The 288,358-nt window shown below is 44.6% G+C and overlaps 2 protein-coding genes and 1 pseudogene across 6 annotated transcripts; 2 read left to right on the top strand and 1 right to left on the bottom strand.

The window, feature by feature from the left end:
* Positions 1–67,971: 67,971 nt before the first annotated feature.
* Positions 67,972–102,479, top strand: NSG1 (neuronal vesicle trafficking associated 1). 2 transcript variants are annotated; one of them, XM_033213727.1, is made up of 5 exons: positions 67,972–68,884; positions 69,290–69,444; positions 73,070–73,186; positions 90,976–91,086; positions 100,671–102,479. In XM_033213727.1, exons 2-5 carry the CDS (start codon positions 69,316–69,318, stop codon positions 100,869–100,871), a joined length of 558 nt encoding a protein of 185 aa, XP_033069618.1. In that variant the 5' UTR covers positions 67,972–68,884; positions 69,290–69,315; the 3' UTR covers positions 100,872–102,479. The 2 variants fall into 2 exon arrangements, with proteins under 2 accessions (XP_033069618.1, XP_033069619.1); XM_033213728.1 differs by lacking the exon at positions 67,972–68,884 and adding an exon at positions 68,976–69,122.
* A 412-nt stretch (positions 102,480–102,891) lies between these two features.
* STX18 (syntaxin 18) lies at positions 102,892–227,489 on the bottom strand. 4 transcript variants are annotated; one of them, XM_033213723.1, is made up of 11 exons: positions 226,905–227,489; positions 154,700–154,767; positions 142,536–142,651; positions 140,638–140,715; positions 140,406–140,472; positions 121,765–121,880; positions 118,160–118,248; positions 108,719–108,777; positions 107,060–107,129; positions 104,343–104,423; positions 102,892–103,560 (listed from the first exon to the last, which is right to left on the bottom strand). In XM_033213723.1, exons 1-11 carry the CDS (start codon positions 227,124–227,126, stop codon positions 103,465–103,467), a joined length of 1,062 nt encoding a protein of 353 aa, XP_033069614.1. In that variant the 5' UTR covers positions 227,127–227,489; the 3' UTR covers positions 102,892–103,464. The 4 variants fall into 4 exon arrangements, with proteins under 4 accessions (XP_033069614.1, XP_033069617.1, XP_033069615.1 ...); XM_033213726.1 differs by lacking the exon at positions 108,719–108,777 and adding an exon at positions 136,817–136,869 and having other exon boundaries at positions 226,959–227,264; XM_033213724.1 differs by having other exon boundaries at positions 226,959–227,264.
* On the top strand, positions 191,508–192,253 carry LOC117085126 (annotated as a pseudogene).
* Positions 227,490–288,358: the final 60,869 nt, after the last annotated feature.

Here is a 288,358-nt window from a genome sequence, read left to right as displayed (position 1 = left end):
TTGCTCCAAGAAGACTATGGAAATGCCAAGGGAAAATAGAGGTGCAGGATGAGATGAAGCCAGGGGGTATGGTTCCTACATAGAAATGCATAACATGCTGTTATGAGCTGAATGCCTGTGTCCCCCAGAATTCATATGGTGAGGCTCTAGCTCCCAGTATGGCTGTATTTGGAGACTGGCCCTCTAAGGAAGTAATTAAGGTTAAATGAGGGCATAAGGGTGAGACCCTGAACCAATAGGATTCGTGCCTTTATAGGAAGAGATACCAGAGACCTCACTCACTCACCTTCCATGAGCACATACCAAGGAAAGCCCATGTGAGGACACAGCGAGAAGGTGGCCATGTCCCACAAAAATTCGTATGTTGAAGTCACAAACCCCAGGACCTCAGAATGTGACCCTGTTTGGAAATAGAGTCATCTATATATCATGAGTCAAGTTAAGATGAGGTCACACTGGAATAGGATGGACACCTAATCCAATGTAGCTGGCATCCTTATTATTTTATTTATTTATTTGTTGAGGCAGGATCTTGCTCTGTCATCCAGGTTGGAGTGTAGTGGTGTGATCATAGCTCACTGCAAACTCGGCTCAAGTGATCCTCCCGACTTGGCCTCTTAAGTGGCTACAACTACAGGCACATGCCACCACATCCTGCTAATTTTTTATTTTAGAAGAGACAGGGTCTCACTATGTTTCCCAGGCTGGTCTCAAACTCCCAGGCTCAAGTGATCCTCCTGCCTTGGCCTCCCTAAGGTCTGGGATTACAGGTATGAGCCACTACTCCCAGCCTGGTGTCCTTATTAAAAGGGGAAATTTGGGCACAGACGCACACAGAGAGAACACCATGTGAGGATTAGAACAGTGCTGCCACAGGCTGAGAAACTACCAGGAGCTAGAAGAGAGGTCCCTCCCAGCACCTTCAGAGGGAACCTGTCACTATCACAATCTCATACTTCTGGCCTCTAGAACTGTAAGAATATCAATTTCTGTTGTTTAAGTCCTCTAGTTTGTGGTTTGTCATCATGGCAACCCCAGAAACTAATATACATACAGTCCTAACAATACCTGTGAGTTCCACCTTCGGTTATGAGATTCCTGGTGGGCAAGGCAAAGAAGGAAATCTGTTACTGGAATCTCAGCATTTCATGCAGGCTAAGCTGGCAACCTCATCAAAATGGATAGATCCAGGGTGATGAATGCAGTGCCTGGCACCCAGGTGGTACTGAAAAATAAATGTTACCTGGCATTTTTCTCATTTTAAAATTTTTATTATTTTTTAACCACTGACTTTTTTTCCCCATGAAATCAGGCACATTAGAAAACAGTAGACTAGAAGCTGGACGCAGTGGCTCATGCCTGTAATTCCAGCACTTTGGGAGGCCGAGGAGAGTGGATCACCTGAAATCAGGAGTTCGAGATCAGCCTGGCCAATATAATGAAACCCCGTCTCTACTAAAAATACAAAAATTAGCCAGGCATGGTGGCGGACGCCTGTAGTCCCAGCTATTTGAGGGGCTGAGGTGGGAGCATCGCTTGAATCTAGGAGGCAGAGTTTGCCCTGGGCCGAGATAGTGCCACTGCACTGCAACCTTGGCAAGACTCCCTCTGGGTGGGGGGGCGGAAATGCAGTAGACTGGAAACTGTCTAAAGTTTCCCTTCAGCCCTGTGGTTTTAAGGTTTTACAATTCTCTTTCAGCAGCTAGTGTTGGTTTTCGTTCCAGAGAAGTAGCTGATATGGCAATGCAGAGGCTATGAGCTCCGGCCAGACCACAGGACTGGGGCCAGCCCTGTTTCCCAGACGTGTGCTACAGGGACTGTCCTTCGTGTTGGCAGATGTGGCTGGTGAGGGCAGCCACAAAGCAAGAAAAAGACACTTAGTGCTTCGTATTTATCTGCCCATTTGGCTGACAGAAGAGCCATCAGGCGATTTGTGTTCTGCCCTTCCTGCTGTGCAAGCTTGGGGAAAGCACGTGACCTCTCTGGGCCTTGCTGTTTTTTTTTTTTCCTTTGTGAAAACATTTCTGGCTTAGTGCAATGGCTTACACCTGTCATCCCAGCACTTTGGGAGGCTGAGGAGGGAGGATCACTTAAGCTCAGTAGTTCAAGACTAGCGTGGGCAACATGGCGAAACCCCGTCTCTACAAAAATACAAAAATTCGCCAGGCGTGGTGTTGTGCACCAGTAGTCCCAACTATTTGGAAGGCTGAGGTGGGAGGGTGGCATGAGCCCAGGAGGTTGAGGCTGCAGTGAGCCAAGATTGCACCACTGCACTGCAGCCTAGACGACAGGTGACAGAGGAGACCCCTTCTGAAAAAATAATAATAAATAAATAATAATGAAGACATTTCCTGCTCACCCACAACCCATGCCCTGGCCTGCCTTGCTTGCTGATTGCAGCATTTTCTTGCTGAGCTCAGGTTGACTCTAGGGTCCTCTTCAACACTGTGCTGCCACAGATGTTTTCAGCCTGACCAGCTGCACCAACGAGGAAGGTCTCCAGCATCCCCAGACTCAATCATCTCAAGAGCCCCTTCGGGAGGGGAGTGTTCTGGAATGCCTTTGTGCTGGGTCTTTGAGTTGGTCGCTGTGCCTCTGTGCCTCTCACTAGGTTGTGGTGCATGCATGGTGGAAGCCTGAGCCTCTGACACCCAGCACTCGCTCACTCATGCATCTGTTGCAAGTTTACGCCTACTGGGCCCCGGGGCTCTCAGGGCAGAGGCCCCAAGAAGGTGGCACCTTCCCACCCTCACAGCAAAGCCCTGCACAGCCTTCACTTTCTCATCCTGCCTGCCTGCATATCCACTGTAGCTTTGCACCTAGTGCTCAGAATATGTATTGATTGGTCAAATAAAAAGCAAATATGACTTCACTCCTATTACAATGGCTACTATTAAAAAAATAAAAAGTAAAAATAGAAAATAACAAGTGTCGGTGAAAACGTGAAGAAATTGGGGCCACTGTGAGACAGAAAGCCCCTAAGGGAAAAATTCTAAACATACATGCATGTGACCACCCCCCGGGCTTACACAAACAACTTATCTAGAAAACCCCTAGCCGTTTGAGGTTGCAACATACATGCATGTGACCACCCCCCGGGCTTACACAAACAACTTATCTGGAAAACCCCCAGCCGTTTGAGGTTGCGGAAAAAGGCGGGAACCAGCCAGAAACTGCCGAATGTTCAACTTTAAATGTTAACCAATAATAAGCTTGTAGCTACTGTTTCTCTGTGACTTGTTTGTACCTCGCTATAAAAGAAACCCTAAAACAGCAGCCAAGGCCTCTCTCTTTACCTGCCATTGTATAAAGCGGAGAAGTCCGGGTTCAAACTCGTTATAAAGTGACCCCGGCTATTTGGCTTTGACTCTGGACTCCGGTGGTCACTTACTGGGGTCTCGCGACTTCGGGCACAACAACTGTGCACTGTTGATGGGAATGAAAAGTGCTGCAGCCATTGCAGAAAATGTCTCGGAGTTTCTTCAAAATGTTTGACAAATTCTATATGAAGGGGTGGCCTGCCCCTCTACACCTGTGGGTGTTTCTCGTTAGGTGGAACGAGAGACTTGAGAAAAGAAATGAGACACAGAGACAAAGTATAGAGAAAGAAAAAGTGGGCCCAGGGGACCGGCGCTCAGCATACAGAGGACCCACGCCGGCACCGGTCTCTGAGTTCCCTCAGTATTTATTGATCATTATCTTTACCATCTTAAAGAAAAGGAAGTGGCAGGATAATAGGATCATTATAGGGAGAAAGTCAGCAGTAAGGCATATGAATAAAGTTCTCTGTGACATGAATAAGTTTAAGGAAAAGTGCTGTGCCTTGATATGCATATGTAAACATCTCCATAAACCTTTTTAGTGCATAAAGAGCAGCATTGCTCTAGAACCAGCAAGCTGCCTTCAGGTACTTGTTTAACAAAGCACACCCTGCACAGCCCAAAATCCTTTAAACCTTGAGTCAAGGACAAAGTTGGGGGTAGGGTCACAGATTAACAGCATCTCAAATAAAGAACAAAATGGAGTCTCTTATGTCTACTTCTTTCTATATAGACACAGTAACAGGCTGATCTCTCTTTCTTTTCCCCACCCTATAGAGTCCAGCCCTACAGGGTCTGTGGGTTTTTCTCCTCGTGTGCACAGACGAGAGAGTGTAGAAATAAAGACACAAGACAAACAGATAGAAGAAAAGGCATCTGGGCCTGGGGGACCACTACCACCAAGACGCGGAGACCAGTAGTGGCCCCGAATGCCTGACTGCACTGTTATTTCTTGGATACAAGACAAGGGGGCAGGGTAAGGAGTGTGAGCCATCTCCAACGATAGGTAAGGTCACGCGAGTCATGTGTCCACTGGGCGGGGGCCCTTCCCTGTTTGGCAGCCGAGGCGGGGAGAGAGAGAGGACAGCTTGCGCCATTGTTTCTTCTATGCATTTCAAAGACTTTTAGTACTTTCACGAATTCTGCTACTGTTATCTAGAAGGCAGAGCCAGGGTGAAAGCGGACCAGGAGCGTGACCTGAAGCACAGCATCACAGGGAGACGGTTAGGCCTCCGGATGGCTGCGGGCGGATCTGACTGATGTCAAGCCTTCCACAAGAAGTGGTGGAGCAGAGTCTTCTCTAACTCCCCCAGGGAAAGGGAGACTCCCTTTCCTGGTTTGCTAAGTAATGGGTGCCTTCCCCAGGCACGGATGCTACCGCTAGACCAAGGTCTGCTAGGTAACGGGCACCTTCCCAGGCGCTGGCATTACCACTAGACCAGGGAGCCCTCTAGTGGTCCTGTCCAGGCGTCAAAGAGGGCTCACACTCTTTTCTGGTCACTTCTCACTGTGCCCCTTCAGCTCCTATCTCTGTAAGGCCTGGTTTTTCCTAGGTTATAATTGTAGAACAAAGATTATTATAATATTGGAATAAAGAGTAATACTACAAACTAATGATTAATGATATTCATATGTAATCATATCGATAATCTATTTCTAGTATAACTATTCTTATTCTATATATTTTCTTTATTATACTGGAACAGCTTGTGTCCCTCGGTCTCTTGCCTTGGCACCTGGGTGGCTTGTCACCCACAAAATTCAAATTAAAAAACCATGTCAGGCCAGGTGCAGTGGCTCACGCCTGTAATCCCAGCACTTTGGGAGGCTGAGGCGGGCAGATCACCTGAGGTCGGGAGTTCAAGACCAGCCTGGGCAACATGGTGAAACCCTGTCTCTACTAAAAATACAAAGATTAGTTGGGCATGGTGGCGTTTGCCTGTAGTCCCAGCTACTTGGGAGGCTGAGACAGGAGAATCACTTGAACGCAGGAGGTGGAGGTTGCAGTGAGCTGAGATAACACCATTGCACCATTGCACCATTGCCCACTGCCTGGGCAACAGAGTAAGAATTGGTCTCAAAAAAAAAAGAAGAAGAAAAGAAAAAGAAAAACTATATTAAATATTGAAATAAAGGCCGGGTGCGGTGGCTACCTCCTGTAATCCCAGCACTTTGGGAGGCCGAGGTGGGAGGATCACTTAAGGTCAGGAGTTCGAGACCAGCCTAGCCGACATGATGAAACACCATCTCTACCAAAAATACAAAAATCAGCCTGGTGGGGGGTGCCTGTAATCTCAGCTACTTGGGAGGTTTAGGCAGGAAATCACTGCATCTCAAAAATAAACAAATAAATAAATACTGAAATTAAAAATTAGAAACAGAACCAGCAATCCAAAAGAATTAACAGCAGGGTCTTTTTTTTTGTTTGTTTTTTGAGATGGAGACTTGCTCTGTTGCCCAGGCTGGAGTACAGTGTCTCGGTCTCAACTCACTATAACCTCCACCTCCTGGGTTCAAGCAATTCTCCTGCCCCAGCCTCCCGAGTAGCTGGGATTACAGGTGCGCACCACTACGCCCAGCTAATTTTTATTACAGGTGTTTTACCATGTTGGCCAGGCTGGTCTCGAACTCCTGACCTCGTGATCCGCCCACCTTGGCCTCCCAAGGTGCTGGGATCACAGGCGTGCGTCACCGCGCCCGGCCAGACAGCAGGGTCTTGAAGAGAAGCTGCACTCCCGGTTCACAGCAGCCTCATTCACAATAGCCAAGAGGTGGAAGCAACATGAGCGTCCATTTTCAGAGGAATGAATCAGTGAACTCTGCTGCATACGCACAGGGGAATTGTATCCAGCTGGAAAAAAGAGGGAAATTTCAACACACTCTACAACACGGAGGAACCTTGAAGACATTAGGCGAAGTGAAATAAGTCAGTAGGAAGGGTCAAATACTGTGATTCCACTAGAGAGAAAGTAGAATGGTGCGTGCCAGGGGCTGGGGGCAGGGGGCAGGGGGCAGGAAGTGAGTGTTTCCTGGGGACAGAGGAGAAAGCTCTGGAGATGGATGGTGTTGATGGCCGCGCAACAAAGCGTATGTGCTTTATTCAACTGTACTTGAAAATGGTTCACATGGCTCATTCGATGTTATGTTTTTTACAATTTTAAGAAAAAGAAAAACAAGCACATATATTAAAAACAACAACAACAACAACAAAACAGGCCAGGCGTGGTGTCTCATGCCTGTAATCCCAGCACTTTGGGAGGCCGAGGTGGGCGGATCACGAGGTCAGGAGTTCGAGACCAACCTGACCAACATGGTGAAATCCTGTTTCTACTAAAAATACAAAAGTTAGACAGGCGTGGTGGTGTGCTCCTGTAATCCCAGCTACTCAGGAGGCTGAGGCAGGAGAATTGTTTGAACCCAGGAGGCACAGGTTGCAGTGAGCTGAGATCACGCCATTGCACTCCAGCCTGGGCAACAAGAGCAAAACTCCATCTCAAAATAATAATAATAATAAATAAATCTGGACTTGGGTAAGCAGAGACTTTATTAGAAAGAATTGTTGCAAGAGGACGGAAGGGATGATTGAACAGAGAGAAGGCTATGCAGTACCACCTGTAAGCATCTTGAAGCCCAGGCACAAACGGCTTTTCTTCTCCAGGGAGGAGCAGACAAGGCTTAGGCAAAACCAGGTGCGGGGAGTGGGATGGACAGTATCCGGGGAGTGATTAATCAGCAGATGAGAGAATGTCTTTCCTGTGGCCAGCCAAGGGTTTTGGGAGGTGCCACTAGGAGGCAGCATCCACTAGCCCAGGCAGAGGGTAGATCAAAGTTTGGGGACCTGGGGAGAGGAGAGAAGCTGAATTAAACTTGAGTCAATCAGATGAATTAACAAGTCCAGATTGATCCGTGGGGACACACAGTTTAGCTAATCTTTGATGAGGCAAGGAATGAAAATTTGGAAGTTCTGTGCCCGGCTTGTCTCAAACAAACAAGTCGTGGGTGGGCATCTGTGGGTCTTGCCTAAGTCCACTGGGAAACATTGGTTCTTTGCAGTAAGCTGTTTCCTGGAACATGAAGTAGGTGAAGGGATTTCCTAATCCTTGTTGTTTTCCGGGAGCACAACCTCAAGTCAAATTCAGCACTGTCCATTCGAATAGGATGGAACTGAGAGGCATTATGGAGTATCTTAACTTTTTTTTCTGGCACACAGGGGGCCACCAATAAACATCCGTTGAATAATGAATGAATGAATGAATGAATGAGTTGGCAGAAGGGAGCAACCACTAGGAGCTGGGGTGATCCGAGAAGCCTTCATGGAGGAAGGTGGTGTTTGAGGTGGGCCTTGAGGGAAGGGTATATTCAATGAACAACACGTTAAGGATCCCAATAAAACAGTTCTGAGGGTGGGAAGGAAGGAGAATGCTTGTGTATTGGGTGCACATTACACAAGAGGCCTTGCGTGGGTCCTTCAGGAAAACAGAAACCACTCTAGGTTTTTTCAAGCAGAAAGGGGTTAAGACAAGGAGAAATTCGTTGCTGACAGAGCTGTTGGAAGGTGGGGAGGAGCGAATGTCAGGCCCTGCTTTAATGTCTGTTCTTCCAGGAGCTGTTTCTCTCCTTTTCCCTCCTCTCTGTTTTTGTCACCCTTGGTCAAGAGCAAGTGAGCCTCTGGGACTCAACCTCCTCAAAAGCAAAGCCAGAGTCCTAGCCTCTGCCGGCACAGGGCCAAGACACCCCGCAGGTGCCTTCTGTATCTGAGATGATTGAAGCTCTCCAATCACTGTCTTGACGCATTCCCTGCCAACACCCCAGGGATGCAATTATGCAACCGCGCTTTTCAAACAGACCTCCCAGCTGTGCAAGCAAAATCAAGGAGAGCAGGGCTCTGATCCAGCTCATCCTCAGGGCCCCACTCCTCTCATCAGCCTGGCAACGTACAGGACTCAGGAGGAGGAGGTGACCTAGAGCCGGCCAGAGACACTAGGCCCTTCCTGGAGCCAGAGATGAGTGGGCAGGGCAATGCCTCAGATTTCAGAACAATGCTCTGCTCTGAACAGGTCAAGGTGATGGGTGGGACATCAGAAGCAGCTCAGGATGCCCACAGGTTGTTCCCAGGCGATCCCCAAGGCCCAGGGTCAAGCAGCAGCAATGCGGCTGAACAGGAAGTAGAAGCTGGGTCACTCAGACCCCTCTACACCTGTGCTGAGCCCTGGACCCTGTTCCCAACACCCCTCCCTCCGGCCAGACTGAATCTCTGCAGATCCCACCATCCATGGACCCCCCCCCATACCCCTACCACCATGCCTCTGCTCATGTCCCTCCTCCAGGGCATCCCTGCGTTCTTCCCATCCCCTCTACCTTTCTCGGCAATTACTGTACAATAAGCCCTCCTCACCTTCACCCAGGGGACTGGGTCACAACTAGGTAGAACAGCATCGTGGTCAACCTAAAAAAAGACACCAGAGAAAAGATCTCTAAATATGTCGAGCTTACTCGACATATTTAGTAAGAAATAAGGAGTAAGAAATAAGGATGTAAGTAAGAAATAAGGATGATAATCCGGAATGCATGCAAGCCGTCAGTGCATTCGGTGAGGGAAGGGTAAAGGGGCGCTTTTATTGGGAAAAAGAGATTTACATAAGCCGCTTAGAAACAGAGTTCACTGGTTCCCGAGGCTCAAAGCCAGAGTTGTTGTCAGTGCTTTGGTGGAGATGCCAGTGCTGGGCGAATGTTCTTCCAAGAGCGCCTTATCTGCGTTCCTGCAGTCCTGCAGAATGTCGAGTGGTAAGCCTCATCAAAGCAGGAGCTGCATGAAGGACGAGCAAGGGTTTCTGGTGGGGTTTTAGAAAGTCCTTGGAAACAGTTCTTATCTCAGACATGGAAGTGCGAGCCTCCTTCACGCCTTCCCAGCCCTATTTTATCTAAGTCTGACAAAAGTGATTTTATCCTGGTATCTGCAACTTTCACAGCGTTTACGGGTGTGACTGACAGTTGCCCAGGTTCACATAGCCGCCTTCGCCATTGCCATGTGATGGGAGGCACATTCCTCCAAGCCTCAGTTTTCTCCTCCACGCATTGGGAGAGTCACACTCCTAGCTCGTAGGGTTAGTCTGGGGTGAGCGTGGGACGATCATGCCCACGTTCCCCGGGGCCTGGCTCAAGAATGTGCGCCGGACTTGCCAGCATTGCCACTCCTCCCTGTGCCCCTCCCTCCAGCAGGGACCTGACCTCCTCGGTTTCCTTGCTTGTCTCACCCACTGGACTGTGAGATCCCTCACTGCAGGGGCTGCATGTTGGCCACTGTTATCCTCAGTGCCCTTTAGTGCCAAGCCTGGCATTGGTTCCCTGTTCGTGCTTACAGATACAAATGCACCAGGACAAAAGGCAGAACAGCCATTCTGAGGGACACAGCCTCAGCCTCGCAAATGGCCTGCATTCATGATGAGTGTGAACAGGATGGTGGGGGGGGGGAGCTGGAAAGGTGCCCAGCAGAGACCCCCAGCCCCTGGCCAAGGTTCTGGTTTCAAAATACCTGAGAGAGGTTCCAGAAACTGATGCATTGTCCATGAGGTCCAGCTGTTGACAAACACATTCACTCCTTCTTTGTGTAAAAGCCTGGTTAGGCTGGGCGCAGTGGCTCATGCCTATAATCCCAGCACTTTGGGAGGCTGAGGAGGGAGGATCACCTGAGGTCAGGAGTTCGAGACCAGCTTGGCCAACATGGTGAAACCCTATCTCTACTAAAAATACAAAAATTAGCTAGGTGTGGTGGCACATGTCTGTAATCCCAGTTACTCAGGAGGCTGAGGCAGGAGAATGGCTTGAACTAGGCAGGCAGAGGTTGCAGTGAGCCAAGATTGTGCCACTGCACACTCCAGCCTGGGTGACAGAGTAAAACTCAGTCTCAAAAAAAAAAAAAAAAGCCTGGCTACGGTCAGGCTGGTGAGAATCCATGGCCGTGTGGCTGCTGCTAACTAGGCCTGATTTTCCAGGCACAGCTGGCACATCATGCGTGCCCAGGGAGAATCCTCTTGTAAAGGAAGGAATTGATGCTCTATAGGGTGGGCGGGGGCGGGGCATTGGTGTCATCATCGGGGGGCAGGGCGATGGTTGGTGTCATCATCAGCTTTTTCTTTTTCTTTTTCTTTTTTTGTTTTTGAGACAGAGTCTCGCTCTGTCGCCCAGGCTGGAGTGCAGTGGCACAATCTCGGCTCACTGCAACCTCCGCCTCCTGGGTTTGAGCAATTCTCCTGCTTCAGCCTCTCAAATAGCTGGGAACTACAGATGCCCACCACCACGCCCAGCTAATTTTTGTATTTTTAATAGAAATGGGGTTTCACCATGTTGGCCAGACTGGTCTCAAACTCCTGACCTCAGGTGATCTGCCTGCCTCAGCCTCCCAAAGGGCTGGAATTGTAGGCATGGGCCACCAGGCCTGGCCTCAGCTTTTTCTTAAACTGAGGCCTACTCGAGTCCCCGAGGAGGGAGGATGAGAGCGAAGTCAGTTTATTGAACAAATGGCCACAGTGAAGGGTCATGGAAGCAAGTTCTTCTTTCTCATCTCTGTCCCTTTCAATCAGGATGGATTCCTACACATCCCTTAGCCTTTCCAGCCATGCTCCGGCGAGACAGTGTGAAATGTGCCGTTATCTGGGGATTCAAAGTCAGGTCCAGGTGGTTCTCAAGCCTGAGAGCGCTCATCTGATTTGAAACTTCTCCCCTGCCCCAGGTCTTGGGCATGGAGGAGTGGGCTGAACTTTTCCTCTCTCCTGCTCACCCCGTGCAGGCCTCTCTCCTGCACTAGGCTCTTCCTGGCTCCCCCAGTGTGTTTGTGATTTAGAAGAGTGCTATGGTTTGAATATTTGTCCCCTCCAAAACTCATGTTGAAACTTAATCCTGTCCAGGTGCGGTGGTTCACACCTGTAACCTGTAATCCCAACACTTTAGGAAGCTGAGGCAGGAGGATTGCTTGAGGCCAGCCTGGGCAATATAGCAAGACCCCATCTCTAAAAAATAAAAATAAAAAATAAAGAAAGGAAACATAATACCTAATGTGGCAGTAGTGAGAGGCGGGACTTTAAGAAGTGGAGTCATGAGGCTTCTACCTTTATGAATGAATTACTGCATTCATGAGTTAATGGATGAATGGGTTGTTAAGAGAGTGAGGCTGGTAGTTTTACAAGAGGAAGAGAGACCTGAGCTAGCATGCTCAGCCCCCTCGCCATGGGATACCCTGTGCCACCTTGAGGCTCTGCAGAGAGTCCCCACCAGCAAGAAGGCCCTCACCAGATGCAGTCCCTTGACTGTGGTATTCTCGGCCTCCAGAACTGTAAGAAATTAATTCTTTTTTAAATAAATTTCCCAGTTTCTGGCATTCTGTTATAAGGATCAGAAAATGGATGAAGACAGGGGATGCTGTAAAGAACGCAGAACAGTCTTCCATAGCTGGTGGCGCTGAAGTTCACTCCTAGCTGTGCAATGGCCCTGGCCAGACAGACACTTGGCCCTCCATCATTCAGTGGGTTCCTTGCAGCCTGCTACATCCCCACTGCCCAAATCACCGGAGGCTCCCTTTTGCAGCTCCTTCGGCAGGCAATCACTGCGGACAACACCTTTCAGGCCCTGGCTTCCAGCAGCCACCATGAAGGATGCCTTCTGTGAGGTCCTGTGTGGTTCTGTGTGGTCATCTGGACAAGCCCCTGGAGCTTTCCAGGACCTGATCCCTCGAACCTGTGAAGGGAACCTTGTATGGCAAGAGGGACTTTGTAGATGTGAAGGAGTGAGTCTTGAAACGGGGAGTTTATCCTGGATTATCTGGGTGGGTCCTAAATACAATCACAAGGGTCCTTATAAACGGGAGGCAGAGGCAGATTTGACACAAAGAAGAGGGCAGTGTGATGTCAGAAGCAGAGAGAGAGATGAAGATGCCAGAGCTATAGACCCAGCTGTGTCACCCAGGACACTGATCTCATGCAGTTTGTGTTCTACTAGAGCAGACAAGGAGGCAAACAATGAACAAGGTCATTTCAGAGAACAGTCTATGCTACAAAGGTAATAAACAGGGTGGCAGGAGGGTCCCTCTTGTATATGAGGGTTATTTACCTCGGGGAGGGCTGGTATGGGGCATATGAGCTTGAACGTAATGGTAGATGTCATGGTGTGTAGTTCAGAGCCTGGTGTGTGTTAGGTACTCACACGCCTATTAGCTAAATTTGAGCAGGAAATCCAGGCTGAGAGATAAAGCACAGGCTTTTGCTGTGGAGATACTCTTGCCCCAAGGGGCTAGGACACTCTTACAGGAATCCTGAGAGGTTTCCATCCTTTTCTAGGGTTCTATTGCCATTTGATCATTTATTCATTCATTCATTCTTTACTCACTCGCTAATTCATTCATTCAGCACATCTCTTGGGAACTCTTCCTCCGTGTGGTGGACATTTTGCCACCTGATCTCTTTATCCCTCTCCCAGGCCAATGTCCTCCCAATTGGCCGGATGACAGTGATCAACAAAATGCCTGCCATGTGTGAGGCCAGCTGTACTGTACAATCCTGACAGAACAGGGAATTTTTGCGCCTTTTTTTTTTTTTGAGACAGAGTCTCACTCTGTCACCCCGGCTGGAGTGCAGTGGCATGATCTGGGCTCACTGCAACCTTTGCCTTCTGGGTTCCAGCAATTCTTGTGCCTCGGCCTCCCAAGTAGCTGGGATTACATGTGAGCATCACCACGCCCAGCTAATTTGTCGTACTTTTTGTAGAGATGGGGTTTCACCATGTTGGCCAGGCTGGTCTCGAACTCCTGGCCTCAAGTGATGCACCCGCCTTAGCCTCCTAATGTGCTGAGATTACAGGCATGAGCCACCGCGCCAGGCCTACTTTTACTCTTGATTGGTTCACCGTCGTTTCTTGAATTTCCTCTCCAGGACTTTTGCCCTCATCAGTGGCTCCTAGCTTCCTAACTGTACTGTACCTTTTTTTTTTTTTTTTTTTTTTGAGACAAGAGTCTCGCTCTGTCATCCAGGCTGGATTGCAGTGACATGATCACAGCTCACTGCAGCCTCTACCTCCTGGGTTCAAGTGATTCTGCTGTCTCAGCCTCCTTAGTAACTGGGATTACAGGCATGTGCCACCACGCCCAGCTAAATTTTTTTGTATTTTTAGTAGAGATGAGGTTTCACCACGTTGGCCACCACGTTCGAATTTCTGACCTCAGGCAATTCGCCTGCCTCAGCCTCCCAAAGGGGTTGGGATTACAGGTGTAAGCCACCACGCCCAGCCCTTTTTTTTTTTTTTAGACAGGGTCTCACTCTGTTGCCCAGGCTAGAGTGCAGTGGTGCAATCACAGCTCACTGCAGCCTTGATCTCCAGGGATCAAGCGTCCTCATCTGGCCTCTTTAACCCTTCCCTAGGCCACCTGCCCACCCAATTGGCCAGGCTACCATGATCAACAAAACTCCTGGCCAGGCTATCCAGCCTCCCCATGCTGGTCCATTGCTAAGTGTTTCCCAGGTCTCCAGGTGAAAAGAATCACCTCGGGAGCTTGTTGAACATGCAGCTTCCCAGGCTCTGTCGCTAGTGAATCCACATGACCTCGTCCTAGGTGCAGGTCTGAGACTTTGTGATCAAAGCACGTTTCCTGGGTGAATCTGAGAGTGGTGAGAGGTTGGAAGCACCAAATCACAGCTGAACTTCCCACAAGCTTCCTGTGCATACAGCTCACCTGGGGGTCTCATCACGGGCACACTCTGAGTCAGCTGCTCTAAGATGGGCCAAGATTCCACGTTTCTATCCAGGATCCAGGCAGTGCTCATGCTGTGGTTCACGGAGCCTGCTTTGAAGGGCAAAGTGTTACAGGTCTACAGTCCTTCAACATATAGTAGTTTCAATGTGCTTAACCACTTTCTTTTTTTTTGGTTTTGTTTTTGGTTTTTTTGAGATGGAGTCTTGCTCTGTTGCCCAGGCTGGAGTGCAGTGGCACGATCTTGGCTCACTGCAACCTCAGCCTCCGGGGTTCAAGTGATTCTCCTGCCTCAGCCTCCTGAGTAGCTGGGGTTATGGGAGCATGCCACCACACCCAGCTAATTTTTGTATTTTTAGTAGAGACGGAGTTTCACCATGTTGGTCAGGCTGGTCTCTAACTCCTGATCTCATGATCCACCCGCCTTGGCCTCCCAAAGCAGGCGTGAGCCACCCTCCCCCACCCCCACTGGGGCTTGCTTAACCACTTTCAAACAAGATCGGGCACGTTCAGAGGGGTATGGCCATAGACTGGTTAACCACTTTCAGATGAGGTCTTCCTATGAGCTGGGGAACAGGTGAAGGACTTTGCATTCAATGTCTCATTTGATCTCTTAATAGCCCCCTTTTACAAATGGGGGGACTGAGGGAAACCGAGGCTTTGAGAGGTTTGTGACTTGCCAAGTCATATTGCTGAGGTGGCAAGGTTGGCCTTGAACCCAGACTGTCTGAGGCTGGGGCCCAGGCTTAAAACGGCAATGGAGAAGAAAAGGAATAACAATATATGGGCAACTACTATGTGAGCGTCTGGTGTTGCAGGCATTCTTCATCTCCTTCCATTTTGTTTTTCCTTCTTTTTGATTATACTTTAAGTTCTGGGATACATGTGCAGAACGTGCAGGTTTGTTACATAGGTATACATGTGCCATGGTGGTTTGCTGCACTCATCAACTCGTCATCTACATTAGGTATTTCTCCTAATGCTCTCCTTCCCCTAGACCCCCACCCCCAACAGGCCCGCTGTGTGATGTTCTCCTCCCATGTCCATGTGTTCTCACTGTTCAGCTCCCACTTATGAGTGAGAGAGACATGCGGGGCTTTTTTGTTCCTGTGTTATTTTGCTGCATCATCTCTTTCAATTCTTATAGCAGCCTCATGGGACACTTATTAGTATCCTCAACTTACAGAAAGGGAAACCGAGGCACAGAGAGGCTACATAGCTGATCCAAAGCCAGTCAGCTCTGGGTGGCAGAGCTGGGGTTGAGTCGTCTCCCTGATGCCCACACGTACCCAGCTCTGCTGCATCTCAGTCACCTGGCCAACACCATCCTGCCTGCCCCGCACAGCCATAAGCCCTGCATCAGTGTCCTGGGGCTTTTTGTTCTAAATGACCCCAAGCTGGGTGGCCTTCAGCAACAGACATGTATTCTCTCCCAGCGGTGGAGGCCAGAAGTCCAAAGTCAAGGTGTTGGCAGGGCCACCCTCCCTCTGATGACTTTAAGGGAGGACCTTTCCTCTTCTCTTCCCGCTTCCGGTGGTCCTGGCCCCCTTGGCTTGTAGCTGTATCACACCAGTCTCTGCCTCTGTTGTCACGTGGCCTTCCTCCCCTCTGTCTGTCTCTGCATCTCTTCTTTTTTCTTTTGAAAAATTTAATCTGTTTATTTATTTGAGACCAGGTTATTAGACTGGCTAATTTTTGAATTTGGGTAGAGATGGGTTTTGCCATTTTGCTCAAACTGGCCTCGAACTCCTGGGCTCAAGCTATTCACCCGCCTCGGCCTCCAAAAGTGCTGGATTACAGGCATAAGCCGTCGCACCCGGCCTCTGCATCTCCTTTCTTGTCTTTTCTTTTTTCTTTTCTGCTCTGTTCTTTGAGACAGAGATTCACTCTGTTGCACAGGCTGGAGTGCAGTGGTGCAATCTCGGCTCACCGCAACCTCTGCCTCCTGGGTTCAAGTGATTCAAGTGCCTCAGCCTCCCAAGTAGCTGGGATTACAGGCATGCACCACCACGCCTGGCTAATTTTTGTATTTTTAGTAGAGATGGGGTTTCACCATGTTGGCCAGGTTGGTCTCAACCTCCCAACCTCAGGTGATCCTCCTGCCTCAGCCTCCCAAAGTGCTGGGATTACAGGCATGAGTCACCACGTCAGTCCTTTTGTTGTACTTTTAAGTGGTCAAACGCGGGGCAGGGATCGGGGGAGGTTGGGAGGTGGGGAGAAATAAAAGACAACATATTGGGTGCAGTGTACACTGCTTGAGTGATGGGTGCACTGAAATCTCAGAATTCACTACTAAAGAACTCATTGATGTAACCAAAAACCACCTGTACTCCCAAAAACTATTGACATAAAATAAAATAAAAGAGGTCAGAAGCAAAGAGAATTAACACGCAACCCACAGGAGGAAATGTTACTAGTTAACAAGCCTGCAAATCTTTTCACCCCCTGGTGATCAAATACTAAGTGATGTAAGATTCCGTTTCTTGGCCTTCAAATTAGTGAAAGTGTTTGTAAATGGTAATTGTGAATGCTGGAAACTGTGTGTTGAAGAGTCACTTTCCTACGCTGCTGTGGCTTCTTTTTGGGAAGCAATTGGATAGTGCTTCCCAGGGGTGGCCAGAAGAGCCACTCCATTTGATTCCATGATTCCACTTCTAAAACTCTCCCCCAAGGAAATCATCAGCAATATGGTCACAATTTCTATACAAAGATGCTGTTACAACATCTGGGGGAGAAAAAAAAAAAAAAAACAGTGGCAGAAACAAATTAAAACTAGCTTAAATGTCTAACCATAGGCATTGATAAAATAAAAGGATGTGTGCTAACTTAGAAGAATGGTTATGCTAAGTGAGAAGGGATGCGAAATTGTATATCCAGTAGGACCACAAATGTGTACAAATGGTGCACAATAAAAGGACTTGAGATACTCATGACAAGAGTCATAAAGAGAAAAATTTCCAAGTATGACAAGGGACTCTCTCTGGGACAGATATGGGGCCATGTCGTATACTATTGTTGGAGCACAGGAAACAATACCCTAAAATATGACACTTTCCATGTGGACCTGAAGCAGCAGCCTCAAGGTCTCTCTGATCCCTCTCCTCCTGCCTGTCAACCTTCTGTCTCTCTCAAAGCACAGGAGGCGGCTATTCTCTGAAGCTCCCCTATCTACCTAGAAAACAGACCCCCAGTGAGCAACACAGTTGCCTTTTTTGACTTAAAAGGAAGAAGTTGAGGCAACATTAAGTACAAAGTTTATTTGGGCCAAGCTTGAGGACTGCAGCCCAGGAGCATAGATTCAAATTTCTCTGAATATACACTCCAATTAGCAGCAGTTAAAAACAAAATTTTTAAAGGAAACGAAGAGGCAGTTCTTGAGTTTATCAAGGACTTATATTAAAATAAGTTTTGATTGGGTATAGACTGTTCTTTTTACCACAAATTTGAGGAACATGAAGATAATGAGTGAGGCAGTCAGGAACAAAATAACTTTTTCTTTTTTGAGACGAGTCTAGTTCTGGGATCCAGGCTGCAGTGCAACGGCGTAATCTCAGTTTGCGGCAATCTCCACCTCCTGGGTTCAAGCGATTCTTCTGCCTCAGCCTCCGGAGTAGCTGGGATTACAGGCATGCACCACCACACCTGGCTAATTTTTGTATTTTTGGTAGAGATGGGGTTTCACCATGTTGGTCACGCTGCTTTCGAACTCCTGACCTCGTGATCTGCTGGTCTTGCCCTCCCAAAGTGCTGGTGTGTCCACAATTGGTTCCTTCTGGTGAGTTCTTGGTCTCACCAACTTCAAGAATGAAGCCATGGACCCTCGCGGTGAGTGTTACAGTTCTCAAAGATGGCGTGTCCAGAGTTTGTTCCTTCAGATGAGTCCCGAGTTTCTTTCTTCCGGAGGGCTGGTAGTTTCACTGACTTCAGGAGTGAAGCCGCAGACCTTAGCAGTGAGTGTTACAGCTCTTAAAGGTGGCACATCCAGAGTTGTTTGCTCCTCCTGATGGGTTCCTGGTCTTGCTGATTTCAGGAGTGAAGCCTCACACCTTCACAGGGAGTATTACAACTCATAAACACAACTCATAAACATACACGGGACTCAAAGACTGAGCAGCAGCAAGATTTATTGTTAAGCGCAAAAGACCACAGCTTCCGCTGCCAGCAAAGGGAACCCAGGGGGTTGCACCTTCTGGGTCGGGTGGCCAGCTTTTATTACTTTATTTGGCCCCACCCACATCCTGCTGATTGGTCCATTTTACAGAGCGCTGATTGGTCCATTTTACAGAGTGCTGATTGGTCTATTTTACAGAGTGCCGATTGGTCCATTTTTACAGAGTGCTGATTGGTGCATTTACAACCCTTTAGCTAGACACAGAGCACTGATTGGTGCATTTTTACAGAGTGCTGATTGGTGCGTTTACAAACCTTTAGCTAGACACAGAGTGCTGAGTGGTGTGTTTACAATCCTTTAGCTAGACAGAAAAGTTCTCCAAGTCCCCATCCAACCCAGAAGAAGTTCAGCTGGCTTCACCTCTCACTGGTTAGAGCCGTGTGCCACTACGCCCAACCAGTAGCAACAAAATAACTTTAAACCCTTGTCCCCAGGTGTAGGCACTGGGTGCAGGGGGGCAGGGAATGACTGGAGTTCCATACCCATGTCTCTCTGGGTCTGCAGATCTCACAGCGCTCAGCCTGCTCTGAGCTATTTTTCTTTTCGCATTTCCCCCCTGTTGACCAAAACTATTCCCATGGCAGCACTAATGATCAGTCTCTGCTTAGGTGACAGTGATAGATATCCTTCATCCCTCAGTGCTGGGAAGGTTCATTCCTGGGTAGTCCTCAGTCAAGCCACTAATTTATATAAATGCTGTCTTTGCTTGTTGAATCATCTCCGCTCTTCAGAATATCATTTTCTGGTTTTCTTGGAAGAAGCAAAACAATGAGAGATACATAGTAACGAAGCTTTTCCACTGGGGATTCAGTGCAAATTGTAGGAAAATAATAAAAGAACTCTAAAACAATGGTCGGGGCCGGAATCTAATAATAGGTGTTCTGTAGTTTTCTTCACGAGCATAACTTTTTTCTCCAGTTCCCATTTTTACCAAAGTTTAGTATTATACTTGGCCTGATTATTTGCATAAAGTGGAGCAAGAATAGTGATTGGCCATATAGACCCTTTTAAGTTGACTTTGCTGGAACGTTCAGAGGAATTTCAGATTAGACTTTTAAAAGTCTCAAGGCTAGGAAATCAAACCAACGATTCACCGCTAAACTGCACCTGTAATACTTGTACAAATTGGGTGTATTTCTCTCTTCCCAAGGTCCCCAAAATATCTTTTGGTTCCTGGGCATATCAGAAAGAGACATTCTTTATTTACTGCAAGATTAGAAACTTTGAAAGGGAACCGTGTAGACAAGATAGTAGAAGATAGTAGGCCAGTTTTGCCAAGAGGCTTTTTATCAGCTCTAAAAGTCCATTTCAATTCCTCAGAGCAGTGTTATCGTATCTGAAAATATGCCATTCCAGTCAGAATCTTGATTTTTTTAAAAAAAGTGTCTCCAATTGTGTACTGTGACAGAAAACAGATTCTTATTGAACTAATGCAAATAACTTGATTGCCATAAAATAAGAATACTCATGAAGAGTTTCCAAGTTTTGGGGAAATCAGGTAGAGATAAAGGCAAATGTTTCCATTTTGTTTACAAAGGTATATTTTATCCAGTTGCTATAAGCTACAAATAACTCAAAAGAGAAAAGCTGTCTTGACTGTGGAAATCAAAATATAAAAAGAATCAGCAATGTTTCAGACAAAAAAAATCATAAAAGTCATTTCAGTCCTCTATCAGTTCAGTCCCATGTAATTAATTCTTGTGCTTGATGTTGGGTTAGCAATCTTCATGAATGCATTAGAGTTCTGAAACTTTTTACTTGGTCCAATGATACGATCTTTGAAGTTATCAAAAACCTATATTCAAGAGTACTGGGCCAGGGTCCTTTTCCATGAATTTCCTTTAAGTAAAAGCAAATTTGAACTGTAACCAGTCGTAAATCACTTTTTGAGAAGAATCAAAATAGAGCAATAATTGTCTACGAATGGGGAAAGACTTCGGGTAGCCATAAAGATGTAATTAACAAGGAAATTTGATTATTTCTGTGGCATACAACAATTTAACATAATAACTATAATTATGTGTGACAACATAGAAAGATGTATCAGCATGTTAGGAATCACATAACTTGAGAACACACATTAATACCATATCTATACAAATATAACTCAAACAAATTTATTTTATTTTATTTTATTTTTTTTTATTTTATTTTTTTTTTTTTTGAGACGGAGTCTCGCTCTGCCGCCCAGGCTGGAGTGCAGTGGCCGGATCTCAGCTCACTGCAAGCTCCGCCTCCCGGGTTCACGCCATTCTCCTGCCTCAGCCTCCCGAGTAGCTGGGACTACAGGCGCCCGCCACGTCGCCCGGCTAGTTTTTTTGTATTTTTAGTAGAGACGGGGTTTCACCATGTTAGCCAGGATGGTCTTGATCTTCTGACCTCGTGATCCGCCCGTCTCGGCCTCCCAAAGTGCTGGGATTACAGGCTTGAGCCACCGCGCCCGGCAACTCAAACAAATTTAAACAGCATTTCTTATTTGACAAAGCTTCCTGTATGACTTTAACATACTAAGGTTGCTTAATATGTTTCTCTAGGGCTTCCAGGAGTTCCTTTTTGAAAGGGAAGATTTAGCACACTTAATTAAAATAGTATCACAGGTCACTGTAAAATAATAGTCATTTATTTTGCCAAAGTGATAATTTAAAGATTTCAAAAAGCCCACCCTTTACTCTTTGATAGAGAAGAGAGTCAGTTTTCCAATCAAAAGACCTAATAAAAGACAGCATGAAGAATGAGACAAACGGAATCTTTTTTCTCTTTTTTTTGTTTTGCAGTTTACTCAAAATGTAAACATGAGTCTTTTATTATCTTATTAATATTATATGAAACTCTTGTTCAAAAGATAAAACCAAATTCTACCTTTGTGTAAGCACATTATTAATGCTAAAGGTAATTTAATAAAACCTAATTATCAACAAATCCATCCAATCTCCATCAGCTTTGACCACATAAGATTTCCATAAAACTTTTATAAACTCATATAATTTTATATGAAAGAAGAGATGGATGATTCAAAAAAACCCTGTTATTCCAACACTAGGGCCCAGACTCTGGCCCTGCATCAATGTGCTTTTCATATTAATGCACAGTTTGCTCGGTTTTTGGAAAAACTGAATAATCCCCTTCTAATTTTAGCCAACTTGAATACACACAAAATTCCTTTCATGAGATTAATCTTCCACAAATCTTTTTTTTTTTTTTTTAATTGAAATAGAGTCTCACTCTGTCGCTCAGGCTGGAGTGCAGTGGCTGGATCTCAGCTCACTGTAACCTCTGCCTCCCAGATTCAAGTGATTCTCCTGCCTCAGCCTCCCCAGTAGCTGGGATTACAGGTGTGCGCCACTATGCCCAGCTAATTTTTTGTATTTTTAGTAGAGATGGGGGTTTCACCATATTGGCCAGGCTGGTCTTGAACTCTTGACCACAAGTGACCCACCCGCCTCAGCCTCCCAAAGTGCTGGAATTACAGGCATGAGCCACCGCGCCCGGCCTCCTCATTTATTTCTACCTTTTTGTGCTTCTATCTTGGATCACCATGCCTGGCCGTATCTCCCACAAACCTTCTACAGCTCATGTAACCTTCAGTTTTGGACTATACTTCCTTTTTCCTATTGGCATTCTCCCTTAGGACAAAAAGTTGTTTCTCCCGTATCATTTTGACCACACAAAATTCTCTCTCATGTAGAAGAAAACAAATTACTCTCTCTTTTCAATTTTCTTTTGTTTTCTGTATATAAAATTGTTTCTTTTGTAACTAGTAGTTTTAATTACATATATTAACTACCATTTTAACTTTTTTTTTTTTTTTTTTGAGTTGGAGTCTCCCACTGTGGCCCAGGCTGGAGTGCAGTAGTGCAATCTCAGCTCACTGCAACCTCTGCCTCCCAGGTTCAAGCAATTCTCATGCCTCAGCCTCCTGAGTAGCTGGGATTACAGGCGCCCGCCACCAAGCCTGGCTAATTTTTTATATTTTTAGCTAATTTTTATATTTTTATATTTTTAGTAGATGGGGTTTCACTATGTTGACCAGGCTGGTCTCAAACTCCTGACCTCAAGTGATCCACCCGCCTCGGCCTCCCAAAGTGCTGGGATTACAGGCGTGAGCCACTGTGCCTGGCCACTTTTTTTATTTATTAAATTTAATTTTTCTTTTTTCATTTCCAGTGGGGTAAATTTTAACTCTTAGTAACCCCAGTTTCCAGTGAAAAACTCAGGAAGTAAGTAATTTTGAATTGTTTTATACTAGTATTTGTAGATGAAGCCATTTCATAATTTCTGAAAGATGGTTTTCTGATTGTCATTTATTAACACATCTAAATATGTTTAGTTCTTTATACTGTATAAGTGACTTAAACATTTTATGAGTATCTACTATTTAATTTAGCATTAACATGACTAAGTTACTGAGAATTATGTTTCAAGCTATGAAAAGCTGGATTATAAACTTTTATCCCATTTACATTCATTTATTTATTCTTAACAATTATGCTTGAATAGTTCACGGAACAAAGCTACCATCATCAAGGTATTTATTTGTTAAGCATTTCTGCAGCCTGGGAAACCCTACAGTTAAATACATGAGTATTTTGCTGATTAGAAGCCGCGGATGCTTTCATTAAACCAACACACTAGTTTTATTTACAAGATTTACCCAAGGCATGTGAACTCAAATGCATTCAAGTTTCTATTTTTCTGATAAAATATTTAAGTGCCTACTTTTTCTTAGGCCAACTAATTAGAGCTCTTTTGGCCGGTGTGGGGGCTCCTGCCTGTAATCCCAGCACTTTGGGAGGCTGAGGTGGGTGGATCACCTGAAGTCAGGAGTTCGAGACTATCCTGGCCAACATGGTGAAACCCAATCTCTACTAAAAATACAAAAATTAGCCAGGCATAATGGCCTGTGCCTGTAATTCCAGCTGCTCGGGAGGCTGAGGCGGGAGAATTGCTTGAACCCGGGAGGCGGAGATTGCAGTGAGCCGAGATCGTGCCATTGCACTCCAGCCTGGATGACAGTGGGAGACTCCATCTCAAAAAAAAAAAAAAAAAAGAAAGAAAATAAAAAATTTAAATCCACCTATAACCTGGAAACCTCCCCCACCACCTGACTTTGAGTTGTCCTGCCTTTCTGAACCAAACCAATGTTTATTGTCTATGTATTTTTTTGATATCTCATGTCTCCCTAAAATGTCTAAAACCAAGCTATGCCTCAATGGCCTTGGGCATATGTTCTCAGCGTCTCCTGAGCGCTGTGTCACAGGCCATGGTCACTCATATTTGGCTCAAAATAAATCTCTTCAAATATTTTACAGAGTTTGACTATTTTTGTGGATAATAATTCGGTACCCAATGTAGGGACTGATTTCATCAACAACCATGATCATGCCACTGCACCCCAGCCTGGGCAACACAGTGAGACTCTTCCTCAAACAAACAAACAAAGAAGGCTCTTCTCGATGTCTTCATGTGGCATCAAAAAATGGCAAAAGGGAGGAGGAGCAGAAGCGAAAGGAAATAGAATAAGTCTTAGAGGAGCTGATTTGGGGAGTTTTAAGCTTCCTAAAAGACCAATAAAGTTTTACATTTTTCTCAGCAAAAATCACGCCAATGAAATGGAAAGCCAACAGAGGAATCAAACACATTTAAAAAGGGATTTCAGTCAACCAAAGAATTTTCCAGAAACAGGATCCAAAAGGAAAAAGCAGGAAGGCCTTTCTTTTCCAAAAAAAATCACCTAAGTATCAGCTTTTAATTAAGCTGACTTCTGACTATGGCACTCAAAAAATAAACAAACAACAATAACAAAAATAGCCTTCAAATCTCTTCTGATCAGATTTCAGCCGGGACAAACATAAAGTAGGTTTCCTATTCAGTTTTTCTGGTTCTAAATTAGCCAGCTTTTTTGTTTTTTGTTTTTGACAGGGTCTTGTTCTGTCACCAAGACTGGAGTACAGAGGGATAATCCCAGCTCACTGCAGCCTCTACTTCCCAGGTTCAGGTAATTCTCCTGCCTCAGCCTCCTGAGTAGCTGGGATTACAGGTGCGGGCCACCACTCCCAACTAATTTTTGTATTCTTAGTAGAGATGGATTTCACCATGTTGGCCGGGCTGGTCTCGAACTCCTGATCTGAGGTGATCTGCCCGCCTTGGCCTCCCAAAGTGCTGGGATTACAGGCATGAGCCACTCTGCCTGGCCCTAAAGCCAGCTTTTATTTTCTCCAATTGTGCATGCAGATGAATTATTTTAGATATTTCAAAGGATTCCTGTTTTGGTTATTGCTGCTTATGACTGTCTGGGTTAGGTGGGTTCATTTTCCTAGATATTTATAAGAAGATGCCAGCTGAGCATGGTGGCTCACACCTATAATCCCAGCACCTTGGGAGGGTGAGGTGGGCGGATCATTTGAGGTCAGGAGTTCAAGACCAGCCTTGCCAATATAGTGAAACTCCATCTCTACTAAACATATACAAATTAGCCAGGCATGGTGGCATATGCTACTGGAGAGTCTGAGGCAGGAGAATTGCTAGAACCTGGGACATAGAGGTTGCACCAAGATGGCACCACTGCGCTCCAGCCTGGGTGACAGAGACTCCATCTCAAAAAAAAAAAAAAGATGTCCCATAAGTGTTATACATAAATCCAATTGGTGTTTCCAAAAAGAGCACACAGATTTTGAAGCTTGATTTCTCATATTTTAGGAACTTTTCAAAAGTGACCAAGGCTAGGAGTGTGTTTAGGGTCAAAGTGTGATGTAGTTTGGACTGTTTCTTACCACCAGGTGGCAGTAGAGTGCTCAAGGTATGGGGGAACCAGACATACCCACCTAGAAAAGCAAAAAATGGGCACACTTTTCAGTAGGAACAAACTGGAATTGGTCACAAATGAAAGGCTGAGTTCAATTTTCGATTGATAGAGAACAGCTGCAGGTTGGGTATGCCTGCTCCTGACTAATCCCAGCAGTTTGGGAGGCTGAGATGGGAGGATTGCTTGAACCCAGGAGTTTGAGACCAGCCCAGGCAACAAAGTGAGATCCTGTCTCTACAAAAGAAAAAAGAAGAAGAAAGAAAACAGCTGCAATCTTTTTTTTTTTTTTTTTTAATTTGAGACACAGTTTTGCTCTTTGTTGCCCAGGCTGGAGTGCAGTGGTGTGAGCTCGGCTCACCGCAACCTCCGCCTCCTGGGTTCAAGTGATTCTCTTGTCTCAGCCTCCTGAATAGCTGGGATTATAGGTGCCTGCTACCACACTGGCTAATTTTTGTATTTTTAGTAGAGACGGGGTTTCACCATGTTGGCCAGGCTGGTCTCGAACTCCTGACTTCAGGTGATCTACCTGCCTCGACCTCCCAAAGTGTTGGGATTATAGGCGTGAGCCATAGCACCTAGCCAACAGCTGCGATCTCAAAAGCATGCTAGACAAAATGAAGCCACTGGTGCCTAACTGCCAATCCTTTGACCTGAATGAACCTCAGTCGTGAGACAGAGACATAGAAATCTTTAGATGAACCTCTGGTCCTAAGACAGAAGCAGAAGAAAGACAGTTGTCTGCAGAGCTCTCTACCTACATCTCCTATCCAAAGACAGAGTCCAAAGCTCTCACTGTTAAAGGAAAGACAGGTGTCATGCACGTCCGTGTGGAGAGAGTCTACCAAACAGGCTTTGTGTGAGCAACAAGGCTGTTTATTTCACCTGGGTGCAGGTGGGCTGAGTCCAAGAAAGGAGTCAGCAAAGGGTGGTGGGACTATCATTAGTTCTTATAGGTTTGGGATAGGCGGTGGAGTTAGGAGCAACTTTTTGCAGGCAGGAGGTGGATCTTACAAAGTATATTCTCAAGGGTGAGAAGAATATTACAAAGTACCTTCTTAAGGACGTGGGAGGATATTACAAAGTACCTTCTCAAGGGTCGAGGAGGGTGTATCATACAAAGCACATTCACAAGGGCGGGGGAGTATCACAAAGTATAGTATCGCAAGGGTGGGGAGGGTGTACTGTCATAAAGTCAATTGATCAGTTACAGTTGGGCAGGAATGGTGGAGTGTCATCAGTTAAGGCAGGAACTGGCTATTTTCACTTCTTTTGTGGATCTTCAGTTGTTTCAGGCCATCTGGATGTATACGTGCAGGTCACAGGGGATATGATGGCTTAGCCTGGGCTCAGAGACCTGACAACAAGGTTAAAGAAAAGCCCAAATAAAGTCTAGACCTTCCACCAAAGAGTGGGAGGTCCAAATTCAGGAGAACTCACTTGAAATACCCAATGAGACTTCTGAAAACAGAGTTCATGCTAGTACCAGGCGTTGAGGCAAAGTTCATATAAGTGGAGAGTTCATTTGGGCCAAGCTGAAGGATTGCAACTGGGAGCGTAGATTCAAGTTGCCCTCAATGCACATTCCTCAGTTATCCACAGGTACAAGTGGATTTTTAAAGGAAAAGAAGAGGGAGTTCCTGAGTTTTTCCGCAAAAATTTACATGAAAATAACACAAGTCATGGATTGGCGATACATTGTTCTTTGCATCACAAATTTTAGGAACATGAAGAAAACGGAAAAGGCAGCTCATCAGGAACAAAATGACTTTAAACAATTTCTGTCAGGCATGGATGCAGGGGTGGGGAGGGGAGTGGCAGTGCATGGGAGTCGACTGAAGTCCCACACTGATGTGTCTTTCTGGGCCTGCAGACCTCACAGAGCTCAGATTGATCTGAGCTATTTTTCTTCTCTCACCTTTGACCCCATCTCTAAAGTTTCATTAACCAGAGAAGATTAAAACTCATATCACAGAGGAAGAGACAAAATTAAACACTGCACCTGGAGCTCTGATGAATTTTGTCCCAAACCGTTGTCTGTTCTCGTCCCATTCAATTTCCAAGGGGAATCATTCACAAAATAATGTTTGCCTCCTGGGCGCATTCATTCCCTGTAAAAACCATTGACTATCCCTCCAAATTGCACACTTTCTTCATCTCCCCTTCCTCTATGAAGGACGGTATATATAAGCCTCTGGACTTCATTGGGTTATTGGGTAACTATTCTCCTGCAATTCCCCTGTGCTTATGCAGGTTAAATAAATGTGTAGATCTTTTTATCCTATTGATCTGCCTTTTGTCAGTTCATTTTCAGGAACCTTCAGTGGGCCAAGGGGCAACTTTCTCTTGGCCCCTGAAATATGAAATATGTGTGTTTGGTTTTTGTTCCTGGTTTTTCTCACAGAGCACCTAAACCCTTGCAATTTCTGTGTATGTGTGGGTGTGTGTGTGATGGAGTTTCATTCTTGTTGCCCAGGCTGTAGTGCAACGGTGTGATCTTGGCTCACTACAGCCCCTGCCTCCTGAGTTCAAGTGATTCTCCTGCCTCGGCCTTCCAAGTAGTTGGGATTACAGGTGCATGCCACCATGCCTGGCTAATTTGTAGCAGAGACAGGGTTTCACCATGTTGGCCAGGCTGGTCTCGAACTCCTGGCCTCAGGTGATCCACCTGCCTTAGCCTCCCAAAGTATTGGGATTACAGGCATAAGCCACAGCACCCAGCATTTTTTTTTTTTTGAGATAGACTGTTGCCCAGGCTGGAATGGAGTGGCACAGTTGGCTCACTCTAACCTCCGCCTCCTGGGTACAAGCAATCTTCTGCCTCAGCCTCCTGAGTAGCTGGCATTTCAAGTGCCTGCTACCACACCTGGCTAATTTTTGTATTTTTAGTTGAGAAGGGGGCTTCACCATGTTGGCCAGGCTGGTCTTGAACTCCCAACCTCAGGTGATTTGCCTGCCTCAGAGTCATTTCCCGAGTGATAGGAGTGTCTTTTGTTATTCATAGGAGTGTATTTTGTGATTCATTTCCTGAGATCACTCATTCCTGAGTGATCACATTTCCTGAGTGATAGGAGTGTCTTTTGTTATTCGTAATGAGCCCCTTTCAACTTCACCCTTCAGTTTGTGCTAAAGGGGCAACTTAGGGTGGGACCCCTAGATAACCTCAGGATGGGGATGGTCACCAAAAAGACCAAGTGATTAGAGAGTGCCATCTTTCAGCTCTACCCACTGAGCTCTGGGAAGGGAGAGGTGGAGATTTGCTCTAGGAAACTCTTCAACCACAAATTGGATGAGCTTCCAGGGTGCTGAAATTGTGGAGGTGCTGGGAGGGTGGCAGGTCCCAAGAGGGCAATAGGAGTTCCTTGTCTGCTCCAAACCTCCCCAGGCATCCAACTCTTCATCTGCCTGTTCATCTGTATCCTTTCTAATAAACCAGGAAACATAAGAAAAGGGGTCCCTGAGTTCTAAACATTCTTAGTGTAAACTAAAAATGAAATTTTAAGACCCCCACCAAATGAATGGACCATCTCTTGGCCAAGAGAATCCCCCCAAAATCTTAAAAACTTAGTTTTCAGGCATGATGGGAAGGAAGGTTGGAAACATCTCATTATATCCCCTACCTTTTGCAGTTTAGACACAACTCACCAGCACCAATCATAGTTTACTCACCAGTGAGTAAACTATAGCTCACAAACTTGATGGAACAGACATTGTGGCAATAAGATACCCAATTATAAACATCCTGCCAGGCAAGGGTTAAGTCACACACCCCTACACTTAAAGAATAAACTATATTCTTATTCAATGAAACATATCTATAGGATCTAGAAAATAACCTCAAAGGGCAAATCTAAGAGTTATTGGCCTTAAAGAGGAGGTAGAGAAAGAGACAGGGCTGGAAAGTTTATTCAAAGGGTTAATAACAAACAACTTCCCAAATCTAGTCTAAAATATCAATATCCAAGTACAGGAAGGTTATACAACATCAAACAGATTTAACCCAAGAAGACTACCTCAAGGCATTTAATAATCAGACTCCCAAAGGTTGAGGATAAAGAAAGGATCCTAAAAGCAGTGAGAGAAAATAAATACATAGCATACAATGAAGCTCTAATACATCTGGCAGCAGACTTTTCAGTGGAAACCTTAGACACCAGGAGAGAGTAGCATGACATATTTAAGGTGCTGAAAGAAAAACTTTCAGACTAGAATAATATATTTAGTAAAAATATCCTTCAAATGTAAAAAAGAAATAAAGACTTTGCCAGACAAACAAAAGCTGAGGCATTTTATCAACACCAGATCTGTCCTACAAGAAATGCTAAAGGAGTACTTAAATCAGAAAGAAAAGGATGTTAATGAGCAATAAGAAATCATCTGAAGGTACAAAACTCACTGGTAATAGTAAATACACAGGAAAACAAAGTATTATAACACTGTAACTGTGGTGTGTAAATTACTCTACTTAGCTAGAAAGACTAAAGAGACCCAATCAAAAATTATAACTACAACAACTTTTCAAGACATAGACAGTACAATAATATATAAACAGAAACAATGAAAAGTTAAAGATTGTGGGGATGAAGTTCAGACATCATTTTTGTTAGTTTTCTTTTTGCTTGTTAGTTTGTTGATGCAAGCAGTGTTAAGTTGTTACCAGCTTAAAATAATGGGTTATAAGATAGTATTTGCAAGTCTTCCAGTAACCTAAAATAAAAATACATACAACAAATACATTAAAAAATGAAAAGCATGAAATCATACCACCAGAGAAAATTACCTTCACTAAAAGGAAGACAGGAAGGGAAGAAAGAAGGAAGATAAGACTACAAAACAATGGGGAAACATATAACAAAATGACAGGAGGAAGTCCTTACTTATCAATAACAACACTGAAAGAAAATGAAATGAATTCTCCAGCAAAAAGATATAGAGTGGCTGAATGGGTGAAAAAACAAGACCCAATGATCTGTTGCCTATAAGAAACACATATCACTAGTCATGACACACATAGACTGAAGATAAAGAGATAGAAAAAAGAGAGATATTCCATCCCATTTGGAAACCAAAAAATGAGCAGGAGTAACTATACTTACATCTGACAGAACACTTTTCAAGATAAAAACTATAGGAAGATAAAAGGTCACTATATAGTGGTAAAGGTGTCAATTCAGCAAGAGGAGATAACAATTATAGATATATATTCACCCAACACTGGAGCACCCAGTTATATAAAACAAATATTATTAGAGCTAAAGAGAGAAACAGACCATAGTACAACAATAGCTGGAGACTTCAACACCTCACTTTCAGCACTGGACAGATCTTCCAGATAGAAAATCAAGAAGGAAACATTGGATGTAATCTGCACTTTAGACCAAATGGATCTAATAGATATTCATAGAACATTTCATACAATGGCTGCAGAATACACATTCTTTTTCTCAGCACACATTCTCGAAGATAAACCGCATGCTAGGTTACAAAACAACTTTTAAAACATTTTAAAAATTTAAAAATTGAAATAATATCATCTTTTCTGACCACGATCGAACAAAACTAGAAATCAGTAACAAAATAAATTTTAGAAACTATACAATCACATGAAAATTAAACCATATACTCCTCAACAACCAGTGGGTCAATGAAGAGATTAAGAAGGAAATTGAAAATCTTTTGGAAACAAATGATAATGGAAACGCAACATATCAAAATCTATGAGATACAGCAAAAGTAGCACTATAAGGAAAGTTTATAGCAATAAATGCCTGCATAAAAAAGTAGAGAAACTTCAAATATGTGACCTGACAATGAATCTTTAAGAACTAGTAAAGCAAGAGCAAACCAAACTCAAAATTAGTAGAAGAAATAATAAAGATCAGAGCAGAAATAAATGAAATTGAAATGAGAAACCCATACAGAAAATCAATGAAATAAAAAGTTGGTTTTTTGAAAAGTTAAACAAAATTGACAAGCCTTTAATCAGACTGAGAAAAAAAGAGAGAAGACCCAAATAAATAAAATCAGAGATGAAAAAGAAGACGTTATAACTGACACTGCAGAAATTCAAGGGATCGTTAGTGACTACTATGAGTAACTATATGCCAATAAGTTGGAAAATATAGAAGAAATGGATAGATTCACAAGCACATACAACCTATCAAGATTGAATCAGAAAGGAATCCAAAACCTGAACAGACCAATATTAAGTAATGAGATCAAAGCCATAATGAAAAGTCTCCCAACAAAGAAAAGCCCAGGACCCAATGGCTTCACTGCTGAATTCTACCAAACATTTAAAGAAGAATTAATGCCAATTCTACTCAAACTATTCTGAGAAATAGAGGAGTAGGGAATACTTCCAAAGTCATTCTATGAGGTCAGTATTACCCTGATACCAAAACCAGACACAGAAGAATGAGGAGGAGGAGGAGGAGGAGGAGAGGAGGAGGAGGAGGAGGAGGAGGAGGAGGAGAGGAGGAGGAGGAGAAGAAGAAGAAGAAGAAGAAGAAGAAGAAGAAGAAGAAGAAGAGAAGAAGAAGAAAAAGAAGAAGAAGAGAGGAGGAGGAGGAGGAAGAAGAAGAAATCTACAGGCCAAGATTCATGTTAAATATTGATGTAAAAATCATCAACAAAATGCTAACAAACAGGCCGGGCTCAGTGGCTCACGCCTGTAATCCCAACATTTTGGGAGGCCGAGGTGGGTGAATCACCTGAGGTCAGGAGTTCAAGACCAACCTGGCCAACATGGTGAAACCCCATCTCTACTAAAAATACAAAAAAATTAGCCAGGCGTGATGGTGGGTGCCTGTAGTCCCAGCTACTAGGAAGGCTGCTGCAGGAGAATAAGTTGAACCCAGGAGGCGGAGGTTGCAGTGAGCCAAGATCGCACCATTGCACTCCAGCCTGGGCAACAAGAGCGAAACTCTGTCTCAAAAAACAAAACAAAACAAACCTAGCAAACAAAATTCAACAGTACGTTAAAAAGATCATTCACCATAACCAAGAGGGATTTATCCCAGTGATAGAGGGAGGATGGTTCAACACACACAACTCAACCTGTAAGACATATCATATCAACAGACTGAAGGAAAAAAAAATATGATCATTACAATGGATGCTGAAATCATTTGATAAAATTCAGCATCGCTTCATGATAAAAACACTCATAAAACTAGTTATAGAAAGAACATATGTCAACATAATAAAAGTTATATATGACAGACCCACACTTAGTATACTGAATGGGAAAAACTGAAAGCCTTTCCTCTAAGATCTGGAACATAACAAGAATGGCCACTTTCCCTGCTGTTACTCAACATGGTTCTGCAAGTCCTGTCTAGAGCAATCCTACAACAGAAAGAAATAGGGGCATTTGCATTGGAAAGGAAGAAGTCAAATTATTCTTGTTTGCAGATGATATGATCTTATATTTGGAAAAACCTAAAGATGTCACCAAAAAACAATTGGAACAGATAAATTCAGAACAGTTGCAGGGTACAAAATCAACATGCACAAATCAGTAGCATTTCTATATACCAATAACAAAAAATATTTGAAAGAAATCAAGAAAGCAATCCCATTTACAATTGCCACAAAAAAAAAAATATACCTAGGAATTAACCAAATAATTGAAAGATCTCTACAGTGAAAATTATAAAACATTGATATGACAAATTGAAGACAGTACAAAAAATGAAAGGATATTTCATGTTCATGGATTGGAAGAATCAGTGTTGTTAAAATATCCATACTACCCAAAGCAATCTATAGATGATTCAATGCAATCAGTGTCAAAATAACAATGACATTCTTCACAGAAATAGGAAAAACAATACTAAAACTTATACGGAGACACAAAAGAACCAGAGTAACCAAAGCTAGCCTAAGCAAAAATAACAAAACTAGAGAAATCACATTACCTGACTTCAAACTATACTATAGAGATATAGTAACCAAAATGGCATGATACTGGGACAAAAACAGACACATAAACCGGAGGTATAGAACAGAAAGCCCAGAAATAAATCCATACATCTACAGTGAACTGATTTTGACAAAGTTGCTAAGAACATACATTGGAGAAAACACAGCCTCTTCAAAACATGGTGCTGGGAAAACTGGATATCCCTGAGCAGAAGAATGAAACTAGACCCCTGTCTCTCACTATATACAAACATCAAATCAAAATGGATTGAAGACTTCAATCTAAAACCTCAAACTATAAAACTGCTAAAAGAAAACACTGGGGAAAGCCTCCATGACATTGGAGTGGGTAAACATTTCTAGAATAAAACCCCATAAGCACAGGCATCCAAAGCAAAAATGGACAAATGAGATTGCTCAAGTTAGAAACTCCTGCACAGCAAAGGAATAATCAATAAAATGAAGAGACAACCCACAGAATGGAAGGAAATATTTGCAAACTACCTGACAATGGATTAATAACCAGAATATATAGGGAGCTCAGACAACTCTATAGGAAAAATATCTAACAATCCCACTAAAAAAATTGGCAAAAGATCTGAAAAGTCATTTCTCAAAAGAAGACATACAAATGGTAAATGGGTCCATGAAAACGTGCTCAACATCACTGATCATCAAAGAAATGTAGATCAAAACTACAATGAGATATTATCTCACCCCAGTTAAAATGGCTTTTATCCAAAAGAGATGGAATAACTCATGCTGGCAACGATGTGGAGACAAGGGAACCCTCGTACATTGTTGGTGAGAATGTAAATTAGTATAACCACTATGGAGAACAGTTTGGAGGTTCCTCAAAAAGCTAAAAATAGAGCTACCATATGATCTAGCAGTCCCATTGCTGGGTATATACACAAAAGAAAGGCAATCAGTGTATCAAAGAGATATCTGCACTCCCACGTTTGCTGTAGCACTGTTCACAATAGCCAAGATTAGGAAGCAAGCTAAGTGTCCATTAACAGGTGAAGGGATGGGGCCAGGCGCAGTGGTTCACGCCTGTAATCCCAGCACTTTGGGAGGCTGAGGTGGGAGGTTCTCCTGAGGTCAGGAGTTCGAGACCAGCCTGGGCAACAGGGGAAACCCTGTCTCTACTAAAAGTACAAAACAATTAGCTGGGCACGGTGGCAGATGCCTGTAATCCAAGCTCTTCAGGAGGCTGAGGCAGGAGAATTGCTTGAACCTGGGAGATGGAGGTTGCAGTGAGTCGAGATCGTGCCATTGCACTTCAGCCTAGGCAAGAAGAGTGAAACTCAGTCTCAAAAAACAAAAACAAAAACAAAAAACAGATGGAAGGATAAAGAAAATGTGGTACATACACACAATGAAGTACTATACAGCCATAAAAAGAATGATTCTGCCTTTTGCAACAACACAGATGGAACTGGAGGTCTTTTTTTTTTTTTTTTTTTTTTTTTTTTTTTTTTTTGAGACGGAGTCTCGCTCTGTCGCCCAGGCTGGAGTGCAGTGGCCGGATCTCAGCTCACTGCAAGCTCCGCCTCCCGGGTTCCCGCCATTCTCCCGCCTCAGCCTCCGAGTAGCTGGGACCACAGGCGCCCGCCACCGCGCCCGGCTAGTTTTTTGTATTTTTAGTAGAGACGGGGTTTCACCGTGTTAGCCAGGAGGGTCTCGATCTCCTGACCTTGTGATCCACCCGCCTCGGCCTCCCAAAGTGCTGGGATTACAGGCTTGAGCCACCGCGCCCGGCCATGGAACTGGAGGTCTTTAGGTGAAATAAGGCAGGCACAGCAAGGCAAACTTCGTGTGTTCTCGCTCATTTGTAGGAGCTAAAAATAAGAACAGTTGAACTCACGGAGATAGAGAGTAGACAGATGGTTACCAGGGGCTGGGATGGGTACCTGGGGTAGGGTGGGGGAAGTGGGATGGTTAATGGGGACAAAAAAGTTAGAAAGAATAAGACCTAGTATTAGCATTTGCTAGCAAATACCGGATGAGTAAAACGTGATTTAATTGTATATTTAAAAATAACTAAAATAGTATAATTGGATTGTTTGCAACACAAAGGCTAAATGCTTGAGGTGAGGGATGCTCCATCACCCTGCTACGATTATTATGCCTTGCATACCTATATCAAAATTTCACATGGTCACCATCAGTATATCCACCTACTCTATATCCACAAAATTTTTTAAAAAAAATTGCCACCTTGCATGAGATCAATAACTGCTACTGACCTGTTAATAAGGGCAACTGAAGAAACAGAGATGCGATCTCTCCTCTCTTTGTTTCACACTCAGTGAAAGTGCGTCTACATTCACACCGCTCTCAACACTATCCAGTCAGTAAACTGGCTTCTTATGAAGTTCTTCCCTGGGCTCTCCATATTACAATCTCCCGATGTAATCATCTAAACTCCTCCTTCTGCCTTCAGATCAAATGCTGCATGACTGCACCATCTTAACTGATCAGCTTCTCTCGCCTACAATGTACCTGCAAGAAACTCCCCTTATTCATGCTGATGTTAGCTGGTTTACAGATGGATCTTACTTAAAGGATGAATCTGGAATGTATCATGCAGGTTACGCTCCAGCATCTTTGACTAAAGAAACAGAAAGTGCTTATCTTCCAAGAGCCACCTCAGCTCAGCAAGCACAGTTAACAGAATCAATTAGAGCCTGTCAACTGACAAAAGAAACAACTGCTAATATTTATACGGATAACAGATATGCTTTTGGAGTAGCTCATGACTTTGGAATGCTATGAAAACAAAGATAATTTTTAGCCTATTCTGGTCAGTCCATAAAAAAAAAAAACGCTTTGCTTTACAATTATTGGAAGCCATAGGATTACCAAAATAATTATCTATTATCCAGATTTTAGGCCATTTGAAGTCAGACATTGCAGAAAGCAAGGTAACTCTATTAGCAGAGAGTATACCAAAAAAGACTGCCCTGAAAGTACCTGAATGTGAAAATCAAATCATTTTAGCTTTTAAAGAAACATTTGATTCTGATATAAAATTAGCTCAATCCAAAGCTCCAAAAGCAGAACAAGAAAATTGGGAAACAAAAGGGAGACCGTTTTCTCCTGAGCCTGGGCTTTGGGGTGGACCAAATGGTCTTGTTGTTGTTTTGTTTTGTTTTGTTTTGAGACAGAGTCTTGCTCTGTCACCAGGCTGGAGTGCAGTGGCGCGATCTCAGTTTACTGCAACCTCCGCTTCCCTGGTTCAAGCAATTCTCCTGCCTCAGCCTCCCAAGTAGCTGGGACTACAGGCATCTGCCACCACATCTAGCTGATTTTTGTATTTTTAGTAGAGACAGGGTTTCAGCATGTTGGCCAGGATGGTCTCGATCTCTTGACCTTGTGATCCGCCCACCTCGGCCTCCCAAAGTGCTGGGACTACAGGCATGAGCCACTGTGCCCCGCCTTACAGTCGTTTTTCTTAACTTATGTGCATGACTTAACTCACAGGAGTCCTGATGAGATGATTGCTTGGGAAAAACAATATTATTGGGAACCTTCTCCAGCTGTTACTCACAAGGTGCGAAATCACTGCCACACCTGCACATAAACCTAACCCAGGGAAACCCTTACATAGTTTTCAAGGTTATTCTTCTTTACCAGAAACCCCTTTTGAGCTACGACAACTAGATTTGATTCAGCTGCCTCCATTCCAAGGCCACAAACCCGTCCTAGTGATGGTGTGTGTTTCCCCATGGGGTAGAAGCATTTCCACACAGAAGAACAATAGCCTTAGTAGTAGGTACAATCCTTTCAGGGAAAATTATTCTGAGGCAAAAAAAAAAAAAAAAAAAAGAAGAAGAAGAAGAAAAGAAAAAATTATTCTGACTTGGGAAGTCCCTCTAGAACTTCTCCAGGCAGTATGCAAAATCTGACCCATTCCTCAACATTCCCATTGTGCCTCTCTCCCCTAGTCGTCTGGGTTAGTGGAATGCGCAAATGGAATAATCAAAATTCAATTGGCAAAATTAACTGAAGTTTTAAAATTTGGTGGGGGCAGGCGTGTTTGCTCCCACTTGTAATCCCAGCACTTTGGAAGGCGGAGGAGGGAAGATAATGAGCCAGTAGTTCGAGTCCAGCCTGGGCAAGATAGAGAGAACTTGTCTCTACAAAAAATAAAAAAAATTATCTAGGTATGGTGGCACACGTCTGTAGTCTCAGCTGCTCAGGAAGCTAAGGTGAGAGGATCGCTTGACTCTGGGAGGTCAGGGCTGCAGATTCAAAGAATCTGCAGAGTCAAAGCCATGATTGTACCACTGCACTCCAGCCTGGGTGACACAGCAAGACCCTATCTCAAATTTAAAAAAATAATAAATACATATAATTTAAAAGTAAATAAATAATCAATATTTTGAGGGGGCCAAAAGCTTTTCCATTGGTTTTCTTTTTTTTTTTTTGAGACGGAGTCTCACTCTAGCCCGGGCTGGAGTGCAGTGGCCGGATCTCAGCTCACTGCAAGCTCCGCCTCCCGGGTTTATGCCATTCTCCTGCCTCAGCCTCCGGAGTAGCTGGGACTACAGGCGCCCGCCACCTCGCCCGGCTAGTATTTTGTATTTTTTAGTAGAGACGGGGTTTCACCGTGTTAGCCAGGATGTTCTCGATCTGCTGACCTCGTGATCCGCCCGTCTCGGCCTCCCAAAGTGCTGGGATTACAGGCTTGAGCCACCGCGCCCGGCCTTCCATTGGTTTTCTTAAGATCAGACTCTCTTGGTAAACACCGACAGTCCTTATTTGAAATTGTAACAGGCAGACCTATGAAATTGTCTCTGGGAAATGGTGAATCCAAGATATTAAAAGGGGATATGTTGTGTTATTGCAGCAGCCTTACAAGGCAGGTAACTAAAAACTAATTTAGCAAAAGACTCTTTGTAAGTGAGCTTAGAGAAGATAAAGAACTCAAGGACCATGGACTTCGACCAGGAGATTTTGTCTGTTGGAAATGGCATATTTATTTATTTATTTATTTATTTAGAGATGGAATTTTGCTCTTTTTGCCCAGGCTTTTGAGTGCAATGGCACGATCTCGGCTAACCACAACCTCCGCCTCAAGAGTTCAAGCGATTCTCCTGCCTCAGCCTCCTGAGTAGCTGGGATTACAGGTGCCTGCCACCACACCCAGCTAATTTTTGCATTTTTAGCGGAGACAGGGTCTTGCCATATTGGCCAGGCTGATTTTGAACTCCTGACCTCGGGTGATCCACCTGCCTCGGCCTCCCAAATATTATTTATTTATTTATTTATTATTTATTTACTTTTAAATTTTATTTATTTATTTATTTATTTTTAATTTGAGATAGGGTCTTGCTCTGTCACCCAGTCTGGAGTGCAGTGGTACAATCATGGCTTTGACTCTGCAGATTCTTTGAATCTGCAGCCTCGGCCTCCCAAAGTGCTGGGATTCCAGGCATGAGCCACCACACCTGGCCTAGGAAATGACAATTTGTAAAGGACTCTCTCCAGCCAAGGTGGAAGGGATCTTATCACATGCTCCTAACCAGACTTTGTGCCACTAAGCTAAAAGGAATCCATTTATGGACATATTGCCCATTAAAAGAAAGCTGCTTCACCAAATTGAACTTCATCTCAAACTGGTGATCTAAGATTGCAATTCTCCAGAACCAGTAAGAATGAGAGGATGACATCTGAAGCAGTCAACTTTCCCAAGACACCACATCAGGTCTGCAACTAAAGGAATGCATAAGATTTATACTCATATTAGGCCGATCTTGCATTGCTATAGAGGAATACCTGAGACTGGGTAATTTATAAAGAAGGAAGGTTTAATTTGCCTATGGTTCTGCAGCCTGTACAAGCATGGTTCCAGCATCTGCTTGGCTTCTGGAGAGGCCTCAGGGAGCTGTCAGTCATGGCGGAAGGTGAAAGGCACGTCACATAGTGAAAGCAGGACTGAGAGACAGTGAGGGAGGTGCCACACCCTTTAAACAACCAGAACTCGTGTGAATTCAGAGTGACAGCTCACCTGTCACCAAGGGGTGGACCGAACCATGAGGAATCTGCCCCCATGAGATCCAAACATCTCCTACCTGGTCCTACCTCCAATATTGGGGATTACATTTCAACATGAGATTTGGGTGGGGACAAATATCCAAACTATGTCACTCACTAATAGATGGGAATGGTCTTCCTTTGCAAGTTGTCGATAAAGTTCTTATGTGTTGTCACTACTTTCACCAGCTGTTGCCTGTGAAGCAAATCCCTTTTTGCAATGTGCTTAGGAGTATGCTGATAGATTCAAGAGAACACTTGTTGGGTATGCGGCCTCACACCTCTTTCTGGTGGTTCTGACCTACCATGGTGGGCATCTCCTCTCCAAGGATAAGATTGGATACAATATCTGAAATATATCTTTTTTTTTTTGAGATGGAGTCTCACTCTGTCAGCCAGGCTGGAGTGCAGTGGCATGATCTCAACTCACTGCAACCTCTGTTTCCTGGGTTCTCAGCCTCCGGGGTAGCTGGGATTGCAGGCATGCACCACCACGCCTGGCTAATTTTTGTATTTTAGTAGAGTCAGGGTTTCACTATGTTGGCCAGGCTGGTCTTGAACTCCTGACCTCAGGTGATCCACCCACCTCGGCCTCCCAAAGTACTGGCATTACAGATGTGAGACACCACACCCGGCCAATATCCATGTTTTTCAAAAACAGTCATCGGTGCTGAACACTAATGTAACTAAGGATGAGGTTCATACTAATACTCTACAAAGCAAAGGGCATGGGAAGAGCTTTTTGGTAAAAGAAACTGATTTGTGAGTTTTTTGTTTGTTTGTTTTGAGATGGAATCTAACTTTGTCGCCCAGGCTGGAGTGCAGTGGTGCAATCTCGGCTCACTGCAGCCTCCGCCTCCCAGGTTCAAGTGATTCTCCTGCCAAGTAGCTGGGATTACAGGGGCCTGCCACCGCACCTGGCTAATTTTTGTATTTTTAGTAGAGATGGAGTTTCATCGTGTTGGCCAGGCTGGTTTGGAACTTCTGACCTCATGATCTGCCCACCTTGGCCTCCCAAAGTCCTGGGATTACAAGTGTGAGCCACCGCGCCCAGCCCATTTGTCAGTTTCAACACTGGTGCTGCCTCAACTGAGAAATGAGACAACTCAATTTTGGGATCGTATAACACAAATTTGGGTTGGTTTTATCTGGTGTACCCCCTATTTTGGTCAGCTTAGCTTGCCCATTTATGTTGGGAACAAAATAATCACACCAAAGATTCCTGCTCCAGTAGCACTAGAGATATGGGATGGATATCCAGATAAGAGTGTATCCACACCATTATATTACAAGGCACTGATTGGCATCCCACTGAAAGGGGATAGTGACCAGCTATTTATTGGTTATCTCCAAATGGAACATCTTTGCTGTGCAGCACCAACTATGGCCATGGTTACCCACAGGATGGTTAAGACAGTATTTTGGGGGTTATGCCTGGGCACAAGGTTGAATAGTTTATACTCTTTGAAAGCCCACAAATCCTCCTCACTTATAATCATTGAGTTCATTGGGTTCATTCTGTATTCCATTGGTGTGATCATTTAGCTTCCATCTTTCTGCCACAACCGGGTATTAAGGATGTCATTTGGCATGCAGAGGCCCTAATCATTTATACACAAAATGCCCTAGAGCATAGCCACATGGGCATCTCGTTATTAAACAACAAAGTTACTCTTATGAGAAAGGCTGTATCACGGAACTGTGTGTTGTGCCGAACCCCTATTAACCTCAATAGGGAAGGCACAAGATTCAAGAGGCTAAGAGACCCAAAGCCAGCAAACAAGACACAGGGTTTTATCAGGGGCTTACACACAGGGGAGAGAATCTCTCTAGACAAGAGAACCCCCTTATGTATAGAAACTAGGCTGGGCATGGCGGCTCATGCCTATAATCCCAGCACTTTGGGAGGCCAAGGTGGGTGTATCATCTGAGGTCAAGAGTTCGAGAGCAGCCTGACCAACATGGAGAAACCCTGTCTCTACTAAAAATACAAAATTAGCCAGGCGTGGTGGTGGGCACCTATAATCCCAGCTACTCAGGAGGCTGAGGCAGGAGAAGAATCGCTTGAACCCAGGAGGCAGAGGTTGCAGTGAGCTGAGATTACGCCATTGCACGCTAGCCTGGGCAACAAGAGCAAAACTCTGTCGGAAAAAAAAAAGAAATAAGAAACGGTCTAGTAGTGGCAGGCTGAGCAGGGAAACCACAAATGCTTGCAAACAGCATGCAGTTCATATAGCATTTTCACTTAACACTGTCTCCCCTTAACAACCTACACCTGGCAGCCTCCATTTAACCCAAAACTTAGAACCTTAGAGCCCTATATGGCCCATGTTCAATGGGATGGGATGAGGACTCAGATGTTTACCATAGATAAAGAACGAATCTCCAGGTTGTCCACTCCCAGGTTCTCCACTTGATCTTAGCCAAAAGGCCAAGAAGCCATACACTCCCAGGTTCTCTAGCTGGGAATACACATTCAGGTGCATCTTCCACACAGGGTCAGTCTCAGGATATGCTTAAATGTTTGCTACCTCATCAGGTTGATACCTGACACCATATGGCTTTAGACATACTCACTGCAGCCCAAGGGGGAACCTATGCTATCATAAAAACTGGTTACTGTATCTATATCCCAGATAAATCAGATAACATCACTAAATTAATGGCTGATATGAAAACCCAAATAATTATCCTTTCAGATCCAATGCCCTCCCTAAACGATTGGCTAAGCAGCTGGTTGGGATGTTGGGAAACTTGGTGGCAAAAGCTATTACTTGTTCTAGAAATTATCATCATTGTTGGGTTTTGTCTTCTTCTTCTTTTTTTTTTTGAGATGGAGTCTCACTCTGTCACCCAGGCTGGAGTGTAATGGCACGATCTTGGTTCACTGCAACCTCCGCCTCCCAGGTTCAAGCAATTCTCCTGCCTCAGCCTCCCAAGTAGCTGGGATTACAGGTGCCCCCCACCAAGCCCAGCTAATTTTTGTATTTTTAGTAGAGACGGGATTTCAGTATGTTGGTCAGGCTGGTCTTGAACTCCTGACCTCAAGTGATCCACCCGTCTCGGCCTCCCAAAGTGTTGGGATTACAGGCGTGAGCCACCGTGCCTGGCAGGTTTCGTCTTCTTTTTGTCTTCACTGCTGCTGCAGAATGTATTTGCAATGGAGTCAACTCATAACTGAAGAAACAAAATTAATGGTCACTTGAAGAACTGTATTAACTGAAGATGCAGCTGTGTAGCCTGACTCAGGTCACAAAGTCACTTCCCCCATATTGCTTTAAATTAGGCTGCTACCTCATCAGGTTGATAGCCTGACATTCCCCCTGCCATGGACATGACACTCTAGGAAGGAGTCTTCTAGCAATAAGGAACTAAGGTCCTGAACATAAAAGGAGCCAAAACCATTTGAGTTCATCTATGAAGCTTTCTTGAAAAGATCTTGATGAAAAGGGGGAAATGCGAAGTTAAATAATTCAAGCTTAAAACTGTTGAAACCTCCAATTAACCTGAGCCTTGACAGCAATGTGGCTATGCAATCTCGGTCATATGGGTTGCAGCTGCAACTTCAGCCTTTATTTCTTCTTGTTAATAATTAAGAAGACCCAAGCTGCACCAGAGATAAGGTCCCTTCAGATCATTGCCCCTCCTCATGGAGTAATGCAGTAATCTTCCTTGGTATGAAGCAATCTGTAATCAATCTGTAACCAGGCGCTGTGATGTGCGCACCTGGCCTTGTAGAGTAACTGATGTAATCTTGCTGGAACTTCTCTACGGATATCATTGAAACCTTAACTCCTCCATGTTGGAAACTCTGAGCCCATTCATTTGGAGTTGGTGCTTTCCCTGGTAGCCATCCTTAAGCTTTGCCCTTGAATAAACTCTATATTCAATCACGCTCTCCGAATCTCATTCTTCAAGGTTAACACTTCCTTCCAAAGGCTCTAGGTGACGACTTTGCCTCTTTTCAACCTCTGTTGGCTCTGGGTGTTTCTTGACTTGTAGCTGCCTCACTCCAATGTCTGCCTCCACTTCATGTGGGCTCCTCCTCTGTCTTTCTTCTATGTGTCTCTTACAAGGTCACTGTCATTAGATTTGGGGTTCAGGATCATCTGGGATGATCTCATCTCGAGATCCTCAATTTGGTTATATCTGCAAAGATCTTTATTCCAAATAAGGCAATATTTACAGGTTCCAAGGGTTAGGACATGGCCATCTCTTTTTGGAGGTCACCTTTCAACGCATTCCATATACTTGTAGTCAGTGTATTTATAATTCATTTCAATTCATTTCATTTCTATTCAGTGTTTCATTTTAATCCAATTCACTTCAATCAATATTGATTTTACACCAGCCGTGTAACAGGCCTGACAAGTTCCAGAGATAACTGACCTGGGTCCTCCCTTGGAAATGGTTCCCCCTGTAATGAGGCAATAGGAGAGACAGAGACAGACAGAGAAGAGGGGCAGCTAACTCTCCCTGTAGGCCTGGGGTGGAATTTCTAGAAAAGGTGACACAGGAGCACAGTGGTTGGATGAGGAGGAAGCTGCTCTTTAGGAAGCCAAGGGACTAGCCTGCTAACAGCACAGCACTGTGGATGGCTAGTCCTGTGGGGGCCAGTGAGCCTGTGGTGGAGGATGCTGGGAGAGAAGGGGAGACGTAGCCCCCTTCACAGCTCAGGGGGAGCAGGACCCCAAGGCCTGCTGGTGGACCAAGTATTCCCAGGGTCTCAGAACATCCCTGGCCAAGCCTTCTCCACCCACAGCACCCCTTGCCCACACAGGTCCATGGCTGTTAGATGCAGGGTCTGGGGCCTCCTTGGGACTATGAGGCTGGACTCTGTCTTTGCAGTCGAGAAAAATGGCCACCTCGCCTGTAGCATCATATTCACCAGATTAAGGGGGGGCATTAAATGCCTGCTTGCCAATGACCTCCTTTATCCCGAGAGCTATTCTCCACTCCTGCCTCCTCCCTGAGCCTTTGTGGTTCAGGAAAAGTCAATCTAAGGAGATAGGGCCAAACACATAAATCTCTCTCTCTGCTGTTGTGGCAAGATCTTCTTCTGCTTAGAACACATTCCCTGAGTGTAAATTGGGTCCTTCTCTGGAGAGTTCAGCCCCTTGGCCCCCACCCTCACCCCCACACAGAGCTCTTGCGGTTCCAATGCACAGGGCCACCCCTGGGAGCTGCTGGAAGGCAGGAGCATAACTCCCACACTCCCTATGCCTTTTCGCTCTGCCTGCTGTCCCCCGCACAACCTCAGCCCTGGCTGCTCAGGGCTCTCCCCAGGCAGAGGCCTCTTTGTCCAGTTGGAGCTGCAGAGACATTTTATAATGGAGACGAATGTGCTCTGCAGGGCGCTATTTGGCCTTGGGCGTGTTACCCCTTCCTGCCTCCCCGTGTGCACATCTGTAAAATGGAGACAATGACTCCTTTCACTTCACTGCGTTTTTAAAATCGAGGTAAAATACATATATAACATAAAATTTATCATTTTATGTTACCATTTTTAAATTTTATTTTATTTTGAGACAGAGTTTCGCTCTTGTTGCCCAGGCTGGAGTGCAATGGCACAATCTCGGCTCACTGCAGCCTCCGCCTCCCAGGTTCAACCGATTCTCCTGCCTCAGCCTCCCCAGTAGCTGAGATTACAGGCATGTGCCAACACACCGGGCTAATTTTGTATTTTTGCAGAGACGGGGTTTCTTCATGTTGGTCAGGCTGGTCTCGAACTTCCGACCTAAGGTAATTCACCCACCTCAGCCTCCAAAAGTGCTGGGATTACAGGCATGAGCCACCGCACCCGGCCTGTGTTACCATTTTATAATACCGTTTATTGGTATTAATTTCATTCCCAGGGTCATATAACCATCATCACAATCTATTTCCAAAACTTTTGCATCACCCCAAACAGACACTCTGTACCGATGAGGCAATAACTCCCTATGGTCTCCCCCAGCCCCTGTAGCCTCTAATCTACTTTTTGTCCCTTTGAATTTGACTGCCAGGTACCTCACATGAGTGGAGTCACACACTGCTTGTCCTTTTGCGACTGCTGTTTTCATTTAGCCTAAAGGCTTCCAAATTCATCCCTGTTGGCGCATGTGTCAGAATGTCCTTCCTTTTTAAGGCTGGACAGTACTTTACTGCATGGCTAGATCACCACATTTTATTTATCTATTCGTGCATGGATGGACACCTGGATTGCTTCCACCTCGTGGGTACCGTGAATAATGCTGCTATGCATGTGAGTGTGCTAATGTCTGTTCGAGTCTCTGCTTTTAGCTCTTTCGGGTACATACCTAGGAGTGGAGTGGCCGGATCATAGGGTAACTCTAAGCTTAATTTTTGTGCAGAACTGCCAGATTGCTGCCTACCATGGCTCCACCATTTCACATTCAGTCATTTTAGCATCTAGAGGCTCTCGTCACCCAGGGCGAAGTCAAGCTTCTAACACAGGGTTCAAGGCTCCCACATGAATTCAACCTTCTTTAGAGACTGTCACAAAATGAGAGGCCATTTAGCAATGGGGAAGAAGAGCAAGGATTCTGGAGCCAGGCCACCTGGGTCACCCTGCTGCCACACGCTGGCTACACGATCTTGGGCAAATGACTTCTATGTACCTGAGTTTCTTCTTAGTACAATGGAGATGATAACGGTTCCTTCTCCCAGGGTGTCAGAGGATTAAATGAACTAATCTTTGTAAAGCACAGAACGTGCCTGACTTGAAGGTAGTCCTACCTAAGTGTTGTTAAATAAATAAACTCTCAGGTCGCTGCCTCCTGAAATAACCCCACACCCCATGCTCTTTCTTCCCTGCTTTGGAATCATGCACCATCTCCCCAGCTGCCTGTCCCCCCTGCAAGGGGGAAGGACCTAATTTATTCATAACCAAGGACGCTTTGTTTCACAGCTCACAGAAGCGGGCTGAGCCCTTCGCATATGACTAGAGTCCAAATGCCAATTTTATGGTTTAAAGACCCTAATTTATTGTCTGTGAGGCAATAACGCTGCAGGCTACTGCAGGGCACCTGCTTGTGAAACACAGGACTGGCAGCAGGGAAAAGCCCCCAGCCTCAGCCCAGCTTACCCACGGTGCAGCATCCACAACATCATCCTCCTGGAGTGGGGCTGCTCTGCAGCTTCGACCTTTAACCTCTCCAGTGGGCTGCACCCCAGCCCACAACCCCCCAGCAGCCTGAGCCTTTGAGCTCTGTACAATTGTCACTTTCACGACAGTCTTTCCAGATCTCAGTCCCCTCCCCTCTCAATCCCCTACCCAGTGTAGAGTTAAAGGGACAGGGGTTCAAAACTCACTTTCGCTGCTTGTGGCTGTATGACCTTGACCAACTCACTTAGCCTTGAAGCCATCCTCACAGGGTTAATAAGAATTCTGCACAGAAATCTAGTTATAATTAAGCTTTCATCAGGCTACACTCCGGCTCACTTCCCTGTTGTTAGAAGTCCCGTAGCACTAGACACTGACCATTTGCATGTAGCACTAGACACTACCCATCGTTCGTAGGGGTAGGATTTCTGACGTTAGGGTCATGAGACTGTTTAAGAACCCGTCTGCATCCCCACTGTTCCTACAGAGATTCTATAGGGTACAGTTTAGCTGTGTCGCCACCCAAATCTCATCTTGAATTGTAGCTCCCATAATTCCCACACGTTGTGGGAGGGACCCTGTGGGAGATAATTGAATAATGGGGGCGGTTCCCCCATTCTGTTCTTGTGGCTGTGAATAAGTCTTATGAGATCTGATGATTTTAATAAGGGGAAACCCCTTTCACTTGGCTCTTATTCTCTCTTGCCTGCTGCCATGTAAGACATGCCTCTCACCTTTTGCCATGATTGTGAGGCCTCCCCAGCCATGTGGAACCGTGAGTTCATTAAACCTCTTTTTTATTTTTATTTTTTGAGACAGACTGTCGCTCTCGTTGCCAGGCTAGAGTGCAATGGCACAATCTCAGCTCACTGCAACCTTCGCCTCCCGGGTTCAAGTGATTCTCCTGCTTCAGCCTCCCGAGTAGCTGGGATTACAGGTGTGCTCCACCACGCACAGCTTATTTTTTGTATCTTTAGTAGAGATGGGGTTTCACTATGTTGGCCAGGCTGGTCTCGAACTCCTGACCTCAGTGATCCACCCGCCTTGGCCTCCCAAAGTATTGGGATTACAGGCTCCAGCCACTGTGCCCGTCCCTATTTTTATTTTGAGATGGAGTTTTGCTCTTGTTGCTTAGGCTGGAATGCAATGGTGCAATCTCTGCTCACTGTAATCTCTGCCTCCCAGGTTCAATCTGTTATCCTGCCTCAGCCTCCTGAGTAGCTGGGATTACAGGTGCCGGCCACCACGCCCTGCTAATTTTTTGTATTTTTAGTAGAGAAGGGGTTTCACCCTGTTGGCCAGGCTGGTCTCGAACTCCTGACCTCAGTGATCCACCTGCCTCGGCCTCCCAAAGTATTGGGATTACAGGCTCCAGCCACTGCGCCCGGCCCTATTTTTATTTATTTTTTATTTTTTATTTTATTTTATTTATTTTTTGAGACGGAGTCTCGCTCTGTCGCCTGGGCTGGAGTGCAGTGGCCGGATCTCAGCTCACTGCAAGCTCCGCCTCCTGGGTTTACGCCATTCTCCTGCCTCAGCCTCCGGAGTAGCTGGGACTACAGGCGCCCGCCACCTCGCCCGCTAGTTTTTTTTTTTTTTTTTTTTTTTGAGATGAGTCTCGCTCTGTCACCCAGGCTGGAGTGCAGTGGCCGGATCTCAGCTCACTGCAAGCTCCGCCTCCCGGTTCACGCCATTCTCCTGCCTCAGCCTCCCGAGTAGCTGGGACTACAGCGCCCGCCACCTCACCCGGCTAGTTTTTTTATATTTTTAGTAGAGACGGGGTTTCACCGTGTTAGCCAGGATGGTCTCGATCTCCTGACCTTGTGATCTGCCCGTCTCGGCCTCCCAAAGTGCTGGGATTACAGGCTTGAGCTACCGCGCCCGGCCAGTTTTTTGTATTTTTTAGTAGAGACGGGGTTTCACCCTGTTGGCCAGGATGGTCTCGAACTCCTAACCTCAGGTGATCCACCTGCCTCAGCCTCCCAAAGTGCTGGGATTATGGGCAGGAGCCACTGTGCCCAGCCTAAACTTCTTTTTCTTTATAAATTACCCAGTCTTGGGTATGTCTTCATTAGCAGCATGAGAATAGACTAATACACTACACTATCTCGGCTTTCTGATCATGAGGCTTTTGTTTAAGGATCACTTAAGATGGTTTTCACACCTTGAATTCCAGCAAACACTTTGAAGCCCCCTCCAGAGGAATAGGGAGGAATTGCGGGTGGCGGGACCTGGGGACGGGCAGGAGAATGCAGCCGGTTCCTCTCCCTGGTCCAGGTTCCACGGCTTTATCCTGCACTCTTCCAGCAATCAACCACCTCCACCCATCAGTGCACTCCAAAACCCCGAAAAACCTCAGCCCCAAACTCCCTGGGGAGATGAATTTGAGGTTTCCTTCCATCTCCTCGTTTGGTGGTCTTACAATGGAACCTCTTCCTCTGCTGCAACCGTGACCTGGCATGCTGGCTTGCCACACGCACCGGGCAAAGAGCCTATTACAGTTCCAGCCTCTCTGAACCACTGCCTTCTTCCTTAAAGTGGGAATAATAATACTTTTTGCGAAAGAGCACTGAGGGGGATTCAGTGAAGTCAGGAGGAAACAACGTCTTGGTTCCTGTCCTTGAAATGGTTTCCCCATTCAGCTCTCTCACTCTAGACAGCCGCTATGTGAAAGGAAAAGAAATCTTGGGGCCCCCAGATCACTAAGCTAAAGGGAAAAGTCAAGCTGGGAACTGCTTAGGGCAAACCCGCCTCCCATCCTATTCCAAGTCACCCCTCTGCTCACTGAGATAAATGCATATCTGACTGCCTCCTTTGGAGGGGCTAATCAGATACTCAAAGCAATGCAACCAGGCCAGGTGTGGTGGCTCACGCCTGTAATCCCAGCACTTTAGGAGCCTGAGGTGGGTGGATAACCGGAGGCTGGGAGTTTGAGACCAGCCTGGCCAATATGGATAAACCCCGTCTCTACCAGAAATACAAAATTAACCTGGCATGGTGGCGCATGCCTGTAATCCCAGCTACTCGGTAGGCTGAGACAGGAGAATCGCTTGAACCTGGGAGGCGGTGGTTGTGGTGAGCTGAGATCACGCCATTGCACTCCAGCCTGGCTAATAAGAGCAAAACTCCATCTCAAAGAAAAAATAAAAAGAATGCAACCATTTGTCTCTTATCTACCTAGGACCTGGAAGCCCCCTCCACGCTTCGAGTTGTCCTGTTTTTGCTTCGAGTTGTCCCACCTTTCCGGACCAAGTCAATGTTCATCTTACATGTGTTGATTGATGGCTCATGTCTCCCTAAAATGTATAAAACCAAACTGTGCTCTGACCACCTTGGGTACATGTCGTCAGACCTCCGGAGGCTGTCATGGGCGTGTGTCCTCAACCTTGGCAAAATAAACTTTCTTTTTTTTTTTTTTTTTTTTTTTTTGAGGCGGAGTCTCACTCTGTCGCCCACGTTGGAGCGCAGTGGCGCAATCTCTGCTCACTGCAAGCTCCACCGCCCCCCAGGTTCGCGCCATTCACCTGCCTCAGCCTCCCGAGTAGCTGGGATTACAGGCGCCTGCTACCATGCCTGACTAATTTTTCTTTTTCTTTTTCTTTTTTTTTTTTTTTTGTATTTTTAGTAGAGACGGGGTTTCACCGTGTTAGCTAGGATGTTCTCGATCTCCTGACCGTGTGATCCGCCCGCCTCGGCCTCCCAAAGTGCTGGGATTACAAGCAAGAGACACCATGCCCGGCCGGCAAAATAAACTTTCTAAATTAACTGAGACCTGTCTCAGATTTTCAGGGTTCACAGCTAATTCTGTGTGGGCTGTGCACAGCTGCTCACAGGTAAGCTGCCCATGGCAGGATTTGGCCAGTGTCAGCTTTGTGTCCTGCACAGAACCCAGCACATGGAACTGCCCCATTTGACATCAGCCACCAGGATATTCATACCCTAGTCAACACAGGCCCTTCCTACACATGGTTTTCAGAATTTTTTGACAAGAAGCAGTGAATGCTTATTTTTAGACTTGTTTTGTGCCGAGAAATTAAAGACATAAGAAAACCACCCTGAGTGTGTGTTGAACATGTGGGGAAACACTCGGGAGGGTAAGAAAGAGGCTTCCAGATGATTTGGGATCTGGAGCTTGGACATGACCAAAGCCAAGTCCACATGTGGGGGCTGGGCAGGTGTTACACAGACAAAATGCGTGTCAGGTGGGGAAGTGGTACAAAAGCAAGCCCTAACCACACACCAGCATTGTGACTGGAGACACCCTGGGCTCAGCTGATGACGCCACTTATGAGCTGTAGTGGGTTGAATGGTGGCCCCTAAAGAGATGTGCCCGTGCTCAAATCCCCAGAACCTGTGAGTGCCACTGTATTAGTCTGTTCTCATGCTGCTGCGAAGGACTGCCTGAGACCAGGTAATTTATAAAAGAAAGAGGTTTCATGGACTCACAGTTCCGCATGATGCGGGAGGCCTCAGGAAACTTACAATCATGGCAGAAGGGGAAACAAACACATCCTTCTTCACATGGTGGCAGGAAGAAGAGTAAGAGCCTAGCAAAGGGGGAAGCCCTTTAAAAAACCATCAGATCTTAGGCCAGATGCTGTGGCTCGTACCTGTAATCTCAGCACTTTGGGAGGCCAAGGCGGGCAGATCACCTGAGATCGAGAGTTTGAGACCAGCCTGGTCAATATGGCGAAACGCCGTCTCTACTGAAAACATAAAAATTAGCCAGGTATGTTGGCACATACCTGTAATCCCAGCTACTTGGTAGGCTGAGGCAGTAGAATTGCTTGAACCTGGGAGGCGGAGGTTGCAGTGAGCCGAGATTGCGCTACTGCACTCCAGCCTGGGCAGCAGAGTGAGACTCTGTCTATCGTGAGAACAGCACGGGGGAAACTGCCCCCATGATTCAATTATCCCCACCTGGTCCCACCCTTGATACATGGGGATTATGACAATTCAAGATGAGATTTGGGTGGGGACACAGAGCTTAACCATGTCAACTACCTTATTTGGCAATAGGGTTTTGCAGATACAATTCAGTGAAGGATCTCCAGCGGAGATCAACTTGGATCATCCAGGTGGATCCCAAATACAGTGACAGGGTCCCTGCAAGAGAAAGGCGGAGGGAGATTTGAGACCAAAGAGAAGGCCTGGAACAGGCAAGGAGGAATTCTCTCCTAGAGCCACTGGGGGCAGCGGCCCTGCTGCCACCCTGATTTCAGACTTCTGGCCTTCAGAACTGTGGGAGAATAAATCTGTGTTGTTTTAACCCACCCAAGCCGTGGTATGTGTCATGGCAGCCACAGAAAATGAATGTGAGCTTTGTGACTGAATTCCCAAATCATCTCGGTCTCAGTTTCATCACTGGCAAACAGCCCTTAACTTACACAATTATTTTGAGGATTAACTGAAGGATTTAGGTTGAACTGTATTAAATTGCCACTTTTTGTAAGTCAAAAATGACTGGATGTTGGCAGTTGCATCACAGCCAACCCAGTGATCTGTGAGAAGTGCCCAGCATGGCAGGGAGCTCGTGGTGAATGCACAGGGAGCACCATGTATGCACAGCGGGTGCTGTCGGGGCTGATTTCTCCAGGGGAGAGTAGCATCTGCACTGGCCCAGAGGGATGGGGAGGAGCTCATGTGGAAGGAAAGGGCTGCTGGGCGCTGGGGGGCACCCACGAGACTGCAGTGTGGTCAGAGCACAGACTGGGGCAGGGAGGGGAAAGGCAGCTCCAGAAGGAGCTGGAAGGGGACAGAGGGTGCAGGAGGGTTGATATATGCACCTACTGAACACACAGCCGTCTGTGCCTGCTCAGCCGCCAGAGGGGGTCTCTCCACCCTGCTACCATGGTGATTTTGCTGAGACATGCCTGAATGCATTACACCTGGTGTCACCTGTGTTTCTAGCCTCTGTGAACTTGACACTGTTGACATCCATCCTCCATGCATGGGCCAGAAAGGCCTTGTTCTGAACAACCTGATGATGGCTTAAGTCACCCTGTCTGACCTCCTGCCTGCTTCATCACCTCCCCTACTCCTCAGAGGAGTCCTCTTCTGGGTAGAGGCACTTTTCAAATATAAATCAACCAACCCATAGTCCATGCTACAGCCACCTGCTTTTTTAGGTTCTACTGCTCCAGCCACATCTACCTGTCCTCATCAGCCCAGGGCACGTGCCAGACTGGTAGGGACAGCCTTGTGCCCTGGAGCAGCTTCAGTTATTCAAACTGGCCAATCCTGAGCCTGCCTACCTTTCTTGCTGGTTCTGTCCCACAGCAACACAGTCAAAGTCCCCACTCACAGCTCTCCCCTCTGCCTCCTCCTCCTGACTGCGCCCATCTTCCTGTATGGCCCCGGGCGTGGCCTGCTGCCTCCTCTTGGAAACTGTGAGTGACAAACTATCTTTTTAATGGAGGCATCTTCTGATCTGTGGGCCTTCAGGGACTTCAGATGTCCTATGAATACACTGTATTTTTAAACATCCCTGCTCAAAACTCTTCACTGGGTTATGTATGCTTGAGAGGAAGTTAAAAATTCCCTAGGTTTATTTGTCTATTTTCATGCTGCTGATAAAGACATACCTGGGGCTGGGCAATTTACAGAAGGAAGAGGTTTATTGAACTTACAGTTTCACATGGCTGTGGAGGCCTCACATGTTTTGGACAGAGTCTTGATCTGTCACCCAGACTGGAGTGCAGTGGCACCATCTCAGCTCACTGTAATGTCCTCTTCCCAGGTTCAAGCGATTCTCATGCCCCAGCCTCCCGAGTAGCTAGGATTACAGGTGTGCACCATGACCAGATAATTTTTCGTATTTAGTAGAGATGGGGTTTCACCATGTTGGCAAGGATGGTCTCCAACTATGGACCTCAACTGATCCACCTGCCTCGGCCTCCCAAAATGCTGGGATTACAGATGTGAGCCACCGTGACCAGCCCAGGTGTCATTTTTACATGGAAGGCAGGAGGAAGGATGAAGAATAATGTCAGACTTGTATGTCCCTCTTCCACAGGAGAACAAAAGGTTTCCCACACACCCGCAAAGACTGCATAGAGTCCCACTGGCCAGGAGGGGATCTCCTGAAACCCCTCTCTGCAAGGGAGTCTGGAAAGCCAAGGATTTAGCTGTCTAGCCTCTCTATTAGATAATAGATGAAAATCCTTATACCGTTTGAACACTAATTCCATTTCTAGGAATTCCTATACCAACAGTTTCTATCAAAGATGTGCACAGAGAATATGCCCAAAGCTGTTCACTACAGCTTTACTTACTGTGAAGAATCCTAAACATCCCAAATGTTCAACATGTATTTATTGGGTTGGGTCCCACGTTGGGTCCCAGTCATTCAGTGTCTGGCCCCAGGACCTCGGTTACTTAATATGGAAAATAGAAGAAAATATGTTTTACCTGTTAGGACGATGGTGAGGACCAGGGATAAGAAATAGAGCTTGTGTGTAGCCTGGAGCAGTGGCTCATGCCTGTAACCCCAGCACTTCGGGAGGCCAAGGCAGGTGGATCATGAGGTCAGGAGTTTGAGACCAGCCTGGTCAACATGGTGAAACCCTGTCTCTACTAAAGATACAAAAAATTAGCTGGGCAAGGTGGCACGCACCTGTAATCCCAGCTAATCAGGAGGCTGAGGCAGGAGAGTCGCTTGAACCTGGGAGGCGGAGGTTGTGGTGAGTCGAGATCGCACCATTGCACTCCAGCCTGGGTGACAGAGCAAGACTCCGTCTCAAAAAAAAGAAAAAAGAAAAAGAAATAGAGCTTGTGTGGTGCATGGTTGCTGCTCAGTCAACGGTCTCCAACCCTTCCAGCTCCTGCGCGTCTTCACCAGCCAAAAATACGGGGCAGACGTCAACATGTTCGATGCACCTTATTCTCCAAGATCTCGGGAGAGTGGAACTCCGCCCTCCGACTCTCTAGACTCTGGAGTGAGAGCTATCTGTGTGACAACGTGGGGACAACACTGGCTTTGGGGCAAGCCACCTAGGCTCAAATTGGTGGTTAGGTGACTTCATGTTCTCTAATCCTGCAGAGGGGCCACTCAGTCGTCTCATATGTATAATGGGGCAACAGTCCTGACCTCACAGGCAATTGTGAGGTTTCAAAAAAAAAAAAAAAGAAAAGAAAAAAAAAAGTGCCCCCAGACAGGGTCTGGAACCTAGTAAGCCCAAAGAACCACCGGCCTTTTCACTCCTGACAGCGGATATTGGAGGAAGCGCCCATCTCCTCTGACACAGAGGCACCCACAGTAGCAGGGGGAACGCTATAACACAAAGGATTTCCGTTCCAGCTGCAAGTTTCCTTGGCCTGAGATATCCAGGGCTCCTGGCTAAAAGGTGACCTAATTATTAATGAAAACTCCAGAGATGAAAGCTAAGACATAATCCACCCCTGAATGGACTCGGAAGGAGCGGATAATGGGACAATAAAATTAATCTTGTAGAAAAACACAATTAGCTGTATCATTTATAAATCTCATCTCCTTCCACACGGGGCGACGCAGGAGCAACACGGGCAGAGTGTTCTCGGCACAGCCTCCCATTTTGCATGCACAGACGCCCCTTTTCCTGGGACAACACTTTCCTTTCACATTCAGGGGTCATTGTTGGAGGTTTAAAAACAATCTTCAGAAACCAAGATGACCCAGAGAACAAAGTGAATGGCGCTGTCCTGTATCCCCCCATTTCTTGCCCGTTTCCATTCTCTTCAATGCAATTAAAGAACCATTTAATGAGAACATGGTGGGGAACAGGCCCCACACTAGGCCAAGGCCTGGGGGGATGAACGAGCTCCCTCTCTACCCTCTAAGGGCTCACAGACCAGAAGCGGGAAAGGAGAGGGCACAGAAAGCTGGAGACAGACAGAACCAAACCCAGCTCCTCCCTCCCAGCTGTGTGATCTTGAGCAAGTGCTTCACCTCCCTGGGCCTCAGTTTACTCACAGGTAACATGCAGTGAATGAGGGTGCCTCCCTCACTCCCACAGCTGGGAGGAGATTAAAGGAGAGAAAATCTGCAGACCGCCCACTGGCACAGGACAGGCCCACAGCAGGCTCAGTGGCTGCAAGTCCGAAGTCATCCTCTTCCCTGCCATCCCTCGTCTTCCTCCTCATTTTACTCTGACCATCTCCTTTTAAAAATTGAGATACATCTGAGTTCAGGAGTTTGAGACGACCCTGGCCAATATGGTGAAATCCCGTCTCTACTAAAAATACAGAAATTAGCTGGGCATGGTGGCGTGTGCTTGTAGTCTCAGCTACTTGGGAGGCTGAGGCAGGAGAATGGCTTGAACTCGGGAAGTGGAGGTAGCAGTGAGTTGAGATCATGCCACTGCACTGCAACTTGGCCACAGAGGGAGACTCTGTTTAAAAAAACAAAACAAAACAAAAACAAAACCACAGAGTCCTTTAAGGACTTATTTAAAAATTTCAAAAAAGAAAAAAATTGAGATATAACAATTCACATACCATAAAAACTCACCATTTCAAGGCGTGAAATTTGCTGGGGCTTTTAAAAAGTATATTTTAGGGTCATGCACCTGTCACCACTGTTTAACTGCAGGATAGTTTCATCATCCCCCCAAAACATCCCATACCCAACAGCAGTCACCTCCCACTCCCTCCACTCATCTGTTTTTTGTCTCTATGGATTTGCCTCTTCTGCATGCTTCGCATAAACAGAATCACACAGCATGAGGTCTTTTTTGTCTGGCTTCTTTCACTTAGTCGAATGGTTTCAAGGTTTAATCATGTTGTAGCATGTGTCAGTGCTCCATTCCTTTTTTATGGCTGAGTAATATTCCACCGTACAGCTAGACCACATTTTGTTTATCCCTTAATCAGTGGATGGACATTTGGGTTCTTTCCACTTGTTGGCTATTATGATTAATGCTGTCATAAACACTCATGTGCACATTTTTGTGTGAACTTGTGTTTCAGTCTTCTTGAGTGTATACCTAGGAGTGGTGCTGTTGGGTCATAGGGTGACTCTATGTCTAACTTTTCGAAGAACTTTGATACTGTTTTCCATAGTGGTTGCACCATTTTACATTCCCATCAACAACGTATGAGAGTTCCAATTTCCTTGCATCCTTGTCAACATTTATTATTGACTGGTGTTGTTGTGGCCATCCTCTGACCATCTCTTGTGTCTCTCCCTCCTGTCCATCTCCATGGCCTTACCCTCATTCCACCCTCACCTCCTCCAGCTTGGACTGTGGGTGCCACCAAGATTTTCTCATTCCAGAACTGAGCTCCTGAGGATCTCAGGGTTCCCAGGTCCTCCCGTGGACTTCTCGTGCTTGCCTCAAGTAACTGCAAAGGCTTCTGAGCTGCTCAGTCACTCAGCAATCGGTAGCATTGCATGGTTCCTGGAATATGCTCATTCCCTTTTGTGTGCCTCAGTTTCTCTACCAGTAAACTGAGGTATTGAACTGGATGAGGGGCTCACACTCAAGCACCCACAGGGCCAGGCAGGCTGGGCAGCCAAGGTGAGTGAGGCACAAGCCTCACATCTAAGGCAGGAGAGGGAATGGTGGGTGCAGGAGGTGGGCAGCCATTCTCCCAATGGAGATGATTTTTGCCACATGGTAATGTCTTTGTTGTGAGGTCTCTTAATTTTTCAGAAGGAGGTAGTAAAGTTGCATGTTTTGTGAAATCTGGTTTTTAAGTGTTTCCAATAAAGGCAATTTCCTTCCCTCCCTTCCTCTCTTCCTCTCTTCCTCCCTCCCTCCATCCCTCCCTCCCTCTCTTTCTCTCTTTCTTTCTTTCTTCCCTCCCTCTCTCCCTTCCTCCCTTTCCTCCCTTCCTTTTTTTTTTTTTGAGGCAAGGTCTCACTTTGTTGCCCAGGCTGGAGTACAGTGGTATGATCAAAGCTCACTGTCACCTCAACCTCCTGGGCTCAAGTGGTACTCCCACCTCAGCCTTCCAAGTAGCTAGGACGACAAATGTGCTCCACCACTAAATTCACCAGGTTGGTTGTTGTTATTATTATTATTTATAGAGACGGGGTCTCATTATGTTGCCCAGGCTGGTCTTAAATTCCTGGGCTCAAGCAATCCTCCCACCTCGACCTCTCAAAGTGTTGAGATTATAGGCGTGAGTCATCGCACCCAGCTGGCAATTTTCAAAGTATACAAATGAGTATAGCTCACCCTGCAGAATTCCAGTTTACAAACTCAGAACCGATGATTCTGAAACTTAAGTGTGCAACAGAATCTCCCTAGAGGGCTCGTTAAAAACCAGTGTTCCTGATTCAGCAAGTCTGGGGTGGGGCCTGAGCATCTGCATCTCTAACACGCTCCTAGGAAAAGCTCATCTGCTGGTCCAGCCACTGCACTTTGAGAACCAGAGCCCTGGACTAACATTTTCTGGGCTCCACCCCAACCCTCCAGTGCAGGTTCATGATTCCAAAACCCAACATAGAGGCACTCTGCTCAGGGAGAAGAAGCACCACGTGCTGGCTAGGCTCCAGACAAGTGCAGCAAGCCAACCCTGCCCTGTCCTGCAAAGGCCACCAGGGAGGGACAGCAGCATTGAGCGGGGACCATGCACCTTCCCTCTGCTGAGCTCTAATCGATTCGGGGAATTCACACTCGTGAAATGCTTGGAAAACTCTAAACAATGCATATGATGTCCAAATATGTAATATATTCAAACATAAAGGGAAAACACATTAAAAAGTAGAAAAACTATCTGGGCTGAGAACCTCTGTACTCATTTCCTGGGGCTGTCTTAACAAATTACCATAAACTGGGCAGCTTAAAACAACAGAAATCTATTGTTTCAGAGTTCTGGAGGCTGGAAGTTCAAACTCAAGGTGTCAGCAGGGCTCTGTGCCCTCTGAAGTCTCCATGGGAGGCTCCGTTCCTTGCCTCTTTCCTAGTTTCTGGAGGCTCCTGGGGATCCTCAGCATCCCTCAGATGTGGCCGCATCCCTCCAGTCTCTGCCTCTCTTGTCCCACAGCCTTTTCCTGTGTGTCTCCCTGTGTCCTTTCATTTTTTCTTTTTTTCTTTTTTGAGAAAGAATCTTGTTCTGTCATCCAGGCTGGAGTGCAGTGGTGCTTTCTCGGCTCACTGCAACCTCTGCCTCCCGGGTTCAAGTGATTCTCCTACCTCAGTCTCCCCAGTGGCTAAGACTACAGGCATGCACCACCACGCCTGGCTAATTTTTGTATTTTTAGTAGAGATGGGGTTTTGCCATGGTGGCCAGGCTGGTCTCGAACCCTTAGTCTCAAGTGATCTGCCCGCCTTGGCCTCCCAAAGTGTTGGGATTACAGGCGTGAGCCACCACGCCCAGCCATGTCCCTTCTTCTTATAGGGATACCAGTTATTGGATTGTGGTCCACCCTACATCCAGGATGCTCTCATCTCAAGATCTTTACCTTTTCTATCTGATTGGACCTATTTCCATAAGGTCACATTTTGTGGTCCGAGATGGACATGAATTTTGGGGGGACACCTTTCAACCCAATACAGCCTCTTTGGGATGTCATTCTGATAAGTTCGGCGATTTGGACTCTCTGCTCATAGCAGATTAGAAATAGTGCACTGGAAAGAGTGAGGAGTGCATAGTGAGGATCGCCTCTGCAACCCCTGTGTGAACGGTGGCCACAGAGGCAGCGACAAGGGCAGGGGCAAGTCTAGCCAAGCCCACAGCCTGTGGACAGCCAGTGTCGGGTGCGGGTCCCAGCCCATTGCACCCGACCCCGTTTGGTCTATGGTGTTCATGAAACTGACCTGATTCTTCAACAAGAGGTTAAATTCTTTCCAACATCCTCTGTTCTGGAAGGCAGGACAACGTGCCCTGCATTTTAGAATGACTCTGGTCCAAAATGAGAAAAATTAGACCTAGAGGGATAAAAATTCAATCTCTGGAAAATCTGCTCATGAGGACTCCAACCTTATTCCTGAGCTGGGCCTGAGAAACAAGGGGAGAAAAGGTGACACATTATGAACATTAAAAAACATTTTTTAAAAATCATGTCGGCCGGGCGCGGTGGCTCAAGCCTGTAATCCCAGCACTTTGGGAGGCCGAGACGGGCGGATCACGAGGTCAGGAGATCGAGACCATCTTGGCTAACACGGTGAAACCCTGTCTCTACTAAAAATACAAAAAAAAACTAGCCGGGCGAGGTGGCGGGCGCCTGTAGTCCCAGCTACTTGGGAGGCTGAGGCAGGGGAATGGCGTAAACCCGGGAGGCGGAGCTTGCAGTGAGCTGACATCCGGCCACTGCGCTCCAGTCCGGGCGACAGAGCAAGACCCCGCCTCAAAAAAAAAAAAAAAAAAAAAAAAAATCATGTCATGGCCAGAAGTTGCAGGACAGCTCAGGGCCTGGGGATCAGGCTGACTTACGGGTTACGTGCTAATTTCACTGTGCTGTGGCCACCAAACCCCAGCCCTAGCTGCACGGATGGAGGCATTCCAGACGGAAAAGCCCCATTAGGTCATCGCTGCGCTGCCTGCAATGCAGTTCAGCCTTTCGCTGTGTAATCTCCAGCACACTCCGGGGAACCTGTGAATTTGAGACACTCTCCCAGGGACCCTGGCTCCACAAAGCATGAAATGAATTGCATTCATCCATCTGTGGGCTTTTAAAAAATTCAATAATTAATTCAAGCGTATGGTGGTATTACTGTTATTAGAATTCGGCCTTTCTGTGGTTCTTTACTTTGGCAAAGTGCTTTTATAATCATTTACTGGCTAAATAATTTAATACGAGTTATTGCTACAAGCTAGAAATCTGGTACTTAGCTGGTGCTGAGGGACACTGGACTGCTTATGAAAAAAGCGGGGGAAGGGCAGAATGGAATTGTGTGGCCTTCATTATTTATCCCCCCGGTCACGTGTCATCACTTGCTTGACCTCCGTGTGTCCTCGATAATTTTCTGACTTATCAGGTTCTGATTCATCCTGGGCCATTCTTGCCATCGTGACAGTGAACACAGTGGGTAGGGGGGAGACTTTTCAGGGGGAGGAGAATTAAGTTATTCTAGTCCAAGCCCCTCATTTCATGGGAAGGGGAAACGGAAGTAGATGCACGCTTTGCCCAAGGCCACATGACTAGTATGAGGACCAGCATCACCTCAGGACTGGAGGAGAGGATTTGGCTTTAGGGCATCCTCCCTCCCTGCTTTATTAGAGTCAAGAAGGGAAAGAGAGGCCTAGCTAGGTCTCCTGTCAACCAGCATGGGCCAAGAGAAGGGCTGGGCCTGGGCACAGTAGGGAACTGCATCACAGCTCCGGAGTCCACTCCTCTGACCGAGTTCTTTTTTTTTTTTCTTTCCTTGAGACGGAGTCTTGCTCTGTCACCCAGAGTGGAGTACAGCGGTGCGATCTCGGCTCACTGCAACCTCCACCTCCTGGTTTCAAGTGATTCTCCTGCCTCAGCCTCCCAACTAGCTGGGATTACAGGGGCACACCACCACGCCTGGTTAATTTTTGTATTTTTAGGAGAGACGGGTTTTTGCCATGTTGGCCAGACTGGTATCGAACTCCTGACCTCAGGTGATCCTCCCATCTTGGCCTCCCAAAGTGCCGGAATTATAGGCATGAGCCACTACACCTGGACTCTGACTGAGTTCTTGAAGTGTCTGATTTTCTCCCTCCTGCCAACATACCTTCCCAGCATCTTCTTTTTTCTTAATGTTTTTATCTGTATTATTATTTTTAATTTAATTTTAAGTTCTGGGATACATGTGCAGGATGTGCAGGTTTGTTACATAGGTAAACGTGTGCCATGGTGGTGTGCTGCACCTATCAACCTAGGTATTAAGCCCCACATGCATTAGCTGTTTATCTTGATGCTCTCCCTTCCCTCGCCCCCACAACAGGCTCCACTGTCTGTTGTTTCCCTCCCTGTGTCCATGTGTTCCCCTTATTTAGCTCCCACTTATAAGTGAGAACACCCAGCATCTTGTTAATAATCATCTGTCACCCAAGCCTCTGTGGCCTCATCTGAGAGATGGACTATGAATAGAGACAGCCCTAGAATGTGGCTTGAGGGCACTGGAAGAAATACCTAGAAAGCACTTTGGTGCTCCCTCCGTATTCACTGACGACAGATACTATTATTAGTATGGTCATTTACACCAATGATCATTGTTACTTTACCTGAAAAACGGGTGTAACAGTACCTGTCCTTTCTACTTCAGAATTTTTGTGAAGCTGAAAAAAACTAAGATAATGAAAGGGAAAGTATTTCATGGTCATCTTCATCATCTAATTCTTTGCCTGGAGGATGGTTAAAGAGGGGTTTCCTCCTTGAGGCTCTGGGGGGCTTCAGGGAGCAAGAAGTGTTCTCCTCAGCATTTGTATCAGTCAAGATGTCAAGAGGTTGCAGGGGCCACGCCAGATGGGGTCATTTGAGTAGATGTATTTCAAAGAATTGTCTGCAAAGGTGGCCAGGGTGTAGGGCTCAGAAGAAGTGTTCAGTAGCCCGAGCTTGCAGAGAGAGCTGTTGCCATCCCTGGGCCAGCAGGAGGAGGGGAGGGAGTATGACAGGTTCTGGAAGGGTTGAGGCTGCCTTGGAGGAGGGGTGGCTGTTTTTTGCAGAACAGGGCCCGCCTGAGGGAGCCGGGGAGCAAATGCCTGTTGGCCAGAGGGCAAGGGAGTCCACTGCAGCGGCCACAGTCCATACAGCCCAGCTCCTGTCCTAGAGACAGGATCTGATGGGCCAAGGGCAGAGGCCCGTACAGCACCATTGGTGGATCAGAACCGCGAGGGTGCCTGGGGGTCGGGGGCTTTGCTGTGGCAGCAAGAGTCTGGCCTGGTCTGTGAGCTCCCCTGCCATGGCTCACTGCGGGTAACTGAACAGGCAGAAGCCCAGGGACAGGCTCCACCTCTCCTCTGAGTGGCCGGCAACAACGCACCCTACTCCCTGCTGGCCCAGGTACAAAATGAAGATGTGAACTAGAAGATTATTGAACCTCGGAAAAACCCTTGACCCTAACATAATTGTTCACTCAGTCCACATTTCATCCCCTTCCCTCTGCAAGACTTTACAGAGCTCTATCTTCTGAATTTGACCCTCTCCCAAAAATAGGCATATTGGATGCACTCTTTAGAAGTTCACATGTGCGGCTGGGCATGGTGGCTCATGCCTGTAATCCCAGAACTTTGGGAGGCTGAGGCGGGAGGATAACTTGAGGTCAGGAGTTCGAGACCAGCCTGGCCAACATGGCAAAATCCTGTTTCTAGTAAAAATACAAAAAAAATTAATCGGGCACAGTGGCAGGCACCTGTAATCCCAACTACTCAGGAGGCTGAGGCAGGAGAATCATTTGAACCTGGGAGGTGGAGGTTGCAGTGAGCCGAGATTGTGTCACTGCACTCCAGCCTGGGTGACAGAGCAAGACTCTGTTTCAAAAAGAGAAAGAGAGAAAGAAAGAAAGAAAGAGAGAGAGAAAGAAAGAAAGAAAGAAAGAAAGAAAGAAAGAAAGAGAGAGAGAAAGAAAGAGAGAGAGAGAAAGAAAAGAAAGAAATGAAAAGAAAGAAAAAAAGAAAAAAAAGTCCTCACATGCCTCCCTCCCCTGACTCTGCTGAGTTTGGGGGCTGGGCTGCTTCTCCTCCCTCCCCACTTCCTCTCCATGATGAAAATCCTAGACAGGGAGAACATTTCTTGACCTACATATTTTTCTACTCTAATGTCCTTAATTTTGGAGTTGGACAGGTTGGGTTATTTGAAAATAGCCTGAGTTGTGAGAGGAAAACGAGCAGGCCAGAGAAATTTGGAGCTGCCAGTATCTTGGAGGTGAGTATTCCACAGAAGAACACTCGGCTCCTGCTGCCTTTATACCCATCGATCAGCCCGCATTGCAAGGCCCTCATCTCAAATCCAAAAATAGGACTCCAATGGGGAGCATTTGTAAATCATCTTTTCTTAGATACCAAATCCTGGAGCTGAAAGAAGAAAACATGTGTGACCATTCCTGTCAATTTACAGATGAGGAAACGCAGGCCACAGAGGGCTTTTCACCAAAGCCTTTGGCTGTCTTTTGCTTGCTCACACTCCCCCAAGGTCAAGTGCCTCACAGCCAAAGCAAAATGGATCTTAGAAATAATTTGGGAAAATCAGGAATTGCTGAGTGGTTCATTAAGACTATAAGACAAAACAGCAACAACAAGCAAACAAAATCCCCAAACCCCCAAACTAAACACGCAGACACAATTCTGTTTAAATACATCATCAGTCATCAAATGTTTCTGAGCCCCATAATCGTATTTACCCAGTAAAAGCAAAGAAGTAAAGTGAGTCCATTCATTCCTTAGCAATTTATTGAGCGTCTCATGTGGCCAAGCGCTGGGAAACACAAAGGTAAAGAAAACCCTGGAGAGCACTAGAAACCGCATTTATGATTTCATTTATATATTATGTATTTTAAATAATAGCATTTGGGGTTTTCCAGAAATGAGCATTTTGCAGTAAGGTCAATTCTAAGAAGAGAGTATCACCGTGATGTCATGGGAAAACCTACCTTTAGTTTTAATTAGACCATGAATTTTCTTTCTTTCTTTTTTTTTTGTACTTGAGACAGTCTTGCTCTGTTGCTGAGGCTGGAGAGCAGGGTGTGATCACAGCTCACTGCAGCCTCAAATTCTTGGGCTCAAGGTATCCTCCCACCTCAGCCTCCTGAGTAGCTGGGATCACAGGTGTGTGCTACCACACCCGGCTAATTTTCTCTTTCCCTCCCTCCCTCCCTTCCTCCTTCCCTTCCTTCCTTCTTTTCTTTCTTTCTTTTTCCTTTTCTTCTTCTTCTTCTTCTTTTTTTTTTTGGCAAGGTCCACTTTGCTGTCCAGGTGGTCCTCAAACTCCTGGGCTCAAGTGATCTTTCCACTTCAGCCTCCCAAAGTCATGCAATTAAAGGGATGAGCCACTGGGCCTGGCCTGAGCTTCTTACTATGCACTTGAACTCGACTTTACATCCGTGATGTTCACATGTCTTACTGTACTGTGAATGTAAAATAAGTGGATGCCTATTCAATTAAGCAAGCTTTTCCTGATTACCAGGCCATGCTCTAGACGGGGGGGATATAGAAATGAAAGATTAAGCGATTCTGCCTGATTTGCTCACGATCTATCTAGAAATGTAAATACCCAGACTCCAGGATAGAGAAGCATAAAGAAGGGCCAGGCTTCAACGTGGAGACAACATTGGATCTGAGCTTTGGAGGATGAGGAGCAGTTTGCAAAATGGATGAGGAGTGGGGAAGGCAATCTAGGCAAGAGAAATAGCATTTGCAAAAGCCTGGAGGCAGGCGCTTGGGGGAATGGAGAATTTGCCTAGAGGACAGCGTTTAAGGAGAAACAGGATGACTTCACCTAGGTGGGCTGATTCTTCACACTGCAAATGGATTGTCCCATTTGCAGAAAGATGCAGAGCCTAATGTCTCTCCCACGTCTGTGTCAGTGTGCCGACTGATCCCAGTGTGCTGGCTGATCCCGTGGATTGAGAAGTGGACCTGAGAAACTTAAAACCATCAGAAATGAGGGTGTGTGTGGGGAGTTACTATTGTAGGACTCAGGTTTCTTTACGGGGTGATGAAAATGTTCTGAAATTAGTGGTGATGATTGTACAACCTCGTGAATACACTAAAACCAGTTAAGCGTATACTTTAAACTGGTGATATCTGTGGCATATGAATTACATCTCAATCTAGAAACAAGACACTTGGATGAAGCATCTCTGGATCGACATGGCCAGGCTGCAGAAAAACAGAGTAGAACTTCCGCTGATCACCTGCCACTGAACTTCCATAGGCTGATGGCACTGGGTGGCCACCCCCGCAGCAGGACCTCATCCATTCTGGCCATCTGGCTGGTTGTGGGAGGCCTGACTAGAGCCTGCTACCCATCCCAGCTCTGCAGGGAAGCCTGTGGCTCGGGGCTCATCATTTGACTTCTCTGAGCTGCAAAGAGGCTCACCAGGTCTCTAGGGGAAGAGTCACCTTAGTCACTCTGAATACTTGTCACATCACCAGGAAAAGTGTCTATCACCTCACCCTGGCTCCAGCAGTGGCTGCTAAGAATAGAGACTACAGGAGTATAGAATTAGAGGTCAAAGCAATAGTAATACCTAAAACAGGCACTTAAAAAAATAAGAATAGCTCATTTGGTTCTCACAACACTGCTATGATGGAGGTATCATTATCTCCATTTTATCGATGGGGAAACTGAAGCATAGAAAGGTTAAGCAGCTTGCCTGAAGTCACACTGTTAGGAAGAGAGAGACAGGATTCAAAATTGGGCCACGGCTTAGCCACTGTGTCACACTGCCTCTTGCTGTGACAGTCTGGACTTCAACCAGTGGGACGAGGGAAGTTGCTAAAAGGCTTGGACCTGGAAGTACCAGGGTCGTCAGAGAGCAGCGCCTGGCTGCCCTGAGGAGAGGGAACGGGGTAGGAGTTACAATCGTACAGGCAGTGATGGTCTGTGCCTGAGATCAGTAACTCTGGAAGTATTCCTAAAAGAGTCATTTAGGCTGGGCGCGGTGGCTCATGCCTGTAATCCCAGCACTTTGGGAGGCTGAGGTGGGTGGATCACGAGGTCAGAAGATCGGGACCATCCTGGCCAATATGGTGAAACCCCCTCTCTACTAAAAATACAAAAATTAACTGGGTGTGGTGGCACATGCCTGTAATCCCAGCTACTCAGGAAGCTGAGGTAGAAGAATCGCTTGAACCAGGGAGTCAGGGGTTGCAGTGAGCTGAGATCGCACCACCGTACTCCAGCCTGGCTACAGAGCAAAACTCCACCTCAAAAAAAAAAAAAAAAAAAAAAAAGAATCCTTTAGAAAAACTTAGTCTGTGTCAACAATCTTCTGTGGCACTTGGATTTTAAATTGTTGGTGCTGGGATAAAACCGGTCGCGGGGGAGATCACATTGCATTGATTTTCCTTTTTGTATGTTGTGAAAATACCCGACATTTGTTTGACCTGCAACCACCATCACAGCCTCAGTCATCCCCCTTTTGGTGGCTGTGGCTTCTTCAACCTAATTTCTGCCATCCTTTGTGAATGACTTAGGTTCTCCAAATCACCACACCCTTGCAAGCCTAATGCCTGTCGTGAGCTGAATGAGGACCCTTAAAATATATGTCCACACGCTAATCCCCGGAACCTGTGATTTACCTTACATAGTAAAAGAGTGAACATTGTCTTACATGGCAAAGACAGGATTAAGTTGAGGATTTTAAGAGGTAGACCTTATCCTGGATTATTCAAGCAGGCCCTAAATCCTATGATAAGCATCCTTATAAGAGACACAGAGAAGAGGAGGAGGCAACGTGACTGGAGTGACACGAAGGCAGAGTTTGGAGTGACGCAGCCACAAGTCAAAGAATGCCTGGAGCCACTGGAAGCTGGAAGGGGAAAGAACAGGTTCTCCTCTGTGGCTTGTAGAGGGAGTGAGGCCCTGCTGGGACCTAGACTTTAGACGGCTGGCCTCCAGGACCAGGAGAGAACACGTTTCTGTTGTTTTAAGCCAAATTTGTTCCAACAGCAGCAGGAAGCTCATATACTGTCTTAACATATTCTGTTCCCCTACCTGGAATGCCTTCCCCTCTGCAGGCACCTCTCTCAGGCCCACCTGTAGGATGCTTTACCCACAGTCTCTGGATGTCCTCCCTCCTGGCAAGAGGCAGAGGCCACTCCCTCCCACAGGGCCACTGCTCCCAGCAAACACTTGCCCTTGTCCATAGCTCCCTGCGGGTGGCTGTGTGTCTCACGCATTTTGCATTGTCCATGCCCTTCACAGGGCCCAGACATAATCAGCAGAGGAAGAAAACCACAGGATGAAACAGTCCCAACAACCAGTACCAGTCAAGATCCAAGACAGCAGAAAAGCCAGCTAGCAGAAACATGATTGTCCATTGTCCACCTCTGGGACAACCTAGGTCCTTCTTGCCTCTTTGTCCTCCTCAGTTGACAGAGTCGTTGAGGAAGGAGGAGGGCCTCCACTTTGTTCCTCCCGGTGTGGAATTCTGACCGTGTGTGTGTGTGTTGGGTTCTGTTAAATGCTTGAGCCTGAGACGGGGAAAAAGCCATTCCCTTGCTTAAGCCCAAAGGGTTTCTCCTGACCAGTGAGTCATCCTCATGGCAGACGCCTGGGCAGATGTCTAAAGCGAAGCGAGAGAAATCTCTTCTTCACCTGCCGCAGGGAGGCATCAAAGTGCCAGAAAGGTGGCTTCCGTGGGTCCCTGAGGCCGACGGCAGGGGCCAGAGTCTGACACCTGCTTTCCCTGGGTTGGGGGCGGGGTGCCTCTGCCAAGAGCCCGGGTTCAGACCAGGCTGGCCTGTGGTCAAAGGCACACTTAGACCCTGACTGGAGAGTTGGGGCGAGGACACCTGTCAAAGTCGGCTAGCCCTCCTGGGGGTTTGGAAATCAGGGCACCCGCGGCAAGTTCCCAGGCTGTGCCTGGGGCTCAAGGCGGTGACTGCTCCTGTGCTCTTGGCTTAATCCCGGGATTCTCAGACTGCTGATGGAAAACGCCCCGGACCCTCCGTAGTGCCACGGGGAAGTCCCCGGAAACGGTGTGAAAAAGTATCAACTTTGGGGGATGCCTCCTCCGCGTCCAGCGCCTGACAGGGCCCAGCTCCTGGCCCAGTTGCCCAGGAGGCACCGATCCCCGCAGCCAGCCTCCTCCCCTGCGGGTTCCACTCCCATTTCGGCCTCGCCCCCACACCCCATAGTCTTTCATCCGTGAGTCCTGCAGGCAGGTCGGGTTGGAGGTCTGCAAACAAGACCCTCTCTGGGAAACTGCGACACCGGCTGCGCTCGGGGTTTGGGGGCGCAGGTCAGGCTAGAACCACCCCCCTTCTCTCTGAGTCCTGGAATCGTCCCAGCGGCCCCTCCTCTGTGCCCAGGATGCTCGGGCGGCGGCTGCGGGGGGATCTCCGCCTTCTCTTCCGACCAGAGCGGAGGAACCTTTCCGCCTCCCTCCGCGCGGCGCACTGAGCGCTCTTTGCCCAGAAAGACTTGCCTCCTGCTGCCTGGGGCAGCCTCGCCCTGGGCGCCCGCACCCCAGCCCTGGGAGAGCGCTACTCCCGCCTCCCGCACCACCGAAAACCTCCTCCCCCTCCTTTTGGGTCCGCGCCCCCTTTATACGCGGACGCGCCCTCTTTTGGTCGCCCCCTCCCCAACCCAGGGCTCAGGAGCGCCCTGCTCTGGTCTCTGCCACCACCCAGCGCCTCCTGGACTCATCCCCCCAAACCCTTGGACCTCCTCAGGACCCCCAGGTGAGCGCGGCGCGCTGCGGGCGGGAACCCTCTCTGCACCTCCCTTCACCCCTGGGGGTCTCTGTGTTCCTAGGGTCCCCGCCTCCTCTTTCTCCTTTCTGAGCGCCTCGCGCCCAGGCCGCCGCCCGGGGTGGCGCAGCCCGCAGCCCTCCCGCTCCGGACGCCCTCCACCGCTCCGAGGCCCCCTCGGGGCGCGTCCTCTCCCCGTCCCCTGTTCCTTCCCCCGGCTCAGGGCGGGCGCGAGGTCCCAAGGGAGGCTCCCGCCCAGCCCCGCACTCCTTTGTGCGGCCGGTCGGGCGCTGCGTCAAGGCGGAGGCGCGGCCACACGCGCGCACCCACCCGCGCGCACCCAGTCCCCGGGAGCGGCAGGAAGGGAGGCGGCGGCGCGAGGAGGAGGGAGCGGCCGCGGAGCCCAATCGCTCGCTCCCCTTCCCGGGTCCGCGCGCGGCGCCGCCTCCGCCATTGCTGCGAGCAGGAGCAGGCGACGCGGAGCTCGGTGCGCGGAGCTCGGAGCGCTGAGCTGACCTGCCGGAGCTGGGCGTGGGTGAGTGCGGCCGGCCGCGCCTGGGCTCGCCGAGGCCGAACCTTGCCCGTCCGGGAGGAGGGGCCTGGGGAATGCCCATCTCCCCGAGTGCGCGGGACGGGGCTGTGGACGGCGGGTCGCCCGGGTGCGGCTGCCCCAGGAACGGGGACCGGGTCTGGAGGGGCTGGGCAGGGGCGGCGCCCCCTCCCCTGGCCGCTGTGCGCCCTTGCGCCTGGCGCTTGGGTCCTGCGAGATGAAGGTCTAGAAATACACAGCACCCTCCGACCCCCGCATCGGGCCGTGACCACCACGTCCCCACGACCCCTCCCCGAGACCAAGCGGGACGGCGGTGGGTGTGGGTGCCCGCTTCCCCCCGCCCCGCCCTGGGTCTTGCTTGCGGTGACTCCCCCGGCCCTCCCTCCGCAGGCTGCAGCCTCGGAGCTCCCGGAACGATGGTGAAGTTGGGGAACAATTTCGCGGAGAAGGGCACCAAGCAGCCGCTGCTGGAGGATGGCTTCGACACCATTCCCCTGATGACACCCCTCGATGTCAATCAGCTGCAGTTCCCGCCCCCGGATAAGGTAAGCCCCCCCCGCCCCTCCACGTTGCCGGGTGCGCACCCCCAAATCTCGCACGGCGGCCGCAACAAAAGAAACGCGCCGCGTGCGCTGGGTACGCGAAGTGGGGGTGGGCTCGGGAGGCCGAAGGGAGCGCGGCGAGGACAGTGTACCCGCGCGGGATTCTGGATCGGGAGGTGCTTGACGGCGGGGGGGCACTGCCTTAGATGATATCCTAGTCCTGACAGTGGAACGCGGTGGGGCAAGATTCCTTCGCGTTTTTCCTGGGAGCCCCGCAGCTGCCCTGCTCCTCTCTTGCCCCGTGGCCCCAGGGGCTCTGGATCGGGGGTGAGCCTTGGGGCGGACGAGGCTGCCCCATACCTTCCCGGGTGTGGCAGTTTTAGCCCGACTTGCCCCACCGAGGCGGGGGAGCGTTCTCCTTGGTCAGATGGCCCCTCCCCAGGGCTGAATTGTTCTCGCCCTTTCTGCCTGTCCCTGCCAGGCTGGCGCTAGGTGCAGGAGGGTGTGCGCACCCACACAGGGTCTCCTTCCTCTTTGTTCCTTTTGTGAAATCTGCAAATAAGTGCCTGGGCTCGCTCAGTATTGGTATCACCGGGAACAACCATTCATCAACCTTTCCCCAAAGTGTTTTCTGCTGAATTTAAAGAGTCTCCTCTTTTTGAATATAGCATCCAATTAAGTAGTTTCTGTTTGCTAAGAATAATATTTCCAGGAGTTAACACTTGAAAATGTAAATAGATCTTTGCATGTCTAGGCAATTGTACTGTAAAACTCATATCTAAGACCATAGACACAGCATCTGTTCTCAGCATCTTGCTGCCGCTTACAAACCACGGCAGCCACGAATAATTCCCGGAAGTGCTTTTCTGTTTTTTTTCTCATTTAGTCCCTGGTAAAGGGGCTTTGAGTCAGGGCCCTGCCTTCGTTGCAGCAAGTTGGTGATTGCTGACGGAGCGGGTGTTGTGGGGTGGGGGTGTCCCGGTGGGGGCCCTAACCCCTGTAAAGGTGTCCTCCCAGCTTTATTGTGTGTGTTATTGGGGGAGGCAGGCAGGAGCCGGGAAGAGGCTGGCAGCAGGGGTTTCAGTTCCAGAAAGGGGGATCAACTGGCCACACCTGTTACCCCCAGGCCCCGGTGGTGCCACTCTGGGCCACCGATGGTCCAGGCTAGGCTTTGCAGGAGGGGCAGGGTTGCCTGAGGCCTCAGCTTTCACTCCACCCCTCCCTGTCTAGGCATCAGACTTGTCCAGTTAGCAGGGCCTGGCCCCGAGGCCCCCACCCCCGTCCTGCCTCGGCCCCCAGCTGCTCGGCTGAGGAGCAGTGGCGCCTGTGCCAGGAACTCCGTGTCCTGAGGCAGCACCTCTATCAGGTGATTCCCCTCACTTGGCCTGAGCCTCCTCTCTCATCCTCAGTCTGTTCCATTCCAGAACCATTTGGCATGGTTGGTTTATATAGGGAGGAGGGTTTCAGGCAGGTATGAAATCCTTACCAACTAATCAGGTCGACCAAGCGTAGCCTAGGCAGCTCGGAAAAGTGATGAGTCTCCTCTCTCTGCAAGTGTCCAAAGAGGGGCAACCAGTCTCAGGTCCAGCCAGGACTTCAGCCAGGACTGAGTGTGAGTGCAGGGTTATGGCTTTGGGATCATTTTCCAGATGGCTTCTAAGGTCACAATGAGGAAGCTGAGCCTCAGAGCATTTATGGGACATGCCCAAGGTCACTGGGCTGAAGGTTACAGTCCTCCAGGATGCAAAAGTTTCTGGCAGTGCCTCTTACTCCACCCTGCTTGGAGCCAGATGTCTCTCATGTAAGACCTCTCTTAACCTGAACAACAGCAACATGTTGCTAACAGTCAGAGTTCAGGGAGGCGATGTCACCTGTTCCAGGTGACATGGCTTCTGAGGGGTGGTGACACAGTTGGACTGTAAACAAGAATCTGTTCTGAGAACGTGTATGGAGTGCTGAGGTGCTGGAGGTGCAGCGGTGACAGCAGTCACAGTGCTGGCAGCAGAGTGGTCTCCCCTGACATTTGCTGGACACTTATTCTGCACCAGGAACTATTCTGCCAGTTTTACAGGTTTAAATTCTTTTGATGCGTTGACATGTCATGAGGTCACTACCAATGTTACCCCCATTTTGCAGGTGTGGAAATGCAGGCACGGAGAGTTTGAGAATTGCCCGAGGTAACCTAGCCTGTTAGTGGCAGGTGCAGATAGAACCCAGGTCGACAGAATATTAATGGGGCCGCCACATAGGGTGGAGGTTTCTGTGGGTTTCCTCGTCCTCAGCAGTAGCCTTGTTCCCATTCATTGGCCAGTCTAGGCCTGCGTGCTCAAGGTCACATGGCTAGTTGGGTCCAGTTGGGGTTTGAGAATGGCAGGGTGGCACCCAACCACTGCCTCAAGAAATGGGTGCCTCACAGGGGTGGGTGCCCAGGCCAGCCCATGCCAGGCACCCCCTCCCTCTCCATCACAGGAGCACTGGGTGGAAAAGGAGTTGGGGTCGGGGGGCCAAGAGTGTGGTTACAAGGTTTATGGCTCTTGGGATCATTTTTCAGTGACATGGGAATGGGCTCTGCTGTTCTTTCTCCCCAAGGCTGGCTTTGGGGGTCACAGCGCAGGCTGAGAGGCCCTCTGGCTGCCCGCTGGGGGCTGACCATCCCCAGTTGCTGGGGTCTCTTTGTTCTGCCCTGGGCCCCACCATCGTGGAGAGCAGGTGACGGACCGCCCACTGAAGGGAGCCTGGAGGTGGCTGACTGTCTCTAGTGCAACAGCCTCTCCTGGAACCTAGCTTGGGGAGTGAAGTTTGGAGATTAGAGACCTATAACGCCTTGACACTGCTCTTGAACACCTCCCAGTCCAGTGGGACAGAGAAGTCAACAGTCCCTGGCAACGGGTGTGGGGAGTGATGAAGACGGCGCCGCTGAGGCCAGGGTTGTGAGCGTCCCGGGTGGGGAGGCTTCCTGGGTCCATCTGAAGCTGCTCGGGTGTAGGGAGATGCAAGGGCTGGTTTCCAGGTTGGACAAACATCCTTCTGCCTCACAGTAGGGGGTGGAGGGGAATGAGAGCAGGGAGACCCTTTGGGGGCTGTGGCAGGGGCAGAGGGAGGGGAGGATGTAGGGGTGGAGACAAAGAGGTTGATCCTGGATCTGTTTCCTGACAGGCTGGCGACCAGCTTCTCCAGCCAGTCCTGGAGGGCTGTGGACAGTGACCTCAGACCTCCTCTTCTTGTGCCCATGGTGGCACAGCAAGGCCAGTGAAAAAGCAGGTGCAGTCTCCCAGCTTCCTGGGCCAAGCCAGGCTTCGGCTCTGGTGGGTGAAAGGAGCACTGGGTTAGGAGTCAGGTGCCAGGCTGCATCCCCGCCCTGCCGCCTGTGAGCTGCGTGACCTTGGCCAATGAGCTTACCTTCTGTGGCCCTCAGTTATAATGTTTCCCTCCTGGGACTGCTCTCAGGATTATTAATGGGACGTTTCTCTGAAAGTCCTGGCACAGAGGAGATTTCCAAAAAGTAGTGGCTGTTCCCGTTCTTCTTCCTGGCCAATGGTGACTTTGAATGTGGGAGCTCCCAGACCCACCCTCTTTGGGCAGATAGTCTGAATGCATCTGACTTTTGTTTCTCTGTTTCCTGGATAAGGTGGTCGTGAAAACTAAGACCGAGTATGAACCTGACCGCAAGAAAGGGAAAGCACGTCCTCCCCAAATTGCTGAGTTCACCGTCAGCATCACGGAGGGTGTCACCGAGAGGTTTAAGGTGAGTGGTCCTGTGGTGGGGGAGATGCTGCTTTTGCCCCCAGAAGGGGTCTGCTGAGCTGCAGAGATGCCCTGCAGAGAGGGCCAGGGTATGATGCCGTTTGTCTGGGCTGATCCCAGCTGTGCACAACCAGTAGCTTCTGGCTACCTGCCAAGATGTTGTCCTTGTGCTTTTTGAACATTTCTTTCTTCTTTTCCTCTTCCAAAATGATCACAGGGAAAACCCACCCACGAACTGTCTTTTAGACAAAGGTTATAAACATATGAAAAATCACTTACCAAACATTACAATATTTACTTAACAGTTCCAGGAAGGAAGCAGACAATCACAAGAAGATAACGCGCAGCACTGATCACAGGCCAGATGGGGGTCCCGGCTCTTTACTTAGTGAGCTCATCTGAGCAACCCTCCTGGCACACCAGTGCTATCGGTATAACCCATTTTACTGATGGAGAGGTTGAGGCACAGAGTGGTCACAGCTCTACACAGCAGAGCCAGGATCCGATCTGCAGGGGATCTGGCTTGGGGCCTGTGTGTATCCTCCATCCTTCCCCCTATCCTGATGGGATGAAGGGGTGTTGCTCAGAGCGGGAGGGTTCCAGCCTGTCTGGGTGGGAGGAGCGTTCTTGCCAGCCTGGCTGCCTTCAGAGGCCGCGTTGGTTGAAGAACAAGCTGGGATGTTTATTAGGAAACTCATTCTTTGGGAAACATGAGAGAGAGGGTAAAGCAGTAGCCTCATCCAGATTCAAGGCGGTGAACTGAGAGACATCGGTGGGCCCCAGGCCTTGCAGAGCGGCCCTGTCTGGCTCTCTGATCACCCTCCACTTGGCAGCGTGAGCAGTTTGCTTGTGCTGGGGGCACAGGAACTCCCACCCCCAACCCCTGCAGTTTCCAGAGCACTTGTGGGTATGGCATTATATTTGATCTCTGTGGCAACCTTGTGGATCACAGAAGGCGGGACTGGGGGCCATGCCTGGTTAACAGATGAAGCTGGAACCACAGAGTGACTGGGGAAGCCAGGGTGGAATCTGACTTTCAGTCCCTCCTCCTTCCTGTTGCCACACACTGCCTGTCAGGGCATGCCTGGTCCAGCGGGTCCCGTGAGTGTTGCTGTGGGGCGATTACTTGTGTCAGCTCAGCGAATCCTCCCAGCAGCCCTCTCCCTGCTAATAGTAGGTACTATTTGTATGACTGGTGTTACAGATGGGGAAGTCGAGGCACAGAGCAGTCTGTGTCTGTCCCTGCTGGTATGTAAGGATGCCGTGTGTGCTGAGAGGCTCTTTTGGTGGCTCCTGGCTCAGCCGTTCATATGTGTTTGAGGTTCATGGCCAGGGCTAAGACATATTGACCCGAGGTCAAACCTGTCTTCTGCACTGGCCAGTGGGATTAGCATGTGCCTTATCTGCTGCCACTCACCTGTCCTGCCCCATCTGCACCCTGGGTTTGGCTGCTACCCCTGGTTGAGGCAGGAGTGGCCTTGATTTCAAGGTCATAGTGCCCTCTGTCCTGATGGCTAAATGCTGTCTGATGTCTGAGTGTGTCTGGGTTTCTCAGGCCCGCCTTGCCCTTTGCTGTCCCAGCCCCGGCATTTTAGATGCCCACAGAGCAGGGTGCAGTGCGACGCTTGAACAGCTATTGCTTCATCTGTTGAGTGTCTATGGTGTGCCAGGCTCTGTCCCCGACCTGTGGTGTTCTTCATTTGTACTTTTCCCACATGACCACCTGAAACAGGTCCCCAGGTCTCTTGCCTAAGGAATGGGTGTCGCAAATTTGCCACCAGGGCCCTTGGCAGCCTTGGCTGGGACTCTGTGGTTGCCCGGCCCCTGTTGCCCAGAACCTGAAGGCTCAGAAGACCATGGGCGATTGTGCTTGTCCCAGTAGACTGGCTGCTGGCCGCAGAGGCCCTGCCTCGTCTCCCTGCCTCCACCTCCTGTGGCTGTCTGAGAAGGCAATGTATGCAGTAGGTGCTCAGTACATGACTGTACTGGACTAAGTCTGCTGGGTGTGTTCCTCTGCTTAGTTTTCCTGGCCTTCTTTATGATTTACAACCACCCTGAAGGGGGTGGCACTGGCCCCTTCACACATAAGGCTGTTGAGCCCCAGGTGGCCCCAGGGTGGCTGGTTGCTCCCTCTGGAACTCCGTGGCTTCAAAGCCAAGCCTTCCCACCATCCCTCCCCACTCCCATGGGATGCCTGCTGCTTCCCAGACCCCATCCCTTCCATCTCCTCCCAGGACAGGTGCAGATCACACCTCTGCCAGGAAGCCTCCTGGGTCCCTCTCAGTTGCAACAAACCTCAGCATCCTGTTTCCAGTGCCCTTTGTAGCTAGGCTGCGACAGCATGTAACAGTGACGGAGTGCTGCATGAGCTGGACTCTGCTTCACACTCCTATGCTCATATTACCTCATTTAATCTTCATAAACACCTCAGGAGGTAGGCACCCTCATAGCTCCATTTTACATAGAGGGGAAACTGAGGCAGCCTGCTCTCGGCTGTGGCACCAGAGCTCCTTGGCTTCTTGGAGAAGTGGGTTTGCGTGGGAGCCCTCACCCCAGGCGCCATCGCTGTTGAGCCATTCCGCTTCTACAAATCCTTTTCCTTTGTTGATTCAAAACCCTTGCTCTGCTGCCTAGAGCCACACAGAATGTGCGGCGCCCTCCGTCCCCAGCCCCAAGGCCTTCAGAGACCTGGCAGTCAGGTATCCCGGAAGCCTCCCCAGTGTACAGCTTCTTTTTCTCATGTTTCTTCCTGAGTCCTGGTTTCCAGGCTCCCTTCCCCTAGGTGTCCTCTTTTGAGGGTCTGGGTTGGGCTGTCTTCTCTTTGGGTGCGAAACCTGTGACCAGATGTCCTGGCAAGGTCCGCTGGTGTGGCCCTTCCAAGCACAGGCCCCTCAGCCTGAACTGGTGACCTGAGGAGGGGAACAAGGCCATAGAGACCCCCTGAGCCAAGAATGTCAGCCAAAAATGAAGGCTTTGGGACTCTTTGTGCAGACAGAACTTACTCATCAGCTGCTCCGTGCCAGCCACGGTAAGAGCTCCTTGATATCATCTCCCTGGCGCTTCTTGCATGCACAGTAACAGCTTGATAAGTAAATGGATGACTAATCGTGCTGCTGGCCTCCCATGAATGGGGGACTTGGCAAGATTTCCTGGGTCTGCCTGTGGGTCTTTGCTTGTTGAGTAAGTTCAGTGGCAGCTTGTCGGATTGAGCCCTCTCTCGGGGCCATGCTTGCATGTAAGCCTCTAACAGGTGATGCCTGCCACTTATCACCAAGTCAGGCAGGTGACCTGCTCAAGGCCACACAGTCAGTCAGTGGCAGAGGCACAGTAGGAGCTGGGCAGGAGGCTCTAGAAGCCTGTTGCTATGGCATACTTTGGCCCACTAGCTTGTTCAGGAAGCCTGCAGGCTGGACTTTTGCAGCTGAACAACTTGCATTCTAAGGGCGTCCCTTCTCTGTGCCTGCTCCGAGCCCCTCCTCAACTGGGAAGGAGATTTACCTAACTCCCTGCCCACTTGCTGTGGGGTGGATGTGAGAGGCAACCTCCAAAGTGCTGTTTCCCGAGGTGTATCTGGATCTACCTGTCAGCATCAGCTGAAGTTTGATTTTAACACAGGGACCCTGAAGCCCAGGGTGATGCGGTTTAACAAATGCTTTCCAGGTGATCCTAATGTATCCCCAGTTTTTGAACCTTCTCGGTGGTGGTCCATTCTGGCACAGAAGCCGGGGAAGGGTGAGGAGGGCTGGTGCCTTTTGGGAATGCTAAGGGTGCCTACCTTTCTGGAATGTTCTCCCAGCTTTTTATTGTCCAGGTAGATTTCTGGCATCCCTGAACATGTGCACACAACGAGTCGTGCTGCTGTTGTGTGAAGCTGCAGCTGGTTGAGGGCTGGGGGGTCTCTCTTTCTGAAACGGGAGCACATGGGGAGCAGGCTATGCTGGAGACATGGGCATGATGGAGGGTCCAGAATAGAGATCCGCCTTCCCTGGCTTGTGTGCCCCCCTGCCAGGGCCCAGTCGAAGCTGTGGTTGGGTCAGAGCATCTTCCTCGTCCCCCTAGTGACTGGACAGCTTCTGTGCAGCTCCCTGGCCCAGCCATCATCTTAGCTCTTTCATCTCTGTGCGTGAATCGCAGGAATGGAATCCCACCTTTCTGACACTGAAGCGATAGGTAAATCGTTTGTTCTCTCCTGTCTCTAATTTGTGTAGCTCAGGAGACCTCATCTTTATAGGCCTTTGGATGGCATCCTTGAAACGGAGTATCTTTTTGGATGCAGCTTTCTGATTGTCACTTGGGGAATAATCTCTTGGCTGTGAGGTTGCTAGGCTGGTTGCTAGGTAACTGCTGACTGGGAGAAGGTTCTGAGAGACTCTGCCACACAGGATGGCAGGAGGACTCCCCCAGCGGTGGCCAGCAGCTTGGGCTTCCAAAGAGGTTCTTGTCAACAAGGAAAGCAGTCGCTTAATTAATTGGAGGCATATTTACGCTGAGAATAAACACTGGCTGAGATGTTTCTCAAATTAACCAAACCTAAACATTTTTGAAATTGTGCTTCCCCACTGATGCCTGCAGAACGGCGGGTCGGGGCTGCTGGAGCCGCTGCTTGCAGTTCTCCTGCCGATCTGGAGACAGTCATTAGGGACCGTCATTAGGCAGGTGACAGGAAGGCTCCCTCAGGGCCCACACCAGCTCTTTGTGCTTCTTGGTTCCGGTGATGACTGGCTGCTGACACTGGAGAGGTCTCCACACCCTGTTTGCCTGTGATGTGAGTTCAGGTTTGGGTGGTCCAGCCTTGCCCCTCACCGGCTACCATGTCACCCTGGGGCTGTGAGAGATTCCAAGGTTGCCTTTGCACAGGAACACCTTTCACTGCCAGGGCAGAGCTGGGGAACGTCTTGGCAGGAGAGACTTGGTTCGTCTGCATGGTCCTCGTGGTTGGCAGTCCAGACTCTGGCGGGGGTGTCCCTCTGCGTCCTGTCGCAGAGGACTCTGGGGGTGGTTTGTGTCTTTTCTTCACATCCCTAATGACCCTGAGCTTCCTGCGTGCCCATCTGTTTCCACACTCTCCAGTAAGCCCCCTGGTGTGTTTCAAGATGTGTTTCTTAAATATTTATGAACAGTGATGCCGTTTCCTTGGCATTCAGCAGTGGGAGTCGGGTTTCTTCCCGTGGGAGTGGTATTGGAGACCCTGAAAGTGTGTGTGGACGCCCCCTCACCTTTAGCTATGCGAGCATCTTGTGGGGTCCTGGGGCTGTGGTTGCGGAGCCCACCTTCCCCAGGCCAGCTGTAGTGTGGGGGCTTTGGCTGGATCGGATACCACGTGGGTTGAGTCATCTGTATGTGTGTGTGTGTGTGTGTTCACTTTTGTGTGGGTTACCTAAAATATTTAGTGCTGTAAACGCTTGAAGATGTCGGGATTCATCTTCTTTTTCCAAGTTTTTTCCTTTTTTTTTTTAACTGCATTACTCAGCAGAAATGCTCATTTCCTTCTCCCTCCCCGTGAGGGTAGGAGGATGGGGAGAGTGACAGCAGCCTCCCAGCGCCATCGACCTGGCGCCATCGACCCAGTGCATGCCTGGGCTTGGGGTGCCATGAGCACTGTCTCGTTCACTGTTAGTAACAGTCTCTGATGGTTGACCGTGCTGTCCTGATTTTGTAGGTGACGAATTAAGGCCAGAAATGTTAAGGAACAGGCCCAAGGTCACCCAGCTAATGAGGGTGACACACCAAAGCCCACTGTGTGTCGTCCTCCACGCCAGTGGGGCCTGTAGGGCGACTCCCCTGCAGACCCTGAGCTGGGCAGTGGCCCCAGACCTGAGAGGGCGGACAGGAGCACAGCCAGTGCTGACGCCGCTCAGGCTTCACTGTCCAGACGGTGAGCGTTCCGAGAGCGAGGCCACGGGCCACTGCCTTTCACTTCTGTGACCATGTAACGCCCAGCCCAGGTGGGGCCCTTCTGTGAGTGACAGCACACACAGTGAGTGGTCAGGATGCTGGGTGACGGCCATCCCCCAGGATCCCTGAGCCTCGAGGACACATGTTCCCTCTTTATCAACTTGTTATAAACGCACCCTGAGGCCCAGATCCTGTTTGTATTTCTCTGTGACCAGCTGTTCTTTCCAGAAAACACGCCTCAGGTCTCCCTTGCCTTGCGCTAGGGCTCACGGTCTCTTGTCAGCACCCCCACAATAGTTTGCGACACCTTCAGCCTCCTCCCTCTCTCCTCTGGCCCATTCTTTATTTTTTTATTTTTATTTTATTTTTATGTTTTGAGACGGAGTCCTGCCCTGTCACCCAGACTGGAGTGCAGTGGCACGATCTCGGTCCTGCCTGGCCCATTATTTAAGGAATGATCTTTAAATAATTGTGGTAAAATATATAAAATATAAAACTTCTGGCCGGGCGCGGTGGCTCAAGCCTGTAATCCCAGCACTTTGGGAGGCCGAGACGGGCAGATCACGAGGTCAGGAGATCGAGACCATCCTGGCTAACACGGTGAAACCCCGTCTCTACTAAAAATACAAAAAACTAGCCGGGCGAGGTGGCGGCGCCTGTAGTCCCAGCTACTCGGGAGGCTGAGGCAGGAGAATGGCGTGAACCCGGGAGGCGGAGCTTGCAGTGAGCTGAGGTCTGGCCACTGCACTCCAGCCTGGGTGACAGAGCGAGACTCTGTCTCAAAAAAAAAATAAAAATAAAAATAAAAAATATAAAACTTCACTTTAAGGTAAGTGCCATATTAAATTCAGTGCCATTTAACATATTCACCATGTTGTCCAACTGTCATCACTAGCTAGTTCCAGCACATTTTTATCACCCCACAAGGAGACCCGATTCCCATTAAGCAGTTACTCCCATGCCCCTTCCCCCAGCTCCTGGTAGCCACAAATCTGTTTTGTGTCCCTGTGATTTACCTATTCTAGACATGTCATAGAAATAGAATCTTGTAAGTTGTGATGTGAACATCTATCTGGTCTCTTTCACTTAGCTTGCTGTTTCAAAGCTCAGCTACATTGTAGCATTTGCAAGTGCTTCATTCCTTTTCATGGCTGAGTAATATTCCATTGTACCAGTAGACCGTATTTTGTTTAACCATTCATGGTTGATAGACATTTGGGTTGTTGCCATATTTGGGCTGTTGTGAGTAATGCTGCTATGAACATTCATTTACAAGTTTTTGTTTGAATACCTGTTGAATTTTTGGGGATATATGCCCAGGAGTGGAATTGTGGGGCCATGTGGTAATTTGATATTTAACATATTGTGGAGTTACCAAACTTCTCCACAGAGCTGTACCATTTTACATTCCCATTAGCAATGCACAGTGGTTTCAGTTTCTCCACATCCTCACCAGCACTTGTTTTATTTTATTTTATTATAACCATCCTAGTGGATATGAAGTAGTATCTCATTGTGGTTTTGATTTGTATTTCCCTAGTGGCTAATGATGTTCTACATCTTTTCATGTACTTGTTGGCCATTTGTATCTCTTCTTCAGAGAGATGTGTACTCAAATCCTTTTCCATTTTTTAATCAGGTTGTTTGTGTTTTTATTGTTGTTGTTGTTGTTGTTGAGACAGGGTCTCTGTCACCCAGGCTGGAGTGTAGTGGTGGGATCTCAGCTCACTGCATCCTCGACCTCCTGGGCTCAAGTAATCCTCCCACCTCAGCCCCTGGAGTAGCTGGAACTAAAGGCATTCACCACCACACCTGGCCAATTTTTGTATTTTTTGTACAGATGGGGTTTTACCATGTTGCCCAGGCTGCTGTCAAACTCCTGGACTCAAGGAATCCTCTTGCCTTGGCCTCCCAAAGTGCTAAGATTACAGATTGTGAGCCACCACACCCAGCCATGTTTTTGTTGTTGAGTTGTAAGAGTTCCTTATATATTTTGGATACTAAGCCCTTATAAGATATGTGATTTGTTAATATTTTCTACCATTCTGTAGGTTCTTTTTTCACTTTCTTGCTCATTTCTCTGATGCACAAAATTTTAAATTTTTGGTGAAGTATCATTTATTTTTTCTTCTATTGCTTGTATTTTTGGTGTCATGTCTATCTAAGATAGCAGTCCCCAACCTTTTTGCACCAGGGACTGGTTTTGTGGAAGACAATTTTTCTACTGACCAGGGAGCAGGGGATGGTTTGGGGGTGAAGTGAGATCATCAGGCTTTAGATTCTAATAAGGATCATTAGGCATTAGATTCTCATAAGGAGAACACAACCTAGGTCCCTTGCATGCACAGTTCACAGTAGGGTTCATGCTCCTATGAGAATCTAATGCTGCCACTGATCTGATAGGAGGCAGAGCTCAGGCAATAATGCTTGCTCACCTGCCACTCACCTCCTGCTGTGCAGCCCAGTTCCTAACAGACCATGGACTGGTACTGGTCTGCAGCCCGGGGGTTCGGGACCCCTGATCTAAGACACCATTGCCAAATCACCTGAAGATTTTTACCCTTGTGTTTTCTTCTAAGAGTTTTATGGCTTAGCTTTTATATTTAGATATTTGACCCATTTGAGTTAATTTTTGTATATGGTGTGAGGTAAGGGTCAATACAATTCTTTTGCATGTGGTCCTAACACCGTTGTTGAAGAGACTGTTCTTTCCTTATTGAATGAATAGTCTTGGCCCCCTTATTGACAATCAGTTGACCATGGACTCATAGTTTTGTTTCTGGACTCTCCATTGTATTACATGGATTTGTGTATCTCGTCTTATGCCAATACCACTCTGTTTTGATTACTGTAGCTTTGTAGTAAGTTTTCAAATTGAGAACTACTCCAGTTTGTTCTTTGTTTTCAAGACTGGTTTTGAAAACAGTTTTGACTCTTTAGGGTCCCTTGTAATTTCCATTTTCTACAAACAAACAAACAAAAAAGCCTTTGGATTGTTGACAGATGGTTTTGAATCTGTAGATTAGTTTGGAAAGTGTTCCCATCCTAACAATATTAAGTTTTCCAATCTATGAACACAGGGTGTCTTTCCCTTTAATTTCTTTCAAAAATTTCTTACAGTTTTCAGTGTACAAATTCCTTCACTTTTTAATGTAGGCAGTAAACTACAGAGGTGTTAGTAGTACTTGTGAATTTGTCGCCAATACAAATCACAGGTGTTTTTATATCACAATGCAGTTGTGGGACAATGTGATCTTGGGACAGTGTTTATTGCTCATAGTTCCTTTGAAGCCATAGTATCAGATCTTGTTCAGTGTGTTGATAAATGCATATATATTATATGAAAAATTTATACTTTTGTAATATTTCTATACCAGTATTTCAGTATAATCAGTTTTCTTTGCAAGTGTATGTATTGTGTTTTTTGCATTTAAAACATCATTCTAAGGATTTGTGGTGTCACACAGCTGCCAAAGAGGTCAACGACACAAACCTGGTGGAGCCCTGCACCCACTGCTCCAGTGCACTGTCCCTTAACGCCCACAGCAGTGGGGGCTGGGCCACCTCGGGGCAACTGTGGGATGCACAGCAATGAGTACAAATCCCTGCCCAGCAGCTATAATCCCATTGCTCCTGCTTTAGAGCTTTTACTGCCAGCTGCACAGAAGTGATGTAAATTTCGGGATAATGTAGACACTGCTGTAATACACACATGCATGCACGTCAGTGATAGGCATCTGTCCTTCAGATGACTGCTTGTGCTGTGAGGAATGCTAGTTTGTCACAAAGTAGCAGTTGCTTCCTGGGGTCCTGAAATACCCGGGACCTGTCTGCTTCCAGTGTCTTGATGTGGCAGACAGGCACCTTTGTTGCTGGGCTCGTGTTCCCTCTCCTGCAGGATGTGTGATGCTGCAGCCACACTGGTCGTAGACACTGGGTTTTTTGATGCTTCAGGCCTGTGGCACAAACCCTTTCTCCCTGCTGGACTCTGATTTCCCTCCTCCCTGGTAAGCTCCTCCTCCTTTGGGACATGGACCCCTCCTCCCAGAAGCCTTCCCTAGCAAAGTTAGCCGGGCTGGCTTTTTAGCAGTTCTCAGCCTGTATTGGGTAGAGTTAACACCGGGGTGATGCTGTGGGACCCTACAGCCCTGCAGGGCTGCTCAGCCACATCAAAGCACCTGAGAATGTGCCCTGGCTGCCGGGGGATTCTGTAAGAAGGAAGAAGGCAGGGCCTTTTGGGACTGAGGTGCTTTGGCCATCATGGGCCCCCTCCTTCATTAAAAAAAGAGAAAATTTTGACTGCTTTGGTCTAAAGATCAATACAGTCCAGGCAGAGTTCCTCAGTATAGATTCACCAGCGTCAGTATGATGATGATGATTTTTTGAGACAGGGCCTCGCTTTGTCACCCAGGCTGGTGTGTAGTGGCACCATCTCGGCTCACTTCAGCCTCAAGCTCCCAGGCTGAAGTGATCCTCCCAAATCAGCCTCCTGAGCAGCTGGGACCACGGTGCATACCCCCATGCCCGGCTAATTTTTTGTTTTTTCTGTGTGTTTTTTTGTAGAGATGAGTTATCCCTATGTTGCCCAGGCTGGTCTCGAACTCCTGGGCTCAAGTGATCCTCTCGCTTCGGCCTCCCAAAGTGCTGGGATTACAGCATGAGCCACAGCACCCAGCCTGCTATTCTTATTGTTTTCCTTTGATTTTTTTTTTTCTTCGAGATGGTGTTTTGCTCTGTGGCTCAGGCTGGAGTGTAGTCCATGATTTCAGCTCACTGTATCCTCCGCCTCCCAGGTTCCAATGATTCTCCTGCCTCAGCCCCCTGAGTAGCTGGGATTACAGACACCCATGACCATGCCTGATTAATTTTTGTATTTTTAGTAGAGTTGGGGTTTCACCATGTTGGCCAGGCTGGTCTCGAACTCCTGACCTCAGGTGATCTGCCCACTTCAGCCTCCCAAAGGGCTGGAATTACAGGCGTGAGCCATGGCACCCGGCCTTTCTCCTTTGATTTTGAAACAAAATTAAACTTGAACATGTTTGTGGGTTCCTGCAGGCACTGTGGACCCAGGTCCGGGCCCCGTGCTTCCTGTGCCTGACGGAGACATGCGCCCTGGAAGAAAGTCCCGGCTTCTAAGGAAATGCGCTTCTCCCAACCTAGAGACTGCCTGGCCCACCTGGAGAAGCCAGGCATGGGAGTCAGACACTGCGTATCAACCCACAGGGCGTGGACAGAAGAGCCGCCCTGGATCTGCTTCCTTCCCAGGCGAGATCACTTGCTTAATAAAACCAAGACAGCCAGCACCTCCTGCAAACTAAATCCATGTTCTGTTCGATGTGTAGACGTTATTCTGGGTCGGCTCCAGGTGTCCAAGAGTTGCTCAGTATGTGCTCATTAGGAGATGGAGTATCTGCCGGTTGTATTCATTCATTCATTCATTCATTCATTCATTCACTCATTCACTCACTCACTCACTCACTCACTCACTCACTCACGCACGCGCTGAACGTGCAGGAGGCATCTTCTCTGTGCCAGATGTGTGAATCATAGCCCTGCCCTCAGGGGTTCCATCTATGGGGAGATGAACTTGAAAGGAGAAGTGAGTGTAACAAATTACCACCCATGCCATGGCTGAAGACGATGCACGGGCATTCTCCCCAGGCCTGAAAGTCGGAAGTCCTAAGTCAGTTTCATTGGGCTAAAATCAAGGGGTGTGCAGGGCCCTGCTCTGTCCGGAGGCTCTCAGGGAGGCACTGTTTCCCTGCTTCTTCTGTCTACTGGAACTGCGTGGGGCTCATGGTCCCATCCTCTGCCTTCATATCCTGTAGCACAATGTCTTCAAGCTTCTCTCTGCTCTTTTGTCTGTCTTTAAGTCGCCGCCTCCTCGGCAGGGGCACCTTCCTCTGCTCCCCTGCTAGGAGGACACCTGTGATTACCTTTAGAACTTACCTAATGATCTGGGATAATCTCCTCTTCTCAAGGTCCTTGATTTGATTGGATCAGCAAAGTCCCTTACCATGTACGGTTTCAGGAGTAGGACCTGGGTGTCTTTAGGGCCATTATTCAGCCAACGACAGCCAGTTTGCCTGGGCCCAGTCATGTACATCTGAACCTCAATTTCCGCATTTATAAAACACGGTCAGTAATACTGCCTTGCAGGTGTCGTATAAGGAGTACGCAGACTTGAAACGATGACCAGACTACCGAAGGCGGCGGATGTCTCCAGAGCTCGTCCTAATGGTAGTGTTTTGTTGTGAGAGTATAAAGTCTGGTGGGGTGTGTAGCTAGAGAGCCCCCAGGAATTCTGCCCAGATGTGGAATCCTTTGTTTATCCCCTGGCTTCCCGCTTAGGCTGCATGCGGGAGGCATCTGGAGTTTTAAACTTGCTATGCCACTGTCACTACTTGGGGTGGAGTCCAGACGCTGGGGACATTAGAGCCTCCCATGATTCTCATCGGCAGCCACAGTTGAGTCCATTTGTACCCAGGCTGGAGCCACTGCGAATGGCCAGCAACTCTCTTTTTGCATAGCCAACACCGGCCTCTTAGGATCACCTGGGTCCTGTTGGCCGACTTGAAGGTGCTGCCTTTTCAGTGACAAAGCCTTTGTTATGTGTAAAGAAAGGCATTGAATTGGACGGTCTCCAGCTTCTGTCCAGCATGGAGATTGCAACATTGTGTGGGAGTGGGGCTCCCATTGGGTAACAATGGCTCACCCAGCTCACCACGCCCACTGTTTGCTAGCCATGGGGTCTCCTGCACACCCCACCATAGACTTAGGTGCTGGGCCGGCATCCCCCTTTCACAGGAAACCAGGCGTTGGGGTGGATGCCCTTTCCAGGGTCACTGTGTGCGGCCAAGCAGGCCAGGAACCCAGGGCTATCTCACTGTTAGTCCCTGGCAGTGAATGGCTAGTTTGTCCATTTTTAAGTATTTTCCAATTGGTTGAAAGATGGAGTTGCTGGTGGTCGTGGATCTCCAAGATGCTTATGATCATGGCATGTTGTTGTAGAGAAAGCTTAAAAGATACTGCACAGTCCTGGAGGAAATGCGATGTCTGGCTCAGTAATGTCATCCATTGTTCCAGAATCCTTCTAAGTATCTCATGGGGAGGGGGCAGGGACTTAGGAAAGTCTCCAAACTGTGACACACTTTTATTTCACTTTAATTAGGAAAAAATAGGTGCTGGGCTCCTTGGTGCCTGCATGCATGACTGGTGTCCCGATAGAGGCTGGGATGTTCCAGAGCCTTCCTGGGGCAGGCGGCCTGGCCAGGGCTTTGAAGAGCACGGAGGAGAGAGGGCAGGGCAGCCTGGCATGGCGCGGAAGGAATGGGGTAATGGCAGAGAGAACAAGTGCAGGGGAGGGGAGCCGGTCCTGAGCCCTCTGAAGTCACTCTGCTATTAGGGGCCCCGTAACAAAGTACCACAAACTGGGGGGACTCAGAGCAACAGAAATTTACTCCCCACTACTGGAGGCCAGAAGTGTGAAATCAAGGCATTGGCAGGGCTGTGCTCCCTTGGAAACCTGCAGTGGAGACTCTGTCCTTGCCCCTCCTAGTTCCTGGAGGCTGCCACCGTCCTTGGCTTTGCTGTGTAGACACAGTGCTCTCTCATCTTCCGTCCTCAGGCGGCCCGCTCCCCGCGTGCGTGTCTGTCTGCACCCACATTTCCCCTCTTTAGAAGGACACACCAGTTTGGTTGGATTAGGGCCCACCCTGATGGCCTCATTTGCAAAGACCCTATTTTCAAATCAGGTCCCTTCACAGATCCTGGGGGCTGGACTTCAGCATCTCTTTTTGAGGGGCCCAGCGTGCTGTCAACTCCTGGTCTCTTGTCCTTCTCCTGAGATGCACCAGGGTGTGAGGCGTGGTGCCCCCACTTGGCCGATGAGAGGTGGGGCCCAGAGAGGCCAGGTGACCTGTTCAAGATCACACAGCCAGCAGCTTACAGGATTCAACTCCGAGCCAGCTTCTGGCAAGGCCCGTGGCCCTCTCTCTCCTTAGGCCATGGACCCCACGCCGTGCCCTGCAGTGGCAGAGGAGAGCCCAGCCCCGGAGTCTGCACAGGGCAGGGGGAAGAGAGAGCTCAGCCTGTAGGGGAGCGCTTTGCCACACCCCGGGCCACTCGCTGACTCTCCTTGGATGTGTTTCTTTGCCTTCTCCCCTCGACTATTCCAGGGACTCTCACGTTCTCATTGCGCGGTTCTGTTGGCTCCTCAGCCGTCAGGCCCAGGATCCTGTGGGAAAGGCTTGGCTAGGTTTCGCAGGACACGCCCGAGGAGGCTGTTCCCCCACAGCCCTGCAGTAGAGAATGGGGGTTCTTTCTAAACCTAGACAGATGGGGAGCCAAACTGATGTGGCTTTCCAACTGGAGAAACAGGTTTAATGATGCTCATCTCTTCAAGGACTTGAAACTGGAAACCCTCTTTGTTTCGTTTCGTTTTGTTTTCTGAGACGGAGTCTCGCTCTGTCACCCAGGCTAGAGTGCAATAGCACGATCTCGGCTCACTGCACCCTCCACCTCCCGGGTTCAAGTGATCAGCCTCCCAAGTAGCTGGGATGACAGGTGCCCACCACCATGCCCGGCTAATTTTTTATATTTTTAGTAGAGACGGGGTTTCACCATGTTGGCCAGGCTGGTCTCGAACTCCTGACCTCGTGATCTGCCTGCCTCTGCCTCCCAAAGTGCTGGGATTACAGGCATGAGCCACCGCGCCTGGCCCCTGAAACCCTCTTCTAACAGGACATCTTCACCTGTGGTGGCTTGGGTCTCTTCTCAGAATAGTATTTTCAGATGCACAGAATAAAATATAAAGGGTTACGAAGGAGGCCAGTTAGATGGAACCAAGTCCTCTGGACTACCCTGAGTGAGGCAGCCCTGCAGTGTAGACTTGGAGAAAGGCAGGGTGGCCCCGGGTGAGCATGCGGCAGGGCACCTGGTTAGAGGGTTGAGAGCCCGCTCTGCTGCCTGCCAGGTGCCACCCCGGGGCCAGCGAGGAAATGAGAGTGAGGATAACAGCAGTGATAGCAGACGGCTTCGCCGTACTCCCGCCGCCCAGGCGCTGTCCTCAGCATCCCGGGACCGTCCCTGGGAGGCACTCCTTTCACTGCCATTCACAGGCTGGAGCCAGGTGCTGGACTCCCGGCCAGTGAGCTGGAGCCGCAGGGTCTGTGCTCCGGCCCCTGTCCAGAGCCTGTCCCGACCCCAGGCATCATCAGGGCTTGCGGCTGTCATCCCCAGGCGGCCCTCCCCGGCTGGGGTCCTGCCACTGCCTCTGGCTGCCAAATGCGTCGGACGGCTGCGCCTTCTTTCTCTGGCCAGCTTTGCCTGCTTCACCACAGCTCCGCGCTCTGCTGCCCTGGCCTTGCGCTGGCCTGTGCACCGCAGCTGTGATCCGGACAAAACGGTGCCTTTCCCTGTGGGCGCTGCGGCCCTGGGGGCAGCCTGGCTCCATCCTGTCTGCGTCCTTTGTCAGGCATAGGCTCCATATGCACTGTAGGCTGTCCCAGTGGACTGAAGTTTCTCTGGCCCTTAGAGAGGGTGATGGCCCTGAGAAGGCAACCCACGGTCGGTCGGGGTTGGGGGGGTGGAGGCGGGAGTCATGACTGAGGAACTGGTAGGACTTGGGGACCAGGAGGATGGGCCTCCCCAGAGGGGATGTGAATCTGCCTGCCAGGGGCCTGAGGGGTCCCTCCCTGGGTGAGGGGACACAGAGGGGACAGGTCTCATTGGAGCTGTAGTGGGTGTGAGCTGGGAGGACGGGAGGGCGGGCGGTGGGGTGTAGCAGGTAGCCAGGTGGAGCTCGAGAGCAGCCTGGGCTGGGGTCTCAGGGTCTTGGTGCAGCCCTTGTCCTGCTCCGGGCACTGTGCTGAGCGCGCCTGGGACCGATGAATCTGGCAGCACAATGGACAGGAATCTGACAGCAGAGAGGCCACGTCCCTCAGCTCTGAGCCACCCCATTCAGCTGGTCCTGCGGCCAGGGCTCCCTGCAGTCAAGATGCAGGCTCGGGGACAATTGTGAGGCCTGGAGGTGAAGACCCCTGGGAAGTGGAGGCAGGGGATGAGCTGCAGTGACTAGTGTGGCTCTCCAGGCATCTGCAGCCTCGCAGAGACGGAGAGGTGGTGGAGGTGTCGTCCCATGTCATAGGCAAGGAGTCTGGCTCAGAGAGGTTCAGGGGCTTCCGAGGTGGTGAGGCTGGTGAGGCTGGTAAGCTACAAGGGCGCAGCTGCAGGCAGAATCTGCACCGTGGGCCCTGGCGCTGGGGCCTGGGCCGGCTGCAGGGGGTGCATAGGGGCTCCCAAAGAGAAGGAGGGTTGCCCAGCGACCGCAGCATTCACGGCAGGGCTGGCCGCCCGTCTTCTAGGTGACCATGCTGCACGGCTGATAGGGCACTTTCTCACGCACATCTCCTGCTTCCCCAGGACCTGGGGAATGCCCTTGGTCTCCTTTCACAGACAGGAACCGGGGGCCCCATGGTGTCAGGGGACTCCAAGCCTAGAGTTCCTGAGGCGGGCAGGGCTCAGGAGGGCACTCTGCTGGAGGGTCTACCCAGCGGAGCTTTGGGACTGCAGCCTTAGGAAGCAGCAGAGCTCCCCGTTCTTCAACCTTGTTGGCTGTAGGGTCTCTATGTGGCCAGGGGAGAGTCCCAGCCCCTTGCAGCCCCCGGGCTGCTGGGAGCAAGCAGCTCTGTGCATGTTCAGACTAAGATTATGGAGGCCCTGCCATGTGCTGGTGCCTGGCATCCTCCCACCCGGCCAGGGAGCCTCATCGCTCTCTCTGCCTCTCTGGGCAGGAGGAGGGGCCATCTGCACACTGTTTTAGCTTTTTATTGATTTATTTTGAGGTGGAGTCTCGCTCTGTCACCTAGGCTAGAGTCCAGTGGTGCGATCTCAGCTCACTGCAGCCTCTGCCTCCCGGGTTCAAGGGATTCTCCTGCCTCAGCTTCCAGAGTAGCTGGGATTACAGGTGGCCACCAACACGCCTGGCTAATTTTTGTTTTTGCCAGGCTGGTGTCAAGTTCCTGACCTTAGGTGATCCACCCACCTCACCATCCCAAAGTGCTGGGATTACAGGCGTGAGTCACCACACCCGGCCCGTTTTGGCTTTGAGACATACTCTCATCTCTGCCAGGCTCCCTGGCAGCCGGGTGAGTGCCTTCAAGGTCCAGGTCCAGTGTCATCTAGTGACCCATGCCCCATGCCCTCCAGCTGGGGCAGGCTGTCCCCCTCCAAGCCAGCTGCCATGAGTTCATCTGTAAACACCAGCTGAACACCTACTGTGTGCTGGGTTTGTCTAGTGCTCAGCACACCATGAAGAAAACCGAATCCCTGTCCTTGAGGACACTAACTAACCACACGGGAAACCGCCAAGGGCAAAGGCTGATGGGGCTGCAGAGGTTCTGTCTTTCCTGGCCCCACACAAAAGCAGGCTGGTGTCCGTGTGAAACTGCATCCCAGCACTGAGCCCAGGGCTCAGGGCTCAGGACACGTTTGCTGAGCGGATGCTTGGCTGGTAGCTGATGCACCATGGCCGTGATGGGGCAGTGGGCAGCCAACCCCACTTCTCAGACATGTGTGTTAGTGGCCCGAGAGCTGCCTGGGCAGCAGTGGGGCTTCATCATATCTGTACCCTGAGCTCTCTGCAGGACCTTGGGTACTAAAAATAACTAATGTAAAATGAAGGTCACTTATTAATATGGTGAAAAATTAAAATGTTACAAAAAATTGCCCAGTGAAAAGTGATGCTCCTAACCTCTTGTCCTCAGCTGCCCTCCCCAGGTTCTTCCAGAGGCAGTCTCTGCACATGCTGTGTATTGGGGGCCTGCGTGTGCGGGGGTGTGTGTGTCTGTCCTGCTGCCTTCCGACCACCCCTGACAGTCCCGCCTCTGCCCACAGGTCTCTGTGCTGGTCCTCTTCGCCCTGGCCTTTCTCACCTGTGTCGTCTTCCTGGTCGTCTACAAGGTGTACAAGTATGATCGCGCCTGCCCCGATGGGTTCGTCCTCAAGGTAAAGCTCCGTTTTCCCCCAGAGGCCTTGGGATGCCTTTGCACCCCTTGTTCTCTCCCTTGTACTCAAGGCTGCTCCTGCCGTCTCCCCCAGCTGGCCCAGGGACAGGCCTTAGAGCAGCCAAGGGCCAGTGTCAGGAGTGTCCCTGCGGAAGGCTCAGCTGGAGAGCGGGGCAGGGAGGCAGGGGATGCATGAGACCCACAGGAAGGAAACTCCTGGACTCGGCCCCTGGGAGCTGACCTCAGCAGTCCAGGGAAGGGCCCTCCTCAAAAGTGGGCCCAGCCAGGGGCTGCCATGGGAAATGCCCAGGGTGATACCTACCGGGTCCCAGCGGATTGCTCTGGGGGAGGGAGGGAGAGGGGACCATGTCCGCCACATGAAAGAGAGAGGACGTACTGGGGGAAGCCAAGTCCCAGAGAGAGGAAGGCCTTGCCCAGGGCCATGCAGGGACTGGGGAGCAGGGCTGGGGGGCACACCTACCCTCTTGACCCGTGTCCCTCTTCTGCCTGTCCCACTGCGGGAGCCACACTGGTGCTGGGCTCTCTACGGGCATGGAAATGCTCGCTTTGCATGTATAATGGTCATTCCAAAAAGCCCACAAGTGGCATGCAAGGCAACAGGATTAAAGAAAAGAAAGGGAGAGGAGATAAGGGTGGAAAGAGAAGACGGAGCCAGGAGGAGGCCTGGCCATGCATCACTTAGTGACAGGAATACGTCCTGAGAAACACATTATGAGGCGATTCCATCATTGTGCCAACCTCACAGAGTGTACTGTACACACCCACACAGCCCAGCCTGCTACGTACCTGGGCTGTAGGGTATGGCCGACTTCTCCTAGACTACAAACCTGGACAGCATGTTGCTGTACTGAACAAAGGAAGCAGTTGTCACCCGATGGTATTTGTGTGTCTAAACATAGAAGAGGTCCAGTAAAAACACAGTGTAAAAGATAATGCATGGGCCACCTGAATAGCGCAGTTCTGTCATGAATGCAGCGTGCAGGACTGGAAGCTGGTTTGGGTGGGTGAGTAAGGGAGTGGGTGGTGAGCGAATGTGAAGGCCCAGGGGTGACTGTGCACTCCTGTAGACGGAGTGAGCGCTGGACACTTGAGCTACACTCGATTCATAACATATTCTTTCTTCAGTAATAAATTAACCTGAGCTCACTGTAACCTTTTTACTTCATAAACCTTTTCTTTTTTTATGTGATGGAGTCTCGCTCTGTCGCCCAGGCTGGAGTGCAATGGCGTGGTCTCGGCTCACTGCAACATCTGCCTCCTGGGTTCAAGTGATTCTCCTGCCTCAGTCTCCTGAGTAGCTGGGATTACAGGCGCCCGCCACCACCCGGCTAATTTTTGTATTTTTAGTAGAGACGGGGTTTCACCATGTTGGCCAGGCTGGTCTCGAACTGTTGACCTGAGGTGATCCGCCTACCTCGGCCTCCCAAAGTGCTGGGATTATAGGCGTGAGCCACGATGCCCGGCCTGTAAGCTTTTAAGTTTTTGACTCTTTTGTAATGACACTTAGCTTAAAGCTCAAACACATTGCACAACTGTATATTATTTTTCTTCATGTGCTTTTTCTATTAAAAAATTTTCGATTTTTTTTTTTATTTTCAACACATTTTTGTTAAAAACTAAGGACACAGACACACACATTAGCTAGGCCTGCACAAGGTCAGGATCAACAGTATCACCGCCTTCCGCCTCCACACCTTGTCCCACTGGAAGGTCTCCAGGATCAGTGACAGGCACAGGGCTGTCATCTCCTAGGATAACAATGCCAGGCCAGGTGTGGTGGCTCACGCCTGTAATCTCAGCACTTTGGGAGGCCGAGGTGGGAGGATCACCTGAGGTCAGGAGTTCAAGACCAGCCTGGCCAACATGGTGAAACCCCCTCTACTAAAAATACAAAAATTAGCCAGGCGTGGTGGCGGGTGCCTGTAATCCCAGCTACTTTGGAGGCTGAGGCAGGAGAATTGCTTGAACCCAGGAGGCTGAGGTTGCAGTGAGCTGAGATCACGCCACTGCACTCCAGCCTGGGCAACAGAGGGAGACTCCGTCTAAAAACAAAACAAAACATTGCCTTCTTCCAGAATCCCTCTTGGAGGAGCTCCCTGAGGCTCTTTTAGAGTTAACTTTTTTTTTTTTTTAAATAACTAGGCATACACTCTAAAATACTGATTAAAAAGTATAGTATGGTAATGTAAATGAGTAACATAGGCATTTATTATCACTGTCAAGTATTATGTTCTGTATGTAATTGTATGTGCAAGACGTTTATACAGCTGACAGTGCAGGGGGTGTGTTTACACCAGCACCTCCGCGAACGTGAGGCATGTGTTGTGTTCTGTCCAGACAGTGGCTGCGAGGTCACCAGATGACAGGAGTTTTCAGCTCCGCACTTGTCTTATGGGGCCACCGTGGCACGTGGTCCATCGTTGACCCAAATGCTGTTAGGCTGCACGTGGCTGTAAAACGCGCTTGCTGTGGGCTCCTATTATCCATACACTCCGTAGCTGGCTCTAAACTTCCCAGAGTCAGTGTGAGATGCTCATTTCCCGGGCTTGGCATTGCTGAGATTAAAATAAAGCAGGAGAAGCCAACTGTTTCTGGCACTGAGCACGTGCACAGGGAAGCCTGGCTTGTCAGCTGTCACTGGGTAACTTAGGTTTGGGTTTCGTTTAGGTTTTGTTTTTTGCCGATATGAGGACACAGAGTCCTTATGCAATTAGCAGGAAAGGCTGGAATTCACATTGTCCAGCCTAAGTCCCTTTTTCTCCTTCCACGTCATGCTGTCCTTCAGGCTCCCGACATTCAGCTCTTCCTTGCTTGGACAGGCATGTACGTGGCACCCACTCCGTGCCAGCAGCTCTTGCTATTGTTCTAGGCGCTGGAACACAGGCGAGAGCCAGTCAGGTGCAGCTGCCTGCCTTTGTGAGGCTCTTACATTCTCAAAAGAATGGTGAAGAAGTCAATCATACACTGAATGCAAAGGCTATAGACAGACAGGAAAGAGGGCCCAGGGGTTGGGCATGGGCATGTGGGTGGTAGTTTCTAGAAGGACGGTCCACATTGGAGGAGTGGGTTTCCAGGAGGTAAGCCAGGGAGCATGCGGGTCTTGGGGGAGTGTGCCCAACCGAGGAAAGCCCTCACCCTTTCACTCATGTTTTATTCAGCAAACCACTGTCCATGCCCTAGGCTGGGGCTGAAGAGTTTGAGTCTGTTTTGGAGGCTAAGAGGACACCAGGGCTTCACCACAAACAGAAGCAGAGGGTGTGGGCTTCAGGGAAGGAGGGCAGTGCTGGCCCTGACCCAGCGGGAAGGGGTGTGTGATGTTAGAGGAGCACAGAGGGAACAGTGGGTGGTGGGGGCGTGCTGGTGGGGGTGTGCTGGTGAGGGGCCAGCTGCAGGCACAGGGAGGCAGTGGAGGACGAACCAGGTTACGGCCAGACTGGGTGCACCCTGAGTGCCAGACACAGGCCCCTGGAGGAGGGGAAGTGATAGGGTGATCTCTTGGGTGATCTGGGGAGGCTGGAGGTTGGAAGGGAGAGACGGGGCAGTGAGATGACAAAGGAGGCTGCTGCGGTGGCTGAGGGAAGAGAAGACCAGGGCACTGGGGATGGAGGGGAGACTACAGACTGGAGGACTGATTTAATCTGGGAGGCAGAGGGGTAAAAGGAGAGGGCCTTGTGCAGAGCTAGTTACTCAGGGAGGCCGATGTCATGGAGAGGGAGCATGGGCTGGCCCAGGAGCTGGCCCTGAGCAGGAGAGAGGACAGCAGAGGACAGCTTCCTGGGGGCCAGAAGTCCCCACCAAAACCGGCTACTTACAAATAACTGAGGCCAGCGGCTCACTGGCTGCCCTGGACTTCCTTCCTGGCTCATCCTCTCTGGGCCTGGAGCAGGTTCCCCACGGGAAGGAGGGGGCGGCTAAAACTGTCTTTCCCATCCTGCAAGCCCAAGTCCCGCTGGATACCTGGCCTGGGTGGGAGAGGACCCAGGAGATGAAGCCCCGGTCCTGTGCCCGGCTGCAGATGAGACTGGCGGCCACACTGGCAGGGGCCCCGCACCTGTTGTTGAAAAGGCCCTCCAGGTGATTCCCATTCACGGCCAGCCTTGGGAATGGAGGGTCCCCTGAGAAGTTGTTCTGGAGTGATGTCCTGTGGGACTCCGGCATTTTCCACTAGCATCAAAGGAGGGGGTGTCCTTTCCGGAGAAGGCACCTGGGAGGGCCAGGGAGCTGCTGGTCTGTATCCAGCTGCCCTTGGCCGAAGCTGGAGAAAGGAGATGTGTGAGCTCATGAAGTCCCCCCACTCTCTTTCTTCCGTATTTGTGCGTGTGCTTGTCAACGCTGGGCAGCTTGTGTGGGGCTTTTATACCAGTTGCTCATGGAATGCACCCAGAAGCCCTGTGAGGTGGATGGTTACATCCCCATTTTACCAGTGGCCGAGGGTGTATACACAGGCTCTTCGTGGAGCCCGGGGTCACGCCCTTCAGTTCACTCGGTACAGTCGGCACGTGTGGTATTTACTAAGTGCCTCCTACTGTGTGCACGCTGGACTCAACACTGTGAGGGCAGGGACTCAGAGCCCCCAGACAGTGGGGAGGGCACAGGCTGTTTCTGGGCAGCCACCCCCAGTGGCCCCAAGCTGAGGCATATCATGAGGAGGGTCAAAAAGGCAGATGTGGCCTGAGAGGACACTAGGTTTCTACCTCTGCTTTTTTTTTTTTTAAACCGTGAAATTACTACACGTGTATTATAAAAAAGTTTTAAACATAATGGGGGAATTGCCTCAAATCCCACATTTTTATACTGACTCTTCCCTTTATATTGGCCATTTCTTTTGTTTTTTTTGTTTGTTTGTTTTTTTTTTCATGTAGAGACAGGTGACACGTTCTTGCTATGTTGCCCATGCTGGTCTTGAACTCTTGGGTTCGCTCAAGTGATCCAGCCTCAGCCTCCCAAGGTGCTGGGATTGTAGGCATGAGTCATCGCACCCGGCCCTTAGTGGCTGTTCGTTTTCAGTGCTGACCGAGTGCCGGGTGCTGGTAAGAGCATACTTACTTAGCTACCTCAGTCCTCCCATGCCTCACAAGACAGGTCTGTCATCAGCTTCGCTTCACAGGTGAGGGAATGAGGCCCAGAGAAGGTAGGGAGCCTCCCCAACTCCTCCACATGCAGGCCCAGCTGGGCCACGCGCCCCTCGATGCACGCCCCACAGGTGAGGGCAGCTCTGTATGAGATGGGAAGGTAGGTGGCGGGAGTGTCGCAGGGAGCCTTCCCTGGCCCATCTGTGCTCACAACAAGGCCTCTGTGTTCCGCTTCCACTGGGAAGCCCTTCACCCCCTGGGGTGCTTGCCACCACGGGCACCGAGGTGCCTCCCCAGCCTTGCCTTCAGGTAGCCACGTTGTGTGGGAGGCATGTGGGGACTCCATCTGTCCTTCTCCCTGGGCGGGGCACCTGGAGGGCAGGGCCGTTTCTGAGCCATCTCGTATGCCAGCCCTGAGCGGGGCTGCCACTCCACAGGTGTTGGCCACATCAGGTCTTGCAGTGCTCTGCTGAGTGCCAAGGTGGGAGGGAAGAGGGGAACCCGTGGTCCGTTTCCCTGAGGGATGATGAGCGGCAGATGGAGAGGACACTGTGAAGGGGTGTGGCGGTGGGCTGGAGGGGAGTTTGGCCGGTCTGATGGGCTGTTTGTTCTGTAGCGTGTCAGGTGCTTCCCAACGTCCTGGTGGGGGCTGAGATCAAGACGCTGGTGATAAAAAGGCTGTACTTAGGTGGTGTCTTTTGGCTTTATCTTTTCTGTCCACTCTGTGACCTGAGGCACATCCCGGCTTCTTAACGTGAACCACCGTGCATTGACTTGCATCCTCAGCAACACGGTGGTGTGACTCATTAGCCCCATTTTATAGGTGAGGGACCTGAGATTCTCAGAGAAAGCACTTCCGCGTGAACTCAGCTGGTGCGGTGGGCCTGGCCCCAAAGCTTCCTTTCTCCTCTAGTGCTGCCCTCCTGCCAGCGGCAGCCCCTGAACACTGGACGAGGGGCAGTGTTGGTGAGAAGCACATTCCATTTGTCATTTCTCTTCTGAAAATAGCTCTTTGCTCACAAGGGCCTTACAGGTATAAAGTATTCTCATCTTTAGACTTCAGGGTTCAATGAGCTGGTAACAAAGAGAATGGATTCCCCACGGGGCAGGGTGGCATCCGGAGCTGATCCTTGTACACCTGTCCTGAGCCAGTGGAGGTGAGTCACTTACCTCTGAGGACAGGCAGCAGCCACAGCTGCCAAAACAGGGAAAACACCCCCGGCGCTGCCTGAACCACAGGGCCTGGCCTGTAGGGAATGGGGGTGTGGATTTGCTGCCAGAATCCACTTCCTGATAAACCTCTGTAAGATCCAAGTGCTGTCTAGCGCACCCTCAACCCACGGCCCCTCCCCACCCCCTCGCCATCTTCCCAGCCCCTAGTCATGACCACGTAGTGGCTCTGTGTGCCAGCGCTAGGGTACAGAACATCACATGTGATCTGTCAGCCACGACCTAAGGCAGGTACCACCCTCCCTCTCCAGAGGACAACACAGGCCTGCCACTTCCTGATGCTATAGCAGCATGAGCTCGGGTTTTCTGAGTGAAGACCACGGGCAGGGCAAGGGGACCAGCAGGGCCGATTTCAGCAGTGCTGGGGCCTGGGCTGTATCGTGCTCCTTTTGGTGGTCCTGGTGCCTAGCAGAACCGCCATGAGATAAACCTGATGGGTGGCCCACCTGCTAACCTCACCCTGACATTCCTTTTCCTAAACACAGCAGGCATCCAGCATAAGAATTTCCAAATGGAGACAGGAGCTCACTCCCTTAGAGAAAGAACAAGACACGCCAGGTCACTCAGGCCTCCAAATCTGCTCATGTGAGAACATCTGAGATCCCCCTTTTTTCCTCTCTCAGGAAATGTGTTTCGCCCCGTGTCTGCTCCTGACACTACATAGCAGCCAGGCAGTGTCACATGAGCCCGCACGTCAGAGGGGCCTCCGGATTCAGAGCGTTGGGCCCAAAGTGGCCCCACGTTGGGTAGAAGATGTTGTGTAGACTGTGGCCTTAGCCTTGGTTCCATTTGCAGCCCTGACTTACAGGGCAGGTGTAGGCTTCCCTGAACTCAGGTCCCCCTCTATAAAATGAGCTCTGTAATTGCTGTCTTTGAGGGCACCAAAGGGTGAAACCTCCGTGAAAGCGCCAGTGAGTGAGATGGTCAAGGCAAGCTGGGATCCATCTCTCAGGCCAGTGTGCCCCACGGCAGGGACTGGATGCATGTTGGCCAGATTTAAGACTGCCAGTGGAAAAGACGGTTCTGACCAGCGCCCCCTGGGTACAGCTTATTGTAAGGCCTTCCTTTTCTCACTCTTCTGTCTTTGGGTTGGGTGGGAAGTCTTGGATCAGTACCTTGGGTGACACGGGTATGGGGTCGTGGAGTTGAGGTTGTAGTCACCTGTCTGGGTCTCACTTCCCCCATCTATAGAGTGGGACTAGTGGAACTCACCTCACAGAGAGAGAATGCCTGAAAAGCATCCTGCACACGGCCAGTACGAGAATGTCAGGAGGGAAATGCGAACCTGGGCAGTTCCCTTTTCCTGCTTGCCAGGGGTGGGGGAGATGGGCCTAGACACAGCAGGACAGCCTCAGGAGCTGGCCCCTCAGTTGGGGAGCCCGGTTAACCTGCCTTTAGCTTCAGAGGTGGAGAAAGACCTGCGCTCGGGCGAGGAGGTTCCCCAAGGAGATTCCCTGGTGTGTCGTGGGCAAGCCAGGCACAGATGTCTCCTGCCCGTCCTCACTCACTGGTGCTGCAGCCACCGCTGGGAATCCTAGCGTTGGCCTGAGGTACCTGGAGATGTTGAGTCATCAAAGAGATTCCAGATGTTCACCACCCTGTATTTACTTGGGGCGGGGAAAGGAACCCAGCACTTTCGGTGGCAGAGGTGGAAACTTCAGGGTTTTCTTGTTAAGTACCAGGAGTTGGTGAGTGCTGTGGACTTCGCCACGTACCAGCAAAGTGGCCTTGACCACTTTGGACGCTGGACTCAGTAGGGCTGAACCTTAGGCTTATTGGGGAGATGTTTAAAAATACCAATTACTACAGCACAAGTTTGCCAAGTCACACTTTTGTGGGGAGGGCCTGAGAATCTGGAGTTTTTAAATTCTTCCCAGGTGACGGTGATGGTGGCTAAGGCTGGAGACCCCTGACTCAACTGCAGTCTCACTTTTCCTATTTGATAAAGTGACCCTTCTTGGCTATTAGCGTAATGCTTTGGTTGCTTAGACGCACAAAAAGTCGCAGCTTTGACAAGGTGGAAGGTTTATTACGCTCTCACACTAAACTCCAAGCTTGAAGGCAGTTTGGGACCCACGAAGTCATCCCGGAGCTCAGATTGCCTGTCTCTTGCTGCCCTGCCAGCCCCCAGGGCTTTGTCCTCTGCATGGTCAGAGCTGGCCCAGAAGGGGGCAGAATGGCGGAGGGCAGGTAGCTTCCCTTTGAGGGCCCAGTGCAGAACCGGGTTGGTTACATCCACTTGAATCCCATTGGTCAGAAATCAGTCAATGGCTTCATCTGGCTACAAGGCAGGTTGGGAAATGTAGTCTTTTGGTGGGTGCCACATGCCCTGATCAACTCCCTGGGGAAAATGGGTAGACAATTAGCAACCTCTGCAAGCCTTCCTTGGGGGGATGGTGTGGGATCCCCAAGCTATATGAGCACACTGACTGCCATGCCCACTTACTGCCCCACCAACACCAGCTCTAACTGTGGGGCAGGAGGTTAGGTCTGCTCCTGTACTGCCACGCCACCAGCCTTGGCTGCAGGACCTTAACGTTTTTTGGCCCTAGACTCCCAACAAGCTGATGACAGTGATGAACGGTCTCCCCCCAGAATGCCCACACAACAGAATTCCACATACAACCCTAGGAGTCCTTGGCCTCTGCAGGGTTTGTAGCCTGTAGGGGATAGCTGCTGGCACCCCCACCCTTCCTGAGCTCCTCAGCAGCCTCCACCTGCTCCTTGGGTCACCAGGCCCCCCTCCCAGCTCCTTCCAGTACCGCTCTTCTGACTCCTGCCCCAAGGCCTCTCTCCGCTCTGGTTTCCTTTGCCTTGCGTGCTGCCCCGCCCTCGTCTTACCTAGCTACGTTCTGCTGAGGACCTAGCTCAAGGGAAGTCCTCACCTCCCTTCCGTCCTCGTTTGAATTGGTTGTTTCTGGACATTTCGGAAGTGTCATTGTTTTCCAATTGATTAAAAATGACAACTAGTGCAAGATCTTCAGTGAAGTAAGGCCTGTTGTCCCCATTACACTTGGAGCCCTTGGAGCCCAAGTGTCCATCTGCCATGACACTCACCAGCCAGTCTATGAAGAATAATCAAGGCCAGGCTTCCCCTGTGCTGTGCACTCCGAGGGCGAGATCTATGCCCGTTTTTGCTCATCACTGTATCTGTTCCTCCAAGCTCAGGGGAGGTGCTCAGTAACTGCTGGCCGCCAACTGGAGACACACTGGCAGCCCCTCTTGCACCGATGCGTGCTCTCAATGGCCTCTTGTCTTTCAGAACACCCAGTGCATCCCAGAAGGCTTGGAGAGCTACTACGCAGAGCAAGACTCCAGTGCCCGGGAGAAATTTTACACAGTCATAAACCACTACAACCTGGCCAAGCAGAGCATCACGCGCTCTGTATCGCCCTGGATGTCAGTTCTGTCCGAAGAGAAGCTGTCTGAGCAGGAGACTGAAGCGGCTGAGAAGTCAGCTTAGCGGGATGGGCAAGTTCCTTACAATGTGTCACTTGCAAGTAACAAAGGGACATTTCATTAAATATAATTACTGATACTTTAGAGGTTACTCATTTATGGTGCAATTGCTTCTGTTTGCTAATGCTGCTTTGCAAATAAAACTTGCTGCTGACCACCCATGGGCATAAAATCAAGTGCATTTCAGCATTGCCTAAAGAGCTCTGACACCACTTTTCATGTTAAGATCTTCATTTAGCTCCTTTACTGGGATTTATTGGATGCTGTCAAAAAATAAATTTACACTGGATATGCCAAGGGTTTGGAACTCAGATAAATGCATTTTGTGGAATTGATTTCTTGAAACCACCCTACTGTCTGCAAACCTTCCTCCATAGCCATATCTAGAGTGATCTCTCGCTGTGCTAAGAGCAAGCCTACTTCGCATTTCTTCCACTGCCATCAGCAGGTAACTGTGCTGACTGCTGCCAAGATGCACTGTAGTGAGTGGCATAGAGAATGAGGAGACCCACCTGCCCCTCCCTGTGCTGATTCCTGAGTCGGGGTGGGACAGCCCTGCAATGTGGCAGGCTTGGTGTGGATTTACTACTCTCTCCCCTCTGACTCTGGCATCTTGATAGGGAGGGAGGGGCACCACCCACCTGGGTGGCGACAGCTGGGGTTCGCTCCAGTGTGTGTAGACTGGCAGAGCATGTGAGGGAGGGGGCTGGGAAGAGATGGCCCTGGGCCCGGGAGGTGCAGCACTCTCTCCCTGCAGGTGGTCTGTCTGCTCTGTGATGAGCTGATAGGAAAGAATCCCCACCGGCCTGCTCATTCACTTCTATTATGAATAAATTGGCACCAATAGCCCCGTTAGTTTTTAAAGAAATGAGCTGGGTGGGAAGAGTGGAAATGTAATTTCTATTAAACTAGGACTACTTTAATTTTTATTCTATGAAACTGATACCCCTTGATGTGGGAAACAGGTAGGAAAGGCTGTGGGGTGGGGGGCTGGTGTGGCACCGTGCAAACAAAATGACAAATTTCAACTCACGATCTTTGTAAGAAAATTGTTCCAGTTTGAATCTTGATATTAAAGTTTATGTTTACAAAATTGCCAGTTAGATGAACTAAGTGTGTAAAACAATTAAATGGAAAAAAGACATTCACAGACGTTTCTTCTATGTTTTTGAATGTGTTGTTTCTGGTGTACATGTCAAAAGTTTCAGTTTTTTAGTAGATCAGAAATAAGTGACAAATAGTGTGAGATGTGTTGTGAACAGGCATGGTGACCGTGGTCAGCTCCACTATTGTTTCCTGAAATAGCTTCTAAGACAGAAAATATATTTTATCATCAAGGGTGTCTGGAGAGACAGACCGTGGCCTTGGCACAGCGGTGTGCATCACAGAGGCATGTGTTGAGAAGGGCGTTGTTAAGCTGTGGAAAATGACTCAAGAGCAATAACTCAGTGCCAAAGCTTCCCTGCACATGTGAATAGAGACAAGTGAAGCCCACGTGCACACAGTGCAGAGGCCGAGCCTGTATTTCCCAGTAGACGTGGACTTTATTGACTGTGAATTCATTTACATGTAACTTCTGACATTTCACTCTGTGCAAATAAAGAACACGAGGATACCGGTGCTGCCCAGTGGACTGTCTGTACACACACGCATTTCACCAGGCGCAGTACCAACTGTCTCATGCCCATGTGGGCGCTGGGATGCTTTCTGTACAGATGTGGTCCAGATGTCTCATGCCTTCAGTTGCCAATAGGTGTTTCTGTTTACACTTCCCGGAAGGTCAGATGCACAGGCACGAAAGAAGCAGGCCCGTTCTTCCTGTGGCCCACTTCCTCCTTTGAACAAAGGCTCCTTGGACCCAGTGGCAGGAAAGTGGCCCTCCCACACGCCCTGCCTGCTCTGGGGGCAGCAGCACGCCAGGCAGCGCCTCACTGAGGGCCCCAGTCTCCCCTGCATTTCTTCCCTGATAGGAGATGGCTGGGCTGCCACTGAATTTCTCAACTTAGACTCACTGACGACACACGAAGGGGCTGTAATTGTATTTATTAGATTAACAAGGCAGATGTTAATTTTCTTTTCTATAATCCAGTAAGTCTGTGTATTGGTTGACTCAGACAGACAAGAAGCCACAAGGAAACAAAGAAGTAATCATTTGTTGAGAGATGTTATTAACTATGTTCTTCCCTGAAGCTACCGGATGGGAAAGGTCAGTGACTTCCTTTGAACCCTGAGACAATTAGGGGCTCTCGAGGCCTGCTATGCCCCTGCTACTGGAGCAGCCCCACTGCCAAGGCAGCCTCAAGTTCAGGAGCAGCTCATCACCAGCTCCCGCATTCAGTCTGTCTTGCCTGATGATAGCTACACAGGCTGCTTCCCATTGGTGTGCACTGTTTTCTTTTTCAGCTGCTAAATGGGCTGAACACCATCGGCCTGGGGTATCCCTTTTTGGGGAATATGTCTGTCTGTCCGAACCCCTTTCCCTTCAAATGGCACTGTGATAAAATCCGGTCATACCATGCTCCAGCACCAGAGGTACATGGAGCACGCAGTCTGTGAGCGCCCATGCGGACTCTCGTGCCGGGCCCCCGTGGCCCAGGCTAGCTGTCGTACCAGTCGAGGAAGAGCAAGGAGAAGGAGCACATCACGAGGAAGAAGAGGATCCACACACGGAAGCCAGCGTTGTTTTTAATGGCCTGGGCAGGGACGGGAGCACAGGGGTTTTTATCACACAGGAGTGTGGTTTGAGCAGCTCTGCAATGCCCCACTCTTCCCACGTGCTCTCCTGATCCTGGCTGATATAACTATGGGTGTCGCTCCATCTGTGCTTACCTTGAATAGATGGCTTACTTACTAAGCAAAACCAAAAAGTGGGTTTGAGATCCACCAGAAGACAAATGGGTTCTAGTTCCCTCTGTGTGGCCATCATTTGTGTCCTGCACAGTTCTCCCTCAACATACTCTCAGAATCACTCCCTTCTGTCCCAGGGTTAAAGGCCCCGAGCACAGTGTGACCGCAAGTTTTGTATTTCCCAGTAACACGATGTCCGTGGTGACCCAACCCTGAGGACTGAGCTCGAGAAACAGTCCCCTCAACAGGATGGCTGTGGTGTCCTCCATAAGGGCCAGGCTCTGACCCCTCAGTGGGGGCCAACAAGCTCGTCCACCTGTGTGCATCTCTGTATATGGGGAGCTGGCCTGACCCTGCCAGGAGTACCCCCACCCACCCTGGGTTGTTCCTTTGGAGGCTGGGGAGCTACTGCCTCTCAGCAGCCAAGGTGGGCGACGGGTGGTGGGTCTCATGAACACACGCAGCTCCGTTGGAATGGACCATGGCCTCACGGTCACACAAGTTTGTGATCTGCCCTGTGAGCTCTGCCCAGCAAGGCTCCTGGGCAGCTATGCCTGTAAGACTGACACCCACTGCTCGGACTCAGTGCTGCACCACGTCGGACCTGGGGAACCCAAACAGTGCCTACCTCTCTGATGTCTTCGTTGCCTTCCTTGATATTTTCAGTTGCCCCCACAACTAACTGGTGAATGCTATCAATCTCAGCTTCCTGTGGAAGAAAAGATAAATACAAGTTGAGTATCCTTTAGCCAAAAACCTGAAATCCAAAATGCTCCCCCGAGCATTTCCCTTGAGTGTCATGTCGGCACTCAGAGTTTCCAACTCAGAGAGTTTCCAACTCAGAGAATTTCCAACAAGCGTTTCCTTTGAGTGTCGCGTGTCAGCACTCAGAAAGTTTCAGATTTTGGAGCACTTATGATTTCACGTTTTGGATTTTAAGTTTAGGGATGCTTGACCTATACAGCAACTTCCTCCTCCCTGAAGCGTATATCATGACAAGAACAGCAGCCGTCACCAAGGGCAAACGGCTTTACTTGCACAGCCACAAATCCTCACAGCACCCCAAGAAGTAGGTATTACCCCTATTTTCTGAAAGGGAAACTCACGGCTCAGAGAAGTTTACTAACTTGACCAAAGTCATGTCACATAGCAACCAAGTGGCAGGACTGAGATGAGACTTTTTTTTTTTTGAGACAGGGCTTAAACGATCCTCCCACTTCAGCCTCCCAAGTAGCTGGGCGTATAGGCATGCGCCACCACACCTAGCTAAGTTTTAAAACTTTCTTGTAGAGATGGGGGTCTCCCTATGTTGCCCAGGCTGGTCTTGAACTCTTGAGCTCATGCCATGCTCCCGCCTTGGTCTCCCAAAGTGCTGGGATTACAGACGTGAGCCACTGCACGGGGCTGAGACCCCATCTTGTTGCAGTGCTCCTTTCACTGCACCTACCATCCCTCCTGCGCCACTTGCTGATGACAGGGACAAAAACCTGAGAGCTGCTGTTTGTGGAGCAGCCACCATATGCCAGAGGCTTCCCTTCTAGTCTCTCATTTCTTTCTGAAGTCCACAGAAGTAAGCTTTAACATGTATGTGTTTCGAAATACATATGCTAGCTTCAAAAACAGTGCTTTGTGTTTTACCATTGTATCTTTAAAAAAACAGGCTAAATTTTAAAATCAAAATAGGATGCAGGATGCTTACAGAAAACGTTTACTCCAAACAAAGCCTTGGAAAGCTTGAGGAGCGTGGGATCCTGGTCTAACACAGGGGGCGTCTGGCCCTGCAGGAGCAGCAATGGTGCTAGACATCCTTATGAGCAGGAGTGCCTGCTTCTCTCCTCCTTTTGGTGGTGGTGAAGCTGCATCCTAACACGGTCGAAGCAGAATGAATGCTAGTGTGGGTTTTTAGAGAAACCTGACACATTTTAGGGAGGAAGGCAGCCTGTGGCCTCGATTCCCAGCAATGAATATTACCAAGATGGCTTTGCCCTCTCATCACCCCTTTTTAGAGAATCTTGAAGTGTGAGCTAAGTGACCACTGCCAAGGTTCCAATGAGAGAATCAATATGAACTACAATGCAACACTGATGAAAAAAAACAAGAAACACACATTGTTCCTCAGGCCTTAGAAACTCCTGGTGGGCCAGGCCTGGTGGCTCACGCCTGTAATCCCAGTGCTTTGGGAGGCCGAGGCGGGTGGAGCACCTGAAGTCAGGAGTTCGGGATCAGCCTGGCCAAGATGGTGAAACCCCGTCTCTACTAAAAATACCAAAATGAGCCAGGCGTGGTGGCGTGCCTGTAATTCCAGCTACTCGGGAGGCTGACTGAGGCAGGAGAATCGCTTGAACCGGGAGGAGGAGGTTGCAGTGAGCCAAGATCACAACACTGCACTCCAGCCTGGGTGACACAGCGAGACTCCGTCTCCAAAAAAAATAAATAAATAAAAAAAGAAAGAAACCCCCGGCGAGCCAAGGCAAGGCTCTGCCTGTGCTCTGCACACCCCTCACCCTGCAGCCGCTGGGAGGTTTGAAGCAGGGTAGTGTCATTAAAAAGAGCAACTCCTACAAACCGGAACCTCCAAACTGCTGTCAGACGCCGTGTACCTCATTCACAGTGATTTCACTTGGGCTGTGTGGTTTGTGGAAAGTCATTTTGAGAGAAGTATTTTAAGTCAAGTAGTTTAGTTTAACATACTGGAGAAAAATTTGTCTTTCAAACGTTCCCATAGTCTTTGGGTGCTAAAAAGAAAAGGGCAAATTTATTAGGTCCCTAAAAGTTTTGCCAGTTATTGGCTGGAAGAATTTCAGAAAGTGTACTTGAAAAGAACAATCCTATTACCCACGCAGACACCATCCCTGAGGTGGCATGGACCTCGCGCTGTGAGGCCTGGGTCTGAGCTCTTGTAACTCTACTGATGGAAAAGCAACTGCCCGTCAGCATCGTGCTGTAGTTCTCTCTCAAATGGAGAACAACCCTGCAGGGATCACTCCAATCTATAGATGGGAAACTGTAGCCTGGCTGGGCTACCTAGCTCACCCAGCACATCCAGAACCCTGACTGCCAGGCCTGGACTCTCCTCCCACGTGCCACTGCATGCGCCACCACATGGCGCGGTCAGTGGGGCCAGTGGATCCCCTGTGGGGAGCTCCTCCTCCATCACACATGTGCAGGGGCAGCTCTGGGTAGTGACAGCTTTTCCCTGAGGAGCTCTGCGCACACACACCTGCTAGCAACACATGGCTCTGCTCCTGGCTGCACAGAGTAGCAGCCTGCAGGAAAAATGTCTTGCGCTCTCAAGTACATTCCCCTTTAAGTTAAAACATACAGCTACTTTGTTTTTGTTTTTACCTGTTGCAAAACCTTTTCCGTGAATATCTCTTGGAGTCTGGAAATCTCAACCACTCTCCCTTCGATTTGCCTTCATAAAAAGAAGAATAGATTACATATTAACTATTAGTACTTGGTAATCTAACAGGACTGTTACACATTTCTAAAGAAATCCTGTCTTCTACATGAAGGTGGGAGAGACGGGGGCATACCATGTTGGCTGGGGAAAGAGATTGGAGAGGAAGGCAAACTCTCCTTACTGGGTCACCTTCCCTGTCTCCCGGTGTAGCCTAGCACGCTGGGCTTTTTGGAAGTCCACTCTACCATGCCAACTGAGCCTCAGTCCCAAGAGGTGGGTGTGGGCAGTGCCCTTTGCATTCTGTGTCACTGGTCAAGGACCGGGGAGGGTCTGGTTATGCCCCAGTTACAGAAAGCAGTCTCCAGTAAGTTCTCTGCCTAGCCTTGTCACCATGGTAACACATGGTGGGGATTCAGAAGGTCAGAATATGCTGATGATCCTGCTTTGTTGCTGCTCAGCGGGTTGAAGAAAAAAGTGTATTTACCCTCAAACCAACTCCCTGTTAAAAGAAAAAAGCTCCTCTGATTCATTTAGAAAATGCCGTATCTTGGTTTGGCAATGCAGTGTTCTGTCGGATCTGAAACACTCGGGCTAGCCATCTTCCTGGTGTCAGGGGCAGCCTGGGCTACCCTGGGGGACAGGTGGGGGCCCATCTATTTACAAACGGAAGCTGGCCCAGGCTGAAGTTAACTGCTGTTCCAGCACAAAGCAGCAACAGGAAGTGGCAGGAGGCGAAAAGTGGTGGGAGCTGAGTTCCTGGCCAGGTGGAAGCAGAGACGAATCCCAACAGTGTCACAGTGGCAGGAGGGCAGGGGAGGAGATGTGGGAAGAAAAGCCAGTGAGTATCTGGGCATGGGGGAGTAGCGGGGGCGGACAGTGAAAGCTAGGCTGTTGGAGGAGGACTAGGAGGTCCATCTGAGGGCAGAAGGCGAAGAGCCCCTTGGAGGCTGACACCTACACTGAGAAAATCCTCAGGCTGTGTGAGTGCAGCATCAGGATTGATTTCATTTGGGGGACATGTCCACAATACAACAGGCTCTGCAAAGTCCTGGGCCTTACTTTCAGCATGCTGCAGGCCTTCCCACAGAAACTAGAGTTCAATGGGTGCACGTGTGGTGACCAAGGCCTTGCCTTCTGCATTCCTGACCCCCTGGTGGGTACGGGAGCAGGCAGACCCCAGTGGAGCCATTAGCAAAAGAGGGCTTCCCTTGGTCAGCTGTCCTTCACGAGGGCCCCATTTCATTTCAGAGTCACTGCATGGAAATAGCCCAAATGGTGGTGGAAATTACACGCAGGTAATCTGCAGTCACTCTTGCATCTCTTGGGGTAGAAAGCACCTGGGTCCCCGCAGCAGTGGCAGCAGGCGGGCGGTAACCCACAGGCCCACAGGCTGAGGGAGTTGTGGATTCAGGCCACATGCCTACCCCAGCCCTGTCAAAATGGCTGAGGGGGGCTGCACCAGCCCAGGGGCCCCATGTGGATGCCTGGGCACCAAGGTAAATAACGCTCCTAGTTCCCGGAAAGTTGTAAAGCAGGCTATCAGCTCACAGAGGAGCAGTTGTAAAGCAGGCTATCAGCTCACAGAGGAGCTACAAACATACCTCACTTCATCAAACAAGCTGTTCATTTCACCAATGAGTCGCTGATTTTCCTGTTCAAACTGCGAGGAAACAAACACACTCAGGATGACATCATACTGAACTTAAGCAAGAGTCTAACAAGAAAGCAGACCTGTGCTCCAGGAACCACTGCTGAAGCCCCCATTTCCAGCTGCAGCAACATGGCAGCCGGTGCTGGATGACCGAGAGCATTAGTATGAACAATGTCCCTGCTTTCAGGAGAAAATTGTAAAAAACAGCTGTGCTGCCTGGTAATCGACTTTTCCATCTCAACCACTGCACTCCAGGGGTGCAAGCTGACTGCTATGGCTGTAGCTGCATCTACTTACGCGCTCTCCCCTGGGCTCCCACGGCCGGCTTCCTGCCTCTGGTACCATTATTAAAAAAATTCTTTTGTTGTTGTTTTCTCTCATGAAGTATACTGAAGGACTATACATATTTTTTAATATGGAGAAAGATCTGGTGTGGGGAGGGTCTGGAGAGGAAGGGGGGGTCGGCAGCTTGGCTGAGCTGCCCCTGGGCCCCTCTGACCTCAGAGCCATGCCCCGGCCACTCCACTGCTCAACAGGGACAGAGGCCCAGAGCCAGACCAGCATGTTTCCCAGTGCTCAGGTTGGGTGAGGCCAGGTGCCCTGAGTGACCTTGGCACAGATAGTTGCGCTCTCAGCCATTCTTGCCAGCTTGATATGGGCCAAAGAAAAGGATGGAAGCTCCTGAAACTCAGCACAGAGAATGGACAGGAACAAGGAATAGCTCCTTGCCCTCACCGCAGGCCCCCACAGCCCTGTCCTTGTGGGTCCATTCAACTCGCGGAATGTGCAGGGAGTCAGGGGCATACTGCATTTCTCCGTAATGCGTCCCGCAGGCCCCACTTCTCCAAGAGACCTACCCGGGCCCCTAAGCTCAAACTTATTTCTCATATTCCTATCCCTGGCCTACCATTTTCTGAAAAGATCTTCAGATAGGAGTCCCTTTCTGCCTTGTAATAAACTGTGCACAGCCCAAACTTCCTGTGTCACTCTGAGCTTCCTGAGGGTGTGAACTGTGTAGAATGTAACTTTGCAAAGGCATTCCAGTTATTCTTTCTTTCATATCAATTAAAGCTGCCATCAAATCCACAAATGTTTTCCGAGGCATTCTGTAACGGGTGGGAGGAATAAATACAAGCAAGCCTCCAGAGGCTCTGAATCGACTGAAGATCTGGCTTATCACTTGCTTAGTAAACCAAAAATACAAGGGAAACAATGGTTATGGGAGGCAGCTGACCACCATGGGCTACGCTGGCACTTCCTGCGCTGGGATGCACAGACTCATACAACAGCCCGACCTTGTTCCCGTTGTCCTAGGGCGGAAATGAGTTGCAGGGCCTCCCCAGCAGTCTCCTTCCCACCCAGAACCCCTCCCCTCCAAGTACCCCAGCTGTGCTCTATGCAAGTGGTCTTCACATATGCACTCCTTCCTAAGTCCACCAGTTTTGCCCCCACACATGCACTTGCTGTATTCAGCCCTTCCCCTACTGTCCACATTCTACCCTCATCATTTCTCACTTGCCTCCAGCCTGTTATCCAATCCTTGGTCAAAGTGATCTCAAGTGCTGGTCATGCCAGAATGCCTCATGCTGGCCTTGCCCGTTGCCCCTACAGATCAGGTTTAAGGCACACTGTTATCCATGACCTGGCCACGTGACATCTCCCACCTCAGCTCTGCTAAGGCTAGCTTCCTGCCTGGCTGCAGAACTCCACGAGGTCCCTCAAAACCCCAGGCACCTTCCTAGCGATCTGATACCTCAGGGCAGACTGAATCACCTTCTTTTACTTCCTCACTCATGTTACCAAGTTCCCCTGTACTTGGCTCTTCAAGGACATTTCTCACACTTGTTCAGGGACCTGTCTTCTCTCTGTGGAGGGCAGCTGTCCTCCTTTGGACCCTGAGCCCAGCCCAGGGCCTCACACATGACAGGACACCAGTTCTCGGCCCCGGCTACTCATCAAAACACAAGGAGGCATCTGCTGCACTCCAGATCTGCCAGGCCAGAAAACAGGGGGAGTGGGGCAAAGCTCTGGGAAGGGCGGAAAGCTCCCTGCAGGACCACCTCATCCACAGCAGGCTGCCTTGCTGGCTGCTGACACAGAATTGCTTATGGCCCCTTTAATTAGGCAAGACAATGGCTATTTAAGAGAATAAAACTTTCACTTTTGAGTTTGAAAGTATCAGCTCTGTTAACTTCAACAGTTACTTAAAAGGACAGTATTTGAGGAAAACATGTAATTACTAAAACATGTAGGCACCAATTCACTTTGGCTAATTCAGGTACTACTCAGTTTTTCTTGGGCGGGGGGCGGGGGGGGCATTTTCTTGAATTTTTCTAATGACAAAATACAGTCAAATCCACAGTCCCCTTTATGCTTTGCAACTGTTCCTAAACAAAATTAGTGGTTTGGGGTGATTTATTCCTGGCCTGTTCCTTGGGAACAAAGCTCTTCTTGTTTCCTCCCCAACATGAGGGCGTGTGGCATAAGGCACTTATGTGCGGCACCTCCTCTTAGGCCTCTTCGTAACTGTTACTTCTGATAGCTCCATGTCCGCCCTCCACTGCAGTCAGGAGTGGGATCAGATGCTGGTCCTAATTTCCTTCCACCCCACCTGAAAAATACCTAGTCCCTAGAGGAAGAGAACCAGGTGCCTCAAGGATCAAAGGTGCTAAGGGCTGAGGAGAGAGGTTTGCCAATGGCCAGTTTTAATGGAGAGCCGCCTCTGTGTTTAAAACGCAAAAGGCCTATTTCCCAGACAACTACAAGGTCACTATTACTTAAGGAGGCTGGCAGGGCCCAGGACAATTAGGTCATAGCAAGGCTGCTGACAACACTGACTTGTACCAGGTTTCAGGATGGCTTCCAACACTGTCTAAATGGCAAACCTGTGTGCCTCCCTTCATCTGTTGCCGGGTGGCAGGCGTAGTGGTGCATGTACCAGGTGGATATGGCAGCCAGTTCTGGGGACCTTGTAGGAACCCTGGGGCAATGCTGGGCCAGTCACTGGCTTCTGGTGGGCCTGTCAGTTTCTTTGGGGACAGATGTGGTGATTCTTATCCTTTTCTGCCTGACCCTAAGGCTGCAAAGCCACAGCTGGACTTCTAGCCTCTCACCTTCTAAGCAGTAAGCTGTTTTGGAGGTAACAATCTCTGGGTGTCTCTGTCTTTGTCACTAAAATGGGGATAGTAACAGTACTTTAGTGGGGTTGTCGGAAGGAATACATGAGTGAATACATGTGAGTTGTCTACCAAAGTGCATGGCACATAGTTAAGTTCTCGGTGAATGCTGTCTATCATGATTTAATCTCTTGGGTGTCAGTTTCTGGATATGCAAAGTGAGTGGTCAGCTGCTGTGGGGACCACTTCTACCCTCTATTCGCAAACCCTAGAGGCCCGCTGTGGCTTTCAGCTATCTCACTCTCCCAGGCACTGGGAAATGCACCCACAGCATCTTCTTCCAGAGCTCGCTGAGCCTCAGCAGCTAGTATCTGTCTCTTTGTGGTCACACTTTGCAAGGTGCGGTGCTGAATGAAAGACCTGGTCTCCAAGGTCAGCACAAGGGGTATCTAGATGCTTTGTGAAGACAAACCTGAACACAATCAAGGAAATTCTCATTTCCTAAGGAATTGCAAAGGAAGGTGAGAGGCCGAGATGGTGGGTACGGTGGGCAGGTTGGGCCCTCCATGCATGGTGTTGCCAGCTGCTGCTCTGGGCTCCCTACATTGGTCCATCTGCTCTATGCTGTTCAGGTCTCTTATCAGGTCTCTTACCAAGACACAATGCTTTCCCTCAGCTAGACGAGCACTCTCCCCCACCCTCCAACCATGGCAGCACAGCATCATGTTGAACAGCCTAGGACTTGGGAGCTATGTGACCTAGGGCTGGTGACTTAAGCTCTCTGTAAAATGGGGCCAGCAATACTCTCTTCCATATGGGTTGCATAAATGAACATATGCTGAAGGGCTCAGAGCAGTACGTGGCACATGGTATACATCACATGCGTGTGAGGCAATATCATTTATTCGACTGTTTTATCTCATTTAGAAGTCAGTCAGACTTTTCAATCAAGCCCTGGTAAAAGGTTTCTAATCTGGTTTAATGGATACAAATCCACATTGTGAATATATTGTTACAGAAATGCTTTTCTAAGCTAATCCTCTTTAATTTTCAAAAGAAAATCACTCCTACAAAGGCCTTTGAGTATAAAATGAGGCCAAGAGAAGTATGTGTGTCACAAAGAGCCAAGAAAAGCTAACTGAGGAGCACAGGGGGAGCATCCCAGAAAGCCCTCTGGCCCTCATAACTCAGGAGTCCCCTGCCCAGGCCCTTTCTGGACTCTTCCAGATGTGCTTTCTCTGTACCAAACCCCTTCACACTCCTGGCTGTGTGACCCTCACCTCGATCCCCTATGATCCCCATAATGCGACAGTAGACGGACCCTGCCACATTCTTCTGGTGGAAGCCAGCATTTGCTGTGCCTGTAAACCTGGAGCCTCCCCAGGGTCTGTCCAGCTCTCACTATGTGGCATTCAGATTCCACTACTCCTTGTTCTAGATGCATGAGCTGAAACCGGCAAGCCCTGCCAGCCTGCCACTGGGGGTTTCTACGGGCCTACCTCAGGGGACAGGGCCTTGGAAGATGCCTTTCATGTGGGTTTAAGAAACACAAGCCACATTCATGTTTTAGAAAATCATCCCAAGGAGTACATCAATAAATGCAGGTGGTTTTACCTGAGGCAAGTAAAGTGAATGTGTTTTTAGAAAGGGAGGTATTTTCTTGATGTAACTTTGGAAAACAATTTGGTTCCACTCAGCCTGACCACAAACATCTGCGAACTCAAAGGCATTAATATATCTGTATCATGAGTTATACAGGGAAATTTATCATGCAAATCATATAATACCCTGCAACCATTTTGGAATATGTAATAACTGTTTCTTTGGGTGAAACAATGAATTATATTGCTATATTGGGCTTAATTTATTATTTTACCCTGAGCAAAAATTCCGAAACAGTGATTTGCTGCAACATTTTCCAATTTAAAACCAACAGTGTTATATTTCTTTCTCTTTATTTTCAGAGTTAGGCCTTTTAAACAAGATTGGAGTGAGTCAGACTAGAAGATATGGTACTTACCTATTATTCCCAATTAAGAAAGAAGTTAACTGGACATTAATTAGCCTGTCATAAAAGTACTGAACATTACAGCCTTCTGCTCGATCCTCTTGCAGTAACACAATAAAAATTAAGAAGTCTGCTGATTCTGATTGCTTTAGTCATTGATACTACACTACCATGCTGGAATCACCAGCGTTACTGGGAGTGTCTTTAGACAATGACTCAGGACAGTGGAATGAAACAGAAGCATGCTGCATCAACCTCATTGTGGGAAGAGGAGCCGTACTCTGATACATCAGTTGCTAAATCACGTGCTGCACACGTGCAGGGCATGCCACCATGCACAGACATGGCAGTATCTCTCTGGTGGGAGGGAGCCACCATTTTGGTCTGCCCTGCCCTCTGCTGGGTGCTCTTACAGGCGCTACTGCATCCAGCGCTTGAGACAATTCTGTGGGGTATTGATTCTGAAGAGATCACTGATGGCAATGATTTCTAGCCTCAGCTTACAAAGATAGTAAGTGGTATAAATTCATGGTCAACTCTGTCTAGTCCCAAAGCCCATGTTCTTTCATCATCCCTCCGCGGGATGGGAGCGTCAGGTGATTATGGATATCCTCACTGCCAGCCTTCCTCTTGTCCACCTTTCACACCTACAGGCTGCTAAGTCACGTAGCTGCAACGGTTAACATACTTAGCTCACCACTGCCTCCCAGAGAAAGGCAAAAATCCTTGGACAGACAACCCACACCACTGTTATTCTAGCTATTTCCTTTATGAAGAGTGGTGGAGTGCATAAAAAAAAAATAAAAAAGAGAAAGAAAAAGAAAAAAAAAAGCCCAACACAGAAGGTAAACTCTTCTTAAACACAAATGTATTCTTTCTTAATGAAGAGACAGAGCTGTACACATTTTTTCTCTAGCAAAGAAATGGGGCAATGGTATAATATTTGGGGAAATGACTCATTTCCACTAATAAAAGGATTTCATATAAACTGATGAAAACCTAAGAGATTTTTAAGAAACTTCTGCCATTACTTGGCTGTAAGATGGGAATATGATCCAATCCCTCTTTATGTTCCTTTGTGGGCTTCTCTGCTCCAGCCTCCCTCTAGTGGAGTGTACCCCAGGGTGGTGTCCACAACCCCTTCTCCTTTCTCACTGTTCATCTTGTTTCTAGAGAGCCTCGCCCAAGCCCATGCTTCAGACATCAGCTGTAAGATGTCTCCCACATGCGTTTCTCTAGCCCGAGCCCTGGAGCCCATAGATACCTCTCATGAATGTCCCACAGGTGCCTCAAACTCACACCTGTCTACATGAAATTCATCATTTCCTGCTCAGCCCCAGCCTGCCCACCTTCTGTGCACCCTCCCATGGCAGAAAGTTCAAGGTTCCTTCCTCATCTCACACTTCAGTGCAGGCCATTTCCCACGCCACAGCTCTCAACACTACCTTCACTGCCACTACTGGCTCAAGGCCCTCATCATCTCTCAACCTGACTGACTGCAATGACTGCTTGGAATTCCTGCGGCTGTCTTCCTCTCACCACCCTCTATACAATGTGCACCTCGAGGGCCTCGCTCCCCTATTTGCTGGATTTGGTGAGCACTTAATTCAAGTCATAAGGTGAATTCTGGAACAGGAAAGAAGCTGGAGAGGAAGGCAAGAACCTTGCAGGGCAATTTAAGGTGTTTGAGTAATTTCCTTAGTTCAGAATTACTTTTGTCTATAAAGGATAAAGACAGCTCTGCTTAGTATTCCAAAGAAAATATCACAGGCTCTGAAGGAGAACCCCCAAAGCAAATCTCAGGGAAGTCAGGACTAACAGTACCATCACTGGAATCAGTTTCAAGCTTCCAAGGCCATGATTTTAAAGGGGAAACCACTCATCTGGGTGGATAAATCTGTGTGAAACTGAATTGTACATGAAAGGCATATGAAAATGGTCTGAGCTCCAGCTGCCATCCTGCATGCTCTGACCCTGCCATGACAGCATACACGCCACAGTCCTTCCCTGCTGATGGCACACGGGCAGCTGTGCCCAATCTCTTCCACCCTGTGCAGGGAGAGGCTGTTCTGCCTCTTTGTATAACCTGCTACTCTGAAGGAAGGGGAAACAGAATTTTTCAAGCATTGTGTTGCACGCACCTCATGGGCCAGCTCACTCAGACTTTAGCCCCACCTGTGAGGTGGCCATTATTTGCCCATTTCACAGATGAGGGAACAGAGGTCCCGAGCAGTGAGAGGGCCCCGGGCTGCAATGATGAGAGGCCAGGTGTGGACTCCAGTCAGACGATGCACTGTTCCCACTAGGCTGTGCTGCCTTTTGGATTTTAGCTTTTTTTTTGTCTTCACTTGTTCATGTCATTTTTAGGAAAGAGATTTGGTTTCAGTCTTTTATTTCAGGCATGGAGAAGAATTTTTAGGAAAGAGATTTGGTTTCAGTCTTTTATTTCAGGCATGGAGAAGAAACAGGGGGTCCAGAGAGCAAGAGGATGCTAAGCCAGTCCTCTGCCCTTGGCAGCCAATGCTCATGAGAGCAGACATGTGGACCTGGACATCCCTGGAGGTCCCCAGCCTGCACAACTATGCTTACAATGACACTTCGGTGGGCCAGCATGGCTGTTGTGACTCCTGCCTGGCTGGCCTATGTCAGTGTGCCACGCTGTTCCTATGCAGCAACACTCACCTAGACCACCAGAACCAACTGGAGAAAAAGTGCAGGGTTGGAGCCAGAGCTTGGTTCTGCTGTTTTACTGGTTCTGTGACATTGGGTAGGGCTTTAGTTTTTGTGCATCATTTTCTTCAACTGCGTAATAGTGATAATTCCTACTTGAGTGGATTATCATAAAGATTCAACAGGACAACATATGCAAAAGGCTTGGGATAGAGAAGCCATTCATAAGTATCCATAATACTAGTAATAACTGAACACTAGAACATTCTAATAGTTATTACTGATGATTCTGTCTTAATGTTGAAAACAACCTATAGCTTTTATGTTATACTCATCAAAGTCACTCATGTATTCAACAAATAATTCCCAAACACTGTTCTGGGCTCTAGGAATATGGTGAGGAAAACAAGACAAGATTCTGCTCTCACAGAGCTTGTGCTCTAGTGGGGATATGGGGGGAAATCAAGTGGGGTCATGGGACACAGTATCTGGGAGCTGCTGCAGGTGGGATCACCGGGCCTCTCTGAGGGAAAAAAACACCTGAGACCTGTAAGACATGCCAGGAGTAGACAGAGAGAACTTGAAATTTCAGGTGGCATAAGTAGCAACACAAATGCCTCAGTCTGAGAGGCTCAAGGCTGGGGAAAAGACTGGATCCCATGCTTCCTCAACAGAGCTGTTTTCACGCTCCACTTCTTACCTTCTTGAGGGCTAGAAATCCAGCTCTTCCCTGATTAACTAGGGGATTCTGGGCAAGACCCTTTGCTGCCTTTTGCCAGTGTTAAAATGAGATGCTAATGTTCCACCACCTCTTGGTGCAATTATTAAGAGTATCATGGATAAAATGAGAATCAAAAAGTTCTGTCCACTGCAAACTGCTGCACACTTAAAATGCTGTCACTTGCCAGGCAGAGTCACTGGAGGCATGCTGTGTAGTAGACACATTCCCCACGTCTTAGGCATAGGACAGTGTCACATCCTAGCAGCTCTAGATGACATCTGTTCCCACACACAGGTAGCATATTCCATTTGGCTTCTGTCACACCAGTGTCCAGATGAGCTGCACACAGACACTGCTGGACATGAGCTGGCAGGGCTTGGCAGACCTATCAGCTTCCTTTTGAAACCCACCTAGAGATGATAAGCTAAGCAGCTGGAAACTCGAGGGCAGGTAACTAAAAGGAGGTGCTATCAGTAGTTAAGGTGTTACTCTTTTCACTTTTCAGTCATTATCTTACTTTTTTTCACATTACCATAGCACTAGCAATTCAAACAATTAAAAAGCATCATAGTGGCATTTATAAAAGACCTATTTAGTCTAGACGACTATTTTACTGTTGTTGAAAAGACATCTATTATTAGTAAAATTCTTCCAAGGCAAAATTTATTCTCTAATTATGCTACTGCAAATTTAAAGCATATGAAAGGCACACTAAGAATTAGGAACTCAAATGGGAAAGTGTATATAAGATACACATTTATAATTTTTAAAACTCAGTATAAAAATCAGGGCAAGGGCATTGAGGATGAGTTTCTCAATGAAACAGTCTTATGAAAACCAGTTAAAAATAAATGATTAGGCAGAGAATAGCATTACCATTTGTATTTCTTCTGGGGATAACTCATCTTCACCTTTGCCATCTCCCCAGGTTCCCAATTCAGGTTGTGTTTCAGCCAAAATCTTTTCTGTTAAAAAACAATTGAAAATAGAAGACCAAATATTCATTTTAGAATAGGCTGGCTTAGGATGTAATCATAACACAAACATGAGATAGAACAGAATCTTACAGTTTTGTCCATATATTTCATGATCTCTGGGCTAATATTCAGGAACTGCAGACATGATTCTTTCACAACATTTAGGCTGTAAATTGTCTTTGTGCAGGCACATGCATGTGTGTATGTGGTGGGGAGGGGACCTACGCATGGTTTCAATATTGCACCAATGTCAGCAATGGCTGCAAACTAAATGGACATTCTTCAGAATGAGTCTTAAAGTATGTTTTACTTCAAGACACATAGTACACACCTCTCTACTTGTAAAGACTGTAAGACATATTTTTAATGTAAAAAATACATATGCATATACATGTATATACACACACACACACACATATATATATATATACAGGAAGTGATATACCGTTCCCCAATCCTATTCCTCTCCCAGAAGTTACTGCTTTGATGTAGCGTCATAGATTTTATCTAAACATATTCACATACAAAGATAGGAGTCCCTGCCTACCTATGAAATTCAAGTAATACACAGTTTTGTGTGTATGGTTGCTTGCTTTTCACACAGATATCAATGGTAACATACTGTTCTAAAACTTGCTTTGTATGCTTTATTGATACATCTTGGCGATCGTCCAAGTAGATCTACCTTGTTCTTTTAAGTTGCTGCATGATATTCCATTGTGAGGATACACTAGTCTTTAGCCATAACTACACTGACAGACCTCAGTGGTTTCAGACTGTTCACTGGTGTAATGGTACTGTATCCCAGTCTGTGCTTTGTGCACATGCTGGAGTGACTCTCTAGGACAGACACCTGGGCATGGAACTGCTGAATGGGAGCGTAGGGACATTTTAATCTGGAGAACTTTTTCATTATGATCAACAAAACATGATGCATCCTCCATGAAGCATGTCAATGCCACAGGCCCCTCGAAAGGACTGCTGCTGCCCAGGATGACAGTAAGAGGCCTGTGCAGTTCATCAATGGGGTGGGGTTGGGAGCAGAGGGGAGAGGGATGGCAGGGATGGACCCTTGGGGGAGACCTTAATGAAATCACTATGTGTCTGTGTGTCTCAGTGGTGTCTCTGGGCTTATCAGTGAGCTTCCAAGTACTCAAAGGCAAATACTGCTTCTTTTTCCTTTTTTCCTCAATCTCAGTAAATTTCCTGTAGTCGACCTCAGCCCCATGAGATGGCAACAAGTCCAGATCTTTGAACAGGGGAAGAGAACTTAATGATAGCAACAGTGTAGAGAAAGCTGACTAGGCAGGCCATGCCTGAAAGTTATGGTTATTTATTAGAAATATATCTTTACAAAAAAAGTCTCCATGTCATCCACAACCTAGTGCATGCAGGCTTTTAGAAAAATGGCTGTTTTTACCAGAAGTGTCATTATAGAAAAACATGTTTGTAAAAGGTTGGCTAAAAGTATCTTTAGAAATGATCTGGTATTTTCCTGAAATGACATTCTTTGGGTAGGAACATTTGTACTTTCATCTACCCCCCACCCCACCTTACGAGCTGTCTCCTACTTGTCCTCATTATGGTATCCATTTCAAGCTTTTACTGTTGTTGATTTCTTTTTTAAGGATAAAAACACCAAAATTAGAAACAGAAACCCTGTTCATATCTGAACCAAGCATAAATTAACTCTGAGCTAGAATGGGAAAGTTCTCTTAGCAGAACTCACACTCTACAGCATGCTCATTTGTGGTCATCAGAAGCCTTCTTGACAGGCTGCCCTAAGGATCAGCTTGAAGCCCAGCATCCACCAAGCCAGTCCTCTGCGCAGGCCACCCGTGCACCCTGGTGCCACAGAGGCAAGTCCAGACTCCCTAGTCTGGCATTCAAGGCCCCACCCACCCTTCCAAGCTTACTCCCACCTCTCCTCCCACTGATGGGCTTCACTGATCCCCAGGGGTCTTCTTTACTGACTACATTCCACCCAAGCTCTAGGCTTTCTGGCCTCTGAGCATTTGCTCATGCTGCTGCCTCTGTCTATAACTTTCTAAGCTTTCATTTTTTTTTTTTTTCAGGTCCAGACTCACTTCTTTTTTTTTTTTTTGAGATGGAATTCCGCTCTTGTTGCCCAGGCTGGAGTGCAATGGCACGATCTTGGCTCACCGCAACTTCCGCCTCTTGGGTTCAAGTGATTCTCCTGCCTCAGCCTCCCGAGTAGCTGGGATTACAGGCATGTGCCATCACACCCAGCTAATTTTGTATTTTCAGTAGACATGGGGTTTCTCCATGTTGGTCAGGCTGGTCTTGAATTCCGACCTCAGGTAATCCACCCACCTTGGCCTCCCAAAGTGCTGGGATTACACGCGTGAACCACCACGCCTGGCCCAGACTCACTTCTTAGTGCCGCCTCCCTGGCCCTCTGCCCTCTCTTGAGGTACTACTTACTTTCTCCCAGGGGCTAGAGTATTATCTTTCCCATCAACTGTGAGCTCCTTGAGGGCAGGAATCACATCCCTGAAACTTTCTGAGCTCCATGTGACACCCAAAGGAAATACTCATTGGAGCTTTCCAGATTTTGGTTTTCAGATTAGAGATGCTCAACCGGTAAGTATAATGTAAATATGCAAAAATTTGAAAAAACTCCAAATCCAAAACACTTCTGGTCCCAAGCATCTAAGAGATACTCAACCTGTAATTTTTGTGACATGTCCAGGACTGTGCCTAGCCTCTGGAAGACGAGTTAATAAGAACTGCCATGAGACTATGGAGAAGGATGCCACAGGGGACTCCCAGGTCTCTCCTGGCTCCAGCAGGCCATCACCCTGTGATTCACGCAAAGAATCCTGTTCCACTCTGTCTCTCGGATATAGCAAACTATGCAGGCATCCGTATGTGGGGGTGCCAGCCAGACACACAGATCGCAGACATCCATGACCACATTGTATATGTGCCCCCACATTTTCGGACTTCATGGAGACCCTGTATTTCTTCTGCATCTCCTGCGCATCAGGAACTGTTCTAAGCCATGGGCCGTCTAGTATCTGTGGTGACAGGCAGCACATCAATACAGATTTGCATTTTGTCCTGTTGGTTTGACTGGCTGTGAAAGGCTGCTGAGGTTGCACACTCTACCTGGGCGCAGGCCTGTAAGCTCACAGCTGACATGCAGGGCACGGCTGCCAGGGAGGCAATGCTGCCTCTCCTGAGGCTGGCACACAGGGCTCCTGAGGCAGACAGATCCCGGCCTCACCCCTCTACAGCAGGCCCTTTCTCCTGCACCCCGCCAGCTCCCAGGTGACTGGGTAAAAGCACCTCCTGCCTCCGTGGCAGTCACCAAGATCAACTGTGACAGACACAAAGGCTGCCACCTCCTGCTTCCTTTGCTTTATGCAAATACAAACACTAAAACATGTCTGAGACTGTGCTACTTCGTTCCTGTGGTATACTCTTGCCAACATGTCACAAGGAAGAAATGCAAGGCAAGATATTCATCTCAATTCGTACCTGGATGTTCTTCAGTGGCAGGGTTTTCTTCAGAGTCTTTTGAAGGGCTCTGTGAAACTTTCTCAGAAGATGTGGATTCCCTTGTCTTTGTATTTGGTTCTGGTTCCAGCTTAGATCTAAAAATACATAATTAGCAGTCAGGTATTTTATTTCCATAACAGGATTCCTTTTTGACAACAGGAGTCACATGTGACCCTGCAATTTTGTCCTGTGTCCCTGTACTGGGGAGCAGTCACTGCCTCTGGGCCCAGTGGCTATCTGGATACACCTCCACTGGGGCACTTAACACTGCCATTGTTGCCTGCAGGGTAGAGATTGTGCACGCCCTCTGCATTTGCAGCCATGGCACAGTGACCAGCATGCAGGGGCAGGCTACAGTTGGTATGTGCTGAATATGCTCCATAGACTGACACCGCACTCAACAAACCCAGGAAGCTGGATTGATGCTCACCCAGTAGTAGACGCTAATGCAAAAAGATTGCTGAATATGTTATTAATTATAATATATAATACATATTATACATATATTCATATGTATATATACCCCCACACATATATACCCCAACATATGTATACCCACATATATACACACACCACACACATATATATACCACCACACACATACCCACACATGTATACACACAATATATATACCACATATATATACCCCCACATACATTTCCTCTATATACTTACATGCATGTATATCCCCCCACATACACATACATACCACATACACATATTCATATATAATCACCCACATACACACACATATATACACACACCATGTATACACACCCACATACATATACTATATATACCCCCCACTCACATACATACCCCTACACATACACACTATATGTACACATATGCATATATACCCCCCACATATACCCTTCCACACATACACCTACACACACATATGCATATGCACACATATACACTGATATATACTCCCACATGTACACACACATATACCCCCACATACACATACACATACAAACACATGCATATATACCCCCACCCATATATATACACACACACACACCCAACATATATACTTATACACACACATATATACCTATACCCACACGTGTACATGTTCTAAGTCACATCTTAATATAAGTGAACTCTGAAAGCACAAGTCCTTAAATACCCACTCGAAGGCACAGACTTGCTTCAGGACTGAATCCTCGGCACTTGGCATTCCCCTGCTTCTTCCCCACAGGCTCTTCCCAGGGCATCATCTTCCTTCCCACCTACAGGGCTTGGCTCAGTTTCACCTACTCAGAGAGGCCACCTCTGACTCTTCTATCAGGGAAAGGCGGCCTCCCACTCCTCTGCATCTGTTTTCTCCATAGCAGTTATCACAGTCTATAATCCCCCTGTTTATCTATCTGTTGGTTGTCAGCCTTGCTCCTAGATCCCAGATTCTGGATTAGTGCCTGGTATTCAGTTTCATAAATATATGTTGAATGAATGAATGCATTATAAATACAAGTAAATGATTAATAAGAGAAAAAATTCTGGTTATGAAACAACGGGCTTTGTAATAGCTAGAATCTACATAAACACTATAAAATTATAGTCAGTGTAAAAAGATCTAGGATAAATTCCATATTGTTAGGCAGAGAGACTATAATTAAAGGAACAATGTAAATGCATATTAGGGTGATATTACTAATGCCAACTAACATTTGTTAATGGCTTATATAGCGGACATTTTTTCTAAGCAATATATATGGATAAATTTATTTAATTTCGAATATCCCCATTAGGTAGGTACTAGTATTAACAACCTTTTAACAAAGGAGGAAACTGAGGCGTAGAGAAGTTAGGAAACTTGCCCAGGTTACAGTAAGCAAATGGCTGGGCTGGGACATGACCTCAGGGAACCTAGCTCTGAAGCCCATGCTTACAACAACTGCTCCATGTGGGGTATATTCTACCCATCCCGGGCTGTGGGAAAGGACTTCTGTGGTCAAATCAGTCTGAGAAAGTTGAGTCAAAGCTAGACAGGTGTTTCACTATGTAAGTTTTCAGAGCCTTTAATATGCTCAAATACATTCTGAATTTCCAAAAAGGACGGTTTTTGCAAATAACCTGATTGCAGAGACTCTCTTCATAGAGTTTTTTGAGAGTAGTTTTCAAAAAAGATGATTTAGGAAATGCTCCTCTACAAAATTTAACAGAAAAAATTTTCAAAAGTAACTGTTATCAATCTTTTCAATTGTTCAGGTTACTACAGCTGAGTCATAAAACTTAGTGCCTTGAAACAGTGAGGTTTATTACTGATGAGTGTTTCTAGGGTCAGGAATTTGGGAACACCTTGGCTGGGTGGTTCTGGCTCTGCATGTCTCAGGAGGGTGCAGTTAGAAGGCAACTAGGGCTGCAGTCATCTGAAGGGTTGACCAGGGCTGGAGGGTTCACTTCCAAGGAGGTCACACACATGGCTAGCAAGTTGGTGCTTGATGGGAGCCTCATTTCTTCTTCATGGAGCTGCATGAGTGTGTTACTGGTGCATGGCAGCTGGCTGCCTGCAGGGCTGGCAGTCTCAAAGACTCTGGTGGAAGCTTCAATGCCTTTCATGACCTTGCCTTAGAAGTCAGAAATCATGATCCTAGCCATATTCTACTACCCGACGCATTTGCGATGGTCCACTAGGGGTTCAAGGGGAAGAAACTGAGACCCCAATTTGCTTTCTCAATGGAGCAGTAATAACATCACTTTTTAAGAAGAGCATGTGGTATGGGATATATTTGGGGGCAGTTTTATTTGGAAAATACAATCTGCTATTCTAAGTATCAAAATATGCACAAAGATAAAGTTATAAGGATATTCACCACAGCACTGCTTATAACAACAATAACAAAATGACTTATATGTTCATCATAATGTACCTCATTTACAGTTGGAAGATACAATGAAAGAGAAGATTCTACTTGCAATAGCCAAAACAAAACAAAAGATAGAAAACTAACAATATCAACAAAAACTTTAGAATAAACTTAAGCCCAAAGCCCATATGTAAAAAACCAAAAAAGATTTCTGAAAGACACAAAGGAAAGAAAGGACACATCATTCTTGATAGAAAAAGAAATATAAAGATGTTAGTTCTCCCTAAGTTAATTTATAAGTGTAATGTGATCTCAATTAAAAAAAAAATCACCAGGTCCCACCCTAAAGCTGGACAAATCAACTATGAAATTCATCTGGAAATAAGCAAGAATGGTCAGAAAAAGTGTAAACAAATATTGAACTCTAGTTAACGATATGTATACAAAAGTATTTAAGGGGAAGGGCACTGTTAGAAGTTTACTCTGAAATCTATTTTAAAAAGAGGCTAAATGAATATAGAATGATAGGCAGGTAAAAGAAGCATGTATAGTAAAATGTAAACGCTCAAATCTAGGGTACAGGTATAGGGGTGTTCACTGCAAAATTCAATTCTGCCATATGTTTGAAAAGATTTATAATGAAAATATCATGGAGATTAGGAAGGGGAGGGAATAATAGCCAAGAAAACCCTAGAAAACCAAGTGTGGTATTAGGGCATGAAAAGATTGACAGACCAATGAATAGGATATAAAATTCAAAACCGGACTCAATTGCATATGCGTATTTAATATATGATATGGTTTAATAAGTTGCACTGGGATAACTGGTAGTTATATGAAAGAAAAAATGTTTTCCCTTTCCCTACACTGTACACCAAGGTAAATTCCAAATGCATCAGAGATATACACATAAAAAAATGAACCACACATGTGAAAAAAAAATGGGTGAACCAGGTGTGGTGGCTCACCCCTGTAATGTCAGCACTTTGGGAGGCCGAGGAGGGCGGATCACTTGAGGTCTGAGGCCAGCCTGGCCAATATGGTGAAAGCCTGTCTCTACTAAAAATACAAAAATTAGCCGGGCGTGGTGGCACACACCTGTAGTCCCAGCTACTCAGCAGGCTGAGATGGGAGAATTGCTTATACCTGGGAGGTGGAGGTTTGCAATGAGCCGAGATCACCCACTGCACTCCAGCCTGGGCGACAGAGGGAGAGTCCATCTCAAAACAAAACAAAACAAAACAAAGCAGCATGAGTGGTGGGGGATGTTGATGGTGGCGAAGGCTATTGGTGGCGAAGGCTATTAGTGTACTGGCGGGTGAGGGGACAGTGAAAGGGGTATATGGGAACTCTTGGTACTTTTTGCTCAATTTTGCTATGAACTTAAAAACTGCTCTTAAAATAACAAGTTTATTAAAAAACAAACAAACAAACAAACAAACCCATCATAGGTAAAGTAAAAAGAGAAAAAGACCAACAGCTCTATAGTAAACTAGGCAAGAAAGTTCACACAAATGTAAATGGCTTTTAAACACATGAAAAATGCTCAATCTTCCTCATAAGATGATGCATATCAACAACTACACTGTGTCATTATTTCTTGCCTACTGGGACTGGTGAAAACACCCAAATGTGAAGACATACTGGGTGGGTCAGGCTGTGAAGTAGGGCACTTCTGTATATTGATGGTGAGCGTGCCAAACAGTATGACTCCCATGGAGGGGACCTTGGTAATATCCTGCAAATTAACATGTATTTAATCTCTAATCCAGCAATCCCACTTACAGGACTCTATCCCAAAGATATAATGATAATATGAAAAGGTTATTGATTATAGCAACTTTGTAATTCAATTTTAATATAGCGAAGGCCTAGGAAAAATCCACATGTCCATCAACATGGAACTGGTGGAAGACACTCTGCAGTACTATGGAGCTGTAAAACAGAATGTATACCTTTATATAGTGCTCTAGAGCAATCAAACAAGATGGGAAAAAGCATGTACAGAAGGGATCTTCCTTAATCTGATAAACATGTACAAAATCTATAGTGAGCATCATACTTTATGATAAAAGCGTAAGTGTTTTCCCTAGGATGAGGAACAAGGTAAGGACCTGGTAGATGTGAACAACAGAGGAAGAGAAAACAATTACAAAATCATTTTATGAGGCCAGTATTACCCAGATTCAGAAACCTATGAAGATATTACAAGAAAATTAGATACATATATTCATGAACATAAAAGCATCCTTAATACAAGCAAACTGATTTTAGCAATATATAAAGACAATAATGTATCATGACCAAATGGGGTTTAACCCAGGAATACAAAGTTGGCTTAACATTTGAAAATCGATCAATGTAATACATCCCCTTAACAAAAAAAGAAAAAAGCCTACATGATCATTGCATTAGATGTAGAAAAAGCATTTGAAAAAGTCAAGATACCCTGATGATAAAAACTTTCAGCAAACTAGGAAAATAAGGTATGCAATAAAGGGATGATTCAGCAGGTATGTGGTGTTCAAATTCTGCACATTCCAAGGAAAAAACTGGCCCTTGCTTGGCTCCTGGGAGATAACCTCTAAGCTCCTAGAATATCTTGTCTGATGACAGTATCTTTGCATAGCTGGGGACATTCCAGATAGTTTATGCTAACAGTGTGATTTATGACTGGGGGCCTGGGCCACTGTATCAGTGGACGGCAGACACACCTGATGGCAATTGAAGAAATGAGGGCTGCCATGTGGAGGTTGCTTGGTGGGAGGATGGCTAAGTGAAGGTGCTGTATAAACTACATTCTTTTTACAAGCAGTAGTGGTTCTCCTGAGCAGCCCACTGCCACTGGACTGCTCTATAAATAAGTTCCCCAAAAAAACTCCGTTCTGTTTGTTGGCTTGGGGTCTCTTCTTCAGCCTCTCTGAACCAAGTGCCATCCCCACTGAAGTTAACAGGGGTCTGACATGACAATCAGTTTGACCTCTGGAGGGGATGGCAACTGAGTTAACTATGGCCTGCTATATGCTAGCACTTCACATCTACATCACTGACCCCCAGTGAAAACCCTGAACACCAAGGCTCAGGTGAGCTTCCCTGACTGACAATACATGGTGACACAGGTATTGGGAGTCACATATTGGGAGAATTAAGTGCATCTACACTATTCCACTGGGAGAGGACAGCTAGAAGCTTGTACCTGGTCTCTCCTAACTTTGTCCTATGCTCCCTTTAGCTTTGGTGATTTTAATCTGTATTCTTTCACTATAATATACTGTAACTGTGAGTATAATAGCGTTTCTGAGTTCTGTGAATTCTTGTAGGAAATCCCTCAATAAGAAAGGAAATTTCCTTAACCTGATAAAGAACAGCTACATAATACCTACTTCTGTGATATACACATAAAAAAATGAACCACAAATGTGAAAAAAAAAAAAAAAACACCAAACAAACATGGGTGCACTGGGTGTAATCATGCCTGTAATCCCAACACTTCATATTTAATGATGAAGCATTATCATTTAATTATGAATATTATTAAATATTCATATTTAATGATGAAGCATTAAATCCTTGTCCCTTAATCAAGAGCAAGGAAAAGATGTCCATCCTGAACACTTCTATTCAATATGGTACCAGAGGTCCAGGCCCTAGCCAGTGCAATAAAACAAGAAAGAAACAAGAAATAAAAGGCATAAAGATTAAAAAGCAAAACTACTGTTATTCACATATGGTATGATTATGTATGTAGAAAATTGATAGAATTTACAAAAAAAGGCCGAGTGTGGTGGCTCACACCTGTAATCCCAGCACTTTAGGAGGCTGAGGCAGGTGGATCACCTGAGGTGAGGTCAGGAGATCAAGAACAACCTGGCCAATGAGGTAAAATCTCGTCTCTACTAAAATACAAAAATTATCTGGGCATGGTGGTGGGTGCCTGTAATCCCAGCTACTCAGGAGGCTGAGGCAGGAGAATTGCTTGAACCCAGGAGGCAGAGGTTGCAGTGAGCCAAGATGGAGCCACTGCACTCCAGCCTGGGCAACAAGAACGAAACTCTGTCTCAACAACAACAACAACAACAACAAGAATTTACAAAAAAAAGCTACTAGAACTACATGTGAATTACTCACAGTTGTAGACAGATCAATATACAAAAATTAATTGTATTTCTATATACTAGCAATGAGAAACTGGAAAATAACATTAACAAAATGGTATCATTTACAATAGAATAAAAAAATCCAGGAATAAATCTAACAAAAGATGAGTAAGATGTCTACATTGAAAATAACAAAATATTGCTGAGAAAAAGAAATTTAAAAATAAAGTCAAAGACAGAAATAAATGCAAAGATATACTATGTTTGTGGATAGATGTTAAGATGCCCATTCTTCCCAGACTGATCTATAGTTTCAATATAATCCCTATAAACATCCTGGCAGATTTTCTGAAGACATTGAAAAGGTGATTCTAAAGTTGATATGAAAATACACAAAAATCTAAAATAGCAAAAAAAGTACTGAAAAATTAGAAATCTGAAGGATTTACAACTAGCTGATTCCAAGACTTATGATAAAACCACAGTAATCAAGACTGTGGCAGTAGAATAAGGACAATCAGACCAATGACACTGAATAGAGTCCAGAAGCAGACATATACATGTTTTGGTCAACTGACTTTTGATGATGATGCCAGGTCAATTCAGTGAGAAAAAGAAAGTGTTTAAACAAACATTGATAAAATAAATAGATATTTATATACAATAAAATAAACCTCAACCCCAGATATTTATATAGAATAAAATAAACCTCAACCCCATCTCATTCTATCAAAAAGTTGGTCTGAGACAGATGATAGACCTAAATAAACATACCACCCAGAATCATAAAGCTTCTAGAAGAAAACATAAAAGAATATCTTTGTGACCTTGGGGTAGACAAACTAAAAATTAATAAAAATCAACTTCCTCAAAATTAAACATTTCTGCTCACCAAAAGACACCATTAAGAAAATAAATAAACCATAGAATAGGAACAAATATTTGCAGCATGTATCTAAGGACGTGTATGCAAAATATATGAAGAACTCCTATACAAATCAACAGCCAAACAATCCTCCAATACAGAAATGAGTAAAAAACTTCAACAGATACTTCACAGGAAGAAAATGAATGGCCAATCAACACATGAAAAGGTGATTAACAATATTAGTCAGTGAGGAAATGCAAACTAAACCCACAATGAAATACCCCTCCACATCCAGTAGAATGGCTAGAAAAAATGGCCAACGCCAATCCTGCCATGTGGAGGAAGTGTAACTTTCACACACTGCTGGACAGTGTGTCAAATGGTGCTATCACTTTGGAAAACTTAAGACAGTTTCTTACTAAGTCTCTACTATGACAACCCACTTTTAGGTTGTTTACCCAAAAGAAATGAAAAGATAGGTCCACACAAAGGCCTATAAAAGAATGTTTACAGCAGCCTTATCCATTATAGCCAAAAAAATGGGAACACTTAAATGTCCACCAACAGGATGGATAAGCCAGTGGAGGTACTTTGATGCAATGCAACACGGTTCAGCAATGAAGAAGAACACAGCAAGGGTAAGTCTCAAAAAAATGTGGTAAGCAAAGGAAACAAAGCCAGTTAAAAACATAACTTAAAAGAGAAACTTATTTAAAGATAAACTGAGGATTTGCTCCATGTTTGACACTAGGTATATACATATGCTTATTAAATTTACCATCTGTGACTTAATATTTTACCTCAAATATTAGTTTGTGGGATGCAGGAATTGAGCAACCTGACACATGAGCAAATTTTTAAACTAGCTTGACAAGATACTCATCTGCCAGAATTTTCAGATTTTTTTCCAGTTACTAAACGACAAATAACAATTTTTCTTAGCCTGTTTTCCCACCTATAAAATGGGGCTCTGACTATCTTTCTTGTTAGAGTTACTGGTTTATACGTAAGTGTTTACTCAGCACAGTCTACATCACATAATAAGAGCTCAAAAATTGACTATTACTACAACGATTACACTATTGCTGCTGCTGCTATTATTACTGTGAAATAACAAAAGGCAGAATGGTTTAATAAGACAATTTTTTTGTGAAGTCTTAAAGCAATATACATTTTTTTCCTCTGACAAGATGCAGACCAATGGAGGAACAGAAGACAATTGCTGAAACAACCCATAAATAATGCAAATAATTCAGAGAAAAGAGTACACTGGTACAATCTGTACAAGGGACTCGGCAGGGGCTTCAGTGCTGGCCCAACTAGCTACTGATCTTCTGGCTGTCACTATGGAGGGGGAAGGAGCCTTGACAGAGCAGCAGGGGAGTGGTCTGGGGTGGTGACCAAAGGCTACTTGAGTGGTGGGGGGCTTTCTCCTTGGTCACATTGCACAGTAGACTGACCTGATGCCCTCCAAGGCTGTCCTGGCTGTCAGATTACTCCAGCAATTCCACAAATCCCATGACAGTCTAGAGATGAGAGTCCTTAAACCACTGGTTGACTGGCTGCCTTGAAAAAGACACATTTACAATGGGATTTGGAGAAAACAAAGGGCTTAAATTCTAGAATGCCACTATTTTTAATGTGGTCTTGGATGGGTTTTATTTTATCCTTTTTTTTTTTTTTTTGACAGAGTCTCACTCCATCACCCAGGCTGGGGTGCAGTGGCACGTTCTCAACTCACCACAACCTCTACCTTCCAGGCTCAAACGATTCTTGTGCCTCAGCCTCCCAAGTAGCTGGAATTACAGGTGTGCACCACTATACCCAGCTAATTTTTGTATTTTTAGTGGAGACGGTGTTTCACCCTGTTGACCAGGCTGGTCTCAAACTCCTGATCTTAAGTGATCCACCTGCCTCGGCCTCCCAAAGTACTGGGATTATAGGCATGAGCCACCACACCCAGCCAATTTTATTCTCTTTGTCTAAGTTTTCTTCATCTGCAAAATGGAGAAAATACCACCTTTCTCAAAGAGTTATTTCGAAGATTAAATGAGATCACTCATGAGAAAGTGCCTGGCATGAAGCCTGGCACACAGTAGGTGCTCCTCTGGTTTACCACCTAATCTCTAGGCCTTGGTTTTCTTAACTGTAAAATGGCTTTCAGTATATTTCATTCCAACCCAACACCCCAGGGTTCATTCTGGCTTTATCCCTTTCATTCTTCTGAGTGAGAAACCTGGCTTCCAATATCCTTCCAACAATATCTACTACTAAAGTTGTTGCAAATGCTAAAAAAGTAGTAGACCACACTAAAAAAGTAGTAGACCAAAAAAAAGTACTTTATGAAAAATATTATTACATTACTTCCATTTCTCCCTTGGACCCCATTTTATTTTTTTTAGATAAGGTCGCACTCTGTTGCCCAGGCTAGAGTGTAGTGTTGTGATCATAGCTCACTGCAGTCTTGAATTCTTGGGCTTAGGTGATCCTCCCACCTCTGCCTCCTGAGAAGCTGGGACTATAGGTGCATGTCACCACACCCAGCTAATTTTTAAATTTTTGGTAGAGACGGGGTCTCACTCTGTTGCCCAGGTTGATCTTAAACTCCTGGCCTCAAGCAATCCTCCCACCTTGGCCTCCCAAAGTGCTGGGATTATAGGTGTGAGCCACTGTGTGCAGCCCCCCACTCTATTTTGACCGGTTATCTCAATAATATCCTTTATAACAAGAGCATCACACATTGCTCCTAACTAGTACTTCTCTTCAGTCTCCTTTGTTTGGAACAGCTCTTCGGTCTCCTTGAGTTTCACGACCTCAGCACACAACCATGTGTCACTTATTCTGTAAGGATCTCTGAATTTGAGTTTGGATTCAAGTCTTGCTTCTTTGGCAGAAATCACAAAAGTGATGCTTTCTTCTCGCTGCATCCTATTAGGTTGTGTGTTTTACTTTGCCCACTTGATGAAGGTGGTGACTGCCAGGTTTCCCCGCTGTCAAGTTATTCTCTTGCTGTCAAGTTATTCTCTTCCGCTTCGTAATTAGTAAGTACTAGGGGGAGGAGTGCTTTGACACTATGTATCAATTTCAATCTTTCAATTTGTTCATTTACTTACTCCTATTTAGATGGATTCATAATGCCCTATCTCACTGAACGGGTTATAAGGTGCTACTGTCATTTATTTTTATGCTTAAGTTATCTCTAATTTGGCCAGTAGACGCCGCTTCAAATTGATGGCTGTGTCCTTTAGACACATCCTAACATTCTGAGCCCTTCCTTGTTCCAGGTTTATTTTATATGTTCCCTGCTCCAGTTTAAGAATCAGCCATTTCTCTAAGAGGCCTGGCTCCCTGAAGGTGAAATTGGTATTGAGAAGACAAGATCTGAGTGCTAACTATGCTTATTGCTATTACAGTGTCACTGTTTCCAGGCCTTCTCAGTGGCCAGAGCAAGAAAATACATGCATGCATTTTCATACACGTGTATAAATGTGTATATATACACACATTTACAACCACAGGTACTTCTGTATTGATCTTTGGAAATTGAAAACTGTGAATTCATGCCAGTATCTTTCATTTCCACCCAAGACCACTGACAGGGCTTTTCCCCTTTCACTTCTCCTATAGTGAGAAACCTAGCTTTCAATATCCTCCTTTATTTATTTAGAGACAGTGTCTCACTCTGTTGCTCAGGTTGGAGTGCAGTGGCTCAATATCAGCTCACTGCCACCTGCGCCTCCTGAGTCAAGCGATTCTGGTGCCTCAGTCTCCCAAGTGGCTGGGACTACAGGTCATGCTAATTTTTCTTTTAGTAGAGATGGGGTTTTACCGTATTGCCCAGTCTGGTCCCGAACCCTGGCCTCAAGCAATCCAACTGCCTCGGCCTCCCAAAATGCTGGGATTACAGGCGTGAGCCACCACACCCAGCCGCCTCCTTTATTTATTATTTCGTCTATTCTCCTAAATGTAACCAACCACCTCTAATACCCCCCTCCATTCCTCTCCAGCACGGATCAGTCCCTCTCCTGACTTAGGCTATAACTGCCCATGCTAAGCCACCTTTTCCTCCCTGCTTGGGTCAGGCACCCTGCCCTGGAAAACTGCTGCTCCCCACCACTGCAGACGCCCACCTTACCCTTGCCTCACTGCATGGCTTCAGGACTGACTTCTTCAAGAAGTCAAAAGGCTTCACTGACTTTTAAATAAAGGACTCCTTTAATGTCTGTCATCCTTTGTGTCCAGAGGATGCTAATGTACGAGTTTCCAATTTAAAATGAATCAAAGACTTCAGTGCAGCAGACTCAAAGTTGAGTGCCTTTCTTTTTTTAAGTGATAAAAACATATTCTAATTATGTACAGAATGTCTACTAAAGTCCTCAGGGAAATTACACATTAACTAGTTGAAGCCAATTTGGGGGAAAGAAAGGAATTTTTAAAAAGCCATCAGAAAGATCGCTTTATGCCCCATGATTTTTTTTTTTTTTTTTTTTTTTGAGACGGAGTCTTGCTCTGTCGCCCAGGCTGGAGTGCAGTGGCCGGATCTCAGCTCACTGCAAGCTCCGCCTCCGGGTTCCCGCCATTCTCCTGCCTCAGCCTCCGGAGTAGCTGGGACTACAGGCGCCCGCCACCGCGCCCGGCTAGTTTTTTGTATTTTTTTTAGTAGAGACGGGGTTTCACCGTATTAGCCAGGATGGTCTCGATCTCCTGACCTCGTGATCCGCCCGTCTCGGCCTCCCAAAGTGCTGGGATTACAGGCTTGAGCCACCGCGCCCGGCCCCCATGATTTATTTAAACTGATTTCTCTAACTGAAGGCTGAACATTTCAGAACTGCAATCAAATAGTGTCTACCTGGCCAGCATCTGTTTCCAGGTCCCTTATTTGAAAACCCTCAGGTTTCTATTTAAAATTTAAAAAGAACACAAAGAGAGAGAAGAAAGGAAGAGAGACAGATTTTTCAGTTTTGAGACAAGAAAATACGTGGGAGGTTTTTGCAAACCTTAAATACAGCCTGCTACAGTCATTAGACAAAAGTAATTGTTTCAGATTTCAGTGTGGCTCTTATACAGCTGTACCTTGTTTCAGTATGCCTTGCTTTATTGCACTCTGCAGATACTGCATTTTTCATTTGTTTTTACAAATGGAGGGTTTGTGGCAACACTGCATGGAGCAAATCTATTGACGCCATGTTTCCAACAACATGTATTCACTTTGTGTCTCTGTGTCACATTTTGGTAATTCTCAAAATACTTCAAACTTTTTCATTATTATTATATTTCTATGATCTGTGATCAGTAATCTCTGATGTGACTTTTGTAACTGTTTTTGGAGTGCCCAAAGCCCGTTCACATAAGATGGCATACTTCTTAAGTGTTGTATGTGCTCTGAGTGCTTCCTGGCCCAGTTTTTCCCAACTCTCTCCCTCTCCTCGGGCCTTCCTATTCCTGGAGACATAATCCAGGCCAATGGATAAGCCAGCAACGGCCTCTAAGTGTTCAAGTGAAAGAAGAGTTGCATGTCACTCACTTGAAGTCAAAAGCTAGAAATTATGAATCTTAGGAAGAAGACGGGTCAAAAGCCGAGATAGGCTAAAAGTTAGACCTCTTGTGCCAGTCAGTCAGTCAAGCTGTGAATGCAAAGGAAAAGTTACTAAAGGAAATTAAAGCGCTACTCCAGTGAATATCCAAATGATAAGAAAGCAAAACAGCCTTATTGCTGATGGGAGAAAGTGTGAGTGGTCTGGAGAGATCAAATCAGTCACAACATTCCCTTAAGTCAAAGTCTAATTCAGCGCAAGGCCCTAACTAACTCTCTTTGATTCTGTGAAGGCTAAGAAAGGTGAGGAAGCTGCATAAGAAAAGTTGGAAGCTAGCAGAGGTTGGTTCATGACATTTAAAAAAAGTCAATTCCATAATGTAAAAGTGCAAGGTAAAATAGCAAGTGCTGACACAGAAGCCGCAATAAGTTATCCAGAAGATCTAACTAAGATAATTGATCAAAGTGGCTATACTAAACAACAGCTTTTCAATTTACATAAAACAGCCTTCTCTTGGAGGTAGATCCCATTTAGGCCTTCCATAGCTACAGAGGAGAAGTCAATGGCTGGCTTCAATGCTTCAAAGAATAGGCTGACTTGCTTGTTAAGGGCTAATGCAGCAGATGATTTTAAGCTGAAGCCAATGCTCATTTACCATTCCAAAAATCTTGGGCATGGTGGCACATGCCTGTAGTGCCAGCTACTGGAGAGGCTAAGGTGGGAGGACTGCTTGAGCCCAGGAGTTCAAGGCTGCAGTAAGCCATGACTGCCACTGCACTCCAGCCTGGGTGGCAGAGTGAGACCCCAACTCAAAATAAACAAAAAAAACTCACATTTCACAAGGCTACAGAGCGATTCCTCTGGCAGATCTGGGTAAAGTAAATTGAAAACCTTCTGAAAAGGATTCACCATCTTACATGCCATTAAGAACATTCGTGATTCATGGGGGGAGGTCAAAATACCAACTTTAACAGGAGTTTGGAAGAAGTGGGTTCCAACACTCATGAATAATTTTGAGGGGTTCAAGACTTCAACAGAGGAAGTCACTGCAGATGTGGTGGAAATAGCCAGAGAACTAAGATTGGAAGTAGAGCCTAAAGATAGGGCTGAACTGCTGCAATCTCACGATCACACTTGAATGGATGAGGAGCTGCTTATTATGGATGAACCAAGAAAGTGGTTTCTTGAGATGGAATCTGCTCTTGGTGAAGAGACTGTGAACATTGTTGAAATAACAAGGAAGGGCTTAGAATATTGCATAAACTTGGTTGACAAAGTGGCAACAGGGTTTGAGAGGACTGACCGCAATGTTGAAAGAAGTTCTGCTATGGGTAAACAGCACTGCACACAATAGAGAAATCTTTCGTGAAAGGAAGAATCAGTTGATGCAGCAAACTTCATTGTTGTCTTATTTTAAAAACTGCTACAACCACCCCAACCTTCAGCAATCCCCACCCTAAATCAGTTAGTAGACATCAACACTGAGGCAAGGCCTTCTACCAGCAAAAAGATTACAACTCACCTAAGGCTCAGACAAACATTAGCATTTTCAGCAATAAAGTATGTTCTGATTAAGGTATGCACATGACTTTTTTAGACATAATGCTATTGCACACTTTATAGTATAAACAAAGCTTTTATATGCACTGGGAAACCAAAATGTTTTTGTGACTTGTTTTATTGTGATATTCACTTTGTTGCTGTCTGGAACCACACCTGTGGTATCTCCAAGGTATGCCTGTACTTCTTTTATGCCTCCAACAAAGGCTCTGGGTAGAAAGAAGATCCTTTGATATATAATATCATGGTACTATAATTTTAAAACTAGCTTTCAGACAAACGTATCCACTCAGGCACAGGTACTGTGAACCCCAAAAGCAGGAGATGTTTCACACTACCTCAATGAAGCCACCTTCACCACTATTTAGTCACTCACTCAATTTACTGGGCATATACTACATACTAGGTGACTTTCTAACCCAGCGCTACTCCAAGTGTGGTCCATGGAACAGAACCAGACCATGGACTGTCTGTTACTGGTCTGCTACAAGGTAAGTACAAAAGTGAAGAGTAAGCATCTAGAAACATTTATAGCAATCTGACATTGCCATTTAATCAGTGGTCTCATTTCGCTGGACATAGCATAGACAAGCTCAGGAGTTGTCAGACTGCTGTGGTGAGTTACTGTGGCTGTGGTCCAGGCATCCCGGACCTTGAATGCCATGCTGTTTAGCCTTTGTAAGACATGGAAGCGAGGGAGTGATAAAATCACACGTACATTTTAGTCAGATGCCTTGTGCCTAAAGGCGAGGAAAGGACAAGACGGAGGGCGTTGAATGAACTACACTGTGAAGGGTCACATCATTATTTCCCTCAAGGTCTTTCGCGCGAAGTAATTGGCACAGGGCAGCTAATGATGTGGCAGGAGACAAGGCTATACTTTGCTGCCTAAATGAGAACAATTCCCATCTGACTGATTTTAATGTGTATTTTAGTCAAGGCCTCTGCTGAGAAATAGGAACTAAGGTAGCAGCAAAAATCTCTTCTTCCTTTACTTGGGTACCTGTTAAGTCCACTTGGGATAGTGAAGGAGAAATCTGCATTCCTCTCCCAGGTGAGTGTGAGACCCAGTGACCACCACAGCATCTTGATGACAAATCACACATCATCAGAGGCCTAGCCCCTCCTCCATAACATCTTGGAGCTAACTGGTCTCACTGTGCCCCAGACCTTCAGCTCAAACTCTTCCCCAGGTCTGGACTGCTTTCTATCTAATTCACACCCAGATATTTTTCTTTTGACAGCCAACACAAATCCCATTGCTTGAGAAATCTGCTCCAATTACCCTGAGATTCAAATCTTGATTCAGCTGTGATGCTGGACAGCTAACCCAAACTTGCTGAGCCCCAATATCCTAATTCAGAAAATGAAATACTAATATTTATTGATATGGTGGCTTTTTGAGGATGAATGAAATAAAATAATATACTGCCTGGCACATGGTAAATGCTTAATGGTAGATAATATTAATAGTACAAATTAACATTTATTAACTCACTGTAAGTGTTTTATCTGTATCTTCATTTTGTTCTCACAACAACACTACAAGTTAGGTACTATTAGTTTTCCCATTTTATAGGTAAGGAAACAAAAGCACAGAAAAGTTAAGCAATCTGCTCAAAGGCACATAGTTTGAAAGTGGCAGAGTCAGGATTCAAACACAGGCTGTCTGGCTGCAGAGTCTGGCTCCTAGGCACCATACTATGCCACTTGATCATACCATTTCCCCCTCTGAGCTTACTACCGACTTTGCTAATTACGACATATCCTGATTAAGCTAATTTTTCATGTTTAATAGCAACCCAGTCTGCCTCTAAGCTCCCTAAGTGCAAAGACTCAATCTATGGCTTCGCTCAATCTACTCTCTCAGTGCATTATATAATAGTAGCTATTGCTGACAGATAACTTGACTGATCTGCTTACTATCTTCCATAAATGCTTCTATGTGTTGGCATTAACAATTTCATATCTGTTTCACAAATGTGCAGAAAAGGGTTCACATAGTAGGCCTGAGACTGCTATCCTTAGAAAGGCCTGCTTGCAAGGTTAACCCTTGCCTGGTGTCTGAGAAGTTGGACTTTGGCAGAATTCATGCCATCCTAATTGAAAAACAGGTCACCGTGCCTGAACTGTTTTGTAAAAAAAATGCAGTTTTAATGCAGTTCAGTGCTGTACATCTGCTTTCCTCCTGGGAGTCTAGAGTTTTGGAACATGCCACGTGTGTGGTGCCTGTGACCAACCCCTAACAGAATTCTTGGGCAGTGAGTCACTAATGAGCTTCCCTGGTAGACAACACTTCACATGCTGTCATAGGTCACATGCTGTGCGACTCCACTGGCAGAGGACTCTTAGAAGCTCATGACTGGTTTCCTCTGGACTTTTGTCTCACGTGCCTTTTCCTTTGCTGTTTTGCTTCGTATCCTTTCAGTGTGACAAATCATAGACAGGAGCAGGACTATGTTGAGTCCTATGAGACCTCCAAGTGACTCCTAGAACCAGAGAGTAGTGCTAGGGACCCCTGACACAGTAAGAATTTAAAAAATGTAGGCCGAGCATGGTGGCTTATGCCTGTAATCCAGCACTTTGGGAAGCCAAGGCAGGAGGATTGCTTGAGTCCAGGAGTTTGACACCAGCCTGGGCAACATAGTGACATCCCACCTCTATAAAATAAAATTTAAAAATAGGTAGAAATGGTGGCACATGCCTGTAATCCCAGCTACTTGGATGGCTAAGGTGGGAGGATTGTTTGAGCCCAGGAGGTCATGCCACTGCACTCTAGCCTGGGAGATAGGGTGAGACCCTGACTCAAAAATAAATAAATAAATAAATAAATAAATAAATGTGTCCCCAAACATTATGTGATGCTATCTTCCGTAGGAACATCCTGAAACATTTCCAAAGTTAGTCTAGAAATGGTCCAGGTTTGGACATTTGTTCACCGATATATTCAATCTCCAAGACTGGCCGAGCTGCAGTGGGAACTACCATGAGGACACAGCTCTTGCATTCCAGATGCTCACGTGAGCCCAGAGGGGAAGACAGGCAGGCACCACGGGAAATACAGTAGTCTGGCCCTGCTGCTTCCTGGCTGTGTGGCCTTGGATGGGTCATTTACCCTGCTGGAGAGTCACTGTCCTTACCTGCTGATGGGCCTCCTCATAGTGCCTGCACAGAACAGGTAGTGGGGCTGGAGGAAGGTGAGCACTCAGAGCATGTGGCATTGAGCAAGTCTGTCACAGGTGACCTGAGGACAGCCTCACAGTGGCCTGCTTGCTGTGCCCTAGCTCTTCTCTCAGGAATACACTTTCAGGGACAACAAGAAGGGGTATGGGGGTCAAAGAGATTGAGGTAAAATGGCTCAAAATGTGCCAGCCTCATCAGGTTATTAAGAGACAAAATGGGCAAGAGCACAGATTTTGGACCAACAGCCTGCCTGGGCTCAAACCCTAGCTATGCAGCCTGGGGGACTGTGAGACCTTGGGTGAGTGGCCAAGCCTCCTGAGCCTCAATTTCCTCATTTGTAAAATGAGGGAGGAATCAGTACCTGCCTCATGAGGGTTTGTTGTGGGCTAATACAGTGACTAGCATGGTGCCTGACACACAGTGAGTGCCCCATAGCATTAGCTATGGCATTCTGTGAAGAAGTTCAAACATGGTAAGTTGCATAGGGTAAGTGCTCTACAAACTTTAACTGCTATTATTAGTAGTACTATTATTAAGAAACACCAATGAAAGCAATACTTACAATCTTTTCTTATCCACCACTCTTTTAACTCGGATGGCTCTCTGTTCTGAGTAAAGTTTACAGACTCCTGTTGCAGGGGAAAATACCAGAAGAAAGACTGCTTAAAACAGCTTCTCAGGCAAAGGCATCATTAAATATAATGAGACACTATAGTCTTCAGCTAGCAAAGCTAAATTCTGCATCACATCTATTGTGAAATGCCACATTTGACCTTTAAAAGAAAATGAAATACTTTTTAAGTAATCTTCAATGAAATCCAAAACAGCAGTCCTGTGTTCCTTCACTTGCTGGGAATGTATCTCCTTGTGAGCTGTAACAGAAAAGGACAATGTTCAGGTCTTCGCATTCAATTATCCTAAAGAGCAATTCATCAGCTTCCTCACAACACTTTCTTTATTGACAGTATTTTTTAAAACACAGCTATAAAACAAGTCTTGTGTCAAGACACTACATTTTTAAAAGAGTAAGATTGATTAGGCTTCACAAAAGTGAAAGATTAAACCTGTAGAAAAACTAGAGTCAAATAATTTATGGTTTATCAGAACACTTAAGGATAGTATTTGATGCAGCCACTTCTTGAATGCTGATCCTGTCTGTGTTAACAGCATCCAGTGCTCAAGCTGACCTTCAGGGAACATGTTTAAATAATTGAAATCACACACTCCTCCCTGCCTGAACCTGTGCTGCTTTTCAGCCTGTAATGCCCCATCCTCTCCGCCAGGCCACTCACATTCTGAGGGTCCCTTAGACAATGAGTCAAACTTTCCGTCTCCAGGAAACCTTCTATGACTCCTAGCCACACAGATGCCTTTCTCCCGGGATCCACCACACAGAAATGTGCTAAAAGGCCTTACCAGACCTAAAGTCTGTGCCACTGGTTTTGGTAAGACAGTGACCACTGACTGAGAGATTGAGTGCCTACGGTGTGTAGGTGCTCTGCTAGCACTTTACATATGTACTGCTAGTAACTAAAATAGCAATTCCGAGTTTCCTCATTTTACACATGAAGAAATTAAGGTTCAGAGGCAATAAATAGCCCGAGGTTAGATGGTTTCATATGTAAATGTAGGTTTTGTTAATATTCCTGTGTATTTTTTAGGTCTCTCAATGAATATGTATGTCCTTAAGGGTAGAGGGCATGATTTCTGTCTTTACTATAGGGCTGCCTAACCCAAGATTCATGTGGGGGACGCAGGAGCTCTGTGAAATTGCATATAGAATTTTGTGTATGTACATTTTTCTGGCAAGAATGCCTATTGCTTCCATCAGAGTCTCCAAGTGGTCCATCAGCATTCTAATAAAAACCTCCCAAACAGAAGTCTGTGTTGTGAGCACAACAGCATCTGGCAGCTTTGAACTCTACTTACTATTTAACGTACTCTGTATCTGCCTAAGCAAATGAAAAAAGAATCAAGAAAGAGGCGTGACTTGGGAAGCCATCTCATTGTCTCAGTGAGAATTAAACATCAATGAAAGTGAGATAATAAGCACCCTAGTGCCAGACATGGTTCTAAGCAGGCTGTAGGAATTTAACTTAATTCTCATAACAACCCTAGAGATACATCCCCTAATTGTCTGCATTTCATTGACAAAAAAACAAGGCCCAGGGAGATTAAGTGACTTGCAGAGGGCTATATGGCTCGGACGGGTGGAGTTGGGGTGCAACCTAGGCAGTCCTGGATCCAGAGCTCCAGAGCCTTCCTCCTAACCTTGAAGGTTTGATGGGAAAGTTTACTTGAATATTACGAGTAGAGAGCTTAAGTACCCCAGGCTGCTGTCAACCCCCATCCCACTAAATGCCACACAGAACAGAGGCACGCATACGCGCGTGCGCGCACACACACACACACAATTTGTCTTCACTGTCCCTGGCCCCTAGGTAAAGTTTTGGTTCTGTTTGGAGAGGTCCTTTCCATCTCCCTGCTCCCATTGGTTTAACTTGAAAGATGCAGCCTTTTCAGTACTTTTAAAAGCTTTGGTTAAAATACTGATAAGAAAGAAAAGACTTTTATGTTTTAAAACCTAAATCGAAATAAGAAGAGAGAATTTTAACCGGCCACACCATATGAATCTTGTTTAACTATCTGCTATATTCATGGTTGCCCGTTTGCATCTTTCAGAGCACTTTACCTTCTGTTCGTAGTTGTTGAATTGCTTCTGAACAGGTCCTCATGAATATCTGGGCATCCTGGTCTATCTGGTCTCGTTCTGTGTCTGTCATCCTCCCATATTCAGACATGGTATGGCTAAAAAAATACAGCAAAGGAAAGGGTAGCAGCAAATGATAACATAATATAGTCTGAGTGGGATGGGAAGAGAAGAAAAGGCCTCCCTCATCAAGTGACATTTAAGCTAAGACTTGAAGGGTGAGGAGGAACAGGCCAGGTGAAAAGGTGAGAGAACCATCTAGATAGATAGATAGTAGAACTAACACATATGAAAGGTGTGTGGTAGAAAACCCTCTGGAATAGACCCAACTGACATAAGCCAGATGGGGAGAGGGAGAGGGAGAAGGAGCGTGGAGTGAGGGCTGGAGCATAAGCTGGGCTATGAAGAATGTAGGCTCTGCTTTGAGAGCAATGGGGCAGCTACTGAGCGGTCTCACACCACACAATGACCGAATCAGAGGGTGGAGGGTGTTCCCGAAACATTTCAGGCACACTCCCACCTCAGGACCTTTACATGTGTTGGTTGTCTCCTCCTCTGGAATGTTCTTTCCCCAGATAGCTGCATCAATGGATCCCTTACTTCTTTTAGGTGTTTACTCCATGTTGCCCTCTGAATGAGGCCTTCCCTAATCCTTCTTTATAAACTGTCCCTCCCTGACATTTTCTATCCCACTTCCCTTCCTCCTTCCCCACAAAGATACTTATCCAACTCTAACATTCCATATATTTTGCGTAATTATTTCTTTTCTTGCCTGTCTCTCCCCCCTAAAAATGTAAGTTCCACAAAGGCAAGGACTTCTGTTTGTTCACTGCTGTATCCCCATCATCAAGAGCAATGCCTAGCATTTTTAGTAGGCTGATCAATTAATAAATCAGTAATCAAATACTTTTGAATGAACTGAACAAATGAATGAGTTGGAGAATGTGCTTGATACACAGCTACGATTGTGCTGTCTAGTAAGTTCCTCCTGAACCAATTTTTTCCCCCACCTCAAGACAGGTAGGCATCCTCGTCCCAAAGCCTTCTCTAGGAAACTTAAGGCACAAACAAACAGGGAATACATCCATCCTGAGGACAGGCCCTTCTAAAAAAGAAAGGGGTGAGATAAGCACACAGTCCTCACTCCCAATCACCTGATAAGCATCCCCTCCTTCCTTGGAGTCACCCCTACCCCATGACCCCTACTCCACTTCCACATTTTCTGACGGAGAGTTGAAAAGGAAACCCCACAGCCTCCAGCCTCCTAGGGAACAGATGATCCTCTCTCAATGGAACTTGAAGAGTGACATGGAATTAGTTCCTTATTCCAATGCTCCTTAGGATCTTGTTCTATTAGTTACTTAGGCTTGGGATGGTAACCATGAGAGAATGGACTCCGTCCAAGGGAAGACCCAACAGTGAGACAAAAGCACCAAGCCAGCAAGCTCAATCCCCTCTCCCCAACCCCAGCCCACCCCCAATCCCCGATGAATGGCTCCCCTCTGGGGAGAAGCCAGACTAACAAGCAGAGGGGCCAAAGCCTCAGGTTCATCCCTACTAGGAACCTTCTCATCGGAAATAGAGGCTAACGGGGTCAGGGACAAATGAATCAGAAAGGTACCAACTTAGTGAATATGTACCCTGCGGACAGAAGAGACCTAGAAATGACTAGTTCCAAGAACATTAGATTAACATCCTCCTACTCTATATTTTGATTTAATGGAAACTCAGTGAAATTGAAAAGGTCTAAAGGTTAATTTGATAAAACTGATTATTCAATTAAAAGGTAATGTTCCTTTAGGAAACATTATATATATACATTAACCTTCTAAATTGAAAATTGACAGTATGGTTATTCTATTAGTAAGAACAACAGAAACCAAGAAAGTTTTTTCTCCCAGATTGTTTTGTTGCCAGGATATTGTGGAAAAGGTCCATCTATCAGAAGTGGAGACATTATTTTTAATTAAAATCACTCAGAGATCTAGCCAGAGGCTATCTAGGTTACATGCTGTTCTGCTCTAGTAAAATGTCATTATTTAAAAAATTAAATGGGTCAATAAAGTCTGAGTTCTACATTCTGGAAAAAATTACAGCTTCCTAATTGTGTCAAACTAACAAAGCCTCATAAGTCTGAAGGCAATATTTCTACACATACTCTTTCAATTCCATGATCATACTCCACATAAAATGTTCCTAGGAGCAGGTCAAGGCCTACACATTGCATTGGGAGGGCAGAAGAGTAAAAAAGAAAGGCTTTAAGCTGTCTACTACCTTTGGGAGGGAGAACTTGATGAGAGATAATAAGGGTGGCCTTTCTCCATCTGGACAGAACCTGGGCTACTGGGGGGATTGCTTATTCCCTAATCCTCATGTTTCTGTGGGAACCAACTTCCCCGAATGACACCTTGCCTCCTCCCAGAGCCTCCTCCCTCTGGCCCCCCTGGCAGAAAGCACGGGGTGTGCATTCCTCACCACAGCTTTCTCTCCTCTCTTTTGCCTACTTAGAGACAGCAGAGGTTCTGCTCTGTTCCTCTCTCTCCTATGTTGCAAAGGGGCCTGTCCCTGCTGTCTGTGCTCCAGGGGCTGCGACTGCTCAGTGGCACTAATGGCTGAGTGAGTATCTAATTCAGGAGCAGAGTATCAGCAAGGCCACCCGCCTGCAAACCTAAGCTTTGTCTGCCGACCTAGATTTTACCAATGATAAAGGGTCTCCACTGTGTTGATCTGACTCCTGCCTCCGTTTCTTTCTTTCTTTCTGCCTCCTCCCAACTCTCTGGCAGAAAACAGAGGTGCGTTTTGTCTTGTTCAATAACCAATACCCTCCAACCCCCAGCAACTGCATCATAGGTCAAATGGGGTTCCAATTCAATTATCATTCACCAAGAGACTTCTGTGTGTCAGGAACTCGCACACCCATCTAATTTAATCCTCACAAGAACATTCTCCACATTTTATAAAAAAGAAAACTAGCACAAAGGTGAGTTATAGTCATTCACATGATAAATACATGGCAGGATCGGGATTGGAACTTGGGTGTGACTGACCCCAGAGCCCATGCTCTTTCACAGGGACCAAAACAGGGTGGAGTAGAATTCAGTGTGCATGAGTTGGCAATGAACAACTGGCTTCGGGAAAATGAGTAAAAGACTGAGTTTCCAGCTGAGCACCATGTCATATGCCTACAGTCCCAACTACGCAGGAGGCTGAGGATCACTTGAGCTCAGGATTTTGAAGCTAACCGGGGCAACAGTGCAAAACCACCTTTAAAAAAAAAGACTGAGTTTCTAGAATGAGGCGATGGACCTAACAAGACGAAGAATGCCTCAGGGACAATAGTTCAATCTCCTGAAGTTATCTGCCTGTAAGTGGCAGAGCTGGCACTGGCCCCCAGGGAACCTGATCCTCAGTCCTAGCATTTGCTGCCCTTGTAGCTGGGAAAGGGGAAGGCTTAGGCCCTCTTTACTGTACTGAGATGAGAGTCCATGCTGCAGTAGTCTGGGAACACCGAAAAACAGTGTGTAGGAGCCTCCTTTTGCTGTTTGAGTATAATAACTGCCTTAACATCACTATTACATTGAAAGCTTAAAACAACTGCAAAGTTCCAGAAGAACACCTGGATGCCACTGTGTTGTTCTTTTCACATTGCATTTCAATCATACTGTCTGCTTTGAACCTCTCCACTGCTTCCTGAGTGATTATCCCTCCCACTATTGGCTTTGCAAACTTTTTCTGAAACGGGCCAGAGAGTAAACATGTTAGACTTTGTGGGCCTCGTAGCCCATCACAGCTACTCAACTCTGCTGTTGTAGCATAAAAGCAACCCTAGACAATATGTAAACAAATGAACGTGGTTGTGTGCCAATAAAACTTTATTATGGACACTGAAATTTGAATTTCATATAATGTTCACATGTCATAAAATATTGTTATTATTTTTCCCAACATTAAAATATGTAACTACATTTAAATGTACATTTAAAATGTAGATTTGGCCTGTGGCTGTATTTGCTGACCTCTGGTACTGGAGGAAGACACTGAATTTCACAGATTCATATGGTTCATAAGGAGTGGTGTGAATCAAACCAGCACTCAAAGCATTTACTTTGCTGGATGGCTTTTCAAGGAAAACGGAAGTTAAAAAGGGATTTCTATAAAAGATATTCACAACTACCTCATCAACCTAAGTTGTCAGACACTAAAGAAAGAAGCTACAAATTGAGAGCTTTATACAAGTTTTGTAGTTTTACGAAATCCCTGTAGCTTCCATTTTCACAGGCTATCAAATTAGTATTTGATACACATACACACCTTCAGAAATAAAAATGACACTGCGATCTAGTGTTAACCAACTATTTTAACTGAGAACTTAAAAATAAGGTTTTCTTGGTACTATGCGTCAGAATAATTATATAATTTAGTATATTCCAAAATAATGCAAATGAAATGCATTTAAAATCATAAAATTGCCTATGTATGTTAAGTGTAAGCAGACAAAGCATCAAGGATTATTTAAAATTCAACTGGGGTATAATTATTTTTCTCTGTTGGAGAATTTATAGGACGTATTTCCATTTTTGCGTATATTGACAAAGTTAAAAAAAAAGCAGGATTTATTTTATATTCTCTATGTTTGTGACAGGAAGGCTTCTGAAATACAACCACTCCTTGTTTCATAAAGTTGAAATCCTAAAAAGATGCTCCTAATGATGTTATCTTATCTGTCAAATCCAACTTTTTCATTAATTTACATAATACATTGGAAGATGAGTCCTACGGTAAAATGCCATCCTAAAGCCAGTGCAAATGGAGCTGGGGAAGAGACACAGACAAGACACCCGTACTGCCACTGCCTGTGGAGAGCTGGAGTCTACTCCAGAAACTGTTTTAGAAGTGTTGGTGAGAATGTTTTTTTTCTCTTTTTCTTTCCAAATGGCATTTTTGATGACTCGCATCATTCCTTCATCTGCTCGATAAATATTTAGTGCATGAGAAACTATCTTTTTCATCTCTGCATGTTTCACAATAGGGCAGACACCGTCCACAGGGTGTACGCACGTGCCAACCCCTTTGCATCTGAATTCCCTTCCTTCCTTCTTGCTTTACCTAGGTAACTCTACTCCTTCAGAGCTCTTCTCAAATGTCACTTCTTCAAGGACACTTTCTCTGACAAGGCTAAATTCCTCAAAAGCTACTTGTTCACATTAGTTTCAAAGAACTTCTTGATTTCTGCCTTAATTTCATTATTTACCCAAGAGTCATTCAGGAACAGGTTGTTCGATTTCCATGTAGTTGTATTCCTGTGGGGTCAGTGGTGAAACCCCTGTTAACATTTCTGACTGTGTTTATTTGAATCTTCTCTGTTTTCTTCTTTATTAGTCTAGATAACAGTCTATCTCATTAATTTTTTCCAAAAACTTGGATTTTCCCAAAAAAGTGGCTCCTGGATTCATTGATTTTGAAGGGTTTTTTTTTTTTTTTGCATCTCTATCTCCTTCAGTTCAGCTCTGATCATGGTTATTTCTTGTCTTCTGCTAGCTTTGGGGTTTGTTTGCTCTTGGCTCTCTAGTTCTTTTAGTTTTGATTTTAGGTTGTTAACTTGAGATCTTTTTAGCTTTTGATGTGGGCATTTAGTGCTATAAATTTCCCTTTTAACACTGCGTTAGCTGCATTCCGGAGATTCTGGTATGTTGTATCTTTGCTCTGTTGGTGGGAGCATGAATTAGTTCAACCACTGTGGAAGACAGTGTGGCAATTCCTCAAAGACCTAGAGGCAGAAATACCATTTGACCCAGAAATCCCATTACTGGGTGTCTACCCAAAGGGATATAAATCATTCTATTATAAAGATACATGGACAAGTACTTATATGTTCATCACTGCATTATTCACAATAGCAAAGACATGTAATCAACCTAAATGCCCATCAATGAATGACAGGCTGGATTAAGAAAGTGTGGAACATATACACCGTAGAATACTATGCAGCCATAAAAAGGAATGAGATCATGTCCTTTGCAGGGACATGGATGGAGCTGGAATCCATTATCCTCAGCAAACTAACCTAAGAACAGAAAACCAAATAGCACATGTTCCCACTTATAAATGGGAGCTGAATTATGAGAATTATAAATGGGAGGACACGAGGCGGTGGGGAACAATACAAATTGGGGCCTGTTGGAGGGTGCGGGGGGTGGGAGAAGGGAGAGAATCAGGAAGAACAGCTAATGGATGCTGGGTTTAATACCTAGGTGATGGGATGATCTGTGCAGCAAACCACCATGGCACACATTTACCTATGTAATAAACCTGTACATCCTACACATGTACCCCAGAACTTAAAAGCTGGAAAAATAAAAAGCTACCTGTACTCTGTTTTTGCAGTACCTGTCATATCTGCAATGTTACCTGTTGGCACGAATACTTTAGCAGCTCCATGAAGGTAGGGACAAACGTGTTTGTGTTTATTCACTATTTTATACTCCATGCCTGGCATAGTCTGTGGCACATGGTAGGCACTCAATAAATAACTGCAGAATGAATAAACTGATGAATTAATCAAATTGATCAAATCATGGCACTATAAACACGCAGAGATGAGTAGGACAGTTTTTCACCTCAAGAAATGCGGTAGAGGTGATTATGAACAAATAACTCTTCTACCAGGCACATGTGAGAAGTACCATAAGAAAAGCACAGAAAAAGAGCTGTCAGTACTCAGAGGTGGGAGAGATGGCTTTCAGATAGGAAGGCAGGGCCAGGGCAGGCTCTACTGAGAAGGTGGTGGTGAGAAATGGGTCTCTCAGGATGGAAGCATGTGAACATGTGACATGTGTGGATCGGAGCAAAGAGCAACCAGCCGAGGCAGAACAAATGTTAATTCTGAATGCAGCTTCAGGGCACATGAAGGAAAGGGGTAGGATGGAAAAGTGGGTGAGGGTAATGAAAAGTCTTGCTTATCTAAGAAGGATGGATGGGCCACATCCTGCAGGCAGAAAAGGGATTTGAAGAGGGAAGCGTGTGATTCCATCTACGATGATAAGGACTACACCTGTGCCTTCCAGACAGACCAGGAGAGGAAGGGCCAAAGAGCAGGGAATTGAGAACAAAGATCAGGCAAGTGACAAAGGCTGTACTGAAGCACTCTAGAGCGGATGGGAGGAGTGGGCAGCATGCATGGGAACGGTGCTGCTCACAGGTGCTGGGCGAGCAGGACAGTGGCAATGGGGACTGGGAGAAGCCTGTGCTAATGACATGCATTTTGGAACAACTGTAATCGCCTGACAGGTTCATTTTGCCCACTGCCCAAATAGAACCAATTTATCAAGACAGAGGAACTACAATAGAGAAAGAGTTAAATATACATAGAGCTGTCTAAAAGGGAGACTGGGGTTTTATTATTACTCAAATCAGCCTCCCTGAAGATTCGGAGGCTGGGTTTTTAACAATAGTTTGGTGGGCAGGGGGCTAGGGAATGGGGAATGCTGATTGGTTGGATTAAGGATGAAATCCTAGGGAGTCGAAGCTGTCCTCTTGCACAGAGTCAGTTTCTGGGTGGGGGCCATAAGACCAGATAAGTCAGTGTCCTGGTCTGCATGGAGCCAGCTGATCCATCAAAATGCGGGGTCTGAAAATATCTCAAACATCAATCTTAGGTTTCATAGCAGTAATGCTATCTATAGGAGCAACTGGGGAGGTTCGTGGTCTTCCGGCCTCTGGCTACATGACTCCTGAGCCATAATTTCTAATCTTGTGGGTAATTTGTTGGTTTTACAAAGGTGGCCTTGTCCCCAAGCAAGAAGGGGGTTTGTTTCCAGGAGGGGCTGTTATCGTGTTTATTTCAAAGTTAAAACTATAAATTAACTTCCTCCCAAAGTCAGTTTGGCCTACGACCGGTAATGATCAAGGGCATCTGGGAGGTTAAAGGCAAGACAGAGTTGATTAGGTTAGATCTCGTTTGCTGTCATAATTTTCTCACTGTTACAACCTTTGCAAAGGTGGTTTCATTACTGGCATACTGGTGAGAGAGGAAGCCACAGTAGGTAGTAAGAATGTGTGGTGGGGAAGGACAAGGATTCCATGGCCTGCCCTGGCTCAGAGGCTCACCAGCTGTGATCTTCAGGTTATGTCATCACTACGCTTTCATTGCCTGCCTGCCACACAGGCTTAACAGCAGTACCTCTCTCATAGGGTTGATGTGAGGACCAAATGAGATAAAATATGACTAATTGGTGCTTATCAGAGTACCTAACACAGAATAAACATTCAGGATGGAAACATAAGGTGGGCATGGATGGAGGATGGGTGGGAGGGCAGCTAGGTAGGTAGAACTTTTTTCCTAAGCAAAGTAGAGACAAATAAAAGAAAAGGGCCTGAAATAGAGCCATGGAGTTCTTATGGGATAGATGAAGGACAAAGAAGCAAAAATGAGTGGTGAGAGAAGCCAAAAAATACTGCAGTGGAAGTCAAGGAAATAGGAAATTTCAAGAAACTGATGATGGTCAACAGGATCAAAGACTGTGGCAAAGTAGAAGAGCTGAGAAAAAACCATCAAGGCACTTAACACTATTCTCATTAGAGAAGGACATGCTTCAAGTACAGTGACTTGCCATTTCACATTTATCACCAGAATTGGACAGGATAGCCTGAAAGCACACTTTAAAACTTTTTATTCCTTTTTCTCTTTTCTCCCTAGTCTCAAGATGTAATCCTAAGGCTTACTGCAGAAACCCTTTATTTCCTGCTTAGTCTTAGAATACAGCCTTGAAACATACTTTCTCTGAAACACCACACACGCATATTTACCTAACTGTATGTATCTAATTATATGCTTACCTGGAAGTTCCAGGGGCTAACTTGAGATAGACTGAGCATGGAGATCTAACTGCAAAATTCCAGAGATTACCTCAAGGCGGGTAGTCTACAACCTGGCCATTGCTGACATGTCGCCAGCCTGAGATGACAAGTACCAGAAAGACACACAGACGTAGTACTCAGCACCGCTCCTGCCTTCCCACTGCTTGCTCTGGAAATAAAGTCACCTTCCTTTTGTCCTTGTTATTGGCTTTGCAAGCAGTGAGCAGCCGAGCCTGTGCTCGGTTACATTATCACGGTTAAAATCGAAAAGCCTATTTACACCAAATGCTGGCAAGGATAGGCAGCAATTGTAACTCTCATGCATTGCTACAAGGAATGAAAAACCACTTTGGGAGATTGCTTGGTAGTTTATTTTAATGCTAAGCATGCACCTACCATTTGTATGACCCACTAATTTCACCCTTAGGTATTTATTCAAAGGAAATAAATCAGTATGTCCACAAAGAGACTTGTAGAAGATGCTACTCACAAAGGCTTTATTCCTAATAGTCTCAAAGTGGAAACAGTCCAGTATTCTCTATTAGATAAATGGATAAGCAAACTGTGGTAACTTCACACAACGGAATATTACAAATAATAAAGCGACAAAAAGGAACAAACTACTGGTATACACAACATGCAAGAACCTCAAAAACATGTGGAGTAAAAGAAGGTAGACACACCAGAGTGTGTACCATACAAGTCTATTTACATTCCCCTTGAGGAAAAGCCACTGGATTTGGTGATTAGGAAGTCACAGATGAGCATTAGGAGAAAAATTTCAGAAAAATGATGGAAACCAAGCTATATGGTTGGCGCGGAGTAAAAGGTGAGGAAGCAGAGGTCACGTCAACTGCAGTCTATAGCCCAAGTCTACCCTGCAGGCATGGCTCCCTGTGGTCTGAGAACTAAGAATGGTTAAAGGTTTTTAAAGGTTGTAAAAAAACAAAACAAAAAAATATGCGACAGAAACCATACGTGGCCCACAGAGCCTAAACTATACTATCTGGCTCTTACAGAAAGTTGGCTGATCCCTGGTTAGACTTTCTCCCTGTGTCTGGCACTGACGTGAAATGAAGTGACAGTGCCTGTGGCTTAAGGAGTAAGCAAGGTCAAACGTATAAGCTAAAAGGAAGAACCAGACGACCAAAAATAGCTGGGAATCATGAATACAGCAGTACCTGAGAAGCGGTGTGAGTGATGAGACAAAGGATGCACTCGCACCGCTTCATATTTAAACTAAAGGGAAGAAAAGAGCCAGATGATGAAAACTGGCCAGGAATCACGAATACAGTAGTACCTGAGAGGCGGTGTGAGTGATGAGATAAAGGATGTGCTCGCACTGCTTCTCAGGCACCGCTGCACTCATGATTCCCACCTATTTTTGGTCATCTGGCTCTTTTCTTCCCTTTAGTTTATACATATGTAGGACAGTATCATTAAAAACAAAGAGAGGGGTTTCTCTATGACAAGTGGAAAGAAGGTGATGAGGTGAGGTGAGGAGGGAACTGAGAGATTCTATCAGAGGTTCCAAACTTCACAGAGGAGTAGGCTTTGATGCCACCTCAATGGGGCCTGTCCTGACTACTCTGTGTAAGAATCATGAGCTTTCCCAGCACTCCCACTCCCTGTTACCTTGGTTCCACTCTTCCTTTTCTTTCTGTAGGACCTATGACCTAATGTACTATATATGTAGTGCTTGTCTTTGCCAGCCCACGAGAATGCAAGCGCCATGAGGGCAGGAACACTTGTATTTTATTCCCCGATGTGCCCTAAGCATCTAGAATTCAATAAACCTGTGACAAACGAGGAATTTTAATCTGGAGTGAGGGGTCAAGCTGGAGCAGGGGATCTCAATGTCAGCACCTCCTCAGTTTGGGGCTGGGTAAGTCCCTGTTGTGGAGAGTTGTCCAGAGTTTTGCACATTCCTGGTCTCTACCCACTAAATGCTTGCAGCACTCCTCTTGGGACAAACAAAAATGTCTTCAGACGTTGCAAATGTCCCCTGGGGTGCAAAATCACCACACTTGAGAACTGCTGTGCTAGTCATGGACTTTAGGACTAGGAGGAAATCATTCATTCAACAAGTATTTACTGAGTGCCAAATATGGGTGAGGAACTACGGAAACATGATGGAAACCTGACAAGGTCCTTGACCTCATGACATGTACAGCCTGGTGACAAAAACAGATAATAAACTATAATTATTAAATAATTACAAATTGTGTTTAGTTACTGAAGAAAATATACAGGGTGGAGAAACTAACATAAGAGACCTATTTTATAAAGGGTAGTGAGAGAAGGCCTCTCGGAAGAAGGAGTATTAAGTTCAGCCTTTAAGTTTGAAAAGGAAACCACCATGGGAAGAGAAGGAACAGCACACGCCCGGGCCCTGCACCAGGAAAGGGCATGGCACCTTCAAGGAAGGCTGGCACGGCTGGAGCACCATGGTGGGAAGGCGGTGTTTGAAATGAGGCCAGGGGCTAGGTCAGGAGCAGGGAGACCGCAGTGTAGAGGCTGGTATTAATCCTAATTGCAACGTGGTATTCACGGTGGGTTTACTCAGGTGGTGACATAATCCAATTAAAGTCTAAAAAAGACTCTGGCTACTGAGTAGAAACTGGACCTAGCCACCAGAAGGAATGTCACCATGAGTAACATTAGGGGATGAACAGAAGGATTCATCAAAAGTGCCCTAAGAAATGAAGGTTATGCCAAAGTGAGTGTGTAGCTGCCTCTAGCTAGCAGGTGTCAAAAGCCTGGGAGAAGGACAAAAGAAGAAAATGGCCATCAGGACTGAGGACTGGGAATTGGTGAGGGAGTCATGACCCAGCGACATGAGGGTAAGGACTGAAATGTGCTCATGAGAACGTCACCAAAACAGCAAAACTGGTGTCACAGACTGGGACAGCAAGAGATGGGCAAAAATAGCTTAGCAGAGGCTTGAAAACTTTGTTCTTCCACAGGTTCAGGGCATACAAATACATGTGTCCCCAACTTCAAATACAGCTCTGTAAGTATTCATGGAGTGAGTTTCATTTGACAGGAGATAATGGTATATATAGAGATACAAATAGACTGGAAGATATTACTATTGTGATTTCATGACTTTGAGGACATGCAGTACAGCAGAGCCTTTTGCTTTGAGGAGATTTTTCCACTGCCAAACTGGTCTTCCTCATTACCACTCTGAGTTATTAACAAAAAGGTGAGGGCAAAAAGCACAACAGAAATATAGACATAGAAAAGAACACAGTCACCAAAGTCCTAGTAAAAAAATGTGTACTTACCTATAAGCATTAATATAATCTTTCCTGTGTTCCAGAAGAAAATCTCTCAGTTTGCCAATGTGAGAAATCTAAAATTAAAAAAGAAAGCCAACAGTTTATATAGATATGTTACACTCATGTAATGAATTTTAAATCAATAGAGAATAAAATGCAAATTGCAGAAAGATTCTGAAGCTACAAACTGAGCACCGTCGGTTTTAGACTCTCCTACAGTCACAAATTAGTTAACATTCCTGGGCCTCAGTCTCTCATTGATGGTTCCTTCTACCTCTAATTGTTAGGACCTATGACACTACAAGTAGGTGATTTCTAAGTAACTTAAAGATGAAATGAGATAATGCATGTCCAGTAATTACATAGCATGCATTCAATAAAGGTTAATTCCTTTTCTTTTCTTATAGCTAAAATTGTACAGCAAGTATTCCTTCTTCCAAGTGTTCTAAGGGACAGTTCTAAAGCTGAAGCTGTTGGGTTTGTAAATAGGGTCCATGCAGAGCAGCAGAGTTAAAGCAAAGATTCAGGGGTAACAATTTATCCCCACATAGCAAATATCTGTCTTTCCTCTGGGCTATTTCCATGGATGAAGAAAAAGAACTCAAAGGTACAGGAACAAAGCGTTGTGTTTGTGATGGCTGTTTCTAGTATAATAAAAAACCTATTCTAAAGCACCTGTCAGGTACTGTGCATGTAACTAGCAATTCACAAATAAATAAAAAGTGGTGGGAAGAAAGCTCAGACCACAGTCAACGGGGACAAACACGTTTCCAGAGGGAGAATGATTACTAGCCAGTGGCCTGCTGGTCCTCTGACGACATCTTATTTCAGCTTCCGACTCACACACTTTGCACTCGTTTTAAACACACATGGCCCCAGCCTTGCAAGGTCTGCTGAACTTTCGTCTCTTCCATGGAAATTTTTCTGTCAAGGCCAACCCAGGCTAATTTTCACTTTGCTCTGATCTTAAAAGGACTTCTGCACACCACCCTCTTGGCACTCAATTATTCATGGCCATGTACTCTGACCTAACTTGTAAATACACACTTCTTTGTCAGTGGCAGAACTATGCAAGGAGGAGCTGCTCAGCTTCCCCTACAGTTGTAAGCACAAGAAGAAGCACAGAGGTGATCAATAAACACTGTGGAATGAATATATGCCTAAATACAAAATAGCACTGATCACAAAAGAAACATCCATGGTTTGTCTGGAGATACGTCAGTTTGGGTTCAGCTAAATTTCCCACATAGTCTAGACTCTTATTATAAATGTGATTCAGAAAAATACCCTAAGGCATTGTAAGCAAACAAATCAAAGAAAAACAATTAAGTATGGTCACAATATTCATTTATTTCACAGATAGCAAATCAGGACTGAGAGACTGTCCACCATCCCTGACACTGCTCAACACTTTCACGTACATGGGCTATTTCTCTTCCCAATAACCCTGCTGTGCTATGATACCTACTGTTCTCATTAACCAGTTTGGGAAAAGCTAAGTGACTAGTCCAAGGTTACACGTTTAGTATGTGAGCTTGGTTTCAAAAGCTCAGGACTAAGTCCAAATTCAGCGTTTCCCAGTGCACCACCGCTGCCTGCCTTACAATCCCTGTTCCTGCTTTCCACTTAGGCTGCATCAGGAAATCTGACTTTTTTTTTTTTTTTTTTCCTTTTTTTTGAGACAGAGTCTCACTCTGTCACTCAGGGCTGGAGTGCAGTGGTGTGATCTCGGCTCACTGCAAGCTCCACCTCCTGGGTTCACGCCATTCTCCTGCCTCAGCCTCTGGAGTAGCTGGGACTACAGGCACCCGCCACTATGCCCGGCTAATTGTTTTGTATTTTTAATAGAGACGGGGTTTCACCATGTTAGCCAGGATGGTCCCGATCTCCTGACCTCGCGATCCGCCTGCCTCGGCCTCCCAAAGTGCTGGGATTACAGGCGTGAGCCACCACACCCGGTCAGAAATCTGACTTTTAAGTCTGTTGGGAAAAAAAATTAAGAGATATGCAAGCAAGGGGTTAATTGCATCACATACAAGATTTTACCAAGCTACTCTTCTGTTTTAAAACCTTCAATGGTTTCCATCTCCTTACCTCCTCCCCTGCCTACCAGGGGTCAAAAACTCAACTGCTTCCAGGGGCCAGGTGAACAGTATAAATGAGCAAAGCAAGGGAAATGGGTGGGTAGAATATATTCGACAGTGGTGAATTCTGGTTTCAAAATACACTGCAGTTAAAGGAAGCAGCTCTGCAGACTGATTTGCCAAAGGGCAGCCAATGAGTCATCTCAGTGTCTAAACAATGGGAAAAAGTCCAAACTCCCAAATGCAGCACTCAAGGCCCTTCACAACTCAGCCTTGAAAGTCCCTGCCGCACACCCTGCACCACTCCAGCCTCCATCCTGCACCACTTCGGCCTCCAAGTCCCAGGCCTTCCCCTCACTTGCATATTCATACGGTTCTCCCTTTCCCTGGAATGCCCAGCCCATCATTCTCTCCCAGGCAAATTCTTCCTCCTTGTTCAAGATTCTCTTTTCCTCCTCATACTCACCCTACACTCCCAGCTGCAGTCAGATCTCATTCCCGCATAAAATGCTACAGGTGCATCTATTTCAGCACCTGCTCCTTCATGATAACAATGACTAGTTCACAGACGGATTTCCCTTCACCAGACTGCAAGCTCGGAGAGGGCAGAGAGTCCTCTCTCTTTCCTCAGAGCTTGTCAGGCACAGTTCCTGGCACAAAGCAGACCCTCAAAAACTTTTACTAAATATTGAATAAATAGTCAGCACTGAATAATCCCAGAAGGATTATACCTCCTACGGTAGGCAAAATAATGGTTTTCCAGCTTCCCCAGTCCCATCCCCCTGTAAGATGTCCAACTCCTAATCGCTGGAATCTGTGACTACATGGTGTTACATGACAACAGGGAATTAATGCAGCAGATGAGTTAAGGCTGCTGATCAGCTGACCTTAAAGTAGAGAGATTATCCTGGATTATCTGGGTAGGCCCAATGCAATCACAAGGCTCGGTAGATGTGGAAGTGGGAGGCAGAAGGAGAATGAGAGTAAGGCAGTGTGAGAAAGACTCATTCCAATGTTGCTGGTTTTGCAGATGGGGAAAGGAAGCCAAGGAATGTGGGCAGCCTCTAGAAGCTGGAAAGGACAGGGCAATGGGCCTTCCTTAGAGCCTCCAGAAAAGAACACAGTCCTGCCAACACCTTGATTTTAGCTCAGGGAGTCCCATTTTGGACACCTGACTTACAGAACTATAAGACAATAAATCTATGTTGTTGTAAGCCACAAGTTTGAGGTAATTTGTTACAGCAGCAATGAGAAACTAATACACCAGCAGCAATGAGAAACTAAGAGCCTTACTATCCACAACAGGTTTTCTTTTCTTTTCTTTTTTTTTTTTAGAAGTCATAAAGTTTTCCATACAAAGTTTTGAAAAGTCCAGAGGAATCTACTATACAGGTTAGATCCAGCTGCCACCCCTACTTTTAGTTAGTTCTATTCTACAAGGGAGGGATGGTGCCTGAGGATGAGTGCCAGGAGTAAGCAAGCCCCACAGGAGCCCACAAACACATACTTATTATACAAGAGGTTGCAGTTAGTCTAACAAATGTGATCCCAACTTCATATGCTCTGTAATGGGAAACTTCTATGAAATGAGGTTATTAAAACAGAGTGCAGCTGGTTCAGGATTAAATGGAATTCTTGATAAGAGGTGTGTTAAGTAATTACTGACTAAATAACATCAGCATAATAACTCAATACTTAACAGGAACACAATGTATGATATTTTAAATGCTAAGAATGAAACAATAAAGGAACATTAAGATTTCTTTAGAAATTCGAGAGCTCTGAATTTTCAATTAATTTCTTTAAAAAAAAACATGACAAATCAACAACAAAGAAAAAAGTTCAACAGATCTTTGATTTATCTACATAGGCATACCTAAGTCCCCAAATAGCATAACACAATTATCTCTGTAGAGAATGATTTGACTGTTTAATCACATGACTACCATTACCTTTATAAAGACTCTTGGCCAAGCTTAATCTATTTACTGTCAGGCTTAGTCCTATTTTTCAGAATAAACTGGCAAAGAGAGCATATTTTAGCGCATACAATTCTGACGTGCTCGTTACATTTTCACATTTTTAGAGAGGTTAAGTAGTTGTGCGCTTTGGATTTTTCTTTTTTGCAGATATGGGGTCTTGCTATGTTGCCTAGGCTGGTCTCCAATTCCTGGGCTCAAGTGATTCTACCCCCTTGGCCTTCCAAAGCGCTGGGATTACAGGCATGAGCCACCATATCCGGCCTATGTTTTGGACTTTAAATGTTTCCATATGTAGTGCTAATTTTGGAAGAGTCACCTAATATGATAAAGCAGGAATAAGTATATACATAAAGAGAATGCCTCTTCTAAAAAGAGAAAGGCCATTCTGGTGTAAAGTTTGATATGGAAATCAGAGTAAAATAAAAGTGTATTTTAAGGATCTAAGACTAGTGTCAATTTCTAACAGTTTTGGTCTCACTGAATGATGTGGGGAAAGGGCACAGGGAAAAAAGGGATCATTGGTGAACTTGGTCTGTGGGACCAAGTAGGTAACAAGATGCAAGGGCCAAAAACTGGGAGTGCTTTGGATGCTGAACCCATGTTTTGAGGCACCTCACAGGCCTGCACGGCAGGAGGAACACACCATTTTCACTGCTCTGTGTCTTTGTAACTGCTCTTCCTCTGCCTGGAAAGCCTTCCTTTATCCCAACCCCATTCCATCTTCCAGGCTCTGCTTAAATGACACCTCCTCTATGCCGCCTTCGCTAATACTTCCCTCTATATTTTGTAGATAACTGTTTGCACTTTCCACATTACATTAGAAGTATTTATCTGTGATACCCACTAGACTTCAAGTAAGTTCCTTGAGGTTGGCATCTCTGTCTTGTTCATTTTTGTATACTCACTAGTGCCTAAATGTTGGAAAGGGGTAAAGGGGGGGAAAAGGGAGGAGGAGAAAAAAAAGGAGATCCAACAGAAAGGGCTTCAAGATCTGATACATCCTGATGTACTAGGTGTATCAAAAAGGTATCAAATGTTATCACATAGACTGCACCTAGATAACTGAGTGAATTTTAAAAATGAAGAGAGACAAGCTAGAGGTCTGTGCAAATAAACAGTTCTCCTAGAGAAGTCAGTGAGGTGTGTTCAGAAGGTACAGCATCACCATGTGAAATCTACTAAGACTGGGCAACCTAACAGCTTCACAAGATCATGTGTCTTCACAAGTGAACAGTCTTCCATTAGACTGATGGTCTACCACGGAAAAGAGTTTTCACCAGTGAGCTATGGTTTGATTACACCACCATATTAAATATGTCTCCACCAGAGAGGAAGGGTATGGACAAAGAATAGAGAATTCTGTATTTCTAACATAAAGTGTAGTTTAAAACAAGAATTGAACTGTAGGTAAAAGAAAAAGGAAAGGAATGTAATATTTATTTAATATCTCCTCTATACTAATGTAAATGAGCTATTTCACTTAACTCTGATTACCTATGGAAACAGATATTCTTAGTGGAAAGAAACCAAAGCTCAAGACTGACCGAGCTGGAACCAGAACCCTTAACCCTTAACCATTATGCTGAACTAGTATGGGCTCCCTCAGTACTGTTAAATTATGTTGGTGTTTTTTAGTTTCATTTGATGTTGAAGTCATTTTCTTTTTTTTTTTTTTGAGGCAGAGTCTCGCTCTGTCCCCCGGACTGGAGTGCAGTGGCCGGATCTCAGCTCACTGCAAGCTCCGCCTCCCGGGTTTACGCCATTCTCCTGCCTCAGCCTCCCAAGTAGCTGGGACTACAGGCGCCCGCCACCTCGCCCGGCTAGTTTTTGTATTTTTAGTAGAGACGGGGTTTCACCGTGTTAGCCAGGATGGTCTCGATCTCCTGACCTCGTGATCCGCCCGTCTCGGCCTCCCAAAGTGCTGGGATTACAGGCTTGAGCCACCGCGCCCGGCCGAAGTCATTTTCACGTCCATTGTATATTGTTGTTATTTCACTAAAGAATCTCCTACTTAATATTTAGTGATACTAAGAAATAATAAATTTCATTTAGGTGTAATAATGATATTATGTATTAGGATTATGTTTTCATTTATCTTTCTGTTTTTAGAATCCTTATCTTTTAGAGATATACACTGAACAACTTACAAGTAAAATTATACAATGCCCAGGATTTGCTTCACAATAAGACAGGGGGAGGTAACAGATGCAACAGGATGAGTCCTCAGTTGCTCATGGCTGAAGGTGAGTACATGCTTACATGGGGGGTTCCTTGTGCTATTCTACTTTAGTATATATTTGAAATCTTCCATAATAACATGTTATTTTAAAAAATCTCGGGGCTTGGGCAGTGGCTCAAGCCTGTAATCCCAGCACTTTGGGAGGCTGAGGTGGGCGGGTCACTTGAGGTCAGGAGTTCAAGACCAGACTGGCCAACATGGTGAAACCTTGTCTCTATTAAAAATACAAAACAAAACAAAACAAAACAAAAAACCTAGCCAGGCATGGTGACGCACATGCCTGTAATCCCAGTTACTTGGGAGGCTGAGCCAGGAGAATCGCTTGAACCCTGGAGGTAGAGGTTGTAGTGAGCCGAGATCACGCCACTACACTCCAGCCTGGTGACAGAGCAAGACTCGGTCTCAAAACAAAACAAAACAAAACAAAAAACTCATGTAGTACTTTCTTCTTTTTAACATTTTTAGTCATTTTGAGGTAGAGATTTTCTACTAAACTAGGAACAACTCTTACTTAACAACTAAATCCCAACAATCTCTGGCTACTTTATTTCTAAGTACTTGCAATATTTGCTTAAATTCCATTTAACAGGATCAATGCCACTCAAAACCAACAACAACAACAAAACTTTCACTGAGAACTCACGCCCAGGCAGGCGGATCCAAAAGAGCTCTGCGTGTGCTACTCACCCACTTCTCCCAGCAATGCCCAGGAGCCAGTGACAGCATCATGGCTGCCCTATGGACGAGAAAACTGAGTCAGAGGGAAGATAAGGAATTTCCTCAGGGATATGTGGGTTGAAGCCTGGATCCAATCCAGCCAGTCTAAGTACCAGTCTTGAGTTCTTAACTGCCAAATTCACACAGAATCCTGGCAAGTCACAACTATAGTTTTCCAGTACTATATTTGCAAGGAAGCACCTGGGAACTGAGAAAAAGCCTCCATGTAAGCAATATCAACATCAACCTGTTTTTTTCTTTTTGTACTGCGTCTCTATTCAATATGCAGTACACGCTTGACTTTACCCAATCGTGATCACTACTTACAGAGCACCCTCCACGTGTGTGCCAGGTAGTGCATAAACTGCCTGATGTGTGCTCTGTGGTTTCCACCCCTCTATAACGATCGTATGAATTAGATGACCTCCTCCTGCCCCACCTAGTAAACATGGAAACAAACCTATGCAAGGTCATGAGGCTAATAAATGGAAGAATTGGCATTGATCACAGATCTGTATGACTCACAGTGTTCATGTTCTGTTTAGCTTAGTTAGGTCTGAATTTTTCTTCATAGAAATAAACTGAGCTTCATGAAAGTATTTGTGAGAGTATTTGTATATGCTGACTTTTAAAAAAATTAACTACACTTGGATACAGAAAGATCGGCAAAAAAAAAAAAAAAAATGTTTTCACTGATGGACATCTGTCTCCTCTGAAGTTGGCTACTACTGTTCCTTGTGTTTTACGACATGCAGGGCTTTGGATTGGCAAGCCCGTAGGGATACTGAGAAAAAGGTCCACAAATACAAGCAAGGAAAAAGAATGGTCAGAAAGACCAGTGCGTTTTGAGTATCAATCATCAAGCCACCTGAAAACATGGTTTAAACAAGTAATGAAAGCAATGCCCAGGATTGTTCATTCTCCCGTTTGAATTAATCTATATCCAGTTTTTAGCTTAGAATAGGCTGGAGGGCAGACGAGAAATTCTGGGCAAAAGACTCTGTGGGGGGCTTGGATGAATCAGGGTGGACAAAAGAAAGATGGGCATGAAATCCAGGGAGTTGGCCAAGGTGCCTGGGTTCTACTCCCTGCTTGCCACTTACTGTGAAGGGATTCCATATTCCCCACTGCTATGCATCGTGTGGAGGGACTTCAGCTGGACCAATCTTCCTGGCCTATCTCCCAACCTTTACTCAGTCTTCTTAGAGAGAAGAGAGACCTGTGTTAAGATCTGGAGAAGGGAGAGCATGCTGCCCTGTCCTCTTCTCTTTTCAGACCGGCCAGCCAGCATGGCGGGTGTATTCTGGTCCATGCTCCACTCGTATTGGGCCGTAACTCTAAAGCCAGGTTCTCCACTTGGCTTTTTCTTGCTGACTCCTGTATTTTTCTTTCAGGTAGTTCCGCTGAACTGGGAAGAAAGGCATATATTTTACAAGCTCCACTAAAGTTTTAACCTTTGCCAGCTGAAATTTTGAGCAAATTGCTTAATCTCCCCGGGCTTCACTACAAAAGGGAAGTGAGTAAAAACTATTTTTTAAAAATAGTAGTGGCACAAGTTAATAGTCAATTTTTATTGAGTGCTACATACTATACAGCAGGCACCAATCTAAATCCTTGCATCCCATTTGTTTCTCCTAACAATCCTTTAGGGTAGATATCATTATTACCCCATTTTGCAGATGAGAAGACAGTAAACTAACACATTCTGTACAAATGGCTTGAAATAAATTCAAAAATAAATTTTTGTTTGGTGTGTCTCAAACCGGGTGCCTGTGTGCCTTCAGCTTCCGCAAGTCTGCCTACAAAGATGACCCTGCTGTCCTATCTGAGTACAATTAAGTCACTGAAGGTCACATTTACCGGACCTGTAGAAGGGACATAGTGAGATCTAACTTGTTCAGGTAAAAGGCACTGTCTATAGCTATGGGCCAGCACAGAACTAACAGCCACAATCCAGGATCAGCTCCTTCATTAGGCTAATACTTAACCAAACAAGTTATTTAAACTCCATTCTAAAACTACAGGCATTCATTTGACTCATCCCATTCTTTCTCCAAAAATAAATCAAGTTTACTTTTTAACCAGCTATATTTTAATGAGGCGAATTCCCTAGATCATCAAGACACTGAAATTCTCCATAAAACCCATCTACCATAAAAGCAAATTCATTATAAAACAGCAGTAGTATGGTCCCCACATGAGATGCATTTGACAGGGGAAAAAAAGATTCTCTTACATTACCTGTTCTTATACACATAAAGGTTTTACTAGGAAAGACCAAACAAAATAACACAGCATCCCAATAGGCAAACAGTTCTCCTGTGAGAGCTGGTCCTATAAGTGGATCTACACAGTTGACATGGACTCAATACCAGGAACTACTAACATGGATGAAAGTCCCATAAACATATTACCTAGAGGGGAAAAACTGGGACAAAACAGAGGTTGCCCAAAGCATGTATGGTGTGATCCATTTGCGTAAAACATAGGAAATGCATACCTAGAGCTGTATACACATGTAGAGGGGAATCTAAAAGACTGCTCATCAAGGTATCAATGATTGTGGGTGGTAAGATTTGGAGACTGCTTTCTTCTTAATACTTCTTGCACTTGAAAATTTTTCTACAATTACTATGTATAATCTTTATAATCAGATAAAACATGTTATTAAACAATCAAAAAGGGTGAATCTTCCCACATACTTCCTTGACTAAAACTGTACATACCTTCCCCTTTAACCCAGGATAAGTCCACGTCCTCATGCCCAAGGCCCACCAGTGCCCTACGCTCTGCTGCTATCTCCAGATGCAAAGTCCTCCTCACTTCCCAATCCTGTCTTCTGACTCAGTAATATGTGTGAGGCTCTGCTCAGGTGTTACACCTCCTAAAGGCTTCCCTGCTATCTCCAGGCCAGGTTAAGGATCCATCTTGTAAATATACCCCTTGCAGAGATGTCACCATCTTGTGTGTTTCTGAATTGTTTTCATGTCTTGTCTGACATAAGCTGCTGAAGCATCTGCCTAGCCCAAAGTGGCTCCTCAATAATTATTTAATGCTCTACGTGGGATTTTCTTTGTTTAAAAAACTTTTTGAATTGATTTTCTATCCCCTTCAAGAATCAGTAATAGGATCCAATAAACTCCAAACATACTAAGGCAGCCACATACTTCCCATTATCCACTAGATGGCAACACAAGCATTAGAGCAGCAGTAACAACAGGACCTCTCTCAAAAACAGCACAATTTTTTCCCAAAGACTTTAAAAATTTCTCTGATTCTTTCTTTTGATCTGGAATCAAACGATTAATAAAGGTTCACCATTCTGTGCAGGATGAAGCTGAAATGAGATTGACTTTAAACATACATGTGCACCGCGGATAAGCTGAGTCCAGGAATATTCGGAAACACTGCACTCTAGGCAGATTCCACACAAAGGGAGCTCTGGGAGCATGGCTGCCAGCTGCCATCCCAGGCAGCAGGCCCAGCTTTGTTTTTATGTGTCACCCACAGAACAGCCTTGCTAGCTGTTCCTTCGTGGGTGTTTTGTGAATTACCCAAAGCACGATATACTGTAAGACAAAAACCCTGGTACAAAATGATGGCTTTCTCAAAGAACGACTGCACTCTGACTGTGGGGAGAGTTCAAAGCCGTCGGCAAGTGTCCTTTGCCAATCACAGCAGTGGTTTGACTTGCAACCCCCCTCACCCTTCCCAGGATGATAGAAATTCTGTTCTGCTGGCACTCACAACACTTCCAACAAAGACCTGATTGATTATGGAACACTAAGTACTGATTTGCATAATTTGCCTCTGCAAGAAACAAGCATTGTTCAAGATTAAAGAGACTCCAGTGGGTCCCTCTGGCATATTGTAAAAAGTTCCCTGTAACACAAAATCATTATTTTTTTTTCATTCAATCAGTGGACACAGCTTGCTGTTCAGTTAGTATGCAGCCAAAGGCACAGCCAGAAAACCCACTGCTGTATAACATTTGCCAACTACTGATAAGTTACAGTGATTTTCACAAGGATCAAGTTTAACCTGGAGCCCACTGACTAAATTCCGAGTCTAACTCCTTTCAGTCTTAATTGAAAAATGCATCAATAGCAATTACTAAGAGCTAAAAGTTTAGAAATAACACACCTCTGGAGCATGTTGACCTGCTGAGGTCACAGTGGGGACTGTCTGAGGCCTATCCCTGTGCAAGAGAAGCTCCCCAGTGACCACTCGCCCACAAAAGAGGCTAGCACAGCCACAGACACTCCACTGTGCTCGGGACCACAGCAGCGAGTTTGTTGAGGGAATACATAAAGGAACTGTTCCTTTCTCGCTTTCTTCTTTTCTTTCAGCAGTTGTCGAGTAAGCAACTCCTGTGGCTTGGCCTATCTCCTATCACTTTCCCCCTAATTCCTATTGAGGGGGACACTCTTCACCAGGCCTCACCAAACTCAGATGGCTCTCCTCCCTGCTCCTGCCCCCTCCTTCCCTGTCCCCTCCTGAAGCTCTAGCCTCCCTCAGGTTCCAGAACACCACTGTCTAGGTTCTTTTCTAAAACCTATGACTCCTTTTCTTCACCTTCATTCATTCCCCCTCTGCCTTTGTTAATCTCTGAAACTTCTTATAAGTTCAGCCCTTGGCTCTTTCTTTACATGTTCTTGCTGAGCTCACTCATTCCAATCCATAGCTTTATTTACTGTCTACATGAATTGTCCACCTGGCTGCTGCCTCCCTCCTGTGTTCAAGCTGAGTGTATCCAACTGTTTTTTAGACACTGCCACTGTGTGTCCCACTGATGCCTCAAAAGCAGTATGTCCCAACGGTATCCTCATGCAGCCACTCACACCCTCTGGCTGACTCCTAGTCCCTCCTGTTCTGATGGCCCCGAAGAGAAAGCCTTCATCCTCTCTAGATTCCAAGTTAGAATATCTTGGCCATTTTGGACTCTTCTCTCTTTTTCACTCCACAAATGAAATTGGTCAGTCAGTCCCATCCACTCACCTTGTTAAACATTGGCTAAAGGAGCTGGCCCCCCCCACCAGCTTCTGTTCCTGCACTTCCTGCAACCACCTGCGTGCCAGACCACAGAGCCTTTCCTTAAGCAAGCCTCCTCTTTCCTGCCCTGCACTCTGGCACCTGCTTCTCTCTGCCCAGAATGTCTTCATTCCCATCAGTCAACTTCTACTCAAAATTGCATGCCCAAGTAGGCTTTAAAATATGGTATTCTGGGTTCACTTTCCACCTTCCTTGAGGCAAGCTATAAGTGATAAATGTTAGCTGAATATATCAAGTTCTTTATTCCATCAGTCTGGAAATCTTATCAGAAAAAATAAATAAGGCCATCTTAATTTAGGAAAAGTATAATCAGTAGCTAAATAACCTAGTCTGGATTTTTGCTGAGAACCAATACAAATCTTATGGGACTGTGGCTTCCAGAATTCAGCATATGTTTTTTAAGAGACAGAGGAGAGAAAACACGTGCACAAAAGAGGAGACTGACTTTTCCAGTTCCAACCTTCTTATTTCAGGGAGTCTCAAGTAACTGACAATGGGGCTGGTTAACGGGGGACACGGTGGTTAACACTAGGTAGGTGGATTTAGCAGTCTAATTGCTCATATTAGCAACTACCTTTCTACCTGGAATGTACTGCTTCTTTTCTAATATTAAGCCCCTATCATCTTTAAAGAAATCCAGAAATTAAAAAAACAAAAACCTAGAATCTTAGTGTTGATGACACAAAGAACTCATGATTTAATTTCAAAAGTTGAGTGGCACTATATAGTGCTTAAGTTTCCCGTTAAACTCAATGCAACTTCCATTTTAAAAGAGTTCTAGGACTCTTACACCCAAAGAAAAAAACAAATGTACTCAACTCTTCCTCCTCACTCCTTCCAGCACCAACTTACTAATTTCATTCTAATTAAACATCCTCATTCTCATTCTTCTAGCTCCCCAAACTACAATTATTTGGCATTACTGAACACATTCCCACTATTTCTGAAGCTCCGTCCACTCCCAGTTTATCTGACCTTACTATTCGCCCAGAACAGGCTAGATGACACACAGAGCAGTGACTACCTCCCTGCTTGGATTCTCAAGACTAGCAAGGGTCTAGAAGACACCTGCTATGCCAAACGAGCAGCATGATAGGGCACCCACTGCCTCTCCCTGGCCATCCATTTCACCTCAGACAGTACAAAGCTCTTTCTTACTCTGAGTTGAGGTCAGCTACTATGATCCACCCCACCTGAGTCTTCTCTCTTCTCCAAGCTAATCATTCCCAATCCTCTCAAGAATTTTTTTTTTTTTGAGACAGAGTCTTGCTCCTGTTGCCCAGACTGGAGTGCAGTGGCACGATCTCGGCTCACTGCAACCTCCGCCCCCCAGGTTCAAGTGATCCTCCTGCCTCAGCCTCCCGAGTAGCTGGGACTACAGGTGCACACCATGCCCAGCTAATTTTTTTGTAATTTTAGTAGAGATGGGGTTTCACCATGTTAGCTAGGATGGTCTTGATCTCCTGACCTCGTGATCTGCCCACCTTGGCCTCCCAAAGTGCTGGGATTACAGGTGTGAGTCACCGTGCCCGGCCCTTGCTCTCAGGAATTTTTTATGTGAAATACATCTGTGGCTTCTGGCCATACTTACTACCTCTGAATATAGTTCATGGGCCTCCCAAATAAAATGCATTTTCCAGAATAGAATCAGTACTCTCTGTGTCAGCAGGAAGTGCCAAGGAAAACAGAACCATTGCCTCCCTTGTTCCAGACTCTGGGCTTCCAGTAATGCCGACCCATTGCCTCCCTTGTTCCAGACTCTGGGCTTCCAGTAATGTGACCCATTGCCTCCCTTGTTCCACACTCTGGGCTTCCAGTAATGCGACCCATTGCCTCCCTTGTTCTAGGCTCTGGGCTTCCAGTAATGCGACCCATTGCCTCCCTTGTTCCAGGCTCTGGGCTTCTAGTAATGCCACCTAAGGGCATGCTCACTTCCACGTCATTGAGTCAAGCTGACTTTACATCGACTAAAATGACTTTTTCCATGAGTGATGCTGATAAACTAGGTCTTCATTATATGCACATTTTTCCTGGCTTCCTGTCATTTGCAATTCTGTTCATTATGCCATTAAAGAGATCTATAAATAAAAATCATCACTCAAAAAATGAGATGAAAATGGGATAAAAAAAAGTAGCACAGAACCATAGAACCCTCCCTTAGACAGCCAGCTCAACTAGTCACAAACGCCCTAAAGGTCTATTTTAAAAACATTTCCTCCACAAAAGCATCATGGAGAGGCTTTGCTAACTACTGCCGTCTAGAAACAAATATTCTCCTCCCCTACCTGCCTAACAACCCAATCCAAAACTACACAATAGGCTGGGAGGACATGGCTCAGGCTTCTGAATCTTTGCTGGTTAATGATCACTACTTTCTTTTCTGTGTGCTTGGAAAACTTTCTTTCATTTGTTCACTTGACAAATATGTAAGACCCAGCATGGGCCAGGCACATTAAGGAAGGAGGTAATAAAGAAGAGAGGAAGAGGGGAGGGAGAACAGAACAAGAAGTTCCAACCCAAGGATCCAACCCAACTTTGCACTGCTTTGCGTTTCAATCCAAACCCCATCTGGTCTGGAGGCTGTGTGTGGAGGGTGTGCATGCATGTTGCATTCTTCTGAGTCTCCATCCTGCATAGGATGAAACCAGGTCAAACAGACTTGGTTTAGATCCTAACTCTGCCATTTACTAGTGACATGGCCTTGTGTCGCTTAACCTCCCAGTCTTCATCTCTGAGGTATAAACTTGAGACAATAATAACTCTGAAGACTACAAGTCCCTGATGAAAATAACACCTGTGAAGAGTCTGACACTATGTCTGGCACACAGTAGGTGCTCAACTACTCTAAGTTTTCTTCTTCATTTCATCATTATTTCAGTCTCACCCCTAGGGCAAGGTAAACTTTAGTGCATAAGGTGAAAAGCATACACAATTCAAGTGACAATTTTAAAAGGCCACAAGGCCACTCTGGACTTCAACACACTCTTGCAATAGGTTTAAAGCAGCCAGTGCCCCCAGCCCAGTGTTGGAAAAGACTGCCATTTCTTCAGCTGTGCATCAGAGGAAGCGGCTGGTTTGAGTTTAGGAGACAAGATGGCAGTGAAAATGCTAGACTCGCAGGCAGTAAGCAAGATACTCTTACTAGAAGAGGCCCTAGGGAACAAAACCAATGATGGGAATGGCAGATTTGCAAGCCCCATCTCACCCTCACCCTCACCCCAGAGCTCACACATGCTGGGTGGATGGCAGGCACGATGAAACAGGCATTTCTTTTCTGCCAAGCACACACAGTTAATCTCTTACCACTAGATTTCTGTGGGATGCACCTACAGCGTGCAGCCTGTCCCTGCCCTGCCCCCTATGCGTTCTCCTCCGTATCTTTTCTCCTGTTCCCTAAGTTTTCCTTTTTCTCGATGCTGCTGGTACTTTCCTGCACGGAACAGTCTTTGACTCACTACACACTTTTTCTGGGATCACTGCTTATACTAGAATTCCATGAGCAGCCTATATCCCCTTTGCTCTCTTAGAAGCATGAGTGGTGGATGGTCAGCACGCAGGCAGAGGGTGGGGAAGGCAACTCCAGGCACCCAGCTAGTTCTATGACCTTGGAGTCACCGGGTGATGCACAGTTCTCACCTGTGTGCTTCAAAGGTCGGATGGAAAGATCCCCCAAATGCTTTCCAGCTCAGAAATTCTAGATAATTTTTGGGTGTTCAATCAATTTGAAAGCTCCTACCACCAACCCCATCAGTTTCTTTCTACTTTTATGCTTTCCAAAGCTTCCAAAATCATTCTAAGGCTCCAGGTACATTTGGGATTCTCAGTTACTGAGGCTATCTGACTTAGGGCAATTCAGCTGCAGAACTTTGGAAAGTCTGCTCATAAGAAATTAAAAATATCATTCACATGCCAATAAGATGGAGGTAAAACAGACAAGAAAAGAATTACCTTGACAATTCATAACAGGCAACTAATGTGGATACATTAGAAATGTTTTTGAGTGAATATGCAACAAAAATGATCACAGCAAGCACTATTATAGTACTTACTATATGCCAAGAAGAATTTTAAGGGCTTTTTACAGATTATTGCATTTAATCCTCATTATAAACTTAGGAGGCAGGTACCCCCAGCATTCCTCTTTTACAGAGGAGAAAGGCCAAGTTAACTGGCTTGAGGACTCATTAGGAAGTATCGGAGCTGTATTTGAAATTAGGTCCACTTCATAGCCTGTATTCTTAACTTTTTCTTGCTCTTAAAATTCTTCAGAACCTTGACGAGAGGGGCGAGAAGAAAAAACATTTTACTCACATTTGAGTTCCTCAAAATATCAACTCTATCTTTAAAATTATTTACATATCTTAAAAAACAAATAGCGCAAAATTCATATTTGAGTTTCACTTTCTAAGAGGGGACTGTATTTTAAATTTCTTCAGTGGCCTTACACAGAGTCATGGACATCTAAAGTATAGTTCTTGACCTTTTTAGGGGCACAAATGCCTTTGAGATCCTGACAAAAGCTATGAATCTGATCTCTTCTATAAAAGAAATAAACATATACACAGAAACAAAAAACTTTCTGCCTGTCATCTTGAGCTTCAGAGGTTTTTGGTTCATGCAGATCAGGTTAAGTACCTCTGATTGTAAACAGTGTTCCCCTCCCACCCTCCCACACACACACACACAAGACACACGAGGGTACACTCTTTCTGTAAACATCATCTGCATAAGGAAGAACTTTCCAGCTCAGCACTCGCAGACATCTGCTGGCCATCAGTGGGGGGTTTGACTGCATGGTCGCACTAACCAGTCACACTAAGTAGGGGTCTGGGGCCTGCAGGTGGTGGGGAAAGACTGAGTGCACCATGAGAACCACCTACACCGAATCATCCAAATCATCATCATAATAAACTTCCAAATCATCATCATCATAAATCATATTGAACATTTAGTGTTTCCTATGTGTTGGACTCTGTGTTAAACCCATACTGAACATTTAGTGTTTCCTATGTGTCGGACACTGTGTTAAACCCATACTGAACATTTAGTGTTTCCTATGTGTCGGACACTGTGTTAAACCCATACTGAACATTTAGTGTTTCCTATGTGTTGGACACTGTGTTAAACCCATACTGAACATTTAGTGTTTCCTATGTGTCGGACACTGTGTTAAACCCATTGTATAGACTATCTCATTGAATCCTCACAACAAATAAGGAAACAGATGAGTACACTAGCCCAAAGGCATACACCTGGCAAGTTGAAAAGTCAGGATCCATACTCTGGAATAGACTCCAAGCCTGTGCTCTTAAATTCTTCACTCTATGCCTCCAAACTTGGGCTCTCTGAGGATAAAACTCAGTGAAGAACGAAACCAAAGAGGTGTTATCTGCAGCCTTCTGTCGCCTCCTACCTGCCAAACCCATGAAAACAAATCCATCAATTTTATTTAGCAGTTTCTTCAAAAGCATTTGCCAGATGTCGGAAAACATTAAGCAAACAAATGCATTTATACCCCATCATAGTACATTCCACATCTCAGGAATATGTTCACTCCTTTTTGTGTTGAAGAATTTTAAAACTTTAAAAAAATTCTAAGTCCAAAAAGAACTATGTCTTGTTCACTTTGGATTCCCAAAGCCTGGCATAGTTCCTAGCTCAACAAATGTCTAGGAACATTCAACAAACGAAGGGGTGATACATTTTATCAAGAATTTGACATTCCAAAATAAATATCAAGGAATGGCTGTACCTAAAATTTGTGGTCACTATATGTTAAAAGTTTTTTTTTTTTTTTTTTAATGTGGAATTGTTTCATCTAATTTTTGCAAATATTTTAGTACACTCAAAAGGCACATAGTCTCTGTAATAAGCAGGCAATAATTTATGACCTACAGTTTATATTCAGCAGCAACTCCTCCTTTCGTGAGGTGAACAGATTATCAGCATAGCATAAAGTTTGTGGCAACAAACAGGTTCTATCCAAAGCCGTCTCTTACTACTGAGGTTGAACACGAGCACTCAAAAACACAAAATCCCCAAAGACTAAATACTACCCTACTGACATAAAAAAAAAAAAAAAAAAAGCTTTGTTTGAATTATAATATCAGCTTATAAGGAGAAAACGTGGAGATGTCAATCACCAGTACATACACCTATAGAAGTGTGAAAACTACAAAGAAAACCGACATATCACAACTGCTCCCAATCTCATTCTCCTGGGGTCCTAGCGCTAGTTAAAAACATGTGCTAGGAAGATTAAAAATCACTTATTTGCAAGACAAGGGCAAGAGTTACATCAATGTAGATGAAATCTCCTACCCAGCCCAGCAAGTATGGGTCCTATCCACTAGGTGGTGCTCTCCACCACACTGTTCCTCAATGAGCAGTACCGTACATTAAAATGACAACAGCCTAGTTTTAAGATGATTTGTCTCTTGAGGATATACATTTGGTTTACGTTTCCACTGCAAAGTTAAAGTTCTTAAGATAGGTCATGCAGATCAATTGCTTCTGTAATCTGAAACTCAAAAGAGCAAGTAATATCTAAACAAGGGGAGGGGGTGGCCCTGAGCTTATAAGGGTCTCTAACAGCCAGGAGACAGTCAGCCTGGCTACCTCTAATCTCACCATCAAAACCGTTACCTTGTTCAGTTTCTGCTTCACATCAGCGAACAGAATAGCAAAAGCAACTTCGAGCAGCGCATAGCAAGAACATACGTTCAACAACCATTCTGCTTGATAGATGTCAATAATTTACTCTCAACTGCTTTGTTAACATTTAAACCCCAAAAGTAGAAATGTTTTTGCTTTATTCAAACTGAATTTTTTCTCTTTTAGCAAAAACAAAAGCAAAGGAATGAATGTTCATTTTATCTTGAAGTTCTGAGAAAGAGGGTTTGGTAACAAGATACATGGCCTTGCCTCCAAAGTCATCTTTCAACTAAGTGAATGGGAATAAAATGCAGAGTATGTTGGCCTTGACCAATAATACAAATGTCCACATTCCAAGCAAAAGCCAGGGTCTTGCTTCATCATTCCCTGTCCTCAAAAATATATAGATTCCTTTTTTCCTTTTTCCCATAATAAGGAAAGTCATTATGATCGTCTTTGGAGTAAACAAGGCAAGAAACTCAAAGCACTTCAATACACATGCAAAACAATCTTTTTTTTTTTTTTTTTTTTTTTTTTTTTGGTAGAGACGAGGTCTTGCCATGTTGCTAAGGCTGGTCTCGGACTCCTGGGCTCAAGCAATCTGTGGGCCTCAGCCTCCCAAAGTGCTGGGATTATAGGCATGTGCCACCACACCGGCCAGAAAATATTATTTCAAGAAATAAGTTACAGAATGGTCTAACAAAATCTTCTTTGCCTGGAAAAAAATGAAAAGGTAAAACTTAGTGGTTTCTAGAATTTAAAGAAACTAGCAAATTGCCAACAGCTTAGTTTTACAAAATGAGGGTTCATCGGCTAAAAATGGATTGCTACTTAAGTATTCAAACTAACATAAAATAATCACTTCATAACATTTGCTAGAAAAAAAAGTGTGAAAACTACTAGAAAAATAATAGGTCCTGAGCAGTATATTAAAGCTTTTGATTTTGAGACTCAAATTATATCTTTTCATTCTACATGAGTTCGTACTTTCTTTGAACAAAAAAAATAAGGTCCTGTATCTGAATTCAGCTCACTGTGAAAGCTTTACATGTAAAACTAGTACATGCAATGTAATCCCCTTTAACAGTTTTTCAGACAATTAATTAGGTAAAGCATTTGAAACACCATCATACAAAAAATTTTCATTCTTATTGCAATGAATTTCACTCAAAATCACATATCAATTTGTAAGTAATAAATTTATAATAAAAATGTAACACTATCTCCCCCCCACAAATACATATATACTTTTAAGAGATACACATAGTCATGTACCTAGGAAAGGAAAGCAAAACTTCACAATGTTCAAGAAATCTTTCGAAAGCTCTACAGCATTAGTTAGCATTATCTGATCAAATATTAGCATGACCGCTATTTTCAAAACAGCCCATATGTAACAATAGCCAAAGGGGGCATCTTCCTACACTTATACTATTACTCTAGTAGAACAGACAAATTTCCTTAAGAAATGGAGTTGTACTGAACACAAAATGCCGATTTGCAATTGTGAGGTCAATCTTGTAACAATGAGATTTAAAACAAATTTCAGATTAAGGTTTTAAATTTGTATTCATTCTCTATACTGTGGTATATTTCAATAATTACACAAACTAAAACATTTTCCCTCCTGTTTTTTCTCCAAAAGATTCTCTACAGATGCTTATTTTGTAAAATGCAGCTTAAAACTTATTGGACACTAAGGATTTTGTTTTTTACATGGAATCTATAAATACGTGCAAAATTTCTGTGCCCATAATTGGAAAAGGGCACAGAGACTCCTATAACAATCACTAAGGACGCTCTTAAAAACAAAAAACTTCATCCATGTTCATGCTGAATAATTCACATTTAACCTTTATTTTAAATTACAGCCAAAGTCTTTGTTTCAAATCCACATAAATCACTGTTCTTCTCTCTGCAAATACATTTTTAGAGAAAACATTATTAAAAGTTACATCTGACTTTAATAGAGTTTCCCATTTGCTTTTGCATGTTTATTATCAAACTCTAATCATTACATTTCCAAACTTATTTATACTTTCACACAAACTTCCAAAGTTTTCCCAACTTAAATAAAAACCCACAAAAACTGTGGGAAATGTTTTGCTTGAAAGATAAAAGCAAAGTGGTCCAAATGTACATTTGTAATAATCAGTGTTTACTTTTGTTGTCCAAACATTCAGCTTATAGCACTTTCAATATATGCATTCAACTTAATTTTCTTGTCTCTTAAAAAAAAAAAAAAAGCGGGAAAGTGTTTTCTTTCCCCGTTTTGCTCTCAAAATATAAACTCATTTAATGCAAAGCATTCCCAGATCAGGTATGTTTTAAACTACAAGCATGTCTAGCCTCAACAGCATTCATCCATATTATATACAAAATGCCATTTCTTTCAAAACTTCACTCTGGACATTTTATAAATCTAATTTCACTTTTCCTAAAAACATGAGGATGTTTTACTCTATCAGGCTCAATTAAAGTTTTAGTAAATAAAAATAACAAAAGAAATTATACCATAATACTAACGTAGGAAAAAGGATATATATTAATTTCATTTACTGAAAATGTTGAGGGTTTTTTCCTTGAAGTGTCTCTACTATAGATTTTACACTACATTTATTAAAATATGACAAACCTTTAACCTGGGAACAATTTACCAGTTAACATTATCTAAAGAAAGAGGAAGCATACTTTGGGTAAGTAAAACACTGGAAACGATTTATGCCGCCTTTTTTCGAAGCTGCTTAGAAAATGGCTGTGTACTTTTAAAAAATAATCATTAAAAACAGTCTAACGGTCGTCTTGTGATATAGTTGATCACAAGCCTAGTGATGCCATCTAATTCTAAAGACTGAAATGTGCCTCTCAAAAGGATCTATCTAGTGCATCCACAGTGTAATATAAGTTACAGGTAATGAAACTAAAAAGTAAGATTTCCTAATAGAATGAACATATTTTAAAGTTTTTATGATTGACAAAAGACTTCTTTTTTTTAGCCATTAAAAAACTAAAAGTATCCTGACAAGAGATTCTGGTTTTGAAGTATGTCACAGCCCGGTTACCCAGCCATGAATCTCAGTTCATTTTTTAAAATGAGGTCTATTTCCTGTAATTTTAGATATTTTAGAGTATAATTATTTTACATTTTTATGATGCCTTTGGGGTATCATTACAAATATTTTTACGTGTTTAAACTCAGGAAAGAAAAATTAAGTAATAGCTTCTCTTATAGGGAGCTGTCAACTCTCTCCCGAACAAAAATCTTTGTTTTAAAGCAATCTAGAGATTTATATCCCTAGTAACCATAGAAATTAATCTGAAGCTTTAGAGAAAAATTGCATAAAATGCTCTTTATTTAATTAAAATCAGAGCTCGTTCTTAGAAATAAGAACCTTCTTTTAAACAGAAAGAATTTTCCACAGAGTGTAAGTGTTTTAACTCAAGGTGGTACTCTTTGTGATCAATGAATCACACACATTTAATTGACTTTTGAATTGTGCGCATAGAAAGTTCAGTCCTTTGTGGGAAGGGATTCGCTCAGGGACTATACTCACTGAAAACCTTTCGTAAGAAAAGAAAGTGAAACACAGCATTCAAACAATGTTGTAGATTATCTGAGTGTGAGCAAGAATAAAAGCATAAAGAAAAGCATTTAACAATAACAATTAGGAGAATCACTCATAGGGGAACTCACTTTGTTTTTATTAGGAAACTGAAAATAATTTTCAGCGTGCCTTAGTATGACGATCCATCAACACATCATAAATCAAATTTCATTTTGTGATGACTATCACTTTCTATTTCACATGCTTTAAAAAAGAGACATGTTCTGAATTCTGCTTATCACCATATGACTAAGAAGTTTATTTCAGATTTAGAAGCCAGTCGAGGATGTCTGGGGCACTCTACAATGCTCTGCTTAGCCACTCTCTTCCCGAGTAGTCTGAAAAAAATGTGTGTATTTAAGAGATGGTAATGACAAACTCCTCAAATATTTTGAAAATGTCAAAGTTTTCAAGGCTTATGAAATTCAGATTCTGGGCAAATCTGCATACTTCCAAATTTAACTTACATGAGATTTAAAATTCATGGCTTCAGATTTTTCTCTGCATAATAAATAATTTTAAAAGTTAGCCACATTCTGATTCCCATTATTATATTTTTAAAAACCCACTTATTTGGAAAAAAAGATACTGCTGATCATGTCATAAAATATTAAATATCCATAAAGTGCTCAGAAAGTGTACTGTAAACACCAAGTAAAGTCAAACTGCAATATTTCTGCTTTCAGACAATCAAAGTCTTTGGAGAGGCCTGAAGTAGGTGTTTCTCCACACACGTTTAGGCACCACTAAAAATGCTACACATTATCATTTTCGCTACACAACCTCAATTTTTGGAAAAGGCAAAGGCATTTTCCTCCCACACTGCCCATGGCTAATTCCACGGTCCTACAAAGAGAAAATTTACTAGGCACTTAAGGGAATCAAGGCATCGTGGTACATGTAATGAGTTGCAGAAAGAGACAGAAAGTGATTAGGAATTGCAAATTGTAGGTAGTTTCCACTGTATTTAATAGACACTACAGCATATTCACCTTGGTAGTTCTAAAAACTATTACTCTATGATAGAAAAAAATTATTTTTGTTTAGCTGGGAGAAATATTGTTAGGTGGGAGAAATACTGATTCAAATGACGCATCTTGTTATCTTCACTGTAGGCTGCACACTTCCACAGCAACTGGTCCTCCAAGTACATATCATGAATTTTCACTTTTAATTCAAATTATAATAACAATATAGAAATCTAAAAATCTATACTAAAGCATCAATAGAACATATTAATAGTGGTTTAAAAATAACTGCAGAGCATAATGCTGTTTTGAGGTTTTTACAACATGGTTACAAAAACAAAATGTTGGTGTTCTACTAGAAATGTAGTTGGAATATCTTCATTCCCCTCTGTTTTTAACTTTATACATGCAAGAAATTATGAAGATACAACAGGCTCATCTTCTTGGGAAAACAGAAGAACTGGAAAGAGGTTCGTAGGCTTTCAAGCACACATGGTTTGAGTGTCTTTAACTCTTTTCCCTCTCATGCAAGAAAAGTCAACAAGGTAAATATATGTTATTTTTCAGTACCTCCATAGGCCATATCCCATGGTAGTATCCTTAAGGATTTTATCCCAAAGTCTTACACTGGGGTCAGGTAAGCTAGGCCTACAAAATTGTTTTGAGGGTTACATAACATATACATGAGCACACTGAGGTGACAGAGAAGACAAATGCTACGAAGTAAAAGCTAATAATGATCACAGCACCAAGAAAGTATGTATTAACTATTTGTACACTACATATTGTACAGTATATATATTTGGGCTCACAGTGTACCCTTGGTCAAGTTCCTTCTCCAGGCTTCAATCCTTGCTGATAAAATGAAGAGGCTGCATTCCCTGATCCCTAGGTCTATTCCAGCTCCCCATATTCCCTGGCTTCTTGCATCTGACTGAAGACTGAACAGTATAGTTTCAAGTGATTTTTCATATCCAAGTCTTCTCGGTGTGCTTCACTTACAAGGGAATGTATTTAGCATTCATTTCTGATGACTACATTACAGAGCACATTCCATATTTCATTGAATCTTCACAACAGTCCTCTAATATTCTCACTTCTCCCATTTTATAGGTAAGAACAGTGTGGCTCAGATATGTTAGACTTGCTATTTAATCCTAGATCTATCTTATTAACTATCCATGTTCTTCCCCTGATGCAAAAATAACAATATATTGAATCACATGCTGAGGAATTAACAATCGAGCACCAGGTTATGTGTAAAATGCTGTGCACAGTTACACACGGGTGGGAAGCATCTCCCTATCTCCATGGTGCCTGTCTTACAGCGCTAAACCAAAAAGCTGTGTGTCCTTAATTGCAAAAGGTCATTAGGTGCCCCACATGTGCCAAGAAATTAAGGCAAGAAGAGATTACAAAGGTCTAGAAAACAGAGACAGAGTAACTTTTAACCTGATAGCAGAGGAGGGAAGATCTGAGTGGTCTCATATAGGGCCCTGTAGAAGAAGTTATTTATCCCTTCCCCATCCTGCCCCATAAGGCCCCCGGATGATTCCAATGTACAATCAGGGTTGACAGCCACTGATGTAGAAGCCACAGAAAAGTGGCTAAGCATGGACGTTGGAATCAGACTGCCTGGACCTAATACAGGCTGACATTCATGAACTATACAGCATTCCAAACTTACTTAACCTGCCGTTGCCTCAGTTTCCTCACTTGTAAAATGGGCAAGATAATAGTACATGCCTCAGAGTGTGTGTGAGGATGAAATGCAAAGGGCCTAGAAAAGTGCCTGGCATATGTAAGTACTAGACTAATACTGGAAGACCTCAAATGTCTAGTGAAGGAATTCTGTAAGCCAACAATGTTAAAATGTTCTCTTACAAATGATGGAGACATAAGATGGCAGCTTTCTTCTTTCTTTTCTCTTCTCTTCTCTTTCTCTCTCTCTCTCTCTCTTTCTGAGACAAGGTCTTGCTCCATCACACATGCTGCTGTGCTGTGACATGATCATACCTCCAGGCAGCCTCAAACTTCTAGGCTCAAGCAACCCATCCGCCTCAGCCTCCCAAGTAGCTGGGACTACGGGCACGCGTGTCTGGCTAATTTTTTTTTTGGAGAGACAAGGTCTTGCTATGTTGCCCATGCTGCTTTCAAACTCCTGGCCTCTGGAGATCCTCCTGCCTTGGCTTGCTTTCTTTTATATTTAAATTGTATACTTAAATGCAAAAAAAAAAAAAAAAAAAAAAGATAATCTTATATTAGTCCATCTCCAGCACCTCCCCCAGACCAAATTTTTAAACAGGAAAATGACCTAATAAAATTCATTTTTAGTAAAATGAATTTTGTTGAGTAAACTCAAGTTTTTAATCCTAGTGCAAAGAAATCGAACAAGTTAAAATGCAAAATAGAAGAGCAGAGCAGTGGCACTATCTGTCCATATTCCCATTACAGGCTCTAAAAATTATTCATGTTTGAAATACTGGGAAGGTGAATAAGAACATCTATGATTATCAGATAATGCAATTTTTTAATCCTATAGTTGAACTATATTTCCTCAAATAATGTACCTTCATTAAGGCACGTTTACACTTTCCATATACACTTTCAAAAACGAGATTTCTCTCTTTCTATAAATTCTTTACATTTCCAAGAGAAAGGTAAAGCAAATAATATAAGATCCTCCATTTAAAAATGAAGAAACTGAGTGTCCGAGGGACTTGCCAAGGTTGCCAATAAGCGAGATGAACACTGATTTCTTAAACAGCAACGCCAGTGGTAAGGTAAGGGAGAGGCCTAGGCAGCAGGATGAACTGGCACCCAAAAATCACTAAGGCTCTCACAACCTGATAATCCCCCATCTCCAAACACAGTCCAGTGAGATCCTGTGTCTTGGTTATGAGAACAGCCTCACAGCTGATCACTGTCTCCTGCTGAACCACACTGCAGCCAACCTGCCATTAAGTCCTCCAGCTTCTACATCTTTAAGGGCTCCTAAATTCACTCCCTTTCACTCACCCCATCAGCCTCACTCTTGGATTCCTCACTTGTGGCCCTGTGTTTGCAGTCTCTACCCTTTCTAATGCAACATCCACTCTCCCACACCACCTACTGAGCTTACCCAAGCCTTTCTGCTAAGGAGGAAAAGTTTAGGCCTAACATATTTGTGCTATTTTATAATCAGGAGCTTCTGCATGTCATTCTTAAGCCTTGGATGGTGCTGCCCAATCCAACCGTGGGTAGAAAGGCTGACATCTTCTCTCTAATCCTTTCTATGCTAAACAGCTGTCTCACCATGAGTCTGGGGAAAAAACTACCACCAGTCATGTTACACTATGGTGTCATGCAGGAGACTAAAATTCTGTAAGCCTTAAGCACTTCGGATGCAAAAAAGAACAGATGCCTGAAATAACTAGATGATAGGCATGGGAAGCAGCGACTTACATACCCGTCGAAGGAGGTAGGGAGAACTCCTTCATAAGGCCAGGACAAACTAGCCTGCATCTAAAGAAGACTTAAGTAGAGTGCCTAGACAATGTCAGGGTGGGCGTCTTCATGTTTTACGTGAAACAAACCCCACAAAGCCGGCGTTTCAACCAGAGCAGTTTGTGAGGATGATGGCTCCAAATCTAGGCCCTGGATTGGCTGTACTGGCCCACGGTGGACACTGCCCAGGATCCCCCTCCGGCTCCAGGGCCAGGGGCGAGGGGAAGACAAGATGACTCCCACACTCCCCAGTACAAGAAGGTCTCCTTCGTATGGGGTCAGGATAGCTCGACCTCCAGTTTACTCTCAGAAGTACAGGCTGAATTCCCAGGATTACTGGACAATATGCCAAGGAGGAGCACAGACTTCTGTTTTCTAAAACGCTTAGAATGCACCATCATGGCAGAAAAACCAGGGGGAGAAATGTTGTACTTAATCATCACTGAATGATCAGGCCCTGGAACTAGAACCTGTTACTTTATTACAGCATGTGATTAACACCGAAAACAGCAATAAATAACTAAATGTCTATTCACTCACTCAAAATCACTTATGTAACACTATGCACCAGAGCTTTATACTGTCCTACAAACATTAACTCATTTAATCCTCATTAATGACTTAATAAGGTTGTCATTATTTTATACATGAGAAAACTGATTATCCCGATTTTACACAGGAGAAAACTGAGGCCCATAAAAGTTAAGTACTGTGCTCAATGTCCCTCAGCTAGTACACAGTAGAACTGGATTGAAACCCAGTTAATCTGTCTCCAGAATCTTCGCACCTAACTCCTGTCCATACTGCCTACCATGTTATCACTGCCCTAAACACAAATAAGATCTGCTGATAACAAAATTGTTCGCCAATCCTCAGAATCACCTTGTCCTATTTTCCTGAGATGTATCAACTGTATTTAGAATAAAATTTATCTTGTTCCTGCAGAGGTAAACTAACATCAGCTTTACCTTCCAAGACACAAGAATGTAAGGAGATAATATGCCTCTGTCCAGAGAGAATGTATTCACAGGTTGTTTCCATCTAAGGTCTATGGTCTGTCAAAGAAAGGGATGATTACCAATTCATGTAAATGGGCGATGTTGTGTTTTCCTACGTACTAAAATTAGTCATATAAGACTTTAATAACTATATTAATCAGGAAATTCAAACTTAGTCATCCTTTTCTAGATAAGGGGAACTCTTGTTCCACAGAAACTCAGTGCATGCTGTTTTTCATAAAGAAAAACTTACAACTCATGTATGTATGTCTTCCCTAAAGTTGAAAGCTTTTTTTCTTTTTAGATTTTTTTTTTTTTTTTTTTTTTTCTGAAGGGAGGCACTCCCAGCAAAAAGAAGCAAGTAGATTTGCAGTGACTTTTCTTCGCAAAATAGTACTGGATAATAAGATCAATGATGATAATAAACTGCCCAAAATAATATTACTGCCAAGATATCAGAAAAGTGTCCCTATTAGACTTGCTACATCTTAAAACACTAAATTAGAACACAGTAGCACTGGTGGTTTTTGTTTGTTTTGTATCTTCAATCCTCAGCCCAAAGACTGGCACATAATAGGTACTCCATTAATATTTACTGAATAAGTAAATAAAAATAAGCACCTGTGTTTGGACTATCATTGGTCCAATCCAAAATCAAAGACTTCATAATCTCTCCAAGGAGAACACTTTCGTGATACTAATTCACTGGTGTACAAACACTATTGTCAGAGCAAAACCATAAGCTAACACAAAATAGGCAATCAGGACATTTAAGGAGCATAATAAAAATAGATTATATTAATGTAAGCATAAATCAAATAGCAAAGCAGTTTAAGTTTTAAGAAAAATAGGTTTTTTTATTCAATAAAAAGAGAGAGAAAAATGTAGACAACGAAAGAAACTAAACACTAGGAAGAATACAGAATTTCTATCTCTCAAGGTCTTTAAGAATAAGTAAGACATCACCTATTTCATAGAACTTAGGGTTAGTTTTGCAACAAGACAAAGTTCACCTAGATAGCATATACTAGCTCTACAGTTCCTTGGTTATGGCATATGAAACAAAATATACAACTAAGCCAAACCGGCAAATGAAGAAGCTGAAAGTGCCACTTCTTAGGAGAGGAATAACAATTTGAGGCTATCATGAATTTACGTAAGACAAACATTTCAAAAATTTATCCTAGTGCCTAACAAACTTTCCTTAAAAGATCTTTTCTTTCAAATTAAAAACAGTAGCTTTATTAATGCACAACCCATTTCAAATTTGAAACACAACTCTAAACCATACCTTGTGGAATGGAAAGCCATAATTGTAATGTGGAATGAGACCAACTGAAATCAATATCAGAAATGTGAAGTAAGTAAATACTTTTTTTCCTGGGGGTAGTATAAAACGTATGAAATTACAGTAGTAAGAAGTTATTAATTTGAAATTATAAAGTGGAATGGAGGACTTCAAAATATTCAAAGATTTTTCAAAGAATTCTGAAAGCAAAGAAAACCATACTGTGCTCTGGAAAAACTTACCTTTTAGAAAAACAGCATTTCATTTGCACAGCTGCTTGCCCATGTTGTACTGCAAAGAAACAGCAATATGGATCCTACCAAGCCTAGCACTGATTAAAGCTGCATTTTTGGATTCACAGGTATTCACTGATTGGCTTCTACACAAACATTCATTATTCAATAGCTAATCCAACTTAATCATTAAACCCGAACCAGGTGAGAACAGGAACTGTCAAGTTACTTATACAATAGAACATTCTGTCAAGGAGATTTATGAACATTTCAACAATCACTGGGCAAAAAATCACTAGTAGCAGAATGTTATCGTCAAGTCAGAGGAATTAACTAGTAGGCACTCCGAACTGCTTGCTAAAATGAAAGAATAAAGGAATGTTCGTTCAGTGGGGAGAAATGACTTTTCAAATCGACTTTTTTTTTTTTTTTCAAATAAAATGACTGCTGTTTAAAACACTTATTTGTGGATTTGACCCAACTGCTCATGTTCCAAATGGGTCACTGTCCCTAACCACTGGGATCCTCACCATGGGGGCAGAGGTGAGGCAGCTGTGTGTGACTATCCCAGCACAGGCATCAGGGACTATGTGTCTATGATCCTATCTCCAATGGGATTTTCAGAGTTTTCTATCACTTGGTGTCACAAAAAAATGTAGCTCTTCAATTATGTTTAAAATTTCTTTTCTCCAACCTTATTTTCTGCTTACAGTGGAGAGTTTATGAGATATGCAAAATACAAGGAGGAAAATAAAATCAGTCCATAGTAACATCACCTAGAAAGAAACTCTTTCATCACTGTAATATATTCTTTTCCATTTTATGCATATAACTTGACCCTGTGCGGCCATGGGTTCCCCAACCACAGATGGAAAATATTTTTTAAAAAGGATGGTTGCACCTGTACTGAACATGTGTAGATTTTTTTCTTGTTACTATTCTCTAACCAAAACAGCATAACAACTATTCACGAAGTACATACATTGTATTGGGTTTTATAAGTAATCCAGAGAAATAAACAGGAGGATGTCTGTAGGTTATACACAAATACTACACCTTTTTATCAGCGACCTGAGCATCCACAGAGTTTGGTATCCACAGGCAGTCCTGACACCAATCCCCTGAGGATGCCAAGGGATGACCGTATGGCCCTCACATAAGCAAACCATATGACATGTAATTTCTATATTTTACTTACTATACTCAACAACGTAATGAGTACATCCACTTGAAGTTACAAATTCTTCTAAAAAATTACCTTTAATGGCTACATAACATTTCATTGTTTAAATTTACCATAATTTGGCCAGGCACGGTGGCTCACGCCTGTAATCCCAGCACTTTGGGAGGCCAAGGCTGGTGGATCACCTGAGGCCAGGAGTTCAAGACCAGGCTGACCAACATGGTGAAACCCTGTCTCTACTAAAAAACACAAAAATTAGCCGGGCATGGTGGTGGGTGCCTGTACCGTCAGCTACTTGGGAGGCTGAAGCAGGACAGCTGCTGGAACCCAGGAGATGGAGGTGGCAGTGAGCTGAGATGGCACCATTACACTCCAGCCCAGGCCAACAACAGCAAGACTCTGTCTCAAAAAAAATAAAATACAATAAAAATTTTACCATAATTTAACAGCTTCTCTGTTGTTGGACACCTAGTTTGTTTCTTCTAATTTTTTATAAGGACAAATTATGCTGTAATGAACATCTTTTTGCCAAACTATACCAGAGTATTTTTGTACACTAAACCTTTGTCTGATTTTGTCATTCCTTAACATAACAGCTTTAAAAAGGAGTTACAAAGTTAAAAGTTAGGAGCATCTCTGAAAACATAGCCACATTTTTGCTACATGGTTTCTCATTCTGTTTGCCTCACAGCACCCCTCCCAGCCTCCTAGGCAGGCAGGCCACACTCTGGGACCATTGCTGCCAACTCCCTCTCACTGTCTGTCAGAATGACTGCATTTTAAAACAGTGAACAGCATGATTATTCCAATGCAATTAAACCCAATTATTTAACTCGTTAGTAATTATTAATATCTTCTCTACACGAGGGAAAATAAGACCTCAGTTTCCTCATCTGGAAAATGAGGGGAGTCACACTACATGACCTCTCAGGCTATTCTGCGTTCTAACATTCTATGATTCTTATCTTCTGCTGTGGAGACACCGAGTTTAGGTTCACAAGACACTAACAGAAGAATATAATGTAACCTATTCACTTAAAGCTGTTCAGATGTTATTTAATCTTGCTTCTCTGGAAGCAGTTCATGAACAATAATTCTGCAAATTGGAAATACTTAAATACAATTGCCATGCTGTTTTATAAAAAGAAAGATAACATTTACTTCTGGTATTTAAATACACAACCCAGTTTTTGATTCTCAATTCAGGCTCCATAAAACTAGATTCCACAGCTGGAAATTCTGATTCAAACTTGTAACTTCACAGAAAACCAGATGCTACATTAAATTAAGGTTTCCTAGAGAAGTATAGCATTTTAAAAGGCAACTGAAAATCTGTATTAGATTTTCTCAGAAAAACAGAAACCTCCAGGATACTCCTAAGCATTAAGAACCTGCACATTATCAGAAAGATGAAGCTGTCAATCTGCAGTTAATATGTCTAAACAGCATAGAACATACTCATTCGATGTACACACAAAGACTTCTATGAGGTGTAATATACCTAAAAGTATCTGCCAGATACCTCGAAAGCACTATAGGCCAAAGGGAAACAAACAACAGCACTATTTTTTTAATCTTGTGAAAATTACATTAGTATAAAATGTACCAAAAACACCCTAACATTGTTTTAGTAAAGAATTTGAGTGGAACCTTACTACTTGAAAAACAGTAAAAACTACCTAAAACAATGTAATTGGGAAAACAGAGAAAAAGAATTTAGGGAAATTGGCAGTGTTACTAAGTTAGCAAGAAGCTAGGAGTCAATAAAAACTTTACTTGTAAAAGAATATTTCTGTTCTTGAAAATTAACTTCATGGCATAAAAGACTACTCAAGGATAAAACTTTCCCTTTTATATCTTTTCAAATGAAACTGAAAAGGTTCACAGGTTTGGAGTCAAATTTTACATAAAAAGTTTTTCCCAGTATTCATTATCAGTGAAAAAAAAATTTATTGAGTTATTACTAGATGCCTTGAGTTGAGGAAATTGTGTTGAAGAAAACACACACACACACACACACACACACAGCTCTTTGCCCTGTTGTAGCTTTCAGCAGCAGTCCACACAGTGGAGGGATGGGCATCCCTGGAAGTGGAGGCTGAATTGCTAAGGTGCGTGGGGCACACGTAATTTTAAGGGAACTGATGTCTAGATCCCCAACCTTCATCTGTCTTCTTCCTACGCAGCTCTGCATGAGAACCTGCCATAACCCACATTTCATCGGCTCTACTTTCCCACATGCCCGATGCAATCTCCTTCTCCTACTTCAGAACACAGAGTTCTCACCAAACCCGCCCCCACTATGCTGCACCATCCCAGATATAAAAACCTCAAACATAACAACGCTCAGAAATCTTGGGGAAGCTGAGAACGTGAATGACTCTAATGACTGGACAACAGAGCCTCTCACAAGTCAAAGGCTCCCAATTTTTTTCCATCCAACAAAATTAATAGAGAATCTAACTGAGTTGTCGTCTGACAGGTCACTAAAAAAAGTTAATGCAGTTTTGGCATGTAATTCAGAGGAAGTTCCAAGAAGTGACTGTAGTGGCAGTGCCCTAACAAAAGCTCCCTTCTTATCTCCTTGTTTATGTAAACGAGGGTTCTCAGCTCTTACGTCTCTAAGAAATGAAAGCTAAGAATGAAATTGATATTAAACCTTGTCATATTCTTTAAAAAAGTGATATTCGTCTACTTGCACTCAACCTAGGTAGCAAAAACTAAACCCATGCAACACCTTGAGATGCTCTACTGATAAAATAGTGTATTTTTACTGTTGTCGTTTAATCCACATACACTAGTAATAATTACAAAGGTAACTCAACACAGAACAACGCAACATACAACACTTAGAGACTTTCGGTCATTATTGGAAATTTTTTTGAAAATTAAATTTCAATTTGCATATCTATTTCTGTGGCACAAAAATATGATAAAATGATCAATAAAATATTTCTGGGTGATGGGAGCACCAAAATCTCAGAAATCACCACTAAAGAACTTATCCATGTAACCAAAAACAATCTGTTCCCCAAAAATTACTTTAATAAAAATTAAGAAAACATTTCCAAGCATAAACTGGGATAGGACAATATGTGGGGAAAATGAAATGGAAATGTGAGTTCAAGGAGAAAAAGGTTGTAAAACTGACGACTGTAAAGTTTTTTTAAGAATTTTTTTTCAACAAATGATGGTGGATATCAAATATGGTATTCAGATTCCATGAGATACATTTAAAAGAGTGGAACTTTTTAGTTCCGCTTAAAATGTCAAGTTTTATAGCGCACTGAAAATTATATCTTTTGCAATTATTTAAACTTACAATGAAGAATTACAGATGTCAGATTGATAGATATATATGAGAGGTTACTCAGGTTTTTTTCAAAATTCTTTTAGGGAATATACATGAATAAAAATGTGTAAAGGTCACTGACTTACACACCTGGTAGGAAGAAAAACACTAAACAAATATTTACAAATAAAATTCTATGAAGCAAAAACATAAGCATACCATGAGAGCTCTCTGAAACAGAGGAACAGCATATGTAAAGGCTGTGAGGTGGAGGAGAACATGAAATGTTCAACAAATCAAGCTGGATCATGCCATGCTTTCTAATCTATAGTAGATATTACTTATTTTTTTTTTCTAAAGAGATGCCTGGAAGGAAATGTTTTAATCTGGAAAATGATCTACTCAGATTTACTTCTTATATATTTATTATTTCTCAGAAAAAAAAAATCTGTTATCAGTGAAAACAGCGCATTCATTCATTCATTCATTCATCCATCAAATATTAACTGAATATCTGTTCTGTGCCAGACTCTATGAGGCACTCAGGATACAGGAGTACACAGACAATAAAGCTCTGATATCACTCGAAACTCAGCAAGAAGTATTTACTTTCAGAGAAGGAAAAGTGAAGTTAAATGGGAGACTAAGAGAAAATATTTGTAAATTATACACATGACAAAGGACTTGTTGTTCAGAACGTACAAAGTACTCTCAAACTCAAAACTAAGAAAACAAAAAACTAAATTAAAAATGAGTTTTAAAATACTAACAATACCAAGTGCTGGTGAGAATGTGGAATAACTGGAATTCTCATACATTGTTGTTGGGAGCACAAAATTGTACAGCCACGATAGAAAATAAACAGCAGTTTAAAAAAAATAGTAGCCTTATTGAGCTCTAATTCACATAGCAAACAATTCATCCATGTAAATTGTGCAATTCCATGGTTTTTAGTATATTCGAAAGTTGTGCAATCATATCTCCCCAATCCATTTTAGAACATTTTCATCACCCCCAAAATCCCATACCCATTAGTGGTCACTCCCCATTTCCCCCAACATCCGCAATTCTGGGCAACCGATTTACTTTCTGACTCTATGGATTTGCCTGCTCTGGACATTTCACATACAGTGATTCCTTCACTTATGGTGGGGTTATGTCCCAATAAATCCATCATAAATTGAAAATATGGGAAGACAAATATGCATTTAATACACCTAACCTACCAAACATCACAGTTTAGCCTCGCCTACCTTAAGTGTGCTCAGTACACTTATTGAAGTATTTACCTACAGTTGGACAAAATCATATTCAAAGAATGCTGGCAACACAGTACACTGTAAAGTATGGGTTGTTTACCCTCATAATTGCATGGTTGACTGAGAGCTGCTGCCCAGCATCAAAAGGGAGTGACATACTGCACATCGCTAGCCTGGGAAAAAATCAAAATCCAAAACTCGAAGTATGGGCTGGGGGCGGTGGCTCATGCCTATAATTCCAGCACTCTGGCAGGCCAAGGCAGGCGAATCACTTGAGGCCACGTGTTCGATACCAGCCTGGCCAACATGGCAAAACCCCATCTCTGCTTAAAAACAAACAAACAAACAAAAAAAAATCAGCCAGGCATGGTGGTACACATCTGTAATCCCAGCTACTCAGGAGGCTAAGGCATGACAATCGCTTGAACCTGGGAGGTGGAGGTTGCAGTGAGCTGACATCAAGCACTGCACTCCAGCCTGGGTGACAGAGACTCTGTCTCAAAAAACAAAAACAAAAAATCAAGTATGGTTTCTACTGAATGCTTATCACTTTTACAGCACTGTGAAAGTTGAAAAATCATGTCCTGAACCTTAATAAGTTGGAGACTATGTGTAAATGGAATTATGCAATAGGTGGCCCTTTGTTCCTGTTTTTTTTTTTTTAACTTAGCATATTTTCAAGGTTTATCCATATTGTAGCAGGTATCAGTACTTCATTTTTTATTGCCAAATAATATTCCATTGTATGGATATACATTTTATTTATCCATTCATTAGCTGATGAGCACTCAGATTGTTTTCACTATTTGATTATTATGAATGATGCTGCTATGAACATTTGTGTAAGGCAGTTTCTTATACCATTAAACATACACTCACCTAGGAATCTTACCCCTAGGTATTTGCCCTAGAGAAATGAAAATGTATGCTCATGCAAAAACCTGCACACAAACATTTGTAGCAGTTCTATTCCTAATTGCCAAAAACTAGATACAACCCAAATGTCCTTCAACAGGTGATAGATAATTGTAGTACCTCCATATAACGGATAGTACTTAGTAATAAAGAAGGAACTATTGATAAACACACATCTAGAATCAACCTTAAAAGCATTATGCTGACTAAAAGAAGTCAGTTTCAAAGGGTATATACGATCCCATTTATACGATGTTATTGAAAAGACAAAATTATAGCAATGGAGAACAGTTTGTGGGTTCAGGGGAGTGGCGGTGACTACAAAAGGACAGCATGGGAGTTTCTGAAGGCAGATGGAACTGTTCTGCATCCTAATTGTGAAATGGTTATATAAAACACACATACACACACAGGGAGAGAGTACAGGACCCCCAGTGGATGCCTGAAACCAAAGATAGCATTGAACTCTATAGATACTATGTTTTTTCTATACATACATACCTACGATAAAGTTTAATTTACAAATTAGGTACAGTTAGAGAATAAATGCAATAATAATAAAACAGAAGAATTCTCGCAAGTTATATGAATGTGGTCTCCTTCTCTCCAAGTATCTTATTGTACTGTACTCACCTTTCTTTCTGTGATGAAGTGAGAGGATAAAATTCAAACCACAGCTGACCACGAGTAACTGAAACTGTGGAAAATTAAACTATGGATAAGGTGGGGGATGGGACTATTGTACATAAAATGCTAAAATTCATAGAACTGTATTAGCAAAAAGGTCAAGCTTACTGTATGTTAATACAAATAACACTTAAATTTTAAAAAAGCAGCTCTTCCTAAGCCTGTGCTCAGCAAGGAGAAGGCCATGTTCGGTTGGAGCGCCAAGATCGTGAAGCCCAGTGGCGAGAAGCCAGATGAGTTCCAAAGAATGCTGGCAACACAGTACACTGTGTTGCTTGCGATGTGCAGTATGACACTCCCTCTTGATGCTCGACAGCAGCTCTCAGTCAGCCATGCAATTATGAGGGTAAACAACCCACACTTCACAGTGTACTGTTAAGAGTCCGGCATCTCCCAGGCTCTTCTGGAGCTGGAAATGAACTCGGACCTCAAGGCTCAGCTCACAGAGCTGAATATTATATAGGCAGCCAAGGAAATTGAAGTTGGTGGTGGTCAGAAAGCTATCATAATCTTTGTTCCCATTCCTCAACTGAAATCGTTTCAGAAAATCCAAGTCCGGCTAGCATGCAAGCTGGAGAAAAAGTTCAGTGGAAAGCATATCGTCTTTATCACTCAGAGGAGAATTCTGCCTAAGCCAATTCGAAAGAGCCACACAAAAAATAAGCAAAAGCATCCCAGGAGCGTTCTCTTGACAGCCGTGCACGACGCAATCCTTGAGGACTTGATCTTCCCAAGTGAAATTGTGGGCAAGAGAATCCACATGAAACTGGATGGCAGCCAGCTCAAAAAGATTCGTTTGGACAAAGCCCAGCAGAACAACATGGAACACAGGTTGAAACTTTTTCTGGTGTCTCTAAGAAGCTCACAGGCAAGGATGTTAATTTTGAATTCCCAGAGTTTCAATTGTAAACAAAAATGACTAAATAAAATATATTCACAGTATTCACAGTAAAAAAAAAAAAAAAAAAAAAAAAGTTACAAAGCGGCAGCTAGCTAGAAAAATATACAAGTCTCCTAGTCCCTTATGTTCTAGCCTGGAAAGGAAGCATTCCATATTTACTGCATGCTTACCACTGATCGGTCACCATGCCACAGAGGCAACCTCAGAACAAATGACCTTAGCTATTATCCTAACACAAAAGTAAAAGGCATTCTGAGTCCAAATATAGGATGTTTTTAACTTCAATACTAGCTAGCTTTCTATCAGTGCTCAGGAGAATTATTAATCACCACTAAATAAAATGCATCATGGCTGACACTCCCCCTAGTGCACAGGACACTGAAGTGCCCATGTGAAAAGCATCTGCTTTTAGGACTTCAACTTAGGGCTCATATCTGAAACCACCGTTATTTTGTTTTTGTTTTTGTCTGTTCGTGGTGTCTTAAGTATGTCATATGTGGACCTCACCATATCTCCCAGTTTTGCTTCTCTAGAATACAACAACCTATCTCTGAACTGTCACTTCTTGCCTCCCATTTATGGCACATATCCTGTATTTCACTTGACAGCATCCCAAAAGTTCGGTGAAAATCTTGTTTTTTGTGTGTGTTGCACAAAGATTATATAAAAACATATATATATGAAGTTTGTTACTTGGAGACCAGGAGTGCCAGATTCTAAAATGTCAGGATTATTTTGAAGTTAACAAGAAGGAACTACTGTGTAACAACAAAAAAAATTTTTTTCTTCAAGTTTTAAGTTCTGGGGTACATGTGCAGGATGTGCAGGCCTGTTACATAGGTAAACGTGTGCCATGGTGGTTTGCTGCACAGATCATCCCATCACCTAGGAGTTAAGCCCAGTATCCATTAGCTATTCTTCCTGACGCTCTCCCTCCCACCAGTCCCCACTTCGACAGTCCGTAGTGAGTGTTGCTCCCCCACGTGTCCATGTGTTCTTATCATTCAGCTCCCACTTACAAATGAGAACAGGCAATGTTTGGTTTTCTGTTTTTGTGTCAGTTTGCTGAGAATAATGGCTTCCAACTCCATCCATGTCCCTGCAAAGGACATGATCGTGTTCCTTTTTATGGTTGCATAGTATTCCATGGTGTATATGTACCACATTTTCCTTATCTAGTCTATCATTGATGGGCATTTAGGTTGATTCCATGTCTTTGCTATTGTGAATAGTGCTGCAATGAATGTATGCATGCATGTATCTTTATAACAGAATGATTTATATTTCTTTGGGTAGATACCCACTAATGGGATCGCTGCATCAAATGGTATTTCTGCCTCTAGTTCTTTGAGGATTGGCACACCATCTTCCACAATGGTTGAAGTAATTTACACTCCCACCAACAGTGTAAAAGCATTCATTTTTCTCCACAACCTCGTCAACATCTGTTGTTTTTTGGCTTTTTAGTAATTGCCATTCTAACTGGCATGAGATGGTATCTCACTGTGGTTTTGATTTGCATTTCTCTAATGATCAGTGATGTTGAGCTTTTTTTCATATGTTTGTTGGCTGCATGTGTATCTTCTTTTGAGAAGTGTCTGTTTATTCCTTTGCCCACTTTTTAAAGGGTTTTTTTTTCTTATAAATTTGTTTAAGTTCCTTGTGGATTCTGGATATAAGACCCTTGTCGAATGGATAGATTACGAAAATTTTCACCCATTCTGTAGGTTGTCTCGTAACAAAAATTTAACTTGGAATCAAAAGACCCTTATTTAAATGATCATGGGTTTTGGTTACAATCCAGCCATATTTTAGACAAATAATAAACAATAAGTACAATCAATATGTTAAAATCAAGAGTAAGTATGTTAACAAAGTATGGTAAGTGGTGATAAGTGTTACGGGACAAAAAGCAAAAGTAAAGCAAGGTAAGGGAAATCTAGGAAGCATGTAGGGAAAAAGTGAATTCTAATTTTCAACAAGGTGGTCAGGATGAACTTATTGAAAAGATGACATACAAGAAAATGTTTGGAGGAGAAGTAAAAGTTATGCAGACAGATATCTCCAGGCAGATATTTGAGGAAAAACATTCCAAGTAGAGGAAACAGTAAGTACAAAGGCCCTAAGACAGGTGTGTATCAAGCATGTGTGATGAACAGCAAGGAAATTGTCTATTAGATCCTCAGGTAACAGAAATAATGTCAGGCAGGAAGACATCTATAGATGTTTCTAAGTGTAGGGTTTCAAAGAGGTCTGACCTGGAAATATAAATCTGGGAGTTACTGGACTACAGAGAATATTTAGAGCTAGGGGACTGCAGGAAATCACCACGCATCATTTTATGAGCATTTTATAATGGGTGCCTACTATGTGTCAACTGTGTGCCAAAGAGAGAGACAGAAAGAGAAACTCAGCTTCACAAAATACTCTGCTAGTTTAACTTTAGTTTAACCAAAGCAATGGAGGAAGGCAGGAAGAGAAACACAGATCATCCCCATAGTTTTTTTTTTAAAAAAAAAAGAAAGTTAGGAAAAACAGATTATGTGTAAAATATAAGTAATCTTAAATCTGGGTCTTAATCTAGATAATTAACTTGCAGGCACCTGATAAATGTCTCAGATCCTCCTTGTCAAGTCATTCACTAACATTATTTTCATCAATCTGTCCATCAAGAAATCCGTGACATGCAATTATTAAAAAGTCAGAAAACAATAGATGCTGGAGAGGCTGTGGAGAAACAGGAACATTTTTACACTGCTGGTGGGAGTGTAAATTAGTTCAACCACTGTGGGATACAGTGTGGAGATTCCTCAAGGATCTAGAACCAGAAATAGCATTTGACCCAGCAATCTCATTACTGGGTGTATACCCAAAGGGTTATAAATTATTCTACAATAAAGACACATGCACATGTATGTTTATTGCAGCACTATTTACAATAGCAAAGGCATGGAACCAACCCAAATGCCCAGGATAGACTGGATAAAGCAAATGTGGCATATATACACCATGGAATACTATGCAGACATAAAAAACAATGAGATCATGTCCTTTGCAGGGACATGGAAGAAACTGGAAGCCATTATCTTCAGCAAACTAACAAAGAAACAGAAAACAAATACCACAGGTTCTCACTCATAAGTGGGAGTTGAACAAGGAGAACACATGGACACAGGGAGGGGAACAACACACACTGGAGCCTGTTGTGGGGTGGGGGACAAGCGGGAGGGAGAGTATTAGGACAAATACCTAATGCGGCCGGGCATGGTGGCTCAAGCCTGTAATCCCAGCACTTAGGGAGGCCGAGATGGGCGGATCACAAGGTCAGGAGATCGAGACCATCCTGGCTAACACGGTGAAATCCCGTCTCTACTAAAAAATACAAAAAAAAAAAAAAAAAATACCTAATGCATGCAGGGCTTAAAACCTATATGACGGGTTGACAGGTGCAGCAAACCACCGTGGCACATGTATACCTATAAAACAAACCTGCACATTCTGCACATGTATCCTAGAACTTAAAGTAAAATTTAAAAAATTTAAAACAAGAAATCCATGCCATGGCTTGTATGTGGGTTGGAAGATGAATCAAAGGTACAATGCATTCTGACAGTTTCAAAAAGGAATGTAGCTTGTCCAGACTATGCTAATGTGGACCCTCACAGTTCCTTGTGCCAGCAATACTTTATCAAGGACTTCATACGACAGCTATGTTTTGTTCTATGAAACTGAATGTTTGATTTTTATCATAATCATTCCTAAAAACAGTGATTTCATCTCTAATATATGAGTTGAATATTAATCGTAAAAGAAATCTCAGGGAGGACAGCATAATTTTGATGCAATTCTAGTAGCAATTCCTGAATAGCCTTTGCTTCAACAGTTTGGAATATGTATTGTTTAGGTACCCAAGGCAGCCTAGAAATATCTATTTGAATCTATATGGTAGGGAGATCAATAGTCCTTCTAAACCTGGGTGATGGGATATTTGTATACTAGGGCAGCTATAAACTGAAAAATCTTAAATATGGGGCTGAAAATATGTACAATCACCAAACAACACTCATGATTTGTGTGTGTGTGTGTGTGTGTGTGTGTGTGCACCCCTAGGTTAAGGTCCTCTTTTTTTTTTTTTTTTTTTTTTTTTGAGGCGGAGTCTCGCTCTGTCGCCCGGACTGGAGTGCAGTGGCCGGATCTCAGCTCACTGCAAGCTCCGCCTCCCGGGTTTATGCCATTCTCCTGCCTCAGCCTCCTGAGTAGCTGGGACTACAGGCGCCCGCCACCTCGCCCGGCTAGTTTTTGTATTTTTAGTAGAGATGGGGTTTCACCGTGTTAGCCAGGATGGTCTCGATCTCCTGACCTCGTGATCCGCCCGTCTCGGCCTCCCAAAGTGCTGGGATTACAGGCTTGAGCCACCGCGCCCGGCCAAGGTCCTCTTAAACATAAACTAATTCTAGTTAGCTTTCCAAAGCAGAAGGAGAGAAGATTTGAAAAATACTAAGGTAATACATGAAGGATGGGTTAAAGTTCAGGTTTTATCAACCTAAGCCCTATTGACATTTTGGACTGGATAATTCTTTGTTTGGGGGTGGAGGCGAGGGTGTTTGTGGGAGAACTGTACATTGCAGAATATTTAGCAGCATCCCTGGCCTCTTTCTGCTAGATGCCAGTAGCAGCCCCCTAGGTGTAATAACCAAAAATGTCTCCAGATATTGGCAAATATCCCCTAGAAGCAAAATTGCAAGAGCCACTAGTTTAAATGATCAAAAGATGGGAAGGGCAAGGATATTGCTAGTCTCTGAAACAACTAAACCAGATATTTAAAACTCCTCTAGAACTCTCTTAACTCCTACTTGTTTTGTCTGCATTTTAGCCTTAATTTTCTCATTGCAGCTCAGCAATGAAAACTGGCCACCAAAAGCTCCTGAGCTTTGTTTGCTGAAATCCAGGCCTCTGGACTAAGAATAATTCTTTTTCCTAATTCAACTTTAAAAAACCTTAGGAAAGGGTTCTGATTGGCCTGATTTGAGTCTGGTTGCTACCTCTGGTCTGTGACCTCGAGGGTAGAAGATATTATGGAAACACAGCAGCTTGTACTGAAACCACTCGATTGAAGCCAGAGTGGGGGATCAGTTCCCAGGAAGAAGGAAGGTACTATTGTTGACAGAAGGGTGGTTTCGGGACCAAGGATAGGTATCTGCCACAATCATCTACTGCTGATTAACCAGCACATCATAGAGCAAACAGCCAGGACATTAACAGTCCTTTATAATACCAAACTAGATTAGCTTTTCTGCATTTGAGGCACGTTTGTGAGTCAGTACTCTGGGAAGCATGAGTTGGTAAGTAGCTAAGCAGATTACACAATATCTAAGCTTGAAGGTTTTTTCACCAACGTATCTTAAAGTGACTTTCTGGATGACACATTTAAGAAATCTACAAATGAAAACTGGGAATATTGTCACTAAATATTGCTCAAAGTTAGACATGGCAAAAAGCTGGCAGTTGGTATGTTTTGTGGGCTATTAATAAAATATACTTTTAACATGTGACTCTGCCTCAATCAACAGAAGACCATAATTGACCAACCATTGCTCAATTTGTGGGCTGACAGAAAACCAACTGTTTGTCTTGAAACTCCAACTGGGTTTGAGAATAAAATCCAGGAATATAATAATAATATACATATCAAACAGACATAAGGGCATTCCATTTAGAATTTAAAGAAGGAAGCAGTCTAAGCTGAAAAATTTTAAGACTTCCCAAAGAATGAGAGGAGACAGACACAGGAAATCCTTCCCTGATTGTCTCTTTAGGAAATCTCAGAAATTTGGTTCTATGTTAAGTAAAGAAGTACCTGTATTTTGAGAGTGGAGATTCAGATAGAGGATGGGCTCCTGTCTGGTCTGGATCTCAAATCTCAGCTTTGCCTAGGCAAGCCAGAGCTCATAGGGTTTCCCATTCATCTGGGATCTTCCAGTAGAAGTAGACTCAAGTGCCTGATTACAGTTTTATCCCAGAAGCAGCACCACTTCATCCAGCCAGGAGCCAATCATAATCAAACTACAGAGAAAAAGGTTTGAAGAAGGAAAGGAAAGTGTGGGGGATTTCAACCAACAGAGTTAGACTGCTTCGTGGAAGTCATCTTATGGTCATGGCTCTCACTGCTGTTCTTGGATCTTATGGTTGCTCTTAAGGGCCACATTCCCTGGTGAGCAACATAAAGGTATAGTGATATTTTCAAAGGTCATAAGTAGATTATTTAAATGTGACACATTGAAAACCTCTAAAATCAAGTTAGTAAAAATCACACTGCTACATCTTAAACAGATACCTGACAAAACAGCACGGCTGATGAAATTTTTAATGCTGAGTCAAAACCACCCCAGCACTCAATATTGACAGCAAAGCCAGAGGTCTGGGATATATATCTCCTTGCTATGGCGGTAATGAATTGCCAGTTGACTGTGATCAGGCAATCACAAACTTCTGTTTTTTTCTTATAAAGACCGATGTTCCATCACTGCTTTTATAAATGATGTGATTTCTTCCCCTTTTAACCTGAGGGCAGGGGTGTGATAAAGACACTGAAGACCTCAGTGGGGGTAAGGACATGCAATTATGTTAAGAGTCAGTACTGGAGAAAGAACTGTTGAGAGGGCACCTTCCATTGCAGGTGAGAATCCAGCCTAAAGGAGACGTGATCATCAACCACACACTTCAAAATCCACATGGCCAGGACTTGTATATTACGGCTTCACTGTATCAAGCGGCACCTTGAAAGTAGTAAGTATTCAATATTGTTGACTGACTCTTTCTGAAGGCTTCTTTATGAATCACAAAGAAAAAGATATAGTAGATATATGAATCAGAAAAATGTTTCTCAGTCTTCTCACAGCAGATGGAGAAAGCAGTTGCATAAAAATTGCCGTAAGTAAAGCTATCAACTTCTTAAGCACAGCAACAGATAGTGCAGCTTCCATGGAAAATGGATAAAATTTAATGGATAAATTTTATTCATGAATAAAATTCATTCTATCATTGGTCTCATTAAAAAAATTTAAAGTGAGAAATTTTAAAAAGTTCTATTGTTCAGTTATTTGGTTATGGCAAAAAAGAGAGTTATATGTTACTTAGATGTGATTTCTACTAACTTTTAAAAATCCTTCACTCCTACCTTTCAATACTAAGATCCCAAATGGATGATCCACTCTGTCCTCATTTGGTCAACAAGGAGCAAGTGCCTGTCACAAGCCAGGCACTGTGTTTTAAGCAGTAACACAATGGGATAGGATAACATCCATCTAGTCTTTGATCTGAAGGAGCTTACAATCCAGTGGAAGTGGCATAAACAGGTTAATCAACGAATCAACGAATATAAAATCCAAACCACCAAAGGAAGTACCCATACATTAGGTAATGACAGCAGGAACTAGGAGGGGGCTCTGGTCTGTGGAAAAAAAAAAAAGAGAAAGACTAGAGAATGCTTTCTTCGGATCAGATAAGGGGGTATATGAAAGAGGATTCAAAGGGTCTCTCAAGTTCCCAGATAGGAAGACTAATCTTTTGCCTTCTCTATGAAGATCCTAAGAAGCACACAATGGAGGCTAATTATAACAATAGTTCGATAAACTATTGTTTGGAATATAGTTTGGAAGGAGGGAAGGAAATCATATTATCCAAGTGTTTGCAAGTAAACGTCTCATGAAAACATTCAACATAAGGTACTTGTAATCCTCTTTAAGTTTCACTTTCTCCGTATAATTCTCAGAAAGTACATTCATGCAACCAAATAAAACTGCTTCTCTCCCCAATGACAAAGTCCTTAAAAGTTCCAAAGGCTAGTGAGACCTAAAAGAATAAAACTTATTAATATAACATACTAGGAATGGTTGTAAAATTTCTAGAAAAATTCATGGCTTAATATGCAATGATTACTTCTAATAATACCTCAAAACATTTATTTCCAGTGCTAATTGCAATGTGAATAACTGCGAATACTAAATAATGGAAAAAAAGGCTTTGACTACCACATAAGCAGTTCTAAAAATTGTGGTCATCTTTTGTTTGCCTTGTGTTTTAAGATAAACTTGAACAGCCAAGGTTCCCGGATAAAATTTAAATACTTTGAATTGGCTGTGGTGGTTCATGGTAATTAATTCTTACTCAAAGATTCATCAGATCATAAATTGACTTTATTAAGAGAAATGATTTGAAATGGACTTTGAATACTATACACTGTCTCTTATATTGGATACCAGTCTGATTAGTAAATGAAATAAAAATGTGTGCCCAGAAAAAACTATAAGACATTTGATAAAAGAGAGACAGACGTACTTTAGCAGTCTACACATATTTTTGGAGACATTAAGTGTACAAAGCAACTGGAAATTACCTATAGTTTTCTAAATTTAAGAAGAAAATAAATTATTTTTTCCTAGCACATAAAAAAGAGTTATAGTCAGCAGCAACATTTTAAAGGCTACTTAAAAAAATTACTACTCACTGGTAAAATCCCTTCCCCCACCCCATGCAGTCTTTTCTCCAGTGCAAATTATTGATTTGCAGACAAGAATAAGTATTCCGAAAACAGCATCTGATTACAGCATAAGCTATAGCTGATACAAAACCTTTTGTGATGAGAAAAGGCAGTTTCTCAAATCTAGAAGGCAAAACACCAAGTAGCAAAAATGAATCCTTTAAGAACTATCAAACCAAACAAAAAATAAAATTAGATATAAATTCAAGTTTTAGACTGTGGTCAATTGAGGTCTAGACAAAACCCTATGTTTGTTCACTGCCTAGTCTCCAGTCTGCTCCAAGTTTGAAAAGGTAATTGAACACAGTCTATAATTACTGGATTAGACACAGATGGGCTCTGTACATTTCAGGGGGAAAAAAGCACTGTTTTGATTCATTTTATGATTGCCTGTAAGGTCAGACTTTTCAAAATGTACTTTCATCTGTTAAATGGTTTCTCAAATTCCCTGGGGTATATCTTCAATAACTGTGATGTTTTAAGCAATTTGGGCCTATCAGATCCTGTCTTTGAATATAACTAGCTGCCCATTTTCTAGTATTATAAATGTGCATGTAGGTTAATTGCTACATCTCTTACATATTTTCTGAAGTTGCAGTTTTGGAGGAAAAAATTGAAAAATTATGCCTCTTTTCCAACAGGAATTGGCCATATTGATGATTTTCACATAAGAAAAAAATCTTTAGCTATATACAAAGTCCATGAAAAATATTTTCTAGCTGACTCAAGTAAAAACAGAAACAAGGAAACATCAACATGCTGCATTTAAGTTGTAAGCAAAGTAATCTTAGATAGATACTTGCAACCGAATAATTTATAAAACAATGCATTCTTGACTAAAGTGCTACGTATTTTTATTTAATAACTATAAATAAATAGGAAATATTTTGTCTGTGCTAACATTAAAACTATTTTCCAATTTAAAAAAAAAGAAAAACTCTAAACATAACATTCTGTATCACTTGCAGTAATAATGATGCTATTATATAGCAATATATTATAAATTCATAGGGAAAAATAGTATCTAACTTGGAGAATTCAGTATTTGGTCCCTTCAGTGTAGTGCCTATCTTATTTCCAAACATCCCATATTAAAACGATTTATGCAATAGCACTGACAATACAAAAAATTTGTATGAACATTTGTGGCATACTCAGTAACATCGATTACAATGCCACAGTCTTCTTTGCTTAGTATACTTTATCACAGAAAGTTGGTTCTTAGGCTGAGATTTGGTCACAGGAAGTCCCGACTGTATCAATCAAATAATCCTTTGGAAAATAGCTATAGAATTCCCAGGGCTGTTCCGAACCAGCGGTACTGGGGCTTATCAGTACATTCTTCCCCTTATTCCCACCGACATCATGACATCAGGTGCTCCTGTTTTTTCAAAATCTCCTTTCCAATTATAGCTTCATTTTCTATTCCCCAAATTTACTTCAGTTAGCTACTGTGATACTAAATAGAAACACCCCAACGTCAGAAAAATAATATGAAGACAGTGTAGAATAAAGAATAATCCCCAAAAGTTTGTATATTTTAGGAAGTTGGATTTTTGTTGGTGGTGTGTTTTCACACATAAGGAAAAGGGGAATTTATAGTCAAATAATTAAAACCTAAGTTGACATTCTTCATAAAGTCACACATGTATGCAGAAAGCTTTATAATTAAAACAAAAAAATTTATAACCATGTTCAAGAAAATCTAGCAATTTTACTAACACTCTTTACTAAATGCATAAACGTGATTTACTTATAACCTCTTCTTGTTATAAAACCAAGAGTTTCTAAACCACACAGATAATCCTGTGTTTTTAAAAACCACTAATTTCAAAAGAAGATAATATTTTACAGAGACAAATGTTCATTTCACTACCTACATGAATATAGCAATCACCATTCCCTTTATAAGTGTTTTTTAGTTTTTATTTTTTTTTGAGACAGTCTCGCTCTGTTGCCCAGGCTGGAGTGTAGGCGCGGTCTCGGCTCACTGCAACCTCCGCCTCCTGGGTTCAAGCAATTTTCCTGCCTCAGCTTCCCGAGTAGCTGGGATTACAGGCGCCTGCCACCATGCCTGGCTAATTTTTGTATTTTTAGTAGAGATGAGGTTTCACCGTGTTGGCCAGGCTGGTCTCAAACTCCTGACCTTGTGATCTGCCTGCCTTGGCCTCCCAAAATGCTGGGATTATAGGCATGAGCCACCACACCTGGCCCATAAGTGTTCTTATAAAATGTTGCAAATATAATGATCTCGCATGTGCTAAGGAAGTGGCTTTAAAACTTAAATATATTATAAATGTGTTACATCTTTACGCAAAATGAACAACTGCCCCAATTTATATTTCAGGTATATACGAATTTTCTTATAACAGTTTGTTAAACGTAAGACATACCTGTATTAAGTGACTAAAAGCACAGAGAACCATGTAAATGCTGTAGAAAATTATTAACAATTTCCATCCTTACTCTCCTTAGAGCTCATGTACAAAGCCAAGATAATATCAGAATAAGGCATTTGTATAGAAAACTATGACAGAACTTTGGCCTTGTTATTGTGCTGTTTAATTCTTTCTTCGAAAGAGTGTATATAAACTGAGTGCAACAAGCCAATCTAAATGGTAAAACCCCCAAGGAAGAAAATTTCTCTAAGTACATCTATTTGTGAATTTAAATGTGAGTTTCACAGGACTGGTTACCAAAAATTGTGCCTTAATGTAGATTATAAACACATCACTACTTAAGAAAACATAAGGGTTTAAAAAAAAAAAGATATACAAGCTATAAATTAACTCCTTCCTTCCTCTCTCCTTTCCTTTCTTCCTTAATTTCTTTAATTTCATTTCCAAAGTCACAGAAAACATATCTTACAAGATTATAAAATAATGAATTTGATATTAACTGCATCAACAACACCCAGTTCTAGCCCAGCTCTAGCTCACAACAGTTTACTTATACACACGTGTACTTTATGACATTAGCGCTCTAAATAAATTGGGAGCTTAAAATCATAAAACTGACTATAAGAAACAAAAGAAAGCCTGGAAAGATTTCTTCTTAGCCTGTCTCAAAAAAGGTCTTTCCCTTTTTAAACAATTTACATGATGTTTTATGGTCCTTTTAGAAGAGAATTATAGTAAATGGCACTCCAAGTGGGTTGTGTGAACCCACAAACCACTCTTCATAAAAACTGCTATAATTTTCTAGGACAGAGACAATAAAATATCATACATAAGCCAATGCAAAATCACGGTGTGACCACAGTAACAAACACATTATTTTCTTGAAAATTAAGCATGATAAAGCTGACAAAAAGATGACAAAGAGAAAAATCCTGACAGTTTACTCAATATACTTAACACACAAGCATTTACAGAATTTTCCTCCATTCCCTAAGTGACTTGAAATACAGGTGCTAATCTAGGACTCAAGTTTTTATACATAGTTCATCTATTTTTAATAAGAGATTAAGAAAATTATTAACTTCATCTGTAGCTCAAGGAACACTTTAAATAACCTAATCAATCTATCTAAAGCTGCTAACATTTTTGTTTCTAGTCAAATGTTAAGCTTTATGGAAAGTCCTAACGAAAATTTTCAGGAGATGCATTTCCCATTTCAGACCACTAGGGACCAATAGGTGCCATCCATTCCTGAGTCAGTTACTGAATAGTTAATAGAATTAACATGCTGCAAAAATAAGCATGTATTACCTTCTCCCTAACAGAACCAAATCATTAGCTGTAAAATAGCTGCGAAGAACCGAATGCTATATAGGCAAAAAAGGGAATGCTCAAATGAGATTTTAAAAGGACGAGTAGTTCAAATGGTGTAATTGTTGAATCATCATCTACTCTGGAAAACTTTCTACTTTCCCTTTCCCCATGGTAGAATTATTGAACAAGAAAACTGAAATACTAAAACCATGCTTTTCTAACTTAAAGGTGGACGAAACTGCAATACCACACTGATACAGAAAAATAAAGCCTGCCTAATACAATTCCCTGTAGCTGATCACAGCAGCTTATTGCTAAGTCAGGCATGATACTGAAATTAGGATTGGTGAGCCAAGCCAAAATATCTATAAAAGAATATCATTTATCTTATGATGCAGTAATAATAGTAAAACGAAACAGCATTTTCTACTTAAACCTGCTCATAATTACAAATTCCAGTTACAATGAATGATTTAAAATACTTGCAACATTCCTACACAGTAAAACATTGGAAGAGAATTGAAGTGAAATAAACATGAATCCCGGAAACAAGCTAACTGGTACAAACCTTAACAGATACATTTTATTGCTTTTCAGATTCTTACAGTAAAATGGTTGCTCGTAACAAATTATGCTGAAATTAAACAGTATTTTTGCATACAGCTCAAATAATCAACTCTTTCCCAATAGGGTGCTGTTAAAGAGCATCTCAAATTCCAGGAGAATATGGCAGTGATTTGATTAAATCTGTTAAGATGTCGTACACAGGTATTTGGTCTCCTTCCTTCCACACACAAAAAATATAGTAAGTACAATTCTAAAACAGTGAGCTAGAGAACAAAAGTTGAAGACATGAAATGTGTACTCATCAAATCCTTTCACATAAAAATGCACTTTAAATATTTTTGTTTCTATACAGACTTTAAGAAATAAGATACCTAAAAAGCTATACTATTAGATGTAAAGAACAAATAGCTAGTTTTAAGTAACGTGCTATTAAAAATGAATTCATTATTCTTGAAGTTAAAGTTTTGTATTATAAAATACGTCGTTGCATTTGTTCAGACAGTCTAGCTGGCCTTTGTTTGTGTTTACTGAAAACGCCTTCCATATACTTAAGGCCCCAAACCAAAGCTTCCCAAATGGAATCTGCAGAGAAAAAAAAAAACACTGATTCCAAAAAGAAGACTGTGCAAACAATACATAGTTCCAAGATAAATAAATCTACTCAAAGCAACAAAACTTCCTCCAGGTTAATCAAAGACTCCTGCCTAGTGAAATATATCTTTCAGAAAACATAAGATGTCCACATGTTGAGGACTTACAATCAAAATGATCTTTAGTATCTAAAAAAAATTCATCATTCCAAAAACAACATTGTAGAATTTATCTAGTCTTCCAAAAAGACTTGAACAATCTTTGAAGATGCAAAACATTTTCACCACATCCTATAAAATCCCACCTGACTTCATTTACCAAAGACTACTCCCCCACCTAATCCACACCTCCACCCCACTCTACAACTCTCACTAGACTCTGTTATTTGTCCAGTAAAATGCAAAAGTCTGGCAAAATCCTCATAGCAAAAAGAAAAAGTTACTGAATCTCTTTTGACTCCAAGGCCTGGTTTCTTTTAGGTCCCCTCACTGACATTTCTTTGGCCCCACAGCATGGGGTACAGGCCGATCTGCATGGCTGGCTATACAGACGTATTATGAAGCCTTTACAATTGACCACACAAACACAATACCACAATGTAGGTCAACTTGTGCACTCAAATGCCAAAGTGAAGCTTATATGGAAGTAAACTACAGACATAAATTCTGCGAGGGTAGAATTCCACCCAATGATCCTAAAATTATTTCAAGGAATCAATCTCCAAGTATGCATCATGAAATCAGAAGAGCCCAGTTAAGCTTTTGAGGGGGAGGATAAAGAAGAAAGAAAGAAAATGAAAGACTTAAGAAGCAGCAAAGCTTTCACCAATCATTATATCATTGAGAGGGCTCAAACTACAGATGAAGTTAGAATACAGAAGATTGTAGAAAGGGTATTTAAAATTATTAACTGATCAAAAATTTGTAGTTGTCATTAAAAAAAATACAACTTAGCAATTCAGTTCAGAAAGAAGAATATCCCCAGGAACATACACATCTGTTTAATATTACAAGCCAACTGTCAACATCCTAAGTGAAGTTTTAATTTAATATTTTTTCTTTCTTGATGTTTTACCTTTAATCAATGCCTCATGAGAGTATCAACTTTCTATAAGAAACTGTTAAATATAAAGAAATGTTATTGTAGCATGTTTATAAAATCATAGTTCGAGAACTTTTTATTTTTCCAAAGCCTGACCACAACTTAATTATCTGCAGGACATTCCAGGCTCACAATTGCAAGCTCCAGTTCCCAAGCAATTTTAAACAATATCTACTGTACAGGACAGAGGGTACACAAAAGACCGCAACATGGTTATATTTCCAAAAGTCAGCATTAGGCCCTTTAGACATGGTTTTTATTTTCATTAAACAATATTTGTTTCCTCACTAATCATTAAATGGTTTTCATCACTATTGCCTGCTTTCCTTTCACATGTCAGTTGTTAGCATCAGTGTTTGTGTTCATAATAAATATAAAAGTGACCCACCCCATCATTTAAAAATGAACACACATGATGTCTGGTTCAATAAGTGTTAGAGACTCAGCAACATACTCACAACCTGAATACTGTTCTATTTTAATCTAGACACTTAAAAAAGCATAATGGAGTAATAGACTATAGAGCCCTCTCCTTTATATCAGATTTAAGCTTCCTGCCTGCTTATGTTATTGTGGGCACACAGATCTAATCAGTGGTTCAAGACATTTACTTGGGAAAATGAAAGAAGAAGACAGTAAGTTCATATCCCTGACCATAATGGGAAGGAGTTGAGAATACTGCCAATTCCTACAGATGCATGAGAAAAGTAGCCTGATAAAAGTAACACATTAGAAACTGACTGAAATGCAAAGGAGCAACTCACAGAGCATTGCAGAACTTTAGGAATAATTCTGAGAAAGTAAATTCTAAAAATAAATAAAAGCTGTATGCTATAAAGTATTAGGAACAATAAAAAACATGTGAAGTGTGGAAGAAACAAAGAAAAGTATATCAAAGTCAGAGGAAAAATTAATCGTCAGTAAAAAAAAAAAATCTAGTAAATAATCTGGAAAATCTTCAAGAAGTTCAGATACTTGCATTGTTGCATTGGAACTAGTAGAGTTTCCAGAAAATCAAATTATTTAAGTCCAAATAAACTAATTTTGGATTTCGGATTAACTGGCCAGTAGCTATGGTGAGTGCAGAGAGACAGAAATGTACAAACACGTGTTTACTGGCACATGTGTTTATCAAACACTCTATAGCACTTCTTATGTGCTAAGCACTTTCAAGGTACTTTACTCACATTAATCCTCCAAAATTAGGTACTACTTTATTCCCATTACATAGATGAGGAAATGAGGTTAAATATTTTACCCACAGATCAGCCACAGGTGATAGAGCCCAGAGTCCATGCTTTTAACCATCAGGGCACAAATCTTTCTGGGTGACATTACTTCTAATCCAAGTAAAAGCAAGCCTATTACTTGGAGGGATCCACAGGCCTAAGTTCTCCATAGCTGCCTCCTCGGACTTCTTATCCTCTGCTGGCTTCTCAAATGTAGTCTTTTCCCAGGGACTACTCTGAGGCCCTCTTTTCTTCTCACTTGAAATTTCCCTTGGGCGATTCCACTCTTTCCTTAAGGCTTCAATCTCCATTTACATTCTGATGTCTTCTCCATTCTAAATTCCTGGCTTAGAAATCTTTCCTCCAGTACATTTTTATATTTACAACTGCCTGGGAAACATGTCCCTTGGGTGTTCAGCAGGCACCTCAAAAACTACAAAACAGAACTCAACTACCTACCTAGTTATCCACAATGAAAACCTCAAAGTCATCTACAACCATTGATTTTCATCTCCTACATTGAACAAGTCCCAGCTCTTGTCAAATATATCTTGAGTCTACTCCCTGGCTCTACAGTAATGAGCTGAGTTCAGGTCCCTGCTGTATCCTGACTAGACTTGATTACTGCAACAGCTCAACTGGTCCTCCTCCTTGCTGCCAGTCCTTCTCAACTCTGCCGAATCCACCAACTGCCAGAAGAATGATCTTTCTCAAATACATACCTAATCACGTTAGTCTCCTACTTTTATAGTTCACCATGGCCTTCAAGATAATGCCATTCCTTTCCCATTCTAGGGGAATCCCTTTTTACCCTTCAAGGCTTAACTCAAAACTCACCTCTCCTGTTATGCCCTCTCCCTTTAACCCCTCCCACTGAGGTCTTCACTTCCACCTGTGTCCATATACACTTTGATAGCAGCACTTATTAGAACATGCTTTAGTTATGTGCCTCTAAGTCTATTTTTTCCCTAGATTATGCGTTTCTCAAAATCAGACATTGTCTCACTCATGTTTGTACACCCAATACCTAACCTAGGTGTATACCTGGCATATAGTTGGTGCTTAATAGTAAGTGACTATAAGTGAATGAATAATTCATTCTCAGAGATACCCTCAGTTCAAAGTGATATTTATAATGTCTAAAGCAGAGTGAATGGGCACAATTTTTAATGCAATGTACATCTCTTGTTGGCCACCCACATGCATTGCTACCCTCCTTCTGGGAACAGTTCCCCAAATTTCCTTTGGAAACAATTCTTCCCTGATTCTCAGCTAAAAATGTATTGAGTGGAAGTAATATACTGTGTCAGATGCAGAGCTGGGTCCTAAGTGGACCAAGCTAAGCAGTATATCCTTTCCCTGGCAACAGGAGTGGATTGAGGATAAGAATATCACTCAATTTGAGCCCGTAAGAGAAAGTGAATCCCAGTCAAGGAAACAGCCTCTCTCTTCCTCCAGAAGGGGCATTATGAGAAAGTGAGGCCTGCCAAGTGCTGCAGCTCAGTGGCTGCCACAACGCAAGGGTGTTAGAGGTGACTTAAAGGAGAGGCCAACACTGTGTGTGCAAGAAAGAACACAGGGAGTAAGAAAAACCAGACCTGTGGTGACACTGTTTGGTTCACCGAATCCAGCCATGCCAGAGGTTAAGTCATACCACCAGACTTTTCAGTGAAATAAATCAATAATTCCTTTGATCACTTAAGCTAATTTGCATTGGGTTCTCTGTAACTTATAACCATAAGACTTCTGATAAAGCAAGTTAGTGTTTATGGGAAGAAAATCAAGCTACACATTTGAAGAAATGTACAGAAAAGGGAGACAAACAGGGAGAGGGTGAGAGTGGACTGCAAATTAAATTTGATAGGCTATGAAGGAAGGAAGGAAGGAAGGAGAAAGAAGAGAAGAGAAAAGAAAAGAAAAGAAAAAGAAAAGAAAAGCTAACAAGGTACTCTACAACACAAATAGGAGAATGAGATTCCAGATGTGGAAAGAAAGCTTTCCATTCCAGACAGCATCAGTCAGGCCCATATAGGGGTATCCTGTGGTACATTTATGAAAAGAATAAAGTTTTATAAAGAGCTAGAAAAAGAAATAAAAAAAAAACCCCAATGTTTCTTTTTGAAAAGGCCTTTATGAGAAAAAAGAAAAGACTTTGGGATAATTTAATCTGGAGAAAGCAAATCCTAGAGGCAATTTAACTTATTGAAGGGTTATTTATAAGGAGGTGACTAAACAGCTGTTCTCCAATTTCACAGGGAAAAGAATGACAGGAAATTGATTTAAATTTCAGTATGAAGCTCAAGGCAGGCAAAGGAGAAGTGCTTGAGGGAGAACTGTTAATGATGAAAAAAACTAAATGGAAAACTGGATTTTTATGGCTTTTAAAAGATGGAAAATTACCTATGTTGATTCTTTTAGTTTGGGGGTAAAACTACTAAACAAATATTTGAGATGTGCCTTCTGTTCATTTATTCAAATGCCATGTATGAATCCTTACTACGGGCCAGATGCTCTGCAAGGCACTGGGAATACAAAGACCAAGAAAATATGTTGTCTGTTCCGTCTAAAAGCTATGTTACTGGGTACAAGAGTCACTGTGCTAAATACAAAAAAGCAGGAAAATAGAGTCCTGCTCTCTCCTTTTCCATCCCCCATGCCGAAAATAAGCCCCAAAATCAACAATATCATTTGAGAGATAACACAATAGCAGCTAAAAGGTTAAGTGACAATGTTATTATTAAATAAAAACACAAAATAATAAGGCAAGGGATGTCACAGGCCATACATATTTCCATAGTAAGGAATACAGGCAGTGAATGCTTTCAATTCAGGGGGAGACTAGTATAGGCTAGAATGTGCCTTTCAAGACCAATGGAATTTGAGAAAGTGAAGGACAGCAAACAGTCCAGGCAAGAGAAACAGCAGGAACCAAAGAAGGAGGCAAGAAGCTGAGGGGACTGCTAACAGAGCAGTGTGGTGAAAACTGGTGGGATGATGGAGGAAGTGTGGGGTTTAACACTGGTAAGGTGGCTAGGCTAGCTTTATAAAGACCAAATATCTTAGAATCTTTGCATGGAGAATGAGTGGCACTATGAGTGCTTCTGAGTCAAAGTAATGCTGAAAGCAACATTTTCCGCACAGTGGCTTAGCGTGGAGAGGGACTGAGGGCTCACCGTTACTGTGTCAGCTCAGGCACAAGATGGTAGGAGTCTGAACTCCTATGGTAGCAGCAGAATGCGTGAGATGGAGAGAAAGTGCAAGTGCTTATTCACTTAATTCATTTCCAAATACTATGTACTGAACTGTGCTCTGTGCTGTGAGGGGAATGGAACACAGTGTCTATCTTTTTGGGCTTGGTAATTAACTGGATAGAGGAGGACAGGAAAAGGGAGAATGATAGATGTAACTGCAAAAATGGCAGTCAGGGTAGAGGAGCTCTCTGGTGAGTTCAAATTCCTAAATTTTTATTCACACAAGCTGGAACAACAACAAAATGTCAAAATGTAAACAGGAAAACCAACCATCCCAATATACCACTTCATGTGTACCATGGAAGATGCCGATTTTATTGCAGTTGAGTCAATGGAAAAGTATAGAAGCAAATATGCTTGCACTGGTTGAACTGTGCCAAGTAATGAATATTTTTAAAGACTTCTGAAGCCAGGCATGGTGGTGTATATGCATAATCCCAGCTACTCAGGAGGCTGAGGCAGGAGGATGCTTGAGCCCAAGAGTTTGAGGTCAGCCTGGGCAACACGGTGAGACTCTATCTCCAAAAAAAAAAAAATTGAAAAAATAAAAAAAGACTTCAAAGATAGGTAGAAGTAAGGCATTTTTTTAGGACTGAAGTGTTTCCAGATTTCATCTTTTGGCATAAATGAGATATATTCACAGATTTTCCATCATTTACCCACAGATAGGTATTTAGAAGCTTTCAGGAAATTCATCACCTCTCCCTGATAAGCTCTTCTTTTTTCTTCCTTCTCTTAATTTAATTTTGATTTAACTTCCTCTTGTCATTGCTTGCTTACAAATCACTGCCTCTGTGTCTGGAGCCAATTAGGGCTGTAAAGTACCCCACAATGCCTTCATCTGAGGACCAATTTATATATATTTTCTTATTTCAAGAGGTAGAGTTAGCCTGTAACTCCAAAAAGTTTCCAATCAACCATCACATTCTATTCTTTGGAAAAATATGCTTCTCTCCACAGTTAAGAAGAAGACATCAAACTACATATATTTTGCAAGAATATTTCCTTTCTACCTGTATAAAGATGAATTGTGCTTTGGGAATTCACTTGCAAAAAAAGGGTTGAGTGTGGGTAATAAATGCTTAATAGCAATAACATTTTAAAAATCTTCCTACCAGTTAAAATTAAATGTAATTTCCTTATTACTTTAATGGAAACCTTTGGAGCTGAAGTATTTAACTAGTCTCTTTTACATCAAGTGTTCATTATATAATTCTCTTTTAATATTAGGCATGCAAACTGTCCATTGACAGAATAAAACACACATTTCCACTGAAACAAAAACTGGAGAAGGACAAGGCAGCTTGATTCAGAATCTGGTAATGGGTTACAGATTCCATTTCGGTTCAGATTTACAGTCAACATGCCACACAGTCATTTACCAGGTTATATTTGGAGGGAAAGTATGAACTGCCACATCACTGAGAGAAAAATCTGTGTAAGCCTAAAATACCTGACTTTTCTCACTGTAATGCTGAGCCTAAGGAAGAGAGGTAGAGAAAAAAAAGTATACACATATATAATTATATACATATACATATACACACACACACACACATATATATATTAAAAACTACCTTAAATTAAAAGGCAGTGATGATTTGGCCCAAGTTCTGGGCATGGGGAAGACTTCTTTGCCACTGTCTTTCAGGGTCACCCTGAGTGAGGCTGCAATGCTGCCTTGTCCATTGCTGGCTGGGTCTAGCCTACTAGCTAAATCATCCTAACCCCCAGGATGCTAGACTTATACAGGGGAAACATTCTAGAGCTGGTGGACAGACACCTAACCTCAGTCATAGGCTGTGGATGCAAAGCCTCTACCCAGTTCCCAAGCCAACTCCTCTTTTCCAGCCTTCCCATCTCCTGATGGAGCCTCCCATTAGTTGACCCCTATCAGAAGCCAGGGGGCAAGGAAACCCCACTATGCAGCCCATAAACATCAGCCTCTTGATGTGATCCCCAATACTGGAGGTGGGGCCTGCTGGGAGGTGTTGGATCATGGGGGTTGATCCCTCATGAATGGCTTAGCGCTGTCCCCTTGGTGATAAGTGAATTCTTGCTCAGTTCATACAAGATCTGGTTGTTTAAAGAGTCTGGGACCTCCCTCTTCTCTCTTCTTGTTCTCTCTCACCATGTGACACTCCTGCTCCCCCCTCAACTCCTGCCATGATTATGAGCTTCCTGAGGTTTCACAGAAGCAGATGCCGATGCCATGCTTCTCATATACTCTGCAGCATCATGAGCCAAAATTAACCTCTTTTCATTATAAATTACCCAGCTCCAGGTATTCCTTTATGGCAATGCAAAAAATGAACGAATGCAGGTTGTGTAGCTAAACCACACCTTTTGGAGTGAGGCCCCCAGGTACTAGGAGAACTGCCTGCTGCTGGCTCACAGCCGAGTGAATCTCAAGCAGTAGGAAGGTGCCTCACCCAACGCTAGCGCCCATCCCTGGGAGAAGCCCACAGACAATGGCTGGCCAATGCAGTGGTTAAAAAGCCCTGGCCCTTTGCCTCAACTGGGCAATTCTAAAAAGCCATTTCAGCACCAGAGATCTCCACGGAACTGACTGTTTAATGAACAAATAAAATTTAAAACTGGTATCCCAACAACAGAAAAGGGAATTACAATTTTTCGAATGTCTATAACCCATAAATTGGGTCTCTTTCCCTCTCAATGATTTTACTAACTAAAACCACAAATCCTTTTCCCTTTTCCCCAAAAGTAAACCTCAACACTTATCTTTAAGAAATGCATGGTCGGCCGGGCATGGTGGCTCACGCCTGTAATCCCAGCACTTTGGGAGGCCGAGGCGGGAGGATCAAGAGGTCAGGAGATTGAGACCATCCTGGCTAACATGGTGAAACTTCATCTCTACTAAAAATACACAAATTAGCCGGGCGTGGTGGTGGGTACCTGTTGTCCCAGCTGCTCGGGAGGCTGAGGCAGGAGAATGGCGTGAACCCGGGAGGCGGAGCTTGCAGTGAGCCGAGATCTGGCCACTGCACTCCAGCCTGGGCAAGACTCCGTGTCAAAAAAAAAAAATGCATGGTCACATGGTAATTGTTGATTAAAAGAAAAAGTTTGGTTTGGAAGCAGCCGTATTTCCCCAAAAGCTAGTCAAGCACTTTCAAATATATAATGTATGCACCAAAATATGCTCCTAAAGACAGCAGATGATGTGATAACACACTAAGGAGCAAGTCCCCAGAGGCTTGGTCTGTGGAATGCCAAGTGGAGCACAGTTCCCAGCCTGGGACACACTTGCCACAGGACACCTGTGCATGCCCAAGAGCTGGGAGGCAGCAGGCAACCCGAGAAGCACAGCACACACGTGCCATGACTACTCATCTCACAGCACCAAGGACGTCATCCTGAGAGATAGCTTAACCTTCTGAACCTCAGTTTCTTCTGAACAAAGGAGCCTAACTTGAAAGGATAGTCAAATAAATTATAAAGCTTTTAACAAAGGGCCAGGTAGAGTAGGTGCTCAACAAGTGGTAGCCATTATTATCATTTATTATGCTTTAGAATAACAACCAGAAAGTTAAGACATCAATGCAACATTTGTGGATCATTTTCTCATATAGGTTAACAAAGTCTAGACTGGAAATTCAGCTGAGATACAGGAAAATTATTCCCTTTACAAAAGATTTTACCACAGACTTCCTTAAATAGCCCCCACCCCCTTCACTGCACATTTAATATAGAATTAGATATTGCTTACTCATAATATTTTTCTAATCAAAAGCTATTAATTCTCCATTTCCTACCACAGCAAATAAAAACTCGTCTGCCAGGAGTTTCACTTGTTCTGTTTTGCTTTTCATTTCAAAAGTATCTGTGCTCATTAAAGAAATTCTGGATGACAGAAGCAGAAAAATAAATCACCCAAGTCCTATCACTCAGAAAAAGCCATGGTTAACATTTTGGTGTATTCCCTTCTAGTCATTTCCATGCCTAGAGTTTTTTGGGTTTGCATACATAGTTTTAATTGTAACTGGTTTGGGTAGTTATTTTTTTAAGCTAACATAATAATATAAGCATATATTAATTACATATAATAATATATAATTCTCATGTCATGACATACTCTTCAGTATATCACATTTACCTAACAATTTCTCTATACTTGGGAATAATGCTAGTGTCTCTCTGTAAGGCACTTGTGACAGCTGCCATCACTATCATCATCAAAATCATTATTATTGTATTATTAAGGCTGCTGCTGTTCTGTGAACATTTCTAAGGCTTCGTGAAAAAAAGAAAAGAAAAGAAAACAACCCTTGCTCCTGCAAACTTTGTTATTTAATTTTTTTTTTTCCCTAGCTGGAGTGCAATAGCACAATCTTGGATCACTGCAACCTCTGCTTCCCGGGTTCAAGCAATCCTCTCACCTCGGCCTCCCAGGTAGCTGAGATTACAGGTGTGTGTCACTACGGCAGGCTAATATTTGTATTTTTTTTTATAGCGATGAGATTTTGCCATGTTGCCCAGGCTGGTCTCGAATTCCTAAGCTCAAGCGATCCACCTACCTCAGCCTCCCAAAGTACTGGGATTACAGGCATGAGCCACCATACCCAGCCAAACTTTTAAACTCAGAAAGACCTCCCACTTCTACAAAGTATGTCAACATTTATCTTCATTTTCTTCAGTTTTGTTGTTACAGTTAAATCTTTAGTCCATCTAGAAATTTACTTTAATGTATGTATGAAACAAGGAACTAAAAATTTATTTTTTTCCCAAAGTGCTAACCAATTATGTGCAATCACTGAATAAATCTTCCTTTTCTTACTGATTTACAACACATCCTTTAGCATGGATAACATTTACACACACACACACACACACCCCGGACTAATGGGTTTCACTAAAAAATTCACATATGCATATATTATTTTTTGGTGCTAAAATGTCTTAGTATATGTGCTGCCAAAGCGAGCACTAAAGTAATAATTGATGTGTTGACAACACTTTTCTTCACTTCCAGGTATACAATACATGTTTCTATTTGCCCAAATCTTCTGTATCTGTCTATAAAATTTTGCAGTTTGTTTCAACTAGGTCATTTACATTTCTTTTTAAGGTTATTACTAGAAACTCTTTTTGCTGCTACTGTAAATGTTTCATTATATTCTAAATGGTCATTAATTAGATATAGGATCACCATTGACGTTTGCCCACTAATGTTATACAATGGCTCTCAAAGCCTCTGTATTCAGGCCATAGCACCTCCCCATTTTCACACTGCTGAGTAAGAAGCCCCCACTGGCCTTGTTACGCTGGTTTCCTTACTGTCAATGAGCACACCAGGCTCATGTTCACCATCCATCCACTTGACTTGCTCTTCAAAGATCTGCTCCCAGGTCAGTCAAAGCTTTCCTAAGTAGTCTGCCTCTAATTACATGCCTTTTTCTATACTCAACCAGAACTGATAATAAGTTCTAAAACATTTAATACTTTCAAATAATGTAGCAATAATTTTCCTTTTATCAATATTAGGACATTCAAATTTTTACATTTGAGAAAAGATTAAAGAAAAAACAAACTATATTTTTTGTCTTTTTTAAGAGGCTATGATCAATTTCAAACAAATTTAGTAAAAAATATAGTTTGCTTAAAATACTAATAAACTAGAAGCAGTCTAAATAGCTTTCAACAGGGGTTCAGATAAATCAATTCTTTGTTACTATTTTTAATAGCTATGCAGCCAAATAAACTGGTGGTAAGAGCAATAGATACTGATATTTAAAAATTTCCAAAATATATTGTTTTCTACAATACTGTTATGTAACCCTTCTCTACTCCCCCAAGGAAGGGGGGAGGGCATGTGGAGAGGGATTATATAACAGTATTGTAGAAAAATCCTGATTTTATTTAATAGAAAAAATGTCTGGAAAGTTAAACACCAGAATTTTAACTATGGTTATTTCCTGACAGTAGTACTAAATGTGAACTATTTTCTTCCTTATTCTATTTAATGAGCACCTACTAATTTTATAATCAGATTTTAAAATAGTCAACTTCAAAAACGTGCCCTGCTGATAGAAGTCCATTATAAAATTATATAACCAATTTTGAATCAAATACACTTGTGAAAACACACCAAATGCTAACTTTGAAAAAAAAACAAACAAAAAAAAAAAAAAACCTCACTCTTTCAGAGAATCAGGGAAAATATCACAAGGTAATGAGCAGTTATCACTGCAAAAAGTATTTAAAAATATATCCTGGGACTTTCAGAAAGAGTTCTGAGTCATGCAACCATCTCATTGAAAAGGTCCTTACGGATTATCTAGTCAAAACCTCTCATTTAAAAACCAGAAGAGTGACACCCAGAGAGGTTAGGTGAGTTCTCCAAGATCACACAGTAAGTTACTGGCAAAGGCCAAAAGTATTTATAATTCAGAACATACACTTTTTAATTCCTGTCTCAGTTCCTCTGATTAAGACATGCTGTAGCCTGTTACTTCTGCTAAGACTACAGAATTCACTGCTGGAGAAAATGTCCAAGAAAAGGCAAGTGTTCATTTCACCAGAGTTTTCTTATCATTTGACTATAAATTAGATAGAAAAGTTACAATATTGTGAAATGGAAAGTGTCTCTCTCTTGGTTAAATACAGCTTACAAATTCCATTATAAGAACATTTTGACAAACAGACATATGTTAGATGGCGATAAGTGGAAGCTGGCAAACTTTAGTATTCATAGACTTTGAGGATCTGAAAGTCTGTATGAAAGAAAAAAGTATTACCGAGTTTAAAATTTCAACTGTGCTGCAAGCTTTCCATATCTGAGTTATTGGGTTCATTCAATATACCATACTTTCATTCCTCTGGTTTATTCACTTTCTTTTAGAGGAGTTTTGAAGGTGCCTCTTTTTAAGTCAATATTATATGTAATACGTTTTAAACATAAAATGGTTTTCATACCATAAGCTGTAATTAATATTTGTAGACTTCACTGACACTTTACCCACCAGAGGGAGCCCATATGGATTTCCATGTAGTAAGAGACCACAAACATCAAGTTTACGTGAATTCAACAATCACATTATTCATAATACAATCAATATTATAAAATCACTCAATACTATATTTCTATCCCCTGAAAAAGAGAAAAATTAAATGAAATTGGGCACATAAAGTCCTTAACTGAGTTCCTGACCTATAGCAGAAGCTCAAAAATGACTGAGTTTCCAAAATTTGTATCCTTCTGCACATTACTCATAGTGCTTACAACAAGCTAACTGGCATTGTGACTTACACACAGGTTGATATGAGCTTGGCTGATATCTGCCCTGACAGATGGTTCTAGACCCAATATGTAAATAAATCTGGTTCTTGGGCCTCCAAAATGAAGCCAGCCCCTGATGGGAAGAACTCACTAAAAATGTCACACTGAGAAGACATGTTTCTGAAGCCCTACCCTAGTAGGTGATACACATAATAATTGGTCAACTGCCAACTCAAAAGTGAGGAAAGAGGGAACTCTTTGACACACTCCAGATTCTTCATGGAATGCAGGAGAAAATGAATCAACTATCCCTGAGAATCATGCTTCTACAACATGTGATATAATCACTACCCCCAAGATGAGTTTCATTCAAGAATAAAGAAAGCAGAACTGAGAATAACAGGAGAGAACCTGGCATCCACACAGGCCCTCCTGAGTCTCTACCCCCTTGTACTTCTCGCCACCATAAGGCCCAGCCTAGTGATGGCCGTATTGCTGAGACAGGTCTCAATCTCCATGCAACTGGCTGGGCATAGGTACGTATGCACTGGGTATCTATTTTGTACTCAACTGTCTCCAAGGTCTAAATATGGCAAAGCTGAAGGACCCCACTGAGTTCCAGCTATGTTCTCCAATCCAGATTTATCAGTAAGCACTGCTGCTGGGGAGTTATCCACCACATGCTGTCTTTTTTTTTTTTTTTTTTTTTTGTTGAGGTGGAGTCTCGCTCTGTCGCCCGGACTGGAGTGCAGTGGCCAGATCTCAGCTCACTGCAAGCTCCGCCTCCCGGGTTTACGCCATTCTCCTGCCTCAGCCTCCCGAGTAGCTGGGACTACAGGCGCCCGCCACCTCGCCCAGCTAGTTTTTGTATTTTTAGTAGAGACGGGGTTTCACTGTGTTAGCCAGGATGGTCTCGATCTCCTGACCTCGTGATCCGCCCGTCTCGGCCTCCCAAAGTGCTGGGATTACAGGCTTGAGCCACCGCGCCCGGCCACATGCTGTCTTAATAAAACTTCAGTGTCCACTGGGCTCCTTGGATCTATTCTCTACTATTTAGAATTAAGAAGGAGGCATGAATAACTGGCACCCAACTCTAACCCTGAAAACACTGTTACTGTAATCTTCTACCATTTAACTTTTCCAACCAGAAAACTGGGAATTACTCTACCTCCTCCTCTTTCTATTTCCACTAATTAGTTACTAAGTTTTACTAAGTTTGCTGAGTCTACCTACTAAATACTAAATACCTACTTCATCTATTTTCTCCCACCCAACCCTACTGTCACCGGCCCCTCAGTTTCACCTGCAACAGCATCCTACTTAGCTCTCCATGTCAGTCTTGTTACATTTCAAACCCATCATCAACACTGCGGATAGTTTAAGATACAAACATGGTCCATTCATGCCTCTGCTGCATAGCCCAGAGCATAAAGTACAAACTCCTCAGCACTGCTAACAATGCTCTCATTTAAGAGTTGGCAAATTTTTCTCTAAAGGGTCAGACAGGAAACATTGTAAGTTTCGCAGGCCTTTGCAGGCTATCGCTCTGCTGCTATAGCACGACAGCATCCTTGGCCTATATTTAAACAAATTAAAATGACATATTCCAATAAAACTTTATTTACAAAAATAGGCAGTGGGCCAGATTTGGCCTGTGGGCCAGTTTATGGACCCCTGCTCTAACCCACTTCAGCACAACCTCATCCCCTGATACTCTGACCCTCACCCGGATCTCCTCTAGAAAAGGGCTCTAGTCACACCAGTCTTGCCGCTGGCCCCCAAACTGCCCTGCTGTTGTGCGCCACTGCCTTTGCTCACATCCATCCTTTCTACCTACGTCTGGTGGAATGGTTTTTCTCCTTAAAGGCCAAGTTTGATGATCACTTTGAGATTTCCACTGATTCTCCCCCAAAGAGATTTAGGTATCCTTTATCTATATTTTCAAAGAACAGGGACATATGCCTCATACTTTTCTTTTATGGCCCCACAATGCCTAACACACCAGATGCTCAGTGTTTATTGGATGATGGTATAAATTAATTATTGAATAAATACATTTCAAAACTTACAGTCCTCCTAAGTTTTGGGCAAAATTCAGAAGTGTAATCCACACAAAGGACTCACAATCTCATGAAAACTCTGCAGTGCTGAGCTCTCCTTACAGTACACTTAGTTATTGCAATCCATAAAAACATAGCATCATGAAGCTAAAAGAGGCCCTGGAGAGCATTAAAGCAGTGGTTTTTAAACTGTGTGTCTCTGGGCCCTCTGGCTGGTTCCTTGGGGTTCCTCAAGGAGAGGGGGAAGGTAACAGAAGGGTAGGCTGGCGAATGAACCTTTCTCCCCAAACCTCTCACTCCAGCTTTTACCAAAGTTGCTCCTTATTTCATTAGCTAAAAGGTTCCTGCCATATTTAAAAAGAAATCTGTATTATTCAGCACACTCATGCTGTGTTCACAGCTTGCATTCTAAATCTCCATTGTTTCCTGATCCTACTTCTGTACGGTTTGGCCCTATCTCCTGTCCTTTCTGCCTCTCATGGAATCATTGTACCTGTTGCATGATACTGCTTCTTTGAATCATGCTCCCTCAACTGAAATCCCCTAACTATGATTATACTCAACCCTTGGATAAAATTTATAACCCAGGTGGTCCCAGCTCAACCTTTGGGTTCCAACACTGGCACACAAACTCAACACTGCCTCAGAAAAGGAAATCAAGGAGGTTCTGGGGAATCAATGCTAAAAAAGTTACAGTTGTTACTCATACCTGAGTTGTTATGTACCTGTGCCTGCCTTTTCACTAGAGTGTACACGTGCTGAGGGGGGAACTGAATCTTAGTAATAAAATAAAAGCTACTATATACTGAATGTTTACTCCTAATACTGGACTAAGTATAAATGTGCACCATGTAATATTCAAGAATCATGTGAGGATCACACAGCTTTAGAACTACAATGAGCCTTGGACAGAGATCACTTAGCCCAAAAACTGAGAGAGACACAGTAGATTAACAGTTATTCATTAATTTAAGAAGTATGTACTAAGCACCTGCATCCCTACACTGTTCTAGAAGCTACAGATTCAGTGCCAGCAACACAAAGTTCTTCATTTTCAGAAAACATATATTCCAGTAGACAAACAACAAATAAATGGATATACGATCTGCTAGGGGAAGGGACAGAAAAAGGATGCCTCTTTAAGCAGGACATTCAAGGAAGCCCTCATGGAGGCAACATTTAACCAGAGACCTGAGGAACTGAGAAATCAAGCCATATGGAATCTGGGAGAAAAGTGTTCCAGGTAGAGGGATGCAAAGGTTCTAAGGGGGGAATGTGCGTGATGCATGTGAGAAAATGAGAGGCCAGAGTAGCTGGAGTAGAGTGAGCAAAAGGAGCGGGAGAGGAGGTTGAGGCCAGAGAGGTAGCAGAACCAGATTATCTGGCTTTGGGCCACTCCAAGAACTCTGAATTTCAGCCAAAGATTCAAGATAATCAATTCCTAAAAATAAGTAAATAAAAAATGAAGTTTAGCTTCCACAAAAGAACGTATTATCAAGAACAAAATCTCATCTGCATGCCTAATCTGAAAACAGAGTTCCTAGCAATTCAGGATCACTATTACCTTATTTAGAATCAAAGTGTCCTTATTCTACAAGAAATCTCTGCAGTTATCTAGTTTAAGCTCTGAATTTTACTAATGTGGAAACTGAGGCCCAGAGAAGTCACATGAGCAGCCCACTTACTGGCAGACCTGCAGCTAGAACATGGGTTCCTGCTTTCCTGTCCAGTGCCCTCCAGTAGCCCCTGCTGCCTCTGCACAGCAGTTCGGTGCTGACAGGTTTCTTGGTTACCTGTGTGGTAACCACCCCGGCTCCTGTAACCTTTATAAGTCAGTAAGAGAACAGAAGAGCTGCCACTGTGAGGCATCTTCAGGCCTATCCTCACCCCAGAACCTGTCATTGTAAACTCCTGCATTTTCCACGGAGTTAAATACAGCCAGGCAGACAAGGTGAAGGCACATCAGGCACTGTCCCAGGCACTGTGAGGGATGTTTTTGTTGCTTTTGCTTGCCCAACATTCCTTACTCCCTATTCCCAGACAGGGCACTGCCTTTTCCATGGTTCTGGTGAGGGCTACATAGTATCCGAGCCACCTATTAACCACAGATTGAGGTGGACATAGACCTGACCAATTAAAGAAACATCCCTCTGGCCATAATTACTACTACAAGAGAGAGCTGAGAATCAAGCAGAAACTAGATTTCCTTCCTGGGCTTTACAGATAAGAGTTAGAGAAAGAAGCTCTATCCCTGGATTTTCCAGTTACATGAGCTAAGGCATTTCCACTTTGTTCAGGTTAGTTTACATTAGGTTACTATTAATTGCAATCAAAAGAACTCAGACTCATGTAGGCATCTGCATACCTTTTCTTATTTCATCTAACAACTTTATAAGGTTGCCATTACTCACTCTATTTTAGACATAAGGTAACTGAATTAAGTGGCTTCCCCCAGTTTATATAGCAGATAAGACACATTCAAATCCAAGTCTTTCTGCCCCAAGTTCCATTCAGTATTCAGAATTAACTCAAAAAGAAATTCTGGTTTAAAAATTATAGGAAGATGTAGGGGACACGGGGACAGCAGCATTAAACCAGGTCAAAGGACCTGGCTTCTAGTTCTGGCTCTGTCCTATGACCTCAACTGCTATGACTTCAGGCAAATAATTTCATTTATTTAGAGGTTAGTTTTCTTATCTATTAACAAAATGAACTCAAGGTCCTTTTGAGTGAAAAAAAAACACACACACACACACAAACAAACCAACATGGGTCTGCTTTAAGCATACAGATTCTACTGTTACCATATGCCAGGTAGATTTCAACTTGAATGGCAAGCCTAATAACAGGTAATGACTCCTGGGGGACAATGTTGCAAAGGATTCCCAGCTTTAGGGATCCACGAAGAAATGAGCATTGGCTTCCATGATTACAAGGAAGAAAAGAAAGTAACAGCTGCATACCTGCCACACATCTGCCATCACTGAAAGAGTTTCACCTTGGCAAAGAAATGCTACTGTCTTTTACAAATGCAGACAGTACTTTGCACCATCACTGATTCATCAGTACCTGCTCAGGATTTTCACTCATTCCTCACGCACTTAACTTGGCTCCCCTTTACAAGCAAGGAATGAAAGTGCAAGAAAACTAAGTGGTTTGGAAAATATAGCTTGGTGCCACTAAAGAAAATATGTCTAAATGGCCTACATGAGGAGGGGGAGGTAGTTGAGGGGAATAATCATAATTAGTCTGGTTTCTTAAAATATATACATATAGACTACGTGAGTAGGGTAACTCAGAAGCTACCCTACTTAGCTTGTGAGTTAGGTAGGGTATTATCATGTCCATTTTACATAAATGGAAAATGAGAGTCAGACTCACCCAAGTTCACCCATTTCTAAGTAGCAGAAGCCAGATTTGAACCCAAAGCCCAGGTCTCTTTCCAATCCCACCGTCCTCATTAGTCCCACACTTCAAATGAGTTAACTAATCAAATTCCCATTGCAGAGTGACATATTCATTATTATTTGGAGTTGTTCGAATAATATAAGTTCCTCCCCCAAATAATCTGAAAAGTCGTTACTCTCCATTTGTAATTTAATGGGTAGACATGCATTTGAGTATATATAAATTTAGCAAAATTGAACATAAATGTTTAAAAGAATGATGCAGAAGAAATCAGTCTATTGGTGGGAGGTAGGGAAGGAAGATTTAGTTTCAATGCAATTTTATGAAACTTAATATAACCTTTACAACAGTTCAGTGAGATGGAAACCTGGCATCAGGCATATATTAGAGGAATGGAATGGAAGAACAGAAATTGAACCAAATAAAATGCATCCTAGAAGTAACAGCAAATGCTTCAAGGAAGGCACTTACCAAAAGGCATAGTATAACTTATTACATTTCATTAAGTCCGACAACCAGGGCTAAACCTGAATTAGAATATGTGCTTCTGGTATTGACCAGACTTTTCTGTATAAGGAATCCAGGCCGAACAAAATAACAGGCAAACTTTTGACACATCTAATCGTAGTGAAAGCACAGGACATCCATCACTAGCTCTTCTAGTTAAACTTCCCACAAGAGAAGATGGGGAGTGGGGAACGGTTGGAAGAACAGGAGATAATACACAAAGCAATGACAACATAAAATCAAAATTGCTTAAAAGAATGTATGTTTCCTCTACGTCAGGGGAACAGTGTCCCTGAACAACACAGCCCATGTACTCACTTAAGGTAATGTGACACCTACTCACATCAATACATAGCAGAATTGGAAGTTTCACTGTCACGCGGTCCAAACCTGTGACATATACACAAAGTTCTTCTCAAACATCTCTGAAAAGCAGTCATCACTCTGTTTAATTACTTCCAGTGACAGGGAACTCAGCACCCTATGGGACTGTTACTGTCCCCGAGGCCCATTAACTCAAAAGTCTAAAGCACATTTTCACCACTCAGGGAGAGGTGGAAGTGATCACAGGGCTGTCCAAAGGGCTTGCCAACTCAACTGTGCCTCTTGTCTCCACCATTCCCAAATCCCCCCTTTCCCTGAGCAGGACTCAAAATTAGCACAGTGTTCATAAATCAGTGGTTGCAGAGTTAGAAGGTACCCTCACAACGCCAATACTGTGATATTCATACCACAGTTCTACAAAAGGAACGGCAGGAAGTGCTTGGGCCAAACTGGGAGGGAGAGTGTCCTGTTTCTCTTCCTCTCATTTCAACCTAGGAGGCTTCCACTTTAATTTGTTATATATAGAGGACTAAGGTAGTTTTTTAAAAGGAGGAGGAGAAAAAAAAGGACCATTTACAGGTAAATAAACTGAGGTCTTAAAACTTGCTTAATGAAATCATATAGCTAACAGTTGCAGGGTTCAGACAACAACCTGGTCTCCTGGCTCCTTCTCTGGTACTTTCTCTACCATATAACATCTGACGGCCTAAAGGGCAAAATTCAAACTCTGCAGTGATATACAAAGCCCTTTAAGATCTCTCCCGGTCCAATTTTTATGAGAGTCCCACATACCAGTCTCACTCAAATGTTTATTGAACCAACTTATGTCAGACTCTCACATACCTCCACATCTTAGCGCATACTGTTCTCTCAGCCTGAGATGCCCTTCTGCACTGCAGCCAACTCATCCTCTTTCAAGATTTGTTTTGGGCATCATCACCTCTATAAAGCCTTTTCTGATCCTCAGGTAGAACTGACCACATTCTTCTTTGTGCCCTACACAACACTTGCAAGGCTTTATGGCACTTGTTTTATGTCTATGTCCATCTACTCCACTACTCCTTTTACATCATATTACTCTAACATGAGGCTGGTCAGAAAGTAGGTGCTTCATAGATGTTCATCAATAGGGAGAGTGTGTTCATCTGGTCCAACCCCTTTCTGATGTTTAAGTATCCTCTGCTAACTGTCATTAATGCATGCATGCATACATTCATTCAAAAATATCTGAGTGTCTATGCAGTGCCAAGTGTATGCCAAGCAGAGTAGGATTTACTGTGAAATTAATGAGGCTTTAGCTTCGGGGTCCCTCACTTCCATCTTCCAAAGCTCTGAATCTTTCTTGGTGATTTTTATTTCTTAAAGACGGCAGACATAACTATATAAACTTTCGGCCCCACAAAACCTAGATCCCTCCTTGTTGTCACGGACACAAAAGGGAACAAGACAAACATCTCTCCCCTCATGGAGTTTTCTGTTTAATGGGAAAGACAGCCATTTTGTTCATTCATTCATTCAACAAACATTTACTAAGCAATGCTATGAGTCATGCATTGTGAGATGAAAACAACACTGTCCCTGCCCTTAAGGAAAAGGTTCCTGTTCCCAGAGAGATGAAGGGACACCTGCTCTGATCAGGGAGCAGAAAGTAGTTGAGATGACTGTAACACTGTGTTTGCGAAAGATGACCCTAAACCCGTCTCAAGAGGAACTTAGTCCTACTTATTGCGGAGACAAAGGGAAGAAAGAGTTCGGTTGAACAGGGTTTTTAATCTCAACTGGGGATGGGAGGCAGACAAGTAAAGAGAACAGGCAAATACGGTGCTCAGTTCTGCAACAGGAAGCGAAGGACAGTGAGGTTTCCCCTGAGTGCAAGTCTGTAGTGACGGCGAACTCATGACCTCACAAAGCCGCCCGTGCACTTTCCAGATAGAGATCTCTGAGGGTTTCCTTCCTCGTCCATCAACCCCCGCCGCCGCAGGAGAAATCTGTTCCCCAGTATGCGTCCCCCTTCCTCAAAATAAGGCTGTTCCTTCCCCAAAAAGCTGTCGGGTCTCTGAGGCCAACTCTCCTGTCCTCCTTGGGGCCACCCCCTTCACAGAACGCTTACGGGACGGGGTCTGGTTTGGGGCTCGGGGTACCTGTCGCAGGACTGCCCCCTCCTCAACCCGCCGTTTCCATAGCAACCAGCTCACCACTTCGCGGGCCCGGCTGGAGAAGTCGCCCTTGGGCCGGGGGCTCCGGCGGAACAGCTCATCCCGGCTGCCATCGACCCCGCCGCCCACCGCCACTCCCAGCGCCTTGTTCCGCGTCTTCACGGTCTTGACGCTGGCCCGGAATAGCAGCGTGATGTCCACGGCCATAGCGACCCGTACCTGCAGCCCCACACTGGGCCCGCCCACGTAAGCAGCCGGCGACCGCGGCGAAAACCCGGCCGCTGGAGGACTGGTCCTGCTCCACACGCCTCCCCACCGGCAACTGCTACGCGAGAAAAAAGGTTCCGGCCTGAGCCCGGCTACCTCGGCGGCAGGAAAAAGGTTCCGGCCTCAGCTGGCGCACCTGGCGGAGGAGGAACCCCGCGACGAGCTCACGGGCACCTCTGTCTCCCAGCAAAGGTTGGAGGGTTTAGCAGCGTGGAGAGCTCAGCGAGCTCTCCTGTGCCTGTTTGGGGCGTGTGGGCTCCAGGAGCGTGAGGACCGGGAAGCTGGGAGGCTCCTTCCTTTCTGGTGGCTACCTCACTGAGAGCGGGCGGTTTGGTTGCGGGGAACGTGGAGGCGAGCCACCCTTGACCTTTGACTGCAAGGACTCACCTTGAGCAGGACAGAGGCACTTGGACGGTGACCCTCGGTGTGCAATAAGTGCTGACACAGAGCAGGTATGCAAGGCATAGAGCTAGAGGCCAGAGGCTTTTCTTCTCCAACCTTCAGTCACCTCTTTGTAAAGTGAAGCCAGCATCCTCCTCGGAGTTTACTGTGAAAATTAAGTGAGCTGACGCCGGCTGTGTTTTGATGTCGCTTGGCTCCTAGTAAGTGGCCAATAAATGGTAGTAATCGTTAATAATGTTATTATTATAATCACTCATATTTGTGGTGGTGGAAGAGACTGTAGAGAAAAGGCGTCACCTGTGCAGAGACTTGAAGGATGAATAGGAACTTTAGATGGAGACAAAGGTGAAAGAGTGGCCCTAATGCCGCTGGATTCTGTTCTTCCTTCATGCATAGTTTTTAATTGTACCGTCTTGAGCCATAGCTATTAAAATTGACAAGTTAGTCACTGAGTTTCTTCTGCATTTTTGGTTCATGGTTCTGTTTTGTGTTGTTTTTTGAGATGGGGGTCTGCTGTGTTGCCCAGGCTGGATTGCAGTGGCTATTCAGAGGCGCCATCCTAGCTCATTACAGACTGGAACGCCAGGGCACAAACGATCCTCCCGGGCTCCGCCTCCTGAGTAGCTGGGACTGTAGGCACGTGCCACCATGCCTGGCCTAAGGATATTCAAAATGTCATTGATTTCTTCAAGATTTTTTTTCATAAGGAGGATGCACAAGTAGAATGTCTATTAAAACTGGTTTTAATGGTCATCAAGATAAAAATATTTTCATAATACTAAGATGTTATTTGCCTTTTCACTCTCACTTTCTCATGAGTTGCATACAGTTGAGTTTGCTAGACTGTGATAGTGCAACGGAATAAATGCAGAACAGTTGTTTTCTATTAAGCCAGACTTCAAAAAAAGATTTTCAAAAACATCAAAAGTTTGTGTTTTAATTTCTCATATAGTGAATGTCGATAATGTCAATGTAAACAAAAATTGTTTAGAGCCCTTAATAATTTTTAAGTGTGCAAAAGAGTTGAGACCAAAAGTTTGAGAACTACTGTGTTAAATAAAGTGTATCAGAAATAGATGTCAAGAAAGTATATATTTATCAGAAAGGAGGAAGGAAACTTTTTTTGTTTTTTTTGTTTTTGTTTTTGTTTTTGTTTTTTTTAGACGGAGTCCGGCTCTGTCGCCCAGGCTGGAGTGCAGTGGCGCGATCTCGGCTCACTGCAAGCTCCGCCTCCCGGATTCACCATTCTTCTGCCTCAGCCTTCCCAGTAGCTGGGACTACAGGCGCTCGCCACCATGCCCGGCTATTTTTTTTGTAATTTTAGTAGAGACGGGGTTTCACCATGTTAGCCAGGATGGTCTCCATCTGCTGACCTTGTGATCCTCCGGCCTCTGCCTCCCAAAGTGCTGGGATTACAGGCGTGAGCCACCGCGCCCAGCCAGGAAAAGATTATTTAAACCCAAACTGTAGCCACTTCCTGCAGTTTAAGGAAAATGAATTTCCATACAGCTTTCTTCCACCTACTGTGAAAAAGAGAAAGAAATTACAAAACCTCTGCCAATGATTCTATCTTGCATAAATGGCCCTTTGTTTAATCCAGACGTTAATCAGTTTTTGGCTATGCAAAGTTAAGCTTGGGGCAGAGTAGAAGGAAAGGGAGATTGCCCTGCATAATAAAGTGAGGGGGATTGAATTGGGGGGAGAAAAAGAGAAGCCAGAACCCAGGGAGGGGGCCAGGAAAGTACAAAGTAGGTATCTGGGAAGGATCTTTGAGTGGGAGGGAGGCTGAACTACATCAAGCCTTCAGTGAGTGGTGTCTTGTGTGAACAGCATGTTTCTTGCAGTTGGACATTTTGGGTAGAAGGGTAAGGACAAAGATCTAAGTTTTCTGTCTGGATTTGCAAGAGCAGAGAAGATTGTGGTGGATATAAGACCCAAGTTGAGCTCAAAACATCAGGTTGTAAATCCACAAGTGACCACAGTGCATAAAATTCCTGGATAAGTCACAAAGATCTTGAGGAGGCTGCTGAACTTTCCACAGACCGTGGGATATGGGGTTGTGCTTTTTAAATTTTGTGTTTATTCTTTAATTTCAAAGAGCAAAGTGACTTCAGTTGACAGTTGACTAATAACTATATTAAGCCCCATAAAGCTGAGAGGGGATGTGGATTAAAAGGATGAGCAGAAATATAAGAGTATACTACTGCAGCTCCAGGGTTCAAACGATCCTCCCGGCTCAGCCTCCCGAGTGTCTGGGACTATAGGTGCATGCCACCATGCCTGGCCTGTTGCATGTAGTACTCAACTGCCCAGTTGGATGTAGTACACAAATTATGTTTTCTTCATGCATTCAGCAAACATTCATCGGGCCAGACACTGTTCTGAAAAATACACAGTCGACTCTTGAACAACACAGGCTTGAACTGCATGCGACCACTAATACTCAGACTTTCTTCTGCCTTTGCAACCCCTAAGACAGCAAGACCAACCCCTCCTGCTCCTCAGCCTACTTGATGTGATGATGGTGAGGATGAAGACCTTTACTTTATGATGATTCACTTCTATTTAATGGATAGTAAATTTATTTTCCCTTCTGATTGTTTTAATACCATTTTCTCTAGCTTACTTTATGGATAGGATACAATATCTAATACATATGACATACAAAATATGTGTTAAGCAACTGTTGATGTTATTGATAAGGATTCTGGTCAACAGTAGGCTATTATTAGTTAAGACATTAGGGAGTCAGAAGTTATACACGAATTTCCAACTGTGAAGGGTGGAGGACTCATCAAGGATCAACTGTATTGGCATCCCTAAATATTACTCCCTACAGCAGAAACTCCTATACAAGGAGACTAGATGTAGGCTTTCCAGTTAAAACAGAAGTCCTGGAAACAGTTAACAGAGGATGACTAATAGGAAACAAAAAGACAACACCACTACAACCTGAGATTCAGAAATGGACAGACTTGGGTTTGAATTCAGCCGCCCAACCCACCAACTGTGTGACTCTAGGCAAGTTACTTCACCTCTCTGAGCCTCTGTCTAAAAAATGCAGACAAACCCTTTTAACCACTCCCTTTTAACCATTCATTTTATTCTCAAAAATGAATAAAAGAAAGCCCATTCTATTATAAGCAGTTCAAGTAAGTGCAGAGAGAGGAAGGGGACAGTTGCCCACACAGCCAAATCAGTCCCAGGGATAGTGAACAACAAGTTGCCTCCAGAACTTCAACATTAGGAGCCACTGGATAACAAGAGTCAGCACAGGCACAAAACAGGTGCCAAGATGTCAAGGATTCTTCTTTTGTCATCCTGAATCCATCCGACTAAATTTCAAGAGGTCAGGTTAGAAAGAGCAAAGTTGATGGGGCATTTACCTGTGGTTTGAACTCTTACTTGTCATATTTCAGGCAATCACCATGAGAAGCTTGACTTAGGAAATTAAGACATGTCTTTTTGTTGCTTTTCACATGGGAAGACGTGTGTGTGTGTGCGCGTGCGCATGTGTGTGTTTGGTTGTGGTGAGACACAAGGGTTAAAAACGAACTGCTTCTCAGTTTGTGGTGTTTCCTGCCATCAGCAATGGCCTTGGGGATGACCCCCACTCCTCCCTTCTAGCCCTCAAGAAGACTCAGTTGTCTCTTGCTCCAAATTAGTATTCAGGAATACAAAGCCCAGCAAGTGCAGGGGGGCTCAGCATGACGTGCACACAGTGTGGCACAGCCCAAGAGTCCGGCTTTGGAGGCAGCAATCTATCAGAACTAAAACCACCCTGAATTAAGACCATCCTGTCAGCATCCCTTTACTCTGACCATGCAGGATGGTCTTAGAGCTCCACAAATATCCTTGAAGCCAAGAGTCACAATTCGGTTGGGAATCGCATAAGCCCAGCCAGCAGGCAAAGATGGAGGCCAAAGGGCAGCTGAGCATCCATTGTCACTGCTATCTACTCCCAGAACTACTCGGAGGTGGGCACTAGTGAACAAAAGCCCTCAGAAGAGAGAAGGGGACATCACTGCCCAATTAACCCCCATCCTGCCTTTGGCTTGTAGGCCTCTGCACACTGTAAGCCTAGACCAGCCTCAACTATATCACACATTGACTTTTTTCCTCTCAGGACAATGGTAGCCTGGAGTATTGTAATACCCATGGAATTTTTATAGGGTACCTAAGGGATATTTATCAGATCTCTGAGTTTTTTCCAGTTAAAACAGAAGTCCTGGAAACAGTTAACAGAGGATGACTAATAGGAAACAAAAAGACAACACCACTACAACCTGAGATTCAGAAATGGACAGACTTGGGTTTGAATTCAGCCGCCCAACCCACCAACTGTGTGACTCTAGGCAAGTTACTTCACCTCTCTGAGCCTCTGTCTAAAAAATGCAGACAAACCCTTTTAACCACTCCTGATTTCTGTGAGTAGGGATTTCCTTTTTATACCTCTCCATGGAAGCAGCCTTAGTCATGTGGTTTTGAGGCAACATCGGCCAGTCTGCATTTTTCAGTTGGTCGAAGCAATCTACCAACTGAGGACATTTGCTCTTTTGCCTTCACCCTTTAACCAGAGCCAGTGGGAGGCAGTGACCTGGCTGAGGACTGTGTTCTGCAGACTCATACGTTACCTCAGAGGGAAGCTAAAAACCAGAATGCTGCCAGAACTCTCTCTCTCTGCCTCTCTCTTCCTCATAATCATTGTCATCTCCTCAAGTCAGTTTTCTCTGCTTCTCTGTTCCTACGGCTGAACATGAGCCCCACTCAACGCCTACATTTATTAATATATGAGATACCCCTTAATACTGTTTGGCTGTGTCCTCATTCAGATCTCAACTTGAATTGTATCTCCCAGAATTACCACATGTTGTGGGAGGGACCTAGGAGGAGGTAATTGAATCATGAGGGCTGGTCTTTCCCGTGCTATTCTCATGATAGTGAATAAGTCTCATGAGATCTGATGGGTTTATAAGGGGTTTCCACTTTTGCTTCTTCCTTGTTTTCTCTTGCTGCTGCCATGTCCTTTTCACCTCCCACCATGATTCTGAGGCCTCCCCAGCCATGTGGAACTGTAAGTCCAATTAAACCTCTTTTTCTTCCCAGTCTTGGGTATATCTTTATCAGCAGCATGAAAACAGACTAATATGGTAAATTGGGATCAGTAGAGTGAGGCATTGCTGAAAAGATACCGGAAAATTTGAATGTGAATTTGGAATTGGGTAACAGGCAAAGATTGAAATTGTTTGAAGGGCTCAGAAGAAGACAGGAAAATGTGGGAAAGTTTGGAACTCCCTAGAGATTTGTTGAATGGCTTTGCCCAAAATGCTGATAGTGATATGGACAATAAAATCCAAGCTGAGATGGTCTCAGATAGAGATGAGAAACTCATTCAGAATGTAAGCAAATTTGATTCTTGCTATGTTTTAGCAAAGAGACTGGTGGCATTTTGCCACTGCCCTGGAGATTTGTGGAACTTTGGACTTGAGAGAGATGATTTAGGGTATCTAATGGAAGAAATTTCTAAGCAGCGAAGCATTCAAGACGTGACTTGGGTGCTGTTAAAGGCATTCAGTTTTATAAGGGAAGCAGAGCGTAAAACTTTAGAAAATTTGCAGCCTGACTTTGCAATAGAAAAGAAAAATCCATTTTCTGGGGAGAAATTCAAGCTGGCTGCAGAAATTTGCATAAGTAGCAAGGAGCCCAATGTTAATCCCCAAGACCATGTCAGAGACCTTCATGTCAGCCCCTCCCATCACAGGCCCGGAGGCCCTAGAAGAAAAAGTAGTTTTGTGGTCTGGGCCCAGGATCCCCATGCTTTGTGCAGCTTAAGGGCTTGGTGGCCTGCACCCCAGCCTCTCCAGCCATGCCTAAAAGGGGCCAACATAGCTGAGGCTGTGGCTTCAGAGGGTCGAAGCTCCAAGCCTTGGCAGCTTCCACTTGGTGTTGAGCCTGCAGGTGCTCAGAAGTGAAGAAGTGAGGTTTGGGAATCTCCACCTAGATTTCAGAAGATGTATGGATATGCCTGGATGTCCAGGCATAAGTTTTCTGCAGGATGGCAGCCCTCATGGAGAGCCTCTGCTAGGGCAGTGTGGAAGGGAAATGTGGGGTTGGAGTCCCCACACAGAGTCCCAGTGGGGTACTGCCTAGTGGAGCTGTGAGAATAGGGCCACTCTTCTCCAGCCCCCAGAATGGTTGATCCACCAACAGCTTGCACCAGGCACCTGGAGAAGCCACAGACACTCAATGCCAGCCCATGAAAGCAGCTGGGAAGGAGGCTGTACCCTGCAAAGCCACAGGAGCAGAGATGCCTAAGACCATGGGAACTTAACCTCTTGCATGAGTGTGACCTGGATATGAGACCTGGAGTCAAAGGACATCATTTTAGAGCTTTAAAATTTAACTGTCCACTGGATTTTGGACTTGCATGGGCCCTGTAACCCCTTTGTTTTGTTCAATTTCTCCCATTTGGAATGACTGTATTTATCCAATACTTGTATCCCCATTGTGTTTAGGAATTAACTAGCTTGTTTTTGATTTTACAGGCTCATGGGTGGAAGGGACTTGCCTCGTCTCAGATAAGACTTTGGACTGTGGACTTTTGGGTTAATGGTGAAATGAGTTAAGACTTTGAGGAACTGTTGGGAAGGCATGATTGGTTTTGAAATGTGAGAACATGAGATTTGGAAGGACCAGGGGCGGAATGATATTCCCCATTCAAATCTCAACTTGCATTGTATCTCCCAGAATTCCCATGTTGTGTGAGGGATCTAAGAGGAGGTAATTGAATCATGAGGGCCGGTCTTTCCCATGCTATTCTCGTGATAGTGAATAAGTCTCATGAGATCTGATGGGTTTATCAGGGGTTTCCACTTTTGCTTCTTCATCATTTTCTCTTGCTGCCACCATGTAAGAAGTGCCTTTCACCTCCCACCATGATTCTGAGGCCTCCCCAGCCATGTGGAACTGTAAGTCCAATTAAACCTCTTTTTCTTCCTAGTCTCAGGTATGTCTTTATCAGTAGTGTGAAAATGCACTAATATACCCCTAGTCACAGAAAGGGTCTAACTTGTTGTCTCAATCCCAAGTCTCAAACTGGCCCAGCTTGAGACAGACCTTCCCCTGGTCTGGTCAGCTAGGCTTTAGCATCTGAGTCATATGGGTCCAATGTGACTGTCAGGATACACTCTCTGGCAGGGGATTTGTGGGGAGGGGATATGTTAATATTCTATTGCTGCTATAACAAATGATCACATTGTGGCTTAACCAATGCGAATTTGTTATCCTACAGTTATAGAGGTCAAAAGTCTAATGTGGGTTTCACTGGGCTAAAATCAAGGAGCTGGAAGGGCTGTGTTCCATTCTGGAGACTGTAAGGGAGAATCTACTTCTTTGCCTTCTCCAGCTCCTAGAGGCTGCCCACATTCTTTGGTTCATGGCCCTACCCTCCTTCTCCGAAGCCAGGTATGATGGGTGGAGATCTTCTCACATTGCATCACTCTGACACTGACTGTCCTGCCTGTCTCTTCCACATTTAAGGACGCCTGTCATGACATTGGGCCCACCCAAATAGTCCAAGATAAGCTCCTATCTAAAGGCTAGCTGATCAACATCACAGATTCCATCTGCAACCTCAGTGCCCCTTGCCAAGTGAAATACATATTCACACATTCAGGGATTAGGACTTGGACATTTTTGGGGGGCCATTATTCAGTCTACCACAAGGAGGTAGCTCCAATAAAAGGGTGATTATGAGCTGGGTAGACACCCCTTTTATGTCTTCCTGGAAGACAGAGAGATCCACCTACTCTTTTCCATTTCTCAAACAATGTTTGTAGGCCTGCTCTGGTGATATTCCAAGGGTCTACAGAAATTAAGAAAACAGAACCTTTTCCCTTTGAGGCTTTCACCTAGTAGGAGACACACCAATATCCAAACACAAGGCAATGTTCTTCTGAAACCTTCTAGTCCTTTCTGTCTCTTTTAAGGTACTTATCCCACCCTGTTCACCCCATTTTAGAGGCATCAACTCAAAACAATGTGATCAACAGTCACCAAAGTTCAAGGCCTCTCTCTCCCCTCCTTCTCCTGGCCCCCAGGTTGGGAAGTTTGATGCAACTTCTTCCCAGGGCTGACTTCGTCCACCCCAGGAGTTTCATAAAGCACCTCATAAAACCCCATTTACTGGTTTCCCCAACATAATGGCAGAAATAAACTGCTTGATACACACTTGGAAATCCCCTCCAGAGAACGTGTGCATTGTTTTGTTGGCATGGCATCTTGGTTTCCAACTTGAATTTCCACCACCTTTGCTTTTTTGACAGTATCTTCCATGATTAAGATGGCTGAATCCTCCACTTTTTATTGAGTTGGACAGCAAATCACAGAATAAATGCTTTCCCTTGCACTTTAAAAGGATTTAATAGGAAAATATTTTTCCTGCATCCTGTTTCAAGGGGAAAATGTGATTTTAAGGGGCATTTTATAGTTCACAACAGGATATTGAAGGGCATTTGGTTTTGCTTAGTTTATTATGACTGTGTTTCTCCAGCATGAAGTAGTGTTTTTTTGTGATTATTTAGATAAGTGTGATTATGGTAGGTAGGCAGCCGTAGAATTATGGAAATTTAGTACTGGAAAGAGCCTTAAATATCATCCAGGCCAAACTCCCTCATTTTTCAGATGAGAAAACAAATGATTTGTCCAAGATCACATATTGAGTTGCAGGGGAAAATGAGATTAGAATCTTTATCTTCCAACTGTTTAATGTCCCCCAAATAGTTTTGTGGCGAGAGTAGAAGTAAGGAGAGTAGCATTTATTCAAAGAGATCCCTATGTATCTGTAAGCCCTTCTAAATATGAGAATTGGAGTAACTAGTATGTGTGGATTTGTGTGTATTTCATTCATTCATTCATCCATTAAGCTAGCCAGTCAGTGAGTCATATTCTAAACATATTTCCAGTGTCTACTCAGTAGGTGGCACGTGCTAGGTGCTGAAAATATAAAAGCAAAGCTGAAGTCCCCGCCTTGGAGCAAGTCAAGGAGTAATGGACAGACAAGTGTGTATAGAGATAATTAAACATAAATGTGATAATGGAGTTTGTTGTTTTTTCATAGCAGCTTCAAAGCATGAAATTAAAAAGCTACAGGACATGATCAGCACTCCAGAAATAGAGTTGGAGAGATGCTTTCCTTGTGGTCTATTTCTGGCCCTTTCATTATCTCTGTCTTGATGGAACTCTATGGAGCAGGAACCACCTGTTAGCCTGGCATTGTGGCAAGAGCCTCAGTTCTGTGTCAGACAAGCTTGGGTTCAAATCCCAGTCACTTATTAGTAATGAGTTCTTGCAAGGTTATTTCCTCATCTATGAAAAACGATAAAGACACGTCCATCATAGTTGTTGTACATGTGTATTAGTCTGTTCTCACGCTGCTGATAAAGATATACCCAAGATTGTGTAATTTATAAAGGGAAAAAAAGAGCTTTAATGGACTCACAGTTCCACGTGGCTGGGAAGGCCTCACAATCATGGCAGAAGGTGAAAGGCACATCTTACATGGTGGCACGCAAGGACAGAATGAGAGCTAAGCGAAAGGGGTTTCCACTTATAAAACTATCAGATCTCATGAGACTAATTCACTACCACGAGAATAGTATGGGGGAACCACCCCCATGATTCCATTATCTCCCACTGGGTCCCTCCCACAACTCGTGGGAATTATGGGAGCTGCAACTCAAGATGAGATTTGAGTGGGGACACAGCCAAACCATATCAACATGTTAAATGAGATGATCCATATAAAGTGTGTAGCACAGCATCTGGTGTAGTTAGTCATAAAAAATCCAGCTGTTGTGGCAATGGGGATTTTGAGGATGAAACTAGACAGAAAAAACTTCAGACTGGCAATGCCAAGGCATCTGGAGGTGGTGAGAAGTCTTCTTTAGATTTTGGAAGGAAGCTTGGTTACTTTCAGTCTTCCGTATCACCCAACGAATGTGTGTTGTTCAAGAGAGAAGGCTGAGATGGTACCTTGGACAAGTGTTTGGAATTAAAGGAAGCACTTAGAAAGTAATCGGGCACCTGGTTTGAGTAAATCTCAGAGAATGTTTCTGGGATTTGCAATATTTATTCTGGAGAAGAGAAGATTTGGGGGTTGGATGAAATGAAAGTCCTCAAGCACATGAACCAGTGGTGGAGAGCAGCTGTTCCCTATTTCTGTTTTGGACTGAAGGAGGGGAAATGAGTTTACATTGAAGCATGAGGGATTTAGGCTAAACATGAAGAAGAATTTCCTGGATGTAGGTGTTGTTGGACTTTGGAATGAGTTACCAAGGTGTCTAAAATAAGGACAGTGTCTCTCTGGCTGCAGATCTTGAAGTTTGGAAGCCTCAGCTCCATGCAGGAGTGTCTGCACTCACACACTCTTTCCAAGTGGGAGAGTCTATGACATTAACGGGATCTTCTAACGTGAGGATATGAGTCTCAGTCAACCCCAAGCCACTGTCCAAAACCTTGTTCTAGCATAAGAAATGGTTGTGGTAGGAGCTGGATGATTATCTCTGGCATTCTACAGTTTGACATTCCGCAAATACCACGATTGCTTATGTAGGCTACTCCAGTGACCAAACACCTCCCCTCCTTGAAGTTTATTAAGAAATTCTCTGCAGGGCTTCTTTCACCAAAAGTGCATTTAATAGAGCTTGGAATTTCCTCACAATGCATTTATTTTTGTTGATATATTTTTAGGTCTCCATTATTACTTGTCTTCACCTTCCTTTGCTTTGTAGGCATAAGTTATCAATAACCGGGCATTGACCCCACCGCAGGGGTTCTCCCCTACCCTCCCAGGGAAGCTAAGTCTTTAGCTGTTAATTTCAGAAGGTTTTAAGCCAACCACTAGTTTTCATAATTGTACATCAAAAAGGCAGGCAAATTGCAGCAGCTCTAAGTTCAAAGTCAAGACACAAAGGTCTCACTGTGAGCATCACAGCGAATAGTTTTGGGTTACCCTCACCCCAAAAGTAGCCCATGATGGGTTAGATTTTTATTTTTAAATAAACTTAGAGTTGAATAACTAGCCCTTGTAAGGGACTTCAACCAAGAGGCTGTATGTTGGCAGGTATTAAATATGCCCCTATACACCCCAAATTGTTTTGTCCAGAATGTCTCATTTACTATCATTTCATTGATAAAGCCCCTGATTATAGCCCAGGGACTTTCACATGTTGGCTGCCTGCTGTCGGACCCACAGGCCTCTATTGGTGGCTCGGAATCAGCCCTACAAGGCCCTCGATCCCCTGCTGTAGAGGGACTGGGTGATGGTATCTATAAACCAACAGACTTGTTCTTTTCCAGTAAATCCCCCCACAGAGTCCAGAAAAATATGCAAGCAGTCCTTTTACTTCAAGTTTCTACTCACACAGGGTAAACAGAGGGAGGAGAGGCAGAGGCAGCTGCCCCAGAAGCAGCCATCATCCCAGCCCCATAGCCAGCATGAAATCTCAGCCCTCTTTTCCTTACACACAGCCGTGGCCACTCTTGTGGTCAGCACTGAAATCTCCTCCCTGAAGACCTTCTTTCTCTTCCTCCCTTCTTCCTTCCTCTGCTTCTTGGTCCACTGAAGTCCCTGGAGATCCCCTGGGTCCTGTCCTCTTTGGGTTGTCATTTGTCTTTGCTTCTGTTGCTCAAGCGAGGGCTGAAGGAAATTTGCTGCGCCCCCGTAGGTACTGTTGTCAGAGTGGACTCTGGGTCAACGAGTCAGACCTTTCATTTATGTGCTTCAAGTCTAAGCTTTGCAGGCACCTTCTCTATGTTACATCTGCCTCCTTCCTCTTTAGTTTGTCTTTTATTTGTCTTAGTCTTGAGGAGGGAAAGTTTCAGGAAATTGAGGATGGGAATATAGTGGAAAATCCATTCCCCACCGGAAAATATTCTGAAATTTCTGGCTTGGGTGACAGGCTGTCATTGATAAAGATAGATAATGATGAAGATGATGATAATGATAGCCAATCCTATGTAGCACTCATTAAGTACCAAGCACTATTAAGTGCTTGAGGAAGAATAAATCATACAATCCTATGTGGCTCGTATTCTTGTCATATGCATTTCGTTGATATAAAAAAAAATCAAGGCACAGAATGGTTAAGACACATACCTGAGGTCATACAGCTAGTAAGTTGCAGAGCAAGAATGGAACCCAAGGCCGGGAGCAGTAGCTCAAGCCTGTAATCCCAGCATTTTGGGAGGCTGAGGCAGGCAGATCACAAGGTCAGGAGTTCGAGACCAGCCTGGCCAACATAGTGAAACCCTGTCTCTACTAAAAACACAAAAATTAAAATTAGCCAGGCATGGCGGCACACGCCTGTACTCCTAGCTACTCAGGAGGCTGAGGCAGGAGAATACTTGAACCTGGGAGGCGGAGGTTGAAGTGAGCCGAGATCGTACCACTGCACTCCAGCTTAGGCATCAGAGCGAGACTTCGTCTCAAAAAAGAAAAAGAAAAAAATGGAACCCAAAAGGCTGGGCATGGTGGCTCATACCTGTAATCCCAGCACTTTGGGAGGCTGAGGTGGGCAGATCACTTGAGGCCAGGAGTTAGAAACCAGCCTGGCCAAAATGGCGATACCCCATCTCTACTAAAAACACAAAAATTAGGCCAGATGTGGGGGCTCACACCTGTAATCCCAGCACTTTGGGAGACCGAGGCGGGTGGTTTGCTTTAGGTCAGGAGTTCAAGACCAGCCTGACCAACATGGTGAAACCCCGTCTCTACTAATAATACAAAAATTAGCTGGGCGTGGTGGCGGGTGCCTGTAATCTCAGCTACTTGGGAGGCTGAGGCAGGAGAATTGCTTGAACCCGGGAGGCGGAGGTTGCAGAGAGCCAAGATCGCGCCATTGCACTCCAGCCTGGGTGACAGAGCAAGACTGTCTCAAAACAAAACAACAACAACAAAAACAAAAAAGAATGGAACCCAGGCAACTCAGCCCCAAAGTCTCAGGAAGAGTCATCAGGCCACAAGTGTGTGTGGACCAGCCAGGTGGAAAAGTAGAGTGGCAGGGGCAGGGACTCTGTCTTTGAGGCCAAGTGTGACCTGGAGAAGGAGCTTAGGGAGCCGTCTCACCCTTTGGGCTCCTGGACCCACTGGGCTGCTGCTGCAGCTCTGCCTTGCTGGCTGAATCAACATCTCCTTTTCTCCATTTCAGTTTCATTCCCTCTTGCCCACACATCTTCCTTATTAAAGCCATCCAATCCCACCCCAGGCATCTCCAGGCTTAGTTTATACTTCCTGCCCTCAAAGTTACTCCTGGTGCCAAGATCTCCGCCTCACCATTTTTCTCCTGCCTGCCCATCCTCAAGGCTCACACTGACACGCAGCATCCTTAGGAGGAATTTGGCCAAGACTAGAAAAGCAGGGGCAATGCCGCCTCCTAGGGAAGGAACATTTTCATGAGGCGGTTTTTTTTCTCCATCCTGCTCTGCCCCATCTCTGCTCCAACTCCCAGAGCAGGAAAATGCAACAGCCTCATTTAGAGAATATAATTTACATAAAATAGTTTCCAAATTTATTAAGGAAGCAGACAGTGAAAGGAAACCCACAATTAAAGAGGCTTTGCACGCATTCGATATCTTTCCACTGGCTAAAGTATATCATCTTCCTGAATTAATGAGGTCTGGGCAACAACTGTAGCACAAAAGTATGCTTCGCTTTCAAGACTTCAGGGCCTTTATCATCCTGGTGGGACAGGCAGCAGGGGTGGAATTGGCAAGGAAGAGTTAGAGGCCAATCTGTTTTTAAGGATGCATTGCCAGACTGAAATGGACAGGCTGATACTATAGGTACAGCCTTTTCTCTGTTAAGAGGGGAAGCACTTTATATTTGGGGATACTCCAGTTTGTTCATTCAGCAAATCTTTTTAAAGAAAGTTTTTTAGAGACAGGGCCTCACTCTGTCACCCAGGCTGGAGTGCAGTGGTATGAGCGTAGCTCACTGTAACCTTGAACTCCTGGGCTCAAGTGATCCCCTTACCTCTGCCTCCCAACACCAGGATTACAGGCAGGGGAAGGAGCATGTGTTTGTATGTAACTAAGTATCCATCCATTGATTTTACTGTCATGTCTTTATCATTTACCTAACCCTTTATCCAGCCATCCACTGAACACATACTTTTTTGTTCTCAAAGTCATTCGAAGCAGGCTGCCAGAGATCTGGCCCCAAGAGCAGCTGGGGAGGGAAGGGGTTGGGCAGGTTACTAGAGATGCCCAGGATGAGCGTCACTGAAGCCACATGCCACTGTCCCCTTAGTAGCTTGTGATGCAGAGACAGCCTGGCTTTGGAGTCAGGCAGCACTGGGTTTGAATTCTGACTCATTGAGTTACCACCATCGGCTAGTTCCTTTATCTTATTCCTTGTTTATCTTAAGAACAGAATCACCCTTAACCACAAGGGTGTTGGTAGATTAACTAGTAATGTTCGTAATGTGCTTATGATATAATATCTCTCATCGAGGTAGACAGCACATATTTTATTCATTCTCTGAGTATTTATTGAGCACCTACTATGTGTCAGGCATCGCCCTACCTGCAGGAACTGTTATAGAGACTAGGGTAGCCCTGTCCTCATTGAAATTTTTTCAAATACTTATAGGCCTTTTGCTAATTAAAACCTTACGCAAGGTACAAGATCAATGTACAATTTATATAAACTTTGAAGAGCAATGCAAATAAAAGAGAGATTATCAAGAGCCAGAATTTCAGGGACAGATGCTCATAAGATTTCATTACAAAAAGAAAATAACATGGAAAGGAGGCACGCAGAAAGTAACAACAGGTTTTGTTGTCTGTTTTTTGTTTTTCAGAAAACCTATAAGCTGTTTGTAGAAAAGAAAAAGTAAATATGACCTGATGTTTCAGCTTCAGGCGTAATAGCCCAGACATTTTTGAAACCCACAAGGGTAGTTTTTACTTCTTCAGAATGTCTTTTTTTTTTTCTCCTGTCTGGCATCCTTTTCCCTTCAAAGGAATAACATACAAACTCTATCTAAGAGTGCTGTGTGAAGTACATGCCAGCCTACGAGACATGTCTCTAACCAAGTCGAAAGAGTGCAGTATTCATTCATTCATTCAGTCATTCATTCAACAAATGTTTATTAACAGGGATTGTTTACCAAACACTGTGTGTTAAGGACAAGATGGTATGAAACAAACAGACCCAGGCCTCAGGAAAGAGAGGCTGTTTCATTCAGAGACAATTACCATACACTACAATGAATGCTGTGATGAAGGGATGCAAAAAAGGAAAAACAAAACAAACAAAACAAAACAAAACAACAACAACAACAAAAACCCCACAACGGTGTGGATCCCTCCCTACGAGGGTGAGGAGAAAGGAAAACAGCTTCAGGGATCTCCAAGCCCTTGTGCCGGTCACTCTTCTTTCCCCTTTCCTCTCTTCCTTCCTTCTCTGTCTTTCCTTTCATCCTTCCTCCTCCCTTCTCTTTGGACATCACTAATAAAAGAGAAATAGATGTCAGAGATGTAGACATGGGGAGGGCTTTAATATCTAGCCTTATGGAACAAAATCCTCGGGACTCAATAGAACTTAGTGTTGCAGAGCTTTCTCCTGAATTCAGCTAAAACCAGGCTCTTGTCACACGACCAGGGAAGATTAGGCTCTTGGACACATAAAAGGATGAGGAAAACAGAATTTATTGGGTGAAAAGGAAAAAGAAAGAAAAATTCTCAGCAAAGTGAGAGGGGGTCTTGCCAACAACCTCCCTCCTCACAAACTTGAATCCCAGGTTACCACATAAGCCAGGTTCCTCTCCCCTGCAAATGTCCTGAACTTCCCCTGGCTATACCCATTTCCCCCGGTAAGCAGGTGGGCCGCATTTAGAGAAAATCATTTGGGAAAGGGCAGGCTTCATCCAGGACCAGCAATCTGGTTTCTCAGACTTCAGGCTGTTTTAGTCTTGGAGGTGGGGTTTCACCCGGGACATTTGGCTGCCTCCTGTCTCTATCATTAGCATCTATTCCTATCCCTATCTTTGCTGGACACTTGACTCTCTCCTAGAGCAACCCCAGCAAACATCTGTCTATTGTGTACTTAAATACCCCCACAGATTGGGAACTCTCTCCTTGATGGGAAAGCTCTTTATATCTGGGACACCCCAGTTTGTTCATTCAGCACATTTTCTTTTCAACTTTTTTAGAGACAGGGTCTCACTCTGTCATCCAGGCTGGAATGCAGTGGCGTGATCATAGCTCACTGTAACACCGAACTCCTGGGCTCAAGTGATCCTCCTGCTTCAGCCTCCCAGGAGCAAAGGGCTACAGGCATGTGCCACCACTCCCAGCTAGTTTTTTAATTTTTTAAAAAATGTTTTGTAGCGATGGTGTCTCGCTATGTTGACCAAGCTTGTCTCAAATTCCTGGCTTCAAACCATCCTCCCACCTCTGCCTCCCAAAACACTGGGATTTCAGCCGTGAGCCACCAACACGCCTGGCCTCATTCTGCAAATCTTTACAAAGCTTCAAAGACATCCCAGAAGCTGGGAATACAGAGACGAATCAGACACAATTCCTGCCCTCCAGCTGTTGCCAGTATTCTCGCTCCTTTGCGGCCACCTCTTCTGCCCCGCCTTTCCACCTTGTCCCTTCTTCTGTCAAGTGGCTTTTGGTTTGGTCACCACTTTGCCCGTGTTTCTTTCAGAAGTGAGTCCCAGACTTCAGGTGTGGTCTGACTCACGTCCTATCGGCTCTCTGCCTCTGAAAACCGTGCTTGTATTAAAGCAGCTTGGGAGTTCATTAATGTTCTTGGCAGCCAGGTCCTACCCCTGACGTGCAGGAGCTGGCTGGCCACTTAGGGGACCCCTGTCTTTTTCACACGTGAGTCTGTTAAGCCTCACCTCCCTCATTGCCTCCATGTGTGGGGCAGTTTTCAACAAACGTTCAGAGTCCAACACCTGCCCTTGTTAAACGTAATCTCGTTACACTGGTCCCTTTGTTTTAACTTCTCAAACCTTTTGAGTCTTGCTTCTTTTACCCAAGAAGACCTAGAAAGCTCCACATCTCCTCTGAAAATGTGTGTGTATATATGTGCATGTGCGTGTATTTGCACGCACACCCCTGGGTACAACTCTGAGGAGCCCACCCATAGGTTTCTGAACAATCTTCCATGAATGCAGCTCATTCATACACACATTTATTCATTCTGCAACATTTATTCAACGTCCCCTAACAAAACGTTCGTTTTAGAGCATTTTGTTGCCCAGGCATTACAAAGATAATAGAAGCAAACGAAATGCATACTAAGGAGTGAATTATTGATAGTGCTCACCTGCATTTTTTAAAGCAGAGAGTAGCATTTATTTTGGCCTAATTTCCACCAGTCAGAAAATTAAAACAGTGATGAATTACATATCACTATACTGCATTTTATTATCAGCATCAAAATTCAAGTGTCCTCTGCTTAAAATTCAGAAGACAAACTTTCTCATTTAGAAAAATTCATTCTGTTAGTGCCTGATCAGAATGGAATAAAGATTTCATGATGCATACATATTGATTCAATTTTTTTCTTTTTTAAAAAAATGTATTTTATTCTGGATTCAAGGTGTTCGTGTGCATGTATGCTACAGAGGTGTAATTGTGTACTGGAGGGATTGGGCTTCTAGCGTGTCCGTTACCTGAATAGTGAACATCATATCCAATAGGTATTCTTCAACTCCAGCCCCACCTCTAATGATCCCCCCTTTGGGAATCCCCAGTGTCTATTGTTTCCATCTTTATGTCCATGTGTGCCCATTGTTTAGCTCCCATTTATATGTGAGAACATGTGGTATTTAGTTTTCTGTTTCTGTGTTAGTTTAGGATAATGACCTCCAGCTCCATCCATATTGTTGCAAAGGACATGATTTTGTTCTTTCTTTTTTTTTTTAATGACTGCTTCACCTTCTTCTTAACTATTCCAAGGTGTTTGGTTCTTAAACTGATTGGTGAAATCAACCAGTAATAGCAGAAGCAAGTGGAGACAAGTCTTGTTTAAATAGTATCATTAAGCTGACTCTGACAGAGGCCTTTGCATACACACCCAACCCTCTCCTCTGTCAGAGCTTCTAGAGAGAGGCTGGCTAACCCCAGGATCCAGAAATATTTGGAGAATCATCAACATTCTTTCTACTCATCCCAGTGACCCACTTGACAGCAGGGAGCTCAGAAATGTTGTGGGGACCCCAGAACCCCGAGATCTTCAGCCCCAACTCACAACTTTCTCCCTTGTCATTGGAAGGGATTGAGGACCTTGGGCCAAATCTGTGTTTCTCAGAGTGATTTCTGGCTCAGCCTATATCCAGGTGGAGTAAAGCTTTTACTTACTGTTTTGGAGTAGGTACAGCCGGACTAGGGTTTGCACCCCAGGAGTTAGGTAGATTTGGAGTAGCAGAGCCTTTAGCAGATGTGACCTCTGGGAAAAGTTCTAATGTGGCAATAATACAACTTTTCCATAGGATTATTCCTAAGGTTAAATGGCATAATAGCTATGACATGCTTAACACAGTGCCAGGCTTGTGGTGTTTGTAAATGTTAGCTATTATATTAGTTAGGAAAGCGAGCTAATGCAGAACATGATACCTAACACAAAGTCCTCCTTATGCTTAAACAGAGAAGGAGTTATTTTTTGCATACAGTAAGATGTCTAGAAGTAGGTAGTTGCAGGTTTCAGTTCAGGAGCTCAAAATTGATGGGCTCAATGTCTCTGAAATTCTGGACGTTTCTTCATAGATGCAAGAGGGCTGTTAGAACGCAGGCAATTGCATCCTTGTTTAAGCCAGGAGAAAGGGGGAAGACTGCCTTAACCACATCTGACATCTCTCATCAGGAAAGAAAAGCCTTTCCCAGAAATCCATGAGAACATTTTTGTTTAGGTCTCAAGGGCCAGAACTGGGTCACTGGCTACTCCCTAGCTGCAAAGAGGCTGGGAAAGTTAGGAACAGCATAATCATGATTGGCACACCAGTAATGAGCCATTGCCCGGAAGGAGTAAGCAGTTTAGATACTAACAGTGATTACCATAGTGATTGTTACCAGCTCTAGTCTGCCTTCCATCCATCTACTTCTCATTTGTAGCAAATTATCGAGTGGCCTCATGCCAGTTATAAATATTATTCATTGTACTCACAGCTCCCTGCACTAAGCCAGCTTTTCTCTTAACCTTTGCCTGTCCATCTGGATAACATTTCTTATTGTTCCTCCTTCCCCAGGAGGATTTCTGTACTAGTCACTATTGCTGATTATGCTGTGTAACAAATAACTCCCAAACATTAATAAATTTTTTTCCCACTCGCAGGTCTGCAGGTCAGCTGAGAGGGCTCTGGCCTAGGGTGTGGGTTCAGGTCTGCTTTTGTGTCTCTCCTTCCAGAACCCTAACCTAGGGAGCACCAAGTATCTAGGAGATGCTTTCCTCATGGTGGAGTAGGAGAGCAAAAAAGGGCAAAACCACATGAGCACATTAAAAGCCTCTGCTTGCATCATGACCACTCATGTTCCATTGGCTGTAGCAAGTCCCATGGCTGGGTCTGACAAGGAAGATTATTCTTCTCAGGAGAGGGAAGGAGAAAGCAAGTATTTGCTGAACAGGAATCTAATCCACTGCACCTTCTCAAGCCCAAACTGGGTTAGGAGTCCTCCTTGGGCACCCATGGTCCTTAATGCATCCTTCTGTTACAGCTTTGGATTCTCCATTGCCCTTACCTATTCCATTGTCTGTCTTCCCTAGTGGATTGCCAAAAGATTGCATGGCTGAGATGTGTAAGTCTTTTGTGGGATCTAGGTGACAGCTGATAAGTGTAGTTATCATGGTCACGATGGCCAGTTCTTTAACAGTTTATTAACAAAATAATAAAAGTTACAAAATGAAAATATAAAGGATAAGTTATTCGAAGACTGTGATTGGACTCTAGTTCTGCACATTATTTAAACTTGATGTTAACATGCTGTAGATAATAACATATCCACAGAACACAAGCTAGGTCTTCCACTGACCGTAACATATGCCTGTAAATCCCCTCCCCACTACCAAAGTAGCGTCCAGAGGTATGTGCTATTACTTGAGAGATCATTCTGCAATTTAAAATTTAAGCTTGACAAATAATTAATACCATAAGCATTTCATTGTCAAACACTGAAGATGCAATGATAACACCTGGCCATCGTGCTCAGGTAGCTCACAATCTGAAGGGTAGGTGGTGGTGGGAGCAGAGCAGTTAACAGATAAAATAAAGAGTAGTAAGTAGAGTTCTTATTTGTTGCCAGTGGGAATGCAAAATGGTACAGCAACTTCAGAAGACAGTTTGGAAGTTTTCTGGCAAAACTAAGTATACTCTTACCATAAGATCCAGCAAGCATGCTCCTTGGTATTTATCCAAAGAAGCTGAAAACTTACATCCACACAAAAACCTCCACTCAGACTTTTACAGTAGCTTTGTTCATAACTGCCAAAACATGAAAGCAACCAGGATGTCTTTCAATAGGTGAATGGATAAACAAACTGTGGTACATACATACAATGGAATATTATTCAGCACTAAAAGCAAATGAGCCATAGAGCCATGAAAAGATGTGGGGGAATCTTAAATACATATTGCTAGTAAAGGAAGCCAATCTGAAAGGCTACATACTGCAAAATTTCAACTATAGGACATTCTGGAAAAGGCACAGCTATGGAGACAGTAAAAAGATCAGTGATTGCCAGGGGCTCAGGGGAGGGACAGAGGGATAAATAGGTCGAACACAGAGTATATTTAGGGCAATGAAACTATTCTGTATGATACTATAATGGTGGATACATGTCATTATACCTTCGTCAAACCCATGGAATGTACAAACAATGAACCCTAATGTAATCTATAGATTTTGGTTGATAATAATGTATCTATATTTAGTCATCAATTGTAACAAATGTACCACACTAATGCAAGATGTTAATATAGGGGAAAGTCTGAGAGAGGAGGTGTTGAGGACGGTATGTGGTCATTCTATGCTTTCTGCTCAATTTTTCTGTGAAACTACAGCTGCCCCCCAGAATAGTCTATTAATGTAGGGAACAAGGTAATGAAGTGCAATAAAAGGGATATGTACAAAGTGTTATGACAGCACAGAGAAAGCACACAGGGAAACCCTTCCAGAGGAGATGAGTTTGAACTGAGTCTTGAAGGATAATAGAAATTCACCAGGTAGAGCAAAGGAGAAAGGTGAACCTGGAGGAAAGTACCACCTGTGCCAAGCTGTCAATGACAGGATCATCACCTCTTATGTCCACTGACCAAGTATCTAGAGTGCTGCCTGCCCTAGAGAGGGCGCTCAATAAATATTTGTTGAGTGATTGGATGGTAACTTGACAGGACATAATACGGTGGAGCTTTATTTCCCAGCTAGATGCAAAGACTATCAAAAAGTGCAATAGGTAAATTTTTTTTTTTTTTTTTTTGAGATGGAGTTTTGCTCTTGTTGCCCAGGCTGGAGTGCAATGGTATGATCTTGGCTCACCGCAACCTCTGCCTCCCGGGTTCAAGCAGTTCTCCTTCCTCAGCCTCCTGAGTAGCTGGGATGACAGGCATGTGCCACCATGCCCATATAATTTTGTATTTTTAGTAGAGACAGGGTCTCTCTGTGTTGGTCAGGCTGGTCTCAAACTCCCGACCTCAGGTGATCCACCCCGCTCAGCCTCCCAAAGTGCTGGGATTACAGGCGTGAGCCACCGCTCCGAGCCAATAAGTACATATTTTATAACCTCCCCTCCCTATCCATCCTTAATGGTGAAAAGGGTATCAAATGTTTCCAATTGCTCTTTGGCTGGGGAAAAAACATCTTCTTGATGTTGATATTCATGCTCTAAAGGTAATTAGATGCCAGAGAAGAGACCAGATTGTAGGCGATGGCAGCCCACTTACAGTATACATTTATAAACAAGCAAAATCAAAACTGTAAAGTCGCATTTCAAGATGGTTTTGTGTTTCTCCACATTGAGCCAACAGCCTGTGGACGAGATCATATACTCCACTGGAATTGGCCGCCTTGGCCAAATGAGAAAGCCTATCTCCAGGGAGGCTTTGAAGCAGAAGCGTTGGGCACTGAGCAGGGAGGGAGGAGCACCACCCCTGTGGGGCTTGGCTTAGTCCACAGGGTCTGGGGGCAAATCTCATGCAAAACACGAATGGGACTGGTACCGATGTCAAAGAAGAGACACTTTGGAATCCGGCCTCTGTCACCAGGATCTTCCCCTCCAGGCCTCCAGCAGAGATGGTGTGGTCCTTCCTCCCTGATCTTTCATCTCTTGGAATCTCTAGTTGCTAAGCACGGGTGAACAGTGTCAAAACCCAGCCCATGATGGATTTATCATCCCACTTGCTGAGTACTGCCTATGGCCACATACCGTGCTTAGCACATACACATTTAGGTTTATGTAAACCTTCCAACAAGGTGCCAGGTGGGTAACATGATTGAGATTAGGAAACTCAGGCTCAGGAAAGTTAAGTCACTTACTCAGTGTCACCTGGTGATAAGTGGCAGGGCTGGGGTTGGAACTCCCTTCTGCCTGCCTTCAAGCTTATGTGCTTTCCAGTATGCGTGGCCACCCTGCCAACTACTCAGCAGGGGTCTGGGCACAGCCTTCTGATGGGCACTGTGAGAGGACAAGATACAAAAGAAATAGACAATGGGCTTCTCCTTTGCCCCTGAGATTTCCTTTGAAAAATAATTTGCAAAATCCCCCTCCTTGTGCCTTGCTCTGGAGTTTGAAGGCTTGGGTTCTGTGAACAGTGAACTCTCAGGAGGCACAAATCGCTCCCTCGGACACCATGCTTGAGACTTGACCACACTTCAGGCTGGCTCCACCTGCTCTACGCTGTGTCTCTAAAGGTGACCCCACCCCTACCTTGTACTAAGTCTTTACTCAAGAAAATGCAATGCTACCAAACCACAAAATGTGCATTGTCCCAACCCAGCTTGCACCAAACTGTTTTCAGGAATTCTCTAGTGACCCCTTCTGTAATTTCCATTTCCACATAGACCCCAGGCCCTTTTTGTTCCCCCTTCTTCACTTCCCCAGCATCCCTCTTGGTTCTTTCTCTGTTCTCCCTTCAGAAGCCTCAGTCCTCTTTAATTGCGGCTGAGTTCTGTCTGACCTGGAATCTCCCCCAAAGCAGGAGTCTGAATAAAACCTGTCTTGCCACCTTTCACAAATGTGCTGTTTTTTATTTTAATTTTTTCATTGATAGTTCAAATCCTGCTTCCTCTGGGTATTGTCTGTGTGTCCTTGGGTGAATCACTTCACTTCTCTGAGTCTCAACTTCCTCATCTTCAAAATGAGAACACAGGTAGGCCCACCTTGCTGCAAGGTGATGAGGGAAGGCCCTCGCCAGGGGCCTGGCACTCCTCACTCAGGAGTAATCAGTGACCCGTCCCCAGAGTGCTGGAACTCTTCTAGGCATTGGGAGTAGAGAGAAGCAACACAGAGTTCCTGCCCACAGAGAGTTGACTTTCTAGTGAAGAAACAAAAACACAGGGAAACCCATCTGTATTAGTCTGTTTTCATGCTGCTGATAAAGACATATCTGGCATGGTTCCGTCATTGTTTGGGTGCTTACTTCCTAGGTAACAAGATGTTCCAGGCTCCTTTCTGTCTCAGTCCCAGAATCACCCATTTCTTCTAGGGTGCATCTTCCTTTCAGTTGAGATGGCATTCATAATCCAAAACCTGGGTACAATGTAGGCTCACCGCTTTTGGAGTGTCAGTGCCCTCAGGTTCTCTCAATAGACAAAACTGAGGAATATATGTGTGTATATACACATCCAGTTGCAAGTATACATAATGCACATATATTTTTCATCTATATTTCTATGTCTATTTAGGCATTGAATGCCATGAGTTCCTATCAATACCTCCAATCACAATCCCCTCCACAAGGGTCTTTCCAGATTCTCTTTCCATATTTGTAACTTGATTCTCCAATAGCAAGAAATCTTTCTCCTTTGCTTTTAATATATTTGCCTACCGATAAATCCCCATGGATATAAATAATCATCCATCTCCATTGCCATTCTCTCCCTTAGAAGGATGTTATTCTTGGTCCACTGAGGTCCTGACAGGTGGTGCTAGGCCTTCTCCATGCATGGATGCCTGCTCATCCTGCCTGGCCTCTGACATCTCTATGGGGTCACCTTCCTCACCTTGGATCTAACACCCTATACTGACCTACCCCTTTTGGTGCTTTCTTCATTTAGCCAGAGCTCCAACACTCATGCCTGGCAGCCCTCCTCCTTGGACGTGTTCTTCAGGTTCCATGGTGATGTAGTCATCACCCAAATCTCATATCAAATCGTAATCCCCATGTGTCAGAGGAGGGACCTGGTGGGAGATGATTGGATCATGGGGATGGATTTTGCACAGGCTGTCTCTCTGCTTGGAATGCTTTTCCCAGGCGCGATAAACCCCTTCATTTCAAATATTTTGACTCTGTGAAACTTTCTTTGACCCCTAAATTTGACCCCGAGTTAATCATTTTTCTCCCTCTGCTACTATTTTCACATGTAGCTTTTAAAAAATATTTAATATATTGTGCACCCCTTATACTAGGCTGTGAACTCCCTGAGACAAGTTGTTCATTCATTCGTCAAATATTTATTGAGCTCCTACCATTGTAAAAGGCTCTATGCTAAGTACTAAGGATGAAAATGGAGAACAAGATACAGCACTTTCCCTCAGAGAGCTTGCAGTCTAGTGGGGGGTTTCACTAGGTAACCAAGCCATCCTAATCCATATTGCTGACATAGAGTCTGACACATGGAAGATGGTGAATGAATGCTTATTGGAATTTCTAAGACTGGTGTCAAGAGCATGGAACACAGTACTCATTCCCTGCTAAAGACTTTTCTCACTGTCTCTGTCCTCAAGGAGCTGGTTGTTTACTGGGAGAGACAGACACCAACTGTATATAAAAAGAGCACTAGAGTGTTTTCCAGGCCATGGTGTGGCATACTCGCTGTGAGCTGCTGCATGCAGCAGACACCGTTGGGTCTGCCCAGGGCCCTCAGATACCCTGCATGCCCTTTCCTGGCTCTGCATGCCCATCCTCCATGCTTCTGTGAGCTCCACTCTTAAGACTCACCCTGCAGCCTTCTTGGAGGGACTTCCTTGGGCTACTGGAGCCACTTCTGCAATGGCAGTGAGCGTCACCAGTTCAAAAACAGGCAGGAGGGTAGGACAGCCCATGTTTCTTGCCTCCAAGCAGATGTAATCTACTCTGGAGAGCTTGGGATCAGGCTGGGACTGGGACTTCTGATGTGATGTCCTTGTGTGGCCTCTTCTCCTTTCCTGTCCTGCTTCCTCCACTCCCCTCTTGCTTTCTTCTGAGAGCACCTTCCTTCATAAATACTTTGCCCACTCATTCTCCAAGGATCAGCATGTGGGAAACCTGGTCCAGACACTGCATTTGCAATACCTGGCCCTGCTAATGAGTAGCTCACAGGCCAAGTGTGTGCTCCAGCCGGGAATCCAACCAGCTAAGTATCTGATATAGTTTGGCTGTGTTACCAACCAAATCTCATCCTGAATTGTCTTTCCCATAATCCCCAGTGTCCTGGGAGGGAGCCAGTGAGAGGTAATTTAGTCATGGGAGCTGTTACCCTCATGCTGTTCTTGTGATAGTGAATGAGTTCTCATAAGATCTGATAGTTTTATAAGGTGCTTTTCCCCTCTCTGCTCAGCACTCCTCCTTCCTGCCGCCGGGCGAAGAAAAACGTGTTTGCTTCCCCTTCTGCCATGATTGTAAGTTTCCTGAGGCCTCCCCAGCCATGCGAAACTGTGAGTCAATTAAACCTCTTTCCTTTATAAATTACCCAGTCTCAGGTATGTTCTTATTAGCAGCATGGGAATGAACTAATACAGTATCCAGCCAGTCAAGTGCAGCTTCAGAGACCTTGGGCTTTAAGGAAGGGGCTGAAGGCCAGAGAAGACTTCTCAGTGAAGGTGAGTTGAGGAGGGCCTTAGAGGAGGGTAAGTCATTAGGTAGAAAGGGGAGCATTGCAAGGCAAGAAAACAGTGTATGAGCTGCTGTGAAAGACATGGGAAGGGGAGAAGCTCAGGCTCTTTCTCCTCCACTGGAGAATGTCCTCCTCCTTCCTCCCCCTCCCTCCCAACACAAACACACACACACACACACACCACACACACACACACCAGTTTTCTCTCTGAAACTGAGCTAATCCAGCCACATCCCAACAAACATTTGCAGTGATTTTACATATACACACGTACACACACACACGCGCACACACACACACACACAGCAGCTTTCTCCCTGAAATTGAACTAATTCAGCCAGGCCCTGAAAAACATTTGCAGTGATTTTACTCCCAGCGTGGACTCTCCTGCCCGGTCAGCTTCAAGGATTCTTTTGGTCCCAGAAATAGCCAAGGTGGCGGTGAAGGGAGGAGCTGTTTCATTTCCGAAATGAAAAACTTTAAGATAATTACACAGACGGCTTGAGCCTGCAATGGACAAAAAGAGTTTCATTATTGGACCCCTTTAGTGTAGGCGCCTCCCATCCCCAAAGGAGCGGGTTAACCGCTCGGCTGGCTCGGTCCCACCCGGGTCGCCGTCTGAGACGGACGGTCGCTCCCCCTTTGAAGTGCGGCCGCGCCTAATGAGGGACTCGCTGGGCCTCGGGATCAAGTGTCAGCGCCGCCCCAGACGCCGCAGGGCAGACAAAGGGCGCGGGCCGCCTGGCGACGCTGGGAGGAGCACGCGGCCCGCGGCGCTGAGCTGGACAAAGGCGGAGACGGGCGCGCGGCGGGGTCCCGCGGGCAGAAGAGCCTGGCCCCCAGCGCCCGGCGCCCGGTTCGCTGCCCCTGCAGCCCCAAAGAGCCTCTCTGAGGGCGGGAGCGGCCGCGCAGGCCACTCCGACGGCGACCAGAACGTGCCTGTGCCAAACCCCAGCCCCAGCGTAACCTCGTGGGTGACAGTGTGACCTGGGTTTTCTCCGATTCGCGGGATGTGCCCACTGTGCGCAATATAGCAGCCTCCTCGCACCTCACACTCTTCTAAATCCGACCTTCTATTAACCAATTTCCTGTCCTGGATCACTTTGTGAGGTGGGTGGGGTGACTAGCCCCATTGTCCAGCTCACCCCATTGTACACATCACCTCATTGTACACATCAGTCATTGTACAGACCACCCCACTGTACAGATCACCTCGTTGTACAAATCACCTCGTTGTACAGATCACTCTAATGTACACATCACCCCATTGCACAGATCACCCCATTGAGTACATCACCTCATTGTACAGATCACCCCATTGTAGATCACCTCATTGTACAGCTTATCCCATTGCACAGATCGCCCCATTGTACACATCACCCCACTGTACAGATCACCCCATTGTATAGACCACCTGATTGTGCAGATCCCACTGTACGGATCACCCCATTGTACAGATCTGTGAAGCCAGGCTTGGAAGGAGCCCCAGATCACAGAAGCCCCAGATCAGAGAGCTAGAAGGGATGCTGCTGGGCAGAGTGGCCTCAGAGTCCCAGACAGATGACGTATTTGGCATTTTTGTCATCTTGTCTGTGTGTTTTTAAAAACCCTTGACTTATTTATTTAATTTAAAAAATATATTTACTTCGATTAAAAATATATGGCATTAAAGTATTCTTTATCTTGGTTATTGAGATTTTGGGTGCCCTCTTACATTTTGGGTCCCGGGTGAGTGAGGCCCTGTCTGACTCTTACGCCTCTTTACTTCCTGGCTCGAGGCTTTGGATCCTCACAACAAGCTCTCGCAGCCAGGGTTACTGACCCCTTGGATATTTCAGAAGGGGAAAAACTGAAGGTCAAAGATGTGACATGACCTACCCAGGGATGCCCAACAAGGAATGTGACACCAGCTAGTTAAGGTACCAAGTCAGCACCTTGCAGGCCCTTAGCTACCTTTGTTTTGTGGAGCCTGGCCATCATCATAGCAAACTTAAAAACACATTACATAGGGCCTTTTTATTCCATAATTTCTGAAACTATTTTTTAAAAATAACTTCGATTTTGCTTTTAGTTGGCTACAAGGCACTAATTTACAGTGGCTGTGATTTCACAGAAATGATTGGATATACTGGGAAATTCTTGCAAAGTGAGAAAATTAAATCCTTTTCACATGTAATGAAATTTTTAGGAATAATTAATTTAGCATTTTAATGATGTTGACACGGTGTTACCTTCTGTAGACATTTAATTAAACATTTATTAGTTTTGACTTTGTAGTTTGCTTTCCTCCTGGTGAAGCCAAAAATTGTTTTTCCAGATCTCCAGCATTTTTGTTGGAAAAGCCGTTCCAGCAGCATGGGGGTCCCGGGCACCTTTCTTAGGGTACCCAACCCCTGTGGTTGGATGGTCCTGCCCACTTCAGTCCCCCACTTCCTCCCCATGCTAGGGGTGGGGTGCCTCCCATCTTTCTAGTTGTCCTGGTTTTTATGTGAGCAGGACCTTCTCAGGTCAGGCCCTGCTAAGCTGTAGCTTCCCTGGAGTCCAGTGTGATTGTAACCATGTCTCAATCACCAGCCTAATTCTAACAGAAGGAGGGTACTTGTCAGTGCTGGTTGAATTGTGAGTTTCTCATGAGGAGTTGGGTTAGAAGGACATGAGATATAAAGTGTACCAGAAAAAGGATGGGTAGTTCTAGTGTGTCTCAGTCAGCTCTGGCTGCTATAACAAAACACCATAGCCATAGGATGACTCAAACAACATTGACTTCTCATAGTTCTGGAGGCTGAAAGTCCAGGATGGAGGGGCCAGCCGATTCTTGTCTGGGTAAGGGCTCCTGTCCTGGCTTGCAGACGGCTGCCTTCTTGCTGTGTTCTCACATAGTGGAGAGAGAGAAGGAACAAGCTCTCTGGTCTCTTCCTATAAAGGCACTAATCCCATCATGAAGATCCCACCCTCATGACCTCATCTCAACCAACCTACCTCCAAAGGCCCCACCTCCAAATACCAACCTTGGGAGTTAAGGCCTCAACATATGAATCTGGAGGGAACACAAACATCCTGTCCGTAACATGGTGCTACTACTCATGCTGTGTGTCCCCAGGGAAGTTTCTGCACCTCTCTGTTCCTCAGTTTCCCCTTCTGGAAAATGAAGGTGGATCAGAAAATTTCCTATCTGAAGCTCTTTTCAGTGCCATCATTCTCTCATATGGGTTCATGGAAGAAATTTGGTTTCATGCAACAGAGCATTAGGGAAAGGTAAAGTTCTAATGGCCTGCTTTTGCTAATGGGGTCAAATAGATATTTTCTACAGTGGTAGCCTGTGATTATCTGTGATTTTTTTTCTGGATGCAGTCTCCTCACTTTTCCTTGAATCCTTAGCAGACACTGCCATGATCTTTCTGTGTGTCTCATGCCATTGTGACTTGTGTGACCACCAGGCATTGGGTTTGGCATGTGGCAGGTGCTCAGTGCATAGGTGTCAGGAGGGAACATCTTTTCCAGATGAGGAAACTGAGGCACAGAGACGTCTGAGTCAACGCAAAAGCAATTTAACTGCTATGATATTTCTGTACAGCCTTCGCTGGAAGAGGAGAGATTTTATATATTTGCAAATTGCATGGACTTTCTTCTTGCCTGTACCCAAACCACAGCTGAATGAGGTCAGTGAGGGACACTGTGTTCCCACTAGAACAGCTTTCAGGGCAGAAGACAGCTTTCCTTCTTACATAGGAATCTCACATCCACTCCTCCACAACCTATTTTATCCAAAGGCTTCTGACTAAGGACATCTATCTGGGGGCCCAGGAGCCAGGGTGCCGGTTCCAGCCCTGGCGCAAACATTCTTTGTGACTTGGAGCAGGTCCCTTATCTTCTTGGAGCCTTTGTTTCCTCTGCAGGGAACCAGAAGTCTGGACTAGAGCAGAGCATCTCAAATCATCCGAGGGTCGTGTTAAAATGCAGAGCCTGATTCAGGAGGCCTGCTGGGGGCAGACATCCCGCACTTCTAACGAGCTCCCGGAGGATGCAGTTACTTTTGCCCGTCTGTGGATTGACTGAGGAGCAAGGACTGAGAGGACTTCTAAGGTCACCTCTTGCTCTGAAGGGACAGACCTTGAGCCCTGGCAGTGGCACAAAGAGAGTGACAAAAACAAAAAACAAACAAACCAACAACAACAACAACAACAAAAACCCAGTTGCCCAGATTTGGGTCAGCCAGGAGAGCACAGAATATGAAATGATTCCAGAGGGGTCCTTCGGACCACAGGTACAAAAATCAGCATCATCATCGTCACCATCAACAAACATTTGTGCAGTGCTTTCCCCTGTCCTGAGCAGCTGTCACATCCTTGAACCCAGTTGACCCCTACAGGCACCCTGGTGGGAGAGAAGGACGTAGCTGAGGAATCCATTCAGTCCCGGAGGAGGAGCTGGGCAAGAGCACAATAGCCCCTGAAAGGATTGTTTCCATGCAGCCCTTTGATTTTCTTTTTGGTGCCTGCTCTCTGACCCCTTCTTCCTTTGTCTCCTAATGCACCCCCGCCCCGCTCCTAATTCTCCCCTCCCCCAACACACACACACACACACACACACACACACACACATACACGAATGTCAGGAGGAGAAAATCAGTGTATCCACCCACAGGTTTCTCACTTTGATCCTTTCCTCTCTCACCGCCTGGAACCCAGTTTCAGGGACCAGGATTCTGGCTCGTTTTAGGGTAACCCAGTCTCTTCCACTCTTCTCACTTGTAACTATGCAATTTTCCTTAAGGTGACATTTGTGAAGGATTTTTGTTGTCTGGGCACTATGCTCTGTGACTTCCTTCTCACCTTCACCCTAGGGGGTGGGAACTCTATCTCCATTTCGTTGGTGAGAAAACTGAGCCTTTAGGATATTTACCTGCCCAAGGTCACCTAGTTGGTAAATGGTGGAGTCAGGACATTACCTGACCTTGGCTGACTGACATCAGCGATCATTGTAGATGAACGCACAGTTGTAAGAAATAATACAGAGAGATTTTGTGTAACTCTTATCCAGTTTTCTCCAAAGGGAGCATCTTGCAAAACTGTACTACAGTATCATAGCAAGGATATTGACACTGATAAAATCCACCAGCCTTATTCAGATTTCCTCAGTTTTACTTGTCTTCATGTGAGCGTATTTAGTTCTTTGCAATTTTAACAGGTAGGTAGGTCCATGTATGCAGTGCTGCAGTCAAGACACACAACAGCTCTGTCAGCACAGGCTTGTGCAGCCTTTTATAATCACATCTACTTCGCCATGTCACCCTGCATCCCTCATTACTGTAACACTAAACCTATTCTCTATCTCTGTAATTTCATTATTTCGAGAATGTTCTATAAGTGGAAGTATATGCTTCTGGGATTGGCTTTTTGACTCAGCATAATTCTCTTGAGAGTCACTGAGTTATGGCATGCATTGGTAGTGTTTTGTTTGTTTGTTTGTTTTTATTTTAACTGAGTGGTGTTCCATGGCATGGAAGTACCACAATTTCTTTAACCATTCACCCACTGAAGAATATCTGTGTCCGGTTTCTGGCCATTATGAAAAATGCTGCTGTGAACATTCACGTACAGGTGTTTGTGTGAACATGTTTTCACTTTTTTGGGAAAAATGCCCGAGGGTATAAAGTCCTTGCTTTTAATCCCAATGTTGTGTGGCCCTCTAGGTTGGTTGCAAATATCATTTTTTAAAAAGAGCAACGTAAGTTGAGATCTTACTATATATTTGATACTATGGTAAATACTTTGCATAGATCAAATCACAAGTCTGCAAAACAACCTTAGGCTTAGGTACTAGTATTATCCCCATTTTGCAGATGAGGAAACTGAGGTGTAGAGAGGCTACATAGTCTAAGGACACACAGGCTGTGAACAGATGAGCCAGGATTTGAGCTCAGGCTGTCTGACTCCAGATCTGGCTCTTTAACCAGCCTATGAATGAAGTTTCTTTTTTTGGAGAGGAGCAAACTTTTTCGGAAAGTAAAACTTGTATCCAGCAATTTGTGTAACTCAAGTGCCCGGCACTAAGAACTTTTACAAAATGATGAATATCCCCTTGGAACCACCACTCAGATCAAGATATGAAGCCTGACAGATGCCCTGAAGTCCCCCTCCTATGTGCCTCCTGTCATTATCCCCTAAGAAAGGGAACCGCTATTTGTACTGCAGTTGCTGTAAATTAGTTTAGCTCTTTTTTGGATTTTATATAAATGAAACCATAGAGTATGCTGTCTTTGATATCTGGCTTCCTTCATTCAACAATGTGCGTGTGAGACTCCTCCCTGTAGCCGTGTCTAGCAGTCGTGCTCGTTCTTCTTGCTGCCCTGTATTCCATCGTATGGATATACCACAGCTTCTTTATTTCTTCTCTAGTTGAAAGGCATGTGATTTGCTTCCGGTTTTGGCTATCGCGATTTATGCTGCCATACATACATAAATATAAATATTTAGAGTTTTCCTAGTTATGTTATTATTGATTTCTAGTTTAATTTCTCTGTGATCAGAGAGTATAACCGTATGATGATAATCCTTTCAAATTCATTGAGATTGGCTGGGAATGGTGCCTCACGCCTGTAATCCCAGCACTTTGAGAGGCCCAGGCAGGAGGATCACTTGAGCCCAGGAGTTTGAGACCAGTTTGAGCATCGTAGTGAGACTCTATTTCTACAAAAAAAAAATTTTTTTTTTTTTTTGAGACGGAGTCTCGCTCTGTCGCCCAGGCTGGAGTGCAGTGGCCGGATCTCAGCTCACTGCAAGTTCCGCCTCCTGGGTTCACGCCATTCTCCTGCCTCAGCCTCCCAAGTAGCTGGGACCACAGGCGCCCACCACCTCGCCCGGCTAGTTTTTTGTATTTTTTTAGTAGAGACGGGGTTTCACCATGTTAGCCAGGATGGTCTCGATCTCCTGACCTCGTGATCCACCCGTCTCGGCCTCCCAAAGTGCTGGGATTACAGGCTTGAGCCACCGCGCCCGGCCAAGACTCTATTTCTACAAAAAAATTTTAAAAAATAGCTGGGCATGGTGATGCATGTCTATGGTCCTGAGGTAGGGACGATTGCTTAAGCCTCAGAGATTGAGGTTGCTGTGAGCCATGGTTGTGCCACTGCACTCTAGCCTGGGCAACAGAGTGAGACCCTGTGTCAAAAAAAAAAAAAAAAAGAAAGAAAATAAAAGAAAGAAAAAGAATATGTACATTGCAGCTATTGGTTGCATTGCTCTTTTTTTTTTTTTTTGAGACAGAATTTTGCTCTTGTTATCCAGGCTGGAGTGCAACGGCGCGATCTTGGCTCACTGCAACATCTGTCTCCTGGGTTCAAGTGATTCTCCTGCCTCAGCTTCCCCAGTCACTGGGATTACAAGCATGTGCCACTATGTCTGGCTAATTTTTGCATTATTAATAGAGACAGGATTTTACCATGTTGGCCAGGCTGGTCTCAAACTCCTGACCTCAGGTGATCCACCCGCCTCAGCCTCCCAAAGAGCTGGGATTATAGGCGTGAGCCACCATGCTTGGCCAGCTCTATTTATTTGTATTGGCTCCAGTTCGTTAATCATGTTGTTAAAATCTTTCCTATTTTTACTGAATTTCTGCCTGCTTTTTCTTTCAGTAACTGAGAGATGTATTTTAAAATCTCTACTAGGATAATGAATTTGTTTCTCCTTTTGTTCCACTTTTTTTGAGGCTATGTTTTTTGCTGCATGCAAATTTTAAATTCTTATCTTGTTAAATGACTTTTTGATATTATAAAATATCTCTAGTAACATTTCTTGCCTTAAAGAATGTATTGTCTTTATATGTTATTATAACTACGTAGGTATATGTTATAATTATGTTGTGTTGTTATTAAGAATATGTTAATATAGTTATGTATCAGCTTTTCCTGTGCTTTTAATTTCAGTTTTTCAAACTCCTATCTCTAAGGTAAATGTTTCTTATAATCACAATGTAACTGGGTTTTGCTATTTTAGATATCTGATAATTTTTGGATTGCTAAAAAATTATGTTGTGTTGTTATTAAGAATATGTTAATATAGTTATGTATCAGCTTTTCCTGTGCTTTTAATTTCAGTTTTTCAAACTCCTATCTCTAAGGTAAATGTTTCTTATAATCACAATGTAACTGGGTTTTGCTATTTTAGATATCTGATAATTTTTGGATTGCTAAAAAAATTTTGAAAATTATTCAGTTTTCGGCCGGGCGCGGTGGCTCAAGCCTGTAATCCCAGCACTTTGGGAGGCCGAGACGGGCGGATCACGAGGTCAGGAGATCGAGACCATCCTGGCTAACACAGTGAAACCCCGTCTCTACTAAAAAAATACAAAAAACTAGCCGGGCGAGGTGGCGGGCGCCTGTAGTCCCAGCTACTCGGGAGGCTGAGGCAGGAGAATGGCCTAAAACCCGGGAGGCGGAGTTCGCCGTGTGCCGAGATCCGGCCACTGCACTCCAGCCTGGGCGACAGAGCGAGACTCTGCCTCAAAAAAAAAAAAAAAAAAAAAAAAAAAAGAAAATTATTCAGTTTTCTCCACCCTGCTAACCTATTCGTTATGCATTGTGTATTATTCCTGTACCTGTTCCCGTAGAGCAGGGGTCCCCAGTCTTTTCCGCACCGGGGACCAGTTTAATGGAAGACAATTTTTTTCACAGACGGGGGGCAGGGGAATGGTTTCGGGATGAAACTGTTCCAGCTCAGGTCATCAGGCATTGTTAGATTCTCATAAGGAGTGTGCAACCTAGATCTCTGGAATGTGCAGCTCACAATAGGGTTCGCGCTCCTATGAGAATCTAATGTCCTGCTGATCTGACAGGAGGCGGAGTTCAGACAGCAATGCTTGCTCACCCCTTACTCACCTCCTGCTGTGCAGCCTGGTTCCTAACAGGCCACAGACTGGTACCTGTCCACGGCCCGGGAGTTGGGGACCCCTGCCCTAGAGAGTAGAATACTCATCATTGGCTTGTTACATTCTGTCTAGTTTTGGACGTTACCATGGCAAGTGTCGTTAGTACAACACCATAAGTCCATTTCTCTCCTTCTGCCTTTTGTGCTATGCTATTGTGTATTTAATTCTACATATATTTTAATTTCCTGAGGACATTGTTACTTTTGGTTTAAGTGGTCAGAATTTAATTATATTTACCCATATACCAATATATTTACCATTCCCAGCACTCCTCATTTATTTCTACCTTTTTGTGTTTCTATCTTGGATCATTTCCTTTAATACTTCTTTTAGTGTTGGTCCACTTGCAATGCATTTTCAAAGTTTTTTCTTGCCTAAAGTATCTTCATTTTACCTTTATTTTATTTTAATTGGTGTGATGGTTAATATTAGGTGTCAACTTGATTGGAATGAGAGATGCCTAGATAGCTGGTAAAGTATTGTTTCTGGGTGCGTCTGTGAGGGCGTTGCCAGAGATTGACATTGGAGTCAGTGGGCTGGGAGAGGCAGACCCACCCTCAATCAGGGTGGGCACCATCCCATCAGCTACCCAGATGGGGTTTCACTATGTTGGCCAGGCTGGTCTCGAACTCCTGACCTCAGGTGATCAGCTCACCTACGCCTCCCAAAGTGCTGGGATTGTAGGCATGAGCCACCATGCCCAGCCCAGATTTTGTATTTTTATGTTTCATTCTAACAGTTTTCAGTTCCTACCCACCTTTCTTCCACTTTTGCCCCACATCTGGGCTTTATCTTTGTGATCTAATCACCTCCCAAAGGCTTCATTTCCTAATACTATCACCTTGGGGCTTAGGTTTCAACACATGAATTTTGTGGGAGGACACAGACATTCAGAACCCAGCACCAAACAATGAATCACCATAATCTAGTCAAGTTGACCTGTGCAATTCACCACCAACTGCTCACTTCTTTCTCTCCTCTATTATTGAGCCTCTAATTACATGTTGTTAAATATTCTCCACTTGGTCCCATGTATGTCTAATTTTTTGTGTTTTTATCCTTTTTCTCTCTGCTTTAGTTTGAATATTTTTATACCCCTATTTTCTGGTTCACTCGTACTCTCTTCTGATAGGTATACTGAGCTAACAATTAAAATTTTACTTTCTATTGTATATTTTTCAGTTTTAGGATTTCCAATTGGCTATTTTTAAATAGATGCCAGTTTCTCATGATTTTCTCTATCATTCTCCCTGTCTTTTGGCATTGTAATCATGGTTATTTTAAGGTTTATGTCTGGAAAGTTCAACACCTGGTTCTTCAGCAGTCTGTTTTTAACTCTCCATTTTTCTGTTGATTTTCAGCATTTAATCATGTTGCCTGTCCTGCCTGGTAATTTTTTATTGCATGGTGAAAATTGCATATGAAAAGTTATAGAGCGTATGGTTGGTGTTATATTCTTTCATAAAGGATTTAATTTTCTTCTTATTGGCACATAGAGTATGGCCAAATCATCTTTATCTAGTCACAGCTGGCCTGTTTCACACTTCCTCTTATTCTTACCCTTTTTAGGGTTTCAGTGGAAAGCTTGAGGTGTTTGTTGGGAACCCTAATCCTTAACTTGCTCTGAACTCCAATTTTTATTTCCCCAACCCCATGATACTGCCATGTTCTCTGCTCATCTTTTAGCTTTAGAAGTTGCTTTATAGTGGGGTTCTCTGGGCCTCTTCCTGTGATTACACAGTTTAGGATTTAGTGCATTTCTTGGGGAGAAATCATATACAGACTGTAGGACTCACTTCTCGATGGTTCCCCACCATCTGGTGTCTAATCCCTTATGTCATGGCCACTTTTTACCCCAAACTCTAATTTTTCCAGTCTGCAGCGCAAAAGAGAGTCCTCATTAGAACTAGATCATGTTGGCATCCGGATCTCAGCTTTCCACCTTCCAGAATTGTGAGAAATGAATTTCTGTTGTCTATAAGCCAGCCAGTCTGTGATATTTTGTTATAGCAGCCTAAACTGATGAAGACCAAAATTGGTACCAAAAAGTGGGAGTACTCCTATAACAAATACCTAAAAATGTGGAAGCAGCTTTGGGTAATGGGTAAAGGCTAGAAGAGTTTTGAAGTACATGCTAGGAGAGGTCAACATTGTCACTAAAAATTAAAAAAACAAACAAACAAACAAACATAAAAACAGGATCTCGCTTTGTTACTCAGGCTGGAGAGCAGTGGTGCAATCATGGCTCACTGCAGCCTTGACTTCCTGGGCTCAAGTGATCCTACTGCCTCAGCCTCCCCAGTGGCTAGGGCTATTGATATGCACCATCGCACCTGATTAATTTTTTTGATTTTTAGTAGACAGATGGTCTTGCTATGTTGCCCAGGCTGGTCTTCAACTCCTGAGCTGAACTATTCTCCTACCTTGGCCTCTCAAAGTGCTGGAATTACAGCACTTTTGGCCACTGTGCCTGGCCAAAAGTACTTTTAAAGGTGATTCAGAAAGGAAAGATGAGCAGTATTGAGAAAGCTTCTGTCTTCTTAGAGAATACATAGATAATCATGTGCAGAATATTGGTGGAAATATGGCTAATAAAGGGCATTCTGATGATGTGTCTGACCGGAATGAGGAACAAATTGTTAGACAATGGAAAAAAGGCAATCCTTGTTATAAAGTGGCAAAAAACCCTGGCTGAATTGTCTTTGCATTCTAGTATTTTTGTGGAAGGTAAAACTTATGAGCAGTGAAAGTGGATATTTAGCAGAGGAGATTTCTAAGCCAAGTGTTGAAGAAGTCACTTGCTTCCTCCTGACCACTTAAGGCAAAACATAAGAAGACGGAAATGGCTTGAAGATGGAATTATTCACAAAAGGAACTAGAACTTAAAGATTTGGAAAATTCTCAGCCTACTCATATTGCAAAAATAGAGAAAGTGTGTTTGGAAAATAACATTAAGGGTGTGGCTAGGTGACCATTTGATATGGAGGTCAGTATGGGTGTGAACCATGGACTTAATCAACCAGCAGTTTCCCAGCAGGAAAACTGTCAGTTTGAACTAAATAGGAAGGGGATGGTAAAGAATGGAAGAAAGTTGTTGAACTTTTTGGATTTTACAGGACAGGACTATAGAGCTATTCAGTTGTGAATGTGTGTTCTTCTTAAAGACAAGGGGAAGAATGAACCCAAAGGCAATGCAGAGGTCAGTAGGGTTGCCTTCTTAGTTTCAAAAGGAGGGACCATTGCCTTGCTTTCAACAGAAATGAGCTCCACCCAAAGCTGTTGGGGATACCAGCTCCTGGCAGAGCCCTGGAGCTGCGACTCCTGTCCAGCAGAGCTGTGTGGAGAAGACTACCTCCTGAGTGGGTCTGCAAGACTGTACTTCTCCCCCATTGTGTTCAGTGGCCCTAGACGAGATAGCATCAAGCCAAAGAGGATTATCTTCAGCTGGAAGACCTGGTGAAAGTCGTCTTGTGAGGTTTTGGACTCACTTGGGATCTGTTAACCCTTCTTTCTTTTCTATTTCTCCATATTGGAATGGGAATGTCTATCTATGTCTGTCTCACCACTGCATTTTGAAAACATGTTTGATTTCACATGTTTGCAACTGTGAATTTTGCCTCAGAATGAATTGTACTCTGAGTTTCACCTTATGTGATTTAGATGATACTTAGATTAAGAGTTTGGAGTTGATGATGCTAGAATGAGTTAAAACTTTGAGGGCTTTGGGGATGGAATGAATATAGTTTACATATGAGAATGACATGAACTTTAGGGGGTTTGGAGCAGAATGCAATGGACTAATGTTTGTGTTCCCTCCAAAATTTCTAAATTGAAATCTTAATCCCCATATGATATCTTTGGGAGGTGATTAGTTCATGAGGGTAGGGCCCTGATAAATGAGATTGGTGCTTTTATAAGAAGAGGCCATTTCATATGGAACCAAAATAGACCCTGTATAGCCAAGACAATCCTAAGCAAAAAGCTGGAGGCATCATGCTATCTGACTTCAAACTATACTACAAAGCTACAGTATCCAAAGCAGCATGGTATTGGTACCAAGACAGACACATAGGCCAATGGAACAGAACAGAGACCTCAGAAGAACACCACACATCTACAACTATCTGCTCTTTGACAAACCTGACAAATCCAAGCAATAGAGAAAGGATCTCCTATTTAATACGTGGTACTGGGAAAACTGGCTAGCCATATGCAGAAAATTTAAATTGGACCCCTTCCTTAAATCTTATACAAAAATTAACTCAAGATGGATTAAAGGGCCGGGTACGGTGGCTGACACCTGCAATCCCAGCACTTTGGGAGGCTGAGGTGGGCGGATCACGAGGTTGGGAGACTGAGACCATCCTGGCTAACAAGGTGAAGCCCCATCTCTACTAAAAATACAAAAAAATTAGCCAGGCATGGTGACGAGTGCCTGTAGTCCCAACTACTCAGGAGACTGAGGTAGGATAATGGTGTGAACCCAGGAGGCGGAGCTTGCAGTGAGCCAGGATCGCACCACTGCACTCCAGCCTGGGCAACAGAGCCAGATTCCGTCTAAAAAAAACAAAAACAAAAACAAAAGATGGATTAATGATTTAAATGTAAAACCCCAAACCATAAAAACCCTAGAAAACCTAGACAATCATAGGGATGGGCAAAGACTTCGTGATGAAAATGCCAAAAGCAATTGCAACAAAAGCCAAAATTGACAAATGGGATCTAATTAAAGAGCTTCTGCACAACAAAAGAAACTAGCATCAGAGTGAACAGGCAACCTACAGAATGGGAGAAAATGTTTGCAATCTACCCATCTGACAAAGGTCTAATATCCAGAATTTACAAGAAACTTAAACAAATTTACAAGAAGAAAAACAAACAACCCCATCAAAAAGTGGGCAAAGGATATGAACAGACACTTCTCAAAACAAGACATTTATGCACCAGCAAACATATGAAAAAAAGCTCAATATCACTGATCATTAGATAACTGCAAACCAAAACCACAGTGAGATACCATCTCACATCAGTCAGATTGGCAATTATTAAAAAGTCAAGAAACAATAGATGCTGGCAAGGCTGTGGAGAAATAGGAACACTTTTACACTGTTGGTGGGAATGTAAATTAATTCAACCACTATGGAAGACAGTGTGGCAATTCCTCAAGGACATAGAATCAGAAATACCATTTGACCCAGCAATCTCATTATTGGGTATATATGCCCAAAGGAATATAAATCATTCTACTATAAAGACACATGCGCATGTATGTATGTTTATTGCAGCACTATTTACAATAGCAGACATAGAACCAACCCAAATCCCCATCAATGATAGACTGGATAAAGAAAATATGGTACATATACACCATGGAATACTATGCAGCCATAAAAAGGAATGAAATCATGTCCTTTGCAGGGACATGGATGGAGCTGGAAGCCATCATCCTCAGCAAACTAACACAGGAACAGAAAACCAAACACTGCATGTTCTCACTCATAAGCAGGAGTTGTACAATAAGAAAACATGGGCACAGGGAGGGGAACAACATACACCAGGGCCAATTGGGGGGTGGGGGGCATTAGGACAAATAGCTAATGTAAGAGGGGCTTACAACCTAGATGATGAGTTACAACCTAGATACAATCTAGGAGATGCAGCAAACCATCATGGCACACGTATACCTATGTAACAAACCTACACATTCTTCACTTGTATCCTGGAACTTAAAGTAAAATTAAAAAAAAAAAAGTCAAAAAGAAGAGGACAGTGATCCAGCTAGCTTTCTTTCCACTATGTGAAGCTACTAGTAGAAGTTAGTATGCAACTCAGAAGAGGGCCCTTACCAAAACCTGACCATGCTGGCACCCTGATCTCAGACGTTTAGCCTTCAGAACTATAAAAAAGAAATGTCTGTTGTTTATAAGTCAGCCTTTGTTATAACAGCCAGAGTGGACTAAGATGATTCTTCTTATCCCAGTAAGATGCTGCCTCATGCTCTAGTTCACTGCTTTCAATTAGGTTTCTGTGACCCCACATTGTGAAATACACTGCAAGGGATGAAACCCGCAGGGGATGCAGCACTCACTTTAATGTGTTTCTCTGGGGTCTTGATCCCTCAAGTCTGGCCTGCCTGGGGTATTTTGTGATGCCTTCAAACAGACCTTTTAAAAATTTTTCAGCTTTTACAGTTGTTCTTGATGACAAGTTAGGACTGATAACAGCAACCTATCTTCAGGCAGATGCAAAAGTTTGAATTAAGTTTTGCATAGTACATGACCTGTAAGAAGGGTTTTATTCAGTGTGGGTTCTCTTCCCGGATGAAAAAAGGTTAATGGTTTGTCTTGACATGAGAGGAAGAATACCCTAGCATTCTTTGATATTTCAGGATATGTAGTTGCTCTCATTACGCTGAAAGGAAGCTCACATTTGACAATAATTGGTATAGAGTCTTCTGTTGCATGCATCATGTGTAAGACCAGGGTGGGGAAACATTAAGACTAGTAGGCACTACAGATACCAGCAGGGTTTCAAGGACCCTCTCATGATGTTCTTTAGTGTGTGCCTCTGAAATTTCAAGCAAAGATTGGGTCTACCTGCACATGTGTTTTTATCAGATTCTCAAAGGATCCTTGAGACAATGCTAAGATTCATTGATCTAATCTGAGGAACTGAGGCAGCATGAGGGAAGGTATATTCACCTGCCTTGCTATGACAACACACAGCCTTTCCCATGTGCACGTGGAGAGAGGGAGCTCTTTGGGTCTTTGGTGTCTCTTCCTCCTCTTCTTTTTTTTTTTTTTTTTGTCTTGGCAACAGAGTTTTGCTCTTGTCACCCACGCTGGAGTGCAATGGCGTGATTTCAGCTCACTGCAACCTCTGCCTCCTAGGTTCAAGCGATTCTCCTTCCTCAGCCTCCCGAGTAGCTGGGATTACAGGTGCCCACCACTATGCCTGGCTAGTTTTGCATTATTAGTAGAGACGGAGTTTCACCATGTTGGCCGGGCTGGTTTTGAAACTCCTGATCTCAGGTGATCCACCCATCCCGGCCTCCCAAAGTGAAGGGATTACAAGCATGAGCCCCTGTGCCCAGCCTCCTCTTCTTCTCCTTCTCCTTTTCCTTCCTCTTCCCCTTCCCCTTCCCCTTCCCCTTCCCCTTCCCCTTCCCCTCCTTCTCCTTCTCCTTCTCCTTCTCCTTCTCCTTCTCCTTCTCCTTCTTCTTCTTCTTCTTCTTCTTCTTTTCTTCTTCTTCTTCTTCTCTTCTCTTTTCTTTTTTCTTTTCTTTTTTTTGAGACAGTGTTTCACTCTTGTTGCCCAGGCTGGAGTGCAATGGCGCAATCTCAGCTCACTGCAACCTCTGCCTCCCGGGTTCAAGCTATTCTCCTGCCTGAGCCTCCCAAGTAGCTAGGATTACAGGCTCCTGCCACCATGCCTGGCTAATTTTTGTATTTTTAGTAGAGACGGGGTTTCGTCATGTTGCCCAGGCTTGAACTCCTGACCTCAGGTGATCCGCCGGCCTCAGCCTCCCAAAGTGCTGGGATTACAGGAGTGAGCCACCACACCTAGCTTTAAAGGCCCTTCTTAAAGGCCCTATCTCCAAATCAGTCACCTATTGAGGTTCTGAAGGCTGGGGCTTTAACACATGAAATTTGGGGTAGACAATTTAACCCATAACAGAAGTACTAGCCAAGATTATGGTTAGTGACAGCACTGAGGCTGAAGATGGACAGCCACTAGTGCTTCCTTGACCCCCAAGAAGGAGGCCCTCAGTGGAAGGATGTGTTTTCTCATAGCCGTGGCTTCTGTGCCTACATCGTAGGTCCTCAATAGATATCTTATGGATCCCAGGGTTTCTAACTGCGATCTCCTCTCAGTACAATATATATATTTTCCCTTCCCTAAACGTAATGACTGGGACCCAGATTTGGCAAATGTGTTTACACAGTGATTACACAGTGACTTGGTTGCAGAAGGAGGGCTAGAACCCAGGTCTCCCGCCTCCAAACCCAGTGCTCTCTCCACCGCCCCCAAGTGGGCCTCCTTCCCTCATTGCTAAAATCAGAGAGAAGGGAACAAATCTATGAGTCTGGGAGTCAGCACCGACTCATTTCCTCTTACAGGATATTTGTATTTAAATCTGTGTGCCAGGCCAAGGAAGAGAAATCGAAGCCATGTGTGTGCAGTGGGCTCCCAGCAGCCTGGAGGGCTGTGGAGGTCATGGACCTGAGGCCGTGAGACAGGGTCATACTGGGGAGGCCTGATTCATTTGGCCTCCTGACTTTCCTATCCTCCTGCCCGACTTCATTTTGTGATGCTGTGATTGTGTGTGTGTGTGTGTGGGCGTGTGTGCATGCACACATGCACACACATGCAGAAAACTTGAAAGAATTGGATGAGGTTTCTGCAGCTAACACTAAACTAAACTAACTAGTTTCTGCAAACTAACATTTGAGTTTTCCAGCCTCAAATCCCAAATGAAATAAATGCCAAGTTAGCTCATGTGAGTTAGAATTTAGAATAAAAATGAAAGTGAAATATTCTTAAGATGTTGAGAAAAAAATGTCTTTCCATTCTGTTTCCAGAATAGAGTTTAAAACAATGCAGCCACGGAGGCGGACAGCTTTCCATGGAAAGGAGTAGATCTTTCACGGATGGTTGAAGTTGACAGGCAGGCTTCCCGCCTTTCAGAGCTGGGGCTGGGAATGGCGTTTCTGACTTCGCCACTGATGGGCTAGCTGGTGCTTGGCATGTGATTGTCATCTGGGGCTGTGATTTTTCTCATCAGCCTAGGTTTGCTCATATGGAGGGATTAGCATGTGTTGGGAGTCCCATCCCTGCCAACTGTTTCATACACATTGCAGCATTTCATCCTCACACCCACCCTGTTATGCAGGTATTACCATCCCATCTTATAGGAGGGAAAGTAGGTACACAAAAGCACTCAGCTTTGAAGGTTGAAGCTGGAAGACTCCACCAACTCTTCTGCCTCTATGGTGATCTTTGCAGTGAAAAGCAAGGATATCTGCATGATCTTTGGCAAGACCTTTAACCTCTCTGTACTTTGGTGTCCATGTCTATAAAGGAGACTGAAGGAAACCAGAATAAGCCACCCCAAAATATGAAGGACTATTGAGCTGAAGGCAATTAAGAAGTGGATGCAGGAAGGCTCTCTGCCCTCCCTCTATTTGCCTAAAAGCAGGACATAGATTTACAAAGACAAGAGGTATCCCACCTCCACTCTGCAGGGAGAACAAAGGGTAACCATGGAAGACAATGTTAGAGCCCTGTTGTCTGGAGATGGCACAGGGTCCAACTTCCCTAATCCACCTCGATCTGCCTGTTATTGCCTTCCCACAAGAGGCTACCCCCTAGAGACTCAAAGTCCTTTTTCCCTTTGTCTTGTCATTCTCTAAAAATGTGCTGTTTTTGTTTATTTGTTCGTTTTTGTTGTTGCTGTTGTTGTTGAAGATGCTGTATAAGCTATAAGCAGGAATCCAAAGCTACCTCCTTGAGAACTACCCATTCCCTGGTTGTCTCCCATATATATGTAAAATATACATGATAATAAACTTTGGTTTGTTTTTCTCTTCTTGTTAGTCTGTCTTTTGTTACTGGGGTCTGCTCCAACTAAGAAACTATGAGGATTGAAGAATAAATTTATTTTCATTCTCCTACAGGATCATGATCCACTTTAGTGGGTTACTATGGGGATTAAATAAATAAAGCCCTGGCACTTTATTAAATCAAAAAGGTGGCACCTGGCACATGATAAGCACTGAATTCAGTATTAGCTGTCACCACTAGTCCTATTATCCTTCAAATCTGCAGTGAGAAAGGTGGAGGCAAGTCCCTTTGGCTATAAGCAACAAACACCAACTCTGGCTAACAGAAGCAAAAAGGCAAGCTCTAGGGAGACTGTGCTAGCTCTTAGACTCGGGGAAAGGCTGACGAACCAGGCTTCAGAAGGATAGGACCTGCATGCCTGGGAGGATACGGGGAAGATGAGCACTCAAAGCCCATGCTGGTGTCAATCAGCTTCAGCTTTCCATTCTGTGTCACACCTCTCTGCTCATGACTGAAGTCCAGCAGAGGGAGAAAGTGGCTGTATAAGTTTCCCATTGCTGTTGTAACAAATGACCACACATCAGGGACTTCAAAAACACAGATGCTTTCTCTCTTATAGTTCTGAAGGTCAGGAGTCTGAAGTGAGTTTGGTTCCATGGACCAAAATCAAGGTGTCAGAAGGACTGTGTTCCTTCTGGAGGCTCGAGGGGAGAATCTTTTCCTTGCCTTTTCCAGCTTCGAGACTCTGCCTTAGCTTTTGGCTCATTTCTCCACTTCCAAAGTGAACAGTGTAGCAGCTTCTCTCCTCTCTGACTTCTGCTTCCATCCTTACATCTTCCTGTTATGAGACTTGTGATTACATTGGGTCTTTGTAGTTAAGCTAGAACAATCTCCTCATCTCAAGATCCTTAATGTAATCACATCTGCAAAATCCCTTTTGCCATGGAATTTCATGTATTTGCAGGTTCCTGGGACTAGGACAGGGACATGTTTGGGAGCCACCATTCTGCTGACTTCAGTGGCCACCCAAGTCCTTTAGTTTACATATCTACCACTGGCAGTGGCCTATGTCAGAACCACTGGGGAGGGCTTGTTGAAATGCAGATTGCTGGGTCTCACTCCCAGATTTTCTAATTCAGTGGGTTTAGGGAAGGACCTGAGAATTTGCATTTCTTATGGATTTCAAGATGATATTGATGCTGCTGCTCCTGGAATCACATTTTGAGACCTCCTGGGCTAAGAGAAGGTAGAATTCCTTGACTTGCTTTCCCACAGAGCCTACATATTTATGGGGAGAGCAATTTCCTAAAAGATCCATTGGAAGCAGAAGCCAGGAGAGAGGGAATGGTTGGATGTGGCAGGGACACGCAGGTCCAGGTTGTTAGGGGCTCCTGCTCTGGAAAAATGTGTGATGTACCAAGGAAGGTCTACGAGGAAGGTGCTCAGAATGATAGAGGAGGGTAGAGAGAGGCTGATCGGGATCTTGGTGGTCACTGAGACCCACGAGGTGGCGGGTCCTGAGTCCTGGCTGAGTGCTCCATGGTCTGGCCACCAGTGCTCTGCTTGGAATTCTGGCTCAGTGGGACCCTATACTGTGTGGTCCCAGAGATGCTGTTATTGGGACAATTTTACCTGGATCTTGGAGCCAGAGAACAAGCCAGAGGGAGAATCTGCTTTTAATTCTCAGAAACGAGGAGGCTGGATCGAATGACCTGTGGGACCAGCTGACCTGCCTAGCCTGCGATCCTACACGCTCAGGTCCCAAAGCTAATGATGTCATAGCCCTGGGCTGCGTCCGATCTGTGTAGTTAGGTTGATGGGATTAATCAGCTCATGTTAACATGCTGATGATCATGAAATAAAGACGACCATTTCAATAGGATACTCGGGGCTGAGGGACTGAAGTGAAATCATTTGGACTTCTACAGAGGTCACGGTTGAATTATCACAAAACTTCCTTTACTGAAAGCAGATGCTTATTAAGATTAATTTAGTGTGAAAAGTGAACCAGACTGAGTATAAAGGACATTGTCTCCTCAATTATGTAATAAGACACCTCCTCATTGTCCTGTACTCACTGAAGATGATTGTGCATTTCCTCGGGGACATTTCAGCGCGGTGAGCCGAGCCGCTGTGCAATCCCTCTTTTGGGGATGTTCAATGAAATCTCAGTGTTCACACAAAGACAAAGTGGGCAGAGACAAAAGGGAACATCAACTGGGAAGGGGAAATGGGGTCTGAAGACAGAACCCATCTTTCTGCTAAAACCACACATTCAGCAATTCCAGAGATGTCCCTTGTCTGAGGATGAGAAAAAGAACTGGGGAATGACTTTGCCTTCTTATAACGATGGCTTGTGCCAGTGACAGCTCATGGCAGCGGTCCCAGTATCTTGGGTCCAGAGAGGCTGAACAGGACCACTGGCTAGGACCACAGCTATTGGACCCACGTAGGCTCTAATCATCCTTCTGGGCCTCTGCACGGTTGGTCATCTCGCTTTTTTTTTTTTTTTTTTTTAATGTCAGTAAGTTCTATTCCTCTTGTTTGTCTGTCTGTTACAAAATACTCCATTTTAGAACTCTTTTCCCTTTGCTCCCTAGATCTCCCCTGCCCAGGCTCTCCTCCCATCTTTTGGCTTCCTCTCCTAGTCCCTTCCTTGGCTCCTCTTCCAATGTTGATTTCATGACTATTGCTGTTCCCAGGGCTCCAGCCAGTCTCAGCTCTCTTTTTCTACTCATGGAAACACTCTCTTCCTTGAGTTAGTTCATCCACCCACACGATTTCTTCTGTCATTTTATGTCTAGAGATACCTGGGAGGCAGTGCAGTACCTCCCAGTAGTGGTATTTTTATTTAAAGAAATAAAAGCAAGAATCTCCCAGGTCAGTACTGAGAGGAGAGCTTCTTGGTGAAATGGGGCAGCTGGCCAAATGGCCCTTGTCTGAGTTTTATTTTCTTTGGAATTCTTGCTTTCTAACTCCCCACTCCTCTGGGGCATGTCAGGAACAACGTGCTTTCTTGCAAATGTCTAACTTACTAAGTAGAAGCAAACTCCTTTCCCTTGGTTTTCTTAAAGCATGGTTGAGATGGAAAGAAGTTTTCCTCATATGTTCCAAGCACAAAGGGAAACACAAAGAGGAAAACACAATGAGACCAGGAAAGGTAAACAACTTGGTTTACAAGGTATAAACTAACAGAGCTTGTATGAATTGTCTACTGCTGTGTAATATAATTTATAACATAAAGTTTAATGTATAACATAATCATGTATTATACTAATCATTTCCATGGGTCAGGAATTCAGGAAGGCCTTGGATAGGTGCTTCTCACTTGAGATTTTGCATGCAGTTGTACTCATATGCCTGTTTGGGCTGCAGTTTCATCTGAAGGCTTGACTGTGGCTGGAGGCTACATTTCCAAGGTGGTTCACTCACATGGCCAGCAAGTTCTTGCTGGCTATTGGCTGGAGGCCTCATCTCCTCTGCCCATGGGCCTCTCTACAGGACTGCTTGAGAGTCCTCATAGCATGATGACTGGCTTTCCCTGGAGTGAGCCATCATAGCAGGAGCTGCAATGCTTTTCATCTAACCTCAGAAGTCACACATTTCAATGTTCTTAATATCTGATTGGTCACAAAGGGGCAGCCCTGATTCAATATGGGAGATGACTACACAGGGTGTGAATACTGGGAGGGAGAGATCACTGGGCACCACCTTAGAAGTTGGCTATGACATGAGCCAACTTGTTCTTCAGGATTTGCAGGACTGTCGCACTCCATGAGGATCCCTGGGAAGAGAAGCTTTTTAGATCATTACTTTTTTATTTCACCCATAGCCACAAGTTAAGCACTAACTTGCCAAGAGCATTTAGGGCCACCCCTTCTCCAGCTTTATCTTTGGACATCAGAGTGGATAATTAATCAGTCTTACCTCTCAACTCATGGTATACTTTCATCCTTTGTCTATACAAGGCTCCTTTTTTGCTTTATTCATTTATTCTTTTTTTTAAAAAATCTCCAATCTATACTTGTACTCTCTCTCTTGCACCCCCTCCCCGAGAACTGCCACAGGCAATTGCTTTGAAATGTTTGGTGGGTGTCCTTGCATTTTTATGCATATTATAAGTATGTAGCACTGTTTTGTCTGTTCATGGATTTTTAGTTTTCATGAATGTTGGACTAAAGGATTTATTCCATATCTCATTTTGTTCATTATCTATGGACTCTAGGAAGGATGTCTGTTTCATTTCTCTTATTCATTTTCCTAGTGATGGATGGATATGCAGATTACCTCCAAGCCCTCTGTTATAAGTGATACTTCAAATAATCCCTTGTCCCTTCAGGTTCTGAGTGAGTATTTCTCTGGAGTTTCCATCCAGGTGAGGGTCCCTGGGAAGGCATACTCATACTCCATGTGACTACAAAACAGCAGGCATCTCTCCAGGACACTCTCTTCTCTCAGACTCCAGTCCAAAGAAAAAGGATGTCTGCTTATCTCCCTTTCAGCATTCGTGCTCAGATCCAAGGTTTTGATTGAGAAATGCAGCTCCTCCAGGAAGCCAGATGAGTTGTGGCCCACAAAGGGATGAGAGTTCACCCTTACAGGTGCATTTGCAGGATATACCCTCACACTGCACCCAACATCCCCAGAAAAGGACTGCCATTGCTGTGCTCTGAGAGGGCATTTCCTCCTGCTCCCAACTGCATGTTTCAAGCCCTCACTTCTCTGCTGCAGGTCTGACCTGTTTATTCCATTCCCTGCAACACATTCCCCTTTTGAATGTTCCAAAGGCCTCTCAACTGCAACTTGTTCATACGACTCTTTGTCTTCATGGCAATTAGTTGACCCAATGATTCTACTATTAGGTATATACTGAAAAGAAGTGACAACAGATGTCTACACAAAAACTTGTACATGAATATTCATGGTGACACTATTCTTTTTTATTTTTATTTTTTTTAATGGAGTCTTGCTCTGTCACCCAGGCTGGAGTGCAATGGTATGATCTCGGCTCACTGCAACCTCAGCCTCCCAGGTTCAAGCCATTCTCCTGCCTCAGCATCCTGAGTAGCCAGAATTGCAGGCGTCTGCCTGGCTAATTTTTGTATTTTTAGTAGAGATGGAATTTCACCATGTTGGCCAGATTGGTCTCAAACTCCTGACCTCAAGTGATCCACTTATCTCAGCTTCCTAAAGTGCTGGGATCACTGGAGTAAGCCAACATGCCTGGCCTCGTAGTGGCATTATCCTTAATGGCAAAAAATAAATAAATAAATAAGTAAGCTGGAAACAACCTAAATGTCCATCAACTGATGAATGGATAATCAAAATTTGGTCTAGTCACAAAATGGAATATTATTCAGCCATAAAGAAGAATGACTTACTGATACACGTTACAGCACAGAGAGACTATGAAAGCATCATGCTAAGTGAAAGAAGTCAATCACAAATAACTCCATTTTCATTTCATTTATAGGAAATGTCCAGAATAGGCAAATCTGTAGGGGCAGAAAGTAGATTAGTTGTTGCCTGGGGCAGAGGGGGATGGGAAATTATGGGTAATAGCTAAAAAACACAGGGTTTCTTTTTAGGTGTGATAAAATGTCTTAAAATTGATTGTGGCGATGATTGCACAACTCTATGAATATATTAAAAGCCCTTGACTTGTAGACTTTAAATAGGTGAATTGTGTGGTATATTTAGTATATTTTATAATATACTACTGTTGCCAGAAATATGGTATAGTTGGCTGGGCGCAGTGGCTCATGCCTGTAATCCCAGCACTTTGGGAGGCAGATGCATCACCTGAAGTCAGGAGTTGGAGACCAGTCTGACCAACATAGTGAAACCCGGTCTCTAATAAAAATACAAAAATTAGCCTGGCATGGTGTGGTGCATCTGTAATTCTAGCTACTCATGAGGCTGAGGCAGGAGAATCACTTGAATCCGGAAAGCAGAGGTTGCAGTCAGCCGAGATGGTGCCACTGCACTCTACCCTGGGTGACAAGAGTGAAACTCTGTCTCAAATAAAAAAAAAATAAAGAAAGAAAGAAATATGATGTAGTTGTGGTTCAAGCACTGGTTTGGATAATTTAACACAATGATTCCACTATTAGATATACACTGAAAAAAAAATGAAAACAGATGTTCACACAAAAACTTGTACATGAATGTCCACAGTAGCATTATTCTTTTTTTGGGAGGGGGGGACACCAGTCTGTTCTGTTCATCCATTGGGGTGCTGCTCAAGTTGAAGCCAACTTTGAAAACTGCCTTCCGGCCGGGTGCGGTGGCTCAAGCCTGTAATCCCAGCACTTTGGGAGGCCGAGACGGGCGGATCACGAGGTCAGGAGATCGAGACCATCCTGGCTAATACGGTGAAACCCTGTCTCTACTTAAAAATACAAAAAACTAGCCGGGCGACGAGGCGGGCGCCTGTAGTCCCAGCTACTCCGGAGGCTGAGGCAGGAGAATGGCGTAAACCCGGGAGGCGGAGCTTGCAGTGAGCTGAGATCCGGCCACTGCACTCCAGCCTGGGTGGCAGAGCAAGACTCCGTCTCAAAAAAAAAAAAAAAAAAGAAAACTGCCTTCCACGTGTATAAACCCTGGCATAAATCCTTGTGCTGTAAGGAACTTTAGCGAGCACGTTGTCTATTGCCTATTCATTTGGCAGATGAAGAAATAACAACTCAGAAATGTCAGGGGACCTGCTGATCCCATGCAGCAGGTTTGCAACAAGGAGACTAGAGCCCCTCTATGCTTGACAATTTCTGCTGCTTAAACATTTAAGCAGAAAGGTCTGGTCCTCATCCTTCCCTCCTTGCAAAGTGAGAACCGAACCGTAGCTCTGGAGGCCTGGAGGTCTGGAGGAATGAGGCAGGGGTAAAACTGTTCTGGCCAAGAAACTTGTTAGTTACAATGGAGAAGCAAATTCCATGCCTATCGCCTCCTCCTGAGCAGGCGCCTCTGGGCCCCTGACCCCGTTTGAAACCACAGCCTGAAACACACTTCGTCTTTGCCAGGACAGACAAAAACTCACATTGAAGAAGCAGTGGGCTGCTGCCTCTGCTGAGGTGAGGAGTGGGCAGGAGGCTGGGACGTACCTCCACCCACGAGGGGCAGGGGCTGGCCCAGGCTGAAGGCGGGTACAGATGGTGAGTGGGGAGGTGAGCCGAGGGTCACTCCAAGGAGAGTGGGGACTTTTGTCAAATCCTAAGGTCAGTGGGAGGCTGGGCTGAGAGAGGAGGCAAGGAACAGCACATCGTAGAAATTGAAAGCGAGGAATGGGAGAGGCCCAGGGCTCAGTATGCAGGCTGTGCACAGCGGAGGTTGCCGGGCTGTCTCTGATGGGCTGCTGGTGGGGTGGGTGGGGCTGGGGAAGGTTGGCTTGCTAAAAGAAAGGCTGCAGCAGTCACATGTTCTAGGGTACTTCTGTGAGAATTAGGGAAAGGAAATTGCTCTGTGTTGATGCAGTCTTACCCAGGTACATGGCTTGGGGATGACGTATGAAGTGGACTTTATTTCCCTGGGTTTAGTTCCCTTGCTGTGCAGTGCACAGCTTGGACAACCACACATGGGCAGCCTTGGCTAAAAGGCTTTGGTTCAACCAGGTGCTTTTCTCATCGCAGCTTAACTCCTGGCTTCCTAACACTCCCCATGCAAGGCAGCCCCAGTTCACCTCTAACCCCAGGAGGTGCCAGGAAACAGAGCTGGAGCTGCGTCTACTGCTTGACTTCTCAATGCAAACTTAACTATTTTAAAGTGTACACGTCAGTGGCATTCAATACATTCACAATGTCATGCAGCCACCACCTCTGTCTAGTTCCAGTATGTTTTGTTATTGCCTCAAAGGAAACCCTGTGCCCACGAGGCAGTCACTCCCCATTCCTCCTCCTCCAGCACCTGGAAATTACAAATTTGTTTTCTTTTCCTACAAGTTTGTCTATTCCAAACATTTTGTATAAACAGAATCAGGCCAGATGTGACCTGTTGCATCTTGCTTCTCCCGCTTAGCATCATGGTGGAAGATTCACCCATGGTGTAACATGCATCAGTACTTGACTCATTTTTATGGCCTTAGGATAGGCCAGGGCATATGTAGCCCACATTTTATCACATCTTGTTTATCCATTTATCTCTTGATGGACCCCTCGGCTGTTCCCATCCTTTGGTTGTTGTGAATATTGCTGCTATAAATACGCATTTACAAGTTTTTGTTTGAACACCTATTTTCAGTCCTTTGAGGGTATAGAGCCAGGAGTGGAATTGCTGAGTTACACAGTAATTCAACATTTAACTTTTTGGAAAACTGCCAAACTGTTTTCCACAACATCTGCACCATTTTACATTCCTGTCAACAATGTGCAAGGGTTTCCATTTCTCCACCTGTGTCAACACTTTTTATTTTCCATTTTAAAACATTATAGCCCCCCTCGTTAGAGTGCAGTGGAATCTCATTGTGGTTTTTGATTTGCATTGCCCTGACGACGAATGACATTGTACATATTTTCACGTGCTCATTGGCCGCTTGTGTGTCTTCTTCAGAGAAATGTCTACTCAAGTCCTTTGTCCATTTTTAAATTGGTTGTTTGTCTTTTTTTTGTTGAGTTGTAAGAGCTCTTTATATATTCTGGAGGCTGACTGACTTTTATTCTTCTGAGTCAAAGGTGCTTTAACCCAAGTCCTGTCACTCAAAAAGAAGGCTGAGTGCAGTGGCTCTTGCCTGTAATCCCAGCACTTTGGAAGACTGAGGCAGGAGGATCACTTGAGCCCAGGAGTTTGAGACCATCCTGGGCAACAGGGTGAGACCTTGTCTCTATAAAAAAAATTTTTAAAAATTAACCAGGGATGGTGGCATACTCCTGTAGTCCCAGCTACTCCGGAGATTGAGGCATGAGGATTGCTTGAGCTTGGAAGGTCGAGGGTACAGTGAGCTGTTGATGGCACCACTGCACTCTAGCCTGGATGACACCACTGCACTCTAGCCTGGATGACACCACTGCACTCTAGCCTGTCTCAAAAGAAAGAAAGATAAAGAAATTCTAAATGTAAATACTATCCCTCCCTTGTTTACTCTCGAAAAATGTCAACAAGCTACTGGGCAATTCTGTGCCTCCGTTTCCTCATCTGTGCAATGAGTTTAATATAAGTAGCTGTTTCCTAGGGCTGCTTTAAGGATCAAATGGGCTCATGTATGTAAGGTACTTAGAATGGTGCTGGCTGTACAATGCAGGGTCTCCATAAAGGTTAGCTATTGCTATTGTTATCATTATGGCAAACTAGCACAATCATGATCATTGACAGCTTCACTTTAGGTCCTAAGGCTGGGCAGAGGTGAGAGAAATGACCCCATTTGTGAGGTCCTACTATACTCTAATCACTTCCCTTATATTTTTTAGATTTCTCCTCCCCCTATCCTTTTGAGGTAGATAAAATGGTGTTCATTTAAGGAAACTGGGCTCAGAGAGGTTGGGTGACCTGCCCAAGATCCACAGCTCATTTGTAAGAACAGGATGGACATGGATCACCTGCTCAGATCTCTCCCCAGCCCCTTCTCAGGGTGGCTTGCATCTGGCAGATCAAGGTGGGGGTTTCCAGGCTCTGGCAGCATGGCCCAAAGCAGGACAATGCCGAAGCACTGTCCCAGTTCCAGAAGCGGCCCCAGGATCATCCAAGGCCATGGCTGGGCCTGCACTGCAGTTCAGCTTCTCTCTCTGTCCAATGCTGACTCCATCTTCTGTCTCCGAAATAAGCTTCCTGCTCGTACATACGTAGGCGTGTGTTGGACTGACAGCTTTCTCGGGACCGATAACTTTCAGCACCAAAACTGGGAACGTCCTGGGTTTACTGGGAAGATTTGGTTCCCTTTGCATGCAGAACTCCACTGGAGTCTGCCTCTTAAGGACCCCTTCTGTGACTGCGGCTCACAGCGAGCTCAGTCTGGTGCTAAAGGTCAGGCTGTGTCTGCCACATACCCCAGAGGAGTTGTAGAAGGAAAAGAGAAGGTCAGGGCTTCTGCTGCTGTCCACTTTGCTACCTTATGCTGTCCCGCTTGGGACAAGACTCAGTTTTTTCCCGGATTGAGGTGACAGTCATCAAGGCATTAGTAGGTGAACGTCTGAGGTCCAGGGCTGGGCTGCTGCTGCAGTGTTCTTAGCTCCTGACACATGGTAGGGACTACAGATTCGCTCATGAGGAGGGATGCTCCCCTGGGCCACAGAAGGTCGGGGAGCAGGAGGCCTGGGCAGTACAGCCTGTCACCTGTGCTTCCCAGCCAAACCCCCATGCTTTTCCGGAGACTCAAAAAGCAGCTGAAATGGTTTTCTGAATATCCCTCATCTGTCCATTTAGGCTCCAATTGCCCAGGCCGACTTCTTTGTTAGAAGCCAGCTGATCAGTTTGCTACAAAGCTGTATAAACAAGATAAACAAAGCTCACCATTGCCAGATTGTCTGTGGGGTTCCCCCCGTCTCTTTTCTCTCTTTTAGACCCTGAGTTTTTTTTCTCTTTGTTGTTTGGGGTTTTGGGGTATTTTTTGCCTTTGTTTCCTGACAATAGTGTATGGGTATCTCCCTTATGTGTGAGTGTATTGTCAGGATTCTTCAATAGGATATATATGACATATAACATATGACATATAACATGTCGTATATATCCTAGTATATGTTATATATCCCATAAACCTATTGTGTATTATATATATCCTATATATAATATATAATATTACACACACACACACACACACACAAATAAGAAATTGGCTAATTTGATGATTAGGGAGGCTGAAAAGTCCTGACTCAGGAAGCCCAATGTAGAGTTCCAGTCTGAGTCTGCAGGCCTGAGAACCAGGAGAGTCAATGGTGTAAGTTCCAGTCTAAGTTTGAGTCTGAAGGCCAGAGAAGATAGACATCCCAGCTCAAAGGCAATTAGACAGAGAGAAAGAATTATTTCTGACTCAGCCTTCTGTTCTGTTCAGGCCATGAACTGGCTGGATGAGGCCATCCACACTGGGGTGGACAATGCTCTTTCCTCAGCCTACTGACTCAAATGCAAACCTCACCTGAAAGGCCCTCACAGGCACACCCAGAAATAATAGTTGACCAAACATCTGGGCATCCCTGGCCCAGTCAAGCTGACACATAAAGTAAACCATCAGAGCGAGTAGATGGGCATGCAGCTGTCTAATCTGAATGTGTCTGGGTTGTTCTTTGGCCATGCTCAGTACACAGTTATTGACTATAGACCCAATGACCAATTACTCAAAGAGGTAGTTGTATCAGAAACCAGATACTGTTAGGATGTGGGTTTTGGGATGGACAGTCTCAGGGCGAGTTGAGAGTAGCTATAGTCCTAGAAACTTGGATCTGTCTCCGGGTTGGACCATGTACCCTTAAAAATTCATGTCCACCCAGAACCTCAGAATATGGCCTTATTTGGAAGTAAAGTCTTAGCAGATATAATTAAGACGAGGTCATCCTGGATTAGTGACAATGTCCTTATCAGAAAGGGACACAGATACACACACAGAGAAGACAATGGCATAAAGGCAGAGGCAGAGTGGAGTGATGCAGCCACAGCCAGGGAATGCCAGGAACCTCTAGGAGCTGGAAAAGGCCAGGAAGCATCCTCCCTTTGGAGGATCCTCTCCTGGGAGCCTCGGGAGGGACTGTGGCCCCAGTGACACCCTGATCTCAGCCTTCTGGCTTCCTGAACTGCGAGAGGGTAAATGTCTGTTAAGTCCCCTAGTTGGTTGTTGTATTATTCTGTTTTCACTCCTGCTGATAAAGACATACCAGAGACTGGGTAATTTATACAGAAGAAAGGGTTTAATGGACTTACAGTTCCATGTGGCTGTGGAGGCCTCATAATCATGGCAGAAGGCAAGGAGGGGCAAGTCATGTCTTACGTGGATGGCAGCAGGCAAAAAGAGAGAGCCTGTGCAGAGAAACTCCCCCTTATGGAGCCATCAGATCTCTTGAGACTTACTCACTCACGAAAACAGCACAGGAAAGACCTGCCCTCATATTCAATCACCTCTCACCCCACCAGGTCCCTCCCACAAGATGTGGGAATTCAGGATGAGATATCAGTTGTCATTCCTTGCGTCAGCCCTAGAAAATCAGCACAGCCTCCTTCTTGCATAAGCATCCACTGGGCCTTTTTGCCCCCCAAGGGTGATTGCCTGATGCCATTCCTCTTTCTGGAACACTCCAGCAGTTTGTCAGGATTCCCCTGTCAGGGTCCTTTCCCCCTTAACTGTAGATGCTGGATCCCTAGTGTCTGCCTTGGTTGGATTTTAGTAGACCTTTTTTAATTTTTTTATTTCCCAGTTGCTTATCAGGGCAGAAGGTTCAGATTAACTTTGAGGAATCATTTGTACTTGAGACAGGAAAGTCCTGTTAACTTTGAATGACTGCAGGAGGCGAGAGGGGAGCTGAAATCAGAAACTGTCTGGGTCCTTGAGGGTCATAAGAGAAGTTTTCTTGCAGGGGGCACTGCTGGGCAAAACCCCATGACCTGGGGAGGTTTATGGTGCCCATCTTGCAGAAGGAGAAGTCACACACAAGTGCATTGGGATCTGCAGGCCTCCAGTCCCTCCCAGAATGTGAAGGGCTTTGCTATTTTTTCTTATTACAAAATAAATACGTATTCACTGGGAGCAATGCAGAGGAGAACTAAACTCTTTTGCTTTTTTTTTTTTAATCTTGCCCAAATTCCTATCTAAGGGGTCTGGGGAGTCATGCTCTACAAATTATAAATTCTCATCAGATGGGTTCTGTTTAACCCTATATATGGTGATTTACTTTCCAACCTGACTGGTATATCATTACAAGACAAGGAAACAAAATATTTTACCCCAAAACATGTTTCTTTGCCATATTTTGAAATGGCCCTGCAAAGCTGTTCTTTATGGGGGGAGATTTGCATCTGTAAAGAATCTCTTTTAACACAGCTACATCTTTTTCTTCCAGACCCTCCCAATCCTGAAGAGATTAACTAAGATCTGAATAGGAAACATTTGTCATCTATTGTCTCTAAGGGCAGCCACTGTAAGACTTCAAAGAACTTTGGTCTCCACAATGTTTATCTTAACCTGAATACTCCCTTTCTATCAATCCCAGGTCTTTAGACAAACTCGACCAATTGTCAACCAGAAAATGTTTAAATTCACCAATAGCCTAGAAGCCCCTGCTCTGAATTGTTCCGCCTTTCTGGACCAAACCAATGTATTTCTTCAATGTATTTGATGTATTTGATGTCTACTGCCTCTCTAAAACCAAGCAATTTTTGGTTGGATAAAACCAAGCTGCACCCTGACCACCTTGGGCACATGCTCTCAGGACCCCCTGAAAGCTGTGTCATGGGGCATGGTCACTCATATTTGGCTCAGAATAAACCTCTTCAAACATTTTAGAGAGTTTGACTCTTTTGGTTGACACAGACAGTAAGCATAAAGGGGTAAAAATGCTCCTTACTGTCTTCCCACCTAACCAGCATGAACACTGCATTGGCTGTTTTCCATTTCCTCCTGTGTGCTCATCCATGCCCACAGGTGCCTTCTTTGCTTGTTTTGATGTTAAAAACCACGTGCACTACGCAGATTGTAAGCTGCCTTTTCACTTTATGACATATTGTGGACATCATTCCATGTCCATAATTATGAACTGACGTCATTCTCTTTTATTTATTTATTTTTGAGAGAGAGAGAGAGTCTTGCTTTGCTGCCCAGGCTGGAATGCAGTGGTGCGATCATGGCTCACTGCAGTCTCAAACTCCTGGGCTCAAACAATCCTCCTGCCTCAGCCTCCCAAGTAGCTGGGACCACAGGTGAGTGCCACCATGCTTGATGAATTTTTTTTACTTTTTGTAGAGACGGGGTCTTACTATGTTGCCCAGGCTGATCTTGAACTGCTGGACTCAGGCAATCCTCCCACCTCAGCCTCCTAAAGTGCTACCACATCCAGCAATATCAACATTTAATTTCCACCTCAGTCTACCAAAGTGCTGCCACACCCGGCAATATCAATGTTTCAAATTGCTGCATAGGAGTTCCTTATTGCCGGTGCCTCCTTCCTTTCACACTCCCCTGCTGTTGGGTTTTTAGTTAGGGTGTGCAGATGGGAAGGATAGACACATATCTGGCTGAGGAGTTTCAGCCTGAAACCAGTCAGTGTTAAATTGCTTTTCCTTGTGACTTTGTTTTCCTAGATACAAAATGAAAGGATCTGTGTTTTTGATGTGATCAGAGTGACATGTTATAGAAATGAATGAGAGATGGCGATTAGCTGGTTAGAAAGTCCTGGATTATGAGTTCAAAGTTCTCAAGTGGGTTGTGTGTGTGAGTGTGTGTGTGTTGTTTGGTGATCTTTCCTTCATCAAGGACAATCAAAGAGGAAGCCATTTGGAAGCATGTTGTTTCCTGTTGGGTAGGCTCTAGCGTTTGCCTGTGTTCCATCTCCAGTGGGCAAGTGGGGAGAAAGGAGTCTCTGGACCCTGGAGCACTGCCTGTACTTAAAGCTCAGCCACACCAACTAGCTGAACAAACCAGGGTGGAGGGGATTATCTGACCTGGTTTGCCTCCGTTTCCCCATTGAATTAGTTTCCGGTGGCCGCTGCAACAGATGACAACAATCTGGGGGTCATAAAACAATGGCGATTTATCCTCTCACAGTTCTAAACGAAAGAAACCCAGAATCAAGGTGTCGGCAGGGCCGTGCTCCCCCTGAAACCTCCAAAGACAAATCCTCCCCAGCCTCTTCCAGCTCCCGTGGGTTGCCAGCATCCCTGGCGCCCTTTGGCTTGTAGCTGAGTCAGTCTGATTTCCTTCTGTGTTGTCACATGGCCTTTTTCCCTCTGTGCTTCTCAGTGTCCAAATCACTTTTTTTTTTTTTTTTTTTTGAGATGAAGTCTTGCTCTGTCGCCCAGGCTGGAGTACAGCGCTCAATCTTGGCTCACTGTAACCTCTGCCTCCTGGGTTCAAGCTATTTTCCCACCTCAGCCTCCTGCATAGCTGGGGTTACAGGCGCGGACCGCCACACTCAGCTAATTTTTTGTATTTTTAGTAGAGACGGGGTTTAGTCATGTTGGTCAGGCTGGTCTCGAACTCCTGGCCTCAGGTGATCCACCCACCTTGGCCTCCCAAAGTGCTAGTATCACAGGCGTGAGCCACGGCGTTCGTGCTTTTTTTTTTTTTTTTTTTTTTAAATAAAGACACTAGTCATTGGCTTTAGGGCCTACCCTAATGTAGTGTGACTTCATTTTACCTCGAATACATCTACTAAGATGTCATTTCCAAATCAGGTCACATTCTGAGGACTGAATGGACATAGATTTTGGAGGAACACTTAGTTAACCCCCAGTAACATCCTTTAGGAGGAAATACAATTTGGGGAATTCGTTAATACGCAGAAAACACTGAAAACAGCAACTGGCCCAATGAAATCCTCAAAAATGTTGGTCAATGCATGGTTGAGAACTTTGAAAGGGCTCACGTGAAAGCTACTGTGAAACTCCCCCTGGAAACTCACCTTCTGGCCAAGCATCCCCCCAGCCCCCACACCCACCATACCTTTTGAGTCTTTATGTCTCATACACCAGAATATTAGGTTTTCCTCTTGCAAGCCTTCCATTAGAGAATGGTTTTCTGGCGAGTTGTTTATGCATGGAAAATGCATAAAAATTTATAAAATAAACCCATTTACTTCCAGGCGAAAGTTAGCATTTTGCCCGGAGTGAATTTTTGTGGCTGAGCTATAAAATTCTGAAAATAAGTGTTTCTAATGAAACTGAGCTACCCTTTAATGAATATCACCGTCCTCGCTATAACAAAGAATGTACAATATTTGGCATGATGCACTCTGGAAAAATCGCTTAATATGTAATGTGAGTGATGGCTCTCTTTGTGAGCCAAGCTCTGTTTTCATTTTGTGGGAGTAATTCAGCTCAACAAACATTTATTGAGCGCCTACTAAGTCCCAATCACCGTACTAGGCAGTGGGGATATAAAGCTACCCCCAACCCCAAAATGAGTGGGGGGGTCCTGTTTTGTAAACACTAATGAGCTCTTCAATGGGCACATGCTGGGCACTATGCTGGTGTTTTATGTACATTAACCCATATCATCCTAACAGGGTCCTCGGCAAGGGAGGCCCACTGTCTGTATCCCCGTTTCCAGATGGGGCACAGAGGTCAAAGAAATTTGCCCACTATGATGCAGCCAGCAAGTCAGGGTTCAAATCCAAGCA

Source organism: Trachypithecus francoisi, unplaced genomic scaffold, assembly GCF_009764315.1.
Source record: "Trachypithecus francoisi isolate TF-2019V2 unplaced genomic scaffold, Tfra_2.0 Lachesis_group1, whole genome shotgun sequence".
NCBI lineage: Eukaryota > Metazoa > Chordata > Mammalia > Primates > Cercopithecidae > Trachypithecus > Trachypithecus francoisi.
This window is presented reverse-complemented; position numbering and strand designations above follow the sequence as displayed.

What these genes read in the sequence shown, in the direction of transcription:
- STX18 (XM_033213723.1), bottom strand. Translation starts at nt 227,126, where the DNA reads ATGGCCGTGGACATCACGCTGCTATTCCGGGCCAGCGTCAAGACCGTG. An exon ending in TGCCACTGAAGAACATCCAG is followed by an intron (nt 118,249 to 121,764) that starts GTACGAATTGAG and finishes GTTTTTTAACAG; the next exon opens with AAAAGATTTTGGCTGAAACA. An exon ending in CGGAAAAGGTTTTGCAACAG is followed by an intron (nt 104,424 to 107,059) that starts GTAAAAACAAAA and finishes TTTCTTCCACAG; the next exon opens with GAAGCTGAGATTGATAGCAT.
- NSG1 (XM_033213727.1), top strand. Translation starts at nt 69,316, where the DNA reads ATGGTGAAGTTGGGGAACAATTTCGCGGAGAAGGGCACCAAGCAGCCG. An exon ending in GTGTCACCGAGAGGTTTAAG is followed by an intron (nt 73,187 to 90,975) that starts GTGAGTGGTCCT and finishes CTCTGCCCACAG; the next exon opens with GTCTCTGTGCTGGTCCTCTT. An exon ending in CCGATGGGTTCGTCCTCAAG is followed by an intron (nt 91,087 to 100,670) that starts GTAAAGCTCCGT and finishes CTTGTCTTTCAG; the next exon opens with AACACCCAGTGCATCCCAGA.